This window comes from Trachemys scripta, chromosome 2, assembly GCF_013100865.1.
Source record: "Trachemys scripta elegans isolate TJP31775 chromosome 2, CAS_Tse_1.0, whole genome shotgun sequence".
Classification (NCBI taxonomy): domain Eukaryota; kingdom Metazoa; phylum Chordata; order Testudines; family Emydidae; genus Trachemys; species Trachemys scripta.
In genome coordinates, this window is record NC_048299.1 from 96,197,194 (window position 1) to 96,467,047 (window position 269,854).

Genomic DNA, 269,854 nt, shown 5'->3' on the forward strand with positions numbered 1-269,854 from the left:
ACTCTTCTGGGCCTCTGTAAAATGGAGACACTCCTTTGAGTCACATTTTTGAGACTATGAACATCTATCAAAAAATACAGTTGGAATGACACACTGGTCCAAATCAGCACTGTAGAAGGAGTTTGCTGTACACACGCACATGCAACTGAGCATTTATGTGATATCTGTAGGCTGGATATATGTACAGATACATAAATTTCCACAGTGGCCTCAGTTATTTTACTTCAAAGGACTAATTATTATAATTATACCTCTGTAACACTACTATTTGAAATTGAGTATATAACAGGCCCATTGTATGAAACCCCTACAGCATGTTACATGCTGTAATCAGTTATTCTTCTTCGAGTGATGTCCCTATGGGTGCTCCACTGTAGGTGAGTGCAGCAGTTCCTACTGTGCCTGGGATTAGAGATCTTCATTAGCGGTGTCCATTGGATTGCACATGTGCACCTCCCCATCTCACACCGTGAGCAGCATTTGTATATATAGCACTGTGCGATCCAACCATCCCCTGGTTCTTTCTTAACCGCCTTTGGTCGGGGATGGAATCCGCAGCAGAGCCCGCCTATCCTTTCAGCTGTTAGATAATGCCTTACCTATTAGTTTTAGTATAGTTTAGTAGTTACTTCTTTCCTTTATTATCCTCTCCCTTAAAAAATAAATCGTTTTCCTTCCTCTTGCCCTCCCCATTAGTTCATCGTTTAGGATTTCATTTTCCCGCTTCCCACCCTTCCTGACTGGGAAGCTTTCTCCCTCACCCTTATTCCTGGGTCTCCTAGGTTTAAGGGATGCATTTCCTGCCTGGAGGCCTTTCCAGTAAGCGATGATCACCTACAGTGCATCTGCTGCCTGGGAGAAGGACACATCCTGCAACAGTGCACCCATTGCCACAACCTGACTGCCAGGGCCAGAAAAGAGTGGGACATTCAGCTGCAACTTATCCTCCTGGACAGAGATCATTGCATCCAGCATTGGACCCTCGTCCGGACACTCCCCCCATGTGACTATCACACTCCACTAGGTCGTCCACCAACCCCCATTCACCACATTCTTCCAAGAGGAAATCTTCTCTTTCCCATGCTGATGGGAAGAAACGGGCTCCCTCATCGCCTTCTGAGGCACCGCCCGCCAGAACACTGTACTCTGTGAGGTCACTAGCCTCAACATCTTCGGGGATGAGACATAACTTCAGGGACTGTCCGAGTACCTCCAGTATCAGAGCTAAACATAGGTCTAAAGACCCTAAACGGGTGGACCTGCAGGTTTCGGCACCATCTCTCAGGACCAGAGACTGTAATGCAAGACCTTCAAAACTGATGCGGACTGCCCCAACCAAGTCAACTTTGGGCACCACGGCACTGACGAAACCACCAGCACTGGCAGCTCTATCAGCGCCAACATCCCTTTTGGCGCTGACAAAATATACAGCACCAGCCAAGCTTTCAGCACCCCTGCGCTCTCTGGCACCAACTACATCCTCAGCACCGAGCAAGTCCTCAACTCCATCTGCTGGCTGCTCAACAGAATGCACCTCTCCCTTGGCACCATTGCATCCACCGGTGCTGATGGTGCTCCTTCCTCCTCCCCAGAACTTCAGATACCCCAAGGACCTGCTTGTATCTGACCTGCCTGAGTCACCACTACTCAGGCATGAGCTTCCTCCACCTCCGTCCTCTTCTCCAGAGTCACAGCACTGTTCCCTTTCCCCTCTGAGGATGGCACCACGCTTCCCCAGCATAAAGGAAGAGGAAGAAGAGGAGGACTACTCCGCCTCCCCCCTTACATTCAGGACAGGTACAAAGCACATCATCTACATGTCCTCAATATCCACGAGCCCCAACAGACCAGGGCCCTGGTATGGCCTACTATGGATGCAATGCCACATACCATTCCCTCCCTATTGGCCATACTGGGATTCATGGGCCATGCACAGATCGCAGTTCGGGAAGCCTCCCATATTGCAAAGCTGGAGGCCTACACGTTCGCCATCCCCATCCATTTCTCTACCACCAGAGACTGAGCCATTCCTGATAGTGGATGAGGAAGAAGAACCAGAGGGGAGATTACACCACCACTCCATTTCTCCTTTTCTTCTCCCAATGAGGCTATCATGCTTCTGCCCCCTATGTTATCCCATGTCTTTAAACACTTCCAGGAGCTGTTTCACAGGATAGCAGACTCCCTTAAGATTCCATTGGAGGAAATGAAAGAACATCAGCATAAACTGCTCAACATTCTGCACTCATTCTCCAAAATACCCCTCCCTGTCAATGAGGCCCTTCTTGACATGGCCAAGGTGCTCTGGCAGACCCCAGTGTCCATCCCACTGTCCTGCAAGCAGGGAAACAAAAAATATTATGTCCCCACTATGGACATGCAATTTCTTTTTTCTCACCCCACTCCAAATTCCTTAGTTGTCAATGCCATCTACAAAAAGGGACCCCAGTACCAACCTAGATCTACCCTTTATAACAGGGATTGGAAGCAATTGGGTCTATTTGGCTGCAAGACGTATTCATCTACTATGCTCCAATTCCACATCTCCAACTATGATGCTCTCCTGGCCAAATATAATTATGTCAGTTATTCCAAAATACAGGTACTCTGCCAAGACCTTCTTGATGACAAGAAGGAGCAGCTCCGGGCACCTGTATCCAAAGGACATCTCTTGGCCCATACAGCTTTACAAGCCTCCTTGGATTCCACAGATACTGCTGCCTGTTCCATAGTGACTGCCATAGTCATGAGACGGGCATCATGGCTGCACCATGAAGGTACAAAGCACCATTGAGGACCTACCCTCTGAGGCCTCCAAATTATTCGCAGAGTGCATGGATGAGTCCCTGCACCCTCTGAAGGACTCTCAAACAACTCTCAGCTCTCTGGGCATTTATATATCAGCACCGAAGAGATGACCAGGGAAATACCAACCTCCCCCACGATTCTGACCACCGCTGTTCACTCCTCAGCGACAGTACAACACACACAACACCACTGACAGAAGCCCCCTACCAAAAGCAGATATACAATTCCTCAAGGGGCTACCTCTCACACACCTTTGGCCAAACAACAATTTTGAAGTTGTGGTTGAGGCCCCGAGAAGCCTCCCCCTGTTCCAGTCACAACAACCATCTCCAACATCCCACCAGTTTGGTGACCATTTAGCCCCTTTCTTTCCATCATGGTGACTAATTGCCTCAGACAAGTGGGTTCTAGAGATCACCAAGGAAGGATACTTCATCCCATTCCTATCTATCCTCCCAATCGTCCTCCCCCACCCCCATCGCTCTTCAGGGATCCTTCTCACGAATTCTATGAGAAGAAATAAACCACCTTCTGCAACTGGGAGCCATAGAATCGGTCTGATCCCAGCACAGAGGGGAAGGGTTTTTACTCCTATTATTTTCTAATCCAAAAGAAATCTGGTGGGTGGAGACCAATCCTAGACTTTTGAAACCTAACAAGTTCATCAAACTGCAACACTTCAAGATGGTTATCCTGTCCACCATTATCCCAGCACTGAAACAGGGGTACTGGTTCTTGGCCCTCGACCTCCAAGACACATATTTTCACATCACAATACACCCTGCCCACAGATGGTTCCTCCAATTCATCATGGGGACCAATCACTATCAATACAAAGTACTGCTCTTCAGACTCGCTGCAGCCCCTTAAGTGTTCTCCAAAGTCCTCATGTTAGTGGCTGCATAGAGGGCATCATCATATTTCCATACTTAGACTGTCTCCTCAAGGCCCCATCTGAACCAGATGCCCTTCATGCTGTATGAACAACAATGGACCTCTTCTTGAACCTGGAAAAATCTACCCTGACACCAGTGCAACATCTGGAATTTATCAGGGCACAACTGGACGTGATACAAGCCAGAGCCTTCCTCACAGCTCACAGATTTTCAGCAATAGTCAATCTCGTATCCATGGTGCGAACCTGTCCCCAGATCTCAGCCAGATGTGTCTCCAGCTGCTCGGCCCCATGGCAGTGGCCATGTTCATGGTAAAGTACGCGTGGTTGCACATGCAGTGTCTCCAGGCATAGCTATGTACATGTACCTCACAGACACAGCCTTTACAAACTCCTCATGCCTATCAAGGTCAAGGACTCATTACTCTGGTGGACACAACCCAGAAACATTTCTTTTGGGCTTCCTTTCCTTCAACCAGCACCATCAACTAACCACTAACAACCGATGCCTTCTTAATCAGTTGGTGAGCGCACCTTCAGACCCATACAGTGCAGGATAGGTCTGTAACTGAATCCACACTACACATCAGTCTCCTAGAGTTATGAGTGGTCTGCAATGCCTGCCAACATTTTCTATCATTGGCAGGGCCAGCTCCAGCATTTCTGCCGCGATCGCAATTGCGACCGGCGGCGGCAATTGGGAAAAAAAAATAAAAGCCGCGATCGGCGGCAGCAGTTCAGTGGCAGGTCCTTCGCTCCTAGAGGGAGTGAGGGACCTGCCGCCCCCGAATTGCCGCAGGTGCCGCCCCTCTCCCTTGGCCGCCCCCAAACACCTGCTTGTTAAGCTGGTGCCTGGAGTCAGCCCTGATCATTGGTCACACATCGGAGTCATGATGGACAGTATTGCCTGCATGTTCTACATCAAATGGCAAGGTGGTGCGAGGTTCCACTATGAATTATTAGCAATAAATTATTAAACTGATGTATCTAGCATGACACACCATGTCAGCCACACACCTCCCTAGACCCCAGAACAGTGGATTCATTGAGCAGGTGATTCTCCCAAGATCATGAGTGGGAGCTGTATACGGGAGCCCTTCACCACATCTTCAGCCTCTGGGCATTCCCCACCATAGATCTCTTTGCCACAGCAGAGAATGCCCAATGTCCTCAATTTTGCTCGAGAGCAAGCCTAGGACTCAGATTTCTGGGAGATGCATTCCTACTCACATGGGATGCACCACTGTTCTATGCCTTTCCTCCCTTTCCCCTTTTGTTCAGAGTACTCCACAAGATCCAAGAGGACAGAGCCAGAGTCATCTTTTTAGCTCCGATATGGCCATGACAGATCTGGTATACTTACCTTATTAGCATGATGGTATTCCCTCCAATCACTTTGTGACCAACTCCACGACTCCTTTCACAGGATATGGGTCGAATCTCCATCCCAATCCACAGTTACTCCACCTGAAGGCATGGCTCCTCCATGGTTCTGGGATTCAGAGATGACTTGTTCGGAGGCAGTTAAACAACTACTCTTGAATAGCAGACGTGATACAACTAGATGCACTTACCTCCACAAATGGACTAGATTCCAATCCTGGTGCGCCTGCAATCATGTTAATAGAATGCATGCTCCATTACTGATCATCCTGAACTATATTTTACACCTTAAAAGATTGTGGTTATCCATCAACTTCATTTGTGTGCACTTGGTAGCCATCATGGTCTTTCACCCCAAGATAGATGGCCACTCCACGTTCACGCATCTGCTCATGAACAGCTTCCTGAAAGGCCTCCAAAATCTTTACCTTCACATACGGGATCCAACCCCAGCTTGGGACCCCAGCCTCATACTAAATTCTCTTACTAGACCACTGTTGGAACCAATGGTAATGTGCTCTTATGTTCACTTATCCATGAAAAAAACATTTCTTGTCGCTATCACCTTTGCTCATTGGGTTGGTGAAATTGGATCACCCATGGCATACCTCCCATACAAGATTTTTCATAAAGGCAAGGTTATGTTACATCCATACCTTAAATTTTTACCCAAGGTACCATCCTCTTTCCATCGCAAACAACCTATCTACCTTCCCTGCTTCTTTCCAAAGCCACACTGTAATCAGCAGCAGGCAGCATTATACACCTGGATGTCAGACAAGCAGTAGCCATCTACCTGGACAGATCTAAACCTTTTAGATGATCGCCACACTTATTCCTATCAATGGCCGAAAGATCGAAAGATGTGGCCATTTCTAATCAACACCTTTCCAAGTGGATCTCGCAGTATAAACGTCTGTCCTACAAACTGCATAATCAACAATCTCCTCCTGGAACTCAAGCACATTCCACCCACTCTCTCTCCACCTTGATTGCCCCTTTCTCTACAATGTCCCAGTTGCTGACATTTGTAAAGCAGTCACACAGGCATCCATAGACACTTTTAGCCATCACTACGCCATTACTCATGATGCAGCATCAGGTACTCTGCTAGGAAACACTTTAAATTAAATTAAATAGGATATCTCCATAAATTTAATTTAGCTCCTAGAACTGGAAGGGACTTTGAAAGGTCATTGAGTCCAGCCTGCTGCTTTCACAAGCAGGACCAAGTACTGATTTTGCCCCAGATCCCTAAGTGGCCCTCTCAAGGATTGAACTCACAACCTTGGGTTTAGCAGCCAATACTCAAACCACTGAGCTATCCCTCCCCCTGTCCCATCAGCTGCATTAAATGCTGTTCCAAAGCCCCAGCCTACCAACTAGGGGCACCGCTTTATAGTCCCCTACAAGAGAGCACCCATAGGGACATCACTCGAAGAAGAGAAGGTTACTCATCCCATGCAGTCACTGAGGTCCTTTGAGATCTGTGTCTCTATGGGCGCTCCCCTACCTGCCCTCTTCCCCTTTGCTTTGGAGCTGAAAGATAAGCTCTGTGATAGAGAAGGAACTCGGTGGTTTGAGATGAGGAGGTGCGTATGTGCCGTCCAATGGGCACTGCTAATGAAGATCTCTGAGCCCAGGTCCAGCGGGCGGTGCCGCACCCATTTACAGTGGAACACAAATAGGGACACACATCTCAAAGAACCTCAGTTACTGCACAGGGTGAGTAACCCTCTTTTTTCTCTGGGACATTTTGCTACTGGATGCAATAATTTGCAAACACTGTACAAAATGGTAAGACCAGGGCCGGCTCCAGGCACCAGCCCACCAAGCTTGTGCTTGGGGCGGCACCTGGAGGGGGGCGGCACGGCGCTCCGGCCCCCAGGGAGAGCGGGGCCACGGCCGGGCTCGCCACCCTCCCCCCAGCGCTCTGGCCTCCCTCCCCCCCGGCGCCCCCCCCCCGGCCGCCGGGGGGGGGGCCCCCCCCCCCCCGGGGGCCCCGGCCCCCCCCCCCCGCGGGGGGGGGGGCGGCCAGCGGCTTTTTTGCCTGGGGCAGCTAAAAAGCCAGAGCCGGCCCTGGGTAAGACATCATGGGATAAAGTTGGGATGGAGACACAGCTAGGGATTAATGGAAGAAAGATTTTCTTGTGACTAATGCTCAGGACTAAAAGCCAGGAGGCCTGGGTAACATTATACGCTCTTCCAGACTTTCCATGTGACTTTGGGTAAACCACCAATGACAAAATTTTCCAATTTGGATGTTTAAGTTTAGTCACTTAAATAAAATTCGCCCTATTTTCACAGATGATGAGTACCAGCAGCTCCTGTTAAAGTCTACAGGAACTGTGGGTGCTCCACACCTCTGAAAATCAGGCCAATTATGTAGGCTACTAAATATGAATTTACTCATCTTCCTTTAGGAACCCAAGTTTGGAAACGTTGGCCTTACAAGAACGGGGTGAAATTCACCCCAGTACCTGCCTCATCCAGAATCTTGTGAATCTTTATTTATTTTTTGTATAGCAGTTTGAGATGATAAATGATATATGAGAGCAAAGCATCATTGTTATATTGAAAGTATGCTTCATATCAGTGCTATTGTATTCTGTATATATTCAAAGGGTCCTCTTCCAACTTGCATCATCCTTTGAAGTTAACTTGAACCTCTTCTGTCATGTTTTGTGCACTCAGTCAGGATTCTGAAAGGTAAACCCCAAAAGGTACTGAGGCATGAAGGAGAGAGAGGGAGGATGAGGAGATGAGAAATAATAAAGCCGGGGGGGGGGGGGGGGGGAAAAAAGGGGGAAAAAAGAAGGGGGATGTTTTCTATAAGGTAGAGCTGGCTTGATGACCTAATGTTAATGAGGATAGAAAATTTGCAAGATCAAGCACCTGGAGGGAGTTAAGGGCGCAATTCATTTTTTCCCAAGAAATGATTAACAGCTGCACAAGAGGAGCAACTTCAATAAATAATAAAATTGTGCCTCCACTGAAGGTGATATATATCCAGCAATCTCTGTAGAGTATACGGGGGTTTAATTTATAAGTATGCCCATGCTGTCTTACCATTGGTATTCATAGGGTAAGGTAGAGAACTCACTCTAGTCATATTTGGAATTAAAAACACAATGATTGTAAATTGTCAGCTAACAAAATGAACTCTGCAAGTTTCTCTCCAATAGGATGCAGATTAAGATTCAGATAAGGAATGTCTTTTCCTTTAATCAGTACTGTGCTGTATGAAAGCAAAGCTTCCATCTACTATTACATGGGTTGCTAATTAACTTAATATATTTCCCCAATGACTCACTGTATTTGTCCAAATGTTTTCAGGAATGCCTTTTTTTTTCCCCTCTGCACAAAATAAATCCTACGGAGCTAGGGAGGATTAAGAGCAATTCCTGCGTCAATTAAGCAAGCACTTTTCCTGTTGAGCCTTCCTGTTTTGTGTTTAAAAACACAAAGAGAACAAGTTCTGAAAGGATGCATAAGAGGTGATAAATGAACAAATCCTGATATTTGTTGATTATGGCTGAGCAGAGCTGGCAGGGACTGCACAACATACACCCACTCTGTAGTTTCATGCAGGCTAGCCAGGGTCAAACTGGCACTTACAATTCCTACTATCTCAGTCACAGCAGGAGTCGTCATAGCTAAGAGAATTTGAGAAACAATGGCAAAGTAGGGGTTCCCAAATTAGCTATCTTGACACTTGTATTAATGAGCATTATGAGATAAAATACCTAAGAGCCAGATTGTGGTAGTTAAACTGTGCACCACTTTGGGGAAAGCACATTACCAATAGATGCCCAAGCTTCCCAGTCTTCGAGTAGTCCACTTTTAGGAAAGGTAATGCTGGGCAGAGCCAGGACCTTGCTGCCACTTTTGGAGTGGCTTGCACAGCCAAGGGAAATAAAGGGACAATGTGTCAGTCCCTTTTGGAAAATACATGGAAGAGAGGAAGGTCCTTGTGCTCCCTTGCCACGAACCCGCCAACATCCAGCCACAATCCAAATGTAAATAAGAAAATGAACATGACTCTGAGGCAAATGCTTCTTCATGCTTAATGTCCGAGTTGCTTCTGGGCTCTGGGAATCTCCACAAGGTTGAGGGAATTAATCTTCCCTCCCAAGTCATAGAATAAAACTGTTCCCATAGTTCAGTCCTTACACTGCAGTATTGCCCATTCTCCTCCCACTGCTCCTTCAGAGAACAATGGCCACTCTATATCGGTTAGTGGAAGATCTCCCATCCTCATTTCTTTTCCTCCCCAGGTTCCAGCTACCTGTGCAACAGCACATGCAGAGCCACATGCTGTTTCCTGTGATATGCATGAAGTTCACATACTCTGTGAACCCCTCAAATCCTACCACTCTCCGCCCATGCAGTGGAATGGCATTTGTTCCACTGTATCTGCCTCTGTCCATGGGAAATAGACTTGAACTAAGTGTGTATATTAAAAATGTTAGAATAAAAGAAATAAACAACTTAGTCCCTAACAAGTCCTAAACAAAAAGTTAAATTCAATTACTGATATTATATAAAGTGTTTAATCTAGGCTTAAGCACTGGAGTACTGGTTGTTCTGTTTTGCCCTTTGTGATTGTTTAGACCTGACTAGCTGATTGCCCAACTTTAGGACCAATTTTGTTTAAGTAGTATTTACATTTTACACCATTGCATGTGCATGCAAGGGCCACTTATTAGGTTGATTCTTATGAAACACATACCCCTAAGTTTTCAATGCAGTTTTAATTAGTCATGTACTCATTTAAAAATGTATCTCATAAGAGTTTGAATTCTTCATTATCCACACTTACCTAGTTTTCTCTGCAGTGTTATAAGCACACCATATATAAGAAGTATATTTGTGCAAACTTGGGAGCCTAAAATATTTGGTGCCTAAATAAGTGGCCTCACCTTCAAAAGTGCTGAATACCTGCAGCCCGTACTGAAACTTACATGTGCTCCAGTGTTTCTGAAATTCAGGCGATTTTTAACTAAGTTCTAAATATATACCAAACATTAAGCATCCAGGTTTGCAAATGTTGGCCATGGTATGTAATAGCTTCCTGCTTAAGACTGGGCCCTTTCAGAAAGCTCTACCTGTATCAAAATGACAGTTGCCTTTGCAGCCCTGCAAAATTCCTCCTGGGCATCAACATATCTGGGGACACAGAACTAATTACTTCTGTGCATGACTGAAGTTTGATGGAGTGGCATTGGTATTGCGACAGACCCAGACCAGTGGAGTAGAGGAGTCTGGTAGAGGGCAAATATACTGGTCACTGGATGAGTAGTTTTCTGTTCTCTGAGTGACCAGAGAAGGGGCTGCACTAGAATAATCAGGAACCTGCTAGAACCAGTTAAGGCAGGCAGGCTAATTAGGACACCTGGAGCCAATTAAGAAGAAGCTTCTAGAATCAATTAAGGCAGGCTAATCAGGGCACCTGGGTTTTAAAAAGGAGCTCACTTCAGTTTGTGATGTGAGTGTGAGGAGCTGGGAACAAGAGGTGCAAGGAGCTGAGAGTGAGAGGGTTTGCCGCTGCTGGAGGACTGAGGAGCATAAGCGTTATCAGACACCAGGAGGAAGGTCCTGTGGTGAGAATAAAGAAGGTGTTTGGAGGAAGCCATAGTAGCCCAGGGAGTTGTAGCTGTCATACAGCTGTTACAGGAGGCACTATAGACAGCTGTAGTCCACAGGGCCCTGGGCTGGAACCCGGAGTAGAGGGTGGGCCCGGGTTCCCCCCAAACCTCCCAATTGACCTGGACTGTGGATTTTCCCAGAGGGGAAGGTCTCTGGGCTGTTCCCCAACCCACATGGTGAATCTCTGAGGCAAGAAAATCCACCAATAAGCGCAGGACCCACCAAGATAGAGGAGGAACTTTGTCACAGTGTGTACAAGCCTGTTAATACTAAATTTCTCTTCTGTGGCTCAGGAGAGAATCTCCTAGTTGGAACAAAGTTGAACAGGCTTCTCTGCATAAGTGTACAGTGACAGGAACCCTGAAGTGGTACCTGGATGTATGGAGGATGGAATTGTCATAAATAGGAACATATAGCAACAAATAACAACTGAAAAAAATCTTTACCACCTTTAAGGCAGCATTGGCAGGAGGGGGAGGGGAGAGAGAGAGCATAACCATTCTCTCCTGAAGGAGGGTGTGAAATATCTTTTCCAGTTGTGTTCACTTCAGTAGTTTCTAAAAAATGGCTTCCCTGATTTAAAAAGAAAAATAATTTGGTTTTGAAGTTTATTCTTTATCTTAAAAGACTCAGTGTCTATAACAAGAGAGTGGTGAAGGAGGGGAAATTAGATTAGTAATTAGTTTTGGATAGTTCCTTTTATCAAAGAACTTCAAAATTCTGAACGCAAAATGAAAAAATTAGACCTTGCACAGCCCCTGCAAAGTAAATAAGTATTGTTACCAAAAAATAAAATCAGATGCATGAATCACTGAAAAATAGTGTATAGTCAGGATGGTTTTATTGTTTACCTCATCTAAGGAGCAGTGTTAACCAAGCAGTTCATACATATGAATTAGTGCATCTTTAATTGCTATAGTTGAGTTCTGTGTACTAATAAGATAACATATGAAAATTTTTGGCTGAGAGATTAGTTTAATGAATGTTTAATTTATTTCTTCCTTACAATGTTAGTTTAAAATGGAAAAACTGCTCCTTTTAAATTTGTAACCATTAATGTGGATACCTCAAAAATATAGGTAAGATCAAGTAGGTTTATGTAAGGACCTAGAAAGATATTTCAGCTAGAATTTCAATACTTGAAATATTCTGCACAATGAGTCTGCTGATAACTGCATATTTTATTTTAAAGCTTCTGTGCTTACCTACCAGCTTTAGTATGTGAGATATTTCATCTGGTACAACTTGTCTATAGGTGAAAATTGCAATGTGTTAGACATGATAATCTACACAGTGTTAAACACTAGATGTAGCTGAGTGCTTACATCTGCTAGCTTTTGAGTGGTTTCTCTCATTGTATGATCAGTAATAGAGTTTTGAGCAGAAAGTCCAGCATGCATTTTCATCATCATGTTTGTAATAATTTGTATCAATTACTGCATTGCCGGCTCTCATAGCACCGAAGCAGGGGGCATAATCAGGATCACAATTAGCAGTTAGAGCCAGATAAAAAATAAGGTTTAGACCTTGTTTAGTATCTGGTCCATTTTCAGCCTGTGTTGTGTACGTTGTGGTTCAATCATTCAAGCTGTGTTGTGATCTTGTACAATACATGACCTAAGCTTTAATTACCTTTGTCTTTAGAAATATTTTCAGCAAGTGTTTTAGTGTGATGTTGCTGAGTATTCTTAGGGATTTATTTCCTTAGGAATCACTTGTATGACTTAACATTTTCTCCACTGGAGGTAGTGTGATATTGAAAGGGTATGTGTGGTGGGGAGAGTTACTTTTCAACTGTAAGATTTATTTCCTTAATTAAGGGAATTGCCCATGATGATAAACATCAGTCATCACTCTCAAGACAAAGGATATGTCAAAGGCTCAAACTTAGGCTCCATTTTGCCTCTTCACCTGAAAATGAAGCTAACCCAGAGACTGACAAGTGATCTGAATGGTGTTCAGTGGCCATAAATATGGTCTGGTACTTAACAGGGAAATGACAGTCAGGATTTAATACTAGTCTTGACTCCTTGTGTTACCCTGGGCAAATCACTTTATCTGCTTACCTCTCCATATTATAATATAATTTTTGAGATTTTCAGGTAACTACACAAAGTAAAGTGTTAGTAATTATGATTGTTACCTAATTAGATGGGGTTGCCTCCTATTCACTATTTCAGGTATATTTATTTGCATTTGAAACATGAAAGCCAGATAAAACTAAACACAAACTTGGGAGGGGAGAGGAAGGAAGAGGGGTTAGTTTGATAATGTCTTAAATAAAAGTCGATAGCATACATGTATGGACCTCCCTAGATATTTTTTAAAGCCTCAAAAAGTAGTCCCAAGTCTTAGTCAAAGTTAATGTCACTAGAGTTTCCATGACATATTTCAGTACAGAGAAGCATTGTTCGCAATAGCTACCATACAATATGGCTATAATGGTTCTTTGAATCTAGAGCGCTAGGTTTTTATACACTAATAAGGTCATTATTCAGTGTATAGTTTTTCCGGATTGGCGGGTAGCGATCGATCCAGCAGGGATCGATCTATTGTGTCTAGTCTAGATGCGATAAATCGACCCCTGAGCGCTCTCCCGTTGACTCCTGTACTCCAGCGCCATGAGAGGCACAAGCAGAGTTGACAGGGGAGCGGCAGCAGTCGACTCACCACGGTGAAGACGCCATGGTAAGTTGATCTAAGTACGTCGACTTCAGTGACGTTATTCACATAGCTGAAGTTACGTAACTTAGATTTGATTTCCCCCCTCCCCCCCCAGTGTAGACCAGGGCTAAATGAACAAGCCTAAGAATAATGCATCACAAAATATACTTTGTTCATTCATTTTGACAAAAGTAGTTTATTTTAACTGTTTTATAATTTACTAGTAAAGGTACTCTATATTTTGTAAGTAGGAAAAAAAAAAGAATTCTCATGTTACAAAGATTCACTATAATACTTTGCTGTTAAATATCTCCTGAAAAGTGCAAAAAGACTGGTCATTTACTCTATAGAGTACAGTTCTGCTCATCCTTTCTCATGAGTGTGTGAAGGTAGCAAGTGTTGTCAATCACTAGAACAGGTCTTTTGAGATTGGGATCCCATTTTCTGTCTGAATGGGAAAAGTTGACCAAGACAAGTCTTAAAAATTATAAAAGACAGTTATGCTACAATAATTCATGATACTTTCCCAGGTTCCCAGATTTTCCTTCAAATAACATTAAAGAAGCCTGGCAATTCCCTTGTGATTCAAACTACTAAAAATCACCTGCTTTGCATAGAAACCTTAGCGGCTGTACTCCATAATGAGAAATTCTACGGTGTTTATGCAATACTATTTGCAATATTTGCTGCACCCAACCTGAAAGTGAGAACTCTGTTTTTCTCTGACACCTTTAACAAAGTAAATTAACTCAAAATGTCAGAAGAGATACCACCAGTACTGGATATCAAGGATCTGAAGGCCAATATCATAATTTCAGAATGGAAAAACCTGCTCATAATACTCTTCAGCATCCTGCTGAGAAATTTCCTGACCTCTGCAACCAAGAAAGAAGCGTACCCGCATATAGCTATGATTTGTGTACAGCTCAAAGCAGTACCAGTACAAAGTACTCCTCCTTCAGAATGTCAGACACAGTCAGGGGATTAACCAAATCATGCATATGCAGTATATGCACCCATTTTTAGACTGCATCCCTTATCCTTTGCAATTGATCTGGCGTTGTCCCTCCTTCAAAAGTAGAGGTTCGTCATCAATTTTGAGAAGAGTAATGTAATCTCTTCATTACTTACCTGGGAATGGTGAGAGCACACTGAAGGGCAGAGCATCATTTACCACTGACAGATTTCATAGGCACCAGTGATAGATCTATGTGTTAGCTATTAGGAGAGCCACAATTAAAAATACTTCAATGACTCCAAGGCCAGAAGGGACCATTGTGATCATCTCATCTGACCTCTTGTATAATACAGGCCATATATCTTTCCCAACATAATTCCTAGAGCATATCTTTTAGAAAAACATCAAATCTTGATTTAAAAATGTTCAGTGATGGAGAATCCAACATTAAACATTGGAACAATTTACCAAGGATCACTACGCTCACTGTTAAAAATTTATGCCTTATTTCCAGTCTGAATTTGTATACCTTCAACTTCCAGCCATTGGATTGTATTATACCTTTCTCTGCTAGATTGAAGAGCCCATCATTAAATATTTGTTCCCACGTAGGTACTTATAGACAGTAACCAACTTACCTCTTAAACATCTCTTTGTTAAGCTAAATAGACTCTCAGAGCTCAATCACTATAAGATGTGGTTTCTAATCCTTCAGTTGTTTTCGTGGCTTTCTTCTCTGAATCTGCTCCAATTTGTCAACATCCTTCTTGAATTGTGGGCTCCAGAACTGCATACAGTATTCCAGCAGTGGTCATACCAGTGCCAAATGCAAAGGTAAAAAATCCTCTCTACTATTACTTGAAATTCCCGTTTATACATCCCAGGATTGCATTTACGCTTTTGGCCACAGCATCACATGGGAGCCCATGTTCCGATGATTACCCACCATGAGCTCCAAAACTTTTTCAGAGTCCCTGCTTCCCAGAATAGAGTCTCCCCCCATTCTTTGTTCCTAGATGTCTACATTTACATTTAGCCATATTAAAATGCATAGTTTGCTTGAGCGCAACAGATCCAGATCACACCGTATTAATGACCTGTCCTCTTCATAATTTACACTATCTCAAGTTTTGTTTCATCTGCCTACTTCAACAGTGATTTTGTTTTCTTTCAGGTCATTGATAAAAATTAGGGCTGTCAAGCAATTAAAAAAAATAATTGTGATTAATTGTGTGATTAATTGCACTAATAAACAATAATAGAATACCATTTATTTAAATATATTGGATGTTTTCTATATTTTCAAATATATTGTTTTTTTATATTTTATATTTATTTTTTATTACAAGTATTTGCATTGTAAAAAAAAGAAATAGTATTTTTCAATACACCTAATACAAGTACTGTAGTGCAATCTCTTTATCATGAAAGTTGAACTTACACATGTAGAATTATGTACAAAAAATTGCATTCAAAAATAAAACAATGTAAAATTTTAGAGCCTGCAAGTCCACTCAGTCCTACTTCTTGTTCAGCCAATCGCTCAGACAAACAAGTTTGTTTACATTTGCAGGAGATAATGCTGCCCGCTTCTTATTTACACTGTCATCAGAAAGTGAGAACCGGCGTTCTCATGGCACTGTTGTTGCCAGCATTGCAAAATATTTACATGCCAGATGCGCTAAAGATTCATATGTCCCTTCATGCTTCAACCATCATTCCAGGGGACATGCATTCATGCTGATGAAGGGTTCTGCTCAATAACAATCCAAAGCAGTGCTGACCCACACATGTTTATTTTTATTATCTGAGTCAGAGGCCACAAGCAGAAGGTAGATTTTCTTTATGGGTGGTTCAGGTTCTGTAGTTTCCACATCAGAGAGTTGCTCTTTTAAGACTTCTGAAAGCATGCGCTACACCTGCTCCCTCTCAGATTTTGGAAGGCACTTCAGATTATTAGATGTTAGGTCGAATGCTGTAGCTATCTTTAGAAATCTCACATTCGTACCTTCTTTATTCTTTGTCACATTTGCCGTGAAAGTGTTCTTAAAATGAATAACATATGCTGGGTCATCATCCGAGACTGCTATAACATGAAATATATGACAGAATGTGGGTAAAACAGAGCAGGGGACATACAGCTCTCCCCCAAGGAGTTCAGTCACAAATTTAATTAACGCATTATTTTTTTAACGAGCATCATCAGCATGGAAGCCTGTCCTCTGGAACGATGGCCGAAGCATGAAGGAGCATACCAATGTTTAGCATATCTGGCACATAAATACCTTGCAATGCTGGCTACAAAAGTGCCATGCAAATGCCTGTTCTCACTTTCTGGTGACACTGTAAATAAGAAGAGGGCAGCATTATCTCCTGTAAATGTAAAAAAAACTAGTTTGTCTTAGCAATTGGCTGAACAAGAAGTACGACAGAGAACTTGTAGGCACTAAAGTTTTACATTGTTTTGCTTTTGAGTGCAGTGATGTAACAAAAGAAATCTACATTTGTAAGACAGAGATTGCACTACAGTATTTGTATTAGGTGAATTGAAAAATACTATTTTTACAGTGCAAATATTTGTAATAAAAAAATATACACTTTGATTTCAGTTAAAACACAGCATACAATATATATGAATATGTAGAAAAATATCCAAAATATTTAATAAATTTCAATTGGTATTCTATTGTGTAGCAGTGCAATTAAAACTGTGATTAATCATGATGGGGGACTTCAACTATCCGGATATATGTTGGGAAAATAACACAGCGGGGCACAGACTATCCAACAAATTCTTGGACTGCCTTGCAGACAACTTTTTATTTCAGAAGGTTGAAAAAGCTACTAAGGGGGAAGCTGTTCTAGACTTGATTTTAACAAATAGGGAAGAACTCATTGAGAATTTGAAAGTAGGAGGCAGCTTGCGTGAAAGTGATCATGAAATCATAGTTTGCAATTCTAAGGAAGGGTAGAAGGGAGAACAGCAAAATAGAGACAATGGATTTCAGGAAGGCGGATTTTTGTAAGCTCAGAGAGCTGATAGGTAAGGTCCCATGGGAATCAAGACTGAGGGGAAAAACAACTGAGGAGAGTTGGCAGTTTTTCAAAGGCACACTATTAAGGGCCCAAAAGCAAGTTATTCCGCTGGTTAGGAAAGATAGAAAATGTGGCAAAAGACCACCTTGGCTTAACCACGAGATCTTGCATGATCTAAAAAATAGAAAGGAGTCATATAAAAATGGAAACTAGGACAGATTACAAAGGATGAATATAGGCAAACAACACAGGAGTGCAGGGGCAAGATTAGAAAGGCAAAGGCACAAAATGAGCTCAAACTAGCTACGGGAATAAAGGAAAACAAGAAGACTTTTTATCAATACATTAGAAGCAAGAGGAAGACCAAAGACAGGGTAGGCCCACTGCTTAGTGAAGAGGGAGAAACAGTAACAGGAAACTTGGAAATGGCAGAGATGCTTAATGACTTCTTTGTTTCAGTCTTCACCGAGAAGTCTGAAGGAATGCCTAACATAGTGAATGCTAATGGGAAGGGGGTAGGTTTAGCAGATAAAATAAAAAAAGAACAAGTTAAAAATCACTTAGAAAAGTTAGATGCCTGCATGTTACCAGGGCCTGATGAAATGCATCCTAGAATACTCAAGAAGCTAATAGAGGAGGTATCTGAGCCTCTAGCTATTATCTTTGGAAAATCATGGGAGACAGGAGAGATTCCAGAAGACTGGAAAAGGGCAAATATAGTGCCCATCTATAAAAAGGGAAATAAAAACAACCCAGGAAACTATGGACCGGTTAGTTTAACTTCTGTGCCAGGGAAGATAATGGAGCAAGTAATTAAGGAAATCATCTGCAAACACTTGGAAGGTGATAAGGTGATAGGGAACAGCCAGCATGGATTTGTAAAGAACAAATCATGTCAAATCAATCTGATAGCTTTCTTTGATAGGATAATGAGTCTTGTAGATAAGGGAGAAGCTGTGGATGTGGTATACCTAGACTTTGGTAAGGCATTTGATACGGTCTCATGAGTTTTTATTATCGATAAACTAGGCAAATACAATTTAGATGGGGCTACTATAAGATGGGTGCATAACTGGCTGGATAACCATACTCAGAGAGTTATTAATGGTTCCCAATCCTGCTGGAAAGGCATAACGAGTGGGGTTCCGCAGGGGTCTGTTTTGGGACCGGCTCTGTTCAATATCTTCATTAACGACTTAGATATTGGCATAGAAAGTATGCTTATTAAGTTTGCGGATGATACCAAACTGGGAGGGATTGCAACTGCTTTCGAGGATAGAGTCATAATTCAAAATGATCTGGACAAATTGGAGAAATGGTCTGAGGTAAACAGGATGAAGTTTAACAAAGACAAATGCAAAGTGCTCCACTTAGGAAGAAAAAATCAGATTCACACATACAGAATGGGAAGAGACTGTCTAGGAAGGAGTACGGCAGAAAGGGATCTAGGGGTTATAGTGGACCACAAGCTAAATATGAGTCAACAGTGTGATGCTGTTGCAAAAAAAGCAAACATGATTCTGGGATGTATTAATAGGTGTGTCGTGAGCAAGACACGAGAAGTCATTCTTCCGCTCTACTCTGCTCTGGTTAGGCCTCAGCTGGAGTATTGTGTCCAGTTCTGGGCACCGCATTTCAAGAAAGATGTGGAGAAATTGGAAAGGGTCCAGAGAAGAGCAACAAGAATGATTAAAAGTCTTGAGAACATGACCTATGAAGGAAGACTGAAAGAATTGGGTTTGTTTAGTTTGGAAAAGAGAAGACTGAGAGGGGACATGATAGCAGTTTTCAGGTATCTAAAAGGGTGTCATAAGGAGGAGGGAGAGAACTTGTTCACCTTAGCCTCTAAGGATAGAACAAGAAGCAATGGGCTTAAACTGCAGCAAGGGAGGTCTAGGTTGGACATTAGGAAAAAGTTCTTAACTGTCAGGGTGGTTAAACACTGGAATAAATTGCCTAGGGAGGTTGTGGAATCTCCATCTCTGGAGATATTTAAGAGTAGGTTAGATAAATGTCTATTAGGGATGGTCTAGACAGTATTTGGTCCTGCCATGCGGGCTGGGGATTGGACTCAATGACCTCTCGAGGTCCCTTCCAGTCCTAGAATCTATGAATCTATGACCAATTTTGTAATCACGATTAATTTTTTTTCAGTTAACTGCAATTAATTGACAGCCCCAATAAAAATATTAAACAGTGTAGGACCAAGAACAAATCTCTGCAGCACTCCACTAAATGGAGGGATTCCCTGTTTATAGTTACATTTTGAGACCTATCTGTTAGACAGTTTTAATCCATTCAATATGTACCATGTTAATTTTATATTCTCATTTTTTAATCTGTGGGGGGAGGGATAGCTCAGTGGTTTGAGCATTGGCCTGCTAAACCACACGGGTGTGAGCTCAATCCTTGAGAGAGCCATCTAGGGATCTGGGACAAAAATCTGTCAGGGACAGTACTTGATCCAGCTGTGAAGGCAGGGGACTGGACTTGATGACCTTTCAAGGTCCCTTCCAGTTCTATGATATAGGTATACCTCCATATTAATCAAAATTTCATGCAGTAATAAGTCAAGCACCTTAGGGAAGTTTAAGTATATTACATCAACAATGTATCAACCAAACTTGTAATTTTATTTTTTTTTAAATTACTTTCTGTAAACCCACGTTGATTGGCATATTACTATCCTTTAATTCTTTATAAATCAAGTCGATATCAGCCACTCCATTATCTTGCTTGGGACTGATGTCAGATTGACAAGCCTATAATTACTCAAGTAATCCCATTTACCCTTTTAAAAGTATTGGCACATAACTGGCTTTCTTCCAGTCTCCTGGAATTTCCCCACTGTTCCAAAACTTGATAATCAACATTAACAGTCCAACAAGCTCCTCGGCCAGCTCTTTTAAAACTCTTGGATGTAAGTTATCTGGACCTGCTGATTTTAAAACTGTCTAACTTTAGTAGCTGCCATTTAACATCCTCCTGAGATACTCGTGGAGTGGAAAAAGTCTATTTCTTTGGTATCATGGCCTCTTGTATCATAGAATGGCTCTGAGAATGATAGCCCATGAGATACATTAGAGACTCCTCCTTACTACATGACCAAAGTAGGATCTATTACCAAATTCAGATGTCACAATTCCAGGCAAGGTAATACACTTTGTTGTGATTGACGGAAGACTGGAGATTGATCAAGGGAACATCTCTGCCAAACAAAGAGGAGCATTCTCACCAAACTTGAGTATTGAGGGCTAGAGTCTGGAGAACCCAGTTGGGGAAGAACTTGGTAAAAGAGTGTGGATCAGGGCGGAATGAAAGAAAAATCAACAAACCTATTAGATCTCAGAGAAATTAGCAGATTCTGTGAAAGTTACAGCTAGTCCTAAAAAAATAAGCATATCCTAGTCAAGACAAAAATATAAACATGATCTCCTATCTGAACTGACAAGGGGGAACTGCTGGAACTGCCTCATTAGAGAGCAAAAGAGTTGTTTCAGTGGGCAAAAGAACACACTCTTCATAAAAGCGAGGCACATAAATGGAGCCACCAGTGACAGGGCAGACTGACTGAGAAGAAAAATAATTCAGGAGGGGGAATGATCCCTTAATTATTAGTCTATATAAAACTGAATGATAGGCTCATTGGCATAATCCACAATTTACTTATTCACCTCACTTGACAATCTCAAGTTTAAATTATACTTCTCCATTCACAACAGAAGAGCAACAGCAGTTGACGCCCTCTCACACTTATGGCCAAATAAGCTACTGTAGCTAAGGATTCATCCCTAACCCGAGCACCTAATTATATGCTTCTTGTCCCAGCTGGTTCATGAGATAATGGAGAAAAGGATTGCATCTTCCTAGTTGCCCCTCACTAATTGAAGCAGCAGAGGTTCTTAAAACTAGTGAGCAAATCAATGATCAACACAACATCCAGTTTGTTTTAACAGGGCCTATGCCTTCACATTGGAATCCACCATTACTAAATTATCAATGTGGTTACTGAATGGAAGATTGAGAAAAGCAGATCTGCCAGAGTGAGGCATCCTCCTAACATTCAAGAAACTCTCCAAATACAAATAGTGTAATACAAAGAACAAATCTCCACTGCAAGTGGAGAGGCAGCCAACTTAATCCCAATAAACTGCAGATCTCTAATTCCTCACATTTTTACAGGATAACCTGTCCCTCAACTTGGCAATATAAACCTTGAGGGGACAATTATCAACACTTGTTTCCATACCAATGTCTTCATAGTCACAAATTTCTTCTCACCAATAATTAAGAGATTTCAAAACACAGCAGAACTCCAGCAACCTTCAAAAAGATTCAGACATGACCCCTTAGAGCCTGACCAGAAAGTCCCTGAGTTCCTAATTTGAGATTTTTCAAATTCTTATCTATTATCCACAAGATGGGTCTACTATCAAGGAACTCTATCAACTGAGGAGCAACACTACACCTCCCAAATAGAAGAGGCCTTGCTATTTACCTGACCTGACTTTAATTGTAAGTATAAACTAGTTTTCAGAGATATCGGAAGAAAATGTTCCCTTCTTGCTGTTTAAATACTAGACATGACCAGAAAGAATTATGGCATAAAATGGATGTAATGAAAGTCTAAAAGTTTATTTGAAATGAACTGATGCTTTCAAGAAATCCAAATGCCTCTTTGTTTCATGCCACCCTCTCCTGATGTGGGAAGGAAACACAAAAATCTGCCAGCAGTAGCTTGTTCTCTAAATATGTTGTTTCGATAGACTATTCTGTCTTCACTGTGGATCTCTCTGAGAACCAGATCTGCGGTTCTCAAACCAGGATCTCCGGTCTATCCTGTGGAGTTTTCCTCAGCAAAATGGGGAAAAAAGGCATGAGTCCTTTTCCCCTGTGTAAATGAAAACTGTCTAATAGACACTGTGCATCTTTGCCCGTTCTCAGGCTGAATCTTGGACTTGCTGATTTGTAGCTGCTTAGATCTGTAGCAAGACAAGCTCATATCTGGATGGCTCTACCTGTAAAATATCAGACAAACCACTAAAGGTTTGATCAACCACTTACGTTGATCCTCACCTTAGTTTCTGGGTATGCTGTTTTTTGTGATTGTTGATGGGGTCACTTCATTCTAAATTCCATCATTTCACAGATTGGATTGCTTCCTGACACAACAGGAGGGGACTGAGGTCTCTCCATGTCTATTGAAGTCACATATTATAACAATACCAGCCATTAAATCTGTCCTTAGGGTGAGGAAGAGATGATTTGAGAGAGTCTCATGGCCCTCAGCTCTGGCAAGTTTTATGCAGAACCTCAAATCCTGAGACTTCCAAAGACCATGGACATTTTACGGATCCTATATGTGCACACCAACCCAGATTGGAAATATCAGTGCATCACCTGCAAAGCAAGCTCATGGGACCTACACATCACATAACTGCCAACTACTGTTCAACAAGGTTTTATGGTTGTGTGGCGAGGCCTGTGACAACTTTTACTATGGGGCTCTGTGGAAACATTGCCATGAAGGAGAAGACTATCAGAGCAAGATGAATACAGAATTGCATCAAGAGAGCCTACAAAGCAAATGCTGGTGAAAATACCTACTGGCCTAAAAGCACAAAACCTCTAGGTCCATTTCCACATCATGGACTAAGATATTATCTTCTGCAGAAAATATCTGTAAAGCCACTCCCGATGAGTATTCACATATTCACAAGCTAGTTCTGCAAGCTTTTTTGGAGGTGGCATTTGTTAGGAGTTACTTCCACAGAGTGGAAATAAGATTTCTAAATCCTCTCTTCTCCTCACCATTTAGCTATATCTGCTGATAACATCTCATCTTGAGAGGATCAGTGGATCTGGACTCAAGAGTTAGAATTGTCTTTACATATCAATTTATTTTCTCTGAGAACTTAGCTTCACTTTTCCAGTCCTTCATTAAAGCAAGATTATTAGTTTAGTCTGTATATAGCTGGCAACCTTTTGTCTCTGTATGTGCTCTGCAGACTAAATTATCTATTAATGATTTTTGCAGCCTTATTACATGACTGTATTGTGTAAAGTATATTAGCAATGTTTTTCTTAGTGCCCACAATATCAAAAGATCTTTCTGGAGCATAAGGTCAATGGCACCCTCACCTGTTTCAACAATTGACTGATTGCTTTAGTCACCTCCATACACTACAGGTCATGAGAAAGGAATCAAACTATCTGTAAGAAGCAGCGGACCAAATGACAAAGAAAAAAAATTATAGTTGAATAATGCTGTCATACCTATAAATAAAGATACGTAGTTTCTAATACTGTATTTAATATGTAATGTACTGTATAAACTTTAATCCACATTAATGGTTGAGACACCTAGGGTGACCAAATGTCCCAATTTTATAGGGACAGTCCTGATTTTTGGAGCTTTTTCTTACATAGGCACCTATTACCCTCCCCACCCCTTGTCCTGATTTTTCACACTTGCTGTCTGGTCACCCTAGGGACACCCTTTGTGAGTGACAAAGTTTTGGGATTTTTTTTTTTTAAAGAAATCAATTATACTGCATCAAACCAACATTACTTTATTGTTTAATGAAGAAATATACTAGATTAGTATATTAGGATGTAATTAACAGCACAAGTAGTACTTTAGGTTTGTTATCTAGAATTGTCTGGAATGGATTTTTGAAAGAGACCTTTAGAAATCTTATGTCTCACTTTGTCACATATTGAATGCAGCTGCAGGATATCAGAATACTCCCATATCATCTCGTTGCTCAAAGAACATAAACACATTCTGAAGATTCTGCACTGCGTCCTCTGCACTATTTTTTGTGCTTGATACAAGCTCAGTCATGTCTTATTCATAGTCTGCCTTCTTCTCCTGATTTTTCCCCTTGAACAGCAACGTTAATCTCAGAATCATCTAAAATTTGATATTGGGGATGGTTGCTGTCACAAAGGAGCCATTGTTGGATATTCTCTTCATCCACTTCTTCAAAACCATGATGGTTATTTATAATTTCAAGAATATCATTGTTTTCCTCTGAGTCTGTTTAAAAATCAAGGAAATGTTTGTTGTCTTCAAGATCTGGCCACAGTTAATATCAGGCATGTTGAAATGTGATGTCTTTGACATCATTCCATGCCTTTGCAAAACCATAAATAGCAGTGACTTCCAAAAAAATAAACGTCATGTTGTTCAGTTAATAATTTTTTCCATAATATATTTCAGTAATTTTTTTTGAAAGTCTACTTATAAATTGGTTTATTGACTGCAAACAGAAGTCACATTTGGCAAGAGTGTGGCAAAAATCTGGTTTTCTATCAGCAGTTGCTCTTCCTGAAGATGTGAGGGAGCACTGTCCATCAATATAATTGCTTTTTCGGGCAACTGTTATTTCTGTGGATGGTTCAAGCAGGGGACACAAATTTTGTATGAAATCAGTCTTAGTAAATATTCCTGTCCATCCATGCTGCCTTCTGGTGATAGTAATGAACTGCCAGATGCTGAACATCTGTGCCCTTGAATGGCTGACCTTTTGGCTTTGTCCACACAAGCCAATTGCAAACAATGCCTCCCACTTGCATTGGCACAGCGCATGAAAGTGATAATTTCCTTGCCTGACACATATCCAGGCACAACTGAGTGTGCAACTTGGAAGACATTTCCAAGAAACACCTGTCTCATCAGTATTGTAAACTTGATCTGGTAAAAAAATGTGCATTTTCAATGCACTGATGAAATCTATCCTTGAAATTTTTGGATGCTTCACTCTCTGTGGAAAGCTTTTCTCCTCATATGTAAAGCACACAAATTCCATGGCGTGATTTAAAATGCATCAGTCACCCTTGACTTGCCACGAAAGGCTCGGTAATTGTGAGGCAAACTAGCAGCCAAACCAGGGCTGCTCACTCAGCTGCCCCCCAACATAGTGGACCCCTTAGTGCTTGGCCAGCACATGGGGCTCTCCACCCCTTGTGTCCCGTCATATACTACAAGAGGTGAGGCCAGCCTTACCACCCACTTCTTGTGCTTTCCTCAAGCAGGCCCTGCAGGGGGGTGCTCCCTGCCCACTCCTCCAGACCTTAGAATTGGGCCTCTGCCCCACAAACCTCCCCAGCTGCCCCCTACGCACCACCTGAGCTGGCTGCATGACATGTAGCCGGTCTGCCTCCGAACCGCATCTAGGAAACAGCTATACATGCTTGTGCTCTGCACCCTTCACTTCTTCAGCCTCGTGTCTTGCCGCTACACCATGAGGTGGGACCTCCTATCATCCGTGGAAGGTGAGGAAACCTGATGGGGCAGTCCATATTCCACCCTGGTCCCACAGCCTGATGGGGATATTAGTTGGCATCTCCTTCACGGAGCCATGAACACCGGCATGTACCTGGTGCAGTTCACTACCTCCCCCAAGACCTGCCCCTTCCACGGTGAGAGGGAGATCCTGTGCACATCTATATTGAATGCGCTGGGATGCAGCCCCTTTTCTGGCTTCTCCAAAACCTTCTCCGTAAGTTCTGGCGGACTTTTCCCTGCACCTCTTGATTTAAGCACACCCCATCCGTGGCCCCACAATTGGCCATGAAGTCATGAGACCTCCTCATCAACCTCCTCCTGGCTCTGGCCACGGTGGTGGAAGCTGGATGGAGAAGTGCTCTGCGACACTGGGGCCTACTTCTGATCCTCCCTTAAGTCACGTCTCTGGGCAGAGTTCCTTTGGACTGTGTACACTGGCTCCCAAGACACCTTCAAAGAGCAGTGGGTGCTGTCCAGGGTTCTCTGCTTGGTGTCTCTCTCTGGATCCCAGCTTTTGAATCTGTGACCCTCACTCTTGTACCTGTGGTTTTTTTTTCATTTGTCCCTGTGATGCCACTTGCAACTCAGGTACCACTAAGCCCCCCTGGCCCATCAGCCTAGGCTCCCTCTCACACTGTGGTTCTGTGATAAGTTGCTAAGCTCTCCAAGCTTGCTCTTTCACCAGCATACACACAGGTGATGGACACACCAGCTGCAGAACTTATAGGCTGCTGTGATCAGCTCTGCATGGGGAGGCTACAGCTAAGGAACTGCCCAGTTGCTCAAGAGCACACACCCCTCTGGAGTGTAAACCCTAAATAATAGCATCTTGTGCTGCACAGAAATCTGTACAGCATAAGCTCATAAAATTCACTCCTTCCCTCACTGTGGAGAGAGAATATACAAGAGATTTTTGCCCCAAGTATAAATCCCACACACTGGTTTGTGATTAAAGCAAAAGCAAATTAACTACAAAAGAGAGTTTTAAGTGATTATAAGGGCTAGCAAACAGATCGAAGCAGGTTACCTAGCAAATAAACGAAATGCAATCTAAGCTTAATATACTAAGGAGATTGGATATGAGTAGCAAATTCTCACCCTAAATGATTATATAAGCTGGCTTCAGGCTCTTAAGGGACAAGCTGCACTTGCTTACAGCTTGGAATCCCCAGGTGTTCCTTTCACGGGCTAAAAATCCCTCTAGCCTGGATCCAGCACTTCCCCCCAGTTCAGTCCTTGTTCCTCAGGTATTTCCAGGAGTCTCTTTGGGCAGGGAGTCAGTGAACAACCTCGATGTCACTCCCCTGCCTTAAATAGCTTTTGCATATGGTGGGAACCCTTTGTCTCCAAGCTTTGTTCCCATGCCTTTCAGTTGAAAAACACTGGTATTCCAAGATGGAGTCCAGTACTAGGTGATCTGGTCACATGTCCCTGTAGTGTCATAGCAACCATGACTCAGAGGCTGTTTGTAGGGTCCTCCAGGAAGACTCCTGGGTGGGAGATTAGCTTCTTCTAAGACCTATTTTTCTTCCTAATGGTTCATTGACTTGAATGGGCCATTTCCAGCCAGCCATCTAGATTGACAGTCTTTTGTCTAGTGGGCATTCCCCAGGTGTAACCACATTTGTAATAGCTACATAGACAATATTCCTAACTTCAGATACCAAAATGATACATTCATACAAATAGAATAATCATATTCAGTAAGTCATAACCTTTACAATATTTCACATGACCTATCTTGTATAAAATACATCATTGTTATGCCATAATCCTATCATAATAATCATCTCTATGAAGAATATAGGATGCAGTGTCACAGTTCCCTGTAATCTTTTTGATGCCTGGGTCCTGTGATTCTTCCCCTTAGGCTTTCGATGTGGGCAGGCTTGTAACTGTCTATCCCCAGAGGCTCAATAGGTACCCCTACAACAGAGCTGTGATGAGGCAGCACTCAGGCAGGCACCAACAACTCAGCTGCACTTAATCTTCCCACAGAGCCTGCAGTGACTCAGTCTTCAAGCATGGAGCAGCAGCCTATCCAGGAGTAGAGGCTGGGTCAGATAATCCTCAGGTTCAGGTACTTCCCCCTCCCACCCCCCCAACCCTGGCAGAGCTGCAGATTAGTCTGTGCAACAGAACTACCCAGCCAGGAACCCTCCTGCAGCCTTGCAGTGTATCAGACTCCCTACACGTCCAGCCTACTCCTGATCCAGTTCCTACTCCAGCCTTGCCTGGGTTGTGTTCCAGTCTTGTCCTTGCCCAACCCTGACTTTGCTCCACTCTGTTACTGGCCCGCTCCTGCCTTGCCTCTGCCTCCTGATCCTCTTGGACTCTGACCACCGGGCTTCAACCTTTGCCCTGTATCTGGATTTCAGCTACGGTCCCTGTCACTCTGTCTAGAGTGGCTCACAACTGAGAGCAGCAATCTCAGGTCAGCCTGTCAGAAAACAGGGCAGACACCCCAAACTAGTGGTTTATTCTATAATTAGATTTCACATATGTGTACTCCTGGATCACTATACCAGTCTTACCATGGAGTCACAACAGTCCCCTTAGACTCTCCAGAGCATCTTGCCGCCCAGACAAAGTAGACTTTGTGATGAAAAGTTAAAACCAAAAATCACCTCACATTAGGTTACTCCCTATCCTAAAGGGTCAGTCACTTACCCCAGGTCAATGAATACTCATGACCTCACACCAAAAACAATGCTGGCAGCCAATTTCTCTAGTAAACTAAAGGTTTATTAGCTAAGAAAAAGAAGAGAGTTATTGAGTGGTTTAGAGCAGGTAAAATACATTAACAGATGAGTCCAAGTTTGTAAGTCCAAAGTGATAGCAGAGATGTAGTAATCTGTTTCTATAAGTCTCTCGGGGTTACCCAAAATGACTTTGGGGATGTCTGTCTTGCATCTGGAATGCTCCCTGAAAGTGTCCAAACAACTCAGATACAAGATCATTCCCTGGATCCATTCTTATAGCTGTTTTCCCTGGAAAGCAATCTGGCAAGTGTTTCTGTCACAACATGGGCTTTTCCTTAGCATGCGTCTTCATTTACAGTTCCAAGGCTCCAATCCTGTTTGATGGGCAATCTAATTACAGAGATATACACAATGCATTTAGTCACAGCAATCCAAACAATCTTTCATTAGTTTGCACGAAGTTTACACATCAATTCTCACTAACAAACACTTTTGATCTAGGGTTAATTAAGTACAGGGATATACATAATGTAAGGCAGTAGCAACCGACAGGTAAATTTAGTGTAAATGTAATTACCGGTTCAGATGCCATGTAAATGTAATGTGGTAACATCCCTCTTTGTTCTACTTCAACAAGTGAATTGGCCTATGGCTTTGATTTGAACTGGTCTGCCAGCGTCATGCTGAGCTAGTCTGTCAGCGTCCCAGTACTGATTTGGCTTGTTCATGGACTCTGATCACCTGGCTTCGGCCTGTTTCTGGACTCTGGCTATAGTACTCAGTTTGGCTTGTCTGCGGACACTGATCTCTGTTCTGATACTGGCCTGTTCCCATATCTCGGTTCAGCACTACCCTCGGCAGTCCCAACCCTATGTCTGGTTTCTAGCTCCATTCCAACCACTAGGCATGACTATTGAGAGGCAGGGCCTGACAATGTTCATTTTTGCATGAAATTCCCTGCCCTTTTTCTGCTGTCATTTGGTCCTGAAACTGGAATTCCTTCAGCATGTTTCTGTTTGAACCATGTGTATGAAGAAACTCCTCCACTTAAGATTTTTTTTCAGGCTTCCTCTTCAGCACACCAACCATGCTATCACCGTCATGAATAAACTTACGAATCCATGACTTGCCCATGTTCAAGTCATACACAGTTCGCAAACCACAATTATTCTCTAGTGAAAGGTGTGGGTTTTTTTGTTTTGTTTTGTTTTTTCTTGCTGGGATGCCATGCTCAAATTTCTCTATGGTCTCAAGTTTCTGTTGCAGGATTAAGAAAACACTTTTTCTTTGTCATGCTATAGGACTCAGAACCAGATGGTAATGGTTGTTTGTGCATTATAATTCAGGCTTTTTCCTTTCTTCTTTTTCACTCAAGAGATTCTGACCCCCTTCTCTTATGCATGGCCCCATTCTCTCCTTGGTTTAGCATTGGAAAATAATGCTGACTTTAACAGTGTATGAATTTAATTAAATGTTATAATATTGCAAAATGAAGTTAAAACAAACCTTCAGAGGTTTTATCATCATTGTCCTCATTTATTAATAATTGTTCCCCTACCCCATATTTGGTTTCCTCTTCCTTCTGATCATCTTTGTCCAGACTCCACCAAGACGACTGCATGTTATTCATCAGGTGCATTAATTTCACCTCTAATACATAGCACTTCTCATTTGCCAGAGCAGGAGTTATGTCATGCCCAGGGATAGTGCTTGTAAAGCAATTTTTCATGGGCAATTACAGTGCACACGATGCAGTGCTCCACAGTTGGCAAATAGGGTCCATCGCATCTACTGACCCTACTTCCAAAGTGGTGCTTCCTGACTGCTATGCCAGCACTGTTTTCTTAGAGGAGCTGTCTCAATGAATTTGATTATATTCACTTCAATGGATGGTTCTGGAGAAGATTTTATTGTATAAGGAAATAATCCTTTGAAGAAGTTGTGTGGACAACGGCTATTTATGGGGTATTTTTAACAGACAAATTTTGAAAATGGTGCACAGCCTGTGGTGCCTAAATGTGAGCTGATAATTTCAGGGTGTAAAGGAATATTCTCCCCTAGCCTGGTTCTCTACTGCTTGTACAACTTGTATCATAGTATACTCTGAGTGTTGCACTCCTTGGGCCAGACTCTGATGTCCTTTATACTGGTGTAAAAGCAGAGCAACTCCATTGACTTCAATGCAGTTACTCCAAATTTCCTTTGGTATAAACTAAGATCAGAATCTGGCCCTCTGTCTGCAGAGGAGAATGGCCAATGGATCAGTATCTGCACTATTTGTAATGATAGGGTGAAGAGAGTCCTCCCACAGCAAAATTCTCAGGTGCACAGAAGTGTGCAGACACCCTGTGTAAGGGTCCCTAAATCCCATCTCTTCTCCTTTTTCAGGAGGGGAAACCTCTTTAATAGTGAGTAACAGACGACAGTTTAGGACAGACAGTGAACATATATCCAAGTGAAATAGCAGAGGCACCAGAGCTAGCTAGTCAGTATATTATTTAAAATGCTACTTTGGCAGAATGCTCTCAGTTTTGCAAGATATGCCCTATAGTCTTTAGTTACTGCAGAGGGGTTAATGTCTCGTGAAAGGCAGTACTTCCACCAGCACAATGCCATCATCATCATGCAAGGGTATTGCTTGTAGGGAGCAAATGGCAACTACTAAATTAAGTCTCCCCTTCAAACACTGTTCAGGTTCAACCCAGCTTAACTTGCAATAACTGAAAATGTTACAGGCAGCAATGTCATATAGTAGCACCAGGCCTTCACTAATTCCTGTCTGCTATAACATGACTTCTACCTACCCAGTGAGGCAATACATTACCCTACTGTCATCATATCCTCTAGATCTCATTTAAATATCTGTAAATAAAAAATAAATGGACCTGTAGCTTCAACACTTGCCCCGGTCAACAGAACAGGACTGAGTCTCTTTCAAAGGAGACCTCTTTCAGTCAAACTGTGGCCACTACTGGAGTTGTGCCACTTCAGTACAAGTTATCCGAGTTAACAAAAAACAAGTCTGAGTTATAGCCATCCCTCCACTTTCTGGGCACTTGATTTTCCCCACAAGTCATACCACTACACTGTGATATGTTGATATCAAATGTAATATTACATCCATCCTCCAGGGGAGGACAACAGAGGACTCTATGACCAACGTGACTGGCATAAATAAAAGTATATTAACTTGGCAAGGGTTTTAGCTAGCCCTCTCTCCTCCCCTTCTCTCTAAGGCGGGCTGTGGGAGGGGGTTCAGTCCTCCATTCTCTCTGGGGCTGTGTGCGGGGGTGGGGTGTAGTTGCTGAAGGATTAGTTAGCTTCCCCTCTGTCTCCATCCTATTGTGATGGGGAGGGGAGCGCCCCAAGTGTCGCTCGGTCACTCAACCTCATTTCTCTCCCTGGGGATCAGCGGGGGGGTGCTGGGGAGCCCCCCCCCGGTGCTGGCAGGTGGGTGCTGGGCGGACTCCCCCGGGGAGCTGGGGAATCACCCTGGTCTGGCGCTGGGAGCTGGGTAGCCCTCTCTCTCTCTGCTAGTGGGGAGACCCCCCCCGGTGCTGGAGGGAGCCCCGCTTCCCCCGCGTGCTGCCGGGACGGACAGGGGCCGGGGCAGGCCGAAGACGCTCTCTCCCCGCGGGCTGGCGGGTGGGAGCCGGGGCGGGGCGCGCTGTGCGGCGGGGGCGGTGCTCGCTCCTCCTCCTCTGGGGCCGCGCGGGGAGGGAGGCGGCGGCGGATCCGGGGCCTGGCGGAGGCGGAAGGGGCGGGCGGACGCGGCGAGGCCGGGCCTGACTCTGCGGGACGCGCGATGCTGGTGAGTGCCGAGGCCTCGGCAGCGCCGCGGTGTCGCAGTGAGGCCGGCTGCGGCGGCGGGACGGGCGCGGGGAGGCGGCCGGAGCGGGACGGGCTGCGGGGTCCGGCTCGGAGTCGCTCCGCAGCCGCCGCGCAGGGGAGGCCCGGACGCCGCCGCTTCTCGTTCTTCCCTTCGGGCGCGTTTTATGCCCTGGCCCGCCAGCCCCGGGGTGGGGCCGAGTCCGGCCGGGGATCCGGCCCCTCTGCCCGGCCTCTGGTGAGAGGCCTCGAACTACGCACTGGAAATGCCTTCCCCGGTACCGCCCCGGAGCCTCCCTCCTCCAGTCCCAGTGTCGCCCTAGGACCTCCCGCCCCAAGGAGCAGCCCCCCGCCACCGTCCCAGTGTCGCCCCAGGAGCCTCCTGCGCAAGGGAGCAGCCCCCACACTGCCTCAGTATTGCTCCTGGAGCCTCCCCTCCCCAAGGGGCAGCCTCAATGGCTGGCCCTCTCACCCCCTGTGGCCAGCTCCTCTCATTCCCAATATCATCCCAGTCACTCCAGAATATTCTGTTCCACAGCCCCTCACCCCAACCCCCAGTGACTGACTGCCAGACTTCTGTATCATCTCAGTTATCCCTGACCCCCGTATCATCCCAGTTCCCTCCAGCCTCCTCCCACTCTTTAAGAATGTGCGACTAACTACCCCCCAAAGCCCCCTACTTTCCCTTCATCCTCAGTGACTGTCCCTGTAACCCTACCCAGTGACTATCTCCATAGTCCTCAGTGTTCCTCAACTAAATCCTTATAATTCTCCAGTTAACATTCTGCCCCCCACTAACAGCTCTGTAACAAAGCCTTACGGTGATCCATTTTTTCCCTTTAACTGGGATCCGTTTCCCATCCCTCTAATCATTCTTTGTCCCTCAGTGTGGAGGATTCATCCACCATAATTACTCCCCTGCTGTAATTCTTCCTCCAAAAAACTATTTCCCGCACTGTGATTCTTACCCCCGCTGATCTTATTTACTTGTCCTCAAATCTTTCCCTAAGATCCCTCATTATCTTCCCATTACACTTATTCCTTCCTTTCTGCGAACCCACCTACTGTCTCTACTACTTTGTACTTATGGCCTCTTGCTGTGCCTTTTTTTTTTTTTTTTTTTTTGATGGGGTGGTGCCAGTTGGCTTAATTTTTGAACACCTTTTCCTATTCAGGCTGTGCACACAGATTTCCCTATCTTTATTAATTTGCCCCAATTATGTTTCCAGTTCTCTGTGAATAACAGCTAACCAGTTTAACACCTCCAGCCCGAATCCATGTTGCTTTATTTACTGCATGTATAACTTTTCTCTTTTTGTCTCACTTTTTATCTGGGGATAATTACCTGATCCATCAGGTGCTTTAGTAAAAACCTGCTATTTTGGAGAAGTTGGGGGAGAGAATAGTGAGGGAATGGGGAATTAGCTTAAAGTAGCAACTCAGAAATTGTTTCCACTACAGTACTGTGAATTGGTGATTTTGGGTGAGGGAGGGATGTTTGGGAGGTAACACTGTTTGGAATCTTTTCAAAAGCAAAAGTGTAGTAAATTGGCCCACTTTCACCACCTGCAGCCCTGGGCACTTATTGTAGAGGCTTGCATTGGCAGATGAATTGACCTGATATGACGCTCCTAAAAATTGGTCGCTTCCCTCTCTGATTTTGTGGTTCAGAAGATTCATAGATTATGAGACCAGAAGGGACCACTGTGATCACATAGTCTGACCTTCATTATATAGAACTTGCCTGAAATAATTCCTGTTTGGACTAGAGCATATCTTCTAGAAAAACATCCAAACTTGATTTAAAAATTGCCAGTTGATCCTCCTTGTAGTCGACCTATCCTTGCTCCTCTTGTCACTGTTAGTTGCCTAATCTGTTAATGTTGATTGCTTTATCCTTGTAACTTGAATATTGCAGTCAGAATTAAGTGCCATGCATAATTAGAATACTGTGTGTGTCACATTGGTTTGAACCTGTTTTATAGTTAGTGTCTATAAATTAGCTCTTGTCTGCATGAGAAAGTTACACCGGCTTCAATTAAATCTTCATGAAAGAAATTAGCTAACTTTATGCAAACCCCTGTGTGGACACTTATTTTGGTTTGTTTGTGTCTTACTTGGGTCTGTCTTAAATTGATTCCTATAGAATTTTGCTCTTTTTTACAATGTAATCTTCAAGGAGCTATTTAATACTCCGTTCTATTAAATATTGTTCATCAATTACATTTCTCTGGTGCTGGATTGTTAGTTTGAGTACATGAAACATAGAAAGGCCCACTCTACTAGGTCAGGCCTTGTTTACACTACCGGGGTAAGTTGACTTAAGTTACGCTATTCCAGCTATGTGAATAATGTAGCTGGAGTCGATGTAGCTTAGGTCGACTTACTGCGATGTCTACACTGTGCAGCGTCAACGGGAGACGCTGTCCCATCAAGTTACTTTACTCTCTCATTCTGGTGGAGTACTGGAGTCCACTGGACAGTGCTCTGCAGTAGATTTAGCAGGTCTTCACTAGACCCGCTAAATTGACTCCCGCTGCATTGATTGCAGCACCATCTATCTCTGGTAAGTGTAGACATTGTCTCAGGAATTATTCATTGGTGACAGTGGTTACCAGCATAGGGTCCACCTGTACTTAAACTTCTTTCAGTGCCAGTAGAGAGAACTGCTAGTGGACAAAATGATTTTTAACATGGTTCCTTTATACTTTCTGTAATGTTACTGAAAATAGTTTTGTTCCATTTGCACCAGTAATTAAATCACTTTCAACACGGGTTTAGAGAATGCATGGTTGGGGAAGTGGAGACATACCCATTGCTGAAAACAATTGCTAAGGGCAGGTCTACACTACAGCTGGGATCAGTGCTCTGAGATCGATCCACCAGCGGTCGCTTTAGCAGGTCTAGTCAAGACCCACCAGATCGATTGCAGATTGCTCTCCAGTCAACCCCTGTACTCAACCCCCAACGAGAAGAGTAAGGTAAGTTGATGGGAGATTTTCTCCCGTCTACCCCCCCTGTGGTGTAGACCCTGCGGTAACTCGACCAAAGGTACATTGACTCTAGTTATTCACGTAGCTGGAGTTGCGAAGCGTAGGTCGACTTACTGCGGTAGTGTAGACATCGCCTAACAAAGGGCCATTTTCCTATTGCAGATAGATATAAAGGCCATGTTATGCAACAACTTTCCCAGGGTTTTATAGCCAGTTGGTGGCACAATCATATTAATGGTGTTACAAATAAAAGTTCAGTTTGTCTGCACAGCTTTGCTCTATCGCAGCTGTGATTGAGAGTCTGTATTTACCACAATGTATAATCTTGTTTTTATCCATACATTCTAGGAAAAATCTGGGGAACTGTGGTGCCTCGGCAGGGGACACAGGGTTTGGAGGACATGCACACAAAACAATATCAGCAGCATATAGGATAGTGTATCTTTATGGTTTTCTGCTGCACGTTGCAGCGAGGAAGGATACCCAGTGAAACCAGCAATAAACTTAGTTATGGGGGTCCTGGCTGCACTATAAAAATGTGTAAACCAATTTCAGAAAGAACCTTGTTCCAGCCTAGGTCTCTGGCAGGGGCAAAACACTGTTAGTTGCCACAGTTTCTGAATTTTAAAGATGAGGTAAATTGAAGCAAATGGTGATTTGAACCAACTGTGCCAATAACTAGTTGTAAGCTTTGTTAAAAGTTGTAGTCTCGTGTTATATAGGGATTGCATAGGATTTATTTTTAATCAGCCACAGTGACTGTTTTTTGCATTTATTACAAGAGAACTTCTGATGAAGGCAAGAAAGAAAAGGAAATAGCTTAAGAAATGAGAGAGAGAGCCATTGAGCTTGTCTACACTAGCATTTTTTTTAAATGTTTCACTATGATTGTTGCATCTCCATTGGAAGAACTAATGTAGATTGTCTACTGCTGTGTTTACTGCTGTGCAGCCTAGATTTGCTGTGAGCAGGGTTAAATTACATGGAGGTGAAATTGCCAAGGTCAGTCTGCACCAGGGCTCCCACTGGTGGAGCTACACTGGCACTAGTACAGAAGTGAGACATCATATTTGTATCAGGCTTTTCGTAATATCATTTAATGTAGCATTATAATATGTCTGGACTATTTCCGGCGCTTGGGGGGGGGGGGGGGGCGCAATACTGTTTCATAAGATTGTCAAATTCTTTGCCATATTTTTCTTTCTTAAAAAAAAAAAAAAGCAGAATGGTTAGCTTGTCAGTGTTTTAGAAACACAATTTTATTTGTCTTCTACAAACGTTCTTAAAAAATCCAAAGAAGCTGCATTATAAATTTCATTTAGATTCTACACTGTATTTTTAGTATAATACATTCTGCATCTATAGTGTGTTCTATTTGAGAATCTTGAAGGGTTTACAAACCTGAATTACTGTACCTTTGAGGTTAGGAAAATATCAACCCTATTTTACAGATTAGGAAACTGTGGCACAGGAAGTTTGTGTCAGAGCCACGGATTTCTTGGATCTCTCCGTACTTAGTATTATACCTCAACCTCAGCACCATCCTTCTTTTCTCAAGTTAGCAACATAATTCTTATTTGCTATTTTCAGAATCTGGGACAGAATTACATTACTTTCCCCATCTCCCTCATCTTCCCTTTTGATTATTCTGCTTTTGGAAGGATTGTCAGAGTCAGAAGGTTCACTGTTAGATGGTCATGTGGGATCTGTGTAGTCTGATGACGCTTTTAAATCTCATACTAAAAGTAAAGGATTGAAACATATTTAATCTTAATAATATCTTCCAAGTTGTACATTTTATTCCAAGGTTAATTGAAAACATCACTCTTGGATCTGCTTTTTAATTGAACATATGTACACCTGCAATAGTAATGGTTTATACAATGCTGCTTGTCCTTATGTCAAAGTTGCTGTCATTAACACTACCTAAGATTATTAGTGTTACTGTAAGTGTGTGAGAAATTGAAGTTGAAATAACTGACCTCACTTCCATACAAAGTGAGGGGCATGGTGAGCAATAGACTACTGTTGGATTTGGGGAATTACGGGAGGCTTCTTCCTCTGGCCTGCTGCTATCATTTTTCTAGAGAGGATGGGAAGAGGTGCTCATTCTCTCTTTCCTTCTGTAGTTATTAGGGCTGTTGATACTGTTGCAATTAGGGAGGCACAGCAGCCATAAAAATATATTTGCATGTGGCATGTCTAGATTTTTATATCTTGGTTTTAGTAATGTGTTTGACAAAGTTCCACATGACATTCTCGTAAGCAAACTAGGAAAATGTGGTGTAGATGAAATGACTATAAAATAGATGCACAACTGGTTGAAAGACTATACTCAAAGAGTAGTTATCAATGGTTTTCTGCAGGGGTCAGTCCTGGGTCTTGTACTATTAAATATTTTCATTAATGTCTTGGATAATGGAGTGGAGAGTGTGCTTTAAAATTTGCAGATGTCCCCAAACTGGACAGGATTACAAGTGCTATGGATTAGATTCAGAATGACCTTGATGAATTGGAGAATTGCTCTGAATTCAACAAGATGAAATTCATTAAAGACAAGTGTGAAGTACTTAAGTTAGCACATGCCTTAAAGCGCTACAGTGGCATAGTTCCAGTGTAACAGCTGTGGTGCTGTAGTGGTTTAAGTGTAGATGCTGCCCACACTGAAGGGCGGGGTTCTCCTGCTAGTATAGGTAATCTATGTCCTTTAGGCCTGGTCTACACTGGGGGGAAGGGGGATTGAACTAAGTCATGCAACTTCAGCTACATGAATAATGTAGCTGAAGTCGATGTACTTAGATCAACTTAACCGTGGTATCTTCACCGTGGTGAGTCGACTGCTGCTGTTCCCCCGTCGACTCTGCCTGCGCCTCTCGCCGAGCTGGAGTACAGGAGTCGACGGGAGAGCACTTGGGGATTGATTGATTGCGTCTAGACTAGACATGATAAATCAATCCCCACTGGATCGATTGCTGCCCACCGATCCAGCTGGTAGTGAAGACATACCCTAAGAGAAGATAGCAAAGTTGATGGAAGAATTCTTCTGTTTCCCCCATACTGGGCGTTAGGTCAGCGTAGATACATCTCTCAGGGGTTTGGATTTCTCACACCCCTTGGAGATGTAGGTATGCTGATCTAAGTTCCCAGTGCACTTAGGAAGCAAAAATTAAATGCACAATACAAAATTGGGAATAACTGGCTAGGTGGTAATGTCGCTGAAAAGGAACTTGGAGTTATAGTGGATCACAAAATGAATATGAATCAGCAGTATGATGCAGATGCAAAAAATACACCCCAGAATGATATAAGCCTTAACACTAGCAAGATAATTGTCCTGCTCTGCTCGGTATTAGTGAGGTCTTAGCTGGAGTCTGTGTTCTGTTCTGGGTTCCACACTTTAGGAAAGAGGTGGGCAAATTGGAGAGCGTCCAGAGGAGAGTAACAAAAATGATAAAATGTTTTAAAAAACCTGACCTCTGAGGAAAGATTAAAAAAACTAGGAATGTTTAATCTTGAGAAAAGAAGACTGGGGGGTATCCTGATAAGTTTTCAAATATGTTAAGGGCTAGTATGAAGAAGATGGTGATCAGTTGTTCTTTGTTCATGGAAGGTAGGACAAGAAGTAATGGGTTTTAGTGTGCAGCAAGGGAGATTTAGATTAGACATTAGGAAAAACTTTCTAACTATAAGGGTAGTTAATCTCTGGAATAGGCTTCCAAGGGAGGTTGTGAAATCCCCATCATTGGAAGTTTTTAAAAACGTTGTTGGGCAAACACCTGTCAGTGGTGGTTTAGGTTTACTTGGTCCTGCCACAGTGCAGGGTGCTGGACTTGGTGACATCTCGAGGTCCTTCCAGCCCTACATTTCTATGATTGTGTGTGCTGCTGCTTCTGGTTCCAGTCTCTGTTTCTGATATAGAAACTCCCAGCAGGGGTCAGGGTGACTTCCTAGAAACTGAGAGGAGCAGGGGAATAATAACTTATACTCCGAAGAATTCTTATCTATAAAATTTACAAGATGCAACTATACGGAAATTAGACTAAATAATGCTTAAGTTCAGTTTCAGCTATAAATCAGGAAAATATAGGGAAACAGATTGAACTAAAGGACAGAATTTCCGCCTTAACTGAACTCATATTATCTTATTTGTGGGCTTAAGTTGCATCTACTGTACTTCGGTGTAAAATGTATTATTTCATCTTGTGTTTCTTATGATGAAATAAGGTCTTAAGTAATGTTAATAGAATTTAGTATTAAGGCTATGCTTCTGTGCTTAATTCACTGTGTTTTGGTTGGCTATTTAAATTTAGTGTGTAAATTCATGAAAAGTTCTGTGGTCTCACGAAGGAAAGTGCAGAGGTTTGAGTTAAGGAGAAATTGACTTGAGGTTGGGGTTATAGTTGGTGTGGGAATTGTATGGTTTGCCTCCCTGCATTCTAAAAGTTCCTATGTTGCTGCTCTTGAATTTAGTGCTTGATGACTGGTGCCAGCAGGAGCAGCAAATTGAAATTGTAATTCTGCACAGTTTTGTACAGTTGGGGAAGTGCTGTGGGATGGAGCTGCAGCACAGATGTGGTTCCCTCAGAGAGGAGAAGAGGTAGGAAACACAAAATGGGGGAGATTGAGTGAGATTAGACATGCAAACCTAGTGATAGATGTGCAAACCAAATATGTTGGTAGCAGCTGCGCTCATCCAGTGGTCTTTTGTAGCTCGTCAAAGTACAATACAGAGCTTAAAGTCCCTTGCTGCTTCTGTTAGCACAGGTTCAATATGCTGTTAAGGAAGCCTACTCAACTTCTGAAGTAAGCATGTTCCTCATTTTCTGTCAAGTAACTACCTCAGAGTTGAAGGAGCTTTGGAAGAAGTCGTATTCCATCTTTACCAAAAAGGAGGTGGTTGTGATGTATGAATTTTGGAGAAAATGATATTTTTGAGAGGTATAAGTTCTGAGCAATGCAGAAAGTTAAATTCTGGTTTATTATAATTAAGCTATGTGGCTTACCCAGGAGGAAAAAAAAATCTCATGTATCAATAACTTTCTTAATGGGTTTTTCTGTTTGTTGGAAGAGTAGGGTTATATGCCTGGTCTGTATTTGTGCACCCCGTGGCTGTTGTCTTTTAGGCATCAAGAGTTAAGGTAGTTAGTGGTACTGTGTGGAGTTAAAAATGGTGTAGCATTGCTCCATAGTATTATTTTAAATTGTCAATAAATGTCATTGTGTTTGGCATATGTCTAAAACTGGAAGCACTAATTTATAGTCAAATATAGAGTTTAAAATATAAGCTTATTTTTAAAGAAATGGAGTAACAAGGAAAATTAGTCCATGAGTGATCATTTTTTATTTATAGGAAGTTAATTAACAATAGTATTCCTGTAAAATATACTTCATTTCAAAACATAGCATCACTAATTTCTTTTGGTGATCTGCATTAGCTTTATACTAGTTGTAATGCCAGTGTTTTTATCACCTGTGAATGAAATGTTGGTATGAGTACATATAAGGAGGAAGCACTTCAGAATTAAAACTATACCCAAGTGATATATTTGAACATCTAGAAACTTCAGACTGCTTGCAAGACAAATCAATGTACTGTTGTTGTTATTTCTAAGCTGAATGGGCGGGCTCTGTGGCCGGATGAGCCTTGATCAGCTGAAGTCCTGCAAAATTAACAAGGTAGAAGAAGCTGTAAAATTTGTGAGCTCATGAGAAGATTGGGGCCAGAACTGAATGGCAGCGATTAAAATTTCATCGTTTTTAAGGAACTGATAGAAGTCATAGTTTACCTAATCTTAAGGTGACAATAAGATGAAGAATAGGGTGCCTATATAAAGAATGTTAATTACAGTTAAAAATTCAAGTGTGTAGCTAAAATATCATATGAAATCATACGTTATGGTAAGCTAAATTCTCTAAAATGGAGTGGGCAGTTCTCTGGGTTTAGGGAAAAGCAGATTGTGTTTTAGTTTCTAATTTTGCTGAGGTGGTTTTGCACGTACAGTGGTAGCTATAGTGAAATGTCAGGCCAGGCTAAAATGGTATTTTATTCCATAGAGATTTGTGGGGTCATAGTGTTCCACTTTACGAAATACATTTTAAATAGACGTTTTGAGATTTACTGGAAAAAGTTACTTCAAAAAAGGGAGGAAAAGTTTCAGGAAGGCAAGCACCCTTAACAGAATTTTCAACAGTTTTCAGTGAAGTCTCTGAACTGCCCAAATCGGTATTTCTGGGTTTCCATGATGCTGCTGCCCTTCTTGCTAAATTGCATTTTCTTGACTCACTTAAAAAAAAATATATTTTTTTTGCCTTTTTTCCTGCTCGATCTTATATCTTTGTCCTTTGTTGGCTATCCTCCCTTACCTTCCTTTGCTACATCTCCATGGCCAGTTCAACAGCAAGCCTTGGTCTTGCCACAAGCCTTCTGGACAGTGTATTTGCTATCTTTGTTCAGCTTATTCAGTTTTGGATTTAGACTTTATGCTAGGTTTGAATGAAATAGGTCTGCAAGTCCTTCTGACCACCTTAGCTTTTCTTCTTTCTCTCATGCTCACTCTTTGGCTTGACCTGCAATGCACATATGCTGTCTTCTCCCAAAGAACCTCATTCTTCTTCTTTAAATGTAAAAGCTAGACATGGTAGGCAAACAAGTGCAAAGGTAACCCCTACAGGCTCAGTTAAAAGCATCCTGTGATTTGTAACATATGTCAGTCATAGGAAGATCCAAGGTCTTGAGTTAAAGGACACATTAACTTGAAAATCAAATTTGTCTGAAAATTTTCTGCCTTCTGTTGCTACAAATACCATCTAAAATTACTAAAAGTAAAGAGATGACACTTTTTTCTTTTTAAATTTTGCTTTGGTCAGGTCTACACTAAAAACTTTTGCCCCACAGAAAGGTTAGGCATGTGGTCCCCCATCCCCCCCATTTCTGTACTGGTAAAAGCCCTAGCATAGATGCAGGTATACTGGCATAAGAGTTCTTTTGTTAGCATAGTTTAATTTCTGCAGGGAGCCAGTATGGGAACTAAGCTATGCCAGCAAAAGCACTTCGCTACTCTGGATAACTTTCAACCTACTGTTTTATAAGAGCTGGCTGAGCAGCTCTCTTGACGGCTAATTTTCTATAAGTCTTGGAGCAGTGGGGAAGTTCCAGAAGACTGGAAGAAATGTTGCACCAATTATTAAATATAAACAGGATGATGCAGGTAATTGTAGGCCTGTCAGCTTGCCATTGATCTCAGGCAAGGTAATGGAGGAGCTGATACAGGACTCGATTAAAGAAAGGTGATGTAATTAATACAGATCAACATGGGTTTATGGAAGATAGATTGTGTCAGAGTAACTTGATATCTTTTTTTGGAGGAGATGACTGGTTTGGTTGATAAAGGTAATAGTGTTGATGTAATATATTTGGACTTCTGTAAGGTGTTTGACTTTGTACCACATGGCATTTTGACTAAAAAACTAGAATGATATAAAATTAACATGGCATGCATTAAGTGGACTAAAAACTGGCTGACTGATAGAACTCAAAATGTAATTGTAAGCAGGAAATTGTCATCCAGTGGCTGTGTTTCCAGTAAAGTCTCACAGGGATTGGTCCTTGGCCCTATGCATTTTAACATTTTTATCAGTGACCTGCAGAAAACTTAAAATCATCACTGATAGTTTTCAGGTGACACAAAAATTTATAAATAATGTAGAGGATAGGTCAATGATTCAAAGCGATGTAGATTGCTTGGTTAAACTGGGCACAAGCAAACTGTGTTGTAATACAGCTAAATGTAAATGTATACATCTAGGAAAAAAGAATGTAGGCCATACTTACAGGATGGGGGTGAACTCTATTCTGGAAAACAGTGACTTTGAAAAAGATTTGGGGGTCATGGTGGATAATAATCTGAATATGAGCTCCCAGTGTGAAGCTTTGGCCAAAAGAGCTAATGCAAACATTGGATGTGTAAGCAGGGGACTTTCAAGTAGGAGTAGAGGTTATTTCAGTGGCTCTCAACTTTTTCAGACTACGGTACCCCTTTCAGACAAACCCCTGATTTGTCTTGCATACCCCCAAATTTCACCTCACTTAAAAACTACTTGTTTACATAATCAAACATAAAAATACAAAAATGTCACAGCACACTATTACTGAAAAATTGCTTACTTTCTCATTTTTACAACATATTATAAAATAAATCAGTTGGAATATAAATATTGTTCTTCTATTTCAGTGTATAGTATATAGAGCAGTATAAACAAGTTGTTGTCTGTATGAAATTTTAGTTTGTACTGACTTTGCTAGTGCTTTTTATATAGCCTGTTGTAAAACTGGGCAAATATCTAAATGGAAGACCTCTGCATATCCTTAGGGGTACATGTACCCCTGGTTGAGAACCACTGAGTTATTTTACCTTTATTTGGCACTGGTATGACTGCTGCTGGAATACTGTGTCCAGTTCTGGTTCCCACAATTCTAGAAGGATGTTGATAAATTGGAGAGGGTTCACAGAAGAACTACAAGAATGATTAAATTATTAGAAAACATGTCTTATAGTGATAAGCTAAATAGTTTGAGTTCATTGAGTCTAACAAAGTGAAGGCTAAGGGGTGACTTGATTACAGTCTATACATGGGGAATAAATATTTAATAATGGGCTCTTCAATCTATCAGGGAAAGGTGTAAAATGATCCAATGGCTGGAAGTTGAAGCTAGACAAATTCAGGCTGGAAATAAAATGTAAATTCCTAGTGGTGAGAGTAATTATCCATTGGAACAATTTATCAAGGGCCATGTTTATTTCCTCAACACTGACAATTTTAAAATCGAAATTGGATTTTTTTTTAAAGATATGTTCTAGGAATTATTTTGGAGACGTTCTGTGGCCTGTATTATATAGGAGGTCAGACTAGATCACAATGATGCTTTCTGGCTTTGGAATCTATAAATCCTCCTCACCCCTGTAGGTGTGTGGAGTCCTCATGTTGGTGGCCCAATCTGGGTGGGTTTTCCCTGAGCGGGGAGCTGTAGGCTGTTGCCACCGTCAGCAGCTAGGGGAGAGAAGGCCTGATATACTCCATCACAGAGGAAAATAGTGCCCAGAATTTTATGCCATCAAATCTGTGATACAAAAATTGTAGAGGCCAGGCTTTCCAATATCTGGCCCATAATATTCTTATGTTGAAGAAAAAAATCTGAGCAGTACTTTTTTACATGGAAAACTTTCATTTGAAAAATTATACTTTGATTGTTTTTAGATTATAATCTTATATCACATTTCTTTCATGTTAATGATTACAATTGAACAAACTTGCAAAGGTGTGTCTAACACTATTTTACGGAAGGGTGTGTGCTGCAGCGGCATAGTATTATTTCTGAACTCTTTACTGTACATTCATGCATATGTTGCCAAAGGTCTACTGTTGCCCCCCCCTTGGCATTTATATAGCTTTATAAGAAAGTTTTATGGAGTGCACATGTACATTCATGTTGCACATACTGAAATCTGAGGGGAATCATGCTGCCCATCTTTGGCGAACGGAGGTGAAGGATAGTGAACTGGTTTTATATGCTTCAAACTCTCTGCTTCATACTAAGTCTATTACTGAGAAGACAAAGTCTGCTTTATGTGCGACAGATGCCAAGAAAAAGTTTTCTTTTATGTGCCCAGATAAGTGTAGTACAAAGCTAAAATCTAAGGAGTCTATGGTAAGGGAGCTTTCTGTGAAAATTCTAATATTTTAAGGTCAGTTCAGCTGGACTTATTTTAAAACTGGTTGGAGCTAGACCATGTAGCAGCCTGAGTTGTTTTTAAAATTTGCTGTATGGTTCAGGCCTCTGGAAGGCTGGCCCCAAATTACAGTAGGCTGGTGTCATAGACCAAATCATAATGCTTCTGTTGGGGCATGCACCTATCTATCCTAGTAGCATTATACAGTATGTCTGCAGTATATATGTCTAGTGTGCTGTTGCTCTTGTGAACATATGTGCTTGTATTTATGTGGTATACTTACTAACTGATCTCTGTGATAGGGTGTTTAGACAGTTGCCTTTGTTTAGTGGTTATATAGTTAAATGTTGCTCATCAGGGCAGGTAATTTTAAATTTAACAGGTGCCTTCACTCACTAGAGATTATAGAGAAATCTCTGGTCTGAGGGAGCAGGATTTGACTGAGGTGTTAAAGACTGTTTTTAGGGTGGGAGGGACTTATTAGAAAAAGGTGCCTCTTGTCTAACTATTGGAATCGAACTACCAAAAAGTTCATTTAAAGACTTTTTGGCTGCAAGAATCTCATTTTGCATTTTTGGACTCTGGCTGTATTAAGCCTTTATTCCTTTTTTGGTTTGGCTTTGGCTTCACTTTTTGCGATGACCACCAAAGGCCTGATATGATTGCAGCAGCTGTCCAGTGAGTAGGGTGAGTGAACCAGATTCTGCCAAAGACTGACAACTGCTTGCATACCCTTACAAGCGTGTACTGTGTTTGTGATACAGAGAATCATATTCATTTTTAGAAAAATTAAATAAGTTCAGTATTTTGCGATATGTTGGCAAAATATGAAGAATGGAGTTCTGATCTTAATCTGTAAAATAATATATAATGAGGCTGCCAAGGTTTAAACTTCATTACTAGTATTCAAAGCATATGAGATTTTTGAATGTACTGTGTAATATGTAGTGAAATTTCATTTTTCATAATATTTTACCGCTTTTTGGCACAGTGAAATCTGATACTTTGCTGCACCTTGTTCTAGGAGTGATAGAAGAGTATTCTCTTTCTATGGGTTGAAATTAGGCAAGGGTTAAACTTTTCAAAAGTGCCTGATTACATTACTTTTTTGAAAAAGTGACAAAGCCAATTAAGCATGTTTGAAAATTTTACCCAAGAACTACAAGTGATTGTTGGGGTCAGAAAACTTAACACCTGCTTCTTAGTGCATAAGAGTTGGGAATTTAAAATAATAGATTGTAGTTTACTCCACTTTAGAAATTGATTTTGGAAATGAATGGGTGTATGTAGGTTGGCACCATGCCTGTAAAAGATATTTTTAATAAGGAAATAACTCATGGAAATGTTTTATAAAGCACCATTGTTTTGAATTACAGTAGCACATTTTATAGTTGATTGATATTGATGGATAAATATTGTGTTTTTATAAGCTTCATACAATATGCACATCCATTTTTTCTCAACCTGAATTTCTAAAAGGAATGTAGCATTCTCTACTGGCTTTTAATTGAAAGCAAACTTTTATTGACTGGATTTAAAATAATATAGTCTTTTGCAACTGTTGTTTCTGTGTTATCGCGCAAGACATGGTTTTTATATTATTTTAGTATAAAGGAAGGGAATCGTCTCTTCTTTTCTATCCTTTCCCCTTCAGATATGGAGTTTCCAGAGTTTTAGCAGGAATGTTATTATATAGAGTAGTTCTATTATCACTTTAAGATTCAAGCAGTAGATTTCTCCATGGTATTGGCACCAGCATGAATGACAAGAATTTTAGTAGGTCTCAGTTTACCACTCTTTGGATGCAGGGGAAAAAATAAGGTGGCATTGGAAAAATGTGATGCAGGAAATTGTTGTGCTGCTGCATAAAGTTTATTCATATACAGTATAACACTAGCTAATGGGAAATAAAGGGAGATGACAGTCACCAAGACATTTGGTATGACTCAGCACTGCTTAGGAGTAGCAAAGAGATCTTTGCAGCCTTTGGAAGTGGAGTAATTATTCTGGAGTAAAGTCACTTTGGATACATCTACATTGCAATAAAAAACCCATGGCACCAATTCTCAGAGCTAAAAATTGGGGTGTAGACTTTTGGACTTGGGCTGGAGCCCAGGCTCGCACGCCCTTCCCCCTTGTTGGGGTCTCAGAGCCCAGGCTCCAACCTGAGCACCAACACCTACACAATTTTTAGCCCCTCAGTCCAAGCCCTGCAAGCCAGAGTCAATTGACCCAGGCCAGGTCTTTTATTGCGGTGTAGACATACCCTTTGATTTCACAGTTGTGTCCATCTGGGTGAGTTATGTCAGCATAGCTATAGCAGAATAATTTTTAACTTTGTTTAATTAAATTGGTTTTGTGTTATTGATACTGCTGCACCATGTGTGCTGAGATTATAGTTTTGAGTTTGAGGATTTTCACTGGCTCCTTGGTGAATAAATGCTGGTACATATTAAGCATTGTGCTTCCTCTCTTGCTTCATGTTCTTTTTCTTTCAAGTTTATCGAAAACTTGGAGATCCATTTGAGGAGTTTAGGAGATGCAGAGTGCACCTTTGCTATACCTCCTGAAAATTAAAAGATGGGATGTGACGGGGGGCCCTGTTTGTTGAGGGGGGCCGCCGCCGTTGGCCCTGTGCAGGGTTGATACACCCCATCACACTGTCATCTGGACTCCTGGAGGGATGGTCCTCAGTGTGATCGCAGGACCCCTGGTAAGGCAGAGCAAACAAAACAGTCTATGTCCCCTGAGCCTCCTGGCTGGAGCAGGCAAACAGCCACTGGGGGTTCTGACTCTCTGTGTGGGGCAGAGCAAACATACAGTAGCAACCCTCTAGTGGCAAGGGGGGGTAGGGGAACCAGGGCCCACTCCGCTCCACTAGGTTCTGACTCAGAGCACTACGAAGCTGGAAATTCCCCATTATGGGATTAAGCATCGGCTTCTACTACATTCCCTGGGTCACTTCCTACCACAAGCTGCATCTTGTCATCTCCCTGGCTGGCAGTTGCTCAGCATCCCTGTTGATCTCTCTGGTCATTTGGTTGCTCACAGCTTATTCCGAGTCTATGGTTCCCACCGCTTGGGGAGTCTCTGATTCCTCTGCCGGAGCTTGCAACTTGTGTCCTTCCTCCTCAACCAGCCCAGACTGAGATGGGATGTCTCCTTTTATCTGTCCTTTCCACCAGGAGCATGCACAGCAGGAGTGAGGGGGCATGGTCTCCTGGGCCCACAGTGATTCGTCTGTTCCCGTTGGCTCAGTATGGGGTTGGGGCACTTGTTCACAATTTGTTCAATGATTTGGAGTCTATATATTTGCACTGTGGAGAATCCTTAATTCTCCATTTGTGCATCAGGTGTGATCGTTTTCCATGTAATGTTCTGATACAGTTTATGGTTGTCCACAGTCTCTGGTGGAGCAAGAAACCAGGCAGTTCTACTTTGGCTTAATCTGTGAGGTGCTTGTTGTTTACTTCAGAGCCTGCCCATTGCATCCACCAGGTGTCTCCTGGGTTGAAGCTGGGTGACAGAAGAGCTTCTCCAGCTCCCCAGAATGGTTGGCAAGACTTAAGGAGAATACAAGGTGAATGAATGAGGTTGTCATTCAGTGGGAGATTTTGGTTAGTGAGAGTTTTCTTATACTCTCGCAATGTTCCTATCTCTTACCGGATGGTTGGAAGAAGGATGTTTGTGAGGGTTGGAAGCCATCAGAGTGCAAGTTACAAGTCCTAGAGCCGCAATTATATGGCTATCGACAAGTTTCTGAGCGAACTTCTACTAAAGACAGCGTTGCTGTTCATAGTATTCAGTCATCACAACCCCAGCTACAACTGACTAGCTTTTGGGTGATATTGATGCAACTCTTTGTTTTATGGCTCACCTGCTTCAGATGTTGACAGGTAAGACTGTGATCGAGAGTGACCCCTAGGTAGTGGGAATTAGGATCATGGGCAATTTTCTTGCTGCAGAAGTTTACAGTAAGCATCCTCTTAGCTTCAGAATTGCTGAGATGGAAAGCTGATGACATCAGTTTGGGTGGATTGGGTTTGAGCTGCCAGTACCGAATTTTCCATCCTCTTCAGATCAGTATTAAAGGTGTCTTCTGCTTCTTTGAATACTGCGACCTGTGTCATTAGTGCCAGGTTGTCAGTATAAATTAACTTGCAACATTTCATTTTGGGCACATCGTGTGTGTTTGTGTGTGTTTAAAAACGGATGGTGGTAGTACTGATCCCTATTTGAGAGGTCATTGTGCAGACTCTGCTTTTTGCTAACCTAACTTCCAAGGTGGCACGTAAGGTTCTTTCCAAAAGCATTGACCTAGTGAGTCAAAATATCTGGTCACACAGAAGCAGGTTGGATAGTTTCAGCAGTAGGCCCTTGTGCCAGACAGTGTTATAGGCTGATGACCAGTCGATTAAAAACTGCGCCCTTTTCAAGCTTCCATTGAAAGCTGGCCTCAATATGCAGTCAGTACAAGCACTTGGTCACAGCATTCGCCCTGCACCTAAAACCTGTTGGGGGGTTGTGGTCTCCACGATGATGGTCAGCCTCACCAGGCTTGCCCGCTCCAATACTTTGTATGTTGTACAGAGGAGGGAAATAAGGTGGTAGCTTGTGGCTCATTGGGCACCTTTTCTGGTTTGAAAAGTGCAATGATCTTTGATCATCTCTAAGATGTTGAATTGGCTGGTGTTGATGAGTTCTGTGGATAGTGCTGCCTTCTAGTTGTGCCCTTTTGGTCTGAGATAGTCAAGGAAGTCTGGAAGAATGCCATCAGTGCCAGCTGCTTTTCCTGCTTTGGTAGTAGAAATGGCCGCATCAATCTTGGCTCTTGTAAAGGATTGACAGAGACTTGTAGAAGGGGCGCTTTGTGTGCAGGATTCTTTAAGAGCTATTTCTCCTCTCAGTTCATTTGTTGGCTTACAGACATCTTAGAATTTCTTAGTAGGAGGCTGGCAGTGCTGTTAGCAGAGACTTGAAATGTATGTGGGTTTGATGGTGCCGCTCCACCTCCACAGACTGGCCCATGCTATTTGTGAAGTCTGTGGCCTCCATCATCTCTGTCCATCATTGTCATGTAGAAGTCAGTGATTCCAAGAGAACAGTGGCTACATTTGGGTCACCAGAAGCTTCATACTCCCTTAGGAGAGTTTTGCTGTCTGGGCTCCAGCATGGCATAAAGAAGCTCCATGGTTACAGGAAGATAGTCTTCGTTGTGGCTTTAATAATAAGCTTTGTGAAGAGGTTGAAGTTTTAAGGCTTTGGAGGTATGCTACTAATGGGGTTTTTTTTTATGGTGGTGGAGAAATCCAGGCAGTCCACCCATCTCTGGTTCCAGCATGGAACTGGTACATTGGTAATGATGATGAGTTCGAGGCCAATTATACCACCACTGGCTTGTGCTGACTGTGTGGGAAGGGGTCTAGGACAGTTCAAAATGCAATGAGTTGTGATCCACTGGAGTCCATAAATCAGGTCTGTGTTCTTTCTTCCATCGGGCTGAGCAGAAGGTTCACTTTTTTTGTTTTGCGTCAAAAGGTACTGAGCCAGTGCGCACTTGGTGAGCCATTTGCCTACGCTGTCGTTCATTGAAATGCCCCATGTTGGATGGTGGCAGTTAAAATTGCCAAACTATGCAGATGGGTGATGTGATTTTGATAGGGTTGGTAAAGGTCACTGCTGATTGGATAGCTTACACATGTTATATATGGTCAGCTCACTGACTTGGATATCAATTGTGAAACTGTCATCTGTTGTTGGTAGTGCATTGGCTATGTTTTTTAATTTTGGCCTGATATAGGTGGCCATTCCGTGTTCTGGATGGTTTTGTTGAGAGAGAGAAGGATGTATCCATTTTGAGCTGCCTTCTGCAGTGTATGTTTCTTGCAGCACCAGGACGTTGATGATGATGTCTGTCAGCAGCCTTGCGATGACATCAATCTTTGAACAAGATAGGCCCTGAACATTAAGTTCTCATAGACAAATGAACTAGCCCATTAGTCAATTAGTGTAGCTCTTGAAAAAGTTGCTATTTTGACTGAGAAGTCGATGAATAATAATCAGTCTACAAAGTGGTGGCATTAGTTCATACACATAAATTAAAATGTACTTACCAGGGAAGACCACATGAAGGTTGCCACCATTGCTCCTTTGCCTCATGTAAAGCCCTGGCAAGAAACTGACAGAGAAACTTCACTGAATGTTTATTTTCTTTGTTCCACCATTTGGAACAGATTCTTGTCAGGGGGTACGTATTGAGCCAAGCTGAAGTTGTGATAGAGGTCCATGGAAATGAATAGATAATGCTTCTAATGAAAAGTGCTGTGTTGGCCTGAGGATATACCATAAATGCTAAAGTCAAAACTTATATTGATGTCAGTAATGCAGGATCATGCTCCTAAAGTGCAAATTCATTATCTTCAATTACGCATTTTGAGCCATCAGGATCATAATTCCAGATAGTGTATGATCAACTTTCTTTTCCCTTTGTTTTTTCTCTTGCTCATGTTAATCAAGGTTATGAGTTTACTTTGGCAGAATATTATGGAATTTTATCTCATAGGACTCTTCTGCAGTTCTGTGTGTTAAGTTTTGGGGAGTGCAGCAGACAATATACGTTGTATTCTGAAAAACTGTTCAGGATATATGGTTATATATATATCAGAATGAGATAGTTTCATTGCACCTTTGACATGTACTAAGAGGTGCTTTGGGAATTGCTTTACCAGTTCATTAACATGAATAGGAGTTGTGGTCTGTGCTGGAGGAAGGTATGGCTGGAATCTAAATTCTGTGCGCCAAAGCCACACAGCAAGTTAGTGGCTGAGCTAGGGTTATAACTCAGAAGTTCCTGGTTCCTAGTCTCAAACTCGGTTCAGCAGAGCATCCAGTCTTTCCAAGAAAGGACACTGACTGACAGTTCAAGACTGATCTTCTACGCATTGCTGATAACAGTGCTTACCTGTGTGAGAAGTCCCATAGACTTTTAACTTTAGAAGATTGAGCCTTTAGTTTTGAACTGGCAGTGTGTTTTTTCTTGGAAGGCAGCGTGTTCTGGTGGACTAAACACGGGACTGGAATCCAAGAATGTCAGATTTCTAATTCCAGCTCGGTCATTGCCTTGCTGAATTGTTATATTTTATTATATTATATTTAATGGAGATATCCCATCTCCTAGAACTGGAAGGGACCTTGAAAGGTCATCGAGTCCAGCCCCCTGCCTTCCTTAGCAGGACCAAGTACTGATTTTGCCCCAGATCCCCAAGTGGCCCCCTCAAGGATTGAACTCACAACCCTGGGTTTAGCAGGCCAATGCTCAAACCACTGAGCTATCCCGTTGCCTTGGGCAAGTCACTATAAATCCCATGCCTCGGTTTCCCTATCTGCAAAATGCGGCTGATACAGTGTACAGCACTGTGAAAATAAGTTCAAAAGTATTGTAGATATTACTCTTTCCGCTACACTACATAGTGGTTTTTCCTTGCCATGACTGATTCCAAGGGCTTGAAATATTAAGTGAAGATATCCAGAAAAGTCATGCATGTACAACTGTATTTTTTGTTCTCTTTGGAGTCGTCTTCATCTTCATCATCACCTTATGTAAGAAAGAAACTAAGTATAAGTAGTTGGTGTTGACTTGTTCATATCCTCCAATTTCACACGGGGCCCTCTGAGCATGAATTTTAAAATAGACTTGAACAGTGCATTCAGTAATTTTACCTATGGAATAAAGCTTTCAGATTTTCATAGAAAAAAGTTGTCTATAACAGCAACCATGTAGCAGCATAGTGTATTTTCTTAACAGATAAGTAGGAGAGGCTACTTTCATAGGAAACTTATAGACCTGTGTGTTGATTTGTTGGTGGGCACGAGATACAGGGCTTCTGAGAGCTCGGCCAGAGAGAGAGAGGCAGCTCCAGCCGGTCTCGTTCGCCCGCACTGACTGTAGGGAGTTTGGTCTAGAGCATCCTGCAGGCTTTGGCGTCGGTCGGTTCCAGGGAGAAAAGGCTGGCGTAGAAGGCCCTGGCCCTTCCATGCATCTCCTCCAGATCCGTGAGGAGGGTGCCATCCTCTGCAAGGAGGCAGGTGACATGCTTTTTGGCCCCCCTCTTTTTCTCCAGGGCATAGAAGAAGTGGGAGCTGTGATCCATCTCCCGCAGGAGAGGGATGCGGGATCGAAAAAAGGCACCCCGGGCAGCTATTCTTTATTTCCGTTAAGTCAAATAACCTCTCATTCCCCTTCTGGTTTTTCTGTGAACGAGTGGTATTTGGAAAGAGCTGTATAAGCAATTGTTGTTTTATCCATCTTTCAAAATTTGTGCCAAATTACTAGAAGAGGCAAATCTTTTAAGTCTATAAAGTTAGTAAACTCAGTTGATTATAATAATATATTATAAGCATTTAATAGCAAAATTCAAGATGGAAACTAACCAAGTCATACTGAAATGTTGTAATCAAATGTGGATGTTGCAGTGCAATTTAAAGCATGTAAGGAACAGATACTTCCAAGTTGATAGGTGTCTGAAAAATAAATTACATAAATATTTGAAAAAAAAAATGAAATGTTCCTTTGCTCCTCACAGTCTGTTAATTTTAAAGTGGTAAGACCCCAAATTGATTATCAGAAACAGCTTTAGGATTGCACCTCAAAACATTTGGAGTAAACTATCTGTTCCATTAACACATCTGACTTCAGACAACTTTCATCTTCTGTGTAAGGACTTGTCAATGTGTAGAAATAACTGACATTGACTGTTGTTTGTCTATTTCGGACTGAATGCCTGTATTATATTGACATGTTTCTATATTAGAGTATGCTAGTGTAAAATTAAATGTCTGCTACATGCAGAGCACCTTCATGAAAACAAGATGTATTTTAGAAGTTTCTCAATAAATGTCTCAAAACATTGACATTTATTTTATAGCTGGAACTTGCTTTTTTAGCTATCAGACATATTTTATAAAAAATATATTTTTTGAAAATAGTCTTACTGATGCTTATTGATATCAGTAAAATAATCAGGGATGCTGTTAGATTTAAGTTTTTATATTCTTGTCGTCAACATCTGTTGACCTCCTTACACCAACTGTTTTACTTTCTGACACCCAGGTACCAAAATGAAACAGTTAGCTTTATTTATTTTACTTGTTCACTTCAGAATAGTAGTCTATTATCAGTTGCCATGCAGCTAAGAAGCTCTGTGGAGGAGTGGATAATTTCTAGGGAATAGTATATGCTACTTTTAGAAAATATTTATGTCCTATATAGATATTTCTTTGTATAGGTGTTTTTTAAAATGTCCTTCTAATTTCAGGTATTAACTATATTACTATACTGTACCGTATTATTCTGGATCATATGCAAATAATATGTTCAGCAGCAGTTTATTTTTAAGACCTTCATCCTGTATCACTTAAATTCAGAATTAAAAATTCATATCTAATTGTCCTACATCATATGTAAGAAATAAAGCCTTCTATACTGTACCTATCCTGGGCGTAATGAATGGCTGGGAGAAATTACTAGCCAGGGGCCAGTGATCATTTCTCATGGGTTAACCTCCAGAAATGTTATTTCTGTTACTGTCTGAAAAAATAAAATGGGCTTGTGGATCTTTCATGGTTTGGTGTGTACCTTGAATTCATTATAGAGAACTAATAATGAATGTTAAAGATCTTTAATATCCATCTGCAGCAACCATGTATACTGATGACTCCTAAAATATTCAATATTTTGGCCATTTAACAATATGGTTGTCTTCCAAATTCTTATTTTAATGAATGAAGCTGAAGTGATATGGAAGGCACACAGTAAAATCATTGCTCTTCCACTTACATATTTAAAATTAAGGATTTGTTGTACATAAATTTGTAGTCATTCTCGGTTTGGGTTTCAAATATGACACCCAAAATAGCCATTAACTGCATGGCAGGTCATAAAAAGCAGCAAAAATACACAAAGTTCCTAAAACATGCACATCACTCAGAAAGTTTTCATTCTACTTTGGCCTCACCTCCCTTTGTCACTGCCTTCTTTTTTGTGAATTTAGGCTGCAAGAGCTGTTGTATTTGTTTGTCATATTTGTTTATAAAGCACCATGCAAGCTTAGGGATATTTGAAAATAATAATCTCCTGATTAGTATGTTCTGTTGTTGAAGAGTAGGTGCTTTGGTGATATTATTAGCAGACAGCTCTCTAAATATGTAATGTTCACTTTTGGATGACTTAATGGTATATCTTTTGTTCTAGCAGCTGATGAAATTGAATCTGTCAGTGAATGTTATTAACTAATTACTTTTTTTTGGTAGGTTATCTTGCAAGGGGATATCATTCTTCGTATGTAAAGAACATCTTTTTGGTCACTGAATTTGGAATGTTACTTTACTTGTGAATCTGATGGAGGAATAGCCAGATCTCAGACTTCTACTCTGGAAGGCTTTACAGGAAATACAAGATGTCGTCGAATAGGAGTCAGAACCCACATGGACTTAAACAGATTGGTCTTGACCAGATATGGGATGACCTTAGAGCTGGAATTCAACAGGTTTATACCAGACAAAGTATGGCAAAATCCAGATATATGGAACTCTACACGTATCCTTATACTTAAAAATAAATAAATAAAAATTGGTTAATATTTTACTGTCAATTAAGAACTAAAATCACCTTATAACTTAAAGTAAGTTTTTAAAACTTTTGATGGTGTTTTATACTTTTTGTTTTTAAACTTCATTTTTGAAAATGGTTAGCCTTTCCTATTTTGTTGTGACAAAAACAAGTAGAAGGACCAGTCACTGGTATAATAAAAATCATGAGTGAATGTGTTTAGCTTGATAAATGCTTGTCTTGAAAATATATTTTTAATAATTGTACTTATTTTTAAAATGTCAAGTGGAATGCTATTAGTTTTACAAGACAGCAGACACTTAAAGGTGATTTTTAATAGATAATATTTAGTGCACCTTGTAAATATTAAATTATCATTCCTCATTAATGATCAGTACAGTGGAAACATTTTTTCCTTCTACCCTTTTCACTTTGACATTTTACTGCAAGGCTTTTTTGTAATGTTCAGTTATCTACTTTAGAGTAGTGGAGGAATTTTCTCTTGCAGTAGGGCTTGTCCAACTATAGGGTTAGCATGTTTCTCTGCAGAATACTGGAGTCAGTTTCAAAGCTTTCAGGCTGGAGTAAGAAATAGCTCTGTGAATTTCTCTTTAGAATTACTGGCTTCCACTAAGATAGCAATTGAAATTTTTGAGCAGCTCCCAGTCTAGAGATTGCTTTAATGTTTAGAAGGATTCTAAAACAGTGTGGTGTTTTTGTTTTCATGTTCATGTTGGCCTAATACTTGGAAGTTATATTCAAGGAAAATGTTCCTGCTCAGAGACTCTTCTGTCAGATCTGTTATTTATGGTGGAGAAAGGCAAAAAGCATCAGGAAGTATATGTCTCCTTTGATATCTTCAGACCTTTAAGGGAAGAAGTGAGTCTTGTGAACTCCTTGAGAGAGACAGATAATTTTCACAAAAGTCTGGAAAATGCCCTTTCTGCTTTGGAACCACCAGTTCCCTCTTTTTACCCTCATAAGAACCTTGTATTTCTGCAGTAACAAGAAAACACTGTCATGAAGTTTAGAGATAGAATAAAGAAAAATGTTATTTGGAAGTGAATGTGTTCTCTCCTAATTTTTAGTCTAATTCTGTTATACTCCTTTATGAATTAAAATGACCGTTTTAAATGGTTGGTAAGCAGATGGGCATGGTATCTCTCAATTAAGATTTTTAAAATATTCTTGAAACTGTATTGGAGTTTCAGAAATTGTGCATCTGTCAAATTGCAGTCCAGTTTGTAGGATTCAGTGTTGTGAATAGATGGGGACTTAATTTCAAAACTTGAAGAAAGTTTGTGTGGAGGATGGATTGACTGAAGGCTGTGTAATGTAAGCAGTTCTCTAGATGCCATAAGAGGGTAGGGTGATGTATGTAATCCATCAAATGTTCTTCAGAGTGTGCTCATAATAATCTTCTGAATTGTGACTTCAGATTCCAAATCAGTGGAAATAACCAATGTATTCTTCGTTGGATTTTTACAGAGTGCTCTTTCGGTAATAGTTGGGAATGTGTTGAATTCTGGACTTAATGCTTCGGGATCTAGTCTTAGAATTTCGAGAGCAGACCAAATAGGTTAACTTTTTTTAGTCCCAGATCTAGATGGGGCAGGCTGTGTGTTGGCTGAACGAGAAAAATCTACAATATTTAAATGAGTGCTAGAAATATTAAGAAAGTGATGTGCAGTAGAACTTACGAGAACACTGAGATTCAACTGTATTCAGTTTCTAGTGTCTAAAAATCTCTTGAAATATATAGACTTGAGATCTTTCTTTTATAAGCCTATTACTTGAAGGGAAGGGAGAGAACCAATATGCTGGAAAGGTCTATCTGTGTTTTTACTCTTAGTTTTTTTTATTTTTCCAAAGCAAATAAAGTACAAGTAGTACAAAGTAAGTCATACTAGATCAGATATATTTAAAAATACAGTTTGAGGATACTCTTTTCTCTGTTCTATATCTGTATGTCTGGAAATGCTAGGCACCCACTATGTGTTAGTGTTACTGCAGGTTAATGAAACAGAATCACATAAGATATCTGAGATTCTCATAAATGCAAGATCTGAATGATACCCCAGATACCCTCTGAAGGGTAAAGATCCACTAAATTCAGATCTTAGTGCAATTCACTTTTTAACCTCTTTTGTATTACCTTACCTTTTGCCATTTTAAGGCAACATCACGCTGTAGAATAGAGAGATAAAGTTGTTTATTACTACAGTAGCACTGGTTCGGTATAAAATGGTTTGAGAACAGCTTCAAGCTGTCCCACACTTTTAAATTTCATTGAGCAAATAAGCATTGTGGGAAAGTTTTATGTTTCAAATGGAAGATTTTTTTTTTTTTTATTTCTACAAGATATCATAAGTAGTTTTAAATTAAAAGGTGCTTGGTAAAGTATCAGTCAATTTACTCTTAAATACACTAAAGAAAACATCCTCTTCTATGGAATATTTTATGTGGGAAAGGATTACACTTGAGGATATTGCAGATGTTCATATTGTTCATTTGGTCAATCATGCCCATATACAGTGATTATTACTTGGTATAGCGATCCATGTGGTATTAGGATACCAAATGAATAACTTGGTATTAGGATCCATTACTCTTGGAACCACTAAGCAGATCTGAAGAAGAGCTCTGTGTAAAGTCAAAAGCTTCTCTTTCACCAGCAGAAGTTGATCCAATAAAAGATATTACTTCACCCAACTCATCTCTCTAATATCCTAGGAGCTACGTGGCCACAACAGCATTGCTGGCAAAAATGAAAAGTAATTCAGCATTGTTCATTAGAGCAAAGTAGTCTAAGGAACATCAGAATTCACACTTGAAGCAGCCTCATTTTTCCATTAATCAAGAAAATCCAATGTGTGCTCCCTTTTTGTCCAGCTCCCCAACCATGATGTAAGTAATGGCACAAACTGGATCTGCAGAGATTTTTTTTTTTTCCCCCCTTTCAAAAAGGACTAACGTTTTTTAGAATATCTGCCTTTTACCATTTGTCTAAATTCAGATGGCAGTTTCAGAATGATAGCAGAATTGTATTGCCATAACCTATGTAGTGAAGAGCGTTTGGCTGCCATATACAGTAATAGTACACTTAACTTTCTAGAGTAACAGTATCATCCTGAGCGACCGGGGTGTCAGCTTCTAGGCAGAAGACATGTAGACAGCAACAGTGTGATCTAGTATTCATATACTTAAAAAGACAAGAGATTTATGTTGTGTTTATAATGTGTTTAGATGATTAAGGGGAAAATAAAATTCCTCTTGGAGTAGTGTCCCTGAGGGTGCTCCACTGCATGTGCACATGTGCCCCTTTGGGATTTTTTCTACTAACAGTGCCCTGTGTCTCTTTGTGTCGGACACAGAGCCTATATAGGGATGCCTGGGCAAACTGCCCCAGTTCCTTCTCTACTGTTTTGGCATGAGACACCTTTAGGTGCCCACCTTGAGCATGCTTTGGCTAGTTTGTATTCTTGTTATGGTGGTTTGTTAAGATTAGTTAGTAGTATTGAGATGATAGGGTTTTGGGGTGGGGGTTTTTCCCTTCCTCTCTCTTTCTCATTGGGGAGCATTGACTTTCTGGTAGAGTATGCCTGGCTTGCCAGGCGTCAAACGCTGCCACTCTTGCTGAGAAACTACACTTGTGAGTGATGGCCAGTCTAAGTGAGTCTGTTGATTGGGGAGTCCCATGTCTCCAAAAGTGCAATTTCTGCCTAGCCCTCAAATTGAGGGCATGAAATAATAGGGAGACTAAGCTCAGACTGTTAATGATGGTGTGCTCACTTTAACCAGCATCTGACTTAGGTCACGAACCTCGCCCCCATCCCTTACATTTGTCTCTGGACTGATCCAGCTTTCCTTCCACCTTGGTGCAGGCTTCCCCTAAGAAGGAGAGGTCACTGGAGGCTTCTGAGAAGGCTTCCTGAAAGAGGAGTATGGATTATCATCTGAAGGAGCCTGCTCTGAAAAAGCCCAGTTCCCCTGCAAAATCTGTGGTCTCCAAAGCCTCGACCTCTCAGCTCAGTACTGTTGAGTCAAAGGATTTCTCCGGTACAGGCAGAAATGGAAAGCCCCGAACTTGAGGGAGAGACAAGGCTCTGACAGGACTTCAGTATGCTCTAATAGGGACAAAGAGGGCAAGCATAAGCACCCCGGTCCAGTACTGTCAGGCTCAGTCCCACCATCGGTACCTACCCGTTCAACACTTTAGGTACCAAGCAAGCAACAGCGCCCGATTCCATTAGTGCCTACATTATGCCCACCACGATGGTATTGTCAGTATCGGCTACGCATCCTCAGCTACCGCATCGGTACTGATTCCCTACTCAGTACTGCAAAAGGTTAGCTATACGAGGGACCAGTCTTTATTGGATGAGTCAGAATCCTTGCGCCTCATGGGTACCAAAAGACACTCGGTACCCAAGAGCTTGGTCGCCAGACTGCTACCTTCCCGAAGTACCGCAGGACTCTACACCTTTTTGTATATGGGCTCCTTCATTGGACGATGTGGAGGAGGATGAAGGGACCTTCCAGTTGGCCTTTTCTGTTTCAGTCTCACATTCCCCAACATATCCTGTCAGGAACCCATTCTTTGACAGTCCGAGGAAAGATAGCAACCATCATCAAAAGTGGAACCACCTGCATGCCATCCTCGCTCCCATATGCCACATCTCCCCCTCTCAGTGGCCATATTGGGATCCCTGGACTGCTTATTGACAGCAATTCTCCAGACCACCACCATCTCAAAGGGATATTAGGGTTGTTCAGCCCTCTCCCTCTCACAGCAGGAGATGTTTGAGGAACAGGAGGCCAGGCCACTCTTAAAACACTCATTTGTCCTCATCTCCAGATGATGCAGTTATGCCCCCTCCACCTTCTGTGACCGACAGTTTTTGGCAATTTCAAGATCTCATGTAGAGGGTAGCTGACACTCTTCAAATTCCACTCAAAAAGGTCAGGGATTCACAATGCAAGCCATTGGATATTCTACAGTCAGCAAAATCCTCCAGGGTGGCATTACCCATCAACGAGGTGCTCCTGGATCCAGCTAAGGCTGTGTGGCAAACACCTGCTACTATTCCACCAATGTGTAAAAGGGCAGATAAAAAGTATGATGATCTCCCCCCCCCCCCCCATTAGAACACTTAACCTGATTTAAACTTTTTCATTTGTTTTGGGGAGAGATGGGAAGTGCACAATCCATTTGTGTAGATACTGGCATTTAAGAAACTCTGTCATTTAGTTTAAAAAACAAACAAAAAAACAAGTTATCCATCTCATGAGAACATCCAAAACATTTGGTTAGTAAGTATTCCATGAAAATAATTTCTATGTGAAATGTACATTAAAGGGAGCTGTCCAAATTTAGGATAATCTGAAATTTGCAAAAGCATTATTCCAGTAAGCCCAATACTCCAAAAGCTGTTTGTTACACTAAAGTGTTCTGATTAACAATTCACTAATTACTTTTAACAAGGATTTCCCAGGTATTCCATTTTAATATTTAAATTTAGGAGCTTTACTAAAGATCATGTTTTGTTACACCTCATTATCTACTGCATAAACTTTTCCTTATTTGTAAATTTGTTTTACTGTGATTAAAATTTTTGTTCAGCCACTTTCTGCTTTACTCCTTGAAATCATTTTTCTTTTATCACTTTCTTTGACCTCTGTTTGAGCTAAATATTAGCATATCTGTGGACAGAATTAGACTCATCTAGTATTCTTCTGTTAAATGTAATTGCTTTACCTACTATGCCAGCTGTAAACAAACACATCTACCTACCATTGTGAACTAAAATAACAGTTAAATGCAGTGTATTTACAGTTTATAAACGTCAAATAACTTTTTTATAAATTAAAATATAAAAACATGGTAAAGTGTGTACGTGTGTATATCTCTATATATATATTTATATTTTTTGGCAGATTGGCTTTGCTACAATATCAGTAGGAGGACTGCCCAAGCAAATGGTCAGGTGCAATACAAATTCAGACTAGCTCCAGCTATTTAGGCCACAGGCATTTCTATCTTAACCAAAGACAGCTGCACAGAAGCCTCCACTGGAATACTTCTGACCATTACGTAATGCAAACTTTAAAAGTCTTGAAAAGCAGTTGGCTAAGTAGACAATGATTGCTACTGCATACATCCTCTGTTTCTGCTCTGTGACGTGCTGTGCTGGTGGGTTTTTTGTTTGGTTTTTTTTTTTTTTTTTTTTTGTCTTAATATTTCAAGTTTAGGATCGCTTGCTGCTTCAGTTGTCTGTATTCTCCAGTCATTCCAGAAATGAGGCTTATTTTTTATTTGACTATTGATACTAAACTGTGCATAATATAGATTTCTGTCTGCAAACAACCTGAAGTACGATACTAGTGAAGGAGTTAACAAGACAGTTCTGTGATGGATCCACTGCTCTTGACAAAAGTCAAACTTTCAGTACAATCTAGTAGAATGTAGGTGGAGCACTTTTTAAACTTTATGTATCTCTTCTCCCCATATCTGGCACATTAGCTGAATTGACTGTGCTCTCCCCACATTGATAGTATACTAAGGGATTCAGTAAGGCAGTTTTTAACACCTGGCATTTGTCTGCCTCTCCTTCAACTCCATTGCAAGACAGCCCTCCACTTTCCTGTCAAGTAGTTTGGGATCACACTGGGGACATCAGTGCAGTATTCATTACCCATCACCATCCATGCAGTTTGTGTGCAGTATATGATGTTTCACAACATCTCTGAATGTGTGTCAGCATATGCATATAAGGAGCCCTTCAGGTTGAAATAAAAACCTATACATTTATGTGTGGGGGGGAAAACGTTACATCTGATAATGAAATATATATATATATATATAAAATGCACATTTTCCCTTGTACAGTAACTTCAATAAACAGCCTTGGACATATAGATATGACTATATGATAACTCTGGCATTTGGATCTCTTCAGTTTGAAATAACTGCATTGTGCATGATCAGTCACTTTTTTCTCATTTGACTCTCATATTGATCACTTTTTTTTTTTTTTTTTAAAGAAACAGGTTATTCAGTACAAAAACAGCTATTGGAGTATTGATGCTGAAACTTTCAAAGGCATGGATTCAACAAATCTGAGTTATGGTTCTCATCATAACTTGCTCCCTTACAGATACAGTAAGAAATATTCTATACTATATCTCCTGTGTGTGTTTGTAAATGGACGTGGTAACTAAATATTACACGTCCACAAGGCACAAGTTAAAATTGCTTTGGGAAACATAACTAAGGTATCCTAACTCCTAAGGTATCCTATACACTTCCAGATATAGCATTCAATTACCATAGAATTTTTATAGTGTGTGGATATACACGCCTAAAAGTTAGTATGTTTTTATGTATATGTAGTTATAATTTATTTGTTGTTGTCTATTACCATGATTGCAAAGGGGAGTTTCGGATTGCAAGGAAATCTGAGATTTATGCTGTGAGTAGGGCCACTGGAATTTATTTGGTGGATTTAGGATAGCTTCTTTTGCTTTTCTTCCTATGGAATTCAGATTTGCATTTAAACAGTTGAAGTTCACATTGTAGATAAATGTGTTCTTTCTCCAATATACATATGTATAGTTGCTCATGCACAATGTTTGCTGTCAGGGATGGCTAAAATCTAATCTGAATTCTGCCACTGACTCTCTAAACAAGTCCCTTTGCGAACTGCTTCATCTCTTCCCGTGTAAACCGGGAATATGCCTACAACATTTTTATATAGTACTTTACATGATTAAAGGTAAATATTTTGTCAGTCTTGTGGAAAACTATCCCGACATAGTATAGATGGAAAATATATATTTAAAAAAAAAAAAAATTGTGGAGAGCGGTTTCATACCAGTGCCTGGGTATATAAGAGCTACCTAGAAGGGTCTGAAATATATTTTTTCTAGTAGCTCATGTTACTGTTTTGAAATTGTGCTGCAGCTTTGTAAACACTCTGCCTGAAGGTGAATTAATTTGACAAGTTTTTAACTTCGGAAAATTTGACCAAAATTCCTTCAACTATTGATTTATGAGAGGGTTAGAAAAATCATGTAAGTGTTTCCATTCGTCTTAGTTTTTGAAAAAGCTTTATTTGGTTGTTTTACAAAACTTACTCTGTGTCATATTTGATCTGAAACTATAACTCAACATTAACAGTTTTTCTCTAATATTCTGTGTTGTATTAAATGCAATAAGCTACTTTTTTTTTTTTTTTTTTTTATAACGCCATTTAACTAGAGCTGTTTTTGATTTGCTGGCAGTTCTGAAAAATCAGGGAAGAAAACTTGTCTTGGGTTAAACTGAAAATATTTTTTAAAACTTTCTGGCAAATTGAAAAATATAAAAAAGTTTGGATTTTGAGTTTTTATGTTAATTTTTTAAAATAAAATAAATTTTAAATAAAATCGAAAAACATTTTAGAAATGAAGACCAATGTGAAAAATTTAAAGTCAAACTTTTATTTTGAAAAGTGTCAAAACTTTTTTTTAAATGTAAGGCTTTTTTCCCAATTAAATCAATTCTGTGAATTCAACGCAAATTTACAAAATGTTTAAATTTACCCACATTTGCATTTTTTGTCAGAAAAATTATGGTTAAAAAATTACATTCAGCCCTACAATTAACACAATGCAAATTATTCTATTTCTGTAACTTCCCAAGTAGTTTCTTTTAAAGTGAAGTGGTTTGTGTACTTTTCCTCAATTATTTTATGCTTATTTCCCTGAGTGAAATATTAACAGTAAACACATAAATGGTAAAGAGATTAACCCAGCTTGTTGGATCATAGGAAGTAGCAAAGTTGATGCCCAGATTCCGCATATATAAAGGAGATTATAAATAATGAATAGAAAAACCCTATTTAGAAAGTTTTCTTGTTATCCTTGTAGCATACTATAGTAGAACCTCAGAGTTACGAACACCAGAGTTACAAACTGACCAGTCAACCACACACCTCATTTGGAACTGGAAGCACGCACTCAGGCAGCAGCAGATGCGCCTCCCCCTCAAAAAATAAAAAGCAAGTACAGTACTGTGTTAAATGTAAACTACTAAAAAAATCAAGGGAGAGCAGCATTTTTCTTCTGCACAGTAAAGTTTCAAAGCTGTATTAAGTCAATGTTTTGAAAAAACAACCATGACGTTTTGTTCAGAGTTACGAACAACTTCCATTCTCAAGGTGTTCATAACTCTGAGGTCCTTCTCTACTTAATTTTGAAGAACCTTCCCACATAATCTGGTTATGCCTCTCAAGGCAACTTCTTAAACAATCAGTTTCATTACAAAAAGATGCAATTAATTTTTGATTTTATATAAGTTTTTATGCTGCCCTCATTTGTGTAGAATCTGAGTGCCTTCCAGTAGTACATTAAGTGACATGACTAACATCTGTCACATGTGGCTTGTTCTTACTCTCTCCAGGGGGAGAATGGTGTGTGCAGGGTACTGTGGGGGGGTTTTGGGGTAGGTTTTTTAATATGTACATGCTGCTATGTGTTTATATTAGAGAAGGCAAGGTTGAAGAAGTCTGCCTTGAATTTGAGCGGTAGGTGGTGAGGTTCCTCTGCATGTTTGTTCCACACACTATGGCTGGCCCCTGAGACAACTCTGTGTTCTGCACAGATGAGCTTTAGATGAGTTGTCAAGGTTTTTTTGGAAGCATTGCAAAGAGACAAGCAACTTTTAGGATGCATGTGTTGAAGTTGAATTAGAACCTAGCTATTGGCCAGTTCTGGTGATTGTGTATCACAATTTACAAGAAAGGGAAGGAAAGCTCAGATTTTTGTCTCTTGAATCTTATACCCTTGAAGGGGCATCAGGAGACTGTATTATGGCTTTATCCCCCCCCCCCCACATTTTTTTTTTTTTTTTTTTTTTTGGCCTTAGGTTTAAAGTTAGTATCTCTTAATAGCAGGATCAGTTTAGAAATAACTTACATTAGGTTCTGATTCTGCAAAGTGCTGTGTCTGTCTTGAAAGTAACAGAAATTGAGGGCAACTAGTACCTCTTAGCAGGTTTAGCAGATTCTCATCACATTATTGGATCAGGCCTTGATGTTTACTAGCTGGACAATTTTCTTGGGAAAGAAGTAAGACTACACTCGTCTGCATATTGGGACAGAATACCCTCTGAGTAATTTTGTCCCCTCAGCTTGATTTGTACATGACTATACAAAATTGCAAAAACATTCCAGTGAGATCTTTTAATATTTCCTAATAGCCATTTGGATACACACATGAGTTCTGAAGTATGCTGCTGTTATGAAACTAGATTTTACTTTCTCTAAGGCAAGAATTCTTTTTATAGAACGCTCCCTGTGATTTTTGGACTGTTTGTGATGTACTTTGTTTCCGGATTACAGATTGATTACACATGCAGCATTTCAGATTTTGTTTTGAATACATCAGTCTTTCTGTCAGTGGCTGGCTATAGCATATGGGAGCACAGAGTGTAAACATCAACAACATGAGAGCAGTATTATTTTTACATGTAGAACACACGGAAGGTCATTTTATGTACAGGAACACTTTCTGATGGACCACACAACAGGAGTAAATGCTGTAATTTGTAATTTGATTTATACAAAAGTCAAGCTGGAAGAATACCAAAATTTGACTATGTAGAATACTTTCATTATGTGCATGCTTGAGATTTGTTCTACGAATGTCCGTCTTATTTTTGGCTAGAATGTCTTTGTCAGTTGCACATTTTCATGCAAGTAAATAAATGATGCTTGTTGGTTTGTGTGTGAGTGTTAAACCTTGCTTCCATTCTATTTGCAGAAATAACTAAATTTAGGGATAATTTGCCAAGAACACTCATCAGTGCTATAATAGTGCTTGAAGTCCGTTGAGGCTTCAAGAAAGGACTACGAATGCACCCTTACTTAGACGATTGGCTGGTGAGAGGCCATCAGCAGATTATGCTCCTTCTTGGAGAGCCAGGAGTTGGATCACTAGCAGAGAAAAGATCTTCTATGATATTCTATGATTCCTATATCTCTCAACACTTGGTCTTCCTGGAAGCCTAGTTGGATAGTGAACACAGCAGAGTCAACACAGGGCGGGCTTACAGTGTTGGGATCAGTCCTTCTGTGACCTCAGCATCTGTATAAGATTGCTTATAGGTGTTTATCCATAGCAGTGAGCTTGGAGTTGGTCCTTGGGGCCTAGTTACCAATAAGAGCAGAAAAAATTGCTGTTTCAATGTGGAATCGGATCAAAGGACTGTAATGATGATTCTCCAGCTGCTGGCCCTATGGTGGAGGCTGGATCACAGGAACCTGGGGGGGCGGGACCTCCTAGTGGTCAGATCTGAATACAAAAATGAACCTATTGGGATGACCTAGAGCAAAGGGACCACAAAGAGGTGATGGTTAATTGACCAACTCAATATGAAGGCAAAACTCACTCGGCTCTCCATTGTACACGATCTTGTCATCAAGTCCTTCTGGGTGCAGTCGGACAATGCAACCAGAGTTTTTATAGGCAAGGAATCACAGGAAATAAATGGACAAACTCCCACATGCGGCTGTTCATCCTGGGTTGAACACTACTTGGTCCAGGGTCATGGGAGCTCAATCACAAGATGTCTGCAGTACACTAGAGTTGGGGAACTGCAGATTATCATCAAGATCAATAGGAAGACAGAGGGTTATTTCAGCGCATTCAGGGATCAAGTCTTTGGGGGAATAGATGCCCTGTTACTTGAGCGGAACTTTGAACTGCTATATGTGTTCTCATTCTGGCATACAGTGAGCAACAAGAGCATCATTTTTCACACAATGCACAATCAGCCTGTGGAACTCCTTCCCAAAGGATGTTGTGAAAGCCAAGACAATAACAGGATTCAAAAAAGAACTAGATAAGTTCATGGAGGATAGGTCCATCAATGGCTATTAGCCAGGATGGGCATGGTTTGTGTCCCTAGCCTCTTGTTTGCCAGAAGCTGGGAATGGGCGACGGGATGGATCACTTGATGTTTACCTGTTCTGTTCATTCCCTCTGGCGTACCTGGCATTGGCCACTGTCAGAAGACAGAATACTGGCTAGATGGGCCTTTGGTCTGACCCAATATGGCCGTTCTTATGTTCTTATAATTTGCTCTGGGGCAGGGAGGGCAGTCCCCCCCCCTCCCCTGACTTTTCATAGGTCTGTATTCTCTATTGTGTCTTCCACTCTTTGCCACCTCCTACCTCCCACTTTTCAGGATATAAAATAATCACATATAATATTTCTACATGCTGGCACAACTTGCTGACAAACATGTACTATTCAATTGCAGCCACCCCCTCCCCATTTTTCTTAAACAACCCCCCCCCCATTTGAGGAAGTTCTCCAAAAGAAAGCCATGCCCACAGGAAACTTCATTCTGAACTCACCAGACTTGCTGTGAGTGCCCTGGCTTCCTGGACCTAGTGAAGCCTCAATTCCATCTCCTAGTGACAGAAGTACAGTCAGTTCACTTCAGATTTACAGCGTGGCTGTTGATAGGGCAAGTTTAGTAGAGAGAGGCTTTTTTTGACAAGGTCCTTTCAACCTTGATTAATTCAAAGAATTCATGTATTTGCATTTAGTATACAAGAATTTGGAAGGTATTCACTATATAATGTGAAAATAGAGGTTTGATGCTATGCTGTAGTACATTCTGAATATTGTGGAATTTTTGCTGAATGGTTGGGGCATAGGAATGAGTGCCAGTTCATTGAAAGTTAACTTTGCTGCAGTTGCAGCTTCTTAGTACTATGTAGACCAGCAGTCTCCAACCTTTTTACTCACAAGATCACTTTTTGAACTTAAGATCAACCCAGGATCTATCTCGCTCCTTTCCTGAGGCCCCACCCCGCTCACTCCACTCCCTCTGTCCCTCGTTCTCCCCCACTCTCACTCACTTTCACCGGGCTGGGGCAGGAGCTTGGCTGGGGCAGATTGGGGGGGGGGCGGGCTCGGGGCGGGGGTTCAGAGTAGGGGGGGGGGGGTGGGGGTGCAGGAGTGTGGGGTGCAAGCTCTGGGAGGGAGTTTGGGTGCAGGAAAGGGCCCCAGGCTGGTGCAGAGCGTTGGGATACAGGAGAGGGTGAGGGGTGTGGGCTCTGGGGGGGGAGGGGTTTGGGTGCAGGAGGGGGCTGTGGCAGGGGATTGGGGTGTGGGATGGGGTGCGGGCTCTGCGAGGGAGCTCGGGGTGTGTGTGTGCAGGAGCAGGTGCGAAGTGGAGGCTCTGGCCGGGAGGCACTTACCATAGGCGGCTCCCAGTCGGCGGTGCAGAGGAGCTCTGGCAGGCTGCTTGCCTGCCATGGCCCCACACTGCTCTCGGAAGCGGCTGGCTGCTGGCTTGTCTCTCTGGCCCCTGGGGAGGAAAGAGGGTCAGCAGATCTCCGTGTACTGCCTGCACCTGCCCCAACAGCTCCCATTGGCCGGGAACCAGGAACCAGTCAATGGGAGCTGTGGGGACGGTGCTGGGCGCGGGGGCAGCGTGCGGAGGCACCTCATCCCCTCTTTTCCCCAGGGGCCACAGAGATGTGCCAGCAGCCAGCCGCTTCTGGGAGCGGTGTGGGGCCTCGGCAGGCAGGGAACCTGCCTGAGCCCCTGCGCCAACAGACTTTTAGCGGCCCAGAGATCGTGATCAACTGGCCGAGGCTCCAGGATTGATGGGTTGGTGACCACTGATGTAGACCATACAACTTTTGGGAACATTTCCAGTCATATTGTTGCTATGTTTGCTATGATGGTTGCTAAATTGGACACACAGGCCTGTACTCAAACCACCCATTTTTTCATTAAAGTAAATTTGGATCGGAATGCCCTTACCAAATCACTGTTCAAGCTATCAGGAGGGACATCACCATTATATTTATCCTCAGAGTCCTGTTTTTGCTTGCCGTAGGTTTGGCTATGCTAATTGGAGAACAGCATGCCCTACCTTGGAGAATCAGAGCATAACCCTGTCTTTTTTTTTTTTTTTAGTCCTAACCCAAGTACAAACAGTGAAGGAAGTTCAGCATCGTAGAAAAATATAATGTTTTTTGGGGGGAGAGGCCATAAGAAAGGGATATTTTTATATCCAGAAGTGGAAAAAGATGTTTGTGCTCTCTCCGTTTGTTGACAAAAGGAATCATAGCCAGATAGAGATTGGGATCTCTAAAAGAAAATTAGGTAGGGAAATAGACCATTGATGATGCACACATTTTAAATGTAGGACAGCACTTCTCCCAACTACATTGCATCTCTCCGACTCCAGCTATGGGGACTGTATGCCTGTTGTTGCAGTTGCTGGAGGAAATGCTAAATGGACATGGATTAGCCAAAACAGGATGGCTAGTGTGAACACAATCTACCATTAAAAGTTACAATTCCATTGTACTACTGTAAATTGAAGTGATACCATTCTCTATACAAAGCTGAAAAGGAAAAGCCAACTGTGAACTGTCTCTGTTCTCCAGAATACCATAAACTAATAAAATAATTTTGTGTTCCATGAACTCAAAGTACTTTATTATGGAAAATGAAACTTATTTACAGCTAATTGCAGCATAATAATGAGTGATGGGTAACAGTAAATAATGAGAATTTAAGTAAAAATGTGATTTCTCAGAGAAGAAAAGAGATTAACTGTATTAATCTGCATTGACTGTCTCTATAGAAGCCAAGTTTAAGCCTATCGTCTAAGTGGATTCTAGAGTTTAAGCCCAGAAGGCACCACTAGATCATCCAGTCTGACCTCCTGTAAATCACAGACCATTAAAGTTTACCCATTTATCCCTGTAATGAGCCCAATAACTTGTATGACTAAAGCATAACTGGAAGAGGATTCTATACCAGGCTTACTTGGAAAGATGACTATATAGCATTCAGCTGACAGTGTAACGTTACTAAAGAATGAGCATTGAATACAATATAGAGGTGTGTAATTGGAAGACAATGGTATTGTTATAGTGCAGATAGTACTATTCATCACATCTTAAATAGAGATCCTTGAATTGAGTTACAGATCAGTAAGAGTAATGACAGATCCCAGAACTTTTGGATAAACTAGGTTGAAGGGCAGCTTAAACTTTTCTAGAAAAAGACAATAGTTCTGATCTTATACCTTTATGAACTGATGGTGTCCAGGAAATCAATGACTAGTACAGGGAATGAAGCTGCCATCACTTTAGCACTAATTCAATTTTTTGTTTTTTTTTAATGATTTTTTTAGGATTTTTATAGGAAATCCTGTTTGGCACTGAGGTCGGGGTAACACATGGGAATAAACACATGGCATACATTTCCAAAAAGGGTAAAATTTAAGCGAAGCGGATTGTATTCTTGGGGTATAAGTAGATGACTAACATGCAAGTGGAGATGCAGAAGAAAATGGGAAAATAAACTGGAGGGAAACAGAAAGGGTGATCATAAAGACCTTGAGCCTTTCTGTTTGCTGAAGTGTCAAATACTTTCTTGATTAAACAGAACTAGTTTTAAGAATCTGCGTGACTTTAATATTAAAGACAGCCGTACATTTTAAAAAAAATGTGGATGGGGATTATTTGCTATCTTTCAGAGGTTCTGATTGTGATTAAAGTTTGATGTTACAAATCTGTCCATAGTGACTCTGGTGCACAATGTATGCTGGGTTATCTAATTCTATTGATATTTAATTTTGCTCACCGATTTCCTTTTATTGTGCTAGCCTTTCTAGAGGGAGGGTTAAAAATCAAAACACAAGCAAAATAGTTTTCTGAGGTGTGCCTGTTTTTTATTGATGAATCCTGGCCTAGTGGGCAAAGCATAGACCCGGAGTGGTAGTCTTACAAATTAAAAATAAAGACTATTAGATCATCTAATCCATTTCCCAGTCACAGGAAAGCAGTTTTGTGAAGGACACTTCCTAGTTTTGTCTCTAGTTTGATGTGTCCTGAGCAATGGGGCTTCCACTGATTCCTTGAGAAGACTTAAAAATTAGAATTTCTCCTGGGAATGTGGCATTCAGAACTAAATGCAGTTTTCTATGTGTGGTCAAACTAAAGCAATAGAGGAATTTATTACCACACTGCTCCATGACTTGATGACTGTTTGCAGACAAAATTGCTTTGGCCTTTTATTTAATCACATCACATTGCAAACAGATATGTACTTTGCTGTCCATTAGTGATTCTGGGTTTCTTTCTGCATAACTGCTTTCCATATTTCTCCCTCCCCTTGTGTGTGCGCATGCTCACTTGTTTGTTTTTCCTCAGCTTGTATTAGCGTCAAGGCCGGCTCCAGGCACCAGCGCAGCAAGCAGGTGCTTGGGGCGGCCAACGGAAAGGGGTGGCATGTCCAGCTCTTCGGCAATTTGGCGGCGGGTCCCTCAGTCCTTCTCGGAGGGAAAGACCTGCCGCCGAAGAATCAAGCGGCGGCGGTAGAAGTGCCGATCGTGGCTTCCCCTCCCCCCCACCACTTGGGGCAGCAAAAACGCTGGAGCCGGTCCTGATTAGCTTGCATTCTTCAAAAATTAATCTAATTTTATTTTCAGCCCATGTTTCTCGTCCCTTTCTTTGTCTGTTAAGACTAGTGCTTAAATTCTTTCCAGTTCAGGAACAAGTGAAATTCACCTCTGTGCAGCAGGCCAGCACAATGCCTGTGCATCCATTTAAAGTTTAACTGGCGCAGAGGCCTTGTGCATCATTTTCATCTTTATCAGCAAATTAGTGTGGTTTACTTCATCTTCCAGTTTATTAATAAAGATGTTAACTAAGATTGGTCCTAACATCAATCCCTGCAGTACTCTCCTAGATCCCTCTGTGCATTTAGATAAATTTGATTATTACCTTTTGTTCAGTCTTTTAGATGGTTTTAATTCAACGTGACCATATTCCTATCCAAACCAGTGTGAATTTTTCTGTTAAGACTTTGAGACTATTATAAATGCTTTACTAAAATAAACATGTATCCACTGTTTCCGCATTTATTCATTCATTTTGTAATTCTAGCAAACAGTGAAGGCAGTAAGATTAGACTTGAAAGATTTCTTTACATAAGCTTGTGGTCTCTTTTCCTGATATCACCCTCTAAATGTATTTCATGATATTTTTTCTCTTAATATTGTTTTCTTTGATTGTTTTGCTGGGAACAGAAACTAAATTAACAAGAAAACAATTGCCTGGATAACCTTTGACCTTTTGAGAATTGTTACTACATTAATTCAGTCAGAAATGCGTTGTTCTGTTTTCAGTTCAACTACAGACTGAGATGCTTTGGACAAATAACTTAATCTCTTTCCTTCACTTTTCCCGTGTGTAACATGGGAATACTACTTACTGACACCACAGGTAATCCTCGCAGGCCGGCTAAATCATTGTTTATAAACTCTTAGAGATGTTCAAATGGAACTCCTAGAATTTGCATAGAATATTTGTAATGCACACATAGATATTCCTTAACCTTTCTATCAGTCATGTTTATAACTACTGTACTAGTGTACACCAGTCTAATCAAGCACGAGGAGCGGGAGTACCTCCTTCCAAATCTAAAAAAGGCCAGACACCTGGAGGAGCTCAGTTTGTTGGCTTAGAACTGTACAAACGACTTAAAGAATTTCTGAAGAACTACTTGACAAATCTCCTTAAGGTAAGGCGGCATCCTGTCAACTCAGTGAATAATTACATTAAAATCATGTGACTTGGAGTCAGAATAGTACAGTAAAGCTAAAAATATCTGAAGCCATTGCAAGTAAAATTGTCGAATGATTAAATTTGTAGAAAAACATGACATTTAATATCTTAATTGTTTCATTAACCTTTGACTTTTTACCTTGTACACAAGTCAGTCACTGTGAAATAAACACAAAACTTCTCACACTGTTTGGTGATGCTCACAAGCTATCCTATGTAACTTTTTAATTTGCTGTGCAGGTAGCTGAATTTTGTTTAGCTAATAGCTAACCTCAATATTAACCCTACTGCAAAAAGAAAAAGGGCAGCTTGTTGGCTAGTCGGGAAAGATATTTCAGCTTCTCCTGTATCCTGTAACATTTTTCTTACATCTCAGACTTCAATGCTATAGTAAGAGCCAGGTGTGATGCCTTATCTCTGCCAAGGTAGCAACTTCAACTGCTGCTATGTGCAGGGGTGCCAAGGAGAGAGTGGCAATATTCACTCTTGACTCTTGAGCAGCAGCTATACTAAAGATATGTCTTCACTACCAGCCGGATTGGTGGGCAGTGATCGATCCAGCGAGGATCGATTTATCGCGTCTAGACTAGATGCGATAAATCGATCCCCGAGCGCTCTCCCATCTACTCCTGTACTCCAGCTCGGTGAGAGGCACAGGTAGAGTCGACGGGGGAGTGGCAGCAGTCAATTCACCGTAGTGAAGACACCACGGTAAGTAGATCTAAGTACGTCAACATAGTTGAAGTTGCGTAACTTAGATCGATTCTCCCCCCCCCCCTCCCAGTGTAGACCAGGCCTTAGAAATTTAGCACATGGCCTTTACCGCTGTTGCAGGTCCCCAGGTGGTAGTAATGGTGGAGGCTGTAGAATAGATGGGGCTCAAGCATTTTTACTAGATATCTAACCCATAACTCTTAACATTTTGCCAGGCCATTATCAAGGTAAGAATGGATTTAGTAATACTTTGTTTCCTACATGCAGCCATACCTGTTGCTATAATAGAGATCTTACTGGAAGCAGCCGCATATGTCATGGATTTTGGTTTACAGTAGATGATTACTTTTGTCTCTACATAGCATTATATTGTATATTAAAAAATAAGCAGTCTACAGTGTTGGTGGATTTTCCCTGTTTCAGGATGGTGAAGACTTGATGGATGAGAGTGTGCTGAAATTTTACACTCAACAATGGGAAGATTATAGGTTTTCAAGCAAAGTGCTGAATGGGATTTGTGCCTACCTCAATCGACATTGGGTTCGTCGTGAGTGTGATGAAGGTCGTAAAGGAATATACGAAATCTACTCAGTAAGCATTTTAAAGAGCATTCTCTTTTATTGGTTTTAACTTTTAATTAAAACATTCTGATGGAAATATGAATATATCCCTACTGTGTTCCTAGCCTACTGCACCAGGCATCTGCTTTCTCTTCACACAAATCACTCTTTAAAACTGACTATTTGTATGAGGCTCACCAGTATTTGACAGATTTGCAAGTTATATGATACCTTTTTCCTTCTCCATGTCTAGACAAGCTAAATCATTATTTTATATAACCTCCAAAATTCTTCCTTGCTCTTCCTGCCTCCAAAATGTTGTTCTGTGTTCTAGTGGGGACAGTCATGGATATTGTTGGTAATTTTGTTTTTTCTGGACATACCTCTTTCATACAATTTAATATGCTGCTGCAAAATTAAATCATTTAATGCTATTTTAATCCTGTTTTCCTCTTCTTTCCTTTCACTCAATTTTCATCTTCCACAAAAATTGAAGGTTTTTTTCACTTTGAAAACTATTTGTGACAGCCTCCTGATCAGCTCTCCTTTTGTTTCCCTGTCTAATGGGCTGTATTCCATCTAAACCTCTTTCCTGATTGTGTTCTCTTCTGACTTCTGGCTATGCATATTCTGGGGAGCAATCCAGACGATTGAAGGGTTGTCACTTCCTGCCCTGAATGCCTCAAAATGCTGTGCTGCTGTAGCTCCGTTGTCTGGATGCTTCCTGCCAACATACAAGCATGCATTGTGTGTCTCTGTGTTAAGCAGCTCTGACTCAGCAACTCTGATTCCAGCAGCCTTCTTGTTATACCACTACCATGTTCTGGTCTCCACCAGCCTCGGTTACACCTGGCAAGACGACCATAAAACCCTCCAGTCCCAAATTTCCCAAAATCGTGTGCTCTGCGATATCCAGCCCTCTCCTAGACCATTCTTTTGTTCCTTTAAAGATACAATACCCAGCAGCTTGCCCCATTAACTAGAGTTAACATTCACTTTAAATGAAACACAGCAGTGGGTTGATTTAGATTAAAAGTAAAACAAGTTTATTAACAAAAGGAGACAGGATTTTAAGTGAGGCAAATAAAAAAGAATAGAGTTAGAAATGACTACAAGAAAATAACAATGAAAAACACTTTCTATGGGCTAAGATTTAACAAAATCAAGCTACAGCCTTTGTTCATGGTAGTTTTCTTACCAATCTACCTTCCTGTAAGATGACTGACCACCCCCTTGGTCAGGATTTCCCCCAGAGTGCTTGATTCTTTTGTTGTCTTAAGTGAAACATAACTTGGTTTTCTTTGCCCCTCTTTTTTTTATAGTCTAGTGCATCTTTGAAATGGATTCTTCTAAAGGCTTGCCACTCCCCCCCCCCCCTTCCCCAAAGTCAGTTAATTCAAGCTGTGAAGAAGGGGACGTGGAATCTCGTGATAAAGGAAGGTTTCATGTTCATTTCTTCCCACATTGGTGTTTGCTAAAATGCAAATTAATCTGTTCCTGCAATTTCCTACCCCTGCTGTGATGCTGAGTGGATATATCCTCCCCTTGTTAGCTTGATGGTCCTGTTTACCTTCTGTGTAAATTGCATTCACATTTTCTCTTAATGTAGCTAATGTACCTTGGAAAAACCTTCAAGGTGTCAGAATGGCATTCCTTTGTCGAGGCTGGGGTAACTTCAGCCCTGCCTCACTCTTTGATAACATAAGCTCCAGTATGTTTGTAAGTTTGAATTTGTCCTCCGTACATATCACCATATGATTCGCTTTCTATTGATATCTTACATGACACCATCTAGATATAAGTTATGTTATTAGTGAGTTGTGGTACAATAAACTGATCAGGCCAGTTGAAACTCATTACCAGATACTAATGAGCCCTATGCCGTCTTTCATTGGGATGCTGTTATGACACAGGCTACAAATCCTCTTTCATTTCACAACCTCTCAATAAATATGTTCTAGGCCCCCTACCTTTCCTCTGTATTACTTCTGAAAACCAATCTAAACTGTCATGTCTAACAGTGATGATATTCTCCCTCTCATTTGAACTCTGTGGTACACATTTGTGAGTGTAGATTGTTATATTGTAAAGGAATCTTTTAATTTTAGTTTCTGCTTAGTATATATTTTATTGTACTATGAAAATAACTCTGCATTGGGCCGGACGATAAAAACAGTTTCGGAGGGTGTCTTTACTGAGTATTCTTCTAGCTGGTCCTTCTCTGACCATTCAAATTCAAAGTCCCTACATCAGCCTGTCACAGGAAAACCCATTTTTAAATTTTTTTATTAAGAGTGGAGTATTTGTCAAGGTAAGTACTGGACAATCCTATTTCTCTCTGGGGGATGAGGAAAGCGGGCGTTCAAAAATATTTGATCATTTAGAGTATGGGGATAGTTATAAAACATGTACGTTTTTCCTGAGATAGCTTAGCTAACTGAGACTTGCCCTCCATGACAAAAAGCTTTTTAAAAATAAGTTATAATTATTTAGCATAATACAATATTTCAGTTTTTCATAAAGGATTATCCTGTATCTATAACCCCTTCCTCTCTTCTTCTCCCTTCCCCAATCTTAGCTTGCCTTGGTGACCTGGAGGGACTGTTTGTTCAGGCCGTTAAATAAGCAGGTACATATTTTATGAATAATGCAGTATTTCGCAAGGTTGGTATGAAAATGTCACTAGTAACTATTCCAAGGTGAACTGCAAAAGGGAAGAAAAAAGCCTCTCCTTCTCCTTTAATGAATTTTTAGTAATATGGGACATCAACTGAATCATCTGTTACATATGAGGGATGGGGAGAGGCTGTATATTTGTGTAATATGGGACATCAACTGAATCATCTGTTACATATGAGGGATGGGGAGAGGCATGTTATAGATATATGGTTTAGCAAAGCATGGATTGGCAAGGTCCTACTGTATATTTCAAATGTAAACAAGCAGAATTTATTAAACCAAAGTTTAGAGGTTGCTTATATATTATGGAGAAGCAGTAAAGGCATAAACAGATGCTTTTATATTTCTTTGCAGTTCGTTAGCTAGAATATTGAATAAGTTACTGATGTGCACAACTTTCAGTGATTGTGGGAGTTCTGTTTGGTGTTAAGATTAGCACATTGCCTTATTTCTTTTTCAGGAGTTTGGATTGTCTTGAGTGTGGAAGTGCATGCCTGATTAATTACTGTATTTATTGACCAAGTAGTTTAATGTATGTTGACTCATTTTTAATCCGTATTTCAAAGGTAACAAATGCTGTGTTGAAACTGATAGAAAAGGAAAGAAATGGTGAAACCATCAACACCAGGCTGATCAGTGGAGTCGTACAATCCTATGGTAAATGAATTTTCCTTAAGATTTACTTGTAGCTACTTGGAAAATCTCCCACCAGAGCCCTGAAGCAACATTTTTACCATAGCTGATTAAGAAAGATTTTTGCCGTGGAAGAAACTTTTAGTAGTGTAATTTGCCATGTAAAATTTTTAACTTTTATTCTATCTGAGAATGAGGGGAAGTGACAGACAAATATATGCCTCTAAAACAAAATAACGCAACCTTTTCTGTTTTGAGAGGCAAAAATTCGTAGCTAGGAATAATCAGAACTCTAAGCTTGTTCTTCTTCAAATGATGGTCCCTATGTATTCCACTCTTGGGATATGCATGCGAAACATGTGTTTCAGTCTGGAATTTTTTTGCAAGCAGTATCTCTTCGCCTGCCCATGTGCTGTAGCTCTTGTTGTGGTCCGAACCGAGTGCATAAAAGGTGGTGCAGAGAAGGGCGACTAAGATGATCAGAGGAATGGAAAACCTGTCGTATGAAAAGAGATTAGAGGAGCTTGGGTTGTTTAGTCTGACAAAGCAAAGGCTGAGGGGGGATATGATTGCTATCTTCAAATATATCAGAGGGGTTAATATAAGGGAGGGAGAAGAATTATTCCAGCTTAGTACTAATGTGGACACGAGAACGAATGGATACAAACTGGCCGGGGGGAAGTTCAGGCTTGAAATTAGACGAAGGTTTCTGACCGTCAGAGGGGTGAAATATTGGAACGGCCTTCCGAGGGAAACGGTGGGGGCGACGGACCTGTCTGGTTTTAAGATTAAGTTGGATAAGTTTATGGAGGGAATGGTTTAATGGTAAAACATAGTAGCCAAGGAAAACCAAGCAACGGTACATGAATAGCATAATGGCCAACAAGGGTCAGGCTAGAGACTCTTGCCTATATGCTCGGGGTATTACTGATCGCCATATTTGGGGTCAGGAAGGAATTTTCCTCCAGGGTAGATTGGCTGAGCCTCTGGAGGTTTTTCGCCTTCCTCCGCAGCATGGGGCAGGGATCACTAGCAGGAGGGTCCCAGCCGATTGAAGTCACTAAAACACAGGATTGGGGACTTCAACGGAAGAGTCCAGGGAAGGGTATTGCGGCCTGCAGCATGCAGGGGGTCAGACCAGATGATCATAATGGTCCCTTCTGACCTTAAAGTCTATGAGTCTATGGTGCATGGTGACACCTCTCCAATTCCTTCTTACCACTGCATGGTCTGAGTCGGAATCTTCCTAATCCTCAGCTCCTTTTTTACTGTCATTACTGTATTGTATATACTTAGTTTGAGTAGTCTTCAAGGCATAGTCTACATAGCAGAGTTAGATAGTGGGTTTTTCCCCCATTTTCTTCCACACACAAGGATATTTTTCCTCCTGAGAAGTCTGGGATTATGCCCAGAGTCCCAGAGTTCAGAAATTGTGTTTCTTGCCCTTGCTCCTCTTCAGAGAAGTGATAATCAATGCTGCCTGTACTGCGTGGGTGAGGCTCATGTTTTTGCCAAGTGCAGCATCTGCTGCTCTTTTTGCCGCAGAACTTGTGAAGATCGGGAACGGAGACTCAGAAAACATCTCATGTAGAAGTCAGTGAAGCCCAAATCAGATCCAGACTGGGGACCATCCTCTGCCCCCATACATCAGTCTCACCAGGTGGGCAGTGCCCCTCTGAGCACGAGTTTGGGAACGGAGGCTAAGACTGTTAAGCCTAGGCAGAAGGCTTCACATGAGAACCAAGGGCACTCTCATAGACTTAAGGACAAGCCATCTTTGTCTAAAACCATCCCATCAAAGATGGGAGAGCTGCCAAGCACAGGCACTCCGGCTTTAGTCCCAAATAAATCTTCTCTACAGGAGAAGGCGGTACAGATCCAACGGTTCTAACATTGGCTCTGATTGTGAAGGCTCAGGATAAACAGCTCCTGGTGATGCCATCCATTTCTAGAGCTGATGCAGTATCGGTAGTGACATGGCCACAAAGGAGCTCCGGTTCAGACAGCTCTGTCAATGGAGAATCCTTGTATTGAAGGGTTATCAGAGACCTGGGTCTCCCTGGAGGACTTGTTTGCTTTTTCCTATCTGCATTCACCCCTCCTATTGAGGACCATCTCTAATCCGGGATGCTGTTACACCAGAGGAAGACATTATCAAAACAAGGCAAAGTTGTTCTTCCATCCCACCCGCCAGCCTTAGGGCGTAACCATTGGTAACATCAGTCCCATTGGAGATAAGGGATCCAGCTTTCCAAGCAAAGAGTTTTTCTTGATGGGCCTGTCAAGACCTGCGTCCCGTTATTGATGTCACTTCATTCCCCTCCACTGATATTCAGAGGTTGCCTTACTCAATTTGCCAAAAAAATTGTAGTTATCCCCTAATTACAGACAATGGTATTAGAGATTGTTCATAGTTGCTATTTGATAGTTTCTGGTACCTCCAACCCACAAACCTCCAGGACAGTGGGGGCTGCGGGAAGGGCGGTCAGCACGTCCCTCGGCCCGCACCGCTTCCCACAGCCACCATTGGCCTGGAGCTGTGGATGCGGCAGGCAAACAAACCGTCCCGGACCGCCAGGGACTTTCCCTGAACAAGCGGGGGACCAGCTTTGAGAAGCACTGTTCTAAAGGGTTGCAATCCATCCTTAACCAAAGCAGAAAAGCTGTTACTCAGGAAAATGGAAGAATTTCTTTTCTTGGGCTCACAAAGAATCTCGTCTCCAGAATCTGCTGGATCTCTTCTGTCTTAGAGTATCTGCTTATACTTAAGTCTTCAGGTCTTGTGCTCAATTCTCTGCGAGTGTATTTAGCAGTGGTCATCACTTTCCATCCTCCAGTGGACAACAGTACAATATTCACTCATCCTGTCACAACTAGATTTCTGAAGGGGATTCTTAAATCCTTTCAACCATTAGTGAAGTTTACACATCGGTGGGACCTCAATTTTGTTTTATTGTCACTCACTAACCCCCGCTTTGAGCCTCTAGACACACGCTCTGTGGCCCATCTCCATTCACAGCTCTGTGGCCCATCTCCATCTTCCATGGCTTCACTCCATGAAGGTGGCCTTCCTAATACCTATGACGTCAGCCAGAAGAGTCAGTGAGCGCGGAGCGCTCCTGGTGCACCAACCATTATAATTCTTTCTATAGAGAAAAGGTCTTGTTACGACCTCACCCTAGATTCTTTCCTAAAGTAGTTTCCAAGTTTCATGCGAATCAGGTAATCCACTTGCTTCAGGTGAAGAGAGATGGTATTCCGTAGATATCTCTGAAGGACTTTAGCTTTTTATTTGCAAAGAATGAAGGATGTTGGAAAGATACCTTAACTATTTGTTTCCATAGCAGAGAGATCAAGGGGTCAAACTATATCAAGGCAGAGACTTTCAAAATGAATCTCAGGTTGTATTACCCTTTCTTACCAACTAGCTTATATTCCCTCTCCAGAGGGGCGGTGAAGCTACTTCAGCTGCATTGCTGAGAGATATAGCCTTCCTAGAGATATGTAGGGCAGCTTTTTGGAGGTCTTCATATACCTTCACGAGACATTATGTTCTGGTCCAGTCAATAACTGTGGATACAGCTGTGAGGGCAGCAGTACTACAGTCAACTACACTTCTGTGTTCTTTTATCCACCCCATCTCACCACTGCTTGTTAATCTCCCACGTGTGGAATACACACAGGGACCATTTCTTGACAGAAGAAATGGAGGTTACTTACTGTAACTGGAAGTTCTTCAAGATGTGTGCTCTACTACCCACCCTCCGTCCTCTGTGCTGCAGAATGTTTGAACTAGAGTAAGAATTGGAAACTGGAGTGATGTCGGCCCACACAACCTTTTCTGCCTTCTGTTTGGAGCATGAGAAGAGCTACGGCTCGTGTGCGGGACAACAGGCACTGCTTGCAAAAAATTCTGCACTCAGGCATGTCGTACACATGGTATCGCATGTGTGGAATACTGATATGGGCCACACACCTCAAAGAACCGCCAGTTAAAAGTAATAATCTCCATTTCATTGTTACCAAGAAATTATTCAAGAAGACTGTGCTGTAGTTAGAACAAAAATGTTGTTTTGGAACAAAAATATGAGCTGCAACACAAACATGGATTTTTTTTTTCATTTGCATTAAATTCTGATATTGTGTCCTACAGGGGAGTGAATGAATGTTAATTTGTGTGTGTGCCTAATTTATTTATCCAAACAATCTGTAAGTTTTTAAAAGAAAATTCCTTTTTGACATGAATAATGTGAAAGTAGGCATTTGAGCTAGTTTCTGTGATACACACTATGGAAACCATAATGTCATACAGTTTCCATAATTATTAATTATTTATAGTAATATCTGCTTACAAAGCTAAATTTCAGTGTTCCCCATGCAACTGCCTTATATTTCAGATGCACAATAAAAATACCTTACATGGTTTTTAAAGCGGTGGCTCTCGACCTTTCCAGACTACTGTACTCCTTTCAGGAGTCTGATTTGTTTTGCATACCCCCAGGTTTCACTTCGCCTAAAAACTACTTGCTTGCAAAGTCAGACCTAAAAATACAAAAGTGTCACCTCACATTGTTACTAAAAAAATGCTTACTTTCTAATTTTTACTACATAATTATAAAATAAATCCATTGGAATATAAATATTGTACTTGCATTTCAGTGTATAGTATCTATAGCAGTATAAACAAGTCATTGTATGAAATTTTAGTTTGTACTGACTTTGCTAGTGCTTTTTATATAGCCTGTTGTAAAACTAGGCAAATATCTAGTGAATTGATGTACTCCCTGGAAGACCTCTGCATACCCCCAGAGATACGCATACCCCTGGTTGAGAACTACTGTTTTAAAGTATTAAACTTCATTTACATGTTAAGCATTAAAAATTTCTCTTTGTTAAACCCATATTAAATTACTGTAATGGCTGTCAAGAATATGCAAAAAATTCCACAAAGAGCTTATTCTTTTCAAACTCCTTCTTTTAGTATATACTCCATATAGTGGTTCCTTAACACTTTTAAAGAATAGAGCTTAACTAATTTTAAAGTACTGTTTTCCTTAACACACAATGCAAACAAATTGTACACCTGTCTCACTGGATTCACTATTATGAGAAAATTAATTGCACTTCTCGTCTGTTTTAGTTTTCTCTGTCAGTGCTTTAAATATTCTGGTTATAAGTGCTATAACCATAGATCTTTTATGAAGATCTAAATTGTGCTTTGGTAAGAAATACTAGAAATACTAATTCTGTTAAAAGTCCCTGGATCTTTTGCCTGCCTTGTTTCAGTTCTTCCTGGGTTTTCTGCCCTGTAACTTGGTTTTGAAGATAAAACTGGGTTGTCTAGGCTGGTTTTAGTACTAATCCTAGATGTTTGGGGATTTTTTCCCCCCCTCAATATTTCCAAAAATTTTTCAGAAATTTTTCCATGAAGCATCTGGTGCTTTGCATATCATTATATAATGCAAATTTCACAATCCTCCTTGTAGTGTATATCTATTAAATGTATTTCATAATTGTCAAACATTGCTCATCCTCACTCTTGCTAAATTGCAAAAAAAGAGTAGTCTCTTTCTGTGTTTCAGCAAGTTTAATAGTAGTACACTGGAGTGAGTTCTTCTGTATTATTATGACTTCATTATTTTTATAAAATAAATTGCAACTACTAATATATTCTGAACCATGTATGTGTATATAATGCGCATACATACATATTCTAATATAACTTACACATAATTTGTCAGAAATAATGGGCTAAGTACATCATCTTTTTCTAATTATCTGTTCAGTGACTAAACTCAAAAGCCCATACATTTCAGTGTCTACAAACTATAAGAATCTGATGTTCACTTTTTATCTTAAAAAATTATTTAGGCCCTGATTCCATGAGCTGCTTTCTGCTGCCCGTGCAGAGGCTATTGAATAAGTCAATGTCTCTGCCCAAGTGAAGCAGCTTGTTGGATCAGGGCATTAATCTTTTACTCTGACATTATGAACAACCTATAGAAAAAGTTAGCAATTCTCTTTTATGATTTATTATTGGGTAAACATTTGGAAGAACTATAATGTTCCCAGTTGCCTTCTTTACAGAAAAATATATAGTGGGATTTCTTTGTAGAATAACCAAGAACATAGAACATCATTGCTGTCTTAAGAATTTAAGAAAGGGTGTATTTAGCGTTAGTGGGAGTTGAGTGGCTCATTTCCCTACACATTGCTGGAAAATTTGTCATTGTGCTTAATATTAAAATTAGGAGATCATTCAAATATAGATTTGGTTTCTTACTTTTGTCTTCTCTCACTGTTGCCTTCTCAAATGCATATTTTCAAAATGGAAGGGGAAAAGGAAAACTTTACTTACTATGAAGTGGTGGGGTTTTTCCTTTTCCTTTGGCTTTAGTTAACATAGAAGCATCTATTTATTTCTCTCTTGTCCCCGGCCCCACCCTCCCACCCCAAAGTTTATTTCTTCTTACCCTTTTGCTTATGTGCATCTTTTGTAGTTTCTTGTCATCTTTTCATATATTTCTTCTTTCCTCCCCTTCCCCCCCAAATCTCACAGTTCACACATTTTTCTCCCACAGCCTTTGGTTTGTGTTTTTCCCCCAACTCTTTATGATCAGGTAATTCCCATTTTCTTTCAAACTCCTCAGAGGAGGGAAGTGTTCCTGGAGTACAATCAGCAGCTTGAAGCTGACCAAGGCATACAGTCCTGGCTAATTTTTATATTGCTGCCTTTGCCAGCTTCTCTAGGAAAACACATTTTTTCAAGGCTGCACTCTTTATGGGGTTCTCACAATTAATTGACTTAGAAAATGTGAAGTGGCATAAGAGAATATGATGATCCTGTTCTGTTTAAATTCCTGATAACTGCATGTCACAGTATTTTCATACATTGGGATAGGTTAAGGACATCCTTTTACTTACAGTTCTGATTTTCCTTATACAGTGGATTTGTCAGACTTTTGAACTCAGCTGAAGTTCAGGTTTGTGTGAAGTAACTATTAATTTTCAGGAACTGTTTTCTTCTCTTTTTGCATAAGCACCTACTACAATGGGATCCTGTTCCATGACTGGGGCTATGTCTACACTACCACCATAAGTCGACCTACGCTACGCATCTCCAGCTACATGAATAATGTGGCTGAAGTTGATGTACCTTAGGTTGAGTTACCGCGGGGTCTACACCACGGGGAGTCGACAGGAGAAACTTTCCTGTCAACTTACCTCACTTTTCCCGTCAGGGGTAGAGTACAGGGGTCAACTGGAGTGCAATCTGCTGTCAATTTGGCGGGTCTTCACTAGACCCGTAAATCGACCGCTGGTGGATCAATCTCAGTGCGTCGATCCCAACTGTAGTGTAGACATAGCCTAGGGCTCTTAAATGCTAGAATTCAAATGATTGATTAAATAAAGACCACTTTATTCGCTAGTTGAAATATATATCTGTCTCAAGGAAGATGAGCAAGAGGCTAAAGGAATACCTTTGTTCCAAAGGTCAAGTTGTGAAAATCAATTTATTTGAGTTTTTATTTAGATGAAAACTGTAAGCACACATTGTCAACCACAATTTCATCTATCCTTAATGAAGTTGTTTGAATTAAATTTTTTATACAGAATAGATTCCTGATTAATTGGGGCGTCTTTTGGTGCACATTATTGGTTTAGAATTAAGGATGCACTTCTGGGATTTATAATTAATTGCATAGAGAACTAAACACTCAGTGTACAGTAGATCATTTAACAGAGGATAAATTAATCATTGTGTACTTTGTTTTTTAGTGGAACTGGGACTGAATGAAGATGATGCATTTGCAAAGGGACCTACACTAACTGTCTATAAAGAGTCTTTTGAATCTCAGTTTCTTGCTGACACAGAGAGGTTTTATACAAGAGAAAGTACTGAATTCTTGCAACAGAACCCAGTCACAGAATACATGAAAAAGGTGAGCTATTATTAAGTAGCTGGAGTTCAGTGCTTATTTCCTGGATCCGGCTGTCCATTAGAGGTAAGCACTAATGTAGATATTTGAGTTCTTAAGATGCTAATTATTGTAGTAAAATAAAAACTATTCGCTCTCTTTCCAGTGCCATTTGGACAGAGATGTTCTTATTCCTATCTTTGTTGCTCTTAACTGGGTTGAAATTCCTCCCTCTTCAATGTATTTACAGTGATTTGAAACTCTCCTTAATGGGCAAAGCAAAAGAGGTGATGGAATAAATTCAGATGCATCAAAGGCCTGTCAAATTTTCCAGTGAAAAAGCTATTAACTATGTCTCGGGGTCTACAGGCTCATGGGTTCAGTTCCAGCACTGGAAGCTGGCCTCATAAACAGTACCGAAAGGCCTGCACTATTGGGCCTTACCTTCATTGGCCAGGCAAAATCCCCTTTTCATTGAGAAGCAGGTTTTAGGGAAAGTTCAGCAGAATTCTCTTTGAGAGCATTTGTTATTCCAGCATGGGAGGGAGAGGTCTTTTTTGCTTGGTTTGCAGTGTGAAGATATTTCAGATGCCGCTTCCCCAATGGCCCAAGTATATTGCTGCTGACAATATATTGTCTCCTCTTTTGACATTAAAACAAGTCAGTGACATTCTTTGTGATTTTTGCTTTAATTGATGCCTATCATCTGCACTCTTTATTCTGCCAAGCTTCAAAGAGTAATTGTGCAGCTATTAGCTGATATACGCATCGAAATGGCAGATAGTAATGTGCCCTGAATCTGGTGACCACTTTGTTGTGACTTGGTTCGCTCAAATCCTTTGTTCTGCCTGCAGCTGAAATCCATATGGACTCCCAAAATGATTGAGGCTCATGTGTGGAGGATGAAATGTGAGTGCAAACCGGAAGAGGGCTGAATATTGCATTCTAAAATCATTGCTTGGTTTAGGATTGAAGCGATCTCCACCAAAACTTGCCTTTCTTTTTAATAGACAAAGGTCCAGATCCTCAAAGGTTCTTAGGTCTTGATCTGCTCATTGTTGCTATCCCTAACTTCTTGTTGCTTAGGGGGATCATCGGTCTTGAGGTAGGTGCCTAGGGTCTCTATACAATGCAAATGGAGATTTACGCACCTAAGTAAGGGATCCTCAGAAGTCAGCAAGCTGAGCTGTGAGCCACCTAACTTAGCCAGAGTGAAGCTGAGGAGAAGGGCTTAGATGCCTAGCAGCTGACCAGGTGCACCTGACTAGTGGGCCACAGATAGGCACATCCCCTCTGCTCAGGATCCTTAGCTGCAAAGCCTCTCCTGGAGTTAGGCATCTAAGCCGGGTTAGCCACTTAGGTAGCCTGTGCCTAGCAGCCAAAACTGTCTCTTGGTCTTCCGTTCGATACTTGTATCATGCGTGCTCCACATTCTGTGTGCCTTTGGCTGTCTTGTGTAGGCACTAGGCTGCCCAGCTATCTGGTTCGTGGCCTGCCTCTGGACCTTCTGCTTCAAGGTCTGACAGGTATTAGGTCTTAGGTCTGCTCAGAGCCCACCTGTGGAACTAAGCCCCAATGGTGAAATAGGTGTTCCCCTGCCTAGTTTGAGAATGCCCTAGGCTCTTACTGGAAGATTTGATTAGATTATCCTATACCAGTGATGTTGCCTAAAAACACTGGTTTTGATTTAAAATCTCAATTCTTATTTTATCTAAACCGGTAACCAAGGTTGTGGCCTGCCCTAAAGGAATTGCCAGGGAAAGCCACAGCTAGATTGCTTTCCCTTGAAAGGACATGGATACAGCCCTCCGATCAAGAATAGACAATCTGCAGTAAATTTTTGAAAACAAAGATATTTTATTTAGATGTGAGTGGTTACAGTAGAAGAACAGAGATAGATATAAAGATTATAGTTAAAAGAATGAATGGCACTACAATACAATAACAATACAATCATTCACTTAATACTCTATAACATCACTATGACAGTTTCGGTCACAAAGACCCCCTTGGGACTGTCACCTGATGTGCCAAAACTACCTCTGAACCTGTTTTCTTTGATGGCTTGGGACTCCAGAACCCTGTCTTGTTGAGCCAAACACACTAGCCTGCTGCAACACAGACCCCGAGTCTGAACCATGCCCCCAAAGCTGCAGACTTAAATGAAAACAGCTCAGCAAGTACTCCTGTTTCCAGCACCCAGACACCCAGCTCTCAATGGGATCCAAACCCCAAATAAATCCGTTTTACTCTGTATAAAGCTTATACAGGGTAAACTCATAAATTGTCCGCCCTCTATAACACTGATAGAGAGATGCACAGCTGTTTGCTCCCCCAGGTATTAATCACTTACTCTGGGTTTGTTAATAAACAAAAGTGATTTTATTAAGTATAAAAAGTAGGATTTAAGTGGTTTCAAGTAATAACAGACAGAACAAAGTAAGTTACCAAGCAAAATAAATCAAAACACGCAAGTCTAAGCCTAATACATTTAAGAAACTCTATACAGATAAATTTCACCCTCAGAGATGTTCCAATAAGCTTCTTTCACAGATTAGACTTCTTAGTCTGGGCCCATCCTTTTCCCTGGTACAGTTCTTGTTAATTCCAGCTCAGGTGATAATTAAGGATTTTCTCATGACTGGCCACCCCCTTTGTTTTGTTCCACCCCCTTTTATATCTTTGGCACAAGGTGGGAATCCTTTGTCTCTCTCTGGGTTCCCACCCTTCCTTCTAAATAGAAAAGCACCAGGTTTACGATGGATTCCAATATCATGTGACATATTCACATGTCCTGTGAGACTTCATTACTCCATGGCTGGCACACACCTATACAGGAAGGCTTACAAGTAAACAGAGCCATTTACAACCAATTATCCTAGTTAATGGGAGCCATCAAGATTCCAAGCCACCATTAATGGCCCACACTTTGCATAGTTACAATAGGACTTCAGAGTAATACTTCATATTTCTAGCTTCAGATACAAGAATGATACATTCATACAAATAGGATGACACAGTAGATCATAAGTTTTGTAAGGATACCTTATAAGAGACCTTTTGCATAAAGCATATTCCAGTTATTTATAGTCACACTCATTAGCATATTTCCATAAAACATATGGAGTGCAACGTCACAGTAACTATAATAATCATATAATATATTAGACATTCAGTACCAAATACTTAATATTAAACTAAACATCTGCTGGCCGGGTGGTTACTTGATGGGTAGGGGAAGATCTCATTCAGACCTCAGACAGCCAGCTTTATTTACAAACGAAACCAATACATTCTTGGATAGTAAATAAAAGAAGGATTAAACTTACAAAAGCTTTCTTAAAATCTCTGAGACAGTTTTTGGTCCTTCTGCTCTGTCACAATTAGAGTGCGACGACTGCCAGTGGCTATTTCTTTGCCAGCTGTTGACTGCTGTCGCCGGTGGTCTCTAGCTGCTAGCTCCTGTGTTGAGTGGCTGCCTGTTCCTGAGATAAAACAGCTCCTCAAGTAGAAGAGACGGAAGCCCATTTGGTAGCTGCTGCAGTGGCCCCCGGCTGGCTGGGTAATGGAAGCAGCCATTGTCTGGAGCAACCTTGGAATTCTGTGGTTGCTGCTGCTGCTATAGCTGCTTTTCAGGCAGCTCTCTCTTTGCAGGGTTCCGCTGAGGCTTCTGCCACTGTTGCTTAAGCGTTGTCATCTTTTCAACTGTCTTGCAGCCTCTTCTTTCCTCCTGATCCCACTGCAGGGTTTAGCCTGCCGGCTGTCACCCTTATATACAACTTGGTCACCCAGACTCAGCCAATCAACTTCTAGATTTTTGCTGGCTCTGTGCCAGGCTACCCCCAGTCATGTGTACCAATATGTGACTAGTACCTCCTCCTTCTCCTCACCGGAAGTCCCATATATTCCTTAGGGCTACGATATATTCCTGTGGGGGGTTTTCAGCTGACCTGTGGATGACCCCTAGCTACTTCCTGTTTGGAAGCCCCATGTATTCTTATGGGCTATAATGTAGCTCTATGGGATTTTGCTGAAGTGGAATTTGCCATTGCATCACAGGAAGTGAAATTATTACATCATAGGTAATGGACCCCTATGTGCCTTAGAAATGGAATCTTCCACTACATCACCCTCCATTACTGGATTTTCTAATTTATACTACAATTAATTTCTAGTTAATTAAAGATTTATTCTTAAAACTAATTACTAGTCTAAGCATCCCAAAGGGGCCTGACACTTCCACTACTCTTTTATGTCCAATTAAGCAAGTTATATTTTTTCCAATTTTAAACCTCCTCCTGAGGTTTTTCTGCAAACCTTCCTTTTTAAGGTAATTTGAACAACTGAGGCAAAATCTTTCATCACAAGGGGTCCTGAGTAACTTCATTTTACCTAGGGCTCCAAGTTGCTCATTAGCTGTGGGGAAACATCAAGGCTTTGTTGCTTTGCAAATGCCAACTGGTAGAAATTTAGGTGGCATGGGGATTTAGGTGCCAACTGAGGGGTGGTTTTGGAAGTGTCAGTGGCACCTAAATGGTGTACATAAGCCCTGGAGACAACACTGAAAAAACGCAAGGAAAACAACCATCAAATCACTTCCTTACCAAACTAGTTCCCCTAGAAGTGGATTATTAAATCTATCTTTTCTAGATCTTCTAGGGGAATGGACCCTTCAAAATTGTTCCAATCAAGAACTGAAATTCTTGGATAGTTTCATTGGCAAGTCTCTCTCAGACAATTAGGAACAAGTTTGATAAAGTTTCTTTGACCATTTCCAGCCTGGTTCCTTGGGTCAGTCTTATTGTATGCAGAATAAATAGATTTTGTTTTTTCTCAGATAATGGTTGTTATATTGACTTCAGTAAATTCCCCCACTCTTCAAAGTGATCCTGTCTTCCTTCCCAGAGCTTTTTGTGTACTCTAATGCAGTGGTTCTCAAACTAGGGCCGCCGCTTGTTCAGGGAAAGCCCCTGGCAGGCTGGGCCGGTTTGTTTACCTGCCGCGTCTGCAGTTTCGGCCGATTGTGGCTCCCACTGGCCGCGGTTTGCCGGTCCAGGCCAATGGGGGCCGCAGGAAGCGGTGCGGGCCGAGGGACTTGGTGGCCGCCCTTTCTGCAGCCCCCATTGGCCTGGAGTGGTGAACCGCGGCCAGTGGGAGCTGCGATTGGCCAAACCTGTGGACGTGGCAGGTAAACAAACCAGCCTGGCCCGCAAGGGGCTTTCCCTGAACAAGCGGCGGCCCTAGTTTGAGAACCACTGCTCTAATGAAAACATGCTTATGTGCTTTGGAACCATGGTCCTAGTTATAGTTATATCAAGAGCACTCTCAATTCCATTTCATTATACCTCATAGACTGGAAGGAGGTAGCTTGGTCCTTGATTTTAAAATGGATGATCTACAAAAATTTCAAAATGGATACATTAAAAGCCATTCTAGCATCATTGGATTTGCGGTAGTTACTGAGTGTCAGTCAACTTCATAAACATCTGTCTTCATGTTCCAATAATTGTTGAATCAGCGATTCCTGTTTCCCTATTGATTTATTGCCCTGGCTTTGTCTGGCCTCCCTAAATAATAATAAAAAAAAAAAAAAGAGAGAGAGAGAGAGAGAACAGCACACACAAATAAAAAGAGAGGCAGTATTAGCTACAGCACTGAAGAGTGAAGGAATCCCAGTACAGTAATTCCCAATCTAGACGATGGGTTCATCCAGGCTTCCTCACTGCAGGACATCAAAAAAGCTGTCAGAAGGTCATTGCAGCTATTTCAAGAACCAGGGTTTAGTGGCAAATTTACAGAATTTAACAGGATCCCAGACAACCTTGGAGGCCTGAAAATTACACAGAAGGATACTTGTTCCCCTCCAAGATGATGATATTAAGCATGGAGAGAGAGATGAAAGCTCTCCAAGGGCAGAGGAAATCTTTAGAAAGGAAATGCACAGCCTCACTGGGAATCATAGTCTGAGGGCAAATTCTAACACTCTGGGTCCACGACCACTTTCACCATCTTAATTTCTCCTCACAGAGGACGCTCCAGCATGGAAATCAAATTCCGAATCCCAGCTGAACAGCCCTCATAAGAATTCAGCTGACAAAACCAAAAAAACTGCACATTGGACACCAGTCTAATGGGGGATGGAACACACACAACACATGCAGACCAAGGGATGTGGCCCAGTATGCAATTGGGCTAGATACTCGATCACTGAAATAAATTTCTTCTCCACTAATTCTTTTCTATGCTCTGGCTACACTGATAGAAATACCCACACAAGTTATCAGAACTGTTTAGTTGTGATTAGGTATTAGATTATTTCTCCTGCTTTTTCCTCTTCAGTGTGTATATATAGTGTCCTTGGAGTATTCCGACTCCAACATTGCAAGAGGATTAATTTTTTCTCTGTTTCTTAATCAGACGATCCTTATGCTCATATACTTGGTGATTTGTGCAATATAAATGCCTGGAACAGAATCATTCTCCCCATAATTACTTACTCAGATGGTAAATTGGAATACAGTTAAGCAGTTTTCTGCTGTGTAAGGCATCAATTGAGACAGACATGAAGAGGTGCAAGGAAGGCTGTTGCAAGCCACCTAGCTAAATGTCAGCAAAGGGACTTGAAACAATCATCTATATTGGTAAAGTGAGACTACAAAAAGCAATTTGTACTTGATTGACTCACATATATATGAATAAACTTGTCTTCTAATTTCCCTTCTATTGTGATGGATTTTTTAAATAAAAATATCAGTAATCTGCAGTGGGGAGCCACACGTGTCTCATCATCTAACATACTGTTCTTACAGATTGATCATAAAGAGAACTTTGAGCACATTCTACAAACAAAATAGAGATAAATTGGTGGCTGTATAAACAAATTCAGTTTTACATTTTGGAATAAACACTATTTCCCTAGTGACAGGATTTTGGATCAGCAGAAACATATATATGGAAGGCTCCATGGGTCAAAATAAATGCTGGTGCAGTTTATGAATTTGGGAATGTTTTAGTAATCCTGTATATTTATGAACACTCAAATTAATTCTTGTTGTGCACATACTGTAAAATTGTCTATTTTTGTCAATTTTTGTGTAAGTATGTAGGCCTTCTGTTCATGTTTATTTTTAACAGAGCACTGGAAAGCCTGATGTCTTAAACTCTACAGGTGCTCTGCCTTGGTTGCTTTCTCTTTTTTTAACTTTTGCTCTTCAGCAGCATAGGATGAAAATATTTTCTCAATGACGTTTTTCCGTTTCAACAGATTAAGATATAAAATTAATGACATGAACACTAACACACAATATTACATATAAATAAAAAGGAGTCACATTATTTTTCCTGTGAGAACTATATTCTCTTATTTAACTAGACAACTATGATGTTATATCAACATACTTTTTTTTTTTTTTTTTTTTAAACTCTGATTACACTGTAGTCATTAGTTTTACTGCTGTTCTATCTCGGCTGTTCTATGTTAGTACATGTATCTTTGTTCTGTAGGCAGAAGCTCGTCTTTTGGAGGAACAGCGTAGAGTTCAGGTTTATCTCCATGAAAGCACGCAGGATGAATTAGCACGAAAATGCGAGCAAGTACTTATTGAAAAACACTTGGAGATTTTTCATACAGAGTTTCAGAACTTATTGGATGCTGACAAAAATGAAGGTGAGTTGGTTCAAATTTCAGTTTGGGAGTTTCTCAGAGATGATGCTCCTTAATGGTAATAGTGATCATAATATTGCTAACTTTGATGTCTTTGTTGGGGTTAACAGTAAATAAAGAAATTTGAAAATCTGAGAAATGGGAAATTTTAATAAAATGAAATCCATAGGATCAACTTGGTGGCTTCTCAAAATACTGGTTAGAATCACAGATGGAATGCATAAGAAAAAGGGGGGAAATGATTGCATGATAAGGTACAAGTAGTTTTCATTCAGGCAAAAAGAGATCCTTTTTATTAGAGGAAATGGGTCTGAAGTGATGCTTCTAGAAATGAATATAAACTTCACTAGATAATCTAAAATGGAGACTATAAGAGCTGAGAGAGAGAATTTGAGGAATAAATAGCCAAAGGATATTCTTGAGAAATTATTTGAAGTGTAATAGGTATAAGACTTCTGTGGGAGAGACAGTGGCTCTGCTAAATGCCAAGATTTAGTGTCTTGCAGAAGACACAGTCAAAGATCGGGACAGCAAAGTGATTTGTTTGTGTAGAACTCTTAACTGTAGATGTTGATGAAGAGGGTTACATCAATCTTGAGATAAGCTTTACAGGAAATGAAGGTGGGCTCTGTTTGAAATAAAGATTTAAAAAAGAAAGCAATAGAACTGAATAAATGATATGATAAATCTCCAGAGCTGGAAGGTATTAATCTGAAAGTTCTGAAGAAATTTGAGTGAAGTAGCTGAGATAACATAAAGAAATAATTACTAAAAACAACTGTAATGGAAGAACAGAGTGGCCAACACTACTTATTTTTGTCAGAGGTACTAAGGGTTATCCGATGAAGCTAGGCCAGTGATTCCCTTCCTTCACTAGCGGAAGAAGAGCTAAGAAACCATTTATTTGTACTAAAAATATCCATACCTAAGATTAAAAAAAAAAAAAAAAAGGACAAATCAGTGGGGTTAATTGATTAAAAAAATAAACTGTTGCTAGTTGAAAGTGTAGCTAAATTGGTGTACCCTAGTTACCTCTCAAAATAGCTGTTAAGTGACTGGCACTGTAAATCAGACATTTCTTTCCCACCTAATTGAAGCAATTTTGCAATATATGGATACTGAGCAATAAGAAACTTAACGCCTTTTTAAAATATAAATCCCTTCTGAAAATATAAATTTCTTCCCCAATCATGAAAAATTCTTTGTCTAATCATCCTTTAACTGACTTTAAAAAAAATTACTAAGTTTATAATGGTTCATGTGAGCTCTTTATATGTACCATATGGTGATAAATACCTTTTCTTAAAACATTTAGCGTGCATCTTTATCCACCTCACCAGTCTCTGTGCATTAATTTTACTGACCTCTATGATTCTAAATCTCTGAGCAGCTTTTAAACAGCTACCATTTTAAGTTTCCTTTCCTCTTAAACTAGTTCCACTTGCATAACTGACCATAATTGTTCCTTGATCTCTTTAAGCTCCGGTGTCTTGTGACTCAGCATGGCTAGAAACAGCTGCATTAACCAGGAATTCAAGCTTAATATAAATCATCTGTATCTAGCTCAGTCAAGTCTCAAGTCATTGGATCTAACCTCATGAAACATTGAAGCAAACTATTTTAGATTATCTTAAACTCAGCAATGAAAACTTTATATAACTACACTTTATATAACTGTAATATATTCTTTATAGTTCATTTCCTGGAAACATGCTGCCTTTGAGGTCCTCCATATATAAAGTATGTTAGGCACACTGTATTACAGACCACTCACTCTTGAAGTGTTGTGTAATTGCTTAAACATGATATGCAAGTAATAATACAGGACATAGTGTGCATTAATCAGCCGGTATCTAGGCACATCAGTAGAATTAATGCAGGAAATAATTATCTTTATTGGACACAGGATAGAAGATGACTTAGGAAAAATTACCTTTATAAATCCATGAAAGCTTCAGCAAGCTTGTTGCATTTGTTTTCCATTTACTTCCAAGAATAGACAATATAATGCAACAGCCCTTGTTCCCTTACTTTTGGGATATGGCTAGCAACAGCATGAGTTACATTCTCACATAGCATTACTGTTCAGGTCCTCCAAAGATTTTACCAGGCTCCTGAAACAAAAAGAGGGAATGAGGATCCAATATTCCTGACGTGTATATATAAAACTATTCAGAGAAACTTTTTCAGAATAAGTTTGAGACAGTCTTTATATATCATCCTGAAAGTTCACCAAGTTATAACTAACTGAAAATAGAGTTATAATGGAAAGGGTTAGCCATCGTTAATATAGGAGTCACTACTGCTCCACGTGGTAATAAAGGAGCAGTAAAGGGCACCATTTTTTGTGTGTTTTGTATTTTGGTATTAGCAAGCAATCCTACTGTCTTATCTCTCCATTTTATTTAACATCCAGTAATTTCAGGTTTCTAATAAATTGTTCAGAGGAGGACAATGAAGAGCAGATTGTTTTTCATCCTGTCACCTTGAGTTTTGTAGTGAGGCGCTTGACAATCATCCCTTTCTTTTTAGTTGGGCTTATAAAACAAAATATAGAATTTACTGAAACTTAGCAGTCATTGAATGTTTCCCCCTGAAACAAGGGGTTGGAGAGGCAGTAGCACTCCTTTGTAACAAAATTTGCAGATAACACACTTTTTCAGGTTTCACTCCAAGGCCATGTCTACACTTGGTTTTTTTATGCCTCCGATTTCCCACGGTTGCTAACGCTGTTTTGTTCCCACCAGTGGGAGCATTAGCGTGTTTTAAAAGAAAAGAAAGCTGCAGGTGGTTCCTGAGGTTTTAAGTACCATACTTGCTCTGAGCAGGATTACAGAATACAGTGCTTATGCTGGTGGCCAGCTGGAGCCCACGCTACATTAGCACTCCCACCACTGTTCCTACAGGTGGTGCTGAAACAGTGGTATGTATTATAGAAGACTTGGATGCAAAAAGGCCTAATTTACATACTCAAAGTTTAAAGTAAGTTGTATGACATATGACACCTCCTCTCAAATGTAGAAACTTTATGAAAACTAGACATAAGTTAACATTTACTGTAGTTTATATCTTGATCTTTGTTCTTGATTTGTGTGTAAGTGTACTAGAAGTAAGAAGTAGTTTAATCAGAATATTTTTAATTTTAGCAAGTTTTTGTTCTTCAGTGCTATCTAGTTCTTTGCACCACTCTGGAATTGTTTAGTGTAAATTGTTTGGCTTATTATGTGATATTACTTGCAAGTATGCATATGTTGACGAATGTGTGGCTCAGTTCTTTGGTCACTTGAAAAATGTAGAATTGGGGTGTTGGGAGAAAGGAAATCCTAGTGTTAATACAGATGAGAGAGATTGTCTTCCTTTTTTTCCAGACTTGGGACGCATGTATAATCTTGTATCTCGAATCCAGGATGGCCTCGGAGAGCTGAAAAAACTCTTGGAAACGCACATTCATAATCAGGGTCTAGCTGCTATTGAGAAATGTGGAGAAGCTGCTTTAAATGCAAGTATCTTTTCAGATGTAGTTTTGTATCTGACTGCTAACAGCTCATTTTATGAGAGGTGAATGCGTCTGATAGTCCTGTTGGGGACTAAATGGTTACAGTAGGTTGAAAATAAAATAACTGCAGTACAACTATATTATTGCTATTTTTTTTGCCAACCTCCTTCTTTTCCCCTTCACCCACTGCTCAATTTGTGCCTTCTTTTATGTTGACCCATTTGCTTGAACTAACCCTTTCAATAAATTCCTCCCTTTCAAAAACCATGAAACGTGCCATTTCAAGAAGCATTCTAGGTCTAATGATCACATATTCTTTACTCTGTATAGCATCATATGTACTTGAGCCTCTCGACTTGTAAGCTTTTTAATGAATTTGTTTGCTCTTTTTTACCTGATGTGTACAGTATTATGTATGCTGAATGTGGTTATAGAAAATTGAGACAAGGTGGTTGAGGTAATATCTTTTATTGACCAACTTCTGTTGATGGAAGTGACAAGCTTTTGAGCTTCACAGAGCTCCTTTTCAAGTCTGTAGCGCAAAAGCTTCTCCTTTCCACCAATAGAAGTTGGTTATTAGAATATATTGCCTCGCCCATCTGTGTGTCTCATATCCTCCATCTACAACAATTTACTAGTACAATCTTCTTAGTAAAGAAAGTAGTGCTGATTAATCATAATTGGAATTGTACAGAAATCATGTAATGAGGCACCTGAGTTCAATCCACAGAGGTTGAGATTGCTTTACAAAATAGTATTTAAATAAATTTAAACTAGGGCTGTCAAGCGACTAAAAAAATTAATCTCAATTAATCGCATGATTAAAAAGATTAATTGCACTGTTATCAATAGAATACCATTTATTTAAATATTTTTTGATGTTTTCTACATTTTCAAATATATTGATTTCAATTTCAACGCAGAATACGACGTGTACAGTGTTGACTATATATTTTTTATTACAAGTGTTTGCACTGTAAAAAAAAAAAGTATTTCAGTTCACCTAATACAAGTACTGTAGTGCAATCTATTTATCATGAACGTTGAACTTACAAATGTAGAATTGTGTACCAAAAAAACCTGCATTCAAAAATAAAACGATGTAAAATTTTAGAGTCTGCAAGTCCACTCAGTCCTAATTCTTGTTCAGTAAATCGCTCAGACAAACAAGTTTGTTTACATTTGCAGGAGATAATGCTGCCCTCTTCTTGTTTACAATGTCACATGAAAGTGAGAACAGGTGTTCACATGGCACCGTTTTAGCCTGGATCGCAAGATATTTACATGCCAGATGCGCTAAAGATTCATATGTCCCATCATGCTTCAACCACCATTCCAGGGGACATGCGTCCATGCTGATGAAGGGTTCGGCTCGATAACAATCCAAAGCAGTGAGCACCAACGCATGTCCGTTTTCATCATCTGAGTCAACTGCCACCAGCAGAAGGCTGACTTTCTTTTTTGGTGGTTCGGGTTCTGTAGTTTCCCCATCAGAGTGTTGCTCTTTTAAAACTTCTGAAATCATGTTCCATACCTCGTCCCTCTCAGATTTCGGGTCGAGTGCTGTAGCTGTCTTTAGAAATCTCACATTGGTACCTTCTTTGCGTTTTGTCAAATCTACAGTGAAATTGTTCTTAAAACAATATGTACTGGATCATCGTCTGAGACTGCTATTACATGAAATATGTGGCAGAATGTGGGTAAAACAGAGCAGGAGACATACAGCTCTCCCCCAAGGAATTCAGTCACAAATGTAATTAACACATTATTTTTTTAACGAGCATCCTCAGCATGGAAGCCTGTCCTCTGGAATGGTGGCCGAAGCACGAAGGGGCATATGAATGTTCAGCATATCTGGCACGTAAATACCTCGAAATGCCAGCTACAAAAGTGCCATGCAATTGCCTGTTCTCACTTTCTGGTGACTTTGTAAATAAGAAGAGGACAGCATTATCTCCTGTAAATATAAGCAAATTTGTTTGTCCTAGCGATACAAGAAGTAGGACTTAATGAACTTATAGGCTCTGAAGTTTTACATTGTTTTGTTTGTTTTTGAGTGCAGTTAAATAACAAAAAAAAATCTGCATTTGTAAACTGCACTTTCATGACAGAGATTGCACTACAGTACTTGTATGAGATGAATAGAAAAATACTACTTTTTATAATTTTTACAGTGCAAATATTTGTAATAAAAATATACACTTTAATTTCAATTACAACACAGAATACAATGTAGAAAAATATCCAAAATACTTAATACATTTCAATTGGTATTCTATTGTTTAATGGTGCGATTAAAACTGCGATTAATCGCGATTAATTTTTTTAGTTAATCGCGTGAGTTAATTGCGATTAATTGACAGCCTTACTTTAAACACACACATTACAGGTCATCAGATGTATTATTTTTCATATACTTGAAAGCATTTTAATTTTATGGAGAGGAAAGGGAGGTTAGGGAGAGCAGAGTATAGACTCTTAATGAAAAGAAAAAAAAACAAAACAAAACTGAGCTTTGACTTCAAAAGCAAAATCATATCTGGTTTTCAAAATGACCTCTTAAAAAAATAAACTGATGGCTTCAAGTTACATGAGGATTCTGGAAGCTACAGCTAAAGAGTTGTGTGTGTTAAGCAAAGTCGTTGACTTTCGAGTAGGTGATAAAGTGAAAAAAACATTGCATTCCTCCTCTCTGCTGCTTTCCCTCCACAAATTCCTTGCACCTGTCTCCCTGTCCTCCTAAGAGCCACCAGCTCCATTGCATTCCCTTGGGAACCATCATGCCTACTTCCCTGAACATACTTCTCCCGACATCTATATACAGCTACTTTTCTTTCCTTACCTCATCAGTACTCTTGTGACATTTAGCATCTTCAGATATGTCATGTTGTGATCAGGAGACTCAATTTTTGTCTTGCATGTGCTCCTGAGATTCTTGCCTTAAATGTCTCTTACTATTTTGATTCTGAACCTTCTTGCAGTTTTTGTAATTGTTCAAGGGGGAACATTTTTTGTTAGCTTCTATCTTGGCTCACTTTGTTGGGAATTTGAATGATAATTTGCATTCTAGTAAAGTATTCAAAAGTAAAGTATTCAAAAGTAAGTTCTTATTATTGGAAAAACTAATTGCATGGTTTCTTCTAGAAATTGCTGTGTTGTGGTTGATTGAACAACAAACTATTAGGTCTGGTTTTAATTAAACTTACGTCTTCAAAACATGTCCTTGTTGGACACTTACATAGCACAGGGTTGAATAGATCATTGCTTTTCCCTTTATACTTTATGCAGCAGCCATTGTACTTTCAGCATGCCCAAGTATATATAAATCAACTCTGAGCAAGTTACATATCTGTTACAGTAGTAATGACTAGAATAAGTTTTCCTTGTCACTTGAATGCTCTTAATAGTCTAGAACCTATTTCTATTTTTAAAAAAATACTTCTAATCCCCTCCCCCTTTTTGTTGTGGTTTTTTTTTTTGTTTGTTTGGTGTGTAAACTTTCACTCTATAAACCTGCTTAAGAAGACATTGGTCAACTGCATTGTTTGGAGAAACTTGCAGAAAGTTGAACAAGTTTCATTGCAATCAACAGGCTGTGTTTTCTTTCAGGATCCAAAAATGTATGTACAGACAGTGTTGGATGTCCATAAGAAATATAATGCTCTAGTCATGTCTGCCTTCAACAATGATGCTGGCTTTGTGGCTGCACTAGATAAGGTAATGTATGTTTAATGTCTGTGGTAACCATTAGATCTCTCTGATTTAGGGGGATTTCCAAAACTTTGACTTCCTTGTGTAATTTGCAGGCTTGTGGTCGATTTATAAATAATAATGCAGTGACAAAAATGGCTCAGTCATCCAGTAAATCTCCAGAGTTGCTGGCACGATATTGTGACTCCTTGCTAAAGAAAAGGTATGTCTTACAGGGAAAGTTAAAAATTGGTTTTCTAGTGTTTTTTTTTTTTGTTTAAAACATTACAATTATCGTAGTTGTGAAGTGAAATTACACATTGCATCTGTAGAAATATATTTACATTGTTAAGCACTTAATTCAAGCAAAAAAGATAATGCAGTAATAATTGCTTGAAAAGTCTATATAAAAAGTTGAATAGGAACATGTTTGAAAAACTTTGTTTTCCAAAGAAAATCCCATATTGGACTTAAGTTTCAGTTCACAAGTCATGAATCTAGAATGTAACGGTATTCATAAGTTATGAATAATAAATTTGCTCAGTAATGCACTTCTTTGACTGCAGCTCAAAGAATCCAGAAGAAGCAGAGCTAGAAGATACACTCAATCAAGTGGTAAGATTCTTAAATAGAGTTTTCTTCTACATAAACTTTTAAATTTTATAATAATTTTAAGGTCATCACAGGAGGTTGCAGGTCATGTGCAATCAACACTTTTATTCTGTGTATTTCATTGCTTAAATCTTTTGGTAACATTTTTTAAAAATGCCAAAAGTCTTTTTAAAAAAAAAAAAAAAAAAAAAAAACTTAATTAAATCAATAGTATACCTCAGAAAGCTGAACAGAATCGACATTCTCTTTAATGTGTATTATGGTGTAAAACCATTTTATCTCCTCTGAACTATTTCAAACGTTAACGTAAAAAAAGACTGCATTTACATTTCAAAAATAATTATGACACTAAAATGTATGACACTTTTAATGAAGTTAAAAATTGGATTTGATACAGATTTTCAGGTGTTCCTTTTGTAAAAAGTTTTTTTGGCTTTTCCAGATGGTTGTATTCAAGTACATTGAAGACAAAGATGTGTTTCAAAAATTCTATGCTAAAATGCTGGCAAAGAGATTGGTACACCAGAACAGTGCTAGTGATGATGCTGAAGCAAGCATGATCTCTAAACTCAAGGTAAGTCTTCCCTTTCTTAGCACCTGCTAGGGAGGCACTGTTACTTTCCACACACAATGCATATATGCACTTTTTAATATTTGATCAGAAAAATACAAAACTTAAATTTCACAAGTCATTTGACCCCTTGGATTTGCAGTCAGTATGTCTTGCTTTGGAATGAGATCTTTAAGCGGGCCTGCTATCGAAGCAAACAACTGCTGAAACAGCTTCCCAATCTGCCACTTTTTTCAATAACCCTGAATGCTACCTTAAGAACAGTTGATTTTTTTTTTTGTTGCAATTTGACATCGGCGATAAGTGAAATAATCATTAATCAATACAGCTGAGTTCATAATTTTTTTTGCATAACTGTGCTCCTGTTTACAACAATCTTGCCAAACTGTACTTGTATGCACTTTTTTGACGGGGAAATAAAATGTCAGTAACTTTTTCATTCTCATAGTTGTTATAAAGGGCTAGCAAGTAGACCAGATGTTGACTGGTAAATTTTCATGACACTGTTTCCTGGCTGATTTATTTTAATTTTTAAAATGTTGATCTCACATTTTTGGTGGCAGAACAGCTACAGAAAAAGCAGTTAAAACAACACGACTTGTCTAAATGGGTTCAGAACTTTCCGAGTGATTTTTGGACATGCAGGAAATGGTTTGTCATATATTCCTCTAGCAAAATTGATTCCAATCAGAAAAACCCTACTTTTCTTGTTCTGTTTGTTCTCCCCGTGTCAAAATACATGGTCTTTCAGACAAAGCTGTGCTCTTTAATTACAGCAAGCTTGTGGTTTTGAGTACACCTCTAAACTTCAGAGGATGTTCCAAGACATTGGCGTAAGCAAGGACTTGAACGAGCAATTTAAAAAGCATCTGACAAATTCAGAACCATTAGATTGTAAGTATTAAATTTAATATAACCTTTCTCTTAAAAGCTGAGTTATTGTTAAATTAGCCACACCTTCCCTTAATTATAGAGATACAAGGGGAAATGACCAAGTGTTGAATGAGGGACGTATTTGATTCATGTAGCATGCCACTGAAAGCTAGAGTTATTAAAACTTCAGCTTGGATAGACTTTTTTTGGGTCTGTTCACTGTCTTCAAACAGCACCTCATGCCTCCTGATCTGAACAAAACCTTTTTGTTTTACAGATCACAGTGGGGTTAGCTGTTACAGAGAGAGGATTCAACATAGTGTATCCTCCTCTGCTAAAAGTGAAGCCTGGTGTTTTGGTTAAATGTTTTTTCCTTTGACCAAAATCATTGCTTAAACATTGTAGGAATAGTACTGAAAAACGACAGGTCCTCCTTTAGCTCAGTAATTAGGCCTGTTGCTTTCAGATTCAGAGGTCTCTGATTTCAGTTTCTTCTTGAAATGGAATGCTTCAAGATAGAGTTAGCACTTGGTTTTTACTTAATTACATTCCATGTTGTACAAGGTCTACTTCAAGTTTTATATAATTTTGTTTTATAATACATAATGTATTCACTTCTGCCTTGCGTCTCAGAGTCTTTCTGCGCTAAACAAAAAAGTCTCAGACCTCAGGTCAACAGGGTTAAAAATAGCAATGTATACGTTCCCACTAGTTCTGGAGCCCGGGCTCTGAGATCCACCTCCTTGCTGGGTCTCAGCGCCTGGGCTCCAACCTGAATGAGAACGTCTACACAGGAGCACTGGAAGCTCCCTAAAAGTGTGGAGGGGCCAACGGCACCCAGTCCATGGCCCCATCCCCTGCTCTGCTTCTTTCCTCTGAGGCCCTGCCCCCCACTCACTCATCTCTGCCCCCGTTGCTCGTCCTTAAGGCAAGTAAAAAGTGATGGGGCCATGGCCACCTCAAACCTCCCCCTTCCAGTGCCCCTGCATCTGCACTTCTGGTTTTATCCCTGTAGCGTTAATCCCACAAGCCCGAGTCAGTTGACCTGAACTCTTGAGACTCACTGTTGCATTTTGTTTTTTCTCCCCCATTATAGATGCACTCTGAGTCTCAAAAGCAATTGACAAACATAAATTTGCCACTTGTGTTCTTGCCAGTAGCAGATTTTTAATTAAATGGTTATGCATTAATTTTGAAAAAAAAATTTACTTTTCAAAAAGAGAAGATAAAAGCTAAGAGGGTAATGAATGAGATTAAATGCATGCAGATGTCAGGGAATTGTGACTTAGATTTTGAGTAAATACACATTTGACCCCTCAACCCTATCTTTGCCTCACACGGTGTCTTTAATTTTAACAATATGTTTTATAAATAGTAATACTTACCCATTGTCTTTTGATATTAGTGTAATCACCATGTCAGGTCAGGCAACACAGAAACTCTCCTGTTTTGAGTTGGCCTCTCCCAAACTGCACATTGACAGGTCCGTAATACCAAAGGGGAGATAGCTGTTAGCCTGTTAATCTATGTACATTTCTTTTCCAGTGGATTTCAGTATACAGGTTCTCAGTTCTGGATCATGGCCCTTTCAGCAGTCCTGCACATTTGCTCTACCTTCTGAGGTGAGGTGATAAGCTTTTTAATCTTCTATTAAATAAACTAAAGTTTCAGTTTAAATTTTTCTCAAAGATCACCTAAAATGAACTTCAGAGTATTTTGACATAAAATGTCATGACTTGAACATTTTTGCCTCTGTTAAGGGTGACCTGCAAATGATTTATTCAAATAAAAAAACCTAGATTTTAATCTCTCTTGTTTCATGGTGTATAAAGAAAGCCTGAAAGATTTTTTTCCTGCTTATTTTTTTATTTTCGAAGTATCAGAAATGTCAAGTCTTGTCTTTCCTGATTGTGCTGGAGGACCTCCCAGGGGGAGGTCTGAGATGTGTAATCCTTCTTTGTTACCGGTGAGGCACTCATAATCCTTAAACAAGATAGTCTTCCTCCAGAACGTTCAGTAGTCATTAAAATAAAATGGGTGTATGCTTTTAAAGCTCTTGTTTTTATTAAGAAACTTTGACCCTCTCAGTTACTCAGCTTTCAGTCTGTTGATTCTTGAGATGACATGATGACTGCTTTTCCAGTCACCCTGGTCCTCAGCCTAGATAAGACCTGAATTTCTAATTTAACAAATGAGTAGCGGAGGAGAAGTGAGGGGTAAAGGAAATTACCTTTAAGGCCCTCCTTAAAACTTTGCAAAGGAACAAAAGAACAATAAGCCTGTTTTCTTTTCTTTCCGTATGACATTTAAAGTGAAGTTGATCACAAAAGGAAACTCATATCCAAGTCTAAAGAACCTTTTTAAAAATTTTCTATCTAGGCCCCCCCTAGGAAAGGACATGTTAACATAGCATGGTCTGGATTGATTTACACAGTGTAGATTCAAATACACTTCGAAGTGTGAAAATGCAGTGATGTTGGTTTTTCTTTTTATTTATTTTTTTTTATACAGTTGGAACGCAGTTATCAGAGATTTACAGCTTTTTATGCCAGTCGTCATAGTGGAAGAAAATTGACCTGGTTGTATCAGCTATCCAAAGGGGAACTGGTTACCAACTGTTTCAAAAATAGATACACATTACAGGTAAGACTAACCTTGTATTAGTGGAAAGGTTTAGTGAATAATTGACTAGTCTAAACATTTTTGTGATGAGTTCTTCCAAGCTGTTATGTAGAGGGACCTTGCTGTTGGAAGTCCCTGACTTGATCTATTTTTTGGTATATGTCAGACAAAATATGTATATGTAATTCTGTGTATTGGGGAGAAAAGTTTCAGAATAAATGCTTCACGTATCTTCAAAATAAGAGGCAATCCTTCACAAGCATCCCTACAATAGCAAAACATCAGTGCGCAATGGTGGAGAAAAAATTAGGAAATATATTTTAGCTCTAAACTTTGGAGGTGGTTAAACAGTGAGAAGGAAAATCATTTAAAAATGATGCATATCACTGAGTTTCCTTTTAAAGTGTTTAAGGGCCAGATTTTCCAAAGAGTTCGGCACTTAGACATAAAAAATAAAGTAGGCAGATTTTAAAGTGCTCAAAACCTTGAAAGACTCCCTTTGGAAATGCTTCCCACTTCATTTGAGTGCCTAAATAGGAGCTGAGCTTTTTTAAAAATCTGGCCTTAAAAGTTTTTCCATTGCTTTTTTTCTAGAAGCTTTCCAGCTTGTCTTAATCCTTGTATGCCAGCAGTCCCTGAGGTATCCATTGTAAGAAGATAAATTGTATTTTTTTTAAAGTGAGATCAGTGGGTTAAGAGTTTTATAACCCCACTACCTATTTTATATTCCTTTTTAAAATGGCCAAGTACTCACATCATTCTCCCAAAGTTATTCAGTATGATGTAAGCTTCTGGTTTTCGGCAGGGGGGAACTAAATCTGACTTAGATTCTGCCCGGAATTAAAACAGTGACTACCTATGTCAACACACAAACAGCCTAATATAAATATAGGGTATGTTCAGCTCTATTTTGTACTTGTCTGAACACTGAAACTAAGTGAGTAAACGCTATATAATGGGATTTGACGTTAGCATTTTAAATTCATTTAATAATTTCTGTAATTCTCTAAGGCTATGTCTGCATTACGAGTTTGGGATGTGATTCCCCTGCTCCTGTATACATATCCATGCTAGCTCTCATCCAGTAGCAGTGTCGCTGCAGTAGCATAGGGAGTGGCAGTGGAGGCACGGTTGAGCCCATTGGTTTCAGGCATGTGTGTACTTGGCACGGATCAGCTGTGGCCTCTGCTGCTGCTTTTCGTGCTGTCATGGCTACACTGTTATTTATACTTGCACCAGCTCAATGAGCGCTAGTGTGAGGACCTGGACACTTGCAGGGAAATCAGATTCCTAGGTCGTAGTGTTAGACCCTAAAATGTGTGTATATTGCACCTGGCCACTCTGAAAAACACTTATGAACACTGCTTACCTCACATGAGAAATCCAGTTGACTTTAAAGCTAAATGTGTGCATAACTGTGTGCGGATCAGGTCTTTTATCTGAGTACCTAAAATAAATTGAGACTTTCGCCTTCTCAAATACCTTACTCAGGCTATTGAACTTACGCATTTAATGTGCATTTATATTGTTAATACTACTGGTGATAAACTTGAACAAACCATAGGTGTGTTTATGAACTACAGGGCACTTATCCATAGGCCTTGATGAAATTAGTCGTATCTACAGTTGTATGTAAAATGTTTCTAATGTCATGTAGTGAAATCCAATAGTCTGTGTCTAGGTTTTATATTAAGGATAAAATGGAAAATACTCATAATTGGGTAACAAATTGAGGGGGAATATTTTGAAATCAGAAAACATATGGGTAAAAAGAGATACATGGAAGGAACTGTCTGCAAGTAGTTCAACTGGTCACAATCTTAGGATTTAGATTTAAAGAATATTGGAATGTTGGTAATACAATGATGTGCGCATGTGAAGAATCATACAGAGAGACTTGCTGCATTGCGTAATGATTCCATTTAAGGTTCCGGGTGTAAAGATTTATCTCCCATTTTAAATAGCAAATCTTATGTTCTATTGACAGTTCCATGAAGCTCTTTAAAGAGCGTAGTCTGTAAACATGCTTTCTCAGTTCTCAATTATCGTTCACACGTACAACTCTCATTCAAGTTAGTGTTGTGTAGACATATCTGAAGGCATGAATATGTCTCACTGTTTTTGGTTTTGTTGCAAACATTATGCCTATTTGCTTTCTCATTATATTTATGCATAGAGGAAAATTTACTCAAAATCTTTCCAAAAATAACTATAGTACAGTCCCTAGCTCCCATTTTTTAAAAATAGTACATCTTTGAGAACTAGGTTTTTGCTTAAACGTCCATTTGAATGCTGTTTAATAGCAGAAAAGAAATGGTAGACTTGGATACGAAGGATCATTTAAAAGTATCGTACTTTTCATATTCACTTTTTTAAAGTGATGAATCCTTCAAATTGAGTATTATGAATCTTTTTTTTGCCTAGCCATAACTGTTTAATCTATCAGGCTTCATCAAGGTTTCAATTTAGTTTGGGTGGGGGAGTGTTTGTGTGTCTGTGTATTCGTATTCATGATTGGTGAATTTTCCAAGGCAGTCAAGTTCAAATACCCATTCAAGTTGTGCGTATTTTCACTTAGATTTTATATTTGGCCTTTTTCTTTTCTTTTTTTGGGGTCTGGAAGGCATCGACGTTCCAGATGGCAATCCTACTACAATACAACACAGAAGATTCCTATACTGTTCAACAGCTGACAGACAGTACTCAGATAAAAATGGTAGTGTCTTAATTATGTATTGTATTACACTAGTTTTGTTACCACTGCAATGTAAAGTTTCTTTTCATGGGGTTCAGCACACTTACTGCTATCCTGAAAAGGGGAGCAGGAGGTGAGATCTGTTTGACTCAAATGTTAGTTTTTGTTCTTGTGGTAGCAGTTGTTGCTGCTTTGTTGGTCAACTTACCTTCCTGTTCAGTTTCTAGTAATCATAAACTCTTCTGGGTTTTATTTCTGAGGTTTCTAGCAAATCCTGAAGTGTAGACACTCTCTCATTGATCACTATGCTGAATCCTTTAGAATTATATTACTCTATGCCTCCCTCCTCTTCTTCTGTAATTAGTCATTGGTTTTCTAGTGCATGTATTTTTGTTTTAAAACTTCTGTTTTTGGGAAAGGGGGTGGTCTCCCTTTATTATCAGGTTCCTAGAATTTCCTATCTGTTTTATATCCTGAAAGATTAAGAACATGAACACGTTGAGAATATAGATGCATTGGCTAAGTGTTTGTTTTACTTGGAGAGGCAATTCCCTACTGTTTCTTCAAAAGCAGACTCTGTACCTCAACTGTTAAAAACCAGGTGTCTCTCTTTTGACTAGGCTCACATAAGGTCTTCTAAGGCATGTCGGGGAGAAAAGCAAATTATTCGTGGTCAGCAAACTTAAGTGACCTGCCAAAGAGAGAATAAATCTGTGAATACAAATTAGAGTTTTGGATGCTTCATAGAAAATTCAAACATAAGTTGTCCGCATTGGGGAATTGCCTCTGTTATGGACATTGTCAGCCACCAATGTAGCTGCACCCAGTGCAAACCCATAGTTGTAAACAGACAAAGCTGCTATTTGCATGGATGGAGTGTCCACCTGCTTCAAACTGGGTTCACTTTCAGCAGGGAAAATAGCACCTTCCATGTCTATACTGGAGATATACACTGGTGCGGCTTCCTCAGGGACTGGCCTCCAGTGTTTGTAATTGAAAAAAAGCCCTAGTGTAGGCCTGAAAAATATTCAGACATCTGCCATGGTGCACTTTCTGAGTTCTTACTCAGCATAAATTTAATAGTCTTTGGATAGATGCTTTCCTGCATGTCAGCACCATTTAATGGGGAAAGGATCATTAAAGGGGTAATTGGAAAGACCTGTTCTTTGAAATTGGTCTATTTGAGGAACCTCAGAGTAGTCTGGCACAAGAAAGGGGAAAATCTGCTATTGGGTTCGTGCTAAAGTGGAATTCTTTGTCTTCAATCCTCTAAAATGAAAAGTTTTTAATATTTCGCATAAGCTTTTGTGGTATTTCTCAATCGTTAATTCACTGTCTAAATGCTCGACATGTTGTACTTTTGCAATTTTTCTGTACCTATTGGTGATTTTTTTCAATTCTGCCTGCAGTTTGTATTTTTGTAGCTATGTAAAATGAAATTTGAATAGTTCCAGTGCATGCAGGACCTTTCAATTATTTTGTTATAATTCAATGTCAAAATTCATTGGACATTAGAAAGAAAAATGTATTTTAAGTTGGCATTGATAATTTCTCCTGTAACTTGTAGGATATCTTGGCACAAGTTCTACAGATCTTACTGAAGTCAAAGTTATTGGTAAGTTCTTTTGCTTTCTTGCATATTTAATTTATTGAAAAACATTTTAGCAAATATATAATAATTTTTTGTTTCTTGTAGGTTTTGGAAGATGAAAATGCAAATGTGGATGAGGTGGAATTGAAGCCAGATACCTTAATAAAACTATATCTTGGTTACAAAAAGTAAGAAAAATCTAATAGTATAAACCGGTTGTGTATAAATGGTAACAATCTGTTCTCTGAAGCTCCTGCTATTTATAGTGTCACTTTTTAGCAACGCTATAGCTATGGTTGAGCAAGCACTCGAATGGGTCTATAAAGCAAACAGGATGGCACTCACCAGCAGTGTCAGTAAACGTACTCTCACATCTTCAACTCTTGATTCTTGCTAGTCACTGGGGCTCAGTAAAAATCTGGTTTAATTTAGTTAGACTTTGATCACATAGACGCATTTGGCTGGCGTGCCATCACTGCGTGTTTTGCCATTGGTCCTGACCTACACATGCCAAGTAAATAAATTACATTTAAAGGGGTCTTATTCATTTAAAAACAAAAAACCACCAAATCCAAAGTTTTAAGCGCATGGCCATTAAAAACAGCCCCTGAAAAAGAGCAATGTGCTTTATTAGTTAGTCTCTAAGGTGCCACAAGTACACCTGTTCTTTTTGCGGATACAGACTAACACGGCTGCTACTCTGAAACCTGTGCTTTATTTAGAGATTTTTGAGCTCTGAAGTGCCTTAAAAACTAAGATTCTCTTTGCAGTGTCTTTCTGTTAGCTCTTGTTATTTCAGTGCCATTTTTATAGCTATATGTCTCAAACTATTTACAGCACAGTAGTGTTTGTGTGCTTAGCTGAAGGATAGGCCTAATCTCAGTTATGAATTCCATACTGATGATGATGGTTTATTTAAGAAACCTTTTAGTGTAGCGCATGTAACTTAATCTACATTCTATTAAATAAACCACATTTTGTGTGAAATGAAATAACTGAAATGAATTAAATTTTTATTTAGAAATCCTCCCTTGTATTTAATCTTTTTCCTTTCTTCCGTATCTGAGCTAGAGGACTGTTCCAAACAAACTAGAGGGCTGAGTATTCTCTCTCTTACGAGAATTCATAAACATTATATTATTTGGTGTTAGCAACACTGATGTTATTGTTCTGCTTTGTCTAGAAGTAACCTCTTATTTACATGTAATTGTAGCCATAGCAAATTTACACATTCTATAGTCTAGTGTTCTGAAATAATGTTACTTATTTTAAATGTGGAATGGTAATAACTAGCAATGTGATCAGCAGGTAACATGATTATCCTTGTTCAGTGTTCTTTAACACTGGATGTATTTCCATCTGTTTTGCTTTATTTAATATAATGTTCACTATCTTTTTTTTATACTCCTTTTTACAAATCAACCACTTCTTTTGTTTGAATTTTAAAAAAGTTAAATTGATAAAATTCTGTTTTCAACAGTGCAGTGGATTCATAGGGATGTTTATAAATATGGCTTATTTGAAAAATATCAAACTGCAATATTGGTTTTTTGGGTCAGGATTTATACCAATCTTCACAAAATATACAAATGTGTAATTGCAACAATATCTATACTTGAGACAAATTAATTATTATGAGGAAAAAATTCCAAAATTAATTATCTCCTCACTAGGATCAGAATGTAATAAGTAAAGCAACATACTGACTTTTCTCCTAAATGTTGTAATTCCCTGTTGTCCCATGTGTATGCTCATAGAATTGGAGTGCAGCATCAATTCCATTTCTCTCTCACTAGAGGCAACACTCCAAATGAGGCCAAAAGTCTGTGGGATAACTAATTGCAGTTGATCTGGTAAATAAACAATAATCCAAATTGTTCACAGCTTGTTCTTGAGGAAGATTAAGTGGTAAATTTTCAAAGTTCTGCTTTCAAAAGTAACTTACAAGCCTCACTTTCAATGAGACTTAGGTTCCCTAAATACCCAAGTGACTTTTGAAAATGTTATCCTTGGTTCCCAGAACAAATCTTAAGCTTTGTATGTTTTATTTTTAGGCAAATGTAATACGAATAGAAGTTTTGTTTTGAGTTGTTGTTGTTAAAGTTTTTAATGTGTAAATTTTCCTGCAGTATCAAACTCTCTCTCATATGCATTGTGCTAGTAGTTGGTGAGGACCAGAAAGTGAAACTGACATACAGGATTGTACTGTTTAAGGCCCTGATCCTGCAACAGTGTCTGTGTGGATGGACCCATATTGACTTCAGTGGGGTTTCACATGGCTGCCAGGATCTACACATTAGTATGCAGTTGCAGTTTTGGGTCCCATGCTAAGTAAAATGTAAATAGTGAATAATTATGAATGGTAAAAATAAATGAACTTTAGAATTGAGTAATGCAGGTAAATCTTTTTTCTCCCCTAGATGTAAGTTCCTTTTAAATTTCAAAGTCTGTACTCCTTTAGCAGTCAAATGCACAAATAGTTTTTATTTAGCTTTTGTGATCAAAATTCCTGTTTCAAACATTATATTTTGTCATCTTAGTTATTTTTAAAACAAAGCCATAATTTGAGATCTGTTTTGGTTTTCTACTTAAAAGAAAAGAAAGGGGGGGGGGACACGGATAGCTCAGTACTTAAAAGAAGACTCAAAACTTAATCTAAATGTTCAGTTCTCCCAATTTAAGTGTGTGCTTTTGTACCAGGATTTGTTCAAATGTGTTCTGATCCTGCAAACTCAGTGGGACTATTCACATGAGAGAGAGTTTGAAGGATAAATCTCATTATCACTTTGACAAATCACAAACCTTTGTAGTATTAACCATTTTGTTGGGATTATGGTATTTAGTGTCCAGTTGTGCTTGTGTACCCTAGAGTACTATGAAATGTATTCCATCTGGCCTAGGTAGCCTTTACAATAAAGAATATCAGAGCGTTAAGATCATTTGAAGATCACATTTGGGGAAAGGAGGCAACTATGAAATTTCTCTCCTATCCTATCCTCCTTGTCACTAAGTAAGAAAAGCTGTGTTGGGAGCAAATGGGAGGAATTGGTTCTTTTGTAGAACTGGAAATGGAAGGAGTAATCAGATATTCCCAACTTTCCACTCAGATTTTCTTTTTGAAATTAGGCTAATTATTTACTCAACTTCCCTTTCCTGGCAGCAAAAAATTGAGGGTAAACATCAATGTGCCAATGAAGACTGAACAGAAGCAGGAGCAGGAAACTACACACAAAAATATAGAAGAGGACAGGAAACTACTGATTCAGGTGGGTTGGATGTTACTATGATGAGATCAGCCACATGCCATTGTAGGCAATCTGCGACTGCTTGTACCAAATATCCCCAACTGCTGGAGATAGGTCACTAAATGGCTCTGAGTTACTGCAGTGAATTCTTTGAATTCTGGCTGGTGGGACTTGCCCACTACTCAGGATCTAATTGAACACCATATTTGGGGTCAGGAAGGAGTTTTTCCCCCAGGTCATATTGGCAGAGACCTGGGGTGGGGGTTTGCCTTCCTCTGCAGCGTGGAGCATGGGTCAGTTGCTGGTTTAACTAGACAAAATGGTGGATTCTTTATAACATGAAGTCTTTAAATCATGATTTGAGGACTTCAGTAACTCAGCCAGAGGTTATGGTCTATTACAGGAGTGGGTGGGTCAGGTCCTGTGGCCTGTGATATGCAGGAGGTCAGACTAGATGATCACAGTGGTACCATCTGGCCTGAGTCTGAGTATATTGGTCAATGCTTTCATTCCCCCTCTTCATTAGCAGATACAAGCCACTGGTAGAGGCATGATAAAGCTCTAAAGATAGTGTTTCCCAAACAGCGGGTCACAGGAAGGTTCTAGATGAGTTGTGGGCCTGGTGCAGAGGAGAGGCTCCTAAGGGTGGGGGGAGAGAGCCCTCTGCTCAGTGGTGACTTTTGTCCCGTAGGACTGGGCCCAGCTCCAGGTGTTGCCATCTGGTGAAATGCTACTCTCCCTAATTTGGCTCAGCCACCCCTCTATTATGACAGAGGAGAGGCTGGGCCAACCTGAGCGGTTCTATGACCCCCATATGCTACATTGCAGTCCTATGGTTGCCAGCTATCTAATCGCACAAACCCAAACACCATTGCCCCGCCCTTTCTCCAAGACCCCAGCCCCCCACCCTCCCTCTGTCACTTGCTCTCCCCCACTCTCTCTCACTTTCACTGGGTTGGGGGAGGGGGTGCAAGCTTGGGGGCTGGGGCTGAGTGTGGGAGGGGACTCCGGGCTGAGCCTGGGGCAGGGGGTTGGGGTTGGGCTCTGGGAGGGAGTTTGGGTGCAGGAGGGGATGAGGAGTTGGGCTCTGGGAGGGAGTTTGGGTGCAGGAGGGGATGAGGGGTTGGGCTCTAGGAGTGAGTTTGGGTGCAGGTTCTGGGCAGGAGATTGGGGTGCGTGGGGTGGCGCTTGCTTCGGGCGGCTCCTGAAAGTGACCAGCACACCCCTCTAGCAGCGGCTCCTAGGTGGGGAGGGCAGGGGTCTCTGTGTGCTGCCTCTGCCCGCAGGCACTGCCCTCACGGTTCCCATCTGCACTTGAGGTGGGAGTAGTGTGCGGAGACCTCCTGCCCCTCAGGGGCCGCAGGTACATGCCATCTGCTTCTGAGAGCGGCGCAGGGCCAGGCTAGGCAGGGAGCCTTAGCCCCGCTGTGCCTCTGGACTTTTAGCACCTAAAATCTCTCGGTTTGGCGTCAGTAGCCTCTGGGAGATAGGGTCTGATTCCAGAAGACTCCTGGCTAAACCGGGAGGGTTGGCAACCCTATGTAAGCCCCACAGTGAGGAGCTGGCCCCAGCCCCATGGGACAGGAGTTGCTGCTGTGGTGCACTGAGACACGGTCATGGTTGCAGTGGAGAGTGCTGCTGTGACTGGTTGGTGTCCTTGGCTGGGTGAGGAGAAAGATAATAGCCTATGATTTTGCTCCCATCCTCCCCCAACAAATTTGGGCCCTGGATGGGTCTCAGAAAGAGACAAAATGGAGTTGGTGGGTTGTCTTAGTGAAAAGTTTGGTAACCACTGGCTTGATCCAGAATTGCAAATTGTATTTTCCTAAGAAGGTCTGTTTCTACTTTGCTATTTAGGCTGCTATTGTGAGAATTATGAAAATGAGAAAGGTTCTAAAACACCAGCAGTTGCTTGGAGAGGTTCTAACCCAGCTGTCCTCAAGATTCAAACCACGAGTTCCAGTAATTAAGGTATGTCAGAACAGCAGTAATGGATCTTAATTTTTTAAACAAGCGTCTGAGTTAATGGACTGATTTTAGAAAGATTAAAGAAATAACAAGTCACCTTTATTCCATTGAATGGTGTTTGTGAGTGGCCTTTTCTAGGCATGGTCAAAAATGTAGAGTAAATTGCCGTAGTTTAAATGGTCCATTATTTATGCCATTTCCCTGCTAAATAGTTTTAATGCTAGTATTCAGGAGAAATATGTATTCAGCATGGTACTTTGCAGCCAAAACTGTTAAAAGCTTATAGTAAGCAACAACAACAACAAAGTTTTCTTGCTTTTAAAATATCTGCTGCAAAGTGCCTGCCTGGGGTTTGTTTTATGAAATGCACTCCTTGCCTTTCCATGTCTCCCCTACAGAAATGCATTGACATTCTGATTGAGAAGGAGTACTTGGAGCGTGTGGATGGTGAGAAGGACACCTACAGTTACTTGGCTTAGCATTTTTATTAGCAGTTGTCTGACTGTGTGAGATGCTCAGCAAATAGTTATGTGATGGAAAGAATGAAAACAACTGAACTTCATAGCAGCCAGTCTGCTGCCATTTGGACCTCCCTTTTTAATAACTGAGACCAGGACTCCCATCAGCCAGTCTCAGATTTACATCGGAACTGCTCAGGATTGATACATTTCAAGTATGTAAATATGGACACCAATGCCATTTAACCTAATTTAAGAACAGAGAGGAATCAAACCCTTCTCCACTGAGGGTTGCATGCTACTGCATTTAAATCAATACATTGGCTATATGATAAATAGCTGCCCCCACAGGCAGCACTTAGAAATGTCGGCAGCACTTTGAGAGCGAGTCTGAATGGACCTATGTGTAATCTGCTATGAAAAACCATTTGTATAGTGTGTTTCATTTTTTAATGTGATAAATAAAAAAAAAATTAAAAGATTTCTGTACAAGTTGCATTTGGTTTTATTGTTTTAAGTTTCACTACTTTCTAAATGTAAATAAAAGGTATAATGATTATGAAAGCTACAATAATTTGTTAGTTTTGCTTTCTTTCCTTTCCCTGTGATTCAAGCAAAACACATCACGAGATTGAAAAATGATTCTGTAGCTGTGGCTTTTGGGGGAGAGGTGTACACTGAATTTTCAAGATAAATAGCAGATACTTGGAAGATGTGCAACAATGTTTTGGCATTTGAGTTTCAGAATTTTTCTCAAAATGGATATAACAGAAACTAAACTCATCTACTTATGCTGTCAGGTAATATTTTTTGGCCAAGATTAATCATGTCACTTTTATGAATAGTGTGGTAATACATTTTGGATGCACATTCCCACAGACAAAACTATTATTAAATTAAGTACTTGATGGGAATAAATGCTTTAGTTTTGAATCTGGGCATGTGTGTTGGTAACATTTAGCTAAATCTTTTTTTCATATTGGAGTAAGTGGACTAACATCTAAAGCATTGTTTCTTTAAACTTACATAATCTCCTGGCTGTGGAAGCCAAAACCTTGTTTCCTAATGGTGGGAGTTCTGTACTCACTATCTCTACAAATGGAAAATAAATTTTTGCTCTTAGTATGTGTTTCCAAGTCCTCATTGTGAGCAGAAGCTCCATCTTGATTTTTCGGGTGCACCTTCTGCACTCGGCAACGCAGAGACACCATAGCATTAAGCCTTCGTTTTCTTAGCAATACCCATTGCTTCAGTGTTTATTATGGGAAGTGAAGAAAGGTGGTTAACAACAATGTGGGAGGAGATTGTCTTAACAACTCTGCGTCTTCTAGACTTGAAGCATTTAGAGGGGATAAAACTGTTTTGGTTTTGCTTTGTCGAAAGTACTACGGCTTTGCCCTAGTGAAGGCTTAACAAAAATTTGCCAGATAAAGAAGAAAGTGGCAAAAATGACTATACCATACTGAATTGTGCGGAGCTGTTGTTACAAGTGAGCTAAAGGCTTTAAAAACCATCTTGTCACAACCATCTCTGTCTGAGTGTGTGCATGCTGCTACTAAACCTATGTCAACACACTGCAGTCTACCCTTTCAGTAATACAAACCCTGCTGTGAAAGTGGTGAATGCCATTTGTAGTTGAGGAATGTTGTCTCTGGTTATTTTTTAAAGTGTTGCATTTTTGACACACTGATTTGTGTGCAAGCCATGGAGTGGAAGTATGTGGTGGGTTAGGCTCCTTCAAAAATGTTTCTGCAGAACAGTCAGCACTTTAGTCTTCCTTCCAATGGAAAACTAGAAATGGAGGGGGGAGAAAATGTTTGATGCCAGAAACGGTTACTGTGAACACTTTGGAAACTCAGCATACAGAGCATTGGGATGGCTTACCAAGCTCCATGTTCAAACTGCACCCTGTGTAGATCAACTGTATTCCGATAAATTGGTCATGTAGTTTTTACACAAGGGTAGACAAAGGGATAGGAGTGCTCTGGACCAACAGCAGTCAGCCAGAGACCCATGGAAGTTAACATTAGATAACTTGTAGAGTAGTTTGTCTAGCCTTAGGATAATGCGTTGCTGCGTTACTTCAGTATGAGGGAGTACCCTGGGTACTGCTGCCATTGCAGCATTTACCTTCTAGAAGCTAATAGCACCAGTTTGGGAATGCCACAGTGGTGGCTGTCTGTCAGAGAGGTTTATATGGCAGGGGTGTGTGATCAAGGACACTAATACACAAAAGCTCACTGTGGAATATAAACTGGGGTTTGAGAACTGTGCTCCCATCCAGCATATGACTAGAATACAGTGTGTAACTTCTTGCAGTAAAATTCATATACTGAGCCCCTCTACCTTGGGAAAGTTTATCCTTGCCCTTGTCTGCAATTTTGAGTGATACGGCTCTGGCAGCTGATGTGCACCAAAAGCAGATGACTCATGCCAAGGGTTGGTACCACAGTTGCCAACTTTTCCATGGTAAATAAGCACCCTGACTTTCACACTAAACCAAAATTCAAGCTACTCCCATTTCAAAACAAGTCAATTCCTAAGAACCCCAACACTCTGACTAGATCCCCAGCGTGCAGTCTGGGACTGTGGTAGGCCTGCTGACATTCTCCCCACCCTTGCTTGCCAGGAGCCAGTTAAAAAAAAAAAAAAAAAAGCTACAAGCCAAAAACAAGCCCAATTTCTGTTTTTTCTCCCCACAGGTTTGACATGTTTGGTTGGCAATAGCAGCTATTGCAACTGAAGGAGGATGAATCTGGGAATTAAAGAACAGAATAAAACATAATATACTGACAATAGTTGGTTCTGACCTTCCTTAAAGGTTTCATTTTGAACCTTAGCAAAATGTCAACTTTTGTAGGAAGTTACTGACTAGATTTAATCAAATCAGCATTTTCCAGTGGAAAACTGTTCCCTTGCAAACTTTCAATCAGTTCTCTATGTACAGCTGAGTTCCATAATGTGTGCTGCCCTGTTTTCAAAGGTATTTTGTTTTAGCAAACTTGATGGCTGTGCAGTAGTAAATCAGCCAGGATCAGGTAGGACTATTATAAAAAACAAGCCAATTTAAATCAATCCAAATCAGACTTGTAGGTATTAGTATGCTGAGGCCAATGGGCTCTAGTATACCCTAACACAGGGGTTCTCAACCAGGGGTTCTCATGCCCCTCAGGGGTACATCAACTCATCTAGATATTTGCCTAGTTTTACAACAGGCTACATTAGTGAAGTCAATAGAAACAATGACTTGTTTATATATTACACACTGAACTGGAAGTAGAATATTTATTCCATTTTATAATTGAGAAAGTAAGCAATTTTTCAGTAATAGGGTACTGAGAGACTTGTATTATTTTGTGAGCAAGTAGTTTTTAAGTGAGGTGCAACTTGGGGGTATACAAGACAAATTTGACTCCTGAAAGGGGTACAGTAGTCTGAAAAAGTTGAGAGGCACTGCCCTAAAGCACTAGGTCAGAGTGAAAGACTGTTCCATACTTACCTTAATTCACTTCCAAAGGGAAAAAGTTGTAAGTAGGCTTAACAGCCTCCACACAGGTGTAGTTTAACTAATACACTTTAAACACACACCTTTAACTTAGCTGAATGTCACTCAGGGCAATTAAGTTGCTGCCACATACAGTTTAGAGAAAGGGTCTGTGCCTGCCTCAAGTTGGAAGTCTAAGTGAATACGAAGGTTCGGGTACTAACTTGTCCTTAAAGCCCCTTGCGGATTTGTTTATGCATTAATTCTGTCTTCCTGCTCAGCTAATGGTGTGAGAGTCCCACACAGAAGGTAAAAAAAAGCAACAAGTGTGATTTTAAGTGCAGAGTGTACCCTCAAGAGATTCTTTATATACCAAGTTATTTTAACTGCTTAGATCCACCATTATAGCTCAAATACACTCAAAATGAAGAAGTTCAAGTATCCTTTATTCAAGGTTGAAAAATGTACCACACCGCATTATTGCAAAAGTTCATTGGTACAAAACACTTTGCAGCTGGTGAGAAGGCAATAAAAAGTTGATTTTGAAATTTACTATAAATTACTGTTACAGTACTTTGCAAATTCAGAATTTCAAATTGCATCATTTTTCTAAAATTGCCCACAGTACTAGAAAATTCCTGGAGATAAGGCAGCTGTTCAAAAGTAGAGGTAGCTGGTATCAAGGGATTTCCATTTCTCTTTCAATGCCTACATATTTCAGTGCATCAGCCTGGCTGTATCTGAGGGGGGGAAAAGACATACAACTTTATTCATTTGCTATTTATTATGCTGAGCCTCTCAAAGATATTGGGAACCAATCACATAAAAGGTTGAATACAATTCTGTTGCTTTTGTGCCGTTGCTTTTGTGCCCTTGCATTTAAGTTGTTGCTCTAGACAAAAACACCGGAACAACCTTGGTGGTGGTGGTACAGTGCAGTAGTGTTGTGAGAGCCCAATTCATGTTAAAACAGACTTTGGGGGGTAGAAATCAGTATGCATAGGCTTGGGGGAATTTTATTTAACTGGTAATAATGCTTATTTTGGAGCTTTTTCATTTTAAAACTTAATTTAAATTTCAGTTGGGGGGGAGGAGAGAGGAGGAGGAACAATACCACATATAGTTTAACTGTTATAGAGCTTTGAATATCAACATAATTATCTTGAAATCAAACCAGTTCTCAAGCAGCATTTTTCTCACTTTGCCCATCTGTAAATTTTGACTGATGGAAATATTTTGTGTCTGTACAGCAAAATGTTTACTGAAATTTGCCAATAAAAATCTACCCCTTCCAAGGCTAAGTATAAATTGAATAAATTAGATGGTCTCTAACCATCAGAGGAGTGAAACCACCTTGCACTAATTTGATAAATATATAAACAGGACAGATGGTGGATTGCCTGTCATAGCAGGGGACTGAACTCTATGACCCAGGAAGTTTGTTTCCATCCTGTGTTCCCATGAATGGCAATCACTGTGGGCCAGATTTTTAAAGCTACTCTTAAGTCACTTTTGGATACAGGACTTAGCTGTCGAAATCATTTACTAAACAGAGCAATGCCTAACTATCTTTAAAAATCTGGCCCAGTGTGCAGTCAGCACTAGACAATGAACGCAGCAGCTGTTTGCTCCACATGTGTGTTTATAGCAGGAGACTTAAGCCTAATCTATACTAGAAAAGTACCAGTGGCACAAATGTTTTTTTTTTTTTTAAATTCCCAAGCAAAATAAATCACAAGCATTTTTATGCCAGTATAAAAATGTCTCAATCACCCCTGACAGATTTTACTGGCAAAAGTCTTTTTTAATTGGCAAACTTGGATACATTGTTTGGAGAAAAAAATACATATTGTTCCATCCTCGTCTCTTCCGTACATATGGTGATATTCCTCCCTATAAAGCCTGGGCTTCAAGTGGGCAAGGTTCTGACTAATTAGACCTATGAGTTGCAGAGCCAGAAGTGCCCCAAGTGCATTGCTGTCTTTCACCAGCAAAATCCCAGCATTTGAGGGATGAAAACAACTGCTGGCATAAGCAATCTGCTGAGACCCAAAGATGGATTTCAGTAAAAGGTGAGACATCTAAATACATTCTCAAATCTCAGATATTAAAGGTTCAATGTGACAAAAAATCAGGCTTGGCCACAGTGGCCCTAGAATGAAGATCTTGCTATAATCTACCAACCTGTAGTCAAAAAACAGCTCTTCACCAGTCTGAATGGCTCTCTTAGCAAATATACCTATTCTGTGATCTCCATTAACCATCATAACTGTTTAAAAAAAAAAAGAAAAATTATACGGTCAGGGTCTTAGCTCACATTTGCATGACTTATTTGTAGTTACACATTCTGCCACCATTTAAACATGTATTCAACATTCTACAATAACGATGCTTCATGTATTGTTAGACTAACCCTAGATTTACTTTTTCTGGTATTACCTTTTGCATAGCAGTTGGGATTTACTGAATGGTTTGCAAATCGGATTTTGTTACCCTTGCGTGTTGCATCAACCACAAAATCTAGAAGAGAATGTAAGCAGTTAGAACAGGTTTCCTCTAAAGAACTTTCTAAGCACATCTGAGAAAATGCTGTACAGCACATATCCTCTTTTATGCACCTGCTGAGAATCTTTACATATTCCACCTCCATGCATCTCCTGCCCAAATGATGTACAATGATGTTTCTAAATTAGATGGATCTCTTCTTTCTTTCCAGGTCTACAAGCTCTTTAAAATATGCTGACCTTTATATAAAAAAGCTTCCTTTATGAATTTTTTGCAGCACTTCGGGCTAGATCCACAAAGAACATAGAACGGCCATACCGGGTCAGACCAAAGGTCCATCTAGCCCAGTATCCTGTCTACCGACAGTGGCCAATACCAGGTGCCCCAGAGGGAGTGGACCAACAGGCAATGATCAAGTGATCTCTCTCCTGGCATCCATCTCCATCCTCTGACAGAGGCTAGGGAGACCATTCTTTACCCATCCTGGCTAATAGCCATTAATGGACTTAACCTCCATGAATTTATCCAGTTTTCTTTTAAACACTGTTATAGTCCTAGCCATCACAACCTCCTCAGGTAAGGAGTTCCACAAGTTGACTGTGCGCTGTGTGAAGAACTTCTTCCTTTTATTTGTTTTAAACCTGCTACCTATTAATTTCATTTGATGACCCCTAGTTCTTGTATTATGGGAATAAGTAAATAACTTTTCCTTATCCACTTTCTCCACATCACTCATGATTTTATATACTTCTATCATATCCCCCCTTAGTCTCCTCTTTTCCAAGCTGAAGAGTCCTAGCCTCTTTAATCTCTCCTCATATGGGAGATTAAAGGTACTTAGGCAGTACAACAGTGAGCATGGGGACACCTAACTTAAGCACCACGCTGTCCTGTAGAATCCCCAGTTGATTTTTCAGAAGCCAGCAAGCTGAGCAGGGAGGGGCCTAAGCTAGGCAGTAGGAAATGCTAAAGGAAGAGATGGGGCTTAAGCTCCATCTATCAAAGGTTTTTAGGCACCTGATTCTTGGACAGACCCTTTCACAAAAGACAGCTACAGAGGACTTTACATGCATATGAGGCCCAATGTGGTAGGTATGCCTGGATCTGGCCCTGCAGGTGAGATAGGCAGGAATCACCTACTCTGAAAATCCCACCCGGACCCAGAAGGGAACATGGCCACTCAGCAGTGGCAGAACTTAGGTAGTTTTGTTCATGCCACCTGCACACTTAGGTGCCTGCTGGGTTAGGTGGCAGCTAAACCGAGGTTTTGAAAATCTTAGTTGTGTCAATTAAAATCAATAGCTAGACATACGTACCGTTATTCAGATTGAATAGAAAGCTGCACATGTACTTGTCATATACCTTCCCTCTTCTGTCTGCCTCATCCTGAGAAATAATCTGAAAGAAATATTGCATATAAAAAAAGGCCACTTATTTTTCAGCTTGTAATGGAAATAGCCTACAGCCTCAAGTATGCTCCACATCTAAAGCCCATCATAACTGGAATCCCAACTTTTCCCATTCTGGAATGAAGTTTATACGGCAAGTGGAATTAAGACAAGGAAAACTTTAACACTACAGCTAAGGCTGACAAGTGGTCTTAGACTATGCTATTCTGTGGGTGGATGCACAGACGATGACTGCAAGACGAATAAAAGTCTATAGCTGTCATCTTGGAGACATTTCCAATTCAGCCATACAAAGTTACATTAACTAGGGCGCTCTTATTTAGTAGCCCAAAAGAGCACTATCAGTTCAGCCTATAAGGAAGACATATATTTTATAATTCTGTTTCTCTAAAAGATATATAAACTTAATGTTAAAAAAAAATCAAAACCCCATTTTATTTAGTACGTTTTTTCAATTCAACCCATTTATGTTAAAGCCTAAGCTTATAATCATTTAAATTAAATACATAAAATAATATTAAGCAGTACATGTTTGCTGCCATATTTTAAGAAAGGTTGAAACCACTGAACTGGTAGAAGTCACTGGCTAAGCATCTGGAACCAATTTGTTGAAGTGCTAAACCAATAGCCTCTTCTACAGGTTCCAGAGAGAATATTTTCTTTGATTCAGTTTATTCAATTAGTTCATTCACAGTTGAAAAAGCAGGAAAGCTTGTTTTCCTCTTCCAATCTATGAATAAAAACTAAGTGTGAGGATGAGATCTACTAGTTCTGAAATCTTAAAAGGTCATGGCGACCAGAAACAATCAATACAATTCACTAACAGATAATTACTTCCTTTAATAAATCAATTTTAACTACAAAACATGTTTTGATAAACTTCTGGTAATTTTTTTCCCCTCTTACATATTCAGCACACTTTTAAGGTAGTTTTATTTAATTTAAAAAAAAATTAAATCTGCTTTTGTGCATTTTTAATCAAATCTGAAAATAGAGCTTGATACAAAAGTTAATTATCTAGTAAAGAAGAAATGCATCTTCACCATTTTCTAAAAATAAACATTAAAAATCTAAATGTAAGTTAAGCTACATAACTGCTTAAATAAATATGTACAGCTATAGTGTATTCTCCTGGTTAGTAAAAAGCACCAAATTTAGTGTAAAGACTACTTAGTCGCAAATCAACATGTTTAATAGTTACCAACCAATAAGGATCAACCTTTCACTTGGAAAATAACTAACGTACAAATGCACAACATGATTTAATCATACTGTGATTGAAAATGACAATATAAGTTGCTTTGATTTAAATCAATTCACTCTGTACAGGACACTCACTTCTGGGCCTTAGTTCTCCCTTTCACACAGCCTGATATCTACATTTGGGGCAGGTGAGAGGGCAGTCTTGCCTACTGAATCTTGGCAGCCTCTTATGCTGGCAGTCAAATGATTTTGCAAGAAACTCCAGATGTGCTTTAATTGGGACTGCTCTTTAGCTCAGTGTTTCTCAAACTGTGGATTGGGACCCCAAAGTGGGTCAGGACTGTTCTAACAGGGTCACCAGGGCTGGCATTAGACCTGGTGGAGCCTGGGGCCAAAGCCTAAGCCTGAGAAGTCAGCCCCAGGGGGCGGGGCTCAGATTACAGGCCCCCTGCCAGGGGCTGAAGCCCTTGGGCTTTGGTCCCCCTGCCCATGGTGGCGGCGCTCTGGTGGGCTCAGACTTTGGGTCCCCCATCCTGGGGTCATGTAGTAATTTTGTTGTTAGAAGCGGGTCATGGTGCAATGAAGTTTGAGAAACCCTGCTTTAGATTCATCCTCTTCCAGCCTCATCCTCACAGGCACCTAAAAGTCATGAAAAAATCTTGCCAGTGGAAAAACAGCAGTATCAACCATGAATTCAGCTATGCATAGTAGATGCTAGGGAAGCTTTTATTCTCTTGGCAATGCCAAGACCTTGAAACCTGCTGTGAATTATTGTATAACATTCCTTTATTCCACAAAAGGGTACTAAATCTACAAACAAGCTAGTTCCCAAGCCTGGAGACATTATTTAACCAATTTTGCTTTATAATTAGTCAAGGTCACAAACTGATACATCACTGAAGAACGTGACCTTGAATATTTTAGTGAGACATCTATGAATAAAAAACAAATTTCTTACTCTTTTGCCAACGTACAGCTGTAACGATTAAAACATACATTTGAAGCAGTGGTTTTCAACCTGTGGTCCTTTGGACTATTTAAGATTTCCTAAGAAGTCCGCACCTCCATTTGAAATTTTTGAGGAGTCCGCAAATGCAAAAAGGTTGAAAACCATTGACTTGAAAGGTACTCTCTTTCCTTACCTCACCACAGTACTCAGAGATGAATTCATTCTTCTGTACGGGATCTTTGATGAAAATTCCCCAGCCTGCCACATCTGAAGGTGCCAACAGCAAATGCTAGAGAAGGGGAGAAACAAGAAACGTATCTGACTTGGGTTTTCTGGAATGTTCAGCTTAAATGATAAACATACATAGTCACTAACATTTGGGAAGGGAGGGTGGCGGGGAAGAAGGTGCACATAAAGGAGACCAGATACAGTGCTAATGAAACAAACATTCCAGAGTAGAAGTGGCCACAGGGTAGAAATTGTTTGGTTACAAATCCAAGTAACAAGACACATGCAAAACTGTATCTGTCTGTACTAAAGGACTCCAGATCAGAATATTAAAAAAACTTGGTAAATTAAAAGCAGCAAAGAGTCCTGTGGCACCTTATAGACTAACAGACATATAGGAGCATGAGCTTTCGTGGGTGAATGCCCACTTCTTCGGATGCATGTTTAAAGGTGCCACAGGACTCTTTGCTGCTTTTAAAGATCCAGTCTAACACGGCTACCCCTTTGATACTTGGTAAATTAAGAGATTTTTAAGACTGCACAAGTCTGCTTGTACAACTGCAATATTTACCACTTTAATATTAATCTGATTAGGAAACCATGAACTAGTGCTTTAAAATGCATATTTTTTCAACCTACAAGAGGTGACGCTCAGCTTAAATTTACAGATTTTGCACACAAGTTAGTATTGAAGAAAACAGTAGATGTTCCATTCCATAGTGGCACAAGTTGCATAATGAGCTGTACAAAGAGGAGTAAAGTAGCACATAACTCTGAATGGCAAAGTAGGTGGAAACCATTTTCCCTTTCAGGCTAGTCTCTCTTTTTTGTTAGCCACAAAAACCACAGCAGAGTCCAAACTCCAGTGCACTGGGAATTTTTTGGCATGAAAACAATATTAGGCACCCCCCTCATTGTTCACATGATGTAAGAAGGCAAAACTAGTGGAGATGGGAAGGCGTGTGTGTAGAAAGGTAAGCATATACACCTTTTTGGATCCCCTCTGAATGCTGCAGTTCTTGCAAGAAACATTTTTGCTGTCCCAGTGATCGGCTGCTCCACATGTCAGACAGAGGTCTGGATCACATTCACGTACAGCCAGATAGCATGGACACTGCTTAGTGTTGCACTGTGCTTTGCAGCGGCATCCAGGAAACCTGTTTTGGCCTTTAAAGAGAAAAGAAAAACAAATAAGTAAACATGAAAAAAGAATCTCAGTTCATGTCCTGAAGTTTAGCAAAAATACATTGATTCCTTGCTCCAGATGTCTCAATTCCCCGATACTTAAGGTTAATACAAAGTGAACAGGGTCAGGCAGGGTATGACTACGCAGCCTGCAGCTGTGAGCCTCCCACCCAGGTTGACAGACTCAGGCTAGTGCTCTAAAAATAGCTATGTAGACAGCACTTTGACATTGCAGCTGGGGCTCTGAAGCCTTTTTTTTTGGGGTGGGGGGGTGGGGAGGGGGTTCCCCACAGTCTGAGCTCCAGCCTCAGCCACAACCTCCAAGTACTATCTATATAGCTATTTTTGGAGCACTAGCCTGAGTCAGTTGACTTAGGCCAGGAGGCTCATTACCATGGGCTGAGTAGACATACCCTAAGGGTATTTTCTCTGCAGTCTTCTACTGAATGAAGCAGTGCTCACCATATGCACTAGTTTTGAAACTCTTCCTTTAAACAGAGGCATGGTAAGTTTCTTTACACAGGCCTTATATTCAAGAATAACCAACTCACTGCTCCTTAATGGTGTGTGTATGCCCTTGTTTCTTACCTTAGAAATATCAGTAAGGCAAAGTGCTTTTTTTTTTTTTCTTTCTGGTTTTGTCGGAGGACCACTTGGAGGCAGAGTATTTATTTTGAGCTTTTAACTCCCTACTTGAATGGGTGAGGGTGCTGAATTTATAATAAAGACTCTATTCAAAGTGTAATTAGCCATTAAAGTTAAACAGGAGTTAAGACAACCAAAGAAATGTAAACAGACTAACTAAAAACCACTTTCACTCCTTTCTTGTAATGTCATCATTTATAGTTCTGGTCACCTAGACATAACCTGAAATAATGCTTTTTTTTTTTAAAAAAAGAAGAACAAAAAAAGGGGGGGAGGGGCCCACGAGAGAAAGAAAAACCTCTCTGAAAATTTTCCAGGCCTTCTTTAAATGTCAAAAAAACAGCAAAAAATGGCACAAGCCCATTTTTTTTGCCCTTTGTAGGCCTTTTATTTAATATCAGCAGTAAATTTGTGTCTACAAATGAAACTAGTCTACAAAAAGACACTCAATTGCAGATGCCTTCCAAAATTACTTACATTCTGAGCTGCACTGACAAAACTTCTCACAAAAGTTCTGAGCAATTACACAAGGACATGAGCTGTCACAAGGCTGACGAGGATGATCACATGGCTGGTAGTTGTAAACATGATTAGATGACCCATCTGAATAAAAATAGTAATAATTTGAAAAGATTAAGAATGAAAGAACTTTAACTTTGTTTAACCAAAAATTTCAAATGGGAAGTCCCGTCTTAAAATTCACTTAAAACAAAAGAGGCCTATCAAACCTACTCTTCTCAAAGTATTAATTATAGAAAAGTACACGAAACAAAAATTGTGGCATTAACAAGATGCATGTTAACTTAATTACTGCATAGCTTGCTTGCTGTTGCACCTCACCCCTCATATTACTAACCTGTAGTGTATTTAGAACTTAAGAGCTCGTCTACAATGGGAATTGAGGAGCAGAATTATAGCTGTATACTATTACTAGCATAGGCACCGACTGCATGGATGCTCCAGGGGTGGAGCAACCACGGAAAAAAATTAGCAGGTGCTTAGCACCCACCAGCAGCCAAGCTCCTCTTCCTCCCCCTACTCCTGCCTACCAGCGGCTCCCCACCGATCAGCACCCCCCCTCCCTCCCAGCACCCCTGGGATGCCTTGGAACAGCTGTTCAGCAGCATGCAGGAGGAGTTGGGAGGGGGAGGAGCGGGGACGGGCGAGGAGCGGGGACGGGCACGCTCATGGGCGGAAAGAGCTGAGTAAGGGTGGAGCAAGGGGTGAAGAGGTGGGGTCTGGGGTGGAGCAGGGGTTGAGCGCCCCCATGGAAAATTAGAAGCCGGCACCTGTGAAAACTGTAGCTCTGTATGTGGGCAACTTGTGGGCCACAAGCAGCCCATCAGGGTAATCTGCTGGCGAGCCACCAGACAGTTTGTTTACATTTGCACAGCCGCCTGCAGCTCCTAGTGGCCACAGTTCACCGTTCCCAGCCACTGGGAGCTGCAGGAAGTGGCGCTGGCCACAGGGATGTGTTGGCTGCCGCTTCCCGCAGCTTCCATTGGCCAGGAACAGCAAACTGGCCACTGGGAGCTGCGGGCAGCCATGCAAATGTAAGCAAACTGTTGGGCAGTCTGCCAGCAGATTACCTTGATGGGCCATGTGTGGCCCACAGGCTGCCCCCACTGATCTAAACTAAGGTCATTTTTATTCCACAAGAGGAATTATACTGCTTAGCAATACCCCTACAATTATACCACTATATTTCTGCTGGTCAATTTCCTGTGATAAGCCCTTGGCTCTTGAAGGCAGGAATCTTGTCTTTCGCTTTATCTGTAGAGCAGTTAATAGACTTTGGGTGATATATAAATTAATATCTGTCTTCAATCCACTAGCACTTATGCTGGTTTAGGTGTAGTTGTATAATATTATATCCGTTTCAGTTAACAACCAAGCAGCCAAAAAAAAAAAAAAAAGTCCACCTCTGAACAGAAGATTATTCTTTAATCAAAGTCTCTCCCATCCCCACAAATTTCTAGAGCATCTTTCAAAATAAAAAACACACACAAATGCAGCTCATCACAATAAGAGTTGTGCTGTGTTATTTGCACTATAACAAGGCCTGCCTAAAGTGTTATGAATTCATTGCCTCCTTCCTATTTAGTTTTATTTTCTTTTAAAATATGCAAAGTTTTTTCTGAACAGCTGCATAAACAATGTGGAATATCCTCTGTCCCTGCTATATCAGTAATGTATGGTTACTATTCTTCAGTCTCCTTGTGAGCCCCGACTCCCCATGAAAAGTATAAAATGGCCTAACATCATTCAGAAAACATTAGTAGGATCTTAAAAATTCAGGACATAAAGTTGAATGGAAAGATGCTAACCCTTTTTCAGCTGTATCTTTCTGCAATGAGCGGCCCACAACCTGCAAAAACACAAAACAAACACAAGAAGGTTGACAGGAACTCCTCCTGTACTGGGCTGGGGAATGTAGCTGCAGTTCTAGGTACCTACATCATTTAACTGGGAAAGTCTTCTGTAACAAGAATTCCTAAACCTTCTACATCGAAGTTTTACAGGAGAACCTCCACACTAGCCCAGTTTACTGCTAAAATCTGGTGACATCAACGTGCTTGAGGCGATTTACAATCTACTAAAAATTATGTTAGAAACCAGTGTTTTTAATTTTGCTTTAAAGCTGTAGTTCCAATATATTGTTTTTTTAGCAGTTAAAACTAGTTGAATACCAAGTTTCACCATAATAAAGTTAAATCATGTGCAGCCAGGATTTCCTAAATTTATATTCCCAGGGAGTTAATTCATACGTTTAAATACCGACATTAAATTTCTATTTGTGACTAGGGGATGGACTGTCAATTTGCTTCTGTATAGATCTCCATTTCTAGAGCGAGTTAATTATTGTAACTGGTCCACGTAATGCAGAGAGTTGTGCGTAGTGAGAAATTCTCATGGTAGATTCAAATGTTTAAGGAACAGAACCATGAATCTGCATTTCTTTCCAATGACTACAAACACCCAGAAGTTCTTCTTTCAAAGCTTAAATACATTTAAATATATGTTTAACCAAATAGGAATTTCTACCTATTTCCTTTCTGCACAGCATTACGTCAATTTTGATTCTGACGGATTACTGTTTTTTCCTCCTGTGTACCCAACAGCTTTAACCAAACGCAACATGATTCTCCACACAGCTAGCTTACATTAAATATGCGTTAACCTGTTCGCCATCCAATTAAGTAGACTCTTGTCAAGGTAACTATGAGACTCAGAGTTCAGGTTCTTAATTTCTTCAGATTTATAACTTTTCTTCAAAAAAAAAGTTATACAAAATTTAATTCCTTTTCAAGGTAGGTCACTCCAAGCGGGTATAATACTGAAGTAAAAGGATATAAACAGGTAAAAATTCCTACTTCTGCACTGTATTACTTCAATTAAGAGACATAGAACCTCTCTAGAACTCTGCTTCCCAACTACTTGAAGGGAGAAATAAGATTTCAAGTCAGAACATTTAATATACCTCACATGATTAAGTTACATTCGCCAAACACTCCAGAATAGTTAAAAGTAGAAAAGACTACACAGCTGAACAATACTTCCACCACAGACGCTTTCCTTCTTTTGGCCCAAGATGACAATATGGATTAGTAGTATGCCAAATTCCCTACCGGTAATGGAAGATTTTCATAGATAAGACTCTTGAATCAGACCTTTGTTCATTATCAAGTGTCTGTGAATTAAGTACATCTCCAATTCTAACAAAGTAACATACCGTATATACTCGTTCATGAGCCCGTTAGTTTATAAGTCGACTCCCCAAGATGGATAGGTAAAAATAGCAAAAACTATATAACTCTTTCATAAGCCGATCCTATATTTCAGGGGTTGGCAAACTTTGGCTCCTGGCCCCTTAGGGTAAGCCGCTAGTGGGCCTGGACGTTTTGTTTACTTAGAGCATCTGCAGGCAAGAGCCCCTCGGCTCCTAGTGTCCGTGGTTTGCCGTTCCCAGCCAATGGGAGCGCGCCACTTCCCACAGCTCCCATTGGCTGGGAATGGCGAACCGCAGCCACAGGGAGCCGAGAGGCTCCGTGCCTGCAGACACTCCAAGTAAACAATGTATTAGATATTCAATTCAATGATTCCATAGAGTTTAAAATCATCAAATTTTGGTGTAAACCCATTTATAAGCCGACCCCCACTCTTTGATGAGTCACTTTTTTACCTAAAATATTTGGCTTATGAACGAGTATATACGGTACTAATGTCCTGCAGAGGTCCAAGGTGTGCCACCTCCTTTCTAAGGGTGCATTAGATTTCATAGAAAATTTGGCAAGGAGATGGATTAAAATGAAAGATTAACACTTTGGCCAAGAAGATCAGAACCAAAATAACTTTACGTGGTAGAAAATTAGATATGGAAGTTGTGATGAATTATGCCAGCTCACTGACTCTTCTGAAGGAGACTAGGGCCACCAAAACAGTACTTTGAGAGTAAAGGATTAAAGGTATATTGTGATCATGAGTTCAGAGGGGGAATTAAAGATGACATTAGGGGCCAAGTGACTGCTTCAACATGAGCCAACTGGGATAACTAGAGGTCTGACTAGTGCTCTTTGATACTGGCGATGGGTGGCAACATAAACCCTAAGATTAGCATGGTGGCTTTCAGAAACTGAATGACTAAGAGGTGGAAGGTTGCCTGGAAGCACTGCACCTTTCCTTTAATGGCCTCAACGAGTGACATACTGGGGATAGGACAAGTGGTAGGGGTGAGAGATTTCTCACCAGTAATTCTATTTGTTATCTCTTCTCCCATCCTACTCAGCAACACAAGACAATGTTGTATTTTCAATTACCAGGAAGCAAAGAGGCAAAAGTGTCAAGTGGGAGATTTCCACAGCAAAGTAGTAGTAGGCTAGTATAAAATAGAGGAACTTCAAGTGATGTTTCCCAAGGGATGTAGGATGGAATAAATACTGGACCATGACAGACAATTACTAGTGAGTAATTTCCTCTTACTGTACATGCCACTTCTCCCATTCTCCCCGTAATAGTCAGGAGGTGTTGCAAACATCAAGCCAGATGAGGTAGGCTTACCAAGAAGTGGTACTTGCAGAATCTTCCAGGCAAGAGCAATTTCAGTATATAAATACATGTTGGAAGGTGAGAAAGCATTCACAAGTGTTATTCCTAAATCCAGGTATCAGGAACAATAGGCCAATTACTGATGGCTGATCTCCAACAAAGTGGGAGACAAACTGGTCTCTACATCTGGTTCCTGCCTGCCTGTGCATTTAATAACTGAATGCTTCTGGATTATGTTCACTTCTGATTACTGAAATTGTTTGTCAAATATGTTGACCTTTCAGGCTAAAAATCCAGAAGATGCTGACATCAACTGGATAACAGCTATAGACATTTCTGGGGAAACTGCTAAAATCTATCCATAGTAAAGGCATGAGGACAACACTGAATCGGTCTCTTGAGTTTAGAAATGAAAATTCAACTGATATATGCAGTTAGATCGGTTGGAAAAGCAGGTTTTGGCTTTTCTGCTTTTGTTCTCATTAGACTCCTTAAAGATGCCGTGTCTAGACTCGCTCTAAAGATGCAGCCTTTTACGGGGGAATGCAAGTAATTTGGGTCAAGACATCAGCCACACTGCTTGCCAGGCCACGATGATACTTTGGCCAAGATACTCAGTATCCTGAGCAGAATAATATGGAAAAGCTATAGCTAGGTGCAATGAAGAACCAATCCCTGAAGAATAAGGACAGAAAGAAGAATTCAAATGAAATCTATCTGGATAGAAAATCATCAAGAATATTTCTTCACTTAAGTTTAGTCTAAGTCCTATTTAATGAGGGAAAACAACTCATTACAGCTGATCATTATTAATCCAATGAGATCAGAGGGAGACTGACTATTTCATTCATATCAACTAGATATGCATGTAAACATGTCAGAATGAATGGCTAAAGTACCAATTTCTTCTCATCTCAGTGTATGGTCACATTCTTTTGAGTTGGTGGAATTGTTGCTCTTTATTTAAGTTGTTAAACTGGTTGTCTCTTATACAGAGCTGTCTTCTCGGTTTAATTAGGAAGAATAGCTTTTACAAACTGTTGGGCTGCAGAGATGGTACATAAAAAGACACCTCAGGACAACTGAAGTTATTAGGCTCCTACAACAGAGGTGTAAAAAAGAAAGTTTTCCTCTCTCTTTAGCACAGCATTATCAGGAATCTAAAAGACTTTGGCATAGTAAGGAGAGAAGGAAACTGCTCTCAGCAATGAGCAGGCTGTATCTCCTACTAGGCTTTCCATTCTTTGAGCAGACTGGCATGCTAAGATGGTGTGGGAACCCGATGCTGCAGGAAGTTAAGTTTGGTAGTGCTCATGTGGAGTAAATAGTAGCAGTTTGGCTTGCAAGATGGCTTCAGCATATTGGTAGAGGGGCCACCCAGACTGAACAGAAAGCTTACTGAAAAAAGTCAGGTAGGAAAGATGTTACAAAGGCTCTTAACTGAGCCTGCTGCTGCTGCTTTTTCTCCTCTACGAATGGAGTTCTCCTTCGGAAGGATGGTGCCAGTGAACGTAGGAAGCCACTATGAATTGTTCTTCAGGCTCTCTGCTGTCTTCTGGCAGAAAGGAACTGGAGCGTGCAGCAGGCTCTGGAGAGCCTGCAATGGAAGCCATGTCCCAAAATTAGGAGAGTCAGAGACAGGTTGTTCAACACAATTTAAGCAGCCTGGCTCCAGTACAGTAGATTTAGACTGGAAACAACATAAAGAACACTTTCTACCTCTTCATTCACAGTGTTTCAGCCACTTGTAAACCTCTAGCTGCATCTCTCCCAAGGAGGCAGAGAAACAAGAAAACCATCATGAACAAGTGTTGACAATATTGTTTTGTTTTACTCAAGATGCTTCTTACATAGGAGGAAAAGTAACCCATTAACCTTTGAGCTGACATAGTAAAATGCAAAATCCAATGAGATGTTGTAAAAGCAGTAAAGACCCCCTGAAATCACTTATCACTGACACATTGGCAACCAGTCAGAAAGAATACATTGGTGTATAGCACTTCCCCACCCAATGAACCAGAACAGAGAAAAACAGAATTCAAAGCTAACAACATTCCTAGACAGAGCTGCCAACTGTCCAGTTTGGCTGGACACTTTCAGATTTTGAAAATCTTGCCCACCAAATGCCTCAGGACAGTTGAGAGCTATGAAGCAGAGGGAGCAATGGTACTATTGTGATCTGAACAGAGCAGGACCGCTTCCAGCTGCTCACTGACCCCCTTTTCTACCCTGGTTTGATTGTCTCTCTACACTACAAGCAGCCAGTTCATTTTATCGCTGTTGAAGCTTCTGCACTAAGATCAATGGAAGGCCCTCCTTGAGCAAGAAGACTATGAAACAGGTAGAGAGGAGCCAGGAAAGTATCGGGGATTAATTGCTGGAAAAAGTAGGGGGAGGGGAGAAACAGGCAGCTATTTGGGAAAAATAGAAAGAAGTTTTTCGAAGATCTCTTGGCTACTGAGGATTCTCTCTTCCTTTTTTCCCGCCTCTCACCCTTCTAGGAATAAAAACATTCACCAGAACACACACAGAATTGTCCCATGCTTGGGTTTCTATTGGACCCCAGATTTTTAGTTAAGAAATTGTCACTATCAAAAGTGTTCAGATGTTGCAAAGTAGATAGACATGAAACGGGGGGGAGGGGGGGGCATTTTAAAAAACTTTTAGAAAGTTAATTTTGGATGGGCTTTTTATATCCTCAGAAAGAGCCTTATAACAACTTTCCTTATCACTTATATCAATAAACGTAGATAAGTTGCCATATGACCTTTGTCTTGTACTGGAACTTTAGTAGCCTCCTAGCATGGTTCTTTAACTAAGTATCTAGCTGGTAAATAAGCTGGAATGTCTGAGTCTATGTAGGTGATCAAGAATTGTTTTGTTTTTTAAAGGGAGGATGTGTGTGTTACTTTTCCAGCATATTACAGGTTATTGCTTGTTTGAAGCATTACATTTTACCATATGGACAAAATCTGCATACTAATTTGCAGAATATCTTCTATTCACTACTGATTCAGACTATTGGGAAATGACATATTATAGTCACATGACTTCGTTATTGAAGTGTTATTTCTAAAAAACCCTCAAGGAATCAATTTTTTTTTTTTTTGAATGTTGCCAAAAAAAATTTTTTTTTCTTTCTTAATTCAACAAAACCTAACCTATTCTACACTAATGTATTTTTGATTATTATAACATTCATCCGGGATAATGTGAATCTAACCCTAACTTGAACTTACTTGTTGCAATAAGCCTATAAGCACCTGTGAAGAACTTGACTATTTATAAAGGTAGAACAGTTTGGTTTTTTTGTTTGTTTTTGAGAAATTGGTCAATTTTGTTTCATTTATGTTCTTTGAAAGCAAAGGAATAAGGAGAATAAACAAACAGCCTTTTCTTTCAAAGACCTTACTTGTGTACTGCTGGTTCAATAAGTCTCCTTTGGGGTCAACCAGGGGTCCGGGGCCCCCTTGGGAGCAGGTTTCAGGGGGTCTGCCAAACAGGGCTGGCATTAGACTTGCTGGGTCCCAGGGCAGAAAGCCAAAGCCCCACCTCATGAGGCTGAAGCCTGGGACCCCGAGCCAACAGCTGAAGCTGAAGCCTGAGCAACTTAGCTGCATGGGGCCCCAGACAGTTGTCCTCATTGCTACCCCTTAACACTGGTCCTGGCTTTTATGTGCATAAAAACAGTTCTGGCACAAGTAGGCCGTGAAGTTTTTATAGCATGTTGGGGGAGCTCAGAAAGAAAAAAGGTTGAGAACCCCTGTCCTATGGGTTATCATGTTTAGCTTCTAAGGTTATTTATTAACAGATTTACCTGTGCTTCCTCTTCTTCTTTCTTGGAGGAGTATCAACATCTTCAGCAGGAACTGGAGCAATAATACTAGATTCTTTTACTCTAAACTCATACACCTAGCAAGAGATACCATAACATATATCTCACTTATAGAAAATGAAGCTTTCTATTATGTTAGAATGATTTCCTCCAACACCTTACAAATTATAACAAGCCACAACATTTCTTCCCTTTATAGATATATTTCTTATTTTATCTTATTTGATCTTAAATGATCAAATAAAAATAGCTGTGTATTTTAAATTGTATGATACATTGAAATCACTAAAATTCATTGTACAAATTTTTAAAAATCAGAGAAGACAGGGTTCTCAGGAAAACCAAGTTGGTTAATAAATTCTCTTATAAGAATAAGAATGAGTATTAACATATATTTTCTATCCAGTTTTGAAAATAGCATGCTGCCACCTAAATAAGCAATTTTCACTTCTTACCTGCCTGCATGTTTTGGTCCCAATTAATCTAGCAATTGCACAGAAGTTGTCATAGTAAGTACCAATGAGAACTCTGAACATCGAGGCTTCTGCACCACTCCATTCCACATTCTCAGGAGGCTCAATATTTGGCTTCATCTTTATTGGTGTCTGACACCTAGAATTTGCCTCTGCAACATCAAGAGCATCAATCAGGTTGAGGCTTCCCTCACAATTTAAGTTTCCATGACTCTTAAAATCATCAAGTTAGGTGTGAACTGTAACAGAACAAAGTCCTGTTTTTTTTAGTGAGAAGACACCACATACAGAAGTTTTTACACATCTACAGACAAAAGCTACAATCAGACAGTGAGCAGAATTCACAGTCTAGCACAGTAGCACAAGTCTAGCTTCTGAAAGTATTCAGGAGACAGTGCCGAACAAATGAAGTTATTCTGAACTTTCATTATAAGGCTCTCTGTGATAAAGATACTGTCCCATATCTTCTAATTAAATTAAAAGTCCAAATACATCCAAAAATATGTGGCTTCTAAGGTTGCTTAATTATGGTTTGAGACCCCTCCACACAATCCATTTCTTATTAAAGCATTGATTGGCCTCACCAGAGGAACTGGATGTTTCATCTTTCTTCTCTTCTTCCTCTTTATCATTATTTTCACCTCCAGTTTCTGCTCCTGCTTCCCTGTCACTATCTGTGTCCTTTGATTCCAACACATTTATTGTTGGTGTGCTGGGCCTGCTGGTGTTATTTGGAAGTCTTCCTCTTCGGCGGCCACCTGGGCGCTTTGGTGGTGTCTTTATTCGCTCAGCAGTCAGAGCAGCTGCAAACTCCTTTGCCCCTTCCTAAATAAAGAATAATAGAGTCTTCAGTACATGGGTTTGAAATGTTTTAATTTGGGGAGGTGAGAGGTGAGAATGGATCACTAGTCACTTAAAGCCAAAGCCCGAATCATGAAAAAATGCATAATTTACACAGCAGGTTTCAGATAAAATAACTATTTACATATTTTAATATAAATCTAAAAACGTTTATCCACAATGCTTTTGAGTCGTCTCATGCTCATGATCTTTACTGTGTGCATCAATAAAGTACACACAGTTTGAGATATCAATTTACTTAGCTTTGATATTAGTACCCACATTCTATTTTCACTTTGACTTAAAGAAATGAAAAAAATACTTTCATCTTTGATGACGGACAAATAAAAATTTTCCAGCATAAAGTTCATTGCCAAAAACAAATGTTGGGAACTGCTAAGGTGTTATAGCTAAAAGAGGTCTGGTATTACAGGGAAAGATTAATACAGCATAGTATTTGCTCTCATTTTCTTTGAGATGGATATGATTGAGAGAATGTATAGCAAACAATTTTTGGATTAGAAAATTATTTCTCCTACAAAAATAACCCTCAAAACTGAGAGAAGTGGGGTGGGGTTTGAAACTATATCAACTAAGTTCTCCATCCCTCAACCATATCAGCTTCTTAAGGGACACAAACATTGGTGGAGACTCTCCCTGACAATGAAACAAATCCCTGCAGTTTATGAAATTTATGACAGATAAATTACAGATCAGGGCTCAGTTCATAAATCTCTTACACCTGCGGTAAAAGGTCAGTAGACAAGTCCCAGCTCAGGATTGGGCCTGTTAACAGTGCATTACTGAGAGAGGAAGATACTCACATAGGGTTACCATACATCTGGGTCTTCCCCAAACGTTTTCTTGTTTTTGATCCTCCACCCTCTGTCCGGGCGCTTTTTCAAATAAGAGGCAATGTCCGGATTTTTGCAAACAGAGGTTGCAGTTCAGAAAGAGCTATCTCCATGCCGACATTGGTCCCTCCCCCTGCAGCCACAGCTGCTGGATCCTACCCACCCAAGCCCCAGCTCCCAGTCTTGGGGAGGGGGAGAGGCAGGGAGGTGCTGACAGACTGCAGGTGCTCTGTTCTGGGCCTGCAACAGCTGCCCTGCCACCACTACAGGGAGCAACACACAGCCCCCGCACCTGGAGAGTGAGACAGCAGGTTCCCTCCTCCAGGTGCCCCTCCCACTATACACACCAACCCCTCCAACACCCCCCCCAAATACTCCCTCCCAGTACACACACATGCCTCCAGCTCCCCCCTCTCCTCCAGCTGCCCCTTTGGCCGGGTCCTGAAATATGGTAACCATATACTCACATTGTTAGAGGTACGTACTTTCATATGAAATAATTCAACTTCCCAATTTGAACTTTTGGCCTGGTCACTGGAGTCACTATCCTTACTTTTGTGAAAAGTGCTATGAAAACTTTGACTGCAAGTTGCTAGCACCTAAATTTCACATCTTCATTAGCACAGTATCTCCTAACACCACATGGGACCTTAGTCATCAACAGAGTTTCCTACAGCACTGCATAGTATGGCTTAACTGGATTCATTTCACTATGGGCTTAACCTTTTTCAACACTTGATTTTTATTTTTTGCTAAATAGAAAGTACAAAAAAAACTCTCAACTCTTCATCTACCCAATGAAGTAAGTTATCTTACCAGATGCTGATAACAATGCTGTCCACAAGGTTTATTATCTATTGCTGTTTCTGTATTCTTCCGTTTGTAAGTGTTAGGAGTTGCGTGGAATGCTGTAAAACAAAAATATTTCTCAAATAAGTATTTTTAAATGTGTTTCACAAATACTTACAAAATTGAAAATTTATCTGAACTTCACCAAAAGTGGCCTGATGACAACCATAGTAATAGTGAAAGAAAAACCTAAATGGTATTTTATTTACCATTTAAATAAAAAAAAAGAGTGGGCAAATAAAATTGTGCAAAGCTGATAACTTATAGTATGTGTTTCCACCTATTCAGATCACTTAAGTAAAAATGATTACCCTTTTCTCTCTCTTACACACACACACACACACACACACACACACACACACACACACACACACCAGGGGCAATGTCCTGGGTTAGTTTTGTTTCCCCCACCCTCTTTCAGACAGAGCATTGGTACTACCAGTGGGAGTCAAACTTCTTATTCACAAAAAGAAGAACAGGAGTACTTGTGGCTTCTTATTCACAGACTTTCCATCAAGAACATGCTCTTTCCTGCTTCAAGACCAGGACAAATAGGGGTTGACAACTAGGCAATCAATCCTGATTTTTTCAATTATCATCAAAATTCTCATTTCCATTAAACCTCTGGAACTTTAAAAAGTGGGAGCCAATTTTTACTAGACCCACTTCCAGGCCCCTTTACACTGCTCTGAAAGCTTAGTGTAAATGACACTTCAGTGTTCGCATAGATGCAAAATGAGCTTTAATCGTTCCCTTAACTGTTCCTTTGACGGCCGAAGACCACCTCAAAAGAACTCTTCACCACACAAAAATACAATAAAAAAAACAAGCCCTTTCGAGTATCTTGACTTTCCTCTTTTTGCTGTAAGATCCTAAGTAGTGTGGGAAACTCGCAGCTACACTGTCAATAGAACGTGTGTTCTAAATTATGTAGGTGCTTTTGAAAATTCCACATGCAGCCTGATGATTATTCAATTAGTTCTCCAGTATTTAAGGGAAAAACTGAAATGACCTAAATGTTTCCAATTTCTTTGTAAGAGTGTGTGCATGAAGATTAAATACCACCTCTGAGGTCATCTTTATACATCATAAAAAAGCAATGAAGAACACACTTCTGTTCTGTGGTTCACCGTCAATATTTCAAGAGACATTCATATGATCATTTGTTCAAAAGATACTTAGCCCTCTTAACCACAGATCAGGGTCACCATGGAAGCATAATCTAGATAAGCTACCTCACTGATAGCTTTCTGTATTAACTACGCCTGAACTGAACAAATATAGCCAGGAAGGAAGATTAAAAAAATCAACTCTTTTTCAGAGGAATCCAATGACAGAGGGGAAAAAATTGGTAAGAAACTGAATGTCACTTATATTTCTAGTAGGCTATTATACACAATGAAGAAAACAAATATTTTTACAAGTGCTATTAAATACAACATGGTATTGTTCTTTAATTAAAAGAAAATGTGATCATTGTGATGCCTGCCTTGAATTCACAGTGCTCCGCTACCCAACTCAGAAAATTAACCATTATTTTAGGGGGAGGGTTTTGATTTTTTTGTTTGTTTTTTTAAGCTACTATATAAAATAGGTTAAACTAACCCCAGTGTGGAGGACTAATACAGCCCTCCATGACTCTACTTAATTCCTAGAGTGAGAATCAGGCTCTGAAAGGACAACTAGCCTCCATTTAGCCTCTAGTATACATTGACTAATATTTATTTTAAGGCTATTAAAGATCTTTTACAATTTTGCCATATTAACATAACAGCAGTGTTTACATTTCTCCCTCAATTTAGTATAGGGAAAACCTGAATAACACGAATTATTTTCAAGCAGCAATAGTTAAGATGTAAAAGCAATTGCTGTGCATTCACAAGATCGTATGTCAAGTCTCAATGGCAAGCATTTAATTCCATAGTGAAAATCTGATTCTCAGATTGCACAATTCTGAAGCACAAAAGATAACACATTTTAGACTATGGTAGTACATATAGCAAAATACAACGAAGAGTTTGAACTCAATATCACAAAGATTGAAACACTAAACATGCTAAGCCAGATCCTCAGCTGATGTAAACCGATGTAGCGCCAAAGACTGACATAGAACTGCACCAATTTACACCAGGACCTGCTATCCTCTTTGAAATGAGTGTAGTTCTAGGGTACTTTTTAATCCCACAACCTAAAAGGAATTGGTATATTTGGCTCCAATTTAAACCCAATAGTTACCAATAAAGCCCAGTTGAGGCTTTAGTAAGTACAAATTAAAAAAAATAAAATAATAATAATAATGGGGGGCGGGGGAGAGAGAACATTCATGAGACTCAGACTGTTCCCAAAAACTTTGTATTGCTCCATGTAGGCTCTGTAATCTGATGTCTGAAATTGTGATTCTTAAGCACCATAAGTCTTTACATTGCTTTATAATATCAAATAAAATATTAACAATACTATTTTAGTTAAAAAGTTCTTACCACCAGGTGTCCCAAAAATGTTAAATAACTCCTTACCAAACACTATATTTAGAAGTAATAGCTGCATTGTTGAACTCTCAGTTACTAGGAAGTGTCAAAGTTCAGGATAAATGCACAACTTCAGCTCTGCCCCCTTTGAAGTATGCATTATACTTAACTTTAACATTTCTTTTTCCCCTACATTGAAGTTTATAGCTTTAATATTGTATGTAGTTTCTACACCTATACATCCTTGATGTGTTCAGATGTTTTGTACATTAAATATATGAAATACACACTCAAAGAAATCTTATACCTCAAAATATTTAATACCAGAAGTTTTAAACGTTATTTTTCAGTTTCTAAAAATAATGAAGGGAAGCAGGAAAACAGAAAGCAATAACACAGAGGAAAAGCAAGTCTTTCCGTATTTAAAATGTTTAGTGCTGAAAATACGGACTTTTTATTGTTCTGAAATACTTTTACTTTCTTCTATATTAACAATCCACAAGGAAAATGGCTCTGCAGTAATTTGAGAATACAGTTGGGAACACTGGTTGCAAGTGGTTTACAAGACTGTAGAAATCTGCAGAAATCAGAACTATTTTATAGTTATATGTATCAGTTTCACATGTGAACATTTCCATTATGACCTCTTATGGGTGTGGCTATATTTGTCCTAAAAATGTGTGCCAATTATTTTCTCCCTGGTCTGCACAAAAGCAAATTTAAAAAACGAAACCAAAAAAGTCAAATCTCTGCTGTTGTGCTTCTGTTCTATTACAAACTAGGCATTTCAGCATTTTAACACACATCACCAGACACCTGAAAAAAAAGGTGCATCAGGAGTGAACATACAATTAAAAACTACACCATGAAAATTTTATCAGTCAGTCAAAACTGTGTGGGGTATTTTTTGTTGCTGTTGGTTGGTTTCTGATGGGGGGATCAGGGGAGAGGACCCATCTGCATAGAAGGGATGTCAATATTGTGAATGTCATTCTTGCAATAGTGGAAAGTTTTTGTTGTTGTTTTTCTCCTCCCAACAGCGGGAGGTTTCAGTTTCCTAGGAATGCTAGAGTCTGAAAGTTCATTCCATAGCCGGATCTCTTCAATCAAGATTGGAATCATTCTCCTGGGATTTGTGATCTGCACTGTCCCCAATTGGCTCACAATCGTCAAGACCTTACTCATTCCTAATATTTATGAAGGTGCAAACACATAGGCAGTATTTTAGTCTGGAATGTACATCTGTACCATAAACAAGCTTTTTGGGAAGTTCTCTATACCCAATAATTATCCTTCTTCTAAATTCTGTTATTCCAGACACTTAGGTATAACTACGAGCAAAAGAAGACAGTAATACACGCTGTTCCAGTAATGTCATCACCTGTATATAAAGGGGTACCCAGCTCATCAAGTGTACTTGACATTTCAAAAGTTAATGATAACTTCTTTCCAATATTTTATTAGAAATTCAAAATATTTGGATAAAAACTTGAAACTATATAAAGTGGTGCTAGTCTCAATAAGAAGGGGGTCTGGACTGATAAACAGGAGGATTAAAAAGAAAAACAGATCAAGTGGGTAATTTCCATTCTCTCTGATTCTCTATGCCATTCCAGACTCTTGGACCTCCCAAAGTCGCATTCTGATTGCTATAGGGTGGAATTAGCACTCCACAATGGGCTTCTCCATTTCCTCCAAAAACTGCATCTGCTAAGGTCTTGACTTCACCCTGCAGCTCATTAATATTGAGTGGACCCTAAACGCTGCCAACACTATCTTCTCACTACTGAAGTAAACTTTGCCAATTAGTTGTTTAGTCCCAATTCAACAAGGTCGATTTGGCTAGATGTCCTTTTTTAAAGCCTTCATATAAAATGAAAGGTGTCTCAGACAATCTGAATTTCTGGGTTCTTTTCAGATAAATTTTTAAAGTTCTAGTTCTATTCAAACAATGCCATCTTGCTTCTTTGTTGTTACTGGGGGTAGGACAAGGAAAGTAGCAAATACATCCTGTTTCTGAAGTTTAAAAAAAAAACATGTGGCGCTATCTTAAGTGCTACCTTGTCCTGATGAAAAACTATGTAGGAAGGAAGCTTGTAGATAGCAGGTAGGACCAAATTACCTTTTCATTATGGCTTGATTACCAGTCTCAATTTCTTCAGTCTTTTTTTTTTTTTAATAAAAACTGATGCAATGAGCCCCCAATGGCACATTATCTGCATGAACCTGAAAAGTTACAGTTCCTGCTGAATTAATTTTCAGTGAGCCAGCATTCATCCCCATGTCCTAACTGTCCTGCCAAAATTCCAGGATATATGAACTTCCTATACAGCACAGGAATAACACCTATATTACCACACTACCTTCCAAATTCTCATACTGCAACGGGATAGATTATTTATCAAGATTAAAATGGTACTGTAGGATATTCTGATGTTTATCTACAGCCATGCCATATCCTTGAAGCGAGTTTGATCACTGTGGATGACAAAGTCCAATGTGAGGAGGTTTATTGCTGGAAGCCAAAATGATAATTGCAGATTCACCCATTCTGTGAACTAGTGTCATTTTGGCCACTCCTCAATTATGAGGACAATGTGTTCTGTGGGCCTGGCTATCTTTTGTAGTACCTTCCTCACCATGGGCCGGAGCAGGAATACCTATATGCCAAGGTAAATTCAACTTTTCGACATCTATTCCCTCAAAACTGAATAGGGAATACCATATTTATTCTCTGAACTTCTGAAATACTCAAGACATCCTGTTGCTTTAGTATTAATCAGATCAATATGTTGTTCCCCATACTGCCCTGAACAGCTTGTGACTGATTTTTCATTCCACTAGACATACGTTGTCTGCTTAGCTAGTCTTTCATGTTGTTTCAATTCTCTGCTAGGAGAGTAGCTGACAGTTCTAGTGGGTGTTTTTTCCACGTCAACAGCATGTGCTGTTCTTTGGCCATCTTTTTGTGTCTCCCTGCCTATTTATGTAGGCAACTGTGCCATCACACTGCACTCAAAATGACTAGTTGGGAAGCCTGTATCAGAAGTCTCACCCGTCTCATATGGAGGTAGTTGATCAACCATGTCCCCCCCGTCCCCCCCCCCCTTTGCAGCCCATTTGCTTTGAGCAGTTATTTGGAAAGATGGGCACAATACTACATTCCAATAGATCAGATATATTCAAAGTTCTCCCATGGGAATGACCCAGTTTACATCCTTTTCTCCAAGTTAATGTTATCAACCACCACCTAAGAGAACCACAGCCAACATTTGAAAAAAAAATGTTACATTTTGGTTCCCAGTGGGAGAGCAGAAAGGACTGCAGCATTGTCCTACAGAAGCGGGACAAAGTACCACTTACATTTTCACTGCCATGGATCCCAGTACATGCAATTCTACAGCCAAGACTAAGAGCATACAGGAAGACATGTATCTGACACTGAAATATGCCATGCCTGTGCCATGCTAAGAAAACTCTGCCAGCTTCTGAGCTGAAGCAGACTAACTGCTAAGATAAGAATAGGGGGCTCTTTGTTCAATTAACAATCCAACAATAGCACTCTGGGAAGGTGCACAGGTGGGAATGGCATCCTATTAGTTTTCTATCCCAATTTTGCCAGCCAATCATCTCAATATATGCTTTTCTTTCAAGGCTGCTACAAGTACTATCACCACCTTGGTGAATGTCCTTATGACTGTTTACAATTTAAAAACAGAAGAGACTGATGAAAATTTTAAAAGCACAGAAATCAGATAACGTAACAGAAGCTATTCTGAGTTGACTGAATGGATCAGTGACTTCAGGTAAACTTGCAACATACATTGGGTATACATTGCATTTTTCTGGAAACTGAAATTTATGGATCCATACTGGGTGCTACATGGGCCCCTTGGTCTGGGAAAACCAGGATGATGCCCTAGATTTTCAATAGGTGAGCCAAAGTGTTTTAGATGCTCTGCCTTTTTGTGAGGCAGCAATAAGTGAACCGGATAAGATATCCGGGTTTAGAACTACTACTACTTCTTAGCATATGCAAAATGTGCCTGGGGTAGCATGTGTCCAGAATTCATCACTGAATTTGGTCTGATGGCTGGATCATTAGCTTCTCTGGCCCAGGCCGGGCACTGATGGGGAATGCGATGTGAATACTGATCCATGGCTCCCCAGTTCAGAACTGATGTCTATTAAATAGCCTCATTTAAAGACAATGGAGACCCAAACTCATGTTGCCTGATCTACTGAGGAAGTGGCAAAGGCTACCAACTATGGTATCTGACACTGCATGGGTCAGCATATCTTCATGCCAATCTGCTTGAAGGCAAACAAAGAGGAATGCTGTTCCAACCTCCGTCGAGACAAAAGGAACGGTCTTTACAGTGAGTGTGAGTGTGTTACATTGAGCTCTCCTCCTCTGGGGTGTCAGCATCTAGTCAAGTTTAGACTGAAAGGAATACTGCTATTTCTGAGGCTTGATGTGTGAGGAACCCAGATTTCATGTATCTAGAGTTCTTTGCCAAACAGAAGTGGCCCTTTAAAGGCTTGGCCAAGGGTTGGCAACCTATGGCACACGTGCCAAAGACGGCACGCAAGCTGATGTTTAATGGCACGCTGCTACCTGCCAGGGTCCCGGCCACCGGCCCTGCTCAGCCCGCTGCCAAACCCAGGCCAGCAGCAGACTGAGCGGGGCCGGCGGCCGGGACCCCAGCAGGCAGCAGCGTGCCATTAACAATCCTGCCTGGCCCGGCCCGCTCTTCTCTGCCCCTCCCGCCAGCATTTGCACATGCTTTCCTGACCTCTGTCACTTCCGGTGGGAGGTTGCGTTTCCGGGTTAGCGTATCCATACCGCTACCTGGTGTCTGCGGAGTCTGAGTGGCCCGGGAAGCAGCCCCGCCGGCAAGGGCAGGAAGAGGGACCCGGCCCCACAGGAGTTGCAGCGCTCGTGAGGCCCGTCTGCCCTCCATCCCCTTGAACAACTAGAGCCCAGCTGGAAACCTAGGAATCCAGAGTCCTCGCTCCCAGCACTCCTCCCCCAAGCGTCAGACACCAGCCCCTTCCCAGAGTCCAGGAGTCCCAACTCCCACCTCGCTCCCTGCCCTACCCCCCACACACCCCTAAGCCCCTGGCCTGATCCCTGCACCCCCTCACACACATCCAGTCCTCTGCTCTGACCCCTGCACCCCCCACGACCTCAGCCCTAACTCCAGCACCCCCACACATACCCAGCCCCCCCCACACCCTAACTCCTGCACACACCTCACATGGCCCCAGCCCTCTGCCCTGACTCCTGCACCCCCACATCCCCACCTCCACCCTGAGCACCAAATGGGAGCTCCTGCACCGCCCGCTTCCTCTCCCCATTCCCACCTACACCTCTCACACCAAATGGGAGCTGCACAGGTAAGCACTCCACACCCAAACCTTCTGCCCCAACCCTGAGCCCCTTCCCTCATTCTAGCTCCTGGCCAGACCCTACACCCCAACCCCCAGCCTGCTCCTTCACCCCCAACCCTGTGCTCAGTGCACTCCCACCCTCAGCTCAGTGCAGAGAGAGAGAGGAAGAGAATGGGCTCAAACCAGGGAGAAGGTAGGTACCCATTCTATGTGGGCAGGGCCAGGACCCCAGACGGCAGTGGGCTGAGCCGCTCAGCCCACTGCCAGTCTGGGGTCCCAGCTGCCAGCCCCGCTCAGCATGCTGCCGGCCCCTTGCCAGCTAGGGTCACGGCCGTCGGTCCCACTCAGCCTGCTGCCGGCCTAGGTGAACGGAACCCCGGGCCGGCAGCGTAAGATCAGCATTTTAATTTAATTTTAAATGAAGCTTCTTAAACATTTTGAAAACCTTGTTTACTTTACATATGACAATAGTTTAGTTATATAATATAGACAGAGAGACCTTCTAAAAAACGTTAAAATGTATTACTGGCACGCGAAACCTTAAATTAGAGTGAATAAATGAAGACTCGGCACACCACTTCTGAAAGGTTGCTGACCCCTGGGCTAGGCCATACAGGCAGATCACAGCTTCCTTACTACAATGGATTTTGCCTTTGTTATAGATATAAGTAGCATCACACACAAATTGCATTGCTGCATCTAAAAGAACGTAGAGCACGATAGCTCTGAATGTTCATCTTCAGCCTTAGGGGTTTTACAAGGTTCTGCAGCCATCTAAGCACTGTGCTAGATTATTCTACCTTGAAGATGGGTATCCAGAGTACCTTAACATCTCAAATGTCTATTGTTCCATCAAGGAAGTAGCCATCCTTGAATGGCAACATGTACTTGGGGGCTTCTTAGTGAAGACCTGTGTCTCTTCTCTGCATAATGGATATAGTATTTTCATGAACCTGTTCAGCACAGACTTCCTGTTTGGAAATTCTTATTTCTGGTCTATCAGTTCTTTGACATGCAGGTCCAGAGCTAATGTTTTCAGTGCCTATAATGGGCTCAGAAAGAGACACTGGATCTGCTGAATTTCCTGCTTCAGTGTATTATGTTCTTGGTATCAGGTCAGGCAAATCTTATTTTATAGAAATGAAATTTTCTCTAACTCCCCAGCTCAGGAAAAAAAATTGAGACTGGAAGTTATTGGCCTAATCCTTTATGATTTCAGCACCCTCATGTGGGTCATCACTTCAAGACAATTTCTCATTTGGAAGCTACTGGTTAACGAGTCTCTTTACTTGAGTTCACTAACAAGTAATTGTATATTGTACTCCCCTCGGTGTCAAATTCAGACAGTCCAAAATCCTTTGCACTCATTCTCTAATTGCTTCACACATCCTGGGCCCTTGGCTTCAGGATGAGGAAATAAAAGAACCATTCCTCTGATGGTACTCAGGGAAGTCCTTTATTGTTCCCACCTGGAAATGGAAACTGACTGTCTCTCAACACTTTGTTAAAAGATTTCTTCACAAGGTATGGCAATATGAATTATAACTGAATAGGGCATCCTTTCTGAAAATAATTCCATTCCATAAGACTAAGAGGGCTAGGAGTAACCTCTGGTGTGTTCTCAGAAGAGAATAAAAGAATAAAGCAGTTCATGGATATTCATTTCCCCTGCTGAGGACCAAAAAAATCTCAACAGGGAAAGAACAAATCCTTCTAGCACACATCTGGTCAGTTTTCAATCTCCCTATGATAAAAAGAGATAAGTAGGATAATTTTGGAATAGTATTGGGAAACAATTTTTTATTTATTTATTTATTTAAAGTAAAAGGGGAACACCACTACAGGCCAGGCACTCTATCAACTTGCAAAATGCAAATATGAAATCAAACTACACCAAATAATATAGCTAATATTTCAAAGATCAGAAACTACAATTTTCACACCACAAGGAAGTTAGCGTGTCTATTGTTAGCAGATTTTAGCACATCTATTGTTCTCTTTTCTTATTCTGTATTGTACTCTGTGGCTACTTTAGAGTTTCTTGAGGTCTCATAAAATGAAATGTAGATTTACAAAAAAGGCTATTGCACTTACGATGTAAGAAGCAGTCATATTTAAAACAGCGCCTACAGAAGAGCGTATGAAAGGAGTGCAGACTCTGCTCCCTCTGAACAGATTTTGCATTTGGTCCATCTATGTTTGGTGTGCACTCAGGAGGAAGAGCTCCTGGCAGCTGCTGCTCTGTGAGTTCTTTGTATCTTCAAAAAGAAAAGTAAACAAAAGGCATTGTTTATTCTATTCAGAAAGGGTCAAGTTTTGCTGTAACACCACTGTACATCCAAAGTAACTCCTGATTTTAATGTATTTATTCTGGACTTACTGGTTTAACTAAGAAAAATCTGGCATTAGACACTTACAATAAACTGCCTACTAAAAAAAATTGTTCTACAATATTTATCTTGGCAAAAACGTGAAGTTAAGTTATCTTTGGTCTGTGATACTATAGCTTAAGTCAAAAGCCCAATTACTTAAATCAAATATTACGTAAAGTACATCAATAAAGGCTACATTCAAAAGCATGACTAAGTAACTCTGTACTTATTCCCCCATCGCCCTGCCTCAGGATTAATGAGAATCACAGGGAAGAGATGTATTTACTTTTCAAAAATGTTTTTTTCCCCAAATGCTTTCCTCCACCAGCCCCCTCGCCCTCCTCCTCCCCAAAAGATCACTACAACAAAGCATTTCCTCTTTCCTTCACCATACCAAGAAGACAATATACACCCATACAAAAGAGATTTCTGGCTACTTATAGCGAAGGCTAACAATAATAAATAATACCACCACCTCTTCTACATAGCACTTTTCATTTGTAGATCACAAAATGCTTTACAAACAAGGTCAGTACCCATATCCGAATTTGACAGCTCTCACCCAAGGTCACCCAGTAGCCCGGGACAAAGGCAGGAAAAGATCCAGGTCTCCTGAGTCCCAGTCCAGTGCTCTATCCACTAGGCCACACTGCCTTCCCTTATGTCTGAAACAGCCACCCTTCAAGTATCACCTACATAAACAGTACAGCTGTAGTCAGTTTATTCATAACTTCCCAATCTTGGGGCTAGAGAGGTCAGATCCTACTCTAAACATCAACAAACTAATACAGTTGAACCCAATTTATCTGAGAGTCCATTATCCACTTCTCTGTATTATCTGAGCCAAGCTCCACCCATTCTCTGGATTATACAAATTTTTGTTTATCCTATCTGGCTCTGGTCCCAATAAAATCGGATAAATGGGGTTCCACTGTAGCTCTTTTCTAGACAGTACAGAAATCCAAGTACCATATTATGCAGTGTACCAACACCTCTTAAGAAATCAAATCTTACTTCTCCTTCAATTCCTCTGCTGTACCCTTGTCCGGAAACATCGAGGAAATGGCTTCAAATATCTTGTCAGAAGGAAACTTCCGAGGTGGATGGCTCTCTTTGTCTGCACAGAGAAGCAGACAAAGAAATATGAAGACTAAAAGGAAATATTTTTTGAATAATATTGTGCTCATTTGGTATTTCACACAGTAACTTTATAAATGTTAATCTACTTGTAAATTTACTGTTTATACCAATATTTAAGGATGAAAAAAGCTGACCAAGAACCTAAATTACAAAGCAAAGAAAGAATTAGTTCTTCAAAAATCTGATGCTTTTGGTTTATAATTACAAAGAAGTTAGATTAAGGAGTTTAAAATGATTTTTCCTACCAACAGGTTCTTCTGGACAAATGATAAGTTATGTTATTTTGCCATCAGCAGTCATTCACGTATCTGCTTGATGAATGGTGCTGTCTTCCTCAGTAAAATACTGCACCACTGTATCCTTCAACGACAGTGCAGGAGTTGACCATCTCCCTGTGTTGGCAGTGGTCTATGATTAGCAACACCACATTTTGCAACACACTCTATGCTAATCTGGGACTGACCGGTATAGGGAAATGCTGAGGAAAGAAACTATTTCTAACCTGTTCCATAACTCTTGTTCTTCAAGATGTGCTGCACATGTCCATTCCACTTCAGGCGTGTGTGCGCCCAGTACGCTGTTGGAGATTTTTCCGTCAGTGATGCCCATTGAGATGGTGCATGTGCCTGCTGCTGCGCGATGGTTTAAAGGGCAGAACCACTGCTGACCTCCCTCATTTCATTCTTACTGGACAGAATCCAATACAGAGGGGAAGGAGGACGGGTCATGGAATGATATGTACATCATGTCTCAAACAACAGTTATGGAACAGATCAGTAACCATTTCTTCAAGTGACTGCACATGCCCATTCCACTTCAGGTGACACTCAAGCAGGTCAAGCCAGAGTAGAATCGGAGTCTACCTGAACAACGCCTAAAGGACCACATGTGCAAATCTGGCATCATCTCTAGATTGCTGAGAGATGGCCTAGTGTGAGGCGAAAGTATGGACTGAAGACCACGTTGAGGCTTTACAAATTTCTAGGATAGTCACTCGAGCTAAAACGGTTGCAAAGGCTGTATGTGATTTTGTTGAATGTATTAATACTCTGATTGGTGGAGCTACGCTGTCCAATTCGTAGCATAAGCATATATAGGGGGATATCCAGGATGAGACTCTTTGATAACAGAGCGGAAGCCACTTCATTATGTCTGCAATTGCTGCAAATAATTACGAAGACAATCTAAACTGCGTAGTCCTGTCCAAGAACACCACCAATGATCTAACACCTGTAGTGTGGAGTCTCTCCTCGTCCTTGAGCATGGGGCTTTGGGAAGAAAGAGGGTAGATATACTGCCTAATTGATGTGGTAGTCAGACACTACTTTTGTGAGAAATGTTGAATGAAGACATAGGTAAACTTTAGACTTGTAGAAGACTGTATTCAGAGGTTCATACAGTAGAGCATGTAATCTGCCTGCTCTTCTGGTTGAAATGATTACCAACAAAAAGGCTACCTTGATCAAGAGATGTAGCAACAATCAAGTAGCTAAAGGTTTAAAGGCAGGACCATTAGTTTTGTCAACACCAGACTTAAGTCCCACAGAGGAACAGGATCTTCTACCTGGGGATATACATAGTACAGAGAGACCTTTCAAAAATCTGATTAATATGGGACTTGCGGGGGATGGAATTAGTTGCCAGACCATGTTGTTTCAGGTTTAACAGATTGTCTGGAACACGATGTATGGGAGCTCAGACTGGAGAAACCCCGTTTTCTTGGGACGAGATGGAAAATGTCTTCCAATTTCCCAATGAAGTATATCAGGTATATAGTTTTCTACTATTTAAAAGTACATCTTGAACTCCCTTTGAGCAAGCCTCCTCTTGAGGCATTAGCCATGGGGCATCCAGGCTGTGAGATGAAGGCCTGCAGGTTGGGGTGGAGGAGATGACCATGGTCCTGAGGGAAGTGTCAACAGAGCTGTCTGAGAGGATCAGTAGAGTAGGAAACCAATGTTTCCAAGGCCATACTGGAGTTAGAAGTATGACAAGCACAGTCCTGATTGATTTTCAACAACACTCTGGGCAGGAGTGGAACTGGAGGAAATGCATACAGGAGCATGACCCTACAGGAGTGTGACCATCTAGGGCAACAGGAAAGCATCTTTTGAGGGACTCTGGGCTGTGACCTGTGTGATAGCACTTCCTGTTGACGTTTGTTTCAAGTAGGTCTATTTGGGGAGTCCTACATCGTTGGAAAATGAATCCGGCAATGTCTGGGCAGAGAGACCAGTTGTGGTGACTGGTGAAAGATCTGCTTAATCAGTCTGCCAGTTTAACCTGGACACCAGAAAAGTGAGAGGCTTTGAAGTGGACTGAGATGGTGATACAGAAATCCCAAATCCTCACTGCCTCTTGGCATAGCAGACAACTGGGCTTGTCCTTGCCTGTTCACACAGAACCTGACCACTATGTTGTCTGTAAGTATAAGCAGATTTCTTTCCTTGATATGGGGAAGGAAGGCTTTACAAGTTAGCTGAATGGCCCTTAATTCACTGATATTGCATCTCCAGGGACCTGAGGTGAAACCCCCACCAAGGGCAGAAACGTACATAACTAGGGTCAAAGCCAGCTGTGGAGGAACAAATGGCACTCCATACATACATGAATGGTTTTTCCACTAGTTTAGAGGTCAAGAGTTGTGTGGGTACTCAAACTACTATGTCTAATGGATGACAAACTGGAGAGTGCACCGATAACCACCCTTGCAGCTTTTGAGATGAACCACATAAGTGCATGAAGCCATATGCCCCAGAAGCCTGAGGCAATTTTGTATCGTTGTCATAGAGTGGGCACTCAAATTTAAAGCAATGGACAGCAGAGTCTGGAATCTCATCTGTGGAAGAAAGACCTTGGCTTCCAGAGAGTCCAAGACAGCTCCTATAAACTTCATCTTTTGTATAGGTGACAGGATTGACTTCTCCGTGTTGCTAAGCAACCCTAGAGTGTTGAAGGTGGATTGTAGGAGAGACAGTGGACAGCACCACAACTTTGGACCAGCCTCTCACCAACCAGTCTTCCAAGTAGGAAAACACCTGAACTCCTGATTTCCTCAGGAACACTGCCACGACTGGTACTTTCTGAAAATATGTGGAGCTGCAGACAGGCCAAATGATAGTACTGCAAACTGGTAGCGAGATTTGTTGACCAGGAATCTGAGGAACGTCCTTTGGCTTTGATGTACTGCCACTTGGAAATTTGCATTTTTTAAGTCGAAGCCAGCATGCAAGTCTCCAGGGAGCAGATAATGGAAGCCAGCATGACAATGCAAAACTATTTTCTTCAGATATCTGTTCAGTTGTCACAAGACTAATATGGTCTGAGACCTCCTTTTGGGATCAAGAAACAGCAGGAATAAAACCCCTTTTCTCTGAATTGCTGAGAAACTTCCTCTATGGCTTCCAACTATAGGAGAGATTGCATCTTCTAAAGGAGAAGTTCTTTGTGAGAGTGGTCCCTAAAAACAGATTGGGAAAGTGGTGCGATGGGAAGACAAAAATAAACTGAAGCTTGTATCCCAATTCCACCATGCTTAAGACACACTGATCTGTAGTGATGCAAGACCAAGCACTTAGATAGTGGGATAGCCTGGTGGTAAAGGAGTAGGAGAAACAGTCCTTGACAAACACACCAAAATGCTTGCTTAGAACTCCCAGGCTATCTACACAAACTGGGTAGTAGTGCAGAAGAGGGGAGGGGAGGGGGGAGAGAAGACTGGCAGGCTCCCTACCAGGCTCTGCACAACTCCCCCCGAAGCGGCCTGCATGTCCCTGCAGAGCTGAGGAACTACTGCAGGTGGGGTGGGGGAGAGGAGAGAAAGGCCCCGCGGGACAGAAGCCGGGTTGCTTCAGCGCAGAAGTGAGGGTGTACTACCCTCATTTCTGTGCTATCTCTAGAGGTAGATCTGATCTCACCACAAAGAGCAGCCATGCAGGGGAAGGACAAATCCTGTCCCTCCCCCGTGTGGCTGGACTAGCAGATAGGAGCCCCAGGCTCCCAGCAGCACGGGAGATCAGATTTCACAGGGGAGGGCTGATTTCACGGTCCGTGACATGTTTTTCACAGCCGTGAAATTGGTTCAGCCCTACTTATGACTAGAAGAACCTAACACTAGAACTATGGTTAAAACCAGCACCAACTATATACAAAATAGATAAATTTAAGAAAAGCCTGCGACAGCAAGATAACACTCCAACAACCATCATGAACAGTAAAGGAACTGAGTGGAATCAGGGGCAACTCTGCCTTTTATACCACTGCAAGGTGGCACAAGGAAGCAGAATCCACATATGCTGCCTCAATGCGTAGCACTGAGGGGAAAGTTTTCAACAGTGCACTAGACATGCACACACCTGAAGTGGAATGGACGTGTGCAATCACTAGAAGAAATAACGTTGTTAACTTCACTGAGCATAAATACAAAAATATAAATCTGAACATCTTCCATTTATTGAGGAAATAAATACAGGAAAAACTGCTACAATAATAAAGGTTTTTAAAATCTACTGGAGTGACATACCCATTCTGTTGCCTTCTCGGTCTTTCTGTTTTTCATCTTGCTCATCAGGATTGTCATCTCCATCATCATCATCTTCATCATCACTATACTGACCAAGTGCATTTACCAGCTCCACAAATATCTCATCATTGATAAATCCGCATTCTGAAATTCAGCAAGATTGGAAGTAAAAGTGTTTATTTCTACCCCATATTTCAGTTTTTTTTTTAAATGAACAACTATGGCTATATGTTTAGTCATCACAGGGGTGGGCAAACTTTTTGGCCCAAGGGCCACATCTGGGTGGGGAAATTGCATGTAGGGCCATGAATGTAGGGCTCGGTCAGAGGGGTGGAGTATAGGAGGGGGTGTGGTGTGCAGGAAGGGGCTCTGGGAAAGGGTGCAGGAGGGGTGCAGGGTGTATGAGGGGGCTCAGGGCAAGGGCGCAGGAGGGGTGCAGGGTGTACGAGGGGGCTCGGGGCAGGAGTGTAGGAGGGGGCTCAGGGCAGGAGATTGGGATACAGGAGGGGTGCGGCGGGGGTTGGGATTCGGGGTGTGGGCTGCGACCTGGCGCCACTTACCTGGAGCAGCTCCAGGGTGGCAGCAGCGTGCAGCGGGGCTAAGACAGGCTCCCTGCCTGCCCTGGCCCCGCGCTGCTCCTGGAAGCAGCCGGCACCACATCCCTGCAGCCCCTGGGGGAGGTGGGGCAGAGGGCTCCACACGCTGCCCTCGCCTGCAGGTACCTCTCCCAAAGTTCCCATTGGCAGCAGTTCCCCATTCCCAGCCAATAGGGGTTGAGGGGGCGGTGCCTTCAGGCAAGGGCAGTGCACAGAGCCCTCTGTCCCTCCCCCCCAGGGCTTCAGGGAGGTGGTGCCGGCCGCTTCCAGGAGCAGCGTGGAGCCCGCGATGCCACGGGGGTGGTAATCCCGCGGGCTGGATCCGGGCCGTAGTTTGCCCACCCCTGAGTTATCAGATCCTGTGCCCACAGCACATTACAATCCGTAAATTCAGTACAAGACAGGAGGGGCTGAGTGGGAGGATGAATGAGAATCAAGAATTTCTTATCTGTTAATTTTGAGGGATTTTTCCCAAATCCCTGTATGCCAGCCAAGAGAGGGAATATAAATCCTTCTACCCGAAAACAGGAATAGAAAAATAAAGCTCTAGTAATATCACACTTCCTATAAGATAAAGGGGACTGAGCTGGCTGGGGTACTGGTCACTTTATGCCATACTGGCAATGAGGAGAGAGGTTGTTGGTAGTTCACTGCTATCCTCTCCCCAGTCATCCACACCACCTACCTAGGAAGCATGCCAGAGAAATTCAATCATACACAGTAAAGGCAAGTGAAATGCCAAAGAGTGTAACTCCCCATCTCTTGGCTCAATCTGGCTGTGCCATTTTGCCCTACAATTCAGAAGTCTTGTCAAAAGGGACAGGAGTATGTTTGGATTCTCCTTGAAATGTTTCACCACTTATCTAATCTCAAACCCAGCTATTACAATGATTAACTGTATGTTCTGGGCAACAAAGTTAACCTCGCTATTTCACCTCTCAGGACTGGTGTGAGGATTTAGTTTATATTTTCAAACAACTGCATAAATATTAATCCATGTACAAAAGCTAAGTAAGACTGTTATACTCACTATTCAACATGGCATAGGGGGATGATGGAGAATACTAAACAGTAATTAGTATTAGTAAATAGTAAGTCCTTAGGAATCATACTTCAGTTTTGATATTTAACTTATAAATAAAACTATATAATAAAGCTGACTGCTACAGAAGCAGCTGTTAATCATGTTTAGGTAGGAAGAAATGACTGATATACATGGTGGGTTGGACTCACCTCTGTCTCCATGTACTTTTCCATCATAGTTCTTGATCAGTTCTTCAATAAAGGTTCCATCCTGGTCAAGCACTTCATCTCCCATATAAGGAATGTTATGTAAAACCGTTTCATCCTCTACCTAAAAGTAATGTGGAAAAGTTTATGATTACAATAGAAGCAATGAAATTCTCTCAGGGAGCACATGAGAAAAAATTTTGACGAGGCACCCATTTCAGCAGTGTGACTGTCCCAAACCTGCAATGGACAAGTGGCATTCCATATAATCACGTAATCATTCTGAAATGAAGTCACTTTTTTTCTGGAATAGAATACTCACATGAGCAGCTACTGATGCATAGCTATACTGAAATTGCTATTCCACTATAACTATTCTGGTCAATTTCCTCATGTAGGCAAGCCCTTATCCTCAACAGGATACTCATTATGTTAACAGATAATCTCTTGTCTAAAATGGATTAAATATCTGTCGATAATAATGCCTTTACAATTATTTATTTAAATAAGATAAGTGTAAAAGACGGTTACTCACCGTTGTAACTGTTGTTCTTCGAGATGTGTTGCTCATATCCATTCCATTAGGTGTGCGCGCGCCGCGTGCACGATCGTCGGAAGATTTTTACCCTAGCAACACCGGCGGGTCGGCTGTGGAGCCCCCTAGAGTGGCGCCTTCATGGCGCTGAATATATACCCCAGCCGACCCGGCGCCCCCTCAGTTCCTTCTTGCCGGCTACTCCGACAGCGGGGACGGGGGGCGGGTTTGGAATGGATATGAGCAACACATCTCGAAGAACAACAGTTACAACGGTGAGTAACCGTCTTTTCTTCTTCGAGTGCTTGCTCATATCCATTCCATTAGGTGACTCCCAAGCCCAACTTAGGTGGTGGGGTCGGAGTGAGACAATGCTGTGTGCAAAACCGCTGATCCGAAGGCAGCATCGTCCCTGGACTGCTGCACTAGTGCATAGTGAGCTGTAAACGTGTGGACAGATGACCAAACCGCCGCTCTACAAATGTCCTGTATCGGAACATGTGCCAGGAAAGCAGTCGAGGAGGCTTGGGCCCTCGTGGAGTGAGCGGTGAGGTGCGGTGCTGAGACACCTGCCAGGTCATAGCAAGTCCGGATGCAAGACGTAATCCAGGAGGATAGGCGTTGTGAGGAGACCGGTGAGCCTTTCATTCGGTCGGCCACTGCAACGAAGAGTTGCGTCGTCTTTCTAAAGTGCTTTGTGCGGTCAATATAGAAGGCCAGGGCCCTTCGTACGTCCAGGGAATGCAAACGTTGGTCCTGGCGAGTGGCATGTGGTTTGGGATAAAAGACCGGGAGAAATATGTCCTGGTTGATATGAAAAGGAGAAACCACCTTAGGGAGAAAGGCAGGATGTGGACGAAGCTGCACTTTATCCTTATGGAAAACTGTATAAGGGGGCTCGGATGTAAGCGCCCTGAGTTCAGAAACGCGCCTTGCTGAGGTGATGGCTACGAGGAAGGCTGTCTTCCAGGATAGGTACAAAAGTGAACAGGTGGCTAGTGGTTCGAATGGAGGACCTGTGAGCTTGGAGAGAACCAGGTTGAGGTCCCACGTCGGGACGGGCTGACGATGTTGAGGGTACGTCCGGTCTAAGCCCTTGAGGAATCTAACGACCATCGGGTTAGAGAATACCGAGGACGCGAGTTCCCCTGGGTGAAAGGCCGATATAGCGGCCAGGTGAACTCTAATTGAGGAAATCGCCAACCCCTGTTGTTTTAGGGAGAGGAGATAGTCCAAAATGAGGGGAATGGGTGCCTGCAACGGGGATGTGGCTCGTTGTTCGCACCAACAGGAGAACCGCTTCCATTTGGCCAGGTACGTGGTCCGTGTTGAGGGCTTCCTACTGCTCAGTAGAATCTGTTGCACAGAGTGCGAGCATTGTTGCTCTGCCTGGGTGAACCATGGAGCAGCCACGCCGTGAGGTGGAGTGATTGGAGGTCGGGGTGACGCAACCGGCCGTGGTCCTGAGAGATGAGATCCGGATCCAACGGAAGCGGGATCGGTGTCTGAACCGAGAGCTCCAACAGTGTGGTGTACCAATGTTGTCTCGGCCACGCAGGAGCGATCAGAATTACCCGTGCCTGGTCTCTGCGCAGTTTGAGCAGTACCTTGTGGACCAGAGGAAACGGAGGGAAGGCATAAAACAGGTGGTCTTTCCAGGGAAGCAGAAAGGCGTCCGAGAGGGAGCCCGGAGCTCGACCTTGTAGGGAGCAGAACACGTGGCACTTCCTGTTGTCTCGAGATGCAAACAGGTCTATCTGGGGAAACCCCCACCTCTGGAAGATGGAATGTATGATGTCCGGACGGATAGACCACTCGTGCGTTTGGAAGGACCTGCTGAGCCGGTCCGCTAGAGTGTTCTGGACTCCAGGGAGGAACGATGCCGTGAGATGGATTGAGTGGGCGATGCAGAAGTCCCACAGGCGAATGGCCTCTTGGCATAGAATTGACGAACGTGCTCCTCCTTGTTTGTTGATGTAGAACATGGCCGTGGTGTTGTCGATGAGAACTAACACACAGCGGCCACGTAGGAGACTGAGGAATGCCTGGCACGCCAGGCGTACCGCCATCAGTTCCCGAACATTGATGTGTAGGGCTAACTGGGATGCAGTCCACAGGCCCTGGGTATGGTGTTTGTTGAGATGGGCGCCCCACCCCAGAGATGACGCGTCTGTGACCAGGTGCAGGGAGGGTTGTGGGGCGTGAAATGGCATCCCCTCGCAGACCACATTGTGATCTAGCCACCAGGTGAGGGAGGCCAGGATCGAGTTCGGGACCGTGACCACCATGTTCAGGCTGTCCCGATGTGGACGGTATATTGATGACACCCAAGTTTGAAGCGGGCGAAGTCGAAGTCTGGCATGCCTGGTTACGTACGTGCAGGAAGCCATGTGACCCAGCAGGGTGAGGCACGACCTCACCGTGGTAGTTGGGAAGGCCTTGAGCCCTTGAATGAGGTTCGTGATGGTGCCAAAGCGATTGTCTGGCAGGATGGCTTGTGCACGACTGGAGTCTAGAACTGCGCCGATGAATTCTATTCTCTGGGTAGGTTCTAGAGTGGATTTGTCCTTGTTGAGTAGGATGCCCAACTCGCTGAATGTGTGCACTATTTTGTGGACGTAAGCTTGAACTTGCTCCTTGGTGCGACCGCGCACCAGCCAGTCGTCTAGGTACGGGAACAGCTGTATCCCTTGCCGACGAAGGTACGCTGCCACGACCGCCATACATTTCGTGAACACCCTTGGGGCCGAGGATAGGCCGAAGGGAAGTACTGTAAATTGGTAGTGCACCGTGTTTACCACGAATCGCAGGAAACGTCTGTGAGGTGGGTAAATTGAGATATGAAAGTATGCGTCTTTCATGTCGAGGGCGGCGAACCAGTCTCCAGGATCGAGGGAAGGGATGATGGCCCCCAAAGAGACCATGCGGAACTTCAACTTTACTACGAATTTGTTGAGTCCGCGCAAGTCCAAGATGGGCCGCAGACCTCCTTTGGACTTGGGGATCAGGAAGTAACGGGAATAAAATCCCCTGCCCCTTAACTCTATCGGAACCTCCTCTATAGCCCCCATGGCCAGGAGCGTAGAAACCTCCTGCATAAGAAGTTGCTCGTGAGAAGGGTCCCTGAAGAGGGACGGGGAAGGGGGGTGGGAGGGGGGGATAGAAGAAAACTGGATAGCGTATCCCCTCTCCACCGTGCGGAGGACCCAACGGTCCGAAGTTATAAGGGACCAAGCACGGTGGAAGTGGGAGAGGCGATCCCGAAAGGAGGGAGCTGGATCCTGGGGGATGACTGGGGCGTCGTCCTCGACCGCACCTTCAAAAGTTCTGTCTCGGACCTGAAGGTGGTCTTGGTGGCCCTTGGTTTTGACCAGGTTGAGGGCCAGCCCATCTTCTCCTACCACCTCGCCCTCGCCTTCTGGCAGGGTCCTGTCTCTGACGAGGTGGAGGGGGGTAAAACCGTTGAGGCTGGGGCCTAAATGGTCTGCGCTGGGGACCCGCAACATGCATCCCCAAGGAGCGCATGATTGTCCTGGAGTCTTTGAGGCTCTGTAATCGAGAGTCCGTCTTCTCCGAGAACAGCCCCTGTCCTTCAAAGGGCAAATCCTGTAGGGTCTGCTGTAATTCAGGGGGCAAACCCGAAACTTGGAGCCAGGAGGTCCTACGCATAGCGATACCTGTGGCCAGGGTCCTTGCGGCCGAGTCCGCTATGTCCAGGGAGGCCTGTAAGGAGGTCCGAGCCACCTTCTTACCCTCCTCAACCATGGCTCCAAACTCTTCCCTGGACTCTTGGGGAATCAACTCCTTAAACTTCCCCATAGAGTTCCAGGAGTTGAAATTGTAGCGGCTCAGTAGCGCTTGTTGATTCGCCGCTCTAAGTTGTAGCCCTCCGGCTGAGTAAACCTTACGGCCGAACAGATCAAGCCGCTTAGCCTCTTTTGATTTTGGCGCTGCAGCCTGCTGGCCGTGGCGCTCTCGTGCATTCACTGATTCCACCACCAGTGAGCACGGTTGGGGGTGTGTGTACAAATACCCATAGTCTTTAGATGGGACAAAGTATTTCCTTTCCACCCCTCTCGCAGTGGGTGGAATGGAGGCAGGAGTCTGCCATATCGTATCCGCGTTCGTTTGGATCGTGCGGATCAAGGGTAATGCCACCCTCGAAGGGGCATCCGATCCAAGGATGTTCACGATCGGGTCGTGCACCTCCACTATCTCCTCCGTCTGCAGGTCCATGTTACGGGCCATTCTGCGCAGGAGATCCTGGTGAGCCCGAAGATCTATCGGAGGGGGACCCGTGCATGAAGTGCCCGCCACTGCCTCATCCGGAGAGGAGGAGGAGGACGCCTCTGGTGGTAGTGGATCCAAGGGGGGGTCCCGGTCCCCCTGGTCTTGGGTCGGAGCATCACCGGCACTTGGGTCCACGGTGTCGGGTGGTGTGGACACAGAAGCCTCTACGCCTCCAGGCGGAGGCCGAGAGATGGTGGATTCTGGGGCCCTTCTGACCGAGTGACCCGAGCGAGAGGTCGATGGTAACGAAGCCCCTTGCTCCTGGTGGTACGCCCACGGGGTCCAAAACGACCAGTGAGATGGTCCATGAGGGTGGTCCTCTGCCCTCTCCTGCCGATGGCCCAAGTCTCGTTCCTCGGCCTGCCCCTGAGGGGGGTATGCCGATCTCGACAGGTCCTCTGAGGATCGAGACGCTGATCTTGACGGCCATGGCGGTGCCGTGAAAGATGGAATGATCCCCGTGGTCTGCGGTGCCGCACGGTGCCGGTCCGGAGATGATCTATCTCTGTGCGGTGCCGGCGATCGGTGCCGGGACCGCGACCGGTGCCGATGACCTCGTCGGTGCCGGGAATCGGATCTGGACCTCGACGAGGACCTAGAGTATGCCCGGTGCCGGGATCGGCCCCTCGGCGTCGAGCGTCGAGCGTGGCGGTGCCGAGAACTACGTCTCGACGTTGACCGGTGCCGACGATCATATCGGTGCCGAGACGTAGAGCGGTGCCGCGAAGAAGATCTTGACCGCGAGTACGACCGGTGCCGAGACGTTCGGTGCCGGGACTGCGAGCGGCGTGGGGACCTGCTTCGGGACCTGGATCGGCGCCGAGGTTCCAGCCCTTGTGATGGAGGGCGCATCAAGGCAGGTTTCCCTCTTGACTGTACCGGGCGAGTCAACGGTGCAGTCGGTGCCGGTGGTTGAGGCGGTGCCGGCTCCGTGAGAGCTATCAAGTCTCTCGCCGCCGCGAAGGTCTCTGGAGTCGACGGGAGACACTGTATCACCGCCGGCCTCGGTGGAGACGCTATTTGCACCGGACTCGACGGCCTCGGCGCCGGAGTCGACGGTGCTGGAGGAGCCTGTTTCCGATGCTCCATCGGCGGACGCGGCTCTACCCCCGGCACTGGGGGAGCCGGCGTCTTCGGCGCGGACGTCCCCGTCTTATGGGCTTTTTTATGCCCTGGGGATAATGACCGGCGCCGCGGCACTTGCTGTGTTTGCGGTGCCGACGAGGTCCGGTGCCGGGGAGGCTTGTCTGACGCCACTCGCGTGGTCGTCATAGCCGGTGCCGCCGGGGCACTGCGCACCGAAGTGCTAGGCACCGAAGTCTGGCCCGTGGAAGGAGTGTCCGGGCTAAGTGCCGCCTCCATTAGGAGTTGCCTGAGCCGAAAGTCCCGCTCCTTCTTGGTTCTTGGTTTGAAGGCCTTACAGATCTTGCATTTGTCTGTTTGGTGGGACTCTCCCAGGCACTTCAAACAGGAGTCATGAGGGTCGCTCGTTGGCATAGGCTTAGCGCAGGAGGCGCACTGCTTGAAGCCGGGAGCGTTGGGCATGAGCCCGGGCCCGCGGCCGGGGGAGAAAGGGGGAGACGACCCCCTTAACCCCCTGAACTACAATACAACTATAACAACTTTAAAAACTATTTAACTATAAACACTAGAACTACAACTATAACTATAACTCTGAATGATCAAGTAAGCTAGGGAGAGTGGAGAACAGCTACGCCGCGCTCCACAGTTCCAACGACCGTCAGGGGCGGTAAGAAGGAACTGAGGGGGCGCCGGGTCGGCTGGGGTATATATTCAGCGCCATGAAGGCGCCACTCTAGGGGGCTCCACAGCCGACCCGCCGGTGTTGCTAGGGTAAAAATCTTCCGACGATCGTGCACGCGGCGCGCGCACACCTAATGGAATGGATATGAGCAAGCACTCGAAGAAGAACTTTTAATTTTGGCTTTCAGTGATAGAGGGTCGATGTTTCGTTTTTGTTGAGAAAAACATTTCGTTGTGGGTTGAGTTTTTTTGTGGATTAGCTGCTGATGTTATTTGGGTTAAAAATCACTTCTAATAATAAGATCAGTCAGTTTGAGGCACATATAGTAATTTGTATATTTCGTATTTTTTTATTCTAAATAAAAAGGGTTGCCTTCAGTGCACTAAACTAACATGAAAAAGGATGACCGATTACACTGCTCTACAGCCAAAATGCTTCTGAAATAAATGTAGTCAAACTTTACTAATTCTGGGTCACTGAGAACGAAAATGATGCTTAAAATTGTTGATTGGCTCTAGTTTTCAAGATATGCTATTGGGTCAGTATATACAACCCTTGACTTGGGAATGGCGGAGGATAAGTGAGTTATAAAGGGAAGGGATCTCAATTTAAACCAGAAATGACTAAAATACATCTTTGACTGGATCTATGAATAAATCTATGACTGGGTTTGGACAGTACTTGCTTTTTAGGCAAAACAATGAATGATGCAATCTGAAGCTGGTATTGCATCATACATGATATGAATTGCATCAGGTTATTCCTAGAAGTCATGGATGATGCACTCATAACGAAGCTTACATCACTCTGCTGAACAAATTGCCCTATATCAGCTCTAAAAATCATGCAGTGTCATGCTCTCTTATTTGTCAGTGTTTGATTTTGCAAAGGGACACATTTCTGTTTAGCAAAAGTGAGCAGAGATGCCTCGTACTTGTATGTACAGTGCAGACAACTTCTGCTATGTTTGTGGTGAAGTGACTTTTTCATCACAAAAGTGCAGTATAACCACTATGGTTAAGAAAGCCTATCACCTTTATTTTGGCTGCAAAATTGGAGATCAGGACAAAAGGTGGGCCCCACACATATGCTGCAACACTTGTGCAACAAATCTTCGCCAATAGTTGAACAGGAAAAGGAAATCTATGCCTTTTGCAGTGCCAATGATTTGGAGAGAGCCAACAGATCATACCAGCAATTGTTACTTATGCATGGTCCCTCCAGTTGGGAAAGGTGTGTCAAAGAAGAAAAAGTGGACTGTGCATTATCCAAACATTCCATCAGCTATACGCCCAGTACCCTACGGAGAAGGGCTGCCAGTTCCTGATGCACCAGAATCACTCTCACTTGAGTCAGACGAGGAAGAGGAAGAGGATGAAACTTCTGGTCCTGAACCATCAATGTCACAGGACCCACATTTTCTCCCATCCTCCTCCTCTGAACCACACCTCATAACACACGGTGAACAGAATGACCTTGTCAGGGATTTGAAACTACCCAAGAGTAAGGCAGAGCTGCTGGGCTCCAGACTACAGCAGTGGAATCTCCTGGCAGGTGACGTTAGCGTTTCCATGTTCCGTGACCGTCAAAAGGATCTTGTCCCATTCTTCTTCATGGAAGGTGATCTTGTAGCCTGCAACAACATCAATGGTGTGATGGCAGCCCTCAACATCATTCACGATCCAGATGAGTGGAGAATGTTCATTGATTCATCGAAGACGAGTCTTAAAGCTGTTTTATTGCATAATGGCAATGTTTTGCCATCAATTCCAGTTGGTCATGCAGTCCATATGAAGGAAACCTATGACAACATGAAACAACTTTTGAGGTGCATAAACTATGACCAACATCAGTGGCAGCTTTGTGGCGATTTGAAGTTGTTGCTCTCTTGCTTGGTCTGCAGACTGAATACACAAAGTACTGCTGTTTTCTCTGCGAATGGGATAGTTGTGCAAGAGATTCCCACTACATCAAGAAAGATTGGCCACTCCGACAGTCATTGGAGCCTGGGAGGAAAAGTGTTCAGCATCCACCACTTCTTGAATCAAGGAAGATTTTGTTACCACCCTTACACATCAAGCTGGGTCTGATGAAGAACTCTGTCAAGCCCATTGACAAAACACAAGCAGCTTTCAAGTACCTCCGTGGAACATTTCCAAGGTTAAGTGAAGCTAAGATAAAGGAAGGTGTCTTTGTTGGTCCTCAGATTCGTGAACTTCTTCGAGATGATGCATTTGACCATGCACTGCGTGGCAAGGAAAAGACGGCATGGAAAGCCTTGCAGTTAGTGGCAATAAATTTTCTCGGAAACAACAAGGCAGACAACTACAGGTTGTTGGTGGAAAACCTCCTCAAGGCAGACAAAAGCCTTGATTGCAACATGTCACTAAAGATACATTTTTTGCACTCTCATCTAGATTTTTTTCCACCGAACTGCGGAGCAGTGAGCGACGAGCACGGCGAGTGATTTCACCAGGACATTGCAACAATGGAGAAACGCTATCGGGGCAAATGGAGCCCATCAACGCTTGCAGACTATTGCTGGACAGTGACAAGAGATGCTCCATTTAATGAATACAAGAGACAAGCCAAGAAGTGCCGAGTAGACACTGAATAGGACTAAACTATGCACAGAATAGTTTTTTGCCTTTTGTTTCATAATAAATTTTATTTATATAACCCTTTTGCTGATTTTTAAAGTGTTCCATAAACAGGACAGGTGAAATATTATCAGATAAAGCAACCATAAAGACATGAAAAGACCTAGGTTTACAATTTATGATTAAAACTCTACTATCTACACAATATACATAGACATAAAATGTAAAAACTTAAATATCTTAGAAACAGTAGCCAATCAATTGTTTTAATTGTCATATTTGAATTCAGCACATCAAAATACATAATAAATAGCACATTTTATCTCTGAAGCAGACGACTTCTCAAAATTGTAGACCAGTGTTATATGTAGTGTCAAAAGTGCAGTTCCCTAAGTAATTTGCATGTCTGTTCATAATATAAGTAGCCAGATCATACAATAAATCCTGGCTCTCAGAGAATTAACATCACTTAATGGAGACTGACAGTAGATTATGCAAGAATAATCAATAATTTATTAGGACTTCCTTCTGGACACAAGGCATTAGTCCTAATTTCTAAAAACTTAGTTCAAATTTGACTTAGGTCAAAATCTAGACCTTAACTGACATCTGTCCTAAATACAAAGCCATTGTACATAATCAGGATTTCTATTCTGGTGAGGCCAAGGACTGGAATATCCTTAACTTTGCAATACCCACGTTATGGAACCCTGGAAGATTTAGGTGAGAAAGGTTAAGTCTATAGTAGGGTTACCATATGTCCGGATTTTCCCGGACATGTCCGGCTTTTGGGGCCTCAAATCCCCGTCCGGGAAGAAATCCCAAAAAGCCGGACATGTCCAGGAAAATAGAGAGGGAGGGGCCGACGGTGCTCGGCCAGGGGCCAGGGCTAGGCTGGGGGCTGGCAGTGCAGGGCCGGGGGTTCTCGGCTGGTGCCTGGGGGGGCCGGGGGTCCTGGGCCGGGGGAAGGGGCAAGAGTGGGGGGGGGGCGGGACCCCGTGGAGTGTCCCCCTTTTTTTAAATTAAAATATGGTAACCCTATCTATAGCCAGTGCTCGCTCTCTCTCTCGGCTTGAGCATTAACACTCCCCAAGTGTAAATAACAAATATCTTTAAAATGTCCTCTTTCTAAAAATGAATCAGTACTAAAACTTTTGTCTGCTCAGAAAAACCTGCCATCAAGTCACCTTTTTAATATTCAACCTTTTTTCATATGTTTTTCAAGTTTATGAAGTAACTGGTAAAAAAATCAAAGAGGCAATTGGGTAGAGCAAGAAAAGAAAACTGATGTAAAGCAGTGCCGAAAGCAATATTTCAGATATTTTATATAGATCTAAATATTAAACAAATGGAATAGATTTCTATCCTTTTGGATATACTAGTTTATTGGTTTCCACTTACACTGTAATTTATCTCCCCAAATGCACACAGCTTCTATTTTTTAAACTTACTTTAACAGATATTGCAACTCCAGGCAGCATCTTTGGAGACACCTATATTAAATGTACGAATGGTTTATGTATGATTGCATTTTACTCCAGGGGGAAGGGTTAACAGCTCCTCCAGGAACTAAAATATGGTAAGTCACTGAGGCTAGGTCTATACTACCCGCCTGAATCGGCGGGTAGAAATCGACCTCTCGGGGATCTTACTCCACCAGCGGAGGTGGTAGTAAGCGCCGCCGACAGAAAGCCGCAGAAGTCGATTTTGCCGCCGTCCTCGCAACGTGGTAAGTCGGCTGCGATACGTCGAATTCAGCTACGCTATTCACGTAGCTGAATTTGCGTATCTTAAATCGACTCCCCCCTGTAGTGTAGATGTACCCTGAGACTAACCAACGCCAGAGAAGTTCCAACCATGCAGGTAGTTTACATATTCTGGATCACGCTGGGTTTGCCAGCGACTGGAAAGAGAGAAAAGACTTCTGATATAAAAAGGATGAGCTTGAACTGGCTCATGGCCTTCATTTTGATTGAGCAGATGGACATCACTCCCTATCCAAAGGGAGGTCCCAACCCTTGCTAAAGGGTTAGAAGGAATGTTGGCATATCAGACTCCCCATATGGAAGATCGGTGGTTTCTGGTACATTTAATGTGGGTTTAAATCTCTGTTTTCTCTGTAATGCTTTTGCCCTATGAATAAATATGCTTGCTTAGAAGAGCTGTATGGATACTGGGAAAAACACTATCAATTGTTGTCTGAAAGAAAGCAATGCAGGAGCTGGCCTTTAACCAGACTGGCTTGCTGGAGATATCACAGTGGATGGCGGCGGTCTGTGTAGTCATAAAAACCCAGTCAGAAGGGAGTGGGAGAAAGGTTCCTACCAAGACATAGGAGACAAGGCAGACCTGAGTGGCATTCCTGGAGTGGACTACACGTGCAGTTAACTTGAAAATGTGACACTTACCATAAAATTTTGCTGAAGGGGAGACCAAGAATACATTATGGGCACTGAAGCAACAGCATTCAGAGTCTTGAGCGGGATGACTTGTTTTGGAAAATCTAAGTCACTGGTAACAGAGCACTGAAACGAGAGGTAGAAATTACACTTCTCTCCTGGTAGCAATTTTGATAACAATATACAAAAGGATGTTTCAATTTATCAAATTTAAACCATATCAGAATTAGGTAAGTCTGTCTTTGGAAAAAATGCATCATTTTTTAGGTGGTAGCATTAGGAATAGGTTTACTAAGCAAGAAACACAAATTATTTTGTTTGCAGAATATTTGTTAATAGTTTCCATAGCATGGTGTTCTTTGTTTACTATCCCATACAGTGATATCCATGCTCTCATGTACCATTACACTCAGCCTACTTACCAGAAAAACATCATTGCATTTGGTTATCTAAAACAGATTTAGTACTTGATGATAAACTGTCTTATCTGGTGTTTACAGTGTATTAACTAGATGTCTGGGAGACAAAGAAGAATTCCTCCAGGCTTCACATTAATGCACCACTGAGATCAAGTAAGAATTTTTTTTTAGAAACATTAATATGTTGATCCTTTAATACCAGAAAGTCTACTTCAACAAGTTATCACTTCAACTTGTCTGTAAGTCTTGACCTCCACTGTATTCCTATCCTATCCCAAAATCTTTGACCATGTACACTGTGTGCAGGACAACAGTAAAGTGAAATTTACTCTAATACTGAACTGTCAAACAGTGCTTTCAATATGACACTTTTTACGATTCACTTTTTTGCAGACCTAGACCAAGAAGGAAGAGAAATCACAAAAAGAGTGAGAAGACAGAAAATTCAAAATGTGAAATGAGAAATGGTTTTAAAAATGAAACAATTGGTTAGTCCTAGAACAGGGGTCCCCAACGTGGTGCCCGCGGGTGCCATGGCGCCCGCCGGGGCATCCATGTGCGTCTGCCTACTGGCCGCCGGAAAAGCAGCCGCCGAAATGTCGCCGAGAAGCGGCAATGTCAAGAAGCACTACTGCCAAAATGCCGCCGAATTTTGGCGGCAACGCCTCTTGATGACTCTGCTTCTTCACAGCGGCATTTCGGCGGCTGTTTGTCCGGCAGTCACGGTCCTTGGTGGAAAAGGTTGGGGACCACTGTCCTAGAATAATACATAAACATTCTAACCCAGGGCCTGAAAAATCCACTAGCTCTTATAACTGCGAGCACCTACACAACTAGTTTCTGAAGGTTCTATTTTTAAAGTTTCTAGCCCTTTTACTTGCAACTGTAACCCTCCCAATTATAGGCAGAGGTGGTAACAGTGCCTATACTTAAGGCTGCTCAACACTTCGCCTTTGGGAACCCTGTTTAGAGTTGCTTATAGTTTCCATTCAAACAATTCAGCCATTTCTCAGAACACATGTAGGGAAAAACACATTGTTGTGCCCATGTTAAATACTTTAAAAAAAAAAAAAAAAAGTAGTTTCATTGAGAAGCTCTAACACCTCCTTGGTTTGGAGCCACAAGCTGATGTGCAGCAAGGATGGGAGGGAAGAGATTCCTTTGTGTCATTGTATGACATGCACAATACATAAAATGTCCCACATAGTTTATTTTATGTGTGATTTTATACAATGTTTAAAAATAATATTAAGGTTACAAAGTCAAGCAGTTAAGAGTTAGGAAATGCAAGAATTAAGATTGTCCATACAATCTTAATTCAGTGCTCGTGTACATATGTATTATACCATTTTCACTTAAAACCATCATATTTTTTTCCACGAGACACCTGCCTTATTCAGTGCATAGGACAGACGATTCTCCTTCAATGGATAACGATTCAATATTTTGGTTTTATCTTCATTGTTTAATGTGTGGCTACATGCCTTATTTACTGCACACTATTCAAACACTGCTCTGAAAACAGCATTATTAATTTCCTCATAGACTTTTCTACAGCACTCATCACTATAGTATCTATCTATATTAAAAAAATAAAAACACCAACTGGCTTCAGTTGCAGCTGCAACTGCTCAGCAATTCTGTAAACCAAACCCCAGGATCTCAAGCTGGGTATCCAGAAAATGTGGCACTACACAGGAACTTTGCAGCGCAGGCAGGGACAGAATTCAGAGCGGCATTCAACCGCTTGAACCATGAAACCATCCTCTCTCTTCCTGCACATCCCTGTCTCTGTCAGTATACACGTTGCAACTTCTGCAACAAGTGAGATAGATCCTACAGACAAAAGCCTTCTCCTTCATTACACAACCTCAATTCATCCTCAGAGCAAGTCTGTCCCATACACTGAATGAGGCAGGGGTTCTGTGGGGAAAAAATAGTATGGGATCATGTAAGTAAAGACTATATCATAATGCATACACAAAAAGGAACCAAATTAAGCTTGTATGGAAAATTTTACTTCTGGCATTTCCCCAACTCTTAAGTATTTGACTTCAACTTTATTCATATTAAACACATTAAGAGAATGTTACAGTGTGCAAACTACTCCACCCGGGTACGCAGACAGACAGCTGCAGTACCTTTGTTCCTGTACTGCTTTGACAGTCAGGAGCAATGTGAAATTAACAAGACACTGATCACTTTCACCATATGCTTTTCAGAAGCCTTTATGCTGCTGCAGGGGTACAGTAGTGGACCTCTATTCCCGTCAGAGTACCGAGGAAGATTAGAGGAAGGGAAGACAGAAAGCTTTCTTCCAAAAGTCAGCAAAGTAGGCTTCAAATTTCCAAAGACACCTTAACTTGGAAGACTATCTGTTGTATCAGTCCCTGGCTAGTTGGTGTCTTTAGAAATTTGATTTAGATTTAATTCTTTGACTAGTAGCTCTCTAGCAACTTTTTCATGCCATCATTTAAGTCTAGAAAGTATGCAAAATTATAAAAATGATTTTGTCCTTTAAAAAAAAGAATATAACTAAAAATCTCAAGGCAACATTATGTTTATGCAAAGTGAGAACAAAGTCAATATTTTAAATCCCATTTATGATCCTGTGTGATACTCTGCCTGCTTTTGAACTCTATTCAATAATCATTAAATAAAGAAATTACATTTGTGGGAGTGGCTCTGGTCAATGCCACTCAATAGTCTAGCGAGTCACTGAAGGCAACTGAAAACCAAGGTCTGTGGCTCCACAGAAACAAAGGAGTGTCACCTATAATACTTGCAACCCACACTGAGTGTGTCACCCTCATGAAAACTGCACACAAGATATCAAGTCTCCAGCCAATGTATTTGAGACAAAAATAAATATTTAAATTTATTTTAAAAGGATTCAGATACATTTTTATAAACTGTCTTAATTCTCCTATTATAAATTATGGCAATTTTTAAATCAAGTATTGAGAGTAGAGCTCTTCTGAGAGTGCTTTCTGAGACAAACTGGATTAGAATGCAATAATCAATTCATTGATTCAGACAGGAAATTAACATAAAATTCCCTTCGATCAAGAAGGCAATTCAAGCTAGCAAGTCAAAAACTGATATATCCAAGTCATAACCCTGAAGGTGAAATTTGGCTCTTTTCCTCCAAAGAACTGAAAAAATTGACGCATGACCCTTACAACAATTTTTGTTTTCAGCACTTGTTAAAACTACTGTCAAATACTATCAAAAGCTCTCATCCTGTATGTATGTGGGTGTAGCCCATGCAAGTATGGAGCCCCACTGACTTCAGTGTGACTTTCCCTGTGTGCATTGTTTTGTAGGACTGGAGCCAGTCATCTGTTTTCCATTTTTGCTTGCAGGACTACTTTCATAAGAGAGGAGTAGAAGGAACACTAAGACACATGGGCTGGAAATAGTTTCAAAAAGAAGACAAATGGAAGATACATACATTTATGGCTAAAAGAACTAATTGTATAAAAGTTCCCTTTTAAAAAATTCAGGGGACAGGGAAAAGGGATGGTTGGATGGGGCAGGGGTCCCAGGGGGATCAGGAATGAGACAAGGGGTTGGATGGAGCGGCGGGGGTCCAGGGGCAGTCAGGGGACAGTGAGCAGGGCGTGTGGATGGGGCAGGAGTTCGGGGGGGCGGGAGGGGAAGAAGGAGGTGGGGGTTGGGCCACGACCCCCTCCCCTAACCGGCCCTCCATACAATTTACGAAACCCGATGCAGCCCTCAGGCCAAAAAGTTTGCCCGCCCCTGGTTTAGATATTAGCATCCAAGTATTTGAGTACATCACTCACGAAAAGTTACATAGAGTTGGTTGTGAAAAGCACATACATCAATGAGTGAAGATTGTCCCTCAGTAATTGAGAATTTAGGGTAGATTGTCCATTTAGAAAATACAATCCAAGAGGAAAGTATTTCAGTTACTTTCCCCAGTTTAAACTACATCCATTTTCAACCTATTTAGTTAAGCCAGTGCTTAACTTTTCTAGTATAAGCGAGGCCTATGCAAACTAATCTGTTCACTATTTTCATGCACTTTCTTTTATGAAGCGAGGGCCTGATCCAGCTGCCATTAAAGGCAACAGAAGTTTTTCCATTGACATTAGTGGCAAGTAGATCAGATCCCAAGTTCCCATGAGACAAGGCCTGATTAAAGGATGGTAATGTGTGACCTAAACATTTTCTGCTGCAAAAAGACTTAATTTTGTGCACGTTGGGTTCTTAACTAAGTAGCATTTTATTGATTTCTTCCCAGTAAGCATCTGATAGGAGTAATAATCAATAATTCCTAGAAAGGTGCTAGGACTTCATATAAAAAGAGAACATTAGTGGCTAACACATGATCTACCCGCCAATTTTTCACCAGTAAAACCAAAATGTGCTGACAACTTTGTAACTAGAATTACCACAACACGTTAACCAACCTCCCTGGTCCCACGCAATGAGCTCACAGAAGTCATGATGTGTACAGGCTGTATCCTACGTTGTTTCCATTCTTGATTTAAGATTTCTGTTCTTTCCAGTATCTTCTGACGATTAGAATTAAACATACTCTAAGAATGAAAGAGAATTGTAAATGTTGCAAGCAAATTAAGAAAGGAGTCAAAATTCATTTAATAACCTCTTCAAGTACTATCAGGTCTATTTTATTTAGGGTGACCAGACGTCCCGATTTTATCGGGACTGTCCCCGATATTTGCTTGTTTGTCCCGCATCCCGACCCATGTGCGGTCGGGACACTGGACAAACAAGCAATTTTGCCCTCCCGGAGGAACTCTCGCTCCCCCCGCCCCGACTCCGCCCCCCTCCTTCCCCTATTGGATCCCTCCCCAAATCCCCGCCCTGGCCCCGCCTCTTCCCCAAGCACGTGGCATTCCTCCTCCCTCCCAGGCTTGCAGCTGTAATGGCGGCGCAAGCCTGGAGGGAGGGGGTGGTGGTGGCGATGGCATGGCTTCCAGTTCCTGGCGCTGGTGAGTCTTCAGTATGAGCTCCAGCACCGGGCGGGAAAGGGGGGCTGGCAAGGGGGCTGCTCCCCCAGGAGGGAGACGGGGGGGGGGGCCCTCCGGACCCCGGCAGCGGCGCGGGAGAGCGGCTCGGGGCCGTGTGAGCGGGCCATATAAAGTTTATCGGCTCGAGGAGGACCCTGGCCTGCTCCTCACCCTTGTAGGGGGAATAGTGTCCCCGCCCCACACCCAGCTTCAGCATGTGTCGCCGGCTGCCGCAGGCCACGTAAGGAGCTGAGTCCCCCACTCCCCCTTCGTCCTGGCTCCTCAGCTAAGCCCCACCGCCCTCCCTCCTGGGGGAGCAGCCCCCTTGCCAGCCACCTTGCCTGCCCGGTGCCAGAGCTCGTACTCACCAGCAGCTCCAGGAACTGGAAGCCACGTCACCACCCCTTCCCTCCAGGCTTGCGCCCCATTACAGTTGCAAGTCGGGGAGGGAGGAGGAATGCTGCTCAGCTGAGGGGCCAGGACGAGGGGGGAACTCGGCTTCTTACCTGGCCTGCGGTGGCCGGTGGTACATGCTGGCGTGGGGCGGGGATGCTACCCCCCTACAGGGGCGAGGAGCTGGCCGGTGTCCAGCCCCAGCCGATAAACTTTACATGAGCCGCTCTCCCCCGCCGCTGCTGGGTCCGGAGCCCCGCGCCTCTCCTGCTTGGCTGCGCTCCAGCGGCTCCTTCCCGGCGGGGCGCGCCGCACGTGCCCGGGGCCACGGGGAGGGTAGCGCGCGCGGCCGCGGTGTGGCCGGGGCCTGCTAATTTCCCCGGCCCCTGCGGAACGGCTCCCCCCCCCCCCCACACACCATATTTCATTTCTGTGATCTGGTCACCCTAATTTTATTAACAAAGCATACATCTTTGAAAACACTAACTACACTTAAGCAGCACCATGATAATACATAAAATGAACACAAATTTTACTAGAAAAATAATTTTCGACATTTCTACATATTTTGAAAAGTATTTTTCCTCTTAAATATTTAAATATAGAATTATGGAACAGTTATTTTTCTTTAAAGTTGCCATGTTCACCAGCAAAAAGAGGGGTCCTGTATTTCCATGATTAAACAATACAAATCACAGATAAACATATTTCATAGTTTCCAGGTGGATTGATTTATATATAAAGTCACAAAAATCCTTGACATTAATGCATATGATATAAAAGGCAAACAGACTTAAGGATCCTAGTGTCACTTTTATTGTAAAGATTACAATTTTTACACATAGCCTATCTTACCATCACTATGCTTCATGATCTAATGCTTCCGTTCTCAATAACTCAATTTTAAGTTACTCAGGCTTGATCTCAGCCATGATAGGACTTTATATTTTTAAAGGTGAGAAAGTATAGTCAGTCATTTCTGAATTATGGGAAAGTGGAAATAAAAAGGCCAACCCATCTCTACTGTTTCCCCCCTACATTAAAGGAACTAAACAAAAATGGGGTTAAGGGGCATGGTGGAAGAGCTGACTCAATATTGTCTGTGGAGAGGTACGGAGACTGACTGTATTATCCCTCCTTCCTCCTCCTACATGCACGCCATTTCTGAATGTTTGGAGACCTAGGGTTTCATGATGGTGCTGCAAGGCAGGGAGGATATGGCCACTCTCCACAGAATCAACTCCCCTAAAAACTGCAAGGATTTTTCAAGCATAAATGAATACTGATCTTTAGCATATCCTGACTGAATTAAATGTGTAACCGAATGTATTGTGTAAATGCCTGCCTACAAATTCATAATTCTAATTAGACATTAACTATTAAATGCCAAAAATTGTATTAATAGAGATGTGCAACACCTTTTATTTAAAAAAAAAAAAAAGGAGTATTTACATCTTCTCCTTCAGAAAAATCGTATTTTCCAACAAATATATACATAAAATATATTTTGTTAAGTGCAAGATTTCAATTCTAATTTATATTTCAGAAGAAAATCCATTCTAATGCCTACCATATACGATTTTCTTTAAGGAGGTACAGGTGACATACCTTAACTTCATCTGCCCGGCGGAACCTCTTGAGCTGCCTCAGTCGCATGTATTCTGATTTTACACGCTTCCGCCAACAAATTGGTCCCTTTTCAGATTTCTTTCCCGTCTGACCCATGATTATCCTGTAATCAACAATATCATGTTAAGAGTCACTGACCTACCCACTATAGATAGGATAGTGTCTTATAGATCATTTTACAGTGACTGAGCAGATAGATGGACAATGGGTTAAAGAAAAATTAGACATTTACAGAAAAAAGTTAACCTTCCAGGACTCGATCCTGTAAGGTGCTAATTAGCCTGCCCTAATCCAGCAAAGCAGTTAAGCATTCTTAATTTTAAGCATGGGAACAATTGCACTGGAAGTCAATGGGACTACTCATGTGCTTATAGTTAAGCACATGCTTAACTGCCACCCTGCTCAGCACCTTGCAGGATCAAGCCCTTAACTCAGGAAGCCAATGGAAAAGTTCAGATGCTGAGAAACGCTTCACACTATGAAGTAACTAAAGTATTGGGAAGTTAAACTGTCTAGTTATAGTTTGTATTTGAGTCTCAAACTGGAAGCCATATTACTGTGAATGTCACCAGGGACATGGAAAACCAGAATAAGATATTTAAACAAGTATCAGAGGGGTAGCCGTGTTAGTCTGAATCTGTAAAAAGCAACAAAGGGTCCTGTGGCACCTTTAAGACTATCAGAAGTATTGGGAGCATAAGCTTTCGTGGGTAAGAACCTCACTTCTTCAGATGCATCTGAAAAAGTGAGGTTCTTACCCACGAAAGCTTATGCTCCCAATATTTCTGTTAGTCTTAAAGGTGCCACAGGACCCTCTGTTGATATTTAAACAAGTTACTATTCAGCAGTACCATTGTTTTAAATGTTTTAACTATAAAAGCATTATTGTGTAAACAAGTATTATGGAGGTAAGAGTTTAAAACTGAATAAATAAACAAGATAGACCAAAAAAAAATCTCCAGCCATAGTAAAGTAAGCTATTTACATACACTTGGTCCTAAATACAGGAAAGGACATGTATATCATTTATTTACAAGCTTTTTCACACAAATATTAACAATCAGACAATGAAAAAAAATTGAGATTCATGTGTGCTTTGTATTAAAAAAATCTGCACATTTTGCCAATATACCTACGTAATGGTCTCATAACAATGCCAAATACTTTAAATAGCTGTCACCATTTAAAGTACATTGCACTTCCTGGCTGCCAACAATGCTAGAACTCCTAAAACAAAGCCATTCCCTCAAGACTTGCCTACATTAAAGAAATGAACCACTACAGCCTACTGTATTTTATTTGAACTTTACTTTAATTTGCAACAGTGCATTATATTCACAATAATCACTCTGGCTAGCAGAGCTGAAAAAAAATCCAGTCGATCGGTGAAAGTTGGAAGCTCTTATGCAAGTGTCATCAACTTCTGCAGAATCATTTCTCGCTTCTGTGGTTGTGAAGATAACCTCCTAAATGTAAACTAAAGGCCAGGTCTACACTAAACAGTTAGGCTGACCCAGCTATGTCACTCAGAAGTGTGAAAAATCAACCAGCATTGACAACATCAGATCAACGGAAGAATTTGTTCAGCAACCTAGGTACCGCCTCTTGGGGAGGTAGACTAACTACAGTGACAGGAGAGCCCATTGCTTTAATTAGCATCTACACTGAAGTGCTACAGCGTTTCTAGTGAAGACATAGCCTGAGTAACCCATGCAGAACCGTCTTCCTTAACCTAGAGACAAATGGTTTTAGTGCCTGTGCTGTTTGTCAGAACTTTGCCACACTTCCTGAAACAGTACTGAAAACAATTTTGTCCAGGTTACACTAATAAACAGTTTTCAGGAGATAAAGAACTGTTTTTAGCAACAACAGTTTCCCAGTATAGACAGAACATGAAGAGTTCAGATGGACTTTAGGACAATCTTATAAGTAACAACTATAAGGCTGAAGTCTAATAAATCTTAGAATGACTTTTCTCATATTTATATTTAAAGACTAATCATATATAAAGTCTCAAGAAACCTGAAATACTTGTTTACACAAATAATCTATTACGTTAATTATGTCATCTATTACTATGCAGGGTGTGAAGAAGGAAATATATTAATCTGAAATGTTGTAGGATGTATTAAACAAAAATGTATGCTTGGGTACGTTGATGGAGAAAGACCAAAAGAGAGAGACTGATAACTATTTTTTTCGTGGGAATCCAATGATCCCAGAGTGTCCAACTCTCTAAATGAGCTCTCCAGTCTAGATTGGATGCACCTATACTGACTATAATTGACTGTCAGAAGATTGAAGAATGCTACTTTCATAACATTGTGACAGTGAGTCCACCACAGCTGGGATTTCCTTTTGAAATACACTGTTTAAGTTGGGTGTACAATTCTTTGCCAACCAGTATTGTAAAGACCTCATTCTTCAACATGAATAAGACTTTATGCACCATGACAGAAATCACAACCCTCTATGAGCGTGAGAAAAATGATCATCTGCTATGAGAATGATGTAGAATGGTGATGGCTGACCATGTTTACAAATCTTTTCTTTGAAAGGCATGCTCTGCCTGAGTTTTGAGTCCAATATGGCTCCTATAAACAGAAACTATTGCCTGGATGTTACAATGTCTTTTCTCAATTTATTCTGACATTATTTATATGTCGTAGTCTCTCAAAGAGAGAGCATATCTGGGATACAGCTGTCTTTTCTGGATAGAGTTTTTAATCAGAAAATTGTCTAAATTAGGCAAGACAAAAATCCCTTGCCTCCTTCAATGTGCCACAACTAAGGGAAGGCATTTCACAAAAATTTTTGGGGTGGTAGAAAGACCAAAAAGGAGGACTTTATATTAGACATGATTTCCTTACACTACAAAATGTGATGGGATGATCTTACAGAGATATAGAAATAAAAGAAATAATATCTTATGGACACCATATGGAATCAAAAACTATTTATAAATGAATTCAGCTTCCTGATGTCCAATAGGGACCTCCATCTTTTTTTAGAATTAGAAAATACCTTGAATAAAAACTTTTCCCCCTGAAACTGCTCAGCACTTCCTTTGTAGCATACCTGCTTGTAAAAAGAGAGGGAACTCTAATTTCAACATGATCTCATGAAAAGGGGGAGGAGGGATTCAGAACGTCACAAACTGAAGTGCATTATCTATTGTGTACCCTCTTTAAAAATCATCCGCCCAAAGTTATTGATTGCTGGTTGCCATAAAAATGGCACAGGCAATCTTCAGTTGGGGTAGGAAAAGCTAAGGTGGAAACTGTTAAACACCTTTGTCCTCATGTCAAATCTGAAGTTATATTTGTGGTTTATTGGCTTCCACCAATAAAGAGTTTGGGGCTGGATGTGTACAGAACATAGAAAAGCCTTTTTGAAAGACAAGATAAGGTTTTTCTTTCTTTCGACATAGCTTGTGCTGAGGCAGGTGAAGACCAGATGGACTTTCTCATTTGGCAAAAATCAGAGAGGAAGTATAATTCTGTTTCTAGAGAATGAACCTAGGAGGTCATATATGCAGTGAGAAGTCTCCTCAATAGGCAAAGGAAATCCCTAGAGTCACTGTCATCCTGTCAATTAGCTTGTGAAAGAGAACTGCATCCTCTGAGGAGAAAAAGAAGTTGTAATCTCCCCACAGTAACATCTGAGTGTGTCTAATTCTCCAATTCATTATCTGTTTCATAACTTTGTTCAGCTATCGTCAGTTCTTCTTTCTTTAAAAGACCATCCAGTAAGACAGTAGGCACTGTTTTTTTTTTTAACCTATAGATTAATCCAGAAACTGGATGGGATCCTTGCAGTCTCTCTCAAATCCTAGGTGGGAAAGTTTCTTTATATAAAAAGGATGCTCAAGCTCTCTATGTTGCCCAGGGAAGGGCCAGTATGGCCATCTCACCCATGGATGAACTTGCCACTCCAGCCAGAAGTCCATATTTGGATCCATGCAACAGAATTTAGCATAAGGATCCTCCATATACTTCTTTGGAAGTGTATTTCTCCTTATGACATGGGATTAGTTCAGATTCAAAGTCCAGTTGCAGATTCAAACTTGTTTACGATCCCAACTGTAAAGGCGTATCAGTGATCTCACCTGCAGGACAGAAAATGGTGAAAGTACTTATTCAGAAATCCTGAAAGGGTCTTGGGTGGAGGAAGAGGTAGAGAAATTCATGTGTCTTCTACTCTTCTTTTGGTCAGTGGTGGAGTATCAAGCATACGTGACCAGAGTCATCGTTGTTACTCTGAATAAGTGGTTAACCGATGCTGCCAGACCTGAGACGTGAAGATGAAGATCCATGTGGTAGATTTTGCAATCCCTGTAACAGACTGTTGGCAAGCCAGTTTGGAACCAGTACTCAGCTCCCTCTTTCTGTATCTGAGAATCTGTCTCCTTATGCTTAGTCTTCTGTTCGGGAGTTCTAGAATCCAAATGGTCAGATCTGAAAGTACACAGAACATCTCTTGGTGTTTGTAACAGAGTCCTTTCTCCTCACTGGTTTCTTAGCCGCACTGGCACACACGGTTCTGAAGAACTTCTCTCTCATGGGCTGGCTCTGGATACAGAGACCGACAGTAGTGAGGAGTCTTTTGCTTTTAGGTTTTGGATCTGGTAATGTTGGATCCTGTCTCATAACTTTTGTAGAGCATGGAACTGAAGCTGCAGAAATTTTTGCTGCTCCTTGGCTCCTGAGGTATTAGGGACTGAAGCCAGTTTGTGGAATCTCTTAGATCCTAGTGAAGTATCAGTTCTGGCAGCTGCCAATGCCTCCTGCACTACTATAGCCTGCAGTTTCTTTTGTCACAGCATCCTTGCTTAGAATAAAAGCAGAGTATCTTGAACACCCTGACAGAGACTATCATGCTCCTAGGTACACCAGGCAGCTAGTTTACATACTGGATGTCAAAAACACTAATGGACACTACATCTGTTAAATCCCAATCTCTTAATATTCAGATCTGTTATCTCAAAACTGAAGGATCGAATCTAACACTTCATTAAATATATATGTAAATATAAAAAAATTAACATTACTTAAAAATAACTATATACACAAACTATCCTAAAAGCCTATGCTAAAACTTCAGAAGGCACTGAAATAAATTGAGGGTCTGAAAGTTTGTTCCTGAACTGACAGCCGGTTGAGATAGGAAGGAACTGAAGCAGCCGGAATACCTTGCCCCTTTTATAACCTTGCCCTAATAATGTTCAGGAATGGTGAGAGAGAAGTGGGGGAGGGTAAACACCCCAATGGGCACTGCTAGTTAGAGTTCCACTGTGTAAGCTGCATCTGGTCAATGCATCCTGTTAATGGAAATATACAGGGGACATGCAAAGAACAACTGGATTTGCACCAACGACTACAAAATTGAAAAGCTAATGCATTAAAGGGACAAGTTGTCACAACTACTCAATTTTAAATATAAATTAGAAATCACTTCAGGGCCTGACTACAGAAATTGCAGTGGTTTAATTAAAGGCAAGAGATTAAACAGACTTAAACTTCTACAACTTTGCATGTGTACACTTACTTTGGTTTAAACCTGGCTTATAGGAGTATACACACACAAAGTTGTAGAAGTTTACTTAAAGTGTGGCATTCAAAAGATTTTAGCTATATTGATTCAACCCTTGCAACCACCGGCCAATTCCTGTGGTTTTACAATCATTTTTGTTTTCCTATCTTTCTCACTTCTGTTCCTGTGTGAAAAACCTACACAGATGGGAAACTAATTAAGGGCCCAATCCTGGAAACATACAAGTAGCTTTACTCAGACAGTAAAATTACATTTGTAAAATGTGCCCAGGACTGGGCCTCAAGTGACTATATAGGAAGACAATGAAAGTGATTTGTAGATTGTTATCAAATACATAAGTAAAAACAATGAACAAAAAAAAATTCTCATTCACTTATAGTAATTTTATTTTTAATTACAATCAGTAAAAACATTCAAATAGAAGTGATTTTTAAGTTGAACGCATTTTTTTAACATTGTCGTTCACCCTCTATTAATTTTAAAATGGCAAGTGTTGAACATGTGACTTGCATACTTTTGTTTCAAACCTTGCCCTAATTTGTCACAAGTTTTGCTCAATGTTTCATAATGTAGTTACGATAACCTCCCTACACTCTAAAATGAGCTAGAGATTAATTACTATTAATTTTAAGCAGGGCTCTATTTACTTACAGCAGCCAACGATGTAAATTAGAACTAAATTTCTTAACCAATTAATACATCTGTTACGAGTCGCATGCTGACATGTGATACATGTTCCAGTTATAATGAATGCAGAAAATCAGTTCAATTTCATACCATTTTGCTGCTGAAAGCAAAAAAAAAAAAAACGCCTTGTTTAAAACTCCTCTCCTATTTTTCTCAGCCACTGTGGAAGCACCCATCAAGGACGCACAAGCATATGGGAAACTATCACGGCTAAACCGGTTGGAGAGGTTGCTTGATTTAAAGAAGATTGAGTATTTCTTGGATACCAATACAATTAAAGGTGATCTATAAAAACCGCTCCTAAAGTGGCAAAAAGGGGTGCTGGGAATCTTCCCATCAGAATAACTAATAAAGAGAAATTAAACCCTTGCCTGAGAGTACAAAATGGGCCATTGTTGCAATGTTTTAAGACGTAAATATTAGACACTTATATGAACATTACTACATTTTCAGTTACGTAAATATCATGCATGCAACAAAACATACTAATACACAATACACTACTCTTAATCCACACTTCTAATTCATTGTACAGAAAAGGTTGTCCATAGCATGTCACAAAATTTCTTAAACAGCACTGTGTAGTAATAGCTTTATTATTCTAGCCAATATTTTTAATTCTTTAACTCTCAGGGTATGTCTACACTACCCACTGGATCGTCGGGCACTGATCAATCCAGCAGGGGTCGATTTATCGTTTCTTAGTCTAGACATGATAAATCGATCCCAGAGCGTTTCCCGTCGACTCCTGTACTCCACCGCCGTGAGAGGCGCAGGCGGAATTGACGGGGGAGCGGCAGCAGTCGACTTACTGCAGTGAAGACACCACGGTAAGTCGATCTAAGTATGTCGACTTCAGCTACATTATTCATGTAGCCGAAGTTGCATAACTTAGATCAATGACACCCTCCCCGCCACTGTAGACCAGCCCTCAGTTTTCCAAAGAGAAGTTGTAAATGAGAACTGCTGTAGCCTGAAACATTTACAGAACATTTTGTCTTTTCAGTAGATGTTATCTTGTCTTCCTGCATTTTCCCATTTAAAAAAAAAAAAAATCCTTGTTTTGGACCAAGTTCAGTCTTTAAAATATTTGTACATAGTTCTTATTCATAGCTATACACTGTTTTCACTGAAATATGGAGGGCAGAATTTGGTCCTTTGGATTTTCACTTGAAAAAACTATAAACTTAAGTTTTTGATAAGCATAAAGAAAAGTTGATACCATGCTTCCCGAAACTCCTGTGTTAAAAAATAGACTCAGTAAGAGTACCAACATTTATTCTTTAGATAAAAGAAAAACTTTCAAAAAAAGTCAGTCTTCCAATAAAAATAACCTTAAAGTATCTTCCCTTTCTTTTACATTTTATATTTTGCAACGATATTTATACTTTACAAAGACTGTAGTTTACAATTTCTAAAATAGACTATTTTGTTGCTGTGTACTACTTAAAATCTAATTATCACCAAGAACAGTTGGCCAACGATGGCTAACTAGTATTTTTATAAGTCAAACCCTATTTAAAAATATCTTCCACAAACAGTTGCTGAGTTTTCAGCATAACTATTTTTACTTTGCACACTGAATTTAAAAGGGGGGGGGGACCACACACACTCTCTCAGGTCCAATGACTAGTCCTCTGTGGATACATACATAGTCATTGGGCCAGAGAGAGAGAGAGCGAGCATGACTTCAGTACAGAGGCTATGGCACCGCCCCCCTCCCCACCGCGCACACACACACGGTCCAGTCCTACTGCTCCAATCACTAATTATTTATCTACACTGGAATAGCTTCAACAAGAGAGAATGAGGGAGCCATACATCAGGATCTCTCATAGCTCAGTGGTTAGAGCACTCTACTGAGAGGTGGGCAAGCCCTGTTCAAATTCTCTCCCAGCACTGGCAGAGGGGAGGGAATTGAACCTGGGTCTCCCACACACCAGGTTAGTGCTTTAACCACTGGGCTAAAAGTTATAAGATGGGCACCACCACCCCACTTCCTGCACTCCTCCCCCACAAATTCAGAATAGGGCCTGATCTACTCAGCAGCCTCTGATTACACCTACAGCGCTGGGCTATGCATGACAACCAAATGCCTATCTTCTGGTTTGTGTATCACTCTGGAGCTTAGGAAGGAGACAGGCATCTGGGCCTCAACAGCTACAGTTCTATTGGTATAGCAAAACCTTATTTGTATTATTTAAAAACTTGATTTTTTTATTTTAAAGAAAAACAAAATTGCCGCTTTCTTTCACCCTTATCTGCATGTTATAGTGCACCCCATTTCCATAGGGAAAAAAGCCTCTCCAATCTGTATATTTCAGACACCAAACCAGACTGCCTCCTAAAATCCCTAGACCTGATATATAAAACACAGAAGATGAATATACTTTATACTTATATTTTTCATCATTAACACAGTCACATCACAGCAAATTCAATCCTTGTTGACTTAGACACATACAAAAAAAGGTGGGAATAAATATGTAATAATCTTTCACTAGTCCATACTATGTAAGATAACAAGAACAATTTTCTATAAAGGGCCTTAGTTTACAATAAAGTTTTAAAAAAATCTTTCACCATCAAATTAAAATCTACCCACAAACCTGATGATTTAAAAAATACTATAATATTGTAGGTACTAAAAATCTGGAACATTTAGAAAATTCAGATTTACAATTATAAGCTCTTGCCTCCAACACTGCCTGTAAAGTAACCAATTTTTCTCAAGTATCAGGAGGTAGCCGTGTATCCACAAAAATAACAAGGAGTCCGATGGCACCTTAAAGATTAACAGATTTATTTGGGCATAAGCTTTCGTGGGTAAAAAACATCTGAAAAAGTGAGCGTTTTTTACCCACGAAAGCTTATGCCCAAATAAATCTGTTAGTCTTTAAGATGCCACCGAACTCCTTGTTGCAATTTTTCTCATTATCATAGCTTGACAACTCCACTTGAGAATGTTTCTTACTTGTAGTTATCAATAGCCTCATCCCTCCCAGTCACATTCTCCCTACCCCTAAAGTCCCCTACTCCAAGTGGACCACTCTTCACTGAAGCCAGGGAACAACTACTGACAGTTTAAAGTTTAACAGTTGATAATAATGCTCTGATGAGACACCTGCAATAACGTTGGTGGAAGCATGACAGGGACTCTCAGCCAGGGAGCTAAGGAGGCTCAACAGTCACATGAGCTGTCACCTTTGACAGTGTACACCTTAAATCATCAGCCAAAGTATAGACATAAGGACATATTTTAAACAGACCAATGGCGAGTAGCTTGGATGCAGCTGGTGCTAAGTGAGTGAAGGACACTAATTGGGTGTGCTAGTGCACAACACACGAGCCCTCGCTGTTTGGAAACTGCTCAATGTCGAATTTCTGAGGCCTCAACTCTCTTCCTGCCTGTCCACCCCAAATCCTAAACGCACACAGAGTATTAGCAGTGAATAGGATAAATCTCCTTGGCTGCAGACCTCTTGGATAAAAATTTGTCAAAGGTTGACCACAAACTGAAAAATGCAGTTCACTGAACCCCAAATAATAGGCCCTGATTCTGTGCAAGATCATGGAACCACAAAGTCTGAGAGTTAGGATTTCTATAGGGTAAAAGTCTGACGAGTTGTTATTAGATTATTTATAAAGGACCAATTACAAGACTATGTACTCTAAAATTGAGTGACTGGAAAAGATTCTGATAAGATGTCTTGGCCTCACTCAGAATAAATATATTCATAACATAATAGAAGATTAACCACTGGAGTACTTATAGATAAGGCTCACAGAAGTCATGGATTCCGTGACTTTCTGATCTCTCCGTGACTTTTGCAGTGGCCAGTGTGCCTGGCCCAGGGCTGCTGAGCAGCTTGGGCAGCCCCTGGTCCAGGTGCACCTGCTGCTGCTGGGGCAGTCTCAGACTCTTCCCGCCAATTGCCCAAGCAGCAGGAGTTTGGGTGTGGATGGGGCTCAGGATTAGGGGCAGTGCTTACCTGGGAGTGGGGGAGCTCCCCAGAAGAATGACAAACTCCTCTCCTTCAGCTCCTAGCTCCCCGTGTTGCCTTTGCCTGCAGGCACTGCCCTCACAGCTCCCATTGGCCGCAGTTCCCAGCCAATGAGAGCTGCAGAACCGGGGCTTGGGGCGGAGTGGAGGCAGCACATGGAGCTAGGGTCGCTGCTTCCCAGGAGCCAGGTAGGGAGCCTGTCCCAACCTCACCCTTACCCCGGGACATGACTCCCGGCCAGGAGCACCCACAGCAGACCCCACCAGGCTGCGCCCTCCTCCCCAGAACTCGCACCCCTCCCACCCCCAGCACCCGTGGAACCCCCTCCCCCATACAGGCTGCCCCCCAAGTTTTAGTCAGGGGTATATAGTAAAAGTCATGGACAGTCATGGGCCGTGAATTTTTGTTTACTTCCCATGACCTGTACATGACTTTTACCAAATATACCTGTGATTAAAAAGTAGCCTTACTTTTAGATGCTTACAGAATTCATCATCACAAAATGCACTCAAATTAAAGTAACATCTATTCAACTTTACTATTTAAAGCTTAAATTAATTTTTAGCACAATCCAGATAGATACTTTTAGATGGACACTGATGGACTCTTGAAAACTTCCTTTTGGAGTCATTTTGGAGGGATTCTCACGGAATTTTTTGGTGGCCTCAGAATGCCATTCACAATTTTTCCTAAAATACTCAATTAACTTTAGGAAAAAACAAATAAATATACATATATACATGTCCAAATCATTGTAATTTATTTATGCAGGGTTTCTTCACAGACTCCATAATAAAAATAATTGCTTCTTTTGCTTTTTGCTTTTTTTTTTTGGTTGCTTATTTTTTTAAGACTTGCTAGTAGTAAGTCTCTTTCTGTGAAAAGTGATATTTGTATTTTATTAATATCACTTTTCATAGCAGACTTGCTAGCAAGCAGGGAGGAAGTGAAAAGTAATATTAAACATACAAATATCACTTTTCACAACAGACTTACTCAACTCTGGCAATCTGGGGGACAAATTAAGCCATGGATGCGGAGGTGGGTAGGGAGGTAGCTTGGGGCCAGAGGTGATGGGGCGGGGGGAAGAGGGTGAGTCCAGGACCGGAGCCCTGCAGCTGGGGCCAGAGGATGCAGTGGGGGCCGGGGCGATGTGTGTGTGGTGGGGGGGGGAGAAAGGGGCAGGACTGGATTGCATAGCCCCACGGGTGGAACCCGAAACTCTGCAGCTGGGGGTCAAAGCACACTGCTGCATGGCTGGAGCTCGGGGCCAGGAGGCAGCAGGTGGAGAGGGAAGAGCTTGGGGCCAGAGCCGGGCTCAGCCTGTGGCCAGGGAATGGAGCCCACTGCCACACGGCTGGAACCTGCCTGCTCCTCCAGCGTTTATGGCTCCAGAGGACAATAGGGCCCAACCCCTACTGGCAGCTACCTATGGCCTAGATTTAGACCTATATTGCAGTTACCTTGCATCAGTCCGCTTGGACAAAGGGATCTTCAACCTGGCACACCTGGGCAGCAGAGGATAAAAAAAAAAAAAGAGAGAGAGAGAGAGAGACACACACACACAAACCCAGACTAAGCTAAATGGATATAAGCAACTAAAACAGATTTAAGAGTGCCAACACAGGGGAGATACACTGTTTTGAAATGTATTCAGCTAAATACATTTCAAAACAGATTTAGTTAAATTGGTAAAATGTGTGTGCGTAGATCAGAAGGCATAGAGGGAATTTACTTCTGCAGGGCCCAAGCTGTGAAGCCACCTTCTCTTCAAAACAAAGTTGGTTTTATTTATTTATTTTAAGAAATCACAGAAGATATGCAAGTTGCAGCTGACAATGAATGTACATGCAGTCTCATCTTTACATACCCTAGGCTATGTTCTCAGGACAGCTATTTATATACTGTGAGTAACCCAAGGTCTGTCTTCTGAGCTAGTTACACCTTTACCCTTTTCTAAAAAAAAAAAAGTAAGCAGTTAAAAATATACCATGATTTGACTACATTCAGTATTGAATAGTCTTAGAAAGACATCCTAGAACAAAAGACAAAATATTTTAAATATTTTTCTATTTCACACTAATGATTTATGACAAATTAACTTCAAGTTCATTTCAGAACAAGATTCATAGACTCATAAGGAAGCCAGGTCTGTCTTGTAAAAAGAGGCTGCAAGAGCTAGTTTAGAGGCACTCCCCAGAAGAATCTAGATCCTTTGGCTTGCAGCAAGGAAAAAGATAGTGGAGGAAATTCATCCCTGTGTTGGCACTGAGCCAGGTACAGAGATGGAAGGGGAGTTTGTCTGCTCCTCCCAAATGCTGAGTTTACCAATGGGTAGTTCAACCCACAGTGTAGGTGAAAGCAGCTCTGAAGGCTTACTTTACTGCAATGGGCCCTTTGGACTGTTGTACTATCAGGAAATAAAAGGAGTGTAGGAACACACCAACCACATCCTTTCACCCCTTGAATTCCCTAGAGGGCAGGGACATAAAAATGGTAAAGCCAGATCTGTTCCTGCTAAGGAAACAGACAGCTATTTTGTGGCCAGTTTATGCCAGCTATGCCAGTGTCTCCCTCTGCCAAAACACAATCTCTTTTATTGGAGGGTGAGGGAGAAGAAAAGATTAAGTACACAGGACCAACATATATGCTGTACGCAAGCCTGTATGTTATCGGGAAGGAGAAAACTGACATTCCCAGGTACTATCCAAGTTAGATAAGATAATTGCAGCTCGTAAAATCAAAAACTCTCCCCCTTAATTGGAAAGGGCAAAAACCAAGTTAACGGTATGTCTTGTTAGTTTGAGCATTTAAAGGATATTTATCCAAGGCCATAATTTATAGCTATAACAACATCCTTTCGAGTAGCACCATCTCTCTGAGGTGTTTGCCTCTGCCCCCACTTCCAAGTGCAGCCAAGCAACAACTGTGGCTAGCATTTTTTCTATTTGGTCATTTAGTCCTGCTCTGAGTAAACAACATGGAGGTAAAAACACTTACTTCTCTACACTAGTGCCCCTGTAAAAGTGCAATGGTAGAAGATTTTGCAATAAAAGAGGCTAGTGTAGATAATGTCAAGTTCAACTTTGTCTCACACTACCACATTACTTTAGTAATTTCCAATACATCTCTTTTGTGAGACCATCACTTCACCACCATTAAAATTTTAGATGGAACTGTATTCACAACAGGAAACTGAAAATCGATTGAAGTGTGGTTACACCCATCCTCCTTCATAAACACAATGCAAAAATAATAGTGTCCATGGTGAACTCCCAATTAGTTTGTAGTATGGTTGTGATGTTGTACCCCATAAGGCTTCATGGGAATATGCTTATGAATGTATATTTAATATAACTGAAATATGTTTTAGATGCCATGTAACATATCTATGTAAAGGTTATGATCTACTGAATACATTCCTCCTATTTGTATGTATCATTTTTGTACTTGAAGTTAGGAATATTGGCTGTATACTTGCTTGATTTCTATTGAGAAAGACGTGCAAATTAAATGCCCAATCAAGAACCACTTAAGCCAACAATGAACTCGAAGATGCCAATCCACATCAGAGCTTTCCCAGGAATGTGGCTTTGCTGGTAAGAAACTCAGTCATGCATGGACATGTGACTTGCCCATGTGACTCCAAAACTCCATCTTGGAGCTGGACTTTGCATAGGAGAGAGTCCCTCCTCCCCCAAGGAAAAGTCTATTTAAGCCTGTGGGAGACCCCTCCATTTTTGTCTTCAGCTCTCAACCCCCAAGGATACCTGAAAGAAACTGGAACAAAGGACAGTAACTACAGGTGGTATGAGTGATTGCTGGACCTAGACTAGAAGGAGTCTAGTCTGTAAAAGGAAGCTTACTGGAACTGGTGAGGTTTTATCTGTATTCAGTTTTCTTGGACAGACTTCCGTATTCTATTTTATTTTACTTGGTAATTCTCTTTGTTCTGTCTGTTACTACTTGGAACCTCTTAAATCCTACTCTCTGTATTTAATAAAATCACTTTTTACTTATTAATTAACCTAGAGTATGTATTAATACGGAGGAGGGGGGAAGCACAGCTGTGCATCTCTCTAACAGTGTTATAGAGGGCGAACAATTTATTGGTTTACCCTGTATAAGCTTTATACAGGGTAAAACTGATTTATTTGGGGTTTCGACCCTATTGGGAGTTGGACATCTGAGTGTTAAAGACAGGAACACTTCTGTAAGTTGCTTTCAGTTAAGTCTGCAGCTTTGGGGCATGTGGTTCAGACCCTGTCTCTGTGTTGGAGCAGACTGGCGTATCTGGCTCAGCAAGAGAGGGGGCTGGAGTCCCAGGCTGGCAGGGAAAGCAGGGGCAGAAGTAGTCTTGGCACATCAGTTGGCAGTTCCCAAGGGGGTTTCTGTGATCCAACCTGTCACAATGGTCTTTTCTTTGTTTATGGCCCTTGCCTCTACTTCATATATTGTTAGAGCAACTTGCCAAATATTTGCAGCAGAGCACTGCACAGATGCTGAGATGTCACATAGACGTTATGCTGAGACATTCCCACAAGTAACGAAAAACTTCCCCCAGCTGCATCCTCCAAGAATTCAGATACTGGCAGAAAGGGTCGGAAGACTTGGAGCAGAAATCCCAACTACTACTTGGATAGGAGAGAGAATTCATTGGACTTCTCTATTTTATGCCAAAGCCTTGGTATGTCTTCCTGGCCCCAAAGCCCTTTCAATTTTTATTTCCCTTCATCTTTTAATCTCTGCTGTGATTGTTCAAAGACATTACACCTCTGACATTCTTAATATCAGAAGTAGGTTTCTTTCCCTTGGAATATGCAAATAATATGTAAGTAACTTGTCACACTCTAAATTTATTTTCTTAATTTAAAGGCAGATTTAAGACTCATACAATACAATATTAAATACCCCTAAACAGGATAAGAAGTTGTAAGTATAGAACAGCACTTACACTGTCACTGTAGAGTCCTCTCTCTGTTCCTCAAGCTTGGAAAATGTGTAATCTCCTCACTGGTTTCTCAAAGTCTTTTCTGTTACCACAAGCAAATTAGAGAAAAAGCCACTTTTGTTAAGCCAAACCCACACCTCTTTGGATTGTCAGTATGCTAGAATCTGCTGTCACCTGCATCTCTATAAATGCACCTCTTTTCTGATTCTTGAGGTTATTTTCACAGTGAAGCCCTTATTGTGACACTTTCTGGGATAAGAACCCTTTGACCAAAACCTCAAACTATAGATAAGACTCCAAACACCCTTTTTCCTTCTCTATCACCCACAAGAGATTTTCTCCCACTGTCATACATTTGGGGCAGCTTGCAAGATATTTCCTGTGCATCAGTCTACTCTGACCCTTTTGTCAGAGACTACCTGTCAGGAATTAATTTTCCTCCCTTGACTTCAAGGGTCTCTCCAATTCCTCCTTGCACCAGTCCTTGGTCATATATACCTGACACTGTTCAAAGATGTTTACCCAGTTCTGGTTTATTATACAAGACTATCTTTCCTCTACAGTCACTTGTGGGAAAGTTACCACTTTCTTATATGTGATATCCATCTCAATTTTTTAAGATACTACTCTTATGCCCATTTTCCTGGTTAAGTTGGTTTAAGAGACTTCTTGGTTCCTCCATTCCTTTCCAAATGCTTATTAGGAGGGTCTAGTCACTATGGTAGACTCTCCTGTGTAATATTGAAAGACCTTTCTCTATAAAACTAAGGCTATTGGATTTTCTGAAATCCAAATACACAAGGAGTTTACTTATTGAACACCTCTGAGTAAATCTTAACGAAATTCCTTCATCTTCTGTGTTTCACTGCTTTTCTCCAGAATTAATAAGAATAAAACTTTGCAACCAAAAATACTGTTTTGTGATAAAATGCTTCATTTAAGACTATTAAGTGCTGCTATATTTCAAAAAAGTAATGAATGACTGGGCAGTTAATATTAACCACAAGCCAATATGGACACTTGAGCCTACCACTGAAATCCGACTTCAGTTCAGCATGGAGTCAGCAAATATATCTTACAGGAGACCACACAAATCTTGAGCATAAAAATGTTCAATGCTACAGAAAATTAGGAAACCTGGATTATTGTCAAGATATATAGCCAGGGCATTTTGCGCATTTTAGCCAACTGGATATATGCATCTGATATATATTCATGTGATTAAGAGGTCATTCAGATGGAAAAGTGGAGATTCAAAAATTTAAAAGAAAGGTTTTATCGAAGTTTGAATTAGCAGCCCAAAAATTCAAATATAACTACTACCAAAAATTACTATTCACTTTCCTCTTGATCTGCAGCTTCTCCCCCCTCACCCCCAAAAGACATAGTTTTGTTAATTTCAACTTTCCAAGAAGACTGAGGACAATTTTCTTTAGTCAAGTCTGCAGAAAATATAAACAAGGAGCTTTAGTCAACACAATAGAGTTAAAGACATTTTACTAAACAAACAATAGCACTTGCTTTAACCAAACTTTTGCAGAAGTGTTTTTTAATTTAAGTCCCTTAATTCCTCAAATCCAGTAGTACTGAAGCGCATGTACACCTCTACTCCGATATAACACTGTCCTCAGGAGCCAAAAAAAAAAAAAAAAAATCTTACTGCGTTATAGGTGAAACCGCGTTATATCAAACTTGCTTTGATCCGCCGGAGTGCGCAGTCCCGCCCCCGCCACGCTGCTTTACCGCGTTATATCCAAATTCGTGTTATATCTGGTTGCGTTATATCAGGGTAGAGGTGTACTTTGATACAAAAGCCCACTTCCGGGCATGAACAGTTGGAGTATATTTTGAGGATACTTTACACCTAAAACAGTGCATTTGAAGAATTGTTTAAACTACAACTGACCAATTTAATTAATCTGAATTTGATAAACTCTAGTTCTATATAGGGGTGGAAAATCAGATTAAGTTAATGACATATGGCTTAGATTTCACTTAAAAGTAACCACCTAGTGTAGTAATAGCTAGTATTTTCTGATATATAAAGCATGAAAAGGTTTTGGTTTTTTCTGCTTGTTTTTCAAATTAAAAATGTAAGTTTTACCTAGGCTGGAAGATTCTATCATTTGAGAACTAATTAAACTGACACACAAGAACCCAGAAAGTGAAAGCTGAGCAATTGAATGGAAAGAATTTTCAGTGAGAATGTTTAAAGCTTTTAAACATCTAACAACTCCCTTGATTAAGGATGTCTTGATAAACAGATTAAGGATATCTTGATTTCAGATTAAGGATGTCTTAACCATCTCCATCCCCCTTCAGTTAAACTGTAAGAGCTCACACTAAATACCCCTTATGCCTCCCACAGATCATTCAGCAAAATAATAAAAACACCAGATTTGACCTGAGATTTCTAAAGTAAAAAACCCCAAAAATGTGTTTTCTTAAAAAAGAAAAAAAACCACCACCGTACACCTCTCAGGCCTTTTTTTGTACTTCATAAGGAAGTAAAAATGGACACGAACCCAGTTTTGTTGAAGTCTTTTGTAGGTCTTTAAATATCCAAATATCTAAAAGGACGACTACTTTTCATATATAATTTTAAAATATGCCTCCAAACCAGGGATGGGCAAACTTTTTGGCCCAAGGGCCACATTTGGGAATAGAAATTGTATGTTGGGCCATGAATACTCACAAAATTGACGTTGGGGTGTGGGAGGGGGTGCAGGCTCTGGGGTGAGGCCAGAAATGAGGAGTTCAGGGTGCGGTAGGGAGCTCTGGGCTGGGATGGGGGAAGATGAGTGTTCTGGCTGGGGGTGAGGGCTCTGGAGATGAGGGGTTTGGAGTGTAGGAGGGTGCTCCGGGCTGGGACCAAGGGGTCCAGAGGGGGATCAGGGCTGAGGCAAGGGGGGAGGCTCAGGGGTGCAGGCTCCAGGCAGCGCTTACCTTTAGGGGCTCCCAGAAGCAGCGGCATGTCCCTTCTCCAGCTCCTACAGTCCTCAGGCACCGCCCCTGCAGCTCCCATTGGCCACGGTTCCTGGCCAATGGGAGCTGCGGGGGCAGCGCTTGTAGGAGCCGGAGGCGGACCATGACACTGCTTCTGGGAGCCGCACGGAACGGCCCCTGACCCTGCTCCCCGGCTGGAGCACCAAAGTGGGGCAAGCCCCAGACCCTGCTCCCCAGCAGGAGCTCAAGGGCCGGATTAAAACGACTGGCAGGCTAGATTCGGCCCAAGAGCCATAGTTTGCCCACCCCTGCTCCAAATGAAAGATTACTTTAGTTCTTTAAAGGTTTCTCTTCAGATTCTTCCCACACCACCACCACCATTATTCCTCTGTCTCGCAAAATTTTGTATTTTCTCACAAACATTTTACCTAAGAAGTGCTACAGTTCCACCTTTTGCCCACCAGAGGCCGTTGTGGCGCCAGAACAGCCAGCTGCCTTCATGCCGGCTGCTCTAGTGCCACAGCCGACTGGTAACTTGCACTGCTTCTGCGCAGGAAACACTGTTCTGTATTGTAATTTAAATGAATACAAAAGTTCTGTATTAATATGCCTAGTAAGGAAGAATTTTTTTTTTTTTTTTTTTTTTTGGGACAAATAAAGTTACCAGAATCTGTTTTTGAGGAGGGTCTGTATTGTAACAGAAATACTTGCTGACATATTTTGAAATAAATTACCAAAATAATTGTAACTGGCATGATTATATTTTGTTATTCTGACAAATAAATATGCAGAATTTTCAAATATTGTGTGCAGAATTTTGAGGTGCAGAATTCCCTCAAGAGCGTGTGTATATATAATATATACGCATGCATTCATGGGTGACCAGGGGATATGTTCTCTATACTTCAAATAATTAATTCAATAATTCTGTAGCATTTCAAATAAATACACATTCTAAATCAGGGGTCACAACCTCACTTTACCTTAGGACCAGTGCCAGTCCTCAAATCCTCCCAGCAGGCCAATGCCACCCATACCACCCAGAACCCATCCCCCCAAAACTGCCCCCCCCACCTGCCCCAAGGCTCTGGGAGGGAGTTGGGGGGGGGGGGGGGGAGGTCTGGGGTAAGGGATTGGGGTGCAGGCTCTGGGAGGGAGTTTGGGTGCAGAAGGGGTGAGAGGTTGGGCTCTGGGAGGGAGTTTGGGTGGGGGAGGAAGTCTGGGGTGCAGGCTCTGGGAGGAAGTTTGGGGCGGAAGGGGGTGCAGGCTCTGGGAGGGGGTCGGGGGTGTGGTGCTTACCTGGGGCTCCTAGGCGGGGCAGGGGGCCTCTGCCCGCTTCTACCCCCAGGCACCGCCCCCTGCAGCATCCCATTGGCCGCAGGGGCGCTCAGGGCGGGAGCAGCATGTGGAGGCACAGCCCCGCCCCTGAGCCGCAGGGAGGGGCCGGCAGCCATTAGAGCAAGCAGGCAGATGCTGCTCAGCTCCGCTGCACTGCCGGGGCCCCTGAAGGGGGAGCGCCCGGAGGCAGCAGGTAGGGCCAAGGGAGAGGACCCAGCCCCAAAACTGCTGGAGACCCACGGGCCACAATGGAGGAGGCTTGCGGGCCGCAGATGGCCCACGGTCTGGGAGTTTGAGACCCCTGTTCTAAAAGATGACTATTGCTCACCTCCATTTTCTCAAAACAAAAGCCTTTTTGACAAACACAGTGTAATAACTTGAAAGACAAGTAATAATTGCTTGAAGCACTTTGGCCTGGTCTACACTTAAAAATTAGATGAACCTAGGTATATCACTCAAGGCTGTGAACAATTTTGCGCCCTGTGTGATATAGAAAGGTTGACCTTACTCCGGGTATAGAATTCTTCCATCTATCTAGCTCAGGGATCGGCAACTGAGGGATGTGCTGGCCGCCGCTTCCCGCCGCGCCCATTGGCCTGGAGCAGCGAACCGCAGCCAGTGTGAGCCGCAATCGACCGAACCTGCGGACGCGGCAGGTAAACAAACCAGCCTGGCTTGCCACGGTGCTTACCCTGGCAGGCCGCGGGCCAAAGGTTGCCGATCCCTGATCTAGCTACTGCCTCTCAGAGAGGTGGATTAAAAATATTGATGGAAAAACCCCTTGTAGGAATCATCTATACTACGGCACTATAGTGGCACCGCTGCAGTGGTACCACTGTGGCAGCTGTAGTGTAGACATACCCTAAATAATGAAATACTTCACCATTACCACCACCACACTGGAAAAAAGCTTAATTAATACTGTGTTCTGACTCCACAGAAGTAATTTATTAGAGAACAGTCTTAATTGAACCTTTGAAATGAAGGAGCATCTTGACTCCCAAATGGTCTGAAATATTTAGGAATATGCCTTAAAACAGTGCAAGTAGTCAAAAATGGTTATTTTGCTAAATCTCAGTCTCAAGTCTTGACACAGCACAGACTAATACATGGTATTCTGACCCTACGAAGTATGGGTATAAGCCTGATGGATTAAATCATTCTTCCTCCAGAATTCCGTTTTCTCTCGCCAGCCCCACAGTACGTTAAATGTTTAAGTGAAAAATTAAAGAAAAATTGCTTTCGTCCAAAGGAAAAAATAAACACTTTGCTCAAGGTGCTCAGTTTCTCAAGCTGCAGAAGTGGATTACCAATAGTGTCTCAATTGCATGATGGGAGACAGTTGAACCCTGATCCATAGCACTTAAAATAGATGTTTTTAGGCACAAGAGCCAAGAGTGAGAATCTATACTGTATTCAATAAATATGCAGAAGTTTTCATGTAGAAACAAGTAAATTCAATTGTCATCAGTCTCCCCTTCCAATGGTTTCTGTTAAACACAATGTTCGTGAGAAATGTGAATTTTGTCCTACTCTGACAACACTAGTAACGTGCACCAGCCAAATATATCAAAAGTACAAATGGTTGACATTTAATTGGAGGAAATTACCACACAGAACAAACTAGAAAAAAACATTTTAATCTGCACCATAGAACCTGGGGGATATAACAGCTTTAAGCATTCAATCTGCTTTTTGAAATTCAGGCTTATACACAAATCTTACATTTGATTGTGGTACCAAAAAGCATGCACAGAGCCTTAAAGAAATAACAGGCAAGGTCCCAATCCCAAGGATAATGCAATCTTTCATAAAAATAGCCCCCCATGAAGTCAAGACTACTCACATGACTAAGAATTTCTCATGTAAAGTTTTCTAGATCAGGCCCTCCCCCCTCTTAAGAAAAAACAGATGGAATGGAATGCTTATACAAATTAAGATTGAGATTGCTTGTCTCTGAAAGTACAATTTTGTTTCTTTAAGTTATATCAAATTGTTTTGACAGAGGAATTGAAGAGTATGAAAAGATGTACATTTTGAAGAGGGAGACTGCATGGTATATAGAAATTGTTCCAAGCATAGAAGAGACATAATGGGAGAAGAAATAAAGGCAACACAAAGTGAAATTGATAGAGCAACAGGCCTAGGTTGTAAATGAAGACATAAACATACAAAGGAGAATAATCAACTCATCTGTTTCTGGTTTTACAAAAGCTTTAATGACTTATTACTGTGCAGATTTTAAAAAGTCATAATACCCTTTAAAGGGTCTGACTGTAGACAGTACCTTGTGCCACCTCACTTGCATATTTACAAAAATAATGCATCAGTTAATTTCACGTTAAATATGCATGTCTAAAAAAAGCCTAGTAAAAAATAGTAACCTTCCGTAACTATTGTTCTTAAGTGAATTGTTGCTCATGTCCATTCCAATGTAGGTGTGTGTTCACCCCAAGCACTGCCACCAGAAGTTTTTCCATCAGTGGTATCCCTCAGGTTGGCTCTGGTACCCCCTAGAGTCGTGCCTTCATGGCGCCGATATACAGGGCCCTGCCAACCCACCACCCCTTCAGTTCCTTCTTGCCAGCTAACTCTGACAGAGGGATAGGAGGGTCGGATGTGGAATGGATATGAGCAACACACCTCGAACAACAGCAGTTATGGAAAGTTACTACCCGTTTTTTCTTCAAGTGCTTGCTCACGTCCATTCCAATGTAGGTGACCCCCAAGCAGATGTAGGAGGAGATTTGAAGTTCAACGACAAGCAGACTACAGCAACGCTCTGCCAAATACAGCATTGTCTCTGGCCTGCTGAGTGACAGAATGATCTGAAGAAAGGGGTAAACAGTGAGGTGGCAAAGTTTGCAGATGATACTAAACTGCTCAAGATAGTTAAGACCAAAGCAGACTGTGATGAACTTCAAAAAGATCTCACAAAACTAAGTGATTGGGCAACAAAATGGCAAATGAAATTTAATGTGGATAAATGTAAAGTAATGCACACTGGAAAAAATAGCCCCAACTATACATACAATATGATGGGGGCTAATTTAGCTAGAACGAGTCAGGAAAAAGATCTTGGAGTCATTGTGGATAGTTCTCTGAAGATGTCCGCGCAGTGTGCAGAGGCGGTCAAAAAAAGCAAACAGGATGTTAGGGATCATTAACAAGGGGATAGAGAATAAGACTGAGAATATATTATTGCCCTTATGTAAATCGATGGCACGCCCACATCTCGAATACTGCGTACAGATGTGGTCTCCTCATCTAAAAAAAGATATACTGGCACTAGAAAAGGTTCAGAAAAGGGCAACTAAAATGATTAGGGGTTTGGAACGGGTCCTATATGAGGAGAGATTAAAAAGGCTAGGACTCTTCAGCTTGGAAAAGAGGAGACTAAGGGGGGATATGATAGAGGTATATAAAATCATGAGTGATGTGGAGAAAGTGGATAAGGAAAAGTTATTTACTTATTCCCATAATACAAGAACTAGGGATCGCCAAATTAAATTAATAGGCAGCAGGTTTAAAACAAATACAAGGAAGTTCTTCTTCACGCAGCGCACAGTCAACTTGTGGAACTCGTTACCTGAGGAGGTTGTGAAGGCTAGGACTATAACAGTGTTTAAAAGAGAACTGGATAAATTCATGGAGGTTAAGTCCATTAATGGCTATTAGCCAGGATGGGTAAGGAATGGTGTCCCTAGCCTCTGTCAGAGGATGGAGATGGATGGCAGGAGAGAGATCACTTGATCATTGCCTGTTGGTCCACTCCCTCTGGGTACCTGGCATTGGCCACTGTCGGTAGCAGGATACTGGGCTAGATGGACCTTTGGTCTGACCCGGTACGGCCGTTCTTATGTTATGTTCAAGTTGCAAAAGCGTGGGCTGAAGACCACGCTGCCACTCTCAGATATCTTGGATGGGAACGTGGGTCATGAATGCAGCTGAAGACGCTAGTGCCCTTGTGTAATGTGTTGTCAGGGCAGAAGCAGGGACTTTTTGCGAGGTAGTATCACATACTGATACTAGAAGTGATCCACAAAGAAATTCTCTGGGTTGAGACTGGGAGACCTTTCATCCTGTCTGCCACTGCCACGAAAAGCTGAGTAGTTTTCTTAAACGATTTAGTCCTTTCTATGTAGAACACCAGCACCTGCCTAACATCTAGTGAATGAAGCCTCTGTTCTTGCCTATTGGCATGTGGCTCTGGGTAGAAGCATGGTTATTGTGGAATTCCTCCACGTTTGGGAGGAAGGCTGGGTGAGGGCGCATTTGGACCATGTCCTTGAAGAAAATCGTGTATGGAGGTTCTGAAGTAAGGGCCCTAATCTCCGAGACCCTTCTGGCAAAGGTGATGGCCAACAGGAAGGCTACCTTCCAGGACAAGTACAGTAGAGAGCATATTGCTGAGGGCTTGAATGGGGGACTACATCTGTTTAGTAGGAAGGTCTAACTCCACGAGGGGTCTCCAACTCAAGATGAACCAACCACCACTATTATTTTAATTCTTGAGGAACAATGACCAAGTTCAAGGAATTGCTGCCACAGGAATCCAGGGCCAAGTTTTCAGCTCTGGTCGAGAAAGGTAAACCAGTTGTGAAAGAATTCCTCCAAGCGGTGTTGCATGGGGCAGATTCTGCTGCACAGACCAGGGGTTCGGCTGTGGTCATGAGCAGAAACGCATGGTTGCAGGCCTCAGGTCTTCCACACCAAGTGCAGCAGATCATCCAGGAGCTCTCTTTCGAGGCCACGTCTCTCTTTTCAGGGCAGACAGATCTAAGCTCCAGAGCTTAAAGGATTCGAGGACTACCCAAAAGTCCATTTTCCTTTGCTTTTTCTTCAGCACCAGTGACTGGGAGCAGTGTTGTGTGTCCCATTGAGGCATAAGCCTCCTCCAGAGAACCCTGGCAGTGCCGAGAGTCCCGGGACACGGACAAAGAGTCCCTTCCTTGATGCCAGAGATGCCGAACTGCACTGCCTGGCTCTCTGAGAAGCCGGTGCACTTCTCACAGAGGTAGAAGTGCTCGGTGCTGAGTCAGTGTGGCTCAGCTCTGAGGGGGAATGGAGAGCCACCTCCATAAGGAGGTATTTAAGTCTCTGGTCTCTGTCCTTTACGGTATGGGGTTTAAACTCTTTACAAAGCCTACATTGCTCCGCAGGTGGGACTCCCCAAGCACTTAAGGCAGCTAGAATGGGGGTCACTAGCAGGCATGGGATGATGGCAAGCCACACACACCTTAAACCCCGGAGACCAACACATGCACCGGGGAAGGGATAACCCCGACAACCAGGGGTCTAACTACTAAGTAACACTAAATTGTAAATTCTAGCTACTATCATTAACTATATACTGGAAAAGGAAAAGTCCACTGAGGAGAGTACTTGCGCGAACGCAAGGATGAACAGAAGTTCCAAAAACCATCACAGGCAGTAAAACAAAACTGAAGGGGAAGCAGGGCCCTCTATACCAACGCTATGAGGGTGCAATTCCAAGGGGTATCAGAGCTGACCCAACGGATACCACTGAGGGAAAAACTTTACAGCGGCAGTACTCAGGGCAAACACGCCTACATTAGAATGGACATGAACAAGAACTTGAAGAAAAACTGAAATTGCAAAGTATTTCTACATTTCAATGACTTTGTCAAGTCCATATTTGACCCGTCCTTATTTGGCTGCAACAAGATGGCAGTATATTCTCCTCCAGTCAGATTAATTTATACACCTAAATAAACGGCTCAAGGATTGGTATCTCACTTTCCTAAGCAATTAATACTTCACTGGATAGATTACGTAAATTGAATAAAATAAATTGAAAAGTTCTTATCTACAGTATTTACAGCATGAACAGTATTAGACTAGGTTTCAGCGTGGACCCCAGTCAAACTTGTAACCTTAGATGCACCACTGATTTCAACATTTAGAGAGAAGTATACCATACAGCATTATATATCTAAGACTAGTCAGTTTACATGTGTGGGATGAACAAGGAACTTTTGTCTCATGAATGCAGATCTTTAATGTTTAATGTATTATAAGTAAAAGGCCAGTAGTATAGGGAGATGAGTTCCTCCTATACAAGTCTGTTATTTCCCACTTTTGCAGTTTTCCCTTGCATAGGGAGAACCACTTAATCTGACATAAGTGCATCCATAATACTGTATGGAAGAAGTTCGCTATAAAGAGTTCATATTACTTAATCACCCAGCAATTTCATGGACAGCTTGCTCTCTAAAGTAAAGATTTGGTTTTTTACAACTAACAATTGACACCCATATCATTCAACGTCCCCAATATGCATTTTCCTAATGCTTACCGGTTAACCTTTTACATCCCTAGTACCTAGGTCTGTGACACTGTTAAACTGCCTGTTGGCACCAGCCACTTCAATACTTTACAGAAACACTTAGGGCAGTGGTTACCAAACTGTGAGGCGTACCCCCATATGGGGGCACGGAGAAATATCCAAGGGGGTGGAGTGGGGCCCAGGACAAGACCATGAGGGGGTGGAGAGGGAGCACCACCAGTCCTGCTCTGTCCCCACCCCTGCTCTTGGCCCTCAGCCCCCGCTCCTGGCCGTGGCTCCTCTCCCAGCCCAGGGAGGTGCAGACACATTCTATTACTGCTAAGGGGCGTGGGGGGCATGAGAGGAAAAGTTTGGGGGCCCACTGATTTAGGATATGTCTACACAACAATATAAACCTAGATTTAATAGGACTCGAGTCAGCTGACCTGTGTCAGGAAATCATGGGCTTGAGTATCTACACTGCATTTTAACCCTAGGTTAAGGATTTTCTGACCCACGCTCGAATATTGGGCTCTGGCATCCACACTGCAGTGTATAGACCCAAACCAAAGTAACACTATCCCAAAGTGCCTAGCAACCTCCTCCCCCAAAGTGTCGACACTTTAGGCTTATTAATTTGCTGGACGGCGGGGAAATTCTACTGCCCACCCTGCTTCCTAACTGTGATGGTGCTACTGATGGGACTCAGGAGCCCATAAGGAATACAAGTACATAAACTGCATAATTAGCTCCTTTGTTGGCTATCTCAGTAGAACGACAGCAGTTTGAGAAGGTTTTATACTGAACTACCATCTAACCTGAGAATTGGGCTCTCTACCTCTAGGTGGAGTTATATTGGCAAGAAAATGTCCATGTGCACCTGTTCTAAGGTTAATTAGAACATCAGTCTCCAGGTCTGTCAAACTATTAAAATGAAACTTTGTATTTTATTAATTCTCAAAATGGAAGTTCAACGAAGGTGTTTTTGTTTGGTTGGTTTTTTATTTGTCTGTTATGAAGTAGGACATAAAATGTAGGTTTTAGAGGAAAAACGCACACACCCCCCTCAGTCTGGCTGCTGCTGGCTGCAGAGTGGTGAAGTGCAACACCAGAGCCTGGAGTGCAGTGTGCTCCAGACCCTCCCCCAATCCATTATCCCTGCCTCTGCCGCACCCCAGAAGGCACTGACAAGGGATTCCTGGAAGGCTGTGGGGAAGGTTCCAGTCCAGCTCCCATTCACCACCCCCACACTGCATTCTGCCCAGGCACCTCTGCACACACAGCCCCAGGGAGGGCAAGAGCCTGGGTGCAAGGGACAGACAGTGGCACAGGACTAAGCTGCAGCCCGGCAGGGAGGGGGGGGGGAAGGGAAGGGAAGCGGCAGAGCTTCCAGCTCAGGGATGATCCCCAACATTCTGGCAGCTGGAAGCCACATCCTCCCTGTCAGCTTTGCTTCCTGCTCTGAACAAGCTCTGCATGACAGCAAGGAACCTGAGTTGCCACCGCTGCAAGAGACTGCAGGGAGGTTTTGGGACTGGCTTCTACACACCGCCCGGGCACCCCTGCACATGCAGACTCAGGGAGGGCACGAGGGGCCCCAAAGAACAGAGCAGGGACCAAGTGGCTGCCCTTCAGGGAGGGGAAGTGGCTGAGGTGTTGGGGTTATCCTCCTCCAGCTGTGCTCAACTAGGAACTCTGCCACTCCACTTCCCTGCAGGCCAACCACTAAGTCCCCGCTCTGCTCTCTGGTCCTTCCACCAAAATCTTGTGACCAAGAAACAGCTCTCTTTGCAAAAAGCTTCTTCTGATTCATCTCCTTTGAGACTCTGCGGGCTCTCTGGTAGTGTGCTTGCAAACTGGTGTTCAGCAGACAATGCGTTAACACTGACCTGAGCTGCTGCCATTTGCAAAGGGAGGTGTGACTTCTGTTTGCAATAGACTGCCCCACAGATTGTCAGCATAGAGAGGACCAAGGAAATTGCCCCAAGCAGGGTGTATAAAAATCAATGATTTTAAAAAACAAAACAAAACAAAAAAAACAGATTTTTTTATTTAAATCACTTTTTTTTGATAAAATGCTTTTTGAGGAAGTAAAGCAATCTAAATATAGTTTTAATTAAGATACAATATAGCTCAAAGATATCTCATAATGGAATAGGGATTATAAATTCTAATTCTATAGTATCAGACAATATATTCATGTAATGTTTAAGAAAAGTTTTGTAAATTAGTTCCAATAGATCATGGATTAGGCACCCAATCTTATGGGATTCCAGGGGCTTCTGTATAGATTATTTAGGTTAATCTTTCTATCTACCCAGTGGGACTCAGTGATCAGTCTAGAAGATACCATCAGAGATGCTTAGTTTTGCAGTTCCCAAACTATGGGTTTATATGTCTCCAGAGATAACATGCTTGTTTAACAGCAAAAATGTTTTAAACAAATATAGAGGTGAGAGATAACAGACCTCAACCCTATTGTCCCTCTGCAAATTTGTGTACAGAGTCAATCCCTTACCACTCTATAAAAGTGCAAAGCTTCAGAAAGTTCAATGAATAGAAGATTATTGGGGGCAAAATGCAAACAGTGCAACAAAGAAATGCAAATATTCTCAATACTTGTTACCAGGGTCAAACCTTAACTGCTGAAGAAGAGGAGTTGGCTATGACATGGGCATCCAGAATCATCCCTCCAAATGCCAACTACAGTAACTCCTCACTTAACATCCTCCCGCTTAACGTTGTTCAAAGTTACGTCGCTGCTCAATTAGGGAACATGCTCATTTAAAGTTGTGCAATGCTCCCTTATAACGTCATTTGGCTGCCTGCTCTGTCCATTGCTTGTGAGCTTCTGTGGAAGAGCAGCAACTTTACAAGGGAGCATTGCACAAGTTCCTCTTCTCTGCCTCCTCCCTCCCAGCGCTTCTCCCACCACTAAACAGCTGTTTGGCAGCACTTAGGACTTTCTGGGAGGGAGGGGGAGGAGACGGGAAGCGCCATGTCTCCGCTCCTCCCCCTCCCTCACAGAAAGTCCTAAACAGCTGTTTGGCAGTGCTTAGGGCTGGGGCGGAGGGGGGTGGGGGGAGAAAGAGGTGGGAACCATGCAGCGTGCTCTGGAGAGGATGTGGAGTAGGGATGGGAAGAGGTGGGCCTGGAGTGGAGCAGGGACAGGAAGAGGCGGGCCTGGAGCATTCCCGGCAAAGACGGCGCCTGTTCTTCTCCGGAGAAGCTGCCGCTGCTGCTGCGAAAGTGCTTCCTAGAGTCCTAGCTTGTAGCGAGCTGTGCCTGTGTGGGATAAGCCAGGTCACTTCCCAACCACAGTACTGTACAGTATATAATGCCTTTTGTCTGCCAAAAAAAATTTCCTTGGAACCTAACCCCGCATATTTACATTAAATCTTATCAGAAAATTAGATTTGTTTAACATCATTTCCCTTAAAGTTGCATTTTTCAGGAACATAACTACAACGTTAAGTGAGGAGTTACTGTATAATAAACTTCAGAGCTAAGGGTGAAACAATCAAGAAATATATGTTTGCTGATGATGTTTTAAAGAAAGTCACACAAGTGAACTGGTGGAAGTCACTTAAGCACTTGAATTCAGAGACTGTTGAACTGATAATCTAACTTTTAACAGCAGTAGCTTCTTCTGTCGATGTAGGAAGAATATTTTCTTCCTTTGGACTAATTTATTCCAAAGTGAGAAATCATTTCGGACCTGTAAAAGCAGGAAAGCTTGTTTTTCTTTTCCAGATTCTGAACAAACAGGAAAATGAAGGTGAAGACGACCGAGTTAGCTGCAGAAGCCAATATTTTAAGTTTCTCATGTCTGACAGTCGATTTAATTTTTGTTTGTTTTTTAAAATTCATTTAACTATTTTAGTTAAAACAATTTTAACAAAAACAAACCTGATTTTAAAAAAGCTTGAATGTTTAACTAAACTCAAAAATACATATGCTTGTTTTGTTAAAATATTATGTTTGCTGATGAAGAAAAAAAAAATCCAGAACACATAACGTTGTTGTTTTAGTTAAATAAAAATTTAAATGTCTGGTGATGTTCTCCTCCTAATATAGCACAGTAAGAATATCCTCCAAATATTAATGATTAACCTGTTGAATTGGAGATAGTTCACCTCCCAATGACTTCATAAATATCTGCTTCAATTACCTTTGGTAAATGAAATAACCAATCATTCATTTTCTGATACAGCTGTAAAACTAATCTGAAAAGTTTTCAAAATAAACCACTTTAAAAATGTATAGTGTGTACTTTCTAAAAATGAAACCTACATCTATCTCTGAGCTGTGAAGAATATGTATTAAGGTTATAACAACCAACAAGAATGCACTTTTATGTAGAAATCCATGATTAAATCAAGTCTTCCTGACTAGTGATTTAAATCAAATCCACCCTGGCCCCAAGGAACTCTGGGACACATCTAGAAGCCTTCTGGGATCTGAGTCAAGCTGGTGTCGCATACACACAGGACAGCAATAGGGTTCAGACCCTAAATCCCAGCTTAATGCGGGCTTGAACCATAGGTTCAATCGCTAGGTTCCACAATTGGTGTGTCGACCCAAGGCGGGTTTGGCTTGAGCCCGGGCTCAAGCCAAGGCTTAGGATACGTCTACACAGTAATGTAAGTCACAGCTTCAGCTCCTCTTGCCTAGATCCGAACAGTTCTCTCTTTTCCAGTCTCAACTGTCCAAATTAAAGTGTAGCAGTTCATCTTAAGCCATTCGCAGGAATACACTGTCCTCATCTCAAATCTTCAGTAGCTGTCCATGAGGGCAGACAGAATATCTATTTCAGAATCTAATATAAAGTTTCCCTCTTAAACCATTATTCAGCAAAACACTTACACATCTATTTAAAACGAATGCATGCTTAACAGTGACCAGTGTCTTCAAATTCTTCCATGAATTTGCCTTCCCCTCCATCTTTCTATTCTTGCATCCATTCAACACTTTTCACATCAGGCTTTCCTCCTCCTTGCATCTCTCTCCAAAATGTGTAGTAAATCCTACGTCTACTGTCATTTCCCCTGCTCCTTTTCCTCTCCCCTCCCTCACCCCACTATTTGGAATTATCTCTTGGACCCTGACAACATTAGAAAAGCTCACGATTTGGTCCTCCTAGAACACTTGTATGTGGATGCAACGTGTTTTATAACTGTTCAAAACCATGTACAAGGGTCCCCAATACCATCTGGATTAGGCTTGCTGTCAACAAGTCTAACCACCATTAGTTTAGTGGGATGGGGAACAGAGGTTGCTGGCAAAAGCACAAAATGCTTAAACAATCCCTCCATGACTCTACCACATCAAACTGGAGTGGCTTTCAAAATCTCCCAGAATTCACTACTTCTGGAAGCTATCCCAGGACCTCTGGGACAGTCACACTGCGTATGAAACTGTTTAGAACACTGCTAGTATGGATACAGGGCAAAAATACAACTCATCAGAACCCGAAGCAGAGTGGCTACTATGGACACACTGAAACACATGTTTAAACAGGTTCTGTCCTACTGTTTTAATTAACAATGCTTCAGTTTTCTAGTGGAGACGCTGCCTTGGTGCCTAATGAGGCCCTTCAAAAATGAGCTTACCTAAACACTCCCTCTGCCCATTCCATCCTTATAAGAGTTGGTAAAAATTTTTTGCCTGGGTGGGCAAAAGTTTTGTAAAAAAAGCCTAGCAGACTCCATCTTTTCAAATCCTTCTTGCCTATTTATTTCCTCATGCTCAATCATTCTATAGGTGTCATAGCATCTATAAATGCTATCTGTAACCTATTATTTCCTTTTATTTGCATATATAGATTATAATTAGTTGTGAAGTGTCCCATGATGCTATTTATGTATCATGCAAGGAAACCTCTATTAAAGTTATCCTCTTTACTACTACTGCAACAATTCTTATTAAAAAATCCACAATAATGCTCTAACTGGACCATGGGAATGCAGAAGTATCTAATAAATAATAATAAAAAAACCACTTTCCCTAGTTTTTAAATTTACCAACTGAAATATCAAATATTTTATATACTGTAAGCTCTCTGGGAAAGGGTCAGTTTGTATAGTGCCTAGCACTGCATGGTCTTGGTCTATCACTAGGGCTCCTAGCTGCTACCATAATACAAACAATAATGTTTGAGACTTATAGCTTAGCTTTTTGACATGTTGGAAAGTCAATATACGCCCAGCCACACTAGACAAGTACAATCAGCTTGGAAACTTAACTTTTAAGCCTAATTTTGGTCACTTTAACACCTGTGTTTGTTTGGCTACATGATGACTTAAGAACATTGTTTGTTTGTTTTTTACACTGAAGGTTATCTTCACAACCAGAAAGCCTAAACGCTTCAGATGTTTGCAAATTAAATCTTAGGATCTGACAAAAAACACTAAATATGGCAACACCTTCAAATTCAAGAGATCTACTTCCTGAGTATTTACAGTAATTTATCTAGACTAGGATTTAAAGATTTAACATGTTTTCAAACTCTAGTGTTGCTGAAGTCTACATTGCCTTGTCTATGACAAAGAATAAGAACACAATAGTCAGAACCTTTAAAACCTAGTATATACGCTGCCTAAGTGTTATGATGTAATGGGCACTATATTTCAGTCTTCTTCGCTTTGTAATGTTATCAGAGAGAACTGGTTTCTATTCTCAACCTTGCTAACTAAATTCCAGTTCAAGTCTTTAGTAGTTCCAGTGAGAGGCAAAAAGGAAAACAGCTTGACCTTCAAGTTCCCAGCCTCAGTTTACAGTGTGGGGTTAGATAGATTAGATAGATTGGATAAACTAAGCAAATTTGATTTGCAAGTCAGTGATAAAATGGAATTCCATAAATTCCATACTCACTTTTTGGAGTATAGCTATATTTTAACATCCCTGTGAGAAACCCAAATCCTACAGATTTCTATTAACCAAAACTAGGATCTTGAATATGGCGTAGTTCTAAGAGGACAATTGTTGACACCTCATGGAAAGCTTTAAAAAAACAAGTTTAAGCAGAAACTTCCATCACTGCCGTCTAATTGCTAGGGACATTCTTTGTGAAAACAGGATTTATGTTTCTTAAGAATCTTTCTTATTCTTTAAAGATACAACCCTTTACTTGATGTCACAATCATCTTCACAACTAAGCAATAGAGGATTGTCTCTTTAGGTGAAAGATTAAAAAAGCACATAAGAGAACAGCTGAACTTTTTATTAAAAAGCCTATTTACATGCAAGATTCCACACTAAAATACTGCAGGAAAAAAAACAAGTAAGCGTGCTATATTGCAGGGTTGCTCATGAAGTATCAGCAGGTCTTGAGTATTCAAATTTTAACAGACCAAATTGAAAGTACTTACAGTACAATGCATACAAGTACTCACCCTTCACAACATGCTTTCTGGTTACCACAAATAAACATTCCAGAGGCTCCCAATTTGATATGGACACTTGGGATAAACAGAAAGAGTGGCCTTTTAATTAACTCTTACAAATTACATTCAGACTCTAGAAAGCGTTACACCCTAGAAATCAATATGGAAATCCCAGTTTAGAAATTCAATAGAATTCCCACTACATATTTTTGATCCCTGTACATTTATATAGTTCTACATCTATACAGAACACCATTCAGTGGAGTGGCACAAAAGATGCATTAGTGAAATTCAAATATAAAAAATGAAGTCTTCCAGTGACTTCAGTTCTGAAATGGAAGGGAAGAGAGATTTGAACTCCCAACTCTCTAGCTCTATATTGTATTGTTCCCACTCCAGAACAATGTGGGTGGTATTCCAGAACTAGGAGAGAGAAGCCACTGGAACAAAACCCAAATTAATTTACATAAACACACCTACAAGCTTTTTTTCCTCTCTCACTCCCAATAACTTCTGAATCACTGCAGGCAACTGTTAATATCAAACACTTTACAATAATACCAGATCACGCATCAATCTTATTTTGTCTATTTACCAGTCACTCTTACAATTTTAATAAAAAGGCAGCTCTTTTCAACACCACCCCCTTACACCTACCAAAATGACTCAAGACAAACCATGCTTTTAGTAAGAGCATGCCTCATGTTCAACACACTTTGTTCTAGAATCACAGTCGCCAGCCTATCTGAACTTGCGAAATGCCATGCAATGCTGTGGAAGACAGGGACCCACTACTGTCCTTAGAAGTTCACTCGAGTTGCCTTTGCATTTAACATCCTTCCTGCACTCGGGATTTTCATATACAAAGAGAAGGGAGGAGGAAAGGGGAGAATCAAAAGCAGCAACTCGTGTGAAACAGCGAAAGAAGGAACAACCCACAGACAGCTCAACGGCCCCCGCATTGAACAGCGGCTTCCGGGAGACTATCTAAGAGCACATGAGACTGAAGCAGACCTGCCCAAGTGCCCAAACCTCTCCCCGTAGCAGGGAGGCCCCCTCGTTTGGGGAGGTTAATTGTATTTTTTCCCGTCTCCTCCTCAGGGAACGAAGGATTTTGCGGCGTCTCAATCAGGCGATTTAAAACCTCGTTCGCCTTTTGAGGGGGACTGAAGGGGGCTCGGGGGACGTCCCCTCAGTCAAACTGCCCCTGCGCCCGCCACTAGTCTGAAGTCAATGGGGAGGTTTGAGGAGGAGAACAACAGACGTAGCCCCCCAAGGCGCCCCGCCCCGGTGAGGGGTCCAAAGCGGTCCCAAGCCCGCGGCTCTACTCCCGCCTTTGTCTCAGCCGGGTCGGTCCAGGGGGGACCCCTCCGCCAGGGTGGGCAGAGCCAACTTAGACAAAGGGCGCTTCACGCTCCGGGTCTCTCTCCAGCTGTCACCGGCCGGCAGAGCGTGCCCCGCCACCCTGTTCCCCCGGGGGGGGAGTTTCCTCGCGGCTGGGCCCCCCACTCCTCATTCCCCCCCCTCCTCCCGCCGCCAGCGCCTCCCCCAGTATAAAGGGCACCGGTTATAATAACGGCTCACGGCTCCCGCCCGCGCGGTACCGGTCACTCGCTCACTCACCCCCCCAACCCCCGCCGGTGCTGCCGCCTCCGGGTCCCCTCTCCGCTCCTCTCTGCCTCCGGCCGCCGGATTCACCCTCCCGGACCGAGCGCCAAACCCGGCGGCCCAATCGGCATCGCGCTCATTGGAGAGACCCAAGCACCGCCCCGATTGGACGGACGTGGAGGGGCCGCCGGAGCCAATCAGCGGCGGCTAGAGGCGGTGCCGGGGGCGGGGAGTTCGCTCCCCACGTGCGGGGGGAAGGGGGTGGAAGAGCTCTCTTTGTTCTCGCGCTGGCTGGGGAGATGGCGAGTTTCGTGCTCCTCTCTTAATCCTCGCGCGCTCCTGAGCCCTCTTGGGAGAGGGAATCAGGGCGCGCGGGGAGGGAGAGCCTTGAAGCTCGCCTCGCCTGCGGGTGGGGAGATTGGGGGTTGCTGAAAGAGGAAGCGCCCGCGGAGCCCGGGAAGGGAGGGGCAGCCCTGTTCGGCGCTGCTGAGAGTTTGAATCAGTTCGAAAGTGGGAGCTGTAACGGTTTTAACTGTCATGCTTCTGCGCGCGCGGGAGGGAGGCGCGGGGAGCTCAGCAGCCCCACGTCCCTCCCCTCTGCCTGTTGCTTCCCACTCCCAGGCGGGCAGTCCAGAGCCTCACGCGCTCCGCCCTGCATCGATCTCAGCCCCGCCTCTGACCTTGGTTTCGCTGAACCAGTTCCCAAACCAGCTCAGCTAAACCAATTGTGGAGCCGCCCTGTAGCTCCCTGGAAGGCAGCCGGACCTGCCGTGACTGGCCAGCTTCCAGAAGCAAATGGCTTCAGTAAAAATGGGCCAGGCCACCCAAAACTGCATCTGTGCCATGTCTTTAGTGGGTGTGGAAATGGCCAGGCTGGTCAAAAACTTGCCTAGTGTAGACGGGCCCCTTACCCCCTGTCATCTCTGCTCTGTCCTTCACCTAAACCATATAGATAACCACTCCTTTCTGTCTTCTGCAGGCTCTGTCCACACCTTCTTCCATGTGGTGCTCTATGCCTGTGAACCACAGCCCACCAAGTCCTCCCCTCACTTGTTAACAAAACATCACAAAAATCATAGCACCAGCAAGATGTATGGCCACCTCATTGCTCGATCATGTGGTTTTAATTATATCCTCTCTCAGGGTATTGCCAACCTCTAGCAATGCCGCTATCTTCCCCATCACTCAGACTCATAATCTGGTTTTAAGCCTTAACTTGTCCTCTCTAGAGCCTCACGTCCAGGCTGTGTTTAAATCTAGCTGATTCTTTCTGCATCACCTCTTTAAGATACAACCTTTCCAATCCATCCACACAAGCACTTGGGGAAGGGACTGTCTTTTTTGTTCTGTGTGTGTACAGTGCCTCGCACAATAGGGTCTGCTCCATGAGTGGGGATCCTAGGTATTATGATAATCAAATAATAACTATAATTAAAATTCTTGCCCAGGCTCTTGTCATCTTTCATCTCAATTACTGCAGCATCTCTTCTCTGGTCTTGACAAATACAATCTTGCCCCATTCAGATCAATTCAAAATGCTGCTGTGAAGATCATTTTCCTAGCTCAGGGGTGGGCAAACTTTTTGGCTCGAGGGTCACATCTGGGTGGGGAAATTGCATGCAGGGTCATGAATGTAGGGCTGGGGCAGGGGGTTGGGGTACGGGGTGTGGGAGGGGGTGTGGTGTGCAGGAAGGGGCTAAGGGCCAGGGGTTGGGGTGAGAAGACTCAGAGAAGGGGGTGGAGGTGTGGGGTGCAGGAGGAGTTCAGGGTGTGTGCTTCAGCCCGGCGCTGCTTATCTGGAGCAGCTCTGGGGTGGCAGCGGCGCACAGCGGGGCTCAGGCAGACAGGGCTTCTATATCGTGATGCCAACTTTTCCCAACCTAGTGCTAAAAATTTCCCAAATCTGGTGAAAAATTCCCAGATAAAGTTTTTTACAGTGCTTCTATATCCTGGGAAATTTCCCAAAACCTGGGAATTTGTGAGTAAAATGTTTAACTTGGGAAATTGGGAATTTTCATTCAAAACATTTTACTCACAAATTCCCAGATTGTGGGAAATTTCCCAAGATCTAGAAGCACAGCAGGCAGACTGCCTGTCTGCCCTGGCCCTGAAGCGACTGGCACCACGTACTTGCAGCCCCTCAGGGAGGGGCGGGGCAGAGGGCTCCATGCGCTGCCCTCACCTGCAGGTACTTCCCCCGAAGCTCCCAGTGGCAGCGGTTCCCTGTTCCTAGCCAATGGGAGCTGCAGGGGGCAGTGCCTGCAGGCAAGGGCAGCATGCAAAGCCCTCTGCCCCCCAAACCCTTTGGGCAGCAGGGACATGGTGCCGGCCGCTTCCGGAAGCAGTGTGGGGCCCGCAGCACCACAGAGATGGCAATCCTGTGGGCCGGATCCAAAGCCCTGATGGACCAGATCCGGCCCACGGGCTGTAGTCTACCCACCTCTGTCCTAGCTTGGCACTTTGACCATGTCACCCCTCTCTTTGTGTCCTTCTACTGGCTCCCCTTTTGCCATTGCAACAAACATAAGCTTCTTGTCTTCATTGTCCAGGCCCTTCATAGCCTATCATCACTATACTTATAATCTCTCATTCACTTTAGGATATTTCTTATTAACAGTGATGTCAGCAGGCGCCACATTTAGGGAGGGCAGGGGGACCCCCTCCCCAAGTTTTGTACCACATTGGGGTGAAGTTTGCTGCCCCTCCTCCCCCCCACTGTCCTGTGGCACTGCCATCTGTAGCCACCACTTTGCCTCTGCCTCCCCCGCCACCCTCTGCCATGGAGCTGCAACTGGCCACGCTGTTTGGTACTGGGAGCCTGCCTCCTGTTCTGCTATGCAAAACGAGGCAGAAACTGATATTGGGGTGTCCCCCTCCTTCTGCCCATCATGTTCCCAGGCGTGAAGAGCATGCCTCTTACCCAGCCTCTGTCCCGCGGAACTGCACCCACTATGCCAACTAGGGACTAAGCAGCACACAGCCAGCCCCGCAGCAGCACCCTCTTGGACGTAGCCCCTCCCTGCACCCTGAGCTATCCCCCTGCCTGCACACAGTCCCTAGCTACCCCCTGCCTGCACCCTGAGTGGTTTTCAAACTTTTTGAGCAGAATCCCCCTTTGGATTATAAATTTGGGCACCCCCCCCCCCCATTATCTACAAAAAAACCCTAGAATTTTCAGGTACCTCAATATACTCCTTTAAAGAAGGACATTGATAAACTGGAGAGGGTTCAGAGAAGAGCCACACAAATGATTAAAGGATCAGAAAACATGATTTACAGTGATTGATCTCCTGGAGGCCATCTGTTTAGTTTAACAAAGAAACTAGTAAGGGGTGACTTGGTTACAGTCTATAACTATCTACATGGGGAACAATAAATATTTGATAATGGGCTCTTCAACTGAGCATAGAATGGTATTATAACATGATCCAATGGCTGGAAGTTGAAGCTAGACAAATTCATACTGGAAATTTTTAAAAGTGAGGGTAATTAACTATTAGAACAATTTACTAAGAGTCTTGGTGGATTCTGTATCACTGGCAATTTTAAAACCAAGATTGGATGTTTCACTAAAAGGTATGCTCTAGGACAGGGGTGGGCAAACTACTGCCCATGGGCCGGATCTGGCCCACGGCAGCGCCGGCACCACATCCCTGCGGCCCCCGGGCGGGGAAGCACAGGGCTCCATGCATTGCCCTTGCTTCCAGGCACCACCCCCTGCAGCTCCCATTGGCCGGGAACAGGGAACCATGGACAATGGGAGCTTTGGGGGAGGTACCCGGAGGCACGGGTAAGGGCAGTGCACGCAGAGCCCTCCGTCCCTTCCTTCCCCAGGGGCTGCAGCGCTTCCTGGAGTGCCGCGGGACCGGGGACAAGGCAGGCATGCAGGGAGCCTGCCCTGGCCCCGGTGCACGCCGCTGCCACCCCAGAGCCACTTGAGGTAAGCGGGGCCGGAGCCTGAACCCCTCCTGTACCCCACCCCCCAGCTCCCTGCCCTAAGCCCCCTGCCTGCACCTCGCACCCCAACTCCCTGCCCTGAATCTCCTTGTACACCCCACACCCCTCCTGCATCCCAATCCCGAGCCCTGAGCTCCCTGCTGCACTCTGCACCCCTGTGCAGCCCAACCCCCTGCCCTGAGCCCCTTGCTGCATCCTGCACCCCTCCAACACTCCAACCCCCTGCTCTGAGCCGTCTCCTGCACTCCGCACCCCTCCTGCACCCCAACCCCCTTCCCTGAGCCCCCTTATACACCCCGTACCCCTCCTCTGCCCCAATCCCTTGCCCTGAGCCCCTTCCTGCACACCCCCACCCCCTCCCACACCCCACGCTCCCTCCCTCCCGCACCCCAACGCCCTGTCCCGGCCCTGCATACTATTTCCGCACGCAGATGTGGCCCTCGGCCCAAAAAGTTTGCGCATCTCTGCTCTAGGAATTATTTTGGGGAAGTTCTATGGCCTGTAGATCAGGGGTCCCTTCTGGCCTTGCAATCTATGAAGCTATAAATCCCTTCTTAAAACTCCTTTAAGAGTTAAGAATGAAGCAGATGATGTGCTGAAACCTGAGATCACAACCTATCACATTGACCAGCACTGTCTCATTGTTTTCTTGTGCTCCATTTTCTGTCTGTCTGTCTGTATCCACCAGTTGGCTTTTGTCTTATACTTGGATTGTAGACTCTTTGGGGCAAAGACTGTCTTTTTGTTCTGTTTGTACAGTAGCTAGCATAATGGGGTCCATGGTCCATGTCTGGGGCTCCTAGGTGCCACTATAATATAAATATAATATAATATAATAATTAAAAAAAAATCATGAGTCAAGCCCTCAAAATCACAAGCGTAGTTTAAAATCATGCTTTTCTTTTAAATACTACATTTTGGGTGTTTTTTATTTGCCTTATGGCTACTGAGCCTTTAGGGTCTTTCAAATTATATTTTCTATAACCATGAGGGATAGAAACATACTTTAAAAAAAAAGTCGAGTTTATCATGCAATCACATAATTCCAGCCAGCAGTTGGGCCTTTAAGAAAAATACCAAACAGCATGAGACATTCAATAAAATCACAAGAGTTGGCAACACTGATTTTATATTCTGTCTTTAGCTCGTTATCTTGTAAGCAGGTTTATACTAGTAGTTTACTTTAATTTTAACAACTTTTTTTTGCAAGCATAGAGTTCAACAATGTTTGAACTAATTTCTTCTCATAGTAACACATCAGTGATAGATTGCCCTATCTTTCTTTGAATTCCTGAAATGACTGACAATTTCAAAACTTGCTGTTCAGGTTTAAAAGCACCAAAACTTTCACATTTGTAAAATGTGATCTATTTATTATTCCTGGATATGAAGTTATTTAAACTACCCCAAGATGGCTGCCAAATTCAAGATGGCTACCACATTCCTTTACTGTTTAGAATGTATACTTTATTTTGATTGTCAGAATTTAATTTCATGATCACTTTAGTTTTGTTTTCAGTTAGGCGGTATAAGTAGTCATTATTGAATAAGCTTTAAAATAATGGATTGTAATTGGCTTAGTCACGTGACTCAGTAAATTAATATTACAGTATATACACTATGAATTGGACCTCATCTCAGCACAGATGTCATTCCACCTTTCTATCTGCACTTGAATGGAATGATTTGTGTGTCCATTACTTTTTGAAAGCAACTAGTGCTGATTAGGAAATTAAATATTACAAAACACTCTGAAAGACCTGGCTTTTGGGGGAGAGGGGGCGCGGTGGGGGGGGGAGGAGTTATGTGTTCCTGTTTTTGAAGAAAATAATCTTTCTATTTGAATTCAGTTCTAAAGTCTTAAAATGTTAAATTGTATTGGAAAATAATTCTTTTGAAGCAGACTTTCTGATCACCCTCCCAGTCAGTTTCAAACAGCCAGCAGAATGTTGGCAGCTGTTTGTTCTGCACTCAGCAGAGCCACCCAAGTGGCTTTTTTGTTTCTAACTTATTTTCATGGTGGATGAATATCTGTTTAGCTAAGAACCTACTTCACAAAAAAGAAAACATCTATAGGACACTCACAATGTAACAATTACTAAGGAAATGTCTGATAAGAATTTGAACTTTGATATTTTGAGGAGTTATTCTTTGCATTTTAGTTTTTAAAAACTCTAATATCAAGATAAAACTATGTAAAAGTAGTTTTGAAAAACGTTTAAATTCGAAGACATTTATAAATTAAATGACAATGTCAATAAAATCGGAATCTGGAGAAAATCAGTATGGGATATGGCAGCCTTCTGGAATTGTTTAAAACATTTTTTTCTTTTTTCTATCAATCACATAATCAATTTTATATAAAATATTGAGCATTAAAGGGCTTGATCCAGTTCCCCTTGACGTCAATGATAAAATTCAAAATGGCTTCAATACTATCAGGATTGGGTCCAAAAACACCAATGAAACATCTCTGTTTATGTTTGTATATGTGAATAAAATATTACTGCTGAATGTTGATGATTAGATAAGAGGAATAAGAGAGACTTCTCACCAATGCACATGGCCATAAAAACCAACTGTTTTGAAAACAACCACAAAAATCCTATATATGATCATTTACACAGGAGCATACAGATATCATGTCTTCACTTTTTGTTGTTGTTTTTTTGTTTTTGTTTGTTAAGTAGCACACACCTGAGTGTAGAGGGGTACAATTTTGTAAAGGGATATTAACATCTGGAGGTACTTTCACAAAGAAATACTGTAATATCAAAGTAAATCAAAAACATTTAAAACATGTAGATTGTTCTCTACAGCAGTATGTTTATAATTATTCACCTAATAATTTCACTACTGATCTCTGCACAGAGGGGCTTAGGTAATATCTCTGTCTGGGGGAATCAATGAGGGGACAGCCTTAGCTTGAAAGAGCCATGGTTTGTTGGGGCAGGGCTAGAACACTGTTTGAATGGACTGCATGTAGTGCTTCCTGCCTGTTTAACAGGGAGCAATGTAGGCTAGCTCCACCCCTGATGTGATGACTGACAGCAGGAATTCATACCTCATGCTATTGCTCTTATGAGGAAGCACACATTGTTTAAGTCACTGCCTTGTGGATTATGTCACAGCCCCTGCTGACTGTTTTGAGACTTGGCTGTAACTAAAGACCAAAGCTGAGTTTATTTATTTTCTTTTTCTAGTAGGTCTATAACAAAGTGCAACCTAGTGGACTTGAAAAACACTAGGTCCAGTTCTCCTATTGAAGTTGATTGCAAAGTTCCCATTAATTCAATTGGAGTAGGATCAGGTCCACTTTGTATTTATCAACATTAACACCAGCTGCTTCTGCTTTTTATATGCATCCAAATTCTCTCTCAGGCATTCATAATAATGACATTATTTTGTACAGTAGGCAGCCTATGGGTGTAGCAATCTAAATAAGCTGCTCTGTGTATCTGTACTGGCGGGTGTGTCCCAGATACACCAATCATTCAGTTCATAGTACTGCTCTACACATTTTCTGATATGCTGGACTTTAAACATGTCAATTTACGTCTCAGGCTGCAAAAGTGAATCTTCCCTGTGAAGTTATTGGTCACTTTTTCAGAAACTGGTGTTTTGTAATTCTATTAAATCAATAAACTATCAATGACAACTTGAGCAATAAGATTTCGTGGCCCAGATCTGGCAATTAAATCCACATGAATTCACTGTGACTCTGCCCTCACTGTTGTGTTTGTCTGTGTGGAACTGATGGCAGGACTAAACCAATAACAGCATTATCTTAATCCAATCCACCACTATCATGTTTACAAGGTGACAAGCAGTATACATTCTTTCCCCTCCCACACAACCCCAACCTTTAACTGTTTTTATAATCTTCAAATCATTTAAAAAAAATAATATTTATTTCATTAAGTGCACTAACTTTGGTAATCAATTTAGTAATATACTTTTAATAAGTGAAAGTTTTTTAAAAATTATCAATTTCAAAATCAATTTTCCTTTACAAAGTAATGTTTCTGTTTCAAATGTTTTTCCATTCAAATATTAGTTGGTATTATTTTCCCTAAAGGAAATGCAACCTTATACATAGTTTCAAAAGTTAATTCTGTATCTTCTATATTTTCACAGACTGCATGTTTTTCTTTAGAAGTTAATTTAATGATCATAATTATACAGTTATGTTTTTTCCAGACACAAAGTACAAACATAATTTTAGTCACAATGACATTTAGTTTAGATTAAGAGAACTTAAAACTAAGACAACTAAAGTCTCCATGAGACGGCACAGTGTGTGTTCACTGAATTAATTATCATACGGGAAAGTAAAACACAACTAAAAAATCAAGAATAGACACATTGTCTGTGTGGGCCAACTCCAGAATACTCAGAGATTTAAGGGTGCAGTACACAGAGGAAGAAAATAAAAGATACAATGATTACATAGCTAATGCACTTCGGGGCTTTGACCATGTGGTGTTACATCAGAATTCCCATCTGTCCATGCAATTTGAGGGCCTGCGTGAGTCTCATGCTGTAGCTGACATCACAAGCAGCTGGTTCTCAGTTTTCCAATGGGATTAGTTTCATCCCCTAGTGATATACAAGCTATTGGGTCTCTAAATGATTACTCATCTCATAATATATATATATAACATATTTTATACAGAGAAATTAGCAGAGAGGCCAAGATGCTTTCAGTATCTTGGACCAGTTCACCTCTAGGCTCTTGTACAGAGAGTTCAGAGAAAATTTAACTGCAAAACTTTCTGTTGGAGGAAAAGGGTTGCACAGCAAAGGTGAAACTGAGAGCAATACACAGAAATTCACTCTAAAATTAAGGTGCTGCAGCAAATAGAGGATAATAGATTTTTGGTTTAAAATTATGGGATTTAAAAGAAAACTCCAGTATTTTTGCTTCTGATGTAAGAATCACTTCAACTTGTAACAAAAACAATGGAACTGAATTCCCTTTCAAATTAACATTGTTAATATATATGAGATAAAGCTTAATGGGTAGGGTCATGCATTTTAAGGTGTGAAGTCAGCTATGAAAGGAAGAGATTGACTCCCACCGATTTTAATTAGGAAATGATTTTGACTTTAAAAGCTGGATGCAGGTAACTTTCTAAAGTGTTTTAAGTAAGCTTTTTAAAGTATGTGTAGTTTTGTTTTGAAAGGATCTCATGCTGTTTATTTTGCAGTCTCATGGATTCCTGAATTTGTAGAACAAAAATAACCCATTCTTTTGAAAACTAGCCTTCATCTCATCTCCTCATACCTGCAATTTGAAGACACAGACTGAACCAGTGGATTTTGTGAATTGCCCCCATTAGTTCAGTGGTTTATTAACATGAAAGTTTAAGGATAAGCATTTAAATGACAGCAATTGTTCCTTGCTAGCAGAAATATTCAGCAAATGTGCCTATCTAGTAAAGTTGGATGTTCCATTCATTGAAAAGGATGTGCAACCTTCAAGAATGCAAATGGTTGTTCCATCAGATCTTTAATTGTTGGCCTCCCTTCAGCCTGGGGGAACCAAATCTAGATAAAGAGGGCTGGGCTGTGGTGACAAGGGTCAAATTACTCTTTCAGTTAGGAGCCAGGGGGCCAGGATTAAAAAATTCACTGGTAGAAGGCAAATTTTTCAGTCTTGTCTGATTGCAGCATGTCTCTTTAACTAGCAAAGTTTAATAATGCATTTAAAGATAAAGACTTTATCTTTGTCACACAGTGCTTCTGTGAAACCTCCCTTCTTTGTCCAATATCTCACTCCTCTATGCATTCTCACCATTTCCAGTCACTACTCCCACCTTTTTATGAATTTTCCCTACACAATGCTCCACTCTTAGCATCTTGTTCCCCTCCTCAACCTTCCTTCCCTGCCCCCCACCCCTTGTTATTTATCTCTAGTCTCTCCCTTTTTTTTCTGTAAAGGTATGTTTAAAGCCTAGAATAGGCTGGACAATTTAAGAAGTTTTAGTAGTTACATTGACCTAAATAGTGCTTAAAATATGTAATCAGGGTAACTTATTTCCATATATATGTACTCATAGACTCAAAATCTAGCACACACATAAAGCTAATAATGTGAATATTGCTTGACAGCAAAAATTTGATGAAACTGAAAAATGTGAATTGCAGTCTCTGGTGCTATTCAAGAATCTCCATGTTTTAAAATTTGATGTAATTCCCTATTAAATGTTTCTGAGAACAACATAGCATACCCTAAAGAACATAATCTCATATACTTTAAGAAATATGTTTGATAAAAGCAGGATCAAGTTGGAAAAAAAGGTGATTGTAGTCTTCCAAAGCTAGGGCTGTCGATTAATTGCAGTTAACTCACGCGATTAACTGAAAAAATTAATCTTGATTAAAAACATTTATCGTGATTACTTGCCATTTTAATCGCACTGTTAAACAATAAGGAGTCTGGTGGCACCTTAAAGACTAACAGATTTATTTGGGCATAAGCTTTCGTGAGTAAAAACCTCACTTCTTCGGATGTATCCCAACTCTTTGACCTCCTTCCGCTCAGCCAGGGGGTTTCTCCAGCCCCCACACCACACCTGTCAGCCTCTGAATGATGAAGGACCTGAATGTCAGAGTCACCAGAACAAGCAAACTCCAGTTCCAGGCAGTGGAGCCTGTGTGTACTCAGCCACTCTGGAAACCAGGTGTGAAATGGGAAGCAAGGACCAGAGCCCAGTAACAGTAGGAGTGGGCAGAGTAGGCCTGTAACAGGGTGCTTTCCCCTGGGCTGCACAGCCTGGGGCTTAGCCAACCTGATTACAGAATGAGCCCTAACTGAGAGGCAACATGTACCTCCCGCTAAAGAGCCAGACTTCAGTGGTGATACAGCCCAGCTGGGGTATCAACAGGAATGAGAACGATGGGGGATGCTAGCCCAGCGAGAGAGCTGTGATGCCATGACTGGCTGCCAGGGGCAGGGCCGGCTCTAGGTTTTTTGCCGCCCCAAGCNTCGTGAGTAAAAACCTCACTTCTTCGGATACATCCGAAGAAGTGAGGTTTTTACTCACGAAAGCTTATGCCCAAATAAATCTGTTAGTCTTTAAGGTGCCACCAGACTCCTTGTTGTTTTTGTAGATACAGACTAACACGGCTACCCCTTGATGTTAAACAATAGAATACCAATTTAAATTTATTAAATATATTGGATGTTTGTCTACATTTTCATATATATTGCATTCTGTGTTGTAATTATTTGTATTACAAATATTTTCACTGTAAAAATGATAAACAAAAGAAATAGTATATTTCAATTCACTTCATAAAAGTACTGTATTGCAATCTCTTTGTTGTGAAAGTGCAACTTACAAATGTCGATATATATATATTTTTTGGTTACATAATTGCACTCAAAAACAAAACAATGTAAAACTTCAGAGCCACAAGTCCACTCAGTCCTACCTCTTGCATGGAACTTTTGTAGCTGGCATTGCAAGGTATTTATGTGCCAGATATGCTAAACATTTGTATGCCCCTTCATGCCTCAGCCACCGTTCTAGAGGACATGCTTCCATGCTGATGATGCTCGTTAAAAAAATAATGCTTTAATTAAATTTGTGATTGAACTCCTTGGGGGAGAATTGTATGTTCCCTGATCTGTTTACCCACATTCTGCCATATATTTCATGTAATAGCAGTCTCTGATGATGACCCAGCACATGTTGTTCATTTTAAGAACACTTCCACAGCAGATTTGACAAAATGCAAAGAAGGTACCAATGTGAGATTTCTAAAGATAGCTACAGCACTCGACCCAGGGTTTAAGAATCTGAAGTGCCTTCCAAAGTCTGAGAGGGACGAGGTATGGAGCATGCTTTCAGAAGTCTTAAAAGAGCAACACTCCGTTGCACTTTCACAACAAAGAGATTGTACTACAGTACTTTTATGAGGTGAATTGAAATATACTTTTTCTTTTATTTATCATTTTTACAGTGCAAATATTTGTAATAAAAATAATATACACATTGATTTCCATTACAACACAGAATACAATATCTATGAAAATGTAGAAAAACATCCAAAATATTTAATATAATTAAATTGGTATTCTATTTTTTAACAGTGCAATTAAAACTGCGATTAATCGCGATTAATTTTTTTGAGTTAATTGCGTGAATTAACTGCGATTAATCGACACCCCTACTTTGTATTAGCTAACGTGTGGTAATTAACACCAGCTAAAATCCTAGGGAAGACGAGGCAGTTGAAGTTTTAAGCACCTCCACAGGCTTTATGTTGACCTGCAAACTTGTGAAAACTACAAACTACCCTGTCTTCACTAGGAGCTTACCTCGTCTTTGAAACCAGAGTTAGGGCATGGTTACAATTGTAGATGTAGAGCACTTTGAGTTAAACCAGCCTTCATAGAACGCAGTAGGGAAAGCACTGTAGTCTGTCCACACTGACACCTGACAGCGCACTGGTATGGCCACATTAGCAGCTCTTGCAACCGCCATAGAGAGCAGTGCATTGTGGTAGCTATCCCATCATGCAAGTGGCTGCAACGTGCTTTTCAAATGGGTGGAGTGTGACAGGGAGTGTGTTGTGTGTATGTGGGGGGAGAGAGAGTGGGTTTTGGGGGGGCTGAGAGCATGTCAGCATGCTCTCTTGTAAGTTCAGACAGCAGCAGACCTCCTCTCCCCTCCCCCACCTCTCTCTCACACACACAGCATTCCACAGTAATGGTTGCTTTGTCTCGGACCAGATAAGCATGCTGGCTGTCAAATGGAGCTTTCAAAGGGCATATCCAAAACAATGACAAGAGTGGCCACTTGATTTAAGGGGATTATGGGATGTTTCCGGAGGCGATCAGAGCGCAGTAATGCAACACCTCTCACACTGATGCTGGGGCGCTCCAGCAGAGGTGTATCAAACATTATTCTACTCGCCGAGGTGGAGTACCAGGAGCGCTCTAGCCATGGAGTCAGAGCACTCTACGTGCCTTGCCAGTGTGGACAAGTAGTGAGCTAGTGCGCCCGGCGCTCCTTTAATGCGCTGTAACTCACAAGTGTAGCCAAGCCCTTAGATAACAAGAGGTAAGAGCACAACTTTTTTTCTAGTAAGACATACCCCAAGTTAAAACATAAGAACGGCCATACTGGGTCAGACCAAAGGCCCATCTAGTTCAATATCCTGTCTTTCAACAGTGGCCAATGCCAGCTGCCCCAGAGAGAATGAACAGGTAATCATCAAGTGATCCATCCCCTGTTGCTCATTCCCAGTTTCTGGCAAACAGAGGCTAGAAACACCATCCCTGCCCATCCTGGAATAGCCATGTTAGTTAGCACGTTAGATAACGTGTGAACAGCACATCTTTAAATCCTAGTCTCGACATGGCCATAGACATTTCTGCATCAGTTATACTGAGATTCTGGAGAACAAGATAGTACCTGCAGAAAGATGCAGGTACTCCAGATCCATATGCACCAGCGCAATCCAAGCCCTGGATAAAAATGTCTGGAAATACATGCAAATTCAGAAGAAATATTATACTGGCCCATTTGCTGTGGTGGTTTTGTGTCAATCAATTTAATTCCTTCTAGTCCAGGATTTGTAGGTATTTGACAATCATTATGGAGGAAAACACTGAATCTGATCCTTAGCTTGATTTATTATGTACATATCTCAGCAGATAGAAATAGTGAAAACAAAGATTACACTTCTATCAATACGGAAAACCATTATTTAGAGAACAATATTCTGTTCCTGAATCAGTGGGTAACAAATAAGAGATTTCATGTTTTATGATGGAAAGCATTACTATTTTCATAGTACAGTAGGAGGTGATTCTTTTGAATTTAAAAATATCCAAAATCCAACAGCATTATATATCAAAATCTAGGACACAATAATATAGAATTTGTAACAGAGTGAATGACTGACACAATTAATTACCATGTTTCATTTGAACTAGAATCTTGAGAATTAGTATATGCATTCATTATGGGCAGCTGAGTAAAAGAAAAATCCCAAATTTGAACTTATATCAAAGTTACATCATAGGATAAAAAAGCTAATCTCTGTCTAACAATTCAGAAAACTTATTATTTATTCTTTGGGGCTGTAATGTTGGATATGATGCCTCCAATTTGGAGGAATTACCTAACCAATTATATGCATTGGATTTTAGCAATGAACATTTTTTACGGAAAGACAGTACTCTCCATGCACTGACATTGATACCCATCTTCATGGACTGTTGTCAACTGGACAGCTGCACAATAGCTAAAATCTATTCTTCAAATCACATTTGGCTGTCAGTTACACTGGTATAAATTTAAAATATCTGAGACTAGAATCTGATCTTGCAGCTTCAAGGCAATTCACCCCTGTACAGAGGGCCAGACAAGGCTTGTGCAACACTTAAGTCCTACTTAATACCTCAAAATAGTGTATGGTTATTTCAAAGAGTTATTTTGCAGTGTTTGGTATCTAAGGGCATGGCTACACTTGCAGATGTAGAGCACTGTGAGTTAAACCCGCCTTCATACAGCGCAGTAGGGAAAGCGCTGCAGTCTGTCCACACTGACAGCTTCAAGCGCACTGGCGTGGGCACATTTGCAGCACTTGCAGCGGCATTGGGAGCAGTGCATTATGGGCAGCTATCCCAGCATGCAAGTGACTGCAACGTGCTTTTCAAATCAGGGGATGGGGTGGAGTGTGGCAGAGAGTGTGTTGTTTGTATGTGGGGGAAGGAGAGTGGGTTTTTGGGGTGCTGAGAGTGTGTCAGCATGCTGTCTTGTAAGTTCAGACCCCCCCACACACACACTCACTCAAAGCAAACAGTAAATGTTTGCTTTTTCTTGGAGCTGATAAGCAGCCGGCTTCTCGAATCAGAGCTTTGAAAGGGCTGGAGGCTGATTGCAGCACAGTAACGCAACACCTTGTTCACACTGGCTACAGCGGGGGCACAGCAAACGTTATTCCACTTGCCGAGGTGGAGTACCAGCAGTGCTGTAGCTGCGGAGTCAGAGCGCTCTACGTGCCTTGTCAGTGTGGATGGGGAGTGAGCTACGGCGCCCAGGGCTGTTTTATTGCGCTGTAACTCACAAGTGTAGCCAAGGCCTAAGAGACTGAGGACTTGATTCTGCTGCTCTAAAGCTGTGTGACTCCATTCACTTAATTGGAGTTACTCCTACTTCTTACAGATGAAAGTGAGATCAGATTCTAAGCCTCTAAGAACAAATGACTGATTCAACAAAATGAATGAATCAATGATTGACTAATTATGTAAATGATTCAGCATATCGTTTACTTCTGTGATCATTTCTATCCATGAGTGAATGACTGTGCTATTACATGTGTATGAATGTATGGGGGTCAGTATTGAATAATCCATACATTTTTGTAGTCCTTCCATCATTTGATTACACTGAAGTGCAAGTATTTGGAAAATTGTAATATGTAAAATATGGCTAATCTTGGTATATAGTTCGGAAACAAAGCTGAAATATGTAAGACACTGGGCCTAAGTCAGCAGTTAGTTACATTCATATAACCCTGAAATGTGCAATCAGCTGTTTCACCCGGGGTGCATTTAGCCTGTTCAGTCAGATAGATCCATATTGGTTACAATGCTCTGAGGAGGCTCAGACATTACCCAAAGCAGACTGTATCTTATTGCAAACCTAGTAGTCAAACATAAAGGGAAGAAATATAAGGCAATGAACCATTTTTCTGTTTTGTAACACCTGTATAATGAAGAAGAATTTGGCCATTATTTTACATCAGCTTTATTGTTTCCAAAATACATACCAAGCTTAGCAATAATTATCATATTCTAAATGCTTACTTAGTAATAACCAAAGCTTTCCTAAATTCTACTAAATTGATTCATCTGCTGTTCCATTTCTCAAATGCTTCCATGCAAATAAGAAAAGGGGACAGAAATTAGCAAAGAATCTATTAAAATCCATTCAAATCAAAGGAATACAATTCTATATGTGGAGAACTGGGAAACATCTGATTTATTTTTATGAAAGCATGCCTGACTCAGTTTCTCTCTTACATTGTATTGTTACCTGCCAGATGTGAAGGAGTTATTTGCATTCTTGAAACAAGAAAATGCAGTGACTGAGGGGAAGTCGCTAAACATGAATGATGGGATTTACTAGGAACAAACATCACTAGCGAGTACTTAATGCAAATCCCTAGACAGGCAAAGAAGTCTGTAGAAGTACCACCCCTAGGGGAAATTGCAAATACTTTTTTTGATCAAGTCAAGAGGTCCACCAAACAAAGAACTATGAATTGTGTAAAGTGGGCAACCTCTATATGGAGAAGGGGTCACTCTCACTAGATCCAAGATCTGATGTGAGACTTTAGCCAGGATAGACCCTGATGAAAGGATTTGAACCACTTTGAAATCTACCAGGGTCTCCATGTGGAAGATGGGTGCATGTAAACTTTCCTCTTTTCAATAAATGTGTTTTCTGTAATACTTTTGTTGTAAATAAAAACTTTGCTTTATGAAGGCTGGCTGGTTACTGGTAAATCCTCTCATAGCTCCTTGAAGGTAACAGGGAAGCAAATACTGAATGAAACTCAGGCTTGCTAAATATGATCACAATGATATGCAGGATGAAATTGCAGCCTAAATCCCCAGGCTGGAGGGAGAGAAATGTGGGTTCCTGCCCTGAGAAAGGTGATGGCTAGAGGTCTGAGACCTATTAGGGATGTCCTCAAAGAAGCTGTGACAGATTTGGGAATGTCATGCAATATCCTGGACAAACCTTATTGAATTAAATTTACATTTTTAGGAATACGTGTCAGTTCTTTTATTGTTTTTAATATGTTTTATCTGTAATGCATTCACTTTACGAATAAATGTGATTGTTTATCAAGGGCTGTGTGGTAACTTAACTGTGGCAATTACATTGTGTACTATCTCTGTTCGGCCTGGAAATACCCAAATCAGAAGGGAGAGAGACCCAGGAGAGGCAACAGCTGGGGAGCCAGAAGCTAGACCACAAAGGGAGAATAAAGGTGCAGTTGACCTGAATTGTGAGAGAGGCCATAAAGGGGTCAAAAGTGCAGTGATCTTGGGAACTGTGACACTATACCTCTCTGGTTTTCCTCACTATAGGACATACTTCATTTTTATCCCATACAGCCCCATTGGCCTGGTATGCACTTATCCTTTTTCTGAAAAAAAATTCCCACTATTGTTGCCAGTGGCAGCAATATTGGAAACACTAGTGTAGACAAGGCATTGGTGCCCACCAGCTTTTTAACTACCATGATGTCTAGACCTGCTCTAAGGAGAGCTTTTTATTATTGTAAACTATTCTAGATTTCAGAGTGGTAGCCATGTTAGTCTGTATCAGCAAAAAGAACGAGGAGTACTTGTGGCACCTTAGAGACTAACAAATTTATTTGGGCATAAGCTTCCGTGGGTTTTAGCCCACGAAAGTTTATGCCAAAATAAATTTGTTAGTCTCTAAGATGCTACAAGTACTCCTTATTCTAGATTGACGTTATGGGAAACATATGTATGTTAAATATTTTACCTCTGTTTCATTTCAATTTTTCTTCTTTTAAGCTAAATACTCCAGTACAACATTTTTCTGAACCTAAGCCAAAATCTTTCCTCTGATCTATCTCAGAATTTTTCAGTAAATTGAGCAGCTGGCAGTGTTTTTCCCCTCTGCATCTTATGATCTGGCAACGTTTTGCCATTCTCAGAAAAGCAAGGATCTTCAACTTTGTCCTCCAGGTTTGGGATGGCAGATCTCCAGAAAAGGGACAGGACTTGATAAACAAAAGTGATTTAGCAAAAAGCTGATGTTCTTGATATGCTACCATTTTTCCAATTGGATTTGGTCTTGATTTTGGATGCTTTAATCTATGCTGCTAACTTTGGAGGGAGGAACTCTTTTGAATCTTCTTAGGTATATGTGCAGCTGAAAAGGCTATCTGACTGTATAGGGAAAATTCAACTTTAGTGAATGTGTAAGCTTAGTTCTGAATTAAAACTTCATGGATTGTGCTCTCATATCTTCTGATTAATATCTTTTCGTTTTCTACCTACTGGTAAACCCAGGATGAGATTTTACTAATGTATAAAAGGGAAAAAATGACAGGTACCAATAAACAAAGTTCAATTTGAGGATTTTCCACTTAAAAATGTATTTCCACTGATATTAGAGAAGTAGGGATTATTGGTCTCTGTGTTATATTGATTGGTAAACAACAGGGAATGTTCTCACATTTATCTCCTAAGTAAAGAAGTATGTGTTTGCTATTATCTCATCAATAAAAATATATGTCTTACTATTAGATAGGATGCATATTTACTTGTCAGAGCATTGGCCATCTTATTAACTCTTAATGGTTGAAGAATCAACAACATTCTTCTGAGAGGGGAGGCTCCCAACAACAATTCTAAAAACCTGTCACTTGATAGTGAAGACAGGACAGCATTTACATATTTAACCTGTTTAAAAAAAAAATAAAAAATGCATTCCTTCATTCTAACTATTCTCTAGCCTACTTGAATCTAGTTCTGTGGTTTACGATCAGTTGTTGACATCCTGGAGTGTTGATATCCTGGAGTGATTAGAGAACAGGACTGGGGGTCAAGATCTACTCTGGGTTCTTCTTCTGACTTGCTATGTGACATCTGGCAACTACAGTTCTCTGCGCCTCAATTTCCCCATTTTTAAAATGAGGATCATATTTACAGATATGAAGTTAGTCTTAATGAATATTTGTAAAGTGTTTTCAGATCCTTAGAATTGCAAGATATCATTATTTGAGAGATATCTGCTGTCATAATAAATTGTAATTGTTATTACATGTAAAATAATGACATGACTAGCAAGACGATTCTGTATCTGAAAGCTTGAATGACATGTTGTAGTAGAGTGACAGAGAACATAGTAGGGGTTAAAGCAGGGGTTGGCAATCTTTGGCACGCGGCTCGCCAGGGTAAGCACCCTGGCAGGCCGGGCCAGTTTATTTACCTCTGACACGGCAGGTTCAGCCGATGGTGGCCCCCACTCGCCGTGGTTCGCCGTCCCAGGCCAATAGGGGCGGCGGGAAGTGGCGTGGGCGAGGGATGTGCTGGCCGCGGCTTCCCACCGCCCCTATTGGCCTGGGACGGTGAACCACAGCTAGTGGGGGCCGCGATCAGCTGAACCTGCCATATGCCAGAGGTTGCCGACCCCTGGGTTAAAGCATGCCATATTTGTCCTGGGTGGTCAAATATGTGGAGAGAGTAACCCTGCCCACAGCTGGATCAACTAAAATAGCTTTTCAGATAACAAAGGGCACTCTGCCATGTCAGTAAAACTACATAGCAAGCAAATGTTTGTATTTGTGTAATTCTTGCAGATCTGGCTGTAAGCGACGCTAGAAATATATCATGGGGTAACTTGCTTACGTGCATCCAGTGTGTGCCCCACCACATTGCAGTCAATTTGAAATAGACTCGTTTCTAATAAACAAAAATAAGTACAAATCTGAACAATTCATAAAAGCCAATATGAATTAATTTTCTGTCTGAGTTTTCCCTCAGAGCTGAATTTATATGATAAGAGAATCTATGAATATTTCTGTGTCTTGGGGACTGGATTGTTTAGGGGGTTGGTAGTGGGTTATTCACTTGCAGTTCATTGGTGTGAATGCAGACAGGGTTGATAATAAGGAAGACGTGCTAGCATTTGACAGCTGCCCATTGTCCTATATGATATCAGGCCAATACTACCTCAGTTGCAATAAGCTAGCACTCTTGTTGACATTCCTAGAAGAGAGGCCCAAAGGTCCCAGAGACTTAGGCTATGTCTACACTACACAGCTTTTAGTGACATGACTGTGTCACCACACCCGTGCTGCTAAAGGTCACGCAGTGTAGCCACTGTTTGTCGGCTCTCCTGCCAACAAAAAACTTCTATCCCCAACAAGCGGCGTTCACATTGTCGGCAGGAGAGCACTCCTGCTGACAACACGGTGTTCACACTGGCACTTGTTGCGGCAAAACTTTTGTCTTTCGGGGAGGGGGGAGGAGGTGTTTAACACCTCTGAAAGACAAAAGTTTTGTCGTTCAATTGCAGTGTAGACATAGCCTTACTTTCTCACCATAAAGGTGGCATCTCTAAAACTCAGTTGAAACATTGATGTGGCAATATTCAGTATAGAGGAGTCTTGTATTGATGCTGTTTATGCTATGGATGAATAGAACACATTTTTGGCACTGTGAATTGATTACCTTTCCTGTGTGCTGTGCTGTGTTTTGCTGAGAAACCATGTGGAGGCATATCTGAAGGTAAATAAAGACTTTATTAAACTTGAAACTCATGTTACACATCAAGGACTGTTGCAGCTCACAAATACCTCCTAAGCCGCAGAGTAAGAACATACAATTATCCCTATGTACCCAAACCAGCATGTGGAGGATACCACATAAAAAGCACAAAATTAACGTAATTATACTTGGTAAACTGAGGACTTTGCTTTTTTCTTTTTTTAAAACACACTGGGAAATTATAACCAAAAATAAACAAGCAAAATCCTACATTCATGCAAAGTTAGTCAGGAAATGCAAAAGTTAATGTTCCTGGGTCAGCTCTACCACATTGCACAGAGGCAGTCTTTTCCATTCCTGTTTTTCTTGTTAGGTGCCAATCTTTCAAATTTATTTAAAATTCCAGGTGCTCCTCAATTTTTAAAACAATATTTTAGCATTTCTCACAAACTTATTGAGATGCATGCTCTGATTATGAGAACTAGAATTAGAACTCTGCATAATAGTAAGCTAAAACTCAATAAAACACTTGCTATATTTGTGTGGCTCAATGTGAACCATAAAACATACCAGATGTACAATGTGGCCTAGTTAATGTTACTGTAGAGACTTAATATTTGCATTTCCTGGCTGTTGCCATCCTGCATTAGTGAATTCCAGACCTACTAGAATCTGTGGGATTTGTTCCAAATGTATCTGACATTGGTTAATAGTCCCAAATTAACAACTCCCAGGAAGTTATTAATCTAAAGAGAATTCCCTGTGCCTCTGTCATTAAATACCGGTAGTTGCTATATTGATCTATTTCTACAAGTTACTAAAATATCTGACTTAATTAACATTCAGTTCTTCATTACATATTTACTAGCATTTCATATGCTATAGTCTAAACAAGTTTCCATATAAGGGAAGGTACAAATAAAAGTTTTAGGGCCATATTTACCTTTGATTTAAGTGGTGCCAAGTCTTTTGAAGCCAGTGTAGTTACACCAAGGTAGAATTTGGTCCCTGAGATCTTATACTCTGTCTGGTATATAAGTTAGGACTGAATACATTTGATCCAGTAAGTAATAATCAAAGGACCCTCACCTAAATTAAATGTTTTTTATCATGGGGAAATATTCTGCATTCAAGACAGGATAGTAAATTAGACTGCATGAAAATATCGTATTATGATAAATGTGTAAGAATAAGAAGTGCTGGTAAATTACTCAACTGTATTTCCTGGTCCCGCTCATCTGAGGATCACATCCACTGAGTTCAGTGGTTACTATTATACCTAAGATCAAAAATTGATTCTGATAATTTCAGGTGCTACAGCAGTCCTTAAGCTCAGTGACAGCTTTTAACTGACACTTCAATAATACATGTGTCCATAGAATCATTATACTTCAAATTAATTCCAGGTCTTAAACATTGTAGATGTATCTTTAGGGCCTACTGAATAATGAAAAAAGTGATTTGTTAAAATAAGTGGTGAATTTGGTTAGCTGTTATTTATGGGTTTATAATTCATTGTTCATAGCCAATAGATGTTTGTGAAAATGTTTGCAAATCTTAAAAGTTTCCCTGATTACTCAGCTGAAAATTTGTGCCAGAAGCACATTAATCACTATTTATATGTCATCTTCTTGCTTTAAATGATTCAGTCATCCGATCAGGGAGCATAGACTCTGCCATGATCACCCTCTGGGACCACAACTCTCACTAGTTCTGTTCTCAGAAATCTACCTAAAAGGCAAAGTTTGTATGGCGATAAGGCTTTCTTAGGGGATGGCTCAGGAATAGACTGGAATCATCTCCCACAGCAACTACCACAACCAATTTGAAAGCAGGGTGCATTTTTTTCAAATCTCATTTTCCCTAAGGGGAAAAAAATACATAACACATGAACTTATTAAAGAAATACAAACAAAATCTACACCCACACTATCAATACAATTTTCCCTGGAGAAGAGGGGATTAGAGGGGGATGGAGATCAACCTTTAGTCCCTTTATTACATTTCCTGATCCTGGAAGGTTCTCGGATAACATGCTGATGAGCACAATATAAGAAACCCTGTGGTAAATTGAGAAAACACCCACACATGGATAATTGTTACCAGAATAATAAGAATAAAAAAAAAATAGAATTACAACAGTTATGCTTTATTAATGTGAACAAGAATAATTAGGTATGATTGAGAAAATACAGACACATATTCAACTAATATACTGTATTAGGCCCAATCATGTAAACCCTAACTATTAGGCATAGTGTGTCATAGTAAGGGTTTGCAAGATCACAGACCCTTAGGAGTTTAAAATATTAGGTTTCTAGGCTTCTTTTCCTGTTACCTAGTAATTTAAAATTCTGTTTGTGAATGTGAAAGAAGATGAGGACAGGTGGAGATCTGTTCTGTAAGCTGTCACCTGAAATGAATTGGTTTTGTTTTGTTCGGTGTTGTTCTTTTTTTTTGCCTGTGTAAAGCAAGCATAATTTAAATATTTCTTTTTTTCTTTAAAACTTTCAACAGGGACTACATAACAGGCTGTGAAAACAACTGAGGAATCTGAACCCACTAAAAATGGCCCTGTTGTAGTTGTGATGGGTTCCCCCCAGGGTGCCACTTGGAACTGGGATACCACTGAGCCCGACTGACCTACCACCCTGGATTCCCTTTCACACTGTGGTGCTGTGATAAATTGCCATGCTCTCCAAGCTTGCTCTTTCACCAGCATACACACAGGTAGGGACACACCCAACTGCAGCTTCATACATAGATGCTGAGATCAGCTGTGCATGGGAAGGCTCAGCTAAGGCATCTCCCAGTTGCTAAGGCACGCACCCGCCTCTGGAGTGTAAACCTAAAATTGTACCGTTTTGCGCTTCATAGAGAACTTTATAGTATAAGCTCACGAAATTCACCTCACTGTGGAGAGAGATATGCAACAACTTTCTGCCCCAAGTTATAATTTCCACACACACTGGTTTTAGACAAAACAAAACAAGTTTATTAACTACAAAAGATAGACTTGAAGTGATTAGAAGTAATAGCAAACAGATCAAAGCAAATTACCTTAGTAAATAAACAAAACTGCAAACTGAGCTTAACACACTAAATATGTAGGATATGAATTAGCAAATTGTCACCCTAAGTGATAAAAAGGCTGGCAGATTCTTAAGACACAAGCTGCCTTGGCTTTTCCAGGTTTTCATACACAGGCTAAAAATCCCTCTAGCCTGGGACGTTCACGTCCCACAGTTCAGTCCTTGCACCTCAGGTGTTTCCAGGTGTGCTGTTGTAGGGAAAGTGAGATACTATCATGATGTCATTGTCCCCCTTTTATATCTTCTTCCCACTTGCTGGAAAGCTCTTTTGCTCTGACCTAGGTCAAACAGTTCCCATTGTGTACTGCTATCGCTGAGAGATTTCTATTGTACGCAGTTCCTGGGGTAATCCTTGTGCCTGTGTGCATTTCCTCAATCAGCCGTTAACATTGTTTGGCCTTTTTACCTGAAAAGCTGCTTGTGGGTGTTTTCAACCTCACAACGTGTTTCAGTAACACATGCATAGTCAAACTTTATAACTTCACATATGATGATAGCACATACAATACAATGAGATATTACTGTCTAGCAGATCAAGACTTTTAGAATGATACCTCACAAGGCATACTTTGTACAAAACATATCCTAATTACATGACAGTGGTGAATATTGGGGTGCCAGGGTGTCACAGTAGTCTCTTGAACTAAATCTGTATTTTTGTGAGTTTGAGTTCTTTTAATGTCAGGGCATGCCTGCAGCTATGACGCTGTAGCACTATAGTGTAGATGCTTCCTACTTTGATGTAAAGAGTTTTTCTATTGATGAAGGTAATCCACCTCTTCAAGAGGCAGTAGCTAGGTTCATCCGTTGACCTAGCCGCATCTACACCAAGAGTTAGGTCAGCTTAACTACAGCCCTCAAGAGTATGAATTTTTCCTGAGCAACATAACTAGGTCAATCCAAATTTTAAGTGTAAACCAGGACTCAGACATAGCACTGAGTTGTGATCCTACCTCTCAACCTGCTAATGCCCAAGTGCGAGATGCAACATACAGCAAAGATCCAGAATGGGGAAAATGCAAATCTTTAGTCAATGCAGGGAAAATAATGTGATTCCCTCTCTAAGTGTAAGTGACTTTTTCTGTAACCTTAGTTACATGACTTTTTCCTTCTGACATAAATAATTTTCAGGAATAAAAGTGAAGGAACACCAAATATATGTGATATGGAGCTGGGTTTGTGACCAATGAGTGATGTCCCTTGAAATGAAAGATATTTGAGAGGTATGGTATGATGACATGTAGGTTGTAACAGTTGCCTAGAAGAGCTGTACATTCTGGGTTCCTTCCTACTCAGCAGTTCAGAGGGAGGAATCTGGGTTCGTGAAACAGATGTTGCATTTGTTTTTCTAGGTGCATTGAATTCAATGGGAGTTTCCTGTGCATAGTGATTACAAAATTGGACATTTTGGTCCAGATCTTCAAAGCTGTAGAGCAGTGTGTCCCAAACTTGGGACACACTGCTGTAGAGGCACCCAACTCCTATTAAATCAATGGGAATTACGTGCCTCAATACCTTTGAGAATTTTGTTATAAATTAGAGCCAACGCCTCTATAGCTTCATCTGCCCATACTCTGTAACATATTAAAAAGGCACCTATTTCATGACACTGAAGTCTGCATTTCCATCATCAGTCCTTTTTATCAAGTGTAACCCATCCATAAAATTTGCTCAGGGCTGAAACTTGACATACAAGGTCTCATCTTAGAAGAGCAATTTAATTTGAATTATAGGGGTACAAAAAAGTACATTGATAAGTTAATGACACTGAGACAAATCCTGAGAGGCACTGCGCCTCTGCATATGTATTTGAAGTCATCATCTCTCAGGATTTGGCACATCATTTATATATTTCTTAATTCAATAACTGTTTACATTTTTCAATAATTTTTTCCAAACAATATTATGGATTAGTTGCTTTTAAAAAGTTTTTTGGATGAAAGAAATCAACTGAGGTGTAAGATTTAAAAAACAGCAAACACACCAGACACGCTATAAAAACACATTTCTTGATACTTTGTAGGGATTTTTACACTATATGACCATTAAATTTCATTTTATCCAAGCACTCATATGGTTTATTGGCTAAATAAAGTGTCTCCATAAAGGTTTATCTAGCTATATTCACATTAGATGTTTGAACTGCTCCCAAGAAGATTTTCCAATTAAACAAAGAAAATAAGTGTTATATAACATTTATAAATAGATACAGAAGGTTTACTTAAAAATAATTTGTGGTTTAGCAAGTGCACTTGTTTACCTTAATCACTTCTTACCAGATTCACCATTCCCACGCACATTCATACACACACGTTTTGTCACCAAGGGAGGAGGGGGAATGTAATTCTCATTAAAAATAAATAAAAATTAAGGTACCAGTCAGATCTTAAACTGTTCACTACTGATTTTGAAATGCATGTTTTTACCAGACGATACGGAATTATAGGTGCTGACATTTATTTTTCCCTGGGGGATACTCTACCCCCACTCCACCCTCAGGCCTTGCCCCCACTCCACCCCTTTCCCCAAGGCCTTGCCCTCACTCTGCCTCTTCCTCTCCCTACTCTGACCCCTCCCTGAGGTCCCCATCCGTCCACTGCTTGCTGCTCTCCGCCCTCCCCCAAGCCCTTTCCTGAACCACCAAGCAGCTGATTGTCGGCTGCCACGGAACAGCTGTGGCTGGTGGGTGCTGAAAACCCTCTATTTTTTTTCTGTGAGCACTCACAGAGTCACCACCTAAGTATGGAATGGTACATTCACAAGGGACCTGATTCACCAATCCTTACTCAAATGAGAAATCCAGTTTCAATCAGAATACTCAAGTGAGTAAGGATTGCAAGTAAAGGCTCAGAATTACTGATATTGTTTATTGAGGTACTTATTTGATTTGTTTCATTGTCCTTGGTTGTCAGCTGTTTCTCTCTGATTTTGTTTTATATGTAACAGATTTTTTAAAAAAAGTTCTACTCCCAGATAGATTAATCCATAGTCAGAGCTGTTCCAGTCATGCAAGAAAAAATATTACCCTTTCAAACTTGCCTAGGGATCTTAGTGAAGATACTTAGGAACTATTGTTCTGGGCTAGCAAGTAAATAATGCACTTCAACAAGTTCGCAATTACGTGCTTACACAGTCATCTGTAACAGCCATCAAAGAATAAATACCAATTACTTTATTACCAAATATTCTATACACCTCTAAAAAAATGTAATTAAATACATATTAGATCGTAATGGCTTGGAAGAGTTAGGGTTACAGCTGCTGTCAATTAATTTTTCTGATGATTTAAAAATATATATGTATACTATTGTAAAACAAAGTTGCATTAAAATACATCAATTTATGCTGAAATGCTGTCTAGAACAAGCATAGGGTAGCAGATATAATTTTAGGATTAAACAGATTTATGGTGCCCTTCTGAATATATTTTCCCTTGTTCTTGTGGGCTTAAGTCAAACCCTTCCAGTTACCTTCACATACTTTTATTGTAGCTATCACATGATCCAGGAATATGATAGTTATGTATTTAAGCTTTGAAAGCCAGATTCAGATGTTATTTAAACTGGTTGAAATCTTCTCTTCTCTGCTGGCCCTAAATTGTTTAGTACTAAAGTTTAGTACTAAATACTATAGAACAAGTAGTTTTGTAATACTAGATTTGTGTGTGGATGCAATTCCGATTTATTTTAAGCCAAATTATATAAAAAAGACACACTATCATATCTTAATACTATCGACCAATGGTGGGCAACCTGAGGGCCGTCAGGGTAATCCAGTGGCGGGCCATGAGCCAGTTTGTTTACATTGACCACTAGCAGGCCGCAGGTTGCCCACCACTGCTATAGATCCTGATTCAGAAAACCACTAAGTATACCACTTAAAAACAGAACAAAATATATACGTGTGTGTGTGTGTGTGTGTTCATGGCCTCTGGAGTTTTATCACTCACTTCAGAGCACAGGGCCAGGATTGGTTGATGCATTCAATCAAGCCTTAATCTTTCTTTGCCAAGAAAGCCTACTTCCCTATATAAAACTAATGAAAATGTAACCCCCTCTACCCCATCCCTAACCCACGTATGTCCCCTGGAATGTGATATCATCCACTCTGTAAGCATATCTACACTGCACAGCTTTTAGCGACAGGGCTGTGTTGCTACAGCTGTGCTGCTAAAAGTTGTGCAGTGTAGCGGCTGTTTGTCAGCTCTCCTGCCGACAACACGCTGTTCACACCAGTGCTTGTCGCGGCAAAACTTTTGTCTTTCAGGGTATTTTTTGTTTTTTAACACCTCTGAAAGACAAAAGTTTTGTCTACAATTGCCAGTGTAAACATAGCCTGTGTTGTAAAAGTGACAAGAAACAGACAAAACCACAACAAAGCAGAGCACAAAATGTTGCATTCACAGCTGTATGGTATTGATTTTTTATTTTAAATATTTCAAGAATTAAAATGTTTTTGTCCTTATACTCACAAGTCAGGCAGATGATAATGTATTTGTTTAACTAATCATTGAAACAGGTCTCTTGTATGTAAAATTACTTAAACATAAGAATATTTAACTACATAATCAGCCTAACTTCTAATTTAGTATAAGGGCAAATATATTGTAATCCTTTTATTGACAGAAATGAACTTGTGTTGGCTTACATGGCCAGTACATATGGCCCATTGAAAATAGGAGAGGACATGTGCATATTTTAAGTGTGAAATTCACCCTCGTGCAGAGAGCCCACACAAGCCCTAGGGACCATTAAACTCAAGGGCTTAAGAGAAGCACAGGATCATGTGCAGCCATTTGAGGAGAATTTCATCCTGTGTGAATAGAGATTAAGAAATGAACTGCTATAGTTTGGGGTTGAAAAGCTCAGATTTTGTTTCTGTTATTTTTTAAGTGAATTTAGTGCACCTGGAAGATGCTGGAGGATGAAGTTTTCCATCCACAGAACAAATACAGCATAGATGCCTCTGTCCTGGCTTCACCAATGTGCCTCAGTCATGGAGGGGCTTTTCTATGGGCTTTGAAGCTAATTTAATCTTTATACTGATTCAATCTTCGCCCTCCCTTCACTTGCTGAGAGGGCCAAGGTGGGAGCACAGCGTAGTGGTCTTTTTTATTTCTTTTCTGGTGTGGATCTTTGCCTATTATGAGTTTAATGGAGACCATCGAGTCATTTTTCATACATCAGCGATCAACCATAAAATAAATAACAACTTTCAGTCATTGCCAAGCTGCATTCAAACCAATTCATGGAAGTGAGAGGTCCACCACTCAATTCCAGCCCTCCCTTAATACTTTTAATATTTGATGACACAATAGGGCAGGTGACTGGGACTCATGAGACTTGGGTGTTGTTCTTCACTTTCCCGTGTGATAGTAGAACCAACTCACTTCACCCCTCTCATGCCTCAGTTTCTCCGTTTATTGAGGCTAACTATACTTATATGCCTTTTTAAAGCATTTGTAGACCCTTGTATGATGCCACTCTATATAAGTAAGAAGTATTATTATCCTATTATGATTCCTTTATATTACACCTCTACCCGATATAATGCTGTCCCCGGGAGCCAAAAAATCTTACCGTGTTATAGGTGAAATCACGTTATATTGCACTTGCTTTGATCTGCCAGAGTGTGCAGCCCCCCCCCCCCCCAGAGCACTGCTTTACCGCGTTATATCCGAATTCGTGTTATATCAGGTCGCGTGATATCGGGGTAGAGGTGTACTTTAAAGCAATACCATATATGTCTGTCCCACAGAGACCAAGGTAAAAAAACAAACGTGCACAGCTGTCTATACTTCACTTCTCGGTTGCTCAATTATTCTTATTGTGGGCAGGAAATATCTAATTTCTTCTGATCAAAATCAGAACATAATTAAACTTCAGAAAAAATCACTCGTTTCATATTGGTTGGGCCTCGTCAGTTTCCTGCTATTGTCATCTACAGGAAGGTAGAGTGGTGTTTTACAGGGTATTCCCTCTGGATTATGTAGTATTTTAAATGAGTGCAGGAAGTCAATGAAAGTTATGAAATACAAATAATAAAACAAGGACAAATAAACATAAAACACTGCTGGGGTCAAAATACCGGGTTAAATTTATGTCAATGTTATTTTATATTCTGAATTACCATAAAACAGGCAAAAATGTTAGGTACATGCACTGATTTGAAGACATGGGGTTTTGTTTTGAAAAATCATAATGTCACAAAACACCTAAATTTAAAATACTTGTATTATTAATGAAAGTTTTATATTATAAATAGATACTATTTTACATGTGTTTATAAAAATGTTACCTTCCTACACAACACATCTGCTCTATCTGTGACTCTCACCCACTTGCTCTGCTGACTAAAACAAATTCTTACGCCTGTTGGCACTGCAGAACCAGTCCAGTTAATTTCTATTCAGGCTTGTGAATCATCAACAGAATTGTGCGGAATCTTTATTACTAGTAATGGTGTCTGAGGCAGAAAGACTACAGCTTCATTGTCAGATCACAGATTGCATTGCTAGCTGGTGACAAGGTAGCTTCAGAGATGGACTGAGATACTTTACTCAGTTTGAATGGAGAGAAATTTGGGGTATAGCTTGCAGCATTTTCTTTCTCTTGGTGGTGGTGGGTGGAGTACCATTGTAATTTGCATAGGAGATTGCTTGCCCTCTTGGACACCACAAAGTATATATGCAGTTGCTATGGAGGAAGGAATTGTATAAAGGCCATCCAAAATCACAAAGTGAGGGAAAGCCTTGCCAACCCTATTTTGGCTTGAGGAAAACCACAGTCATTGTCTTAAGGGGGTTAAGAAAGTCCACCTGGCATAAGTTCAGGGGAACAGAAGACTAAAAGAGCCCATGCTCACCCAAGTCTCTGGTGGCCTCTACATAGAAAATCCCAAACCCTGTGTACCCCTAGTTCCTGTTGATTTCACGGGAATTAATTACAGAGCTGCAATTAATATCTATATAGAAACTCAACTGTCAAAAGTAAAAGGGCCCAAGCTTTTAAGTGAATGTGTTCTCCGTCCTGAGAAGTATTAAGGTTCCATCCTGATCTATTGAGGCTCAGCCTTGACTTTCAATACTAATTAATGTACTTATATAGTGTACTGTCATTTCAAGTAGATACTGTATACTACATTAGTATACTAACACAGCGTAACTATACTTAATGTATGATGTATAAATACTGTATCTATACTCTGACTCCACAAAGCAAACTAATGACTTTTTGCATTGTAATCCAGTGAACATCCCAAAGTTACATTTTTTGGTAACTTTTCTCCACTCCCTATCAAATTTTATTTTATAAATCTACTTGAAAGATGTGTAACTAGAAATACACAGTACCAAAGCTAGGGTCACCATTAATAAAGCGGTTATCTTTTCTTCCTTTTCTGCATTTGTGTCCCTCATGACTCTTCTACACTCCCCTCCCTTCACCTGTTATCTTACCCTTTTGCTACTTTTCCTGTGTGTCTCCTTTCCTAATTTTCTTCCATTACATGATTCACCATTTCTTTTTAATCGCTCCTCTTGCAGTGTCACGCTTGCAATGACAGGGGAAATTGCGTTATACCTTGTTCCCCACACACAAAAGCTTGATCCAAAGAGCTGGCTTCAGCATGAAACTTACTAGGGTCAGACCATCTCTATTTTACCATATTTAGAGATGGGCTTAAGTTGCCAACTAGAGATCCAGATCTGAATTTCAAATATTAAAAAGTTGGGGATATTTTGAACCTAGGTTTTGGTTTAAACCTCTCTCTAATGTGTTTGGCTTTTTAGAAAACATTGTGTAATAAATTATTTGTAAAAAAGTAGGAGACAGATCATAAAAAGAAATTAAAATAATGTTACAGCTCTAACTTAAAAATAAAAAGCCATGATATACAATAATAAGGATGAAGATATTTTCTTAACACACTCTGTTGTGTCTTATGCTTTATGCTTTTTAGAAGTCTGCAGGCAGTAGGAGATCACCCTCTATGTTCTTCAAGGCTTAGGCAAAAATGGGGGGAGTAAAGTTTTTGTAGTTTCGTAATCAAAATACAATATACTCACTTATATTTAAAGAAAATTAAGCTGGAGTATTTCATCTTTGTTACCTTATCTGAATTGGCATGGCTCATATAGTAGTCTCTCTGGCATAACCTCATCCTTAGAACGACTGAACAGCTACTGTCCAAAGTCTTCATTGTTGTGAAACTTTTAGCTGGTTTTGCTTTCATATTTAAATATTCATTGCCCATAATGCACTAGTAGATAAATAAAGCTCTGAATATGCTAGGTACTTTATATCATTTCAACTAATATAATTTTAGAGGCAGTAGTATGCCCTTTTTTCCATTACATTGCTGCTGGAAATCACAGTTGTGTTTTCTCGCATGAGTGGGAGTAGCATTCCAAAATATCCCCTAACCATAAAATGTCAGCAAATTGAGTGTCATATATAGAGATTAAATCAGCCAGAAATGTAGTTGGTCCGCTTGTAGTGGGTTATCATGTCACGATTTCCCTCCCACCACTGCCATTGACTAGCTATCTTTTTTAAAGAGTTTTCTTTCTTTCTTTCTTTCTGTGAGCGAAGTCAATATGTGAAACATGGGTGTCATTTAAAACAAACCAATCCTTTCCATTATTAAAAGGAGAAAGTTGACTCCGAGCTAATGCCAAACAGACAGAAGAAAATACTCAAGCATTGTTTTCACTGGGATGTGTTGAAGCAGATATGTTAAGCTCTGGCTCATCTACAAGGTATTAATGACAACTGCCACACCCTGGGGCAAACATTACAACATTCTTGCTAAATTAATATATATACTGCAAAATTATCTGACTTTAAGTTATTGATTCAACTCCACTTTAACAAAGATTTTCCCCTTAATAGTTCATCTAATCATCTTGTTAGTCTGCTAGTTGTGGGCTCTTCATTGAGAAATCTTAGCCATGGTAGAGACTAGTGTCTGTCCATTTGCACCTTCCAACCACCACTAATGTTGCCTAGTCTTTTATATTACTTATACCACAAGAACAAATGATTTGTTTGTTTGGAATGGGACTGATTGGCACAGTGATTTTATGAAAAATGTAGATGTAATTTAAAAAATAAATTTTACCCTTTCCCATTTATAAGTGAATGTTAGCCTGTTTAGATAGTTTTGAGTGGGTATGGTTAGATGGAAAATGCTACCATCTCTTTTAATATAGCTCAAAGACGCTTGAAGAAATTACTGTTAGAGATAGAAATGATCTAGTATTGTCTTCAGTCCTGTGTAGTTAATTAGCTTTATCAAATACTGGCTCATTGATGGTATTCTTGACAAATACAGCAGCCCAAAGGAATTCTTACAACTGGAGTCTCAGGTAAAACTGAAGAGAGGCCCGACTTTTCTAGTTCTCCATTCCTTAGCCAAAATCATACGAGAAAGTACTTTGAGATGTGATCACAGGAGAATCTCAGTTTCTAGCCCTCTTGATTGCAAAGAAAAATACTTAAAACATAGACCCACAAGGCTTAAAAACCAGAAGGCACATAAAAAGAACCCTTTTTTTTTTTTTTTTGAAATCCCATGATTTTGTGGGGCCTGACTCATGATGTTTGAACCCTTGCATTTGACAATTCTGGCTTTGTCTCCAGTGGGATTCCAGCCACCAATGTAGCTGTAGCTGTACAAACCCTTAGGTAAACATGGTTCAGTATGATGTACAGAGGTAGAAATCATGTGTACACTAGAGGTTTGCACTGGTGGAGCTATAACAATGGCTCAAATTTCGGTGTAGATAAGGCCTTAGTTACGTTTGCTATGAAAAGGTATAATGACAGAAAGTGGGCCAGGTATTTTTTTAACTGTTTCTAATAACTGTTGCCACAGTACAGGGGTCGCAACCTTTCAGAAGTGGTGTGCCGAGTCTTCATTTATTCACTCTAATTTAAGGTTTCGCGTGCCAGTAGTACATGTAAATGTTTTTAGAAGGTCTCTTTTTATAAGTCTATAATATATAACTTAACTATTGTTGTATGTAAAGTAAATAAGGTTTTTAAAATGTTTAAGAAGCTTCATTTAAAATAAATTAAAATGCAGAGCCCCCCAGACCGGTGGCCAGGACCCGGGCAGTGTGAGTGCCACTGAAAATCAGCTCCTGTGCCGCCTTCGGCACACGTGCCATTGGTTGCCTACCCCTGCTATAGTAGCTATGAATCCATGATACAACTGAACTGTCAAAAAAATGAAATTGGAAATATTTCACTGAATCCCTTATCTCTGCCGCATGTATTGTAGGAAGTGCCTAAAATAAAATCAAAATGACATTCTTATTCTGAATAGGTGTGTCTTAACAATAAGTAGCTATTTCTTTAAACATAAGAAATTGTGATAGCATCTAAAATATGTTCTTTTGGGCTAGGTAGAGGGATGTGGCTTTGAATCTCTCTGTTTCTTAACTTAAGACACTTGCTGACAATATACTGAAACAGATCAAAATCTAGACAATAAAATGGAGACTTCACCAGCTCTGTGTGAGGAGTGATAAAGTCTATATGCTTGCAGTAATCCTGAGATAAGCAACGGATCGCGTTTTCTTTGTACATTACTGCCATCTGCTGCATTTTCTCAAAGAAGAATTTTTCAAAATTATAGCCAGGAGCAATGGGGAAAAAAGAAGCCCCTCCAAAAAAAAAAAAAATTGTTTCTGAAACATCAGATACCCTATAATTTTGTTATTAAGTCACTTAAAACCAGCTCTCTCGGTTGTCTATCAACTGAAACAATATTTTAGTACAAGGGAATAGAGAGCGACTACTGCTTAGTAGTTTGCTTATATTTCCCATCATGCACATTTGTTGCAATCTAAGATCTCATTCTGTCTTCTAAATTTTCAAAGAAATGGAGGCAGATGATGTCATGAATGTTGGTTGCTGTTTGTGACACAAAATGCATGATATGTGATGATAATTTGCTTTGCTATTGAGAGTCAAAGAAATCATGCTAAGTGTGTTAATATACTGTTTTCAGAGATTTATATAGAAGCTGAGAAAGCTTTTTCTCTTGGCTGGTCCGATGGTAGTGGGTTATCAGAAATTATTACTGTTAGTTTAACTAACCTTTCTATATTCCACCCCACTGCTAACTTTGACTGGTCTTTTTTCAGTCTTAAGGGGGAAAAAATAAGATTCAATGCACTATATAGGCTACATCTAATAGTCTGCAGTCATACTCTGTGCTGGGAGCCTGTCAGAGTTCACTTTGGGCTGGATCATGGAACACCGGCTCTAGGTACTACAGGATGGTTGTCCGTGTTCGGTAGTTGGCACTTTCCCCTGTGAACCAGCATTGAATCATTGCCCTCCACATGGCTTTTAGGGGGCCACTGAGCTGCAAAACTTTCGTCTTTTGGAGGAGACATAAAACTAAGGTCCTGACCAGTTCAGGTCACAAAGAAGACTTCCTGAAAATTGGGATGATAAACCTGGTTGTCTGGCCAAATTCTAACCTAGATAATTACATCCTGCTTACTCAATTTCCCTTGGCATTTTCAAACAGATACAGTAGTCCTGTGCTAAACTGTGTAGAGTTGTTATATGCTGTTAAGCTGTTGCCAAGTTTCACTGCAGAAGCAGCTGTATTTCAGTGAGGAGTGAAGTGAAGCAGCTATAGTTTAAGGCTATAATTTAAGCTTAACATATATTCTTCAACACATCCCAGTGAAAACAATGCTTGAGTATTTTCTTCTGTCTGTTTGACTTTAGCTCAGAGTCAACCTTCTCCTTTTAATAATGGAAAGGATTGGTTTGTTTTAAATGACACCCATGTTTCACATATTGACTTCGCTCACAGAAAGAAAGAAAGAAAGAAAGAAAACTCTTTAAAAAAGATAGCTAGTCAATGGCAGTGGTGGGAGGAAAATCATGACATGATAACCCACTACTAGCGGACCAACTACATTTCTGGCTGATTTAATCTCTATATATGACACTCAATTTGCTGACATTTTATGGTTAGGGGATATTTTGGAACGCTACTCCCACTCACGCGAGAAAACACAACTGTGATTTCCAGCAGCAATGTAATGGAAAAAAGGGCATACTACTGCCTCTAAAATTATATTAGTTGAAATGATATAAAGTACCTAGCATATTCAGAGCTTTATTTATCTACTAGTGCATTATGGGCAATGAATATTTAAATATGAAAGCAAAACCAGCTAAAAGTTTCACAACAATGAAGACTTTGGACAGTAGCTGTTCAGTCGTTCTAAGGATGAGGTTATGCCAGAGAGACTACTATATGAGCCATACCAATTCAGAGAAGGTAATAAAGATGAAATACTCCAGCTTAATTTTCTTTAAATATAAGTGAGTATATTGTATTTTGAATACGAAACTACAAAAACATTTCTCCCCCCATTTTTGCCTAAGCCTTGAAGAACATGACATACAGCACATAGATATAGCGTGCTAAAAAAAATTACAGGAAGCTAGCCATAGGTGAGCCTAGTCCACTGGCATGGGTGAAACATGATAAGGCCCTGATCCAGAAAACCATGGCATCTGCAAGACTTAAAGCATGTTTTCAGTAATTTTGATTAATCATGTACTGATAGGTATGCAAGTGTTTTTTGTTAGATCAGTTGATATGACTTCATACTGTGCGTGGACATAAACCCACTATGCCAGGGGTAGGCAACCTATGGCACGCGTGCCGAAGGTGGCATATGAGCTGATTTTCAGTAGCACTCATACTGCCCGGGTCCTGGCCACCGGTCTGGGGGGCTCTGCATTTTAATTTAAATGAAGCTTCTTAAACATTTAAAAAACCTTATTTACTTTACATACAACAATAGTTTAGTTATATATTATAGACTTATAGAAAGAGACCTTCTAAAAAGATTAAAATGTATGACTGGCACACAAAACCTTAAATTAGAGTGAATAAATGAAGACTCGGCACACCACTTCTGAAAGGTTGCCGACCCCTGCATTATGCAGTAACTTACATAAAAGTTGTAGTGTGTGGACAAAGCCTAAGTCCCTTGCTCAGAATACGTAATTAAAAAAAAAACAAAAAACAAAAAACTAAAGGTTAAGTCCTAGTGTTACAAAGCACATGTAATACCCATTAGAATCAATAGGACATGTTCAGCACCTCTCAGGAGTGACCCTAAATCATTATTAATCAGAAGAGATGTATTTTTAGTTTTATGTTCCTGCTAACACTCGTGGCCTTCATATATATTTTTATATTCAGAACCTTGGCCTCACCATGATGAAATTCTACTCCCTGATCAGACCTGTCATGAACAGATCAAAATAGATGTTCCTGATGGCAAACTGAACTGATATACAAAAGCTGATATATGATACAGCTATATTAATGTGTAATCATCCATAGGTTCCAAAATGAGACAATAAATTGGATTTCATTTAAAAAAAGAAAATTAGTACAATCCTTGTTTTGCATAGCTGTTGCAAATCCCCAGTGCTGTGGTGTATATAATGCACTTCATTCATTAGGCTGTGTCTATACATTTTGGAAGATGGAAAAAATATTTCTAATGTATTATAGTTAGTGAAGCATTAGCTTTGGGAATTACTAGCAGTCTTAAAGATGTCCATTGTGTGAATGAAAAAGAAGGGGTGAAAAAAAATAGGGAATGAAAAATGTCAACGGAAAACATATATTGACAGCTCATAAATTAGGGAAAGTTAACACTAAACTAGTTTGCAAGAACATGTCAAATTAGAAAGATGCAGTAGGGAGGGGGATAGTGGTAGATTTATTGTTAGGCTCTTTCAGGCTATTTCTGCTGAAATCAACATTTTGTAAATGCAAGCAGTCACAGCTGTCAGGCCAAGATATATAGAAAGAGTTTCTTGTTTTGTTGTTAGAATTTAATTTTTCAGAGAAATATTTCCTAAGGTTGGCTGGACAGGAAGAAAAAAAAACAAACTTGACTTTAGTCTGTGATTATATGCTAATACTATGAAAATGAAAATCAAAAGTATTTAAATATTCATGTTCTGTTGCTTTGGGCAGTGCAGCTGGCTAGATTCGCTAATCTCAGTAAATTGTACTATACATATGCCTCAGCCTCTCAGACAAAGTATGTGCATACGTTCCTGTAAATCGCAAAGGGAGGTGATGGGGGGCTTTTTTTTTTTTTTTAATAAATTAGCCACACCTTTGTAAACCTTAAACTCATCATTAAAAGTCTAAAAGGTAATAATACAATATTTCTATTCAAATTTCCAATTACACAAATACCAGTGTATAGACTTTCCCTCAAAAGAAAAACCAAAGACTTTCCACCTAACCATGTCATGAGACCACACCTGACCATCCTTCAGTCTCTAGAAAATGCTGCTATTTATGACCTCATGTTCAGTCATCCAGCAAAATCCGAGATTAGGTCTGGGTCCATTTATTAATGCAGCTGTTCTGCTGCTTGTACTCCCTCCTTCTGCACTTAATTTTTACATGTCTAGCACATTATGCAGTTATTGGGATTAAAGTTCATAGGAAGAAAGCACAAGTCGCATAGCAAACACACTATGGGTAATATAAACTCAGACCCTTTATGTCTTCAGAGGGCAGCTCTTGAGTCAGTCCATGAATGAGAGGTTTTGCCAAGGAGCTATGGTGGAAAAAAACCCAGCCATTTTACAGAAAGTGAGTCCCATCCTGACATATGCTGGTGTATGATTTTTTAATTGGAAGCTTATCCATAAGGAAGAAATTTGAATTTTAAAAGCAACTGCCAGACATTATGTTTTAATGCCGTCTTTTGGCAGTGATTGAGACTCTTTGTAATATATATGCCCAGGACACTTTAGAAACAACACTAACAAAAATAACCTGTGTGTTGATATTAGGAAATATAAGGTGGGGAGAAAATAGATACTGAACTCATGCCCTTCTCTCCACCCACTGGAATCTAATCGAGAGATGAGCTCATTGGAATGGTCACTGATTGGCTTCAGACCTGCTGTATTTTCTTTAACTAGATTAACTAATGTTCGGTAAATTTTACTTCTCAAATCTTTAAATGGGAACCTTAGTGAACAAAAGTACCTTCCAAAATATGAATTACATTACTATTTAGTAGGACTGGCAACCAGGATGAGATATTTATTCCCACGGAGACATTAATTCTCTCAAATAATGGTTTGGGTTTTTAATTTACTTTTTTTCTAGCCTAACGCTGTGGAAAGAGACTTGGCCCTTTAATCTTTAAATTGGCAGAATTTTGATTTGGTCACCAAAGGTGAGCTGTGCTACACACCCCACACTCCATTTTTGGAAGCGTAACATTGAAGTTAAGAAGTGAGTCTACTGTTGTCACTGGTTACTGCTATTGAATGCCTAGAATACTGAAATAAAAATTATGTGATGAGGTTTATGTAGCAAACAACTGGGGATATATTATAGAATCTCTCCCAGCTTTTTCCTGGTGCAGAGTCTATAGTCATTACATGCAAGTAACTATGTGAAAGCAACAATAATTTCACTGATAAAATCCAGGAAATCAAAAGGTCTCCATAGCAACATTAGCTCACCCACAATGCACATCAAATATTTTGATTACTACTAAAATCACTAAATATGTATGTAGTATCAGAGAGAGTTAAAATTGTTTGAAGTGAATGGGGCTACTCAGGTGAGTAATGGTTTGCAAGAATGGGGTTATAACAGAAGCCAATTTTAACCTTAAATTGGGCTTTCAGAAATCAGATCTTTTAGGACCTATTTCCATTATCTTCAAAGGGTATATCCACCTCAGATTAGGCTCTGTGGAACAGATAATAAAGCCTCAGGCTGTATTACATTTTCCTTGAAAATGTTGCTGGGCTAAATGATATACATCTTCCACTCTAACTCTGAGTTTTGAACAATGGACCTAGCACCCCAATATTTGGGATGAACCAGAGAGACTTAGTGCAAGCTAGCAAATTTAACATCGCTGCTGTCACCCTGATCTACAGACTCTGAAATCAACGGTAATGTATAGCAGTGGTTCTCAACCTTTCCAGACTACTGTACCCCTTTCAGGAGTCTGATTTGTCAGGTACCCCCACACTTCCCCCCATTTTAAAACTACTTGCTTACAAAATCAGACATAAAAATACAAGTGTCACAGTACACTAGTACTGAAAATTGCTTACTTTCTTATTTTTAACATATAATTATAAAATAAATGAATTGAAATATAACTATTGTACTTACAGTTTAGTGTATAGTACTGTATGTAGAGCAGTATAAACAAGTCATTGTCTGTATGAAAATTTAGTTTGTACTGACTTCGCTAGTGCTTTTAGTGTTGTAAAACTAGGCAAATATCTAGATGAATTGATGTACCCGCTGGAAGACCTCTGCGTTCCCCTGGGGTACGTGTATCCCTGCTCGAGAACCACTGACTTATAGGAAGCAACAGAGGGTCCTGTGGCACCTTTAAGACTAACAGAAGTATTGGGAGCATAAGTTTTCTTGGGTAAGAACCTCACTTCTTCAGATGCAAGCATCTTGGTGGCCTAGTTTCAACATTCAGAAACCTCCGATTGCACCTGAAGAAATGAGGTTCTTATCCATGAAAGCTTATGCTTTCAATACTTCTGTTAGTCTTAAAGGTGCCACAGGACCCTCTGTTGCTTTTTACAGATTCAGACTAACACAGCTACCCCTCTGATACTTGATTTATAGGATTCATTTTCATATTTTAATAACTCTCTTCTCTTTTTTATATTAATAAACCTTTAGTTTTCAGTTTACTAAAGGACTGGCTTTTGAGGTACGATCTGAAGTATACTCAGACCTGGGGTCAGCAGCTGGCTCTCTGGAGCTGCAAGAACCTAATATATGTGATTTCTGGTTTTAATAATCATTTATCACAGAAGTCTGGTTTGTTTGACTGGTGCATGAGGGGCTAGAGGGCCTGAAGGAGACTGTCAGTGGCTTCACAATAACTAGTATATTATTTTGGAAGCACAATTTGTTACTGACTTGGTGACATCTTATGGTAGATTATACCACCAGTCTGGGGTATACATGCCCTGTATTCTGGCAGTCTGACCTGAGATTGGCATTCTTAGCTGTGTCCCATACCAGGCAGTGTGACAATGCCCTTCAGGCGAGTTCACACAAAACAACTGGAGGGTGGTGTGGAGGAACCTCTCTTATAACCTGACTGGTTAGAGTAGTCACCTGAGATGTGGGACACCCCCAGTTCAAGTTCCCCTCCTCCTCAGGTAGAGGAGGGATTTGAACCACGATTTGCCTTCTCTCAGGTGAGGTGCCCTAAACACTGGGCTATAAGGTCATTCTAACTTTTGCTAGCCCAATTAATATTTAATTATTCATTTAATTAAAGTGGAACAACTTCACTAGGAGACCCCTCCACACCATGAAAATATTCCATAGGCCAATGGTTAAGGCACTCCCCTGATCATCTCCCACTGGCTAGCTTAGGTGGCTCCCACCTAGCATGCTGGGTTTGGGAAGCACAGTGTTGTTGCTGCGATTTTTCTAGACACCTAAAAGTTAGGTGCTGCAATGCTCAACCTAAGTCCCTTTGAGAATCTGGGCCAAAACCACCCACCCCCAAAAAACTGCTGTCCCTGCTGTACACATTTTACAATTTATTAACAAGACAACAGGTGGGTAAAACAAGCTAACGAGGGGAGGACAGGACAGTAGTGGAACACACATGACTAGCGTAATAGGCAGCAACCACAGAACACCTCTGTATAGCCATTGTCAAACCCCTACGTCTGAATATCCCTGAACCTGGGACTGTTTGAATTCAGGATCTGATATTCATGGCTTGAGTCCATCACTATAGAAAACACTGGACAAGAATCTGGTACTCAGATTTTTTTTTTTTTAAATATCTGAGATGCTTTTTAATAATCCCCGGGGAAGGAAAGAGAAGCCTACAGAATCAATGATGCAACGGTTTTGATGGGAGGCTCATTGATGATCAATAGAACACACTGAGCAGAACCCAAAATAGAGGCCAAATAAAATACAATAAAATAACCATTCAAAATGGAATCCCTTGGTACACCGTTTATTTTCCTCTCTTTCCCAAACAGATTCGGACACTGAAGAGTTGTGATCTTAAGATATCAGTGCTGAATAGCTCTCTTGTTTGAGACCATGAAAATGCTAGCTCATGAAGCACATATGATCATGTAAAAGCTAAGCAGTCTACAAATTCCTTACTTTTTGCTTCCATCTGTATACGAAACACTGAAAAAAATAAAATTACCATTTGTCCTTATGATCCAAATGAGTTTCTTAGATAAATGTTCAGCGTTGCATTTTCTTTCTTCCTTAATGTCAGCATTTATTCATAAACAAAACAATGGTTGGGCTTTACAAATATTGGGCTATGGTTTAATTAAAACACAGACAGACATAAACTAAAAGTTTAATTAAACTTTTATTTTAAGCTGGCTATCAGCTAAAAGTGTTAACTTTTGACTTGCTTTTGGTTGCATGGAAAAGAATATTGACTATTTAAGCAGGACTTGCTTTGTGTTTTGGATATGAGAACCTATATTTACAACTGCAGGTGGGGGAGAAGGGAGAGGGAAAGAGCATTATTACCAAGGCCCACTTAATTTTGTCCTCTAAAAGTTTGCTTTTCATTGTGAATGCACAAACTTGGCTGAATGTAGTATCACTGTGTAGTTTCCAAATCCAATAAGATGCCCCTTGTGCCCTGCTGGGGGAGGATAGTACTTCCAATGTCTCTGCCACCATTGTGCACAGTGAAAGTGCCCTAGGCATTCAGCTATAGGATTTCCCTCAACCCACCTTGCTGTAGCTATGGCAAGAGAGTTCATGACTCCCCATTGCCAGCGACTGGGAACTTTTAGCTGGTCCAAACAGTGGCTGTAGGACTTTCACACTATGGATGTTTTTCTTTCCAAACTCCAATTCCCCTGGAAAATACAATGGCTTCATCTCATGTGCCAGTAATACATTTTAACGTTTTTAGAAGGTTTCTTTCTATATCTCTATAATATATATCTAAACTATTGTTGTATGTCAAGTAAATAAGGTTTTTAAACTGTTTAAGAAGCTTCATTTAAAATTAAATTAAAATGCAGAGCCCCCTGGACCGGTGGCCAGGACCCAGGCAGTGTTGAGTGCCACTGAAAATTAACTTGCGTGCCGCCTTTGGCACGCATGCCATAGGTTGCCTACCCCTGCTGTAGAGTCTACTGGTTGAGGGTCCAATCCTGTAAGATGCAGAGAACTCTCAATCCTAGCTGACTTTGAGGAGAGTTGGAGGCACATAGCATCTTTCAAGGATTGGGTGCTGAAACAAGCACCTGGAAGGGAGAGGGATTTAGCTAGATGAGCCTGTACACAAGCTGCATAGCTTTTTCTTCTCAAACATATTTTTGTTTGTTTTCTTTTTAAGTGAAAAAGGCAGATCTATATGAGCTGATATGAACTTATTCCAGCACCAAGAAGAGAGATGAGGAGTCCAAGGGACAGAGTGTCTTGTAAGATGCTTAAAGAAATATTTCAAATATGTTTGGGTTAAATTCTGATCTCAGTTACGCTGATCTCGATTACGAGTTAATCCAAAATAACTCCACTGAATTCTGTGGAGATTTTCTGATGTAACTGAGCTTTATTTATTTATTTATTTTAAAGGTTTGCATAAAACCAAACGGCTTTGTTTCGATTTGAGCTTGCAACTAAAATAAAGTTTCGTTTAATAAAGAATTAAGATACTTTGGGGTTTAGCAGATCCTGTCAAAATTCACCTAGCACTAACTGCCAGAGTTGTGTTTTCTGGAAGCACTGGGAGAATGACAAACAGAAGGATTTGCATCACAGCAAGATGGTTCAAACTGAATAACGTCCAACATCTGAAGGACTACATAGAATCGTAAGACTGGAAGGGACCTTGAGAGGTCATTTAGTTCAGTTCCCTGCACTCAAGCCAGGGGTAAGGCAATGGCTACACTATAAGGCTTTTAGCGACATGGCTGTGCTGCTACAGCCGTGCTGCTCCCTCCTGCCCACAAAAAATTTCCACCCCCCGTGAGCAGCAGCGGCTTTGTCAGCAGGAGAGCACTGCTGCCGACAAAGCACTGTTCACACCGGTGCTTTTCAGTGGTAAAACTTTTGTTGTTCGAGAGTGTGTGTGTGTGTGTGTGTGTGTGTTTTTTAACACCCCTGAATGACAAAAGTTTTGCTGATCAAGTGCCAGTGTAGACATACCCTAAGTATTATCTAGACCATTCCTAGCAGGTGTTTGTCTAACCTGCTCTTAAAAATCTGCAATAACAGAGATTCCACAACCTCCCTAGGCAATTATAACCTGACAGGAAGTTTTTCCTAATGTCCAAGCTAAACCACCCTTGCTGCAATTTAAACCCATTGCTTCTTGTCCTATCCTCAGAGGTTAAAGAGAATAATTTTTCTCCCTTCTCCTTGTACCAACCTTTTATATACTTGAAAACTGTTATCATGTCCCTTAGGCAATAGACTTGAGGGTGTCCTCCTTTAAAAGAACTCTTTGAATATGATTTTTGATGCAATTTAGCTCACTCCAGTAGCAAAATAAATACATTTTAAAACTGCTGCTTTGAAACATCTTTATTAGCCAGAGATTGAAGTTATGCCTGGCAGGAATGGCTTTCCAATAGCCAGAGAGGGGATGAATTCCATCGGAGCCAGACATTATTATCCTTCTCCCCTCCTCGTCAGTTCACATGCTGATCAGTTATATAGCAGTAAGCAATTCCTGGTGAAAAGCTTCCCCTACGCTTCTCCTCCTCTGTATAAACAAAGGAATTTGCTGTGTTATAGGATGCACAATATGTGTATGTCCGTAGATGTCTGCTGAATGCAGAAGTGAAAACTTTCGGCGGTTTTAATCCACATATTATGGATCTAAACTTTTCATTTGTCAGGTAAAACTCTATATCTTTCAGACACTCTGGGAGCAATTAATAACCTTTTAGTGTCTCTATAATTGAAATTAGGTTGCTTCACTGAATTTAAAGGTGTAAAGGCATGAATTTGAGCCCATCTTTTGCAATCTTACATTTGTAGAGTGCTGTGCTAATTTGCATATCACTTACCCATAATGCAGCAGAGCCAGTTATCTCAAACCAAGGAATTCACATGAAAATAAATGAATTTATATTTTAAATATGTTTATTACATTACATTTGAAATGAATTATATAAAGATATTATTATCTAAATTGGCTGTTTGAAAAACTACCATAAGCTGAAAAATGTAACAATTTCAGGAATATATATACTAAGTGTGACCACTCTTCATTCTGGCTGGTCCGATTGCAGTGGAATTTATAATTAATTGATCACAGTCAGTTACAGATTTCTTTGTTCTTTCTCCACTCCCACTGCTTCACTTGACTAGTCTTTTGCTTTTGCTTTTGATGTTTGACATTTTCAATGATGTGATGTATATCAGTAGTTCTCAAACTTTAGCAACCCAAGGAACCCCATTTAGATTTAAAAAATTGTGGGGACCCCACCAACCACCCCCTCGCTCAGCCCCAAACCCTTCCCCACTCCATCCCTTCTGCCAAGGCCTGACCCCACCTCTTCCTGCCCCCCGCTAACTCCATCCCCCCTCCCTCTGTTGCTCACTCTCCCCCACTCTCACTTACTTTCACCAGGCTGGGGCGGGGGTTGGGGTACAGGAGGGGGTGCAGGCTCTGGGAGGCTGTTTGGATGTGGGGGTGGGCTCTGGGCTGGGTCACAGGTGCAGGAGGGGTGCAGGCTCTGGGAGGGAGTTTAGGTGCAGGAGGGGCTGAGGGTGCGGGCTCTGGGAGGGAGTTTGGGTGCAGGAGGAGCTGGGGCAGGGGGTTGGGGTGCGGGATGGGGTGAAGGGTGTGGGCTCTGGCCAGGTGGCGCTTACCTCAGGCGGCTCCCAAAAGTGACTGGCACATCTCTCTGGCAGCAACTCCTAGGCAGGGGGGTCAGGAGGTCTCTGCGCGCTGCCTCTGCCCGTAGGCACTGCCTCCGCAGCTCCCATTGGCAGGAACAACGGCCAATGGGAATTGCAGAGTCTGTGCGCGAGGCGGGGACAGTGCATGGAGACCCCACTCCCCCAGGGACCGCAGGGACATGCCCCGGGAGTCGCGCAAAGTCAGGGCAGGCAGAGAGCCTGCCTTAGCCCTGCTGCACCGCCGGACTTTTGGCACCTAAAATCTCCCGGTTTGGCTTCAGTAGCCTCTGGAAGATAGAGGGAGGCGGAGGAGTTGAGGGAGGGAGAGGAAGGAGTTGATCAGTGGGGTCTGCAGACCCCCTGGCATTCTCTTGGGGACCCACAGGGGTCCACAGACCCCAGTTTGAGAAACACTGATGTATATTGAAAGCATAAGGTTGGATGATCACAGGAGAAAGCAATGAATAAAACACGAGTACAGCAATATCTCTGTGCAAAGTTAATTCTATTTTCACCATTCTGATCATTAAATGCCCACTGCTTTTGTGTTCCCACATTTTCCGATGGCTCCTCTTTCTTTTAGATACTAAGTTGAATGATGTTGGCTTTTTGTTTTTTTGTTAACCCCTGATCCCCCCAATGAACATGCATCCATGAAAGGTCACTTAAAATGCGTTCAAGAAAACAAACAAACAAACAAAACTTACCTTACCTCAGTGTGGGCTCTGTCTCCCTATCCACTATATCTATGAACCCTGTACCTACTATTTACTTCAGCATGACATTGGTGCACCAGTATATTTCATCCACACATCTTTATGACCATAAAATATGGTCATTGTCTTTCGGAGGTATGTATACAAAGGCAGCTGAAGAGATTAATTGCTATTGGATGCAGAGAAAGACGGAGAGGTCATTCACCAGATGTAGTCAAAGATTCTGTCCAGATAATATGCTTTCCCAAGGCCTAATAATAAATTACAGATGACCAGGGTGACTAGATAGCAAGTGTGAAAAATCGTGACAGAGGGTGGGGGGTAATAGGTGCCTATATAAGATAAAGCCCCAAATATCAGAATTGTCCCTATAAAATCGGGACATCTGGTCACCCTATAGATGACTAAGGCTTTCTCTACACTGCCACTTTACAGTGCTGCATCTTTCTCCCCTGAGTGCCGCAAGTTTCAGCGCTGTAAAGTGGCAGTGTAGACAGTGTAGCGCTGGTAGCTACTCCCCTCATAGGGGTGTTTTTTTACAGCACTGGGAGAGCTCTCTCCCAGTGCTGGTGCCGCAACTACACAGCTATGTTAAAGTGCTGCTGCAGCAGCGCTTTAACGTTGCTAGTGAAGACATATCCTAAGTATGACATTCATCTCCCTTAAACCTGTTAAGGCCATTCAGGAGAGCTGAATTTAGGACAGCTTTGCTTTGGATACATTAAGCAGATATTCTAGTTTATTAACATATTAGACAACCACCAGGGCGGAGTCCCCAGGGGTATCCATTTTCTGTTTGCCTGTCCCACCCTTGCTTCTTATCACCCTCAAATATTTCTTTGATGGTAGGTCCCTACAGTGGATCTCTTGAAGCCCCTATTTTCAAACCCCTCCTTTCACTTCAAGTGATTGTCTATCAAAGCTTTTCCTATAGCTTTAACAACTATCCTTTCACAGTCTGATTGTCTTGAGAAGAAGGTCAACATAACACCAGCTCAGTCAAAGCAGGTTTTATTCTGCCCCCCCCCCTTGCTGTCCCCTACACTCCCTCCCTCCAATAGTTTCCTGTTATCTATTTCCTATTTCTCCTCTGTACATTATTTTCAGTGTGGTATACCATATAGAGCACTGAACTGACCTTGGGCAAGTCACTTCAACATGACGTGCCTCAGAATCCCCATTTGTAAAACAGAGATAATGATACTGACCTCCTTTGGCCTGGTCTACATGGAAAAATTAGATCGGCCTAACTATGTTGCTCAGGGGTGCGAAAAATGTATACCCATGAGCACTCTAGTTAGGTTGACCTAACCCTCAGTGTAGATGTGGCTAGGTCATTGGATGAATTTTTCCATCAACCCCGCTACTGCCTCTCAGGGACACCATTTAGGGAGGATGGGGGGTTGGGGGGAGGACGGTTTCATGCCACATTATAATTTTACAAAGAGGGGCGGCACAGGGGGGGCTATAGCCACCTCAAAATTTCCTTAGTCCCCCCTCCCACATAGCCATCCCTCTCCCAGAGCTGGGCACCTGGCCAGCAGCCACCGCTTTCCAGCTGCCCAGCTCCCGACACCACAGCAGTCTCCCCTGCTTTGGGAAGCTGATCCATGGCTGGCGTGGCACCGGGGACCTTGCCCGATGCTAGAGGCGGCTGTGCCCAAGTGGGTTTCAACAGAGCTGGGGAGTGGGGGACAGAGAACCTGTCTGTGCTGGTGCCTCTGGTTCAGTGGGAGCTGTGGCTGCTACTGTACTGAACAAGCATTCAGACTCTCGAGTGCTCGGCTTAAAGAGACAGTGTGCTGACACACACACACACACACACATACAGAGTTCCCCAACACACACAGCCTCCCTCACGCTCCCCCCAACACACACACACTCTCACTCATAGTATTAATTAGGCTGACCACATTTCCCTATACTGAATATGGGAAAAGTTGACTGAGCCCCTGTTAAAAAGGAATACTGTGTAGTTAGATTTTTTTTATTTACCTTCTTATCGTTAAGGCTTTAGGGTTAACACGTAGAGAGGTGACACACATTCACCTACCCCCCAACACACATGGGGAGAGGTGATACACACACACACAATGCCGTACATCTCTCACACAGGAAGGAGGAGGCAGGGGGGAGGTGTGTGACCGACTGACCCAACCCTCCCTGCCCGGCGCTTTCTGCATTCCATGCCTGGCTGGGCCCCGGGGACAGACCCAGGGCCGCCCAGAGGATTCAGGGGGCCTGGGGTCTTCAGCACTTTGGCTGCGGGTCCCAAGGCGGAAGGACCCCCCGCCGCGGGTCTTCAGGGCACTTCGGCGGCGGGTCCCGGAGCGGAAGGACCCCCCACCACTGAATTGCTGCCAAAGACCCGGAGCGGAAGAAGCCCCAGGGGCCTGGGCCCTGCAAGAGTTTTCCGGGGCCCCCGGAGCGAGTGAAGGACCCCGCTCCAGGGGCCCTGAAAAACTCTTGTGGGGGCCCCTATGGGGTCCAGGGCCTGGGGCAAATTGCCCCACTTGTCCCCCCCCTCTGGGCAGCCCTGGACAGACCCACATCTCTTGCTACCTGACACTGCATCTTCCTGAGACAACACATGGGTAGGGGGCACACAGGGTCACCTGTAGTGATGAGCTCCCAAAATCCTAAGAGCTGGTTCCCTACCAGACCCTCGGCAGCACTTCAGCGAAAACCTGGAGCGAGTGAAGACCACCCCTGCCGCCGAAGTGCCGCTGAAGACCTGGTAGGGAACCGCGTGGTGAGTACAAGCCCCACGTTCCTGTCTCCCCTCCCCCGACCCCAACCCACGTCCTGCCCCCGACTGCCCTCCTCAGAACCCACAACCCATCAACCCTCCCGCTCCTTGTCCCCTGACCACCCCCTCCCGAGATCCCCCACCCTAAGTGCCCCCCAGGACCCCACCCCCTACTCAACTCGCCCTGCTCCCTACCCCTGACTGCCCTGACCCCATCCACCAGCACCCCAACAGACCCCCGGAACTCCCACGCCTACCCAACCCCCCCGTTCCCCATCCCCTGACCGCCCCCCCAGAACCTCCGCCCCCTCCAACCGCTCCCTGCCCCTTATCCAACCCCTCCTCCCACTCCTGGCCCAGCCCCCTTACCATGCTGCTGTGTAAGGATGCCGCACAGCCACTGGAGCTCACAGCCCCACCCCCTAACCATGCAGCTTAAAGCGGCAGGAGCTGCAGAGCTGCACAGAGTGCTGGCGCCGGCAGCGCAGAGCGCTGGGGCTCTGCGAGGGGAGGGAGAAGCGGGGAAGGGGCCGGGGGAGCCTCCCCAGCTGGGAGCTCAGGTGGGCTGGGCAGGATGGTCCCGCGGGCCGGATGTGGCCCACGGACCGGACTTTGGCCACCCGCCCGCCCCTTTAGGAACCGGTTCTACACCGGCTTCTAAATTTAACAAAAAGAAAAGGAGTACTTGTGGAACCTTAGAGACTAACAAATTTATTAGAGCATAAGCTTTCGTGGACTACAGCCCACGTGGGCTGTAGTCGAAGGAAGCTTATGCTCTAATAAATTTGTTAGTCTCTAAGGTGCCACAAGTACTCCTGTTCTTTTTGCGGATACAGACTAACACGGCTGCTACTCTGAAACCTAAATTTAACAACCGGTTCTTGCGAACCGGTGCGAACAGGCTCCAGCTCACCACTGGTCACATGCCCCCCAGATTTCTTTCAGGGTTCACACCAGAATGTGGCTAGCAGCAGCCTTTTGGGCACTGGGCAGGAAGGAAGGGACGGGAACTGCTTCCAGTTGTAAGGGAGGGGGGCGGGGAGGAAGGGGTGATCTGGTCCATGTCTTTGCAGAACTCTTCAATTCCTCGTGGCTGGAAGCAGCTTGTCCCTTGTGGAAAGGCAGTTAACACCTCCAGGCTGCTGCTGGCCACTGACATAACCCAGCTGCCTCCTGTCCCTTGGCTACAGCATGGACAGGAAAGGGTTAAGCCCTAAGGATGCATTGTGCACCAGGGTCCAGGGCTTCAGCCAACCTGGCCAGAGAGGTGGCTCAGCAGCGGAGGGTGCCTAAGGGATGGAGCAGCCTCACGCTCCCTGGGGGCAGGTCCCAAGGTGGGGGGAGAGGAGGAGGCACTGGTTAAGAGGGTGCTAAGCCCCTGCCCCGGGGGCTGCTGTGGAACCTGCAGGTTTGGGCGTGATAGGCTGGAAATCGCTTTCTCCCCACTCCAGAGCTTAGCTGAGGGTCGGAGAGGCTTCCCTGTGTCAGCGCTGTGTAGGGCTTTGGCACATGCAGGGCTTGGCTCCTCCTGACAGCGCCCCGGGCTGGAGGGTCTTTGGTTTTCCCAGGGCACCAGCCCAACCAGAGGCAGTGAAGGAAGGCTGGCTGTTGATGAACTGAGTGCTCCAACCCGGGGCTTGTTCACCACAAAGTGCTGGGAGCTGGATGCCCCTTGCCCGGGGGGTGGGGTGGCGGTGGGGAGGGAATATGGAAGAGCAGCAGGGTGGGGGGCAAAGGGGCAAAGCAGATGGAAAGGAGAGGACAGTGAGAGGAGGAGCACGTAAAGGGCCGATGGGTGGGCAGGAGAGGCGACACATAACCAACTGCTGTCTGGCACCTGCCTGTACTCACCAGCCACCGCAACTCACAGTGCACAGCAAATGCTGTCTGGAAATGGGACAGGGGGCTGAGAGCTGGCATGCAGTGCGGGCTGCACTGACAGACTGGCCGGGGGAGCGGCTGGCCCCACGCACTGCATCTTTGCACTGCCACCAGCCTTGCACACCCAAGCCCATCAACAGCCACTGGACCCCCCCACTCACCACTGGTGGGCAGGCGGCTGGCGAGCAGGGAACCAGCCAGCAGCAGGAACCGCCAGGCCTGATGGGGAATGGGACACACAAAATACAGGACAATTTGCCCACTTTTAAGAAAAAGTAGAGACACTGCAGAAGGGCTTAAATACGGGACTGTCTCTTTAAAAATGGGACATCTGGTCACCCTAGTAATTATTATTATTGTTGTTATTTCTTTGTAATTCCTGTCAAAATGCGCAATGCACATATATTCTTTGTAATTTTATTCTGTCAAAATTCATTAAGGATTACAGTACTGTTATTTTAATTTTTTTACCGGTCTGTGCATTTCATAATTTTATTTCTCTTTTATGCTTAAATTTAATTCTTTGAGTAATGAGTTCTAAAATGCCTAATCTGTCCTGGCTGGAGTAATTATCATTATTACCAAATTGTGCTTTGTCATTCATTATTTCAAATGGTACAATCAAAGAATAGTATCCTTCTAGAATGTAAATTTAGCATGTACTCACCTTAGCAGTGCCAGTTTTTAAAAAAAACTACCTAAACACATAACTTTAGATAATGTACAGATGAAGGTCACTTATTTTCAAATTGTATTTTTAATTATATCTTTAAAATAACAAAATTTATATGAAAATAAATGTGGTTCTTTCCAAGTCTGATACTAATAGTAATGATGGAGTCAAATGTTAGTGAGTCACATACATGATTGTGATCGGTAAACATAAATGCCAAAATAATTAGAAAAAATGAATTCCTGTTCTTAACAAAAGAGAGAAAAAACTTAATCACGTATGTTAAAATTAAGTAAAATCGTTTCCAATGGAGTGAAAAACAATTGACTAAAATAGAGTAGATAATGGCAGTAAAGATAGTGTATAAAGTATCAAACCTATGTTTTTGATATCTGTGTTAAGACTCTTAAATTTTCTAAATTTACATATAAACTTAAAATATGGCTTTAATTGGTGTTTGTATTTTTTTCCCTTTCTTATATAGGAATTAGATACAGAGCTCGTCAACAAATTTCTAAATTATCTGCAAAAAACTAGTTGTTAAGTGCCTAACAACTAGTTGTTAAGCCGCTGTAATCATGATTAAAGTTCCCTCCACCCAGGAGCCCCACCAGCTTTTCTGTTGCCCTAGGCGGCGGAAGGTCCCGCCCTGAAATGCCGCCCCCCACAGAGGCGGCGGAAGGTCCAGTCGCTGAAATACCGCCGCGGTTGCCACCCCCCAAATTGTAGCACCCTAGGCGACCGCCTAGGTTGCCTAATGGGTTGCGCCGGCCCTGCCTCCACCCCCTAAAAAATCTGAAATGGTGCTCCTGCTGCCTCTTGGAGGGGTGGACTAACTACAGCAACAGAAAAAACCCTTTTGTCACTGTAGGAAGCATCTCTGTAGCCGTGCTGTTGTAGCATCTGTAGTGTAGACAAGCCCTTTGTAAAGTTCTTTGAGATTGACTGAAGAAAAATGCTATATAAGAGCTAGGTATTATTACTGATTATTATTAAATGCCAATCTGTTCACAGAGACAAAGTGGATGAGGTCATATATTTTATTGGACCAACTTCTGTTGGTGAGAGAGAAGCTTGAATGCTTGTCTTTCTCACCAACAGAACTTGGTCCAATCAGACATGTTACCTCACCCACTTTGTCTCTCTAATATCTTGGGACCACCACAGCTAACACGCTACTGCATACAATCTGTTCACACAGCCTTTTAAATTGAGCGAGTGCACGGAGGGGTGTTAAAAATCCCTATTTCCAGACTGGGGAAGATCAACCAATGACAAAATGAAGGTACTAGCTTTGTTAAAACCATGAGAGTGAAATCCACCCTTGTGTATCACACCAGCAAACGTTGTGTGGTTCCTTTGTAGAGAGGTGAATTTCACTCTCAATGCATGTGTATGATGGGAGAGCATGGATGCTGTCTGCAAAACACTGTTTTTTGTGAGCCAGCCAGGGACTGCCACTGAGGATTCCTCCTCTCTCTTGCTCTCTCAGAGTTCTTTCTAGGCCTGGGGAATCAAACTCCTTCTGTATGGCAGGAGAGCTGAATCCCATTTTCAATAATGGTCCAGTGTAGAAGCACATACTGCACTGCTCTGAGTCCACAGCAAACCTCTGACTGAGGTCCCTGGGACATTTGCACAAAAATTGTGGGTAGTATGTGGTCTTTTTGTAGTAACTAAACTTTTAGTTATTAAAACAGTTTGTTGTTTAAGTGCCTCTTTGAAACATCCACTATCGTTCCTCTTTAGAGCCACCTTTCCCTTCCAGCCTTACATTTCTATGATTCTATATTTCTTTGATTATTTTTGCTATTTCCTCCCTTCTTCTAAATTGATTGGCCTCTTACAGTTAGTATGGCTACTTCCACCCTTTCATGTTCTCTGTATGTATAAATATCTTCTTTCTGTGTGTTCCATTCTATGCATTCAATGAAGTAGGCTGTAGCCCACAAAAGCTTATGCTCAAATCAGGGCTGGCTCCAGGCACCAGCCTGGCAAGCAGGTGCTTGGGGCGGCCACTCCGGAGAGGGGTGGCACATCCGGGTATTCGGTGGAAATTCGGCGGACAGTCCCTCACTCCTGCTGGGAGCAAAGGACCTCCTGCCGAATTGCCGCCACAGATCGCAATTGCGGCTTTTTTTTTTTTTTTTTTGGCTGCTTGGGGCGGCCCTGGAGCCGGCCCTGGCTCAAATAAATTTGTTAGTCTCTAAGGTGCCACAGGTACTCCTGTTCTTTTTGCGGATACAGACTAACATGGCTGCTACTCTGAAACCTTCTTCTTCTCTCCCTGTTCCCATCTTTGTGTTTCTTCTCCTTTCTTCCCTTCTGCATTTCCTTTCCATTAGGAGCTCCCAATTTGCACTCTGCGTGGGCTTCACTGCCATCCTCCTGCCTCATTACAGCCAATACAATCAGCAATCAAATAGTTAACACTGACATTTAAAGTGGCCCCCCCACCAGGCTGCAGAGTTTACACCCCAATTAGTGGAGGCTAGGGGAGTTCACACATCTTGGAGCTATTGAGTCAGGCTGTCTGCAGACTTGGAGGACAACACCGCATTTGTTTACATTTGGTTCAACCTTGGAAGATTTTCTTTGTAACCATGAGGGCTTGAAACTGGTTTTAAATGAAAACTGGGAAGCTGCACAATTTAAGTAAGCCCAGAGGACCACATAAATGCATCAGATGGACTTGATGAAGGGTAGAGTGATTTCAATCAAGGCAATTTGAATACTTGATTTAAATCACTTGATTTAAAAAAAAATAAATTTGTGTCTCTGTAATACTAATTTGAACATTTGTGCTATTGCAATTTTAAATCTTATTAATGAACAAAATTATACATGCTTTTTTTAAAAGGTCACTACAGGTAGGGTGACATGGTGGGCGAGGTAATATCTTTTGTTGGACCAACATCTGTTGGTGACCGAGACAAGCTTTCAAGCTTACACAGAGCCCTTCTTCAGATCTGGGAAACTAACTCAGGGTATGTCTACACTGAAACTAGGCACCTGCAGCTAGTCCATGCCAGCTGACTTGGGGGTCCCGGGGCTTGGGCTGCGGGGCTGTTTCACTGCCATGTCGACTTCCTGGCTTGGGCTGGAGCTGAGGCTCTAGGACCCTGCCCCACAGCCGAAATCCCGTGAGCCCAGAGTCAGCTGGCATGGGCCAGCCCCATCTTTAGAAATATCCTCAAAGTGTCACTGCTAAATACAAGATTTGAACAGATTGTTTAGCATAAAGTAGTTAACACATATTTCAACGGACCATTCAAGGTGAACTGGCCTATTAACACTCCTCTAGTCATAGGGGGGAAAGAGGAGGGGGGAGTTGTTAGTGGGTTACAGACTTGCAATAAGCTATAAATACAGTGTCTCCACTAACAATCCCACCAGCTGCTTCTCCCACCCTTCCTTCACTCTATGCATCCGAAGAAGTGAGGTTTTTACTCACGAAAGCTTATGCCCAAATAAATCTGTTAGTCTTTAAGGTGCCACCAGACTCCTTGTTGTTTTTGTAGATACAGACTAACACAGCTACCCCCTGATACTTTGAGTTAGTTTCCCCAGACCTGAAGAAAAGCTCTGTTTAAGCTCAAAAGCTTGTCTCTCTCATCAACAGAAGTTGGTCCAGTAAAAGATTTTTTATCTTCACTCTAATAGCCTGCCACCAATACGGCTACAACAACACTGCATACTACTGGTACGGTATCATATTCTAATTATACAAAACTGCTATAAGCAAGAACACAACATATTGAAAATTAAGACCCTGCAAATATTTAAGCAGATATGTAATTTTACTTGGATGAATTCATTCCAATGGGCCTACTGGTGCTTAAAGTTAAGCATGTTTTTGCAGCATAAATGTTTATAGCATCTGGGGCTAAAGTTGTTTTTCACTAAAAAACATTCTCTTAATGACATAAAATATTTATGTGGTGAAAGTCTAAATAACTTTTCATTGTTTACATTGAAGCAGTTTTGTTTTGAAGTGACAAAGTTATTGTGAACATTTTTTTAATACACACAGGTCAACATTTTCAAAAATAAGAACCTAAAGTAAGACTAAATTTAGGCACCTACATGACGTATGGGCACAAGTCCCACTGACTTCAAAGCCTGATGGACCAGTATAGCCTGGTTGGAGCCAGGGCCGGCTTCAGGCACCAGCGAAGGAAGCAAGTGCTTGGGGTGCTCAATACAAAGGGGCGGCACTCTATCTGCTACTGGGGTGGCACGTCTGGGTCTTCGGCAGGAATTCGGTGGCAGGTCCCTCAGTCCCTCTCTTCCTCTTTGAGCTGCCGCTGAAGTGTCGCCGAAGAGGAAGAGATGGAGTGAAGGACCCACCGCCGAAGTGCCGCTGAAGACTGGAGCAGCGTGATTGAGCTACCGCCGAAGTGCTGCCGATCGCCCCTTTTTTTTTTGCCGCGTGGGGCGGCAGAAAACCTGGAGCAGGCCCTGGTTGGAGCACTTCAGCATTCTTGACTCAATCCATGGGGAAGGTGGTGTAGGTTGCAAACATAGCCCGGGCTATTTGCTATCAATTTAGTGTTTGAGTTTGTGTTGTTCTCATGATAAAGATTTTAATGAGGCCTTGGGCTTTTCTATTTCAGCACAGATGTGCAATTTTAAGTGTGAAATTTCGTAGAGATGTTTTTTCAATTACATCAACCCTACACCTTTGCCCTGGTTGAGGCACCTCTGGCCAGTTGCTAGATGGAGATGAATAAATAGTTTTGTTCTGTATTTGGAAAAGAGCGGGATAATAGACTTGTATCACATGAGGATGATGAACTACTTTCCAGTCCATTAGTAACCAAAGAGGATGTTAAACAGCATCTATTAGGGATAAAACATTTTTAAATCAGCAGGCCCAGATAGCCAATTCTTTCAGGAGTCTGGAATGGAAGTTGAGGAAGTCTCTGGCTCGCTGACATTAATTTTTTAATAAATCTTGGAATACTGGGGAAATTCCAGAAGACATCAGGATAGTTAACCATGGGAACAACTTATTAAGGGTTCCAGTGGATTTTCCACCAGCAATTTTTAAACCAAGATTGGATGTTTTTCTATAAGATATACTCTAGGAATTATTTTGGGGAAGTGCTAGCGTATGTGTTATACAAGAGGTCAGACTAGATCAGAAGGGTCCCTTCTGGATTTATAATTGATGAATCTATGAAATCTGAAATTCTACTAACAATTAGGAAACTTATTAAAGAAACAAGCACAAAACAGCCATTAAAAAAAAATTAAGACTCTAAAACAGGAAGAAAATTAAAAAAACCCAACAACATAGAACTAAAAATTTTAAAAGTCAATTAACTTATTTTTAATGCTAATTTTACTTATTTTTATTATTATTATTTTAAATACACCCTGGCCTGATGCCTCTGATGTAGGCCACAAGAGCCTCCTACTGTTGGCACCTGTAGGCTTTGCATACCTTCAAGGCTAGGTGAGGCTGCATTTTACTTCCTCCTGGAAGAGGCTAGGTAATGCCAATTGTGGAAGTAAGAATTGACAGTATGATAAGCAGATGGGAACTGGATGGGCAAGAACCTAATGCACTGCAATGGGAGTTAGGTAGACAAAGGATCTGACTACATACACCTCTCTCTTAATGGCTGACACTGAAAGAGCCCATTATCAATTATCATCTATAATAAGCAGGAAAAATCCCACTAAGATTCTGAGCAGATACCTACCCACTGTCCAAATTCTAACTGCAAAAATATCAGGGGAAATGTCTCTGGCCATTTAACGTTGTAGCAAATATATTGGCATAACACAGTCCTGCAAGAGACTTTGTCAACTGGGCAAAAACTGAATTATTGTTGGTTTGAAACTCAACATAGTTACCCCACCTTTGGTTGGTTGGTTGTTTTTTTCAGATGCTTTTACTTGTTGCAAAAATGCCAGATTATCCTCACTCCAGGATCTCGTTCTTTTATCTTAACAAGATGACAAAGCAGAGAACTGTTGTGGAATCCCATGAGGGTTCTCCTGCGGCGCACATTATTTATGGGTGGCTGGCTGCCAAGAGCACAATAGCAACCTGGAGGAGGAGAAGGAAAGCAAAGCTCTTCTTTAAAATGTGGCAGGATTTTCCCCTTCTTCCTAATGTTGGCTCTTCCAGGACACTGTCTGTGTCTGTGTGGTATGCTTACAGGTTTTATCTGCACGAGTTTGAGGTGGCTGTGTTATTCATACATAAGAACAGACGTATTGGGTCAGACCAAAGGTCCATCTAGCCCAGTGTGCTGTCTTCCGACAGTGGCCAATGCCAGGTGTCCCAGAGGGAATGAATAGAACAGGTAATCATCAAGTGATCCATCCCCTGTCACCCATTCCCAGCTTCTGGCAAACGGAGGCTAGGGACACCGTTCCTCCCTGCCTATCTTGGCTAATAGTCATTAATGGACCTATGCTCCAGGAATTTATCTAGATCTTTTTGAACCCTGTTATAGTCTTGGCCTTCACAACATCCTCTGGCAAAGAGTTCCACAGTTTGACTATATGTTGTGTAAAGAAATACTTCCTTTTGTTTGTTTTTGAACCTACTGCCTATTAATTTCATTTGGTGGCCCCAGTTCTTGTGTTATGAGAAGGAGTAAATAACACTTCCTTATTTACTTTCTCAACACCAGTCATGATTTTATAGACCTCACTCATATCCCCCCTTGGTCATCTGTTTTCCTGAAAAGTTCCAGTTTTATTAATCTCTCCTCATATGGAAGCTGTCCCCTAATCATTTTTGTTGCCCCTTTCTGTACCTTTTCCTATTCCAATATATCTTCTTTTGAGATGGGGAGACCAGATCTGCACACAGTATTCAAGATGTGGGCGTACCATGGATTTATATAAAGGCAATATGATATTTTCTGTCTTATGATCTATCCCTTTCTTAATGATTCCCAGCATTCTGTTAGCTTTTTTGACTGTCGCTTCATATTGAGTGGAATGGTTTCAGAGAACTATCCACAATGACTCCAGGATTTCTCTCTTGAGCAGTAACAGCTAATTTAGACCCCATCATTTTATATGTGTACTTGGGATTATGTTTTCCAATATGCATTACTTTGCATTTATCAACATTGAATTTCATTTGCCATTTTGTTGCCCAGTCACCCAGGTTAGTAAGATCTCTTTGTAATTCTTCGCAGTCTGCTTTGGACTGAACTATCTTGAGTAGCTTAGTATCATCTGCAAATTTTGCCACCTCACCATTTACTCCTTTTTCCAGATCATTTATGAATATGTTGAATAGGAGTGGTCCCAATCCAGACCCTTGGGGGGCACTACTATTTACCTCTCTCCATTCTGAAAACTGACCTATTCTTACCCTTTGTTTCCTATTTTTTAACCAGTTACTGATCCATGACAGAACCTTCCCTCATATCCCATGGTAGCTTACTTCGGTTATGAGCCTTTGGTGAGGGACCTTGTTAAAGGCTTTCTGAACATCATTGTCTTTGGGGAACATGAAGTTTTTCACTTGCTGTGGCCCATGCAGTACAAGGAAGTCCCTCAGGCTACTGTTCAAATGGGTCCACAGTCCTGGATCATCTAGACTTAAGGAACTAAACTCAGCAGCAACTGTTTCTTGCGCCTCCACCACACTCTTCTCTGATCTACGCTTTTCTTCAGGAATGTGCATGGTTACATCCATTTGAGATGGAGATATGGATGCTGCAGCAGCTGCCAGGTCACCTGTACTCTGACTAACTGGAAGATCAGACATGTCCTCATCACTCACATCCTCACTGAGGCCGGAAGGCCCACCGTGAACATTTGTGTCTATGTATCTCAGGAGAGCTCCTTCCTGCTTAGATAGAAAAGCTTCCTTTGCTTTCTTTCTTAATGCTGCCCCAGAGGGGTATTTTCTTCTTTCACTCATGACTGCTGTTCTGTGCCAGCTATAGTGGCTCTCAACACGCAATTGAAGGGGACAAATAAGCAGGCTGGTAGCAGGGCCTGAGTGAGGGAAGGTATCAGCGTCTTAAGGGCCTAACTGGCTCCTACTACTGCCTGTTCTCCTCAAGAGGGTTCAGGGAAGCAGCAGGAAACAGGAAGCTCTCTGAGAAGCTGGTGTTAATCAGTCCAGGCTCCTGGAGGTGCTAGAGAGGTACATAAGAGGCTCCTCCTCCTCTTTCTCCCTGCAACTCCTACTGCTTTCGGTTATTCCCTCTCACCTTTTCTCCTGCCTGCCTGTTATGTCTCTTGTGCCCTCCTTCCTCCAGCACAGCACTCCACCATCTCTGTGCATTTAGAGCAGAGAGAATACATATGCACCAGCAGCAGAAATAATTTTCTACACTCTGGGTCCTAGTGGCACCCCTCGCCCCCCCCCCCCCC

General features: G+C 41.5%; 2 protein-coding genes across 7 annotated transcripts; one reads left to right on the forward strand and one right to left on the reverse strand.

The window, feature by feature from the left end:
• The first annotated feature begins 32,128 nt into the window (after window positions 1-32,128).
• CUL1 (cullin 1) lies at window positions 32,129-115,748 on the forward strand. 2 transcript variants are annotated; one of them, XM_034761284.1, is made up of 22 exons: window positions 32,129-32,199; window positions 55,246-55,531; window positions 72,973-73,147; window positions 74,329-74,496; window positions 77,044-77,094; window positions 77,711-77,801; window positions 85,557-85,720; window positions 93,200-93,362; window positions 96,728-96,858; window positions 100,465-100,572; window positions 100,662-100,768; window positions 101,112-101,160; window positions 101,600-101,731; window positions 102,505-102,622; window positions 104,147-104,223; window positions 105,113-105,244; window positions 107,847-107,939; window positions 109,486-109,533; window positions 109,615-109,697; window positions 112,670-112,775; window positions 114,612-114,725; window positions 115,121-115,748. In XM_034761284.1, the coding sequence occupies exons 2-22, from the start codon at window positions 55,392-55,394 to the stop codon at window positions 115,199-115,201; spliced, it is 2,331 nt and encodes a 776-aa protein (XP_034617175.1). In that variant the 5' UTR covers window positions 32,129-32,199; window positions 55,246-55,391; the 3' UTR covers window positions 115,202-115,748. The 2 variants fall into 2 exon arrangements, with proteins under 2 accessions (XP_034617175.1, XP_034617176.1); XM_034761285.1 differs by lacking the exon at window positions 32,129-32,199 and adding an exon at window positions 32,435-32,454.
• Window positions 115,749-119,091: 3,343 nt separating this feature from the next.
• EZH2 (enhancer of zeste 2 polycomb repressive complex 2 subunit) lies at window positions 119,092-241,706 on the reverse strand. 5 transcript variants are annotated; one of them, XM_034761287.1, is made up of 21 exons: window positions 210,214-210,332; window positions 208,600-208,665; window positions 175,417-175,540; window positions 172,852-172,980; window positions 168,006-168,122; window positions 156,411-156,531; window positions 154,582-154,725; window positions 149,934-150,036; window positions 148,642-148,805; window positions 138,653-138,744; window positions 136,727-136,967; window positions 136,125-136,294; window positions 135,652-135,746; window positions 129,116-129,156; window positions 127,266-127,391; window positions 125,947-126,125; window positions 124,924-125,019; window positions 122,486-122,567; window positions 121,104-121,184; window positions 120,849-120,933; window positions 119,092-119,404 (listed from the first exon to the last, which is right to left on the reverse strand). In XM_034761287.1, the coding sequence occupies exons 2-21, from the start codon at window positions 208,635-208,637 to the stop codon at window positions 119,344-119,346; spliced, it is 2,289 nt and encodes a 762-aa protein (XP_034617178.1). In that variant the 5' UTR covers window positions 208,638-208,665; window positions 210,214-210,332; the 3' UTR covers window positions 119,092-119,343. The 5 variants fall into 5 exon arrangements, with proteins under 5 accessions (XP_034617178.1, XP_034617179.1, XP_034617181.1 ...); XM_034761288.1 differs by lacking the exons at window positions 208,600-208,665; window positions 210,214-210,332 and adding an exon at window positions 241,639-241,706; XM_034761290.1 differs by lacking the exon at window positions 208,600-208,665.
• Window positions 241,707-269,854: the final 28,148 nt, after the last annotated feature.

Coding starts and splice junctions, on each gene's coding strand:
- EZH2 (XM_034761287.1), bottom strand. CDS start 208,637: ATGTTTATTTGTGGTAACCAGAAAGCATGTTGTGAAGG. Junction 172,981..175,416: donor GCCGGGCAGATGAAGTTAAG/GTATGTCACCTG, acceptor TTTCATTCTTAG/AGTATGTTTAATTCTAATCG. Junction 127,392..129,115: donor AAAGATACAGCTGAAAAAGG/GTTAGCATCTTT, acceptor ATTTTTATTCAG/ATGGGTCATCTAATCATGTT.
- CUL1 (XM_034761284.1), top strand. CDS start 55,392: ATGTCGTCGAATAGGAGTCAGAACCCACATGGACTTAAACAGATTGGT. Junction 105,245..107,846: donor AAAATAGATACACATTACAG/GTAAGACTAACC, acceptor GGGGTCTGGAAG/GCATCGACGTTCCAGATGGC. Junction 109,698..112,669: donor CTATATCTTGGTTACAAAAA/GTAAGAAAAATC, acceptor CTTTCCTGGCAG/CAAAAAATTGAGGGTAAACA.